This window comes from Sorex fumeus, unplaced genomic scaffold, assembly GCF_029834395.1.
Source record: "Sorex fumeus unplaced genomic scaffold, SorFum_2.1 ptg000213l, whole genome shotgun sequence".
NCBI classification, from domain to species: domain Eukaryota; kingdom Metazoa; phylum Chordata; class Mammalia; order Eulipotyphla; family Soricidae; genus Sorex; species Sorex fumeus.
Genome location: NW_026606270.1, coordinates 1,582,987 through 1,826,779, shown reverse-complemented (window position 1 = coordinate 1,826,779; position 243,793 = coordinate 1,582,987). Strand labels below are relative to the sequence as shown.

At 48.9% G+C, this 243,793-nt stretch overlaps 3 protein-coding genes across 4 annotated transcripts; 1 reads left to right on the top strand and 2 right to left on the bottom strand.

The window, feature by feature from the left end:
- The first annotated feature begins 14,181 nt into the window (after positions 1-14,181).
- On the top strand, positions 14,182-139,869 carry NCOA3 (nuclear receptor coactivator 3). Its single transcript, XM_056108432.1, has 23 exons — positions 14,182-14,316; positions 70,367-70,445; positions 105,564-105,668; positions 106,942-107,114; positions 107,521-107,621; positions 109,432-109,606; positions 111,028-111,216; positions 111,384-111,485; positions 115,161-115,301; positions 115,708-115,855; positions 116,946-117,337; positions 117,513-118,384; positions 119,850-119,985; positions 122,362-122,556; positions 124,732-125,064; positions 125,158-125,284; positions 126,921-127,092; positions 132,126-132,419; positions 133,760-133,864; positions 134,589-134,820; positions 135,629-135,803; positions 136,265-136,406; positions 136,677-139,869. The coding sequence occupies exons 3-23, from the start codon at positions 105,583-105,585 to the stop codon at positions 136,686-136,688; spliced, it is 4,302 nt and encodes a 1,433-aa protein (XP_055964407.1). The 5' UTR covers positions 14,182-14,316; positions 70,367-70,445; positions 105,564-105,582; the 3' UTR covers positions 136,689-139,869.
- A 410-nt stretch (positions 139,870-140,279) lies between these two features.
- On the bottom strand, positions 140,280-225,366 carry SULF2 (sulfatase 2). Of its 2 annotated transcripts, XM_056108446.1 has the most exons (21): positions 224,935-225,366; positions 200,567-200,767; positions 183,659-183,898; positions 157,205-157,356; positions 156,258-156,427; positions 152,899-153,049; positions 151,311-151,486; positions 150,497-150,625; positions 149,702-149,758; positions 149,117-149,246; positions 148,382-148,574; positions 146,811-147,018; positions 146,629-146,725; positions 146,223-146,317; positions 145,048-145,107; positions 144,620-144,789; positions 144,380-144,522; positions 143,526-143,649; positions 142,129-142,162; positions 141,874-141,927; positions 140,280-141,061 (listed from the first exon to the last, which is right to left on the bottom strand). In XM_056108446.1, exons 2-21 carry the CDS (start codon positions 200,739-200,741, stop codon positions 141,031-141,033), a joined length of 2,589 nt encoding a protein of 862 aa, XP_055964421.1. In that variant the 5' UTR covers positions 200,742-200,767; positions 224,935-225,366; the 3' UTR covers positions 140,280-141,030. The 2 variants fall into 2 exon arrangements, with proteins under 2 accessions (XP_055964421.1, XP_055964422.1); XM_056108447.1 differs by lacking the exon at positions 224,935-225,366 and having other exon boundaries at positions 200,567-200,770.
- On the bottom strand, positions 222,502-226,456 carry LOC130017704 (spidroin-2-like). Its single transcript, XM_056108455.1, has 6 exons — positions 226,432-226,456; positions 225,314-225,417; positions 224,935-225,171; positions 224,595-224,831; positions 224,056-224,264; positions 222,502-222,541 (listed from the first exon to the last, which is right to left on the bottom strand). Exons 1-6 carry the CDS (start codon positions 226,454-226,456, stop codon positions 222,502-222,504), a joined length of 852 nt encoding a protein of 283 aa, XP_055964430.1.
- Positions 226,457-243,793: the final 17,337 nt, after the last annotated feature.

The following is a 243,793-nucleotide window of genomic DNA, read 5'->3' as shown; positions in this document are numbered from 1 at the left end:
GGGGCTAACGCCCCGATCTGGTCCACTAGGCTGGCAGCACAGTGGCCAGTGGAAGGATGATGACATGACTGTCCCTCTTTCTCCTGGGCTGCTGGTAGGGGGAAAGGAACCCTCTTCACAACCATCCCTCCTTCTCCTGGGCTGTTGGGGTGGGGTGGGGGGACCCTCTTCGTGTTTCTTGTGTTTCTGAATTGTTCTCAGCAGCATTCGAGAACAGTTGATTGATAATAGCCAGAGGGTTTTTTTTTTTTAAGCTTGACTCTTAGCTTGGCTGATATATTCACCCCTGGCATAAATATTGTTTTCATGCCTCAACACATCTACTCCTCCGATGTTCCTACTCTATAATTACTAAATAATTAGAAGAGGGTTTATCCTTTTACATAAGCTCACTGTCATCACTTTAAAACCCAGCTTCGTTTACAAAGAGAAAGAAAAAGACACTATAATTCCGGACGGGGGTCCGACAACCCTAACGAAAAGCTGGAGACCCCACGTTTTGGGTACCACGTGGCCAATCAGATACCATAAAGCTACTCAGCATGTTTGAGCCTGGAGAGATCTAGATCTGAAAGACAGAGAAGGCCCGGGCGAAGCAGTGGAGAAGTGTTAACTTGTGTTCCAAAAATGTGCGCTTGTGTGTTTCTTTATAGATTCATCTCTTAACACCTCAGAAATTGGGAGTAGGGTTGCCTGCGGGAGAGGCTTGGGGTAGCTAAGGGACTTTATCTTGTGTGACAGAAAGAGTAGAAGGAGAGGAAGAGGAGGGAATGAGGAAGAGAGGATTTTAAAAAAAGGCAGTTAAGGTGGGGGAGGGGATCTCGCTGAGAGGTGCTGTTCCTCACATTTCTCTGGAGGCCAAGGGGTGAGGATAACATGGGTTCTTGAAGTTGACATCTCATAAGCCTGATGGCAGCCTCTCCCCTTCTCCTTTGAGGGCCCAAGACACAGCAGACCCTAAGGCCTTGCATGTGTCCGGCCCCAGTTCGAAATCCTCAGTACCATGAAAGGTCCCATGAGGACCAGCAAGTGTCACTCCTGAGCACAGCCAGGAATAGTCCCTCAGTAGTTTTGAGTGTGACACGCCCCCCCCCCCCCCCCCCAGCCCCTAAAGAAACAAAACAAAAAAGAATTTGTAAGGAACGGAGAGATAGTACAGGGGTTAAGGCATTTGCCTTGTATGCAACTCATCCTGGTTCCATGCCAGAACCATGTATGGTCCCCCCCCAAAGCTACAGGATTGAACCCTGAGCACAGAACCAGTAGTAAGCATTAAGCACTACTGGGTATGACCCCACAGACAAAAAAATTTTAAAAATCTCTCTCTGGCCTCTTTTGCAAACCACAACACCCAAAAGGAGAGAGAGAACAAAAGGGAATGCCTGCCATAGGGGCAGGGTGAGATGGGGGGGGATAGGGGGTGGGAGGGATACTGGGACCCGTGGTGGTGGGAAATGGGCACTGGTGGAGGGATGGGTACTTGATCATTGTATAACTGAAACCCAAGCACAAAAATTTGTAAGTCTTCAACTGCACCTCATGGTGTTTCACTAATAAAAAATTAAAAAAAAATCTCTTTTTTTTATTTTTACTGGGGGGCACACCCATTCATGCTCAGGGGTTACTGCTATCTGTGTGCTCAGGAATCATTCTTGGCAGTGCTCAGGGAACGATAGGGGGTGCCTGGGGTCCAACCCGGGTCAGCCGCATACAAGGCAAGTGCCCTACCAGCTGCTGTCTGGTCCGACCCCAAAATATCTTTTTCTATCTGAGCCCCAAAGCTCCAGCCTTGGTGACGTTTTCTACTTGGAGCTTCTTTGCTAGAGAGTTCCCTGTCTCCTCCCACAAACATGCCCGTGTTCGGTTGGAGCCAGGAAACCCTCAGCAAGACATCACGAGGCCATCTTAGAGAGGTCGTTCTTAATTCTTCCTTCTTTATTTCTGGGGTCCCTTGTGCCTGTTGAAATGTTGATCTTCCGAGAGATACAGGGATGCTCATTGGAACTGAAACAGACTATCTACCAATAACCTCCACATACCCAACAGCTGTTTATGTACCTCATCATTTGTTCCTGGTGGGACAATTTCCATAAAGCACCAAAAGTATCCTGCCCACACTGCAGAGTCTGGCAAACTCCCCATGGCGTATTCAATATGCCAAAAACCAGTAACAATGATGGGTCTCATTCTCCTGACCCTGAAAGAGCCTTGAATGTAGCACTTTTTAAAATCTCAGGGCTAGGGCGAAGGAGACGTTACTGGGGCCTGCTTGAGGCAATCGATGACCAACAGGATGACAGTGATACAGTGAAATCATTGACTGATGGATGAAAGTCGAAGCATGAGCCCAGGATAGCTTAAGCATGAGCCCAGGATAGCTCAGGGGCCAAAGTACTTGAACTTGCATGCCTGTGCTGATGAGATTGCAAATTTGATCCTGGCGTGCCTGACCTCTGCTCTTTGGGACCTCTGGTTCCACCATGATGTGTGAACCCTAATGCAACCCTTTGTGTGAGTATCAATCACAGCTCAAAGGTGTGTGAGGGGCCCCAGGAAGAACTCAGCGCACTTCAGCATAGCATCTGCCTTGCGTACGGAGCTCTGCTGTCGGAGAATCCCGCGATTTCTGGTGGGGCCGGAGTGATAGTATAGCAGTTGCCCTGCACACAGCTGATCTGAGTTTGATCCCCGGCTTCTCATATGGTCCCCTGAGCACTGCCGGGAATGCTTCCTGAATGCAGAGCCAGGGGGTAATCTCTGAGCACTGCCTGGTGTGACCCTTAAACAAAATAAAATATGTGCATGCACTATGTCCAGGAGGTGAGACCCCTGGCAAGTGACACAATGAAAGGAGTGTGATCCCCTGCCCGCCATCACTGCCTGCCCATGTACCACCCCCAGAGAGCACCACAGTTCAATGGGTGAGTATCTTTGTGACTATCTGCTACTACAAGACAACGACAGTGGGGTGGGAGTGGGGGAGTGTGTGGGACCTCCAGTGAGCACTGTAGCTAAGGAGTACCCCCCCATGAGCATGCACAGATGCACACATCCCAGTGTCTGAGCAGCACTGCTGAGTGCAGTTACACTGGGCACTGCAGGCAAGAGGGAAGAAAGGCAAATTCAAAAACAGATGTGAAAGAGAGCAAATGGTCTGATCTTGTTTGTGTTTTAGGGATTTGTTGTTGTTGTTGTCTTTGGGTTTGCTCGAGCGGACCCAGTAACGTCTCCATTGGAGATTTGGTTGTTACTGTGTTTGGCATATCGAATACATCACGGGTGGCTTGCCAGGCGCTGCCGTTGTCTTTGGGAGACACCCAGGGATGCTCAGGGCTTATTCCTAACTCTGTGCTCAGGAATTACTCCTGGCAGTGCTTGGGGGACCAAATCGAATGCCGGGGATCGAACCTTGCTGACCGCATGCAAGGCAAATGCCCTACCCACTGCACTATTGCTCCGGCCCCTTATTCTCATTTGTGTAAAACGTTTACAAAAGGGGATGGTGAAGGGGAAAATTTGTGCACATGTCAGCCTGGGGTTTTGTTTTTATTTTTTTGTTTTTTTGCTTTTTTTGGGGGGGTCACACCCAGCGATGCACAGGGGTTCCTCCTGGCTCTGCACTCAGGAATCCCTCCTGGCGGTGCTCCGGGGACCCTATGGGATGCTGGGAATTGAACCCGGGTTGGCCACGTGCAAGGCAAAGGCCCTACCCACTGTGCTATCGCTCCAGCCCCAGTCTTGGGGTTCGTTTTTAGACATCCATAGGGTTATACAAGAATCAGCACTAATTGCAGAATATTTTCATTAATACAGCGGGTAGGGCATTCGCCTTACAAGCGGCCAGCATGGCCGACCCGAGTTCGATTCCTCCGCCCCTCTCGGAGAGCCCGGCAAGCTACCGAGAGTATTCGATATGCCAGACACAGTAACAACAAAGTCTCCAATGGAGACGTTACTGGGCCCGCTCGAGCAAATCGACGATCAACGGGAGGACCTTTACCTTTACCTTTACCAGTTCTTCCTTGGCCACTGTTCCCACCCTTTCACAGCTACTGTCTTCCAGTTCCACCCTTTCATTGTCGGCCACCGCTTCAATTTTACCTGTGTTACAGCAAATGTCAGTACTTACCTGCTTTTTCTTTTTTTGGTCCACACCTGATTCTGCGCTCAGGCATCATTCTTGGCAGTGCTCAGGGGACCCTATATGGATGTAAGATGTCGAACCCTGGTTGGCTGTGTTGTGTACAAGATAAAACCTCTCACCACTGTACTATTGAGCTGGCACCTTTTTTCTTACCTAGTAGTAGTCCACTTTATGACCAGCCCTCTACCATTTAACTATGAATCAGCTTATGGCCCTTTGGGTTGCTTCCATTTGGGGGGTTATGTATTGGGCTCTCCTGACAGTACTCAGGGCTCATTCCCAGTAGGGCTCAAGGGACCATAGGGACCATGTGTGATGCGGGGGAATTAAACTGGGATCAGCAGCATGCAAGGTGATACCTTAACTCCTATACTATCTCTTTGGCCCTGTGTTGCTCCTGCTGTTTCTTTTTTGGATTTTTGGGCCACATCCTGTCATGCTCCAGGGCCAATCCTGGTGGTGCTCAGAACCAAACTTGAGTCAGTCACATGCAAGGCGAGCACCTGAACCCCTGTTCTCTATCTCTCCTGTCCTAAATATTTCATAACAGTTTTTTTTTTAAAAAAAACCAGCTTTATTTCTGTAAATTTTAATTCTCTTGGGCATGTACCAGGGGTGGAATTCCCAGGAGACCACATATTGACCCTTTGGAAACTTTTGTTCCGAGTGGCAGCTCAGTGCCAGCAAATCAGGGATGTTCCAGTTCCTCCTTGTCCTCTGCAACACAACATCTTCAAAAAAGTTTTAGCCCTCTTAACGTGGGTACTTTATTTATTTTTTATTTTTTATTTTAATGAATCACCGTGAGATACAGTTACAGACTTACAAACTTTCATGACTGTGTTTCAGTCAATGTTCGAGTACCCATCCCTCCACCAGTGCCCATTCTCCACCACTAATGTTCCCAGTATCCCTCCTTCCACCCCCCACCCCTTCCTGCCCCCCTGCCTCTGTGGCAGGCACACTCCCTCTTACTCTCTCTGTCCTTTTGGATGTTATGGTTTGCAATACAGGTACTAAGCGGCCATCATGTTTGGCCCATAGTCTACTTTCAACACACATCTCCCATCCCAAGCAAGCCCTCCAACCATCATTTACTGAGTGATCCTTTCTCTATCCTAGCTACCTTTCCCCCCAGCACATGAGATTGGCTTCCAAGCCGTGGAGTGATCCTCCTGACCCTTATCTCTACTGTCCTTAGGTGTTAATCTCATATTATGTTACTTAACGTGGGTACTCTGAAAGCATTTCGCAGAAAATGATCGTTCTTCAAAGCAAGTCCATTTAATAAGTTTGGGAAATTTCAGAAAGCAAAAAAGTTGGCTTCAAAATTCTTCCCGCTGTTGAGTGACATTTGCAGCTTTTGGGGAGGGATGAGTGGGTTCCCCTCAAACCAGGTGCTAATTTCAACTGTTTGGTGAGGCACGTAGGGCACAAGCCTCCAGGTTGGCCAACTCTTGTGGTTTCAAGAGGCACAACCAAGGTCACGTTGGGTTAAAAGACTCAGCTCGCCTTCTGCTCCTTCGCCTTGGCCTTACATGTGATGGATTCTGCTCAGAGGCGTTTCCCACTTTCCAGCAAAACAACAAATCAAGCGTTCCTGGGCTCCAGGCTCTGCCTCTCTTTGACTTCCTCTCAGCTGCGAGTCTGCCAGCTGGCCCCGAGCAGAGCAGCAGAGCAGCGCTGGAGGGAGGGAGGAGCCTGGACCCGCTCCAACTCATTTTCAGATTAGGTATTTCGAAACTGGCTTGGAGACATGTGCGGGGTCTAGGTATCCACCCAAGCAATCTATTTTCACTTGCAGGAAAATTTCAACCAATAATAACTATAATGAGGCAGACGGGGAAAAGGAGAAAATTGTTACTAACCCTTGGATATTAATTCTTAGGCACCCCAAATTTGAAACTGCCATCTGTAATCAAGATTAACACTTACGGAGGGTGTGTTTTGTGCTTGACACTCTTTTTAGGGCTTTCGCTGTGTTGTTTTTATTTAATCCTCAATATAGCCCTATGAAATAGGTATTATTATTGCTGTTGGGGTTTCCTTTTTAGGACATGGAAACGCAGAGGGTTCAAGTAACCGGCCATTATCACCCAGGTTTCTAAGTAGCAGAACCAGCCGAGAAAGTCAGTAGGACAATGCCAAAGCCCACGGTCTTAACCACTAGGCTATACTGTCACCCAATAAAAGAGGGAAGAATGCAGAGGACTGTGAGAGGGGAAAAGGCAGGAGCGGAACCCCTGGGCTGGATCATACGATCTCATTCACCAGTCACCAACCACAAGGCTGAAATAGCAGATACTTGAGTTCCCAGAATCCCTTGCAGGGAACTTACCAGGTGACCCGGTTTCCTGCTATAAAGAGAAATAAAGGCCATTTGCTTCGGAGGCAGTGGGTGATAGTGTGAGAGGGGGAGAAATTTGGGAAAAGAATTTTGTATCTTTTTGTCAGGGCAGTGGTTCATATTCAGCGGTGCTCAGGTGTCATATCTGGTGGTGCTGGGGGTATGTACCATATATGGTGCCAGGGATCAAGCAGTATGCCACATGCAAGGCAAGTACATTAGCCCCTATTCTGTCTTTCCAGCCCATAATACTTTCTGATCTTAAAAATAAATGTCAGCGCTACAATGTTGACAATCACTTTTCTGCTATCTGCCTTAGGGTTTGATGCAATGGTTACACTGTGGCAGCCATCTTGTGTCTATGAGGCTCACCTCAAAACAAAGAACAGAAAGTGAATACAGTCCTGTTGGAGCAAGATTGTAACATCTTAGTCCATAATGGTCACACCCTGAAACTGTCTACCTCTGTTGTATGTAGCAATGACAGGTTTTTATTGTTGACATATCTATGGAGAGGCAGTAAAGCATAATAGCGAAGAACATGAGCTTGTGAGCCTGAGTTTGTAAGTCTTTCTAGCTCTTAGGAGTTTATCCCCCCCAGATATGTTATCATTTAATGCCTACATTTACTTATCTATAAAGTAGAGATACAAAAGACCCACTTCTTGGGGTTATTATGAGGGTTAAATGAATGCTTTGAATATTACTCAATAAATATAATATTATCTGAATACTATCTTTTCCCAACAACTTTTTTTATACTGTGTGTGTGTGGGCAGTACTGGGGCACTAATGGTTATGCTTGGGATGACCAGGTGGTGCCAGGTGTTACATGCCAGAGCTTCCCCATGTGAAGCAGGCACTCTAGACCTAAAGCCTTCTCCCACCCTCCCATTTTAAAAAATTTCAAATCTTAAAAAAATAAAAAAAGACAGGGGCTGGAGTGATAGCACAGCGGGTAGGGTGTCTGCCTTGCACGCGGCTGACCCGGGTTCGATTCCCAGCATCCCATATGGTCCCCTGAGCACTGCCAGGGGTAATTCCTGAGTGAAGAGCCAGGAGTGACCCCTGTGCATTGCCGGGTGTGACCCAAAAAGCAAAAAAAAAAAAAAAAAAAAAAAAAGACATAAATGGCTATGTATCCTCCACCAACATTTATCAATTGATGAAATTTACCAGTTGATTACATCTTTGCTCACTGTGCTCTGTATGGATGTGTTTGTGTTCGTGTGTCTGTCTGTCTGTGTTTCTCCTGCATCTAAAAGAGGTTAGTTAACATTTTTACCAATTTTCTAGTCTTTTACTTGCATAGACAGCGTGTGACCCAAGCTAGCCTGATTAAACACATTTCTCCTTGAATTTGAATTTTGGAATGGGGTGTGAGAAAACTGAATAAAGTGGTTGTTTTTTATTATCTTAAATTTATTTTGGGGGGCCACACCCAGCAATGCTCAGGAGACCATGTGGTGTCAAGAACTGAACCTGGGCCCCCTACCATGTAATGCCTGTGCTCCAGGGGCTGGAAAAATAGTAGTGGGTACTATTGCCTTGCACATGGCCAACAAGGATCATCTTGGCATCCATATGGCCCCCCAAGCACCCCCAGGAGTGATTCCTGAGGGCAATGCTAGGAGTAAGCTCCGAGCACTGCTGGGTGTGGCCCCCAAACAAACAAACAAGACCTTTGTTCCAGTCTCTGAGCCATCTCTGGCCCCAAGTGATTGGTCCTGAGTAGAACGACAGCTTTGTCAGAGACAAAACATTCAAGTCTCCTATTTCCCTCTGAGTTCGGACACTTCTGGGCCTGGCCCTCTGGCCCTATTTTTGATCATGTGAGTTCCAGAATCTGGTCCTATGACTTGTAGCCCAAGAATCCTGACTCCAGGGTAAAACTGCCCTCAAGAAAGTGAGCACCCCTCCTAGGAGCATGTCCAGAGCTGCTTTGTGTGTGCAGAACTGGAGATGACCTGGAGTGTGACCCTGCCATCGCATCGAGTGCAGTTCCTTGGCCTCTGCTCTCTGGGACCCCTGTTGCACAGCTAGTTGTGACTGATACTGTCACCAAAGTGTGTGGTCCTCAGTGAATGCCGCAGGTATCAAGAGTTGTGCAAGCATGGTGGCCTGGAGCAGGCCCTGCATGGACATGTGTGTGAAGACCACATCAATCTCCCAGTGAGCACCACACCTAAATACCCGCCACCCTTAGCAAGTGCCATGACTAAAAAGTGTGCAACAATCAGCAAGTGTGCAAATCCGGGTGTGCAGCTACCAGTCATTGAAATGACAACAAAGAGAAGGAAAGAGGGAAGAAGAGGGAAGGGAGAAAGAAACTAGGCAGGATCTCTTCCATAGGGCTTGAGCTTCTGACATGGGGATCCCATCTTATACTACGCAGGAGGCCAAGCCAATTTTTTTTTCCTCACCTGGTGATATGATACTCAGGGGTTACACCTGGCTCTGCACTCCGAAACTACTCCTGATGGTGCTCGGGGAACCATATGAAATGCCAGGGATCGAACCCCAGTTGGTCACGTGCAAGGCAAATGCTCTACCCACTGTACTATAGCTCGGCCCCAAGGCCAAGCCAATTTTATCGGAGTCCTTTCAGAATTTGAGACTACTGCTCATTAAAGAGGTTCAGGCTTGGCCAACCAAAGTCCATCCCTGCAGATGGTTTCAGTTATGACAGTTCCATTTCCAAGCACAACATATTATTATTTCTCATGGTTGTGTAGGCTGATTTGGCTCAGTGGGGATTCTTCTGTTTCTGACCTTGTTGATGGGGCTGGGAGTCACTTGGGACCCCTGGGGATGGGAGAAGAGGACTGTCGGAAGGTTGTCTCAGGTTGTAACTGGGACTTACTTGGGTTCTTAGCTTAGACTGGTCCCTGCAGGGCAAGGTTTCCTCCATGCAATGTGGGCTTTCGAGAGCATGGCAGCTGAGTTCTAAGAAGAAAGAGAGAAACAGCATCTTGCAGTGTCGAGAAATCCCACGAGATCGTTTCCACTGTTTTCATTGGTCGAGTAGTGAAATACAACCGTAATTCCAGAAAGAGGAAATAAAGTCCACCTTTAGATGGAGGAGTGGCCTGAGCAAACAGAGAAGAAGGAAGGGGAACAGACAAATGGCTAGAGTGTGCCACTTCCTTGGCTTCAATTTAAGTTTAGGGTAGTATTCCCCGGCTGTCACGCAGTGTATGATCATGTCCGTGTCCCACTGAAACCTTACAAGGTCAGCATGGAGGTTGCTTCCTCTTGGAAGCCTTCTCTGACACATTTCATTTAGAAGCCTGTCCTTGGGGATTCCCAAAGAACTTGCGTACGTTTTTCATTGGTAGTAGATACGCTTCCTGTGACTGTACGTTTGCTATAGATAGGGATCAAGAACTCCAGAGAAGAGACCAGTGTGACAATAATAGTTGGAAATGATCACACTGCATAATGAGTATTGAAAGTAGGTAAAGGGATATGCGTGATAACCTTCAGTATCTGCAAACCACAATGCCCCAAAGGGGAGAGGGAGGAAGGGAGGGAGGGAGGGAGGGAGAGAGGGAGGGAGTGGGGGGTACCTGCTATAGAGGCAGGCTGTGGGGGGGGGGGAAGTTTGGGGATGATGGGAGGGAAACTGAGGACATTGGTGCTGGGAAATGTACACTGGTGAAGGGACAGGTGTTAAAGCACTGTATGACTGAAACGTAATCATGATCTCTCTTATGGCGATTCAATAAGTAAAAGTAAAGTAAAAGGCCCTCCCGTTGATCATCGATTTGCTCGAGCGGGCCCAGTAACGTCTCCATTGGAGACTTTGTTGTTACTGTGTTTGGCATATCGAATACGTCACGGGTGGCTTGCCAGGCTCTGCCGTGCGGGCGAGATACTCTCGGTAGCTTGCCGGGCTCTCCGAGAGGGGCGGAGGAATCGAACTCGGGTCGGCCATGTTGGCTGCGTGCAAGGCAAACGCCCTACCGCTGTGCTATCGCTCGCGATTCAATATTTTTTTTTTTTAAGAAGAACTTGGATTTGGGGGCTGGAGTGATAGCACAGCAGGTAGGGCGTTTGCCTTGCACACAGCCAAACCGGGTTCGATTCCCAGCATCCCATAGGGTCCCCTGAGCACCGCCAGGAGTAATTCCTGAGTGCAAAGCCAGGAGTAACCCCTGTGCATTGCCGGGTGTGACCCAAAAAGCAAAAAAAAAAAAAAAGAAAACTTGGGTTTCTTTCTTCCATCTTTCTTGGTGTCCGTTCTTCTTCTCTTTCCTTCCTTCTCTCCTGCTCTCTTGCTTCCTTTCTTCCATAAATGTGTATAATCTACTATAGGCAAACATGAATCAAGAAAGCTAGAGACTCTACAGTAAGCTAAACAGACACTTTCCCTGCTCTCCTCTTGGAGGTTAGAGACCAGAGAAGGAGATGAACTATGGGAGTTGTAGTAGGGCTCATCATTATGAAGAAAATAAGGTGATGAGACTGTGTTTGCACATGTGTGTGCACACATGTATGAGTGTGTAACACTTTACCAGATCCAAAGGGAAGGCATTGTAGCAGGAACAGGAATTACAGGGTGGAGAGACAGTTCAGTGGATAAGCAAGTAGCATGACCTGGGTTTGATCCCCGGCATCCTATATGGTTCCCTGAGCTGGCCAAGAGTGATTCCTGAGTGCAGACCTAGGACTAACCCCTGAGCATCTCCAGGTGTGGCCCCAAAACCAGAAAAAGAAAAAAAGAAAAAAAACAAAAAGAGATGTGAATGACAGTGAGGGAAAGTCAGAGGAAAGAAAGTTCCAAACAGCAAAGCAAAGAGTGAGGGAACGGCCCGGAGGCAGGAGCGTACTTGCAATGTTCGGGAAACGTCAGGAATGTCTGAGTCTGGCCTGGACTGACTTGAGAAGAGATATGTGTCTGAGATCAGAGAAGGAAGCAGAGATCAACCAGAGTTGTGGTTTTACCCCAAATGCAATGCGAAGCTGTCGGATGTGTTTTGGTGGAAGTGGTTTGATTCCTTTTTTTTTTTTTTTTATAGTTTTTGGTTTTGTTTTTGGGTCACACCTGGCTGTGCTCAAAACTTACTCCTGGTTCTGTGCTCAGGATCCATTTCTGGTTGTACTTGGGGGATCATCTGGGATGCGGGGATTGAACCTGGGTTGGCTGCAAGGCACTATCTTACTTGCTGCCTATTTCCCCACTGTCTCTGGAGTGGCGTGCTTTTGTATGTGACTTTTCAAAGATCTTGTAGAGTGTGGGGGACTGCTCAGTTTGGTGCAGGAGACCAAAGGGAGAAGCGAGGAGCCATAGGGGTTGAAGCAATAGTATAGAGGGTAAAGCAGCTGACCAATCAGGTTTAATCCCTAGCATCCCGTGTGGTCCCTCAGCCCTGTCAGGAGTGATCCCGGAGGACAGAGACAGGAGTAAGCCCTGAGCACTTCTGGATATGGCCCCCAAGCAAAAATTAAGTAAAAGGAACCTTAAGAGTGAGCCCTGGCGGTTCAGGTGAGAGGTCTACAAGGATTTTAGTATTTTCTCTTCCTCCTCTAGATTCTCAATCTGAAACATAGAATTTGTGATTGGCAGCCTGATGGGGGAGTGAATTCATCCACACAGGACAAATTTTGCAGGACAAATAAAGTTTACTCCGTATGGAGTAAACCCACACTATTATTATAAGTTCTATGATGGCCCACATTTGTGCTAAGATGTAGGGGAAGTACAAGAGACAAAAAGCCCTTCCTCGAGGGAGCTTTATTCTGGTGAGAAAGAGATAGTAAGTACCAAGTAAATAAGAACATACAGTGTTCCCAAATGACTAAGGTGCTATGAAAAGACAGGAATCTAGGAAGTGGGACCAGGAAAGCTGCCACAGATGTGGGTGGGAACCTAAAATAAAGAAATTACAGGGCGCAGAGAGATATCGCTTTGCATGAGGCTGATCCTGGTTCTACCACCAGCAGTGCATATGTTCCCCTGAGTCCAACCAGATGTGACCTCTGCGGGGAAAGCTGGGTGTAGCCTATAACCCGCCCCCACCCCCCAGGTGACATTTGAACAATGACTGTGGGGGAGATGAAGGAGTGAGGTATTGGCATTTTTCTGGGAAAAGTGAAGTTGGCAGAGGAAATAACAAGTGTACGGTCTCTGAGGCCAGACTGTGCCAGGCACTTTGGAGGGACCAGGAGTCCAGCGAATGCCGAGGGGAGAGGGAGTGGTGGAGAAGAGGGACAATTGAGTTCTTTCAGGACATTGCAGGTCACTGCAAAGATTTTGCAGGACAAATAAAGTGACTTGGTTTGAACCAGCATCGCCTCTGGCTGCTATGCTGAGAATTTACTCCTGGTGGAACTGGTGGGATGAAGTGAGGAAGCCACTGCCATACTCCGGGGACTCATTCACTTGATTCTATTCACTTTAGACAATACTGATTCAGTTCATATTCAAAATTTCCCCAGGAAGCCTTTTCTTTTTTCTTTCTTTCCTCTTTTGGATCACACCCAGCAATGCTCCTGGTTTTGCACTCAGGAATTACTCCTGGCAGTGCTCAAGTGCTCAGGAGACCATCTGGGGTGCCGGGGATCAAACCCGGGTTGGCCGCGTGCAAGGCAAATGCCCTACCTGCTGTGCTATCACTCCGGCCCCCAGGGAGCCTTCTTATCAAAAGAAAAAATAAAAAAAAGAGAAGCTTGGAGAGAAATAATAAAAAAAAAGAGAAAATCCTGAATTCATGGACTTCTCACTTGTTGCATTGAGCTTTCACCTCTATTTTTATCTAGGTAAGATGTTCTGTAGCACGTTCTACATGACGGATTGATCTGTTTTCAAAATTAGGTTTGTGTTAGCTTCATTTTTTTGGCTTGACTATCAGAGGGCTCATTTTACTTTCCCCATTGCAGGATCGACCCATTATAAAGGTGTTGCGGACCAGAGTATCTTTCCCTGAAAAGTGCTGTTTCCCCGCTTGAACTCTAATTGGGTGATACTTTGATGCCAAAACTATTGTGAATATACTACTGTCCGACCACCGCTGACCCTGTGGCGTCCTTGGCATCTAATACAAGTCTCCTAGAATCTCACCTTTTGTGACACTTTTGTCCCTTAGTTTGTTCATTATACTGTAAAGTTTCTTTGGTTTTGGGGCCACATCCGGCAGTGCTCAGAGCTTACACCAGGCTCTGCGCGCTCAGGAATATTTGCTCCCGGTGGGGTTTGGGGGGACCCTCGGGGGAATGCCGGCGATGGAACGCGGGTATGCAAGGCAAACGCTTTTCTGCCTGCGGTCCTATCGCTCCAGTCCGTTTGCTGGTTGTAGCAGGGGGTCCCCAGGGTCCCTACGGGACGCTCGCTGGGTGGATCAGTGCATACAATAAACGCACCCACAACATCAGCTAATACAGGACGAAGGCAGATAGGAAAGCGACCGAGGGCAGGGTGAGGCGTGCGTTCCACTTGCCCACCCTGCCGGACTGTCCAGCGAGCCAGGGAGCAAAAAAAAAAAAGAGTCCAAAGGCTCACGCTTAGGTAACGCTCCCGCGCCTCTGCAAGCAAGCCGGCAGCAAGGACTGAGCCGGGAGCCCGGAGCCGCGCAAGGCCCCCTGGGACCGGTAGTGCTGGGCGTGGCCTCGGGACTACAAATCCCAGCGGCCCCCGCGCCGCGGCTCCAGCCGCTGCCGCCTCTGCCCCTCCACAGCGACTCCGGCGGCGGCCGCGGCGGCTGAGTCGGTGGCGCCGGCGGCGGCGGCGGCAGCGGCAGCGGCGGCGGCGGCGGCGGCGGCTCCTCGGGCTCGAGCGGCGAGTTTCCGATTTAAAGCGGAGCTGCGAGGAAAATGGCGGCGGGCGGTGAGTGGCGGAGATAAAGGAGCGCGGCGGCGGCGAGGGGCGCAGCAGTGCGCGGCGGACGCTCGAGCGGCGAGTGCCCCGGGCTGCCGCGAAGCTCGGGCGCCGGCGGCTCGGCTGAGGGGCTGAGGTGCTGAGGGACTGAGGCGCTGAGGGACTGAGGCGCTGAGGGGCTGAGGCGCTGAGGGACTGAGGGAGCTGAGGGGCTGAGGGGGCTGAGGGACTTGAGGGGCTGAGGTGCTGAGGCGCTGAAGGACTGAGAGGGGCGCGCCGAGCGGGTGGGGGGCGCGCGGAGAGTTTCGGGGCGTCGCGGGGGGGGGTGCACCGGCTGTCGGCCGGGGAGTCCGGCTCAGGGTGCGGGGGTCCCCCGAGGAGTTGGGGGTCCGCTCTGCCCTCGCGTCCCTAAAGTTTTCCCTCCCCGCCGTCTTTGTGGGGGGCTGAGAGGGGGGCTGCGTTCGGAAGCGCCCCGCGGCCCCTTCCTCCTGCCGTCGAGGCGCCTTCGCAGTTACCCGGGAGCATTGGGGCGGGGGGGGGGGACGGAGGGGGGAGCCCCGCGGACCCCCGCCCGCGCCCCCCCCACCTCCTCCCGGAGCCGTCGCGGGAGCCGTTCTGCAGGTCACTGCCGGGGCAGGGGGGCGTGTGGGGGTCTTCTTGCAACTTGGGGCCATCTGGAATATAAAGATATATATATATATTTATATATATATTTTTTTGGTGACGAATTCTCTGCGAATTTCCATTTGGTTCTCAGCAGTTTTTTTTCCCCCTCAGGAAAAAACGCTTCCCCCCCCCCCCCCCCCCTTGCTGCCCCCGTCTTGCAGGCCAGTGTGGGGAAGTTGGGCGCATCGGCTCGGACGCCTCGCGCCCCGCTGCCCCGCACTGCCCCCTCGACGCCCCCTCGACGTGCGGCCCCTGGGTGGGGCGGGCACCCCGGGGTGGAAAAGTTTCCCCCCCCCCCCCCCCCCCCGGTTCACACTTGCGAGAGGGCGCAGGGCGCGGGGCTGGCAGCTCCCTGGCAGGCGCTGGAGATCCCCGAGTGCAGGGTCGGGAAAGGTGGGGAGCGAGAGAGTCTTCTCTCCCCGTCGAAACTTTTTTTTTAACCTCCACCCCCCCCCCCCCACCCATCTTTTTCTTCTTCTTTTTTTCTCTCCCACCTCTCGAAGAGGAGGACTTCCTTTTTTTTTTTTGCAGTCGATCTGAGCCGCGCTTTGGGCCCAACCTGTTTTTGTGATTAAAGCCGGTACCGTCCAGTCCAGAAGCGAGGAGGAGGAGGAGGAGGAGGAGGAGGAGGAGGAGGGCGAGGTCCAGGCGCCCGGCTGCTGCGGGTCTGCGTGGACTTGTGGTGGTCCGAGTCGTGCCTTAGGGCTGCTGCTGGCTTCTGGCGGGGCGCGCCGCGCTTCATTCAGATCCGCCTCCCTGGTCCTTGGCTTCCCCGGGAAAACGTCAGTATTTGTTGCAGCTGGTTAGTTTAGCCGAGGATGGGGACGACCCCCCTCACAGCCCACAGAACATCACGGGGTCTTTCGCGAGTGCCGCATTAAAAAACTCAGCTGCTTGACGAGAGACCTGCAGATCCCCCAATTGTGCCAGCAGATCATTCCCTTGCCGTGGTTTTCGCTGAGAGGTTCTAGCAGACGTGATGCCCAGTGGGAAAAGGTACAGAAAACATGGAGAGATGCGCCTCCTGCTCCTTCCTTAAACCCTCCGATTTCCCTCTTTCCCAGAGACGGGGGCTGCTTTTGGTGTCTAGTGTGTACTCCGGGTCTTTGGAAGGATTATGATGAGATTTTCATTTCAAGCGACATCCCCGATGGATAGCAAGAGCAGTAGAAGAACATAGCAGAAGAAAGGGGCGAAGCGCGTTGGGAATCCTGTCTTGTTTTTATTGTCTTAACAGCATGTTTCTCTCTCTAAGAAAAGCTCTTTCGAACTTAACTGCTTCTGGTGCCTTGTCTGCTCACGCCCTTAGAGGAATAATCTATCAGTGGGGCTTGAGGATGGAGAACCTTGCCAGGGTTCATTGTTTGTATGTAAGGCGAAGCCTGTGTTTGTAACATGTAAAACGATACTGAACACTATAGCTCCTGTCACCCGGAGGTTGCTTCAGGTTCTGCATTTAAATGAGCAGTTCTCTAGATTGTCTGTGAGTCCAAAATTATAGGGGTATTCTCTGTATCTGTAGAAAGGACTGAATCCTTCATTCTGCATTCAAGGAAGATGCAGACATCCGTTGTGATATGCAGAGGTGCATATTGGACAGGAGGATTGTGTGTTAAATGGGAAGCTCTAATCTTCGCGGAGTGCTATAGGAAATGCTCCTCCTGTGAAAAATTCCTTAACTAAAGAGACTTGGAACTGCAAAACAACCTCAACATAATTCTATTTTTGTTAAGCTCAGATGGATGTTTTAAGCCTACCAATACTAACAGTTCATTAAAAATAATTCAGTGATATTAGAGTTTAGGGAATCGTATTAATTTCACTACCCTTTGAAAGTATCCGGTGCATTTCTCCTCCTGTATGAGAATTGATTCTGCAATTCACCCCACCCTCTCTAAGCAAATAAGTTAGAATTTATTCAGTAAGGAGTGAGTGTTCTGTTGAACCATGACCTCTTTTATTTTCCCTCCAGGAACCATGTATGTAGAAGTTCTTGAAATGATTACTTATACTTCTTGCATTTTTTTTAAGCTAAGTTTACTCTGTCAGGGACATGTTAAATATAAAAATTATTTATTTTTTGGGTCACACCTGACAGTGCTCAGAGGTTACTCCTGGTGATGCACTCAAGAATCACTCCTGGTGGTGTTTTGGGAACCATATGGGATGCTGGGGATCGAAACCAGTTGGGTGCATGCAGGACAGGTGCCTTACCATCTCTCCAGCCCCTAAATATAAAAAACTAAAAAAAAAATGTTTTTTGGTACATTGGCAGTATGATTCTAGAATAAATCCTTTTAACTTGAAGACCACTTTGCTTTTGATATGTCTTTTAAAAAGATAATGAATTTAAAACAATTTTCCTTTGTATAATAGGGTAAGAGTAAAAACACCCAAAATAAACAACTTGAAATTGTTATTGTCCTGTCCCTTGATTAGTTGCTAAATTAAAATGACTAGGGTTTCTTACTTTTTTTTCAGACTAATTTCAAGTACTGACCAGAGGATGTGGTAAAATTTTGAAAACTTAAAATTTTTGTGCAGCCTCCAGTGGCTATTTACCTGAATATATAGCAAAGGAACCACCTTTTATGCAGTTGTTACTCTTTTAATGCTACCTACAAGAGGATGTTGATTATGATTGAAGAAGTTTGTCCTAGGTTAAACCAGACAGTACCTATCCTAGTTTGGTTTGTATTTACTGTATTCTGTAGTATAGAATAGCACTGTAGCACTGTCCTCCGTTTCATAGATTTGCTCGAGCGGGCACCAGTAATGTCTCCATTGTGAGACTTGCTACTGTTTTTAGCATATCGAATACACCACGCTTGCAAGGCTTTGCGGTGCAGGCGGGGTAGCTCAGTAGCTTGCCAGGCTCTCCGAGAGGGACGCAGGGATTGAACCTGGGTCGGCCGTGTGTAAGGCAAACGCCCTACCGGCTATGCTATCGCTCCGGCCAGTAGTATAGAATATTTTCCTAAAAATTTTTACGGAATCACTGTGAGATAGACCTTTACAAAGCAGTTCGTGATTAGGTTTCAGTCATACAGTGTTTAAGCACCCATTTCATCACCAGTGTACATTTCCCAGCACCTGTGTCCCCAGCCCCAATTCTCCTCCCATCACCTCCCTACCCCACCCCTAGCCTGCCTCTGTGGCTGGCACTTCACTGTCTGTCTGTCTGTCTGAATAGTCCCACCCCCCTTTTTTTTTTCCATTATTGAGTGGCTAAAGCTCTGGGAGCAGTCAACTTTTCCAATTCAGAGGACAGAAGTGACTAAGTGTTTATTTTTAACTGAAAATTAAAAAAAAATATTGATGAGACATTGGTTTATAATACTGTGTAAATTTTGGGAGCACAGCTGGTTTGCTGAGGTTTTGTGGGACAGTATAGTTGCAGTAAAATGTAGGCGTTTACTTCCATCTATCATTGTCTTTTGGGAGGGGATTACAAAAGCGAACATTTTACTGTGAAAGTGGAGGGAAGGGCTCTATGTAATGAGATTTATTCCTTCACTTTTTTAATGTTTGTGAGGTCAATTTTTTTTTTCCCATTGCTTTTTCTGACAGACTTTCTGGGAGAAGATTATTTTCAGTTAGGATGCTTCTTATTGAGAGCCAACCCTATTTTCAGCTTCTTAACAAATGATGGGATTGATTTGAATTTTCTCACCTTTCCCTCTCCTTCTTTCTGGTGGGGAGTTGTTAAATGAACAGGAAAATGGCCAGAAGATACACAGCAGGAGTAGAAGGAAGACCTCAGTGTGTAGAAGCTGATTTATCCACAGACTGAATGATCTTCTTCGACTTCTACTGCCAGTTCCCAACTTTGTTGCATTAATTCATCTTGGTAGGTTCTGTAGGCCTCAGTCAGTTTATAGGGGGCAGCCATGAAGGTTTATTTACTGTATAGTAAATGTTGGGAGCCTGACCTAACTGGTGAACATTCTCTATTTCACAGAGAAAATGGGTCAGTGTCTTTTCTGTTTATCCTTTTTTCCTTTTTGTTTTTTTGGGCTACACCCAGCCCTGCTTGGAGGATGGGGTCTGGAGGAGGGGAGAGGGACTATGTGATGCTGAGGATCAAACCAAGGTACCAGCATGCAAAGCTTGTGTTCCAGCCCTTTGATCTATATCCCTGGGCTTTTTCTTTCTCCCCCCACCCCCCAATTTTTCATTAGGAACATCTGTGGTCTAGTTTCCTTTGATGTTAACATTTATTTCTATAAAATATTTTGATTTAGGGGCTGGAGCAATAGCACAGCGGGTAGGGCATTTGCCTTGCACGCAGCCGACCCGGGTTCGGTTCCCAGCATCCCATATGGTCCCCTGAGCACCGCCAGGGGTAATTTCTGAGCGCAGAGCCAGGAGTAACCCCTGTGCATTGCTGGGTGTGACCCAAAAAGCAAAAACAAAAAAAAATTTGATTTATAAAGCTAAATTTTTGTTTTGTGTTGGGGCAACACCAGATTGTGCTCAAAGTTTATTCCTGGCGCGGCATTCAGGGGTCACTCCTGGCGGTACTAAGGGGGCACATTAGGGTGCTAGGGATTGAACACGAATCAGCCTCGTGCAAAGCAAGTGCCCTAAACACTGTACTATCGCTCCAGCCCTCCATTAAAAAAAAACTTTCATAGAGTGATTGAAAAAAATAGGGGTCACCCTGGTGGTGGTAGTTGGGGACCTTGTTATGGTAAGGATGGAACTCAACCTCACACATGCTAAGCTTGTGTTCTATTACTTGAGCTATCTCACAGGCCCAAAGTATGGCTTTTTTTGGTGTCTGTTGTTTCTTGCAGCTTTTTTCTGAAATGTGTAATTTTCCCTTTTTCCTTTGGATCGCATTTATTAATACTCAGGGGTTACTCCTGGCAGTGCTCCGCGGATCGTATGGGATGTAGAGGATAGAACCTGGGTTGGCCCTGTGCAAGGCAAGGGCCCTACCTGCTGTGCTATCTCCAGCCCTGAAATGTTTAATCCTTGGCTGGAAACTCTGAGTGAGTGTTATGAAACTTTACTTTTTGGAAAATAAGCTGATTGGATGACTCAGTTTAACTCTTCACAAGATGAGATAAAGAGAATATTGGCCTGGCATCACCCAGTAATGTATAATTTACCACTCCCTGGGGCTTTGCTTTTTGTAGCTATGGCAGCTGAGTTGCGGTGGTAGATGGGTAGATGGGAAAGGGCTGTAGAAGTCAGCATAATCCTCAATTAGGATAAGCCTCATGGTTAATTGAATGTTGAGTGTACAGGTTAAATCCCATTATAACAAACTCCAGGGGACTAGGTAAATTATTTTGTTGCACTGGGTTAAGCTTTATTGAGTATTTAAAATAAATTAGTCTTTTTGTTTTTCCTGTGGTATTGGAAAAAATTTTTTTTATTGTGACAATTTGATTCATTGTTACTCATGAGCCATTGTATTTTACCTACCTTCATTTTTAATGCTTTTGACTTAAAATGGAAACTACCTATGCTGAATTGGGCAGATAATTTGTTCTCCTCACCCTTCTTAAGAGACTTCAATATAACCATCATTTTTTTTTTCGGGGGGGGGAACCACACCCAGCATTGCTCAGGGCTACTTGACGTTCTGTGTTTGGGGTCCTCCCCATCAGTGCTCAGTTTAAGCCCAGGAATTTTATGTTTGTGTGCATTGCATTGCTTGGAATCAGACCTTGGGCCCCGCACATGCAAGGCAGGTATTCTGCTACTGAGCCACATGTGTGGCTCTCTGCTCCTTTTTTGTCTTGTCACTTCATTGTTTTTCTCAGCAACCTAGTAGGTTTTGTATTAAGTACTGTTGCCTCCATCAAAGTGTGTTCAAATGAAATGGGAAATTCACTAGGTTTTTAGGAGATTGCTGCTGATAAGTTTTTCTTCACCCTTTGTGTGTGTGTGTGTGTGTGTGTGTGTTTGTGTGTATGTGTGTGTGTTGAGGGGGGGCACATCTGATAGTACTTGGTGATTACTCCTGCCTCAGTGCTCAGGGGTCACTCCTGCTGGGAATTGAACCTAGGATTCCAGTATGCAAAATATATTTCCCAGCGTTTTGATCTGTCTGCTCCCTTACCCTGCCAACTCTACTTTTGTTTTTCGGGCTGCACCCAGCAGTGCTAAGGAGTTACCACTGCCCTGTACTCAGGAATTACTCCTGGTGGTACTCAGGGGACCATATGGGATGCTGGGGATCAAATCCAGGTCAACTGAGTACAAGTCAAACATCTTACCCTCTATGCTATCTCTGAAGACACACACACACACACAGAGACAAGTGTGATTCACTTTGTTTTCTGTGCAGCTGAGGATTGAATCCAAAGCCCCATGCATGTAAATCCTGTGTTAACATTGGGTACAACCCTGGACTCCAATATTCTATTGTAGTATGAACTTTCATTTTAGTAATTAATAATGTACCCCTTTATACTCTGCAGGGTAGTTTTAGAACTATAACTCTCTTTATGGTTTTTTAAAAAATTACTTTTGGTTTTTTTGGTCCTTACCTACCCAGTGGTTCTCGGGTTTTACTCCTGACTCTGTGCTCTGGTGGTTCCAGGGATTGAGCTGAACTTGACTGTGTACCAGGCAAGTGCCTTATCTTTCTAGTATCGCTTAGGCCTTACTTTTTAAAAAAAGTGGTAGGAAAGGGGCCAGAAAGATAAAGTACAGTGGGCATGGTGCTTGCCTTACTTGCGACTGACCTAGGTTTGATCCCTGACACCCCATATGATCCCCTGAGCTCTCTAGGAGTGATCTCTGAACACACAGCCAGAAGTAAGCCCTGAGCGCCCCGAGGTGTGGACACCCCCAAATGTCATAGGAAAGACTGGAGAGAAAGCTCAACAGGTTGATTGTATTCTTTACCTGTAGAGTATCCAGGTTTAATGCCCAGAACCATGTAAACCCCGACCACTGATGGGGGTGACTCCAAATACAGAGCCTTAAGTAACACCTGAGCAACGCTTCCACCCCCCCAAAATTTATGGTCTCATGATATTTCCACATACATACGAAGTATTCAGAAACTGGTTTATTAAGAAAAGTACTGTTACATTTGATTGACTAGTGATAATTTTTTTCTTTATCTTTTGTATTTTTATATTGCTTTTTGCAATGATTTTTTGCTAAGCTTAAGTGAATTATATACTAACTTCGTAGTTAAGGCTAACGTTTTTGGTTTGCTTTGACAGTTTTTAGGGTGCAACAAGACTTTGTTGATGATATTCTTTGAAAGAGATGATGTTCCATGAAGGAGGGAAAATCTGAAAGAGGGCATTTCAAAGCAGTGTTTTGAAAGTTCCCAAACCTTAAGAATAATGACTGACTAGTAGGCAGGAAGCCTGCAGTTGTATTGTGGTATTGTTCCTCCATCTTATGCATTTGAGAACTTTAGTACAAAAGAGAAGAAAGCATGGGGAGGTGGAAGAAAGGGTTTTAAGAGAAAAGGGGGAAGGCTTTCAAAGTAAATAGTCTTTGCTCTTCTGTTTAAGTGAAATATAAAACCAAATTATTTTTACTTTTGAGAAGAAATACTAGTGGATCATAATCTAAATGACCTAAATGGGCATTTTCATAAATAAGAGTTCATTGTTGCTGGCTGAAGGCAGTATAACTATGTACTCAGTTTTAAAACAACTTTAAAAAGTCTTCATGGGTGGACATTTAAATGATTACCCCTTTGTTATATGATCAGTGTAATTTGTTAGCTCATTATTTTGCAAATATTACTTGCTAGTGAAGAGTTGAGAATAATCTGTAAATTTGTAAGATTTGTGCAGCTCAGTATCATTTGATCTATTTTAAATGTGTAAAACAAAGTGGTTAGCTGTTTGATCTTCCATGATTCCTTATATTAGAAATTCTGTAAACTTAAAACATTATGTTATATATGTTTTACTTATATTGGTTAAACATAAATGGGTTAAGTCCTTAGTACCAGATAATAGTCTGAAGATGCAGTTTTCAGTGCTGACTCATGAATTTGGGCACTGGATGACACTGAGCTATTGACTTCACTGTATAGTCTATACTACATGCAAGCAGCAAAGCGTATGTGTGTGTATGTGTGAGAGAGAGACACACACATACACACAGAGACACACACACAGAGACACACAGAGCAAGAGAGAATTTTCAGTCCTCTGCTGTTGTAAGAAAATGAAGTCATATTTTCTTTACTCTCAGTAAAGCTGTCATCAGTGAAATGGATTATTGAATTTAAGTCACTCTGTAGAGTAGCTATATCAGCTTGATTTTGTTTCCAGATTGAAATTTGGCAACTTTATTTGAAAATGTTTTAAGGATTACCCAGTATTGTCTTCCTGGAATTGTTTCTCTAGTCTCTATACCCTCTGCTCCATCCAAGTTCATTTCTTGCCTGCCTGGAGATGGTTGTGTTTTATGATAGTACTTTCTTTCCAGCCAAGATAGTTGGCTACATTGTTGTCAGAGCAAGTGTTTGGATGTATCTAGGAAAAATATAACTTCACAAAGTAGAAAAATAACTCCACGGACACATTAAAAGGTCAGTGGTGCCTTTTTTCAAATAAAATGGCAGGGCTAGTAACATATTAACTTTTGAAAAAAGATTTTGTTAGGAATCAGTAAAATGGAAGTCAGGAAACTTTTTTTTTTTTTTTTGCCACACCCAGAGATACTCAGGGATCACTCCTGGACTGGTTGGGGGCAGAGGGGCAGGGTGGGTACAACCATATGGGGTCCTGGGCTGGGGGTGAAACCCAGGTCGGACCCATGCAAGGCAAGTACCCTATCTGCTGTGCTGTTGCTCTGGCCCTTAGAAAATTATTTCAAGTGCACAGTTCATCTAGAATAGTGGAAAACTTAAGTGGACAGAACCCAGATTAGAAGGATTTGAAGTTGTGAATTTGCCATTAACATCGATCTTTCTATTTTAATTTTAATTTTTTAGTTTTTTTACTTTTAGAGCCACAGCCAGCAGTGTTCAGGGCTGTGCACTCAGGAGTCACTCCTGGCAGTGCTGGGGGACCCTGTGAGGTTCCCTGGATGGTAGCCGGATTGGTTATATACAAGACAAGTATCTTAACTGCTGTTTAAGTGTCTCTGATCCCTTATCAAGCACTTTTACCTCTTTATGTTTTTATTTTTTTTTTTGCTTAAAAATCTATAGAATACAGTATAAATTCATTCAATAATTTCACTCATGACTTTTTTTTTGTTGTTTGGGGAGGGGGCAGCTTGGGCCACACGTGGTGGTCCTCAGGGCCAACTCCTGGCTCTGTGCTTGGGTCTTTTCAGGTGACCATTTGAGTTGCCAGTGGTTCCATCCAGGGTGGACTGCATGCTAAGCAAGTCCCTTACCCCCTGTATTATATCTCAGGCTTTTACAGTCTTTTAGAAAAAAAAAAGTCATTCTTTCCCACCTTTATTACCCTGTGTTTTATTTATGTTATTTATTTTTTATTTTTTGGGTCACACTCAGTGATGCTCAGGTATTACTCCTGGCTCTGCACTTAGGAATTACTTCTGATGGTGCTCAGGGCACCATATGAGATGCCAGGGATTGAACCTGCTTCCAGCTGTATGTGCAAGACAAACTCCCTACCCGCTGTACTATCACTCAGGCCTCTATTCATGCTAACTTTTAGGAAAAAAAACTTTTTCTTTCTTACTCACTAGTCGTTAAGGCCCAGCTCAGATCCTGTCACATTTAAAAGGTAAAGGTAAAGGTAAAGGCCCTCCCGTTGATCATCGATTTGCTCGAGTGGGCCCAGTAACGTCTCCATTGGAGACTTTGTTGTTACTGTGTCTGGCATCTCGAATACGTCACGGGGAGCTTGCCGGGCTCTGCCGTGCGGGCGAGATACTCTCGGTAGCTGGCCGGGCTCTCCGAGAGGGGCGGAGGAATCGAACGCGGGTCGGCCATGTTGGCCGCTTGCAAGGCAAACGCCCTACCCGCTGTGCTAATTTTAATTCCTGTTTCCTGATTTGAACCTCTGTGGGAGTCCATATGAAGTTATGGATGAAACTAGGGATGCACGGAAGGCATGTGCTCTGCTTTTCGGGTTAGCACCTCAGTCTCTGACACATCTTAAACTTTATTCTTTTGAAATTTGTAGAGGCCACTCCCAGTGGTTTTGGAACCAGGAGAGCCATACTTGGTGGTGTTTGGAGTGGGGGTCGACCACCATGTGGTATTGGGGATCAAGCTCGGGACCTCGTACAGGTCGAGTGATACTAGGGTGTTTGCCTTGCACATGGTTGACCTGTATTTGATCCTCGGCATCCCATATGGTCCCCCGAGCACCGTCATGAGTAAGTCCTGAGTGCAGAGCCAGGAGTAACTCTTGAGATTGCTGGGTGTGACCCAAAAAGTGAAACAAACGAACAAAACCCTTTAGGATCTTGTACTTGCTAGACGTGTGTTTTATGGCTCGACCTCTTTGTAAATCCTCCTGATATGAATATTTTGTCTTTTGGGACACACCCACTGATGTTTGGGCTGCTCTTAGCATGGTGCTCAGAGGACCATGCAGTGCTAGGGATGTAATCTGGAACTTTTTCAGAACCATATCTTTGGTCCTCTATATTTTAACTGTCTTTTGTGTAGAGGGGTAGTATTTATTGATTGGTAGAGCAGATTCATTCTAATTGTCCTTGTGATAGGGACCATTTCTTCATAGCTTTTAAAAACTGTTATTTTTTCAATGATAATAATTTTTGGTTCCCCAAAATGGGTACTGTTTTGTTTTGATGTGAAAGTCTCTAGAATTAAACTCCCAAATCTGTTTCTGTCTGGAAGTTGAGATGATATGAAGTTTTAAGGATTTGCTTGGGGATAATTTCTTCCTCTTAGTCTTAGATAAATCATGTCTGGGTCTTAAAATTGCATTCATATTTCCCCATTGCCCTAGGACAGGACTGTCCTTCTGAAAGTCATTCACATGTTTTTATTCTTCAAAGCACTGTGTTAAGTATTGTGGACATTTAAATCTCTTTGTGATCTAGCAGTGTATGTCTTAGTTGAGAAATAAGTATAATTGAGAAAACATAGTTGCAGCAACATAAATAAATGGTTCAGAAGACGTTCAGAGGAAGAAAGGTCATTTTCAGTTGTGGTTCTTAGGGAAAACTTTATGGAAGAGATGGCATAGAGCTAAAGGGAATTAGTTGCTGCTTCTAATCTTTTTTCCCCAAATATGTATGTATATATACATATTATATACATACTGTAGTGCTTATTGTGAAAAATAAGTTCTTTATTTAAACTGAAAAGATGTATACTGTGAAAAGGCTTCTCATATTACCTCCAGGTGTTTGTTCATGATTGCTTCCCCTCCCGAGAGCTGCTATGAAAGACTGTTCTTTACATAAATGATGGCTATCTACCCCTCCCTCCCCCACCCCCATTTTTATTCTCTCCTTCACCCTGTTTGTATGTGTGTATGTATGTGTCAGACATTATATCAGGGGCCTTATACATCCAAAGCATGCCCCATCCTTGGATCCCTCTTGGTTTTTAATGACTGGGAACACTGTGGGCTCCTCCTGCTTATTGTTTTGGAAGAGAACTTGGAGACTACCTCAAAAATAGAAGTATTTTTAACAATTCTGGGCGGGGGGTGGGGGAAGGCGGGGGCTTGGGGCCACGCCCAGTGATACGTAGCTGATCTGGGCAGTTCAGAGTTCTGTCCCAGTGTTGCAGTACTGCGTGTGCCCCTCCAGGGCAACCCTGGCAGTGCTTGGGAACCACCAGGACCACTGTCACTGTCACTGTCCTCCGTTGTTCATCGATTTGCTCGAGTGGGTCCAGTAACGTCTCCATTGGAGACTTTGTTGTTACTGTGTTTGGCATATCGAATATATCATGGGTAGCTTGCCAGGCTCTGCTGTGCGGGTGAGATACTCTTGGTAGCTTGCCGGGCTCTCCAAAAGGGACGGGGGAATCGAACTCGGGTCGGCCATGTTTGCTGCGTGCAAGGCAAACGCCCTACTGCTGTGCTATCGCTCCAGGCCTACCACACAGGGTAGAAATTGGGGGCTTCCAGAACTGCACTTATCTATGCTGATGGGCCATTTGGTGCCTGGGATAGACTCAGGGCCTCATGCATGTAATTGTATGTTCCAGCCTTTTGAGGGATTTTCCCTTTCCCTTTCACCTCACGTCTTTAAAATGCTGTTTAATCGTGCATTGTATGAATTTATTTGGTGTATTTTAACCCATTCCTCATTACTGTTTTCAGTCTTTACTTTGAATGATGCTATAGTGAACTCTGGGTAGATCTTTATCCTGGCATGAGTATTGTGTTAGTACCCAACTCATAGAAATGACAGTTTTGGATGAAGGAAAGGTAGACTTGGCTTGTGTGGGACTTTGGGTTTGATCTCTGACACCAAGACCAAAGCATAATAAAAACCCATAAATAAAAAAAAAACTGGCTTGCCACTTACAAAAAATTGGCAGCAGTCAGGGCCACGCAGTACTGCAAGTCAAAGCCAGGACTTGATACATGCGAGACGTGTGCTGTACTATTAAATGCATATCCCTGATCCCCAAGCAAAATGACTTTTGTTTTGGGCAGTCATGGGGCCACATTTGGGATGCTCAAGGCTTACTCCTGGCTCCAGGACCTTATGAGGTACCACACATTGAACCTGGGTTGGCACCTGCAAGGCAAGTGCCCTACCTGCTGTACTATCACTCCAGCCCACAAAATCTTTTTTTCTTCTCTCTCTCTCTCTCTCTCTCTCTCTCTCTCTCTCTCTCTCTCTCAGTGGGTGGCATGCCTGGTTATGCTCAGGGGCTCACTCCTGGTGGTACTCAGGGCCCTATAAAGGATGCTGGGGATAGAATCCCTGATCAGCTCTTTGCAAGGCAAGAGCCATATCTGCTGTACTGTCGTTCTGGCCCCAGCCACAAAATTACTTTTAATAGCTTTTTCCTGCTTACCTCCAAAGAAGTTATTCTATATTTATATTTTTTTCTGTTGCTCATGAGAGTTGCTTTTTTCCTCTTATTTTATTATTTTTTTAAACTTGTTCTTTCACGTTGCTTGATTGCCTGGAGAGATGAAATCTGTTCATTGTCATAAAGAGTTTGAAACCAAACTCCCATGGAGTTTCCAAATCCTTTTATAATTATACTTCAATTAACATTTCCAGTTTCATCTTTTAAAATATTTGTATTATATGTTTGTTTTTTGGCTTCACCCAGCGGTGCTCAGGGTTTACTCCTGACTCTGAGATTAGGTATTATTCCTGGTGGACTTTGGGGAGGACCATATGTGGTGTTGGGGATCAAAACCATGTTGGATGTGTGTAGAACAAGCACCTTACCCACTTATTTTAGTTTTTGTTTTGCCTTGCTAGGGATAAATCCAGGATCTCATACACAATACTCTGCCATTCAGCCATCCCTGACCCCATCTTACATTTTAATCTGACACTTGTGTTTTTTTTCTCTTTATTAAAAATGGATCAATAAATTCTTGCCTGCTTCCTCATTACTGCAAATTAATATTAAAGACATCAATATATATTACCTGATATAACCCTAATGAAATGGTTCTGAAAACCTGTTTAAAATGTGAATTTACCTTTGAGGTTATATTTCTGTTCTCTTTTTACCTCTATTAGTATAGAATGTATTATTTCTCATCAAGTTATATTACATTTTCTTCTATTTTCAAGGCTTCTATGCATAATTGCTCTACTGAGTTGTAGCTTTTGAGTGCCTCCAGTATAACTTAATGAGAAAATAACAATCTTTACAATGTGCTATTTGTATTTATCTGAATTTATTACAATCATGGTCTCCCTAAATTAAGACTTTCTAAACTAAGGGTCCTGGGATTAGGTACCTTCCATGGACACTTTTTCCCTTCCTCAAAGAGAGTTATAGTCTCTTAATTTATTATTACAGTCCTCTCACCTTAATTTGAAGATATATATATATATATGTATTAATTATTTCTGTCTTGTCATGTTGAATTTTGGATTGTTTTGCAATTTACATTGAAGAGGGCTAGTTAAAAAAAAAACAACAGTGGAAATTTCCAGTTTAAAAAATCTAACTTCTGGTCTAATAACTGCTTTGTAGGAAGAAAGAAATATGAAAAAAGAACCGCAGACATTCTGGATGTCAGCCTGTGAAATTTTCCACTATTTCCCATAATAACATGCAGGCATGCTTATACTGCGGGATTCAGTGCAACTGCAGTTGCACCCTGAATGGAATTTGAAGCTGCTATATCAGTGATAAAATGGCATCTGGCCAGATCTTAGCAGTAGTGCAGAAAGTCACAAGTCTAAGGTGTAGTGTATTTCATCTCTGCCTGGATCTCATGGCCCTAACATGGAAGTCGGAAAGCAATTTAGAATATTTGATTTTAAAATTCTGTTTTAAATGAATTTTAAAAAATTTCAGATGTACTGTGTACCTGAGAATATAGATAAATGTTTATTTTAGTTATAATGGATATAGAAATGATTATTTTAATTATAAGGTGTATAAGTATAGGATTTATACTGTCTTGAAGAATACTCAGAAATTTAAAAGAAAGGCTAGAAAAAGATTTGTATAAACTTAGTATTTGGTGTTAAGAAACTTTTTTGGGACTACACTTGGTGATTCCCCGGGTTACTTTCTGTGCTTTACTGGATGTGTTGGGGTGATGGAGGGAGGGGAGGAATTGGTTCTCAGGGGACTGTGCAGTGCTGGAAATGGAACCGAGACCACTCACAAGCCCTTTGAGCCATCTCTTTGGGTATTTCACTCTTTCAGATTCCTCTTAATCTTTTAAAAGTCCATAGACTTGATATTAAAAAATGATAACCGTGGGACTGGAGAGATAGTACACTGCCTTGCATGTGGCCGACCTGTGTTTGATCGCTGGCACTCCATTAGGGCCCTCTGTATCCCACCAAGAGTGATTCCTGAGCACAGAGCCAGGAAGAGAGTACATTGAGTAAGACATATGCTTTGCATGTAGCTGACCTGGGATTGATCCCTAGCATCCCATATGTCCCCTTACTCCAAGCAGTTTCAGGAGTAATTCTTGAATACAGAGCCAGGATAAGCCCTGAGCATCTCCCTCGCCCCCCCAACAAAAAAGATAATTGTTTTTACTGGACTCGTTCAGATTTAAAGCAGTGTTCAGCTGTTATTCTCGTGATGGAAGTTCAGGTTGTGTTATTTTGTAAACCGGCAGAACAGAGTGACGAATAGATTATGACTATAATGGCATCAGTTTTAACCTTATTTCATCTTTCATGGCAAATATCTCTAATAGTGGTATTAAATAATGAAATTTTAAAAAAGCCCAGATTTTACGTATTCACGTTTAAAATTCTTAACTTATTTTTTTTTCGGGGTGGAGGAAAACTGGGGACATTGGCAATGGGAAATGTACACTGGTGAAAGGATGGGTGTTGGGGAACATTTTATGACTGAAACTCAATCATGAACAACTTTGTGTTTGTCATGGTGATTCAGTTAATAGTTAAAAAAAATTCTTACCTACTTCTACAGTGAAGAGTTTTATTTTTCATCACGATACAGCAGTTGTATGTACCTATCTTGATTGTTTTATTTAATTAATTAATTAATTTTTGATTTTTGGATTACACCTGGCGATGCACAGGGGTTACTCCTGGCTCTGCACTCAGTTACTCCTGGTGATGCTCAGGGAACCATATGGGATGCTGAGAATCGAACCCGGGTCGGCCGCGTGCAAGGCAAACGCCCTACCCGCTGTGCTATCTCTCCAGACCCCCTTGATTGTTTTATTTTAACATTATTATTATTTTTGGTTGGAGGGTAGACTTGGCTTGTGCTTAGAGATAAGTCCTCGTGGGACTTGAGGAGCTATATGTGATGCTGGGATTGAACCTGGTAGGCCCAATGCATGGCAAGCATCTTATCCCTTACCAACTCTTGGGCCCTAATATTCACATACTTTTATTTTAAATTAAAAAAAATACTAGTTTTTGTTTTGTCCACACCTGGTGATGCTCAGGGTTACTCTTGGCTCTGCACTCAGAAGGCACTCCTGGCAGTGCTGGGGGGACCACATGGCATTGTCAGTGATTGAATCCGGGTTGGCAGCGTGCAAGGCCTTCCCCACTGTACTATTGCTCTGGCCCTCACATAGTTTTGAAAAGGGCATTTTACTGCATAAGTATCTTTTTCAGGACTATTAGGTTTTATATTTACACAAGAGCTTGCTTCCACCCTTTCTGCTCCATCATCTCCTCCCATGTACAATCGTAATTCTGCCTCTTGACTTTCCTTGTTTCTAGAACATTTCTCTTGTTCTCCTTATGCACTTCCTTTTCTCAGCTCTCATTTTGTCTTTTCCTAGTAATATTAGTAAAAATTTGGGTCACTGCTGATGGTACCCTTGCTCCTAGCACTTTTGGAGTAATTCTTGAGTAAAGAGCCAGGAGTAAGCTCTTACTCAAGCTCTGGGTCTCAGGTATATACCATGTGGTGCTTGCAAGGTGTGCAGGTGGGATGGAGCAAGGACTTGAGGTGCTGGAGATTGAACTCAGGTCTTGCACATTGAGGCATTTGCTTGAGCCACATCCAGACCCAGTTTCCAACTACTCTCTCATCAGACAGCAGGACTCTCAGACTCATGCTCAGCACTTGTGGGACAATAGGGATTTGAACTCATGTTTACATGTGTTCAAGGCTGCCCCTTTGAAATCTGCACTATTTCTCCAGGCCTATTTTAATTTTTTAAATAGGATCTATCTCTGGCAGTGCTTGGGGCCATGCAATACTAGGGAAAGATTGAACTCAGGGCTTTGAACATGCTAGACATATGCTTTCTCTATTTGAGCTCTCTCCCATCTCCAAATATTTCATCACTTTCCTTTAAGTCTGAATATCTCCCCTACCCAGCTTTTCATCCTTCAAGTCTCATTTTTTATTTTTTCACTCACCTTTAACCATATTTTCTTTTTCTCATTCACATAAGCTCTCTCTCTCTCTCTCTCTCTCTCTTACACACACACACACACACACACACACACACACACACACTATTTTGCTTCCAGATTTTCACTGCTACTGATTTTCATTTTTTCTTTTACTTCTCAAACATGCATTCTCACATCCTCCCAAATCTTTTAACTCTCATTTCTGCCTCCATGTTTTAGTTTATTGCTCAGAGATCTCTCAAATGCTAGCTAGCCATGTGGTTGGCTTTTCTGTACATGTTAGGAGGATATCTGACATCTAGAGCAGAATGGAAAAAAATAAAGCCACTTAAAGGGACTGGAAACTTCCGAAAGGAGTGGGCGTGTTAGGTTTACATTGTAGATGAGTAGTCATGGTAACCTTCCTTGAGAAAGTAACATTTGAGCAGGGACCAGATAGAAAGCCTGGTGGCTACTTGGGGTACAGACTGAGTAGAAGGATCAGTAAGTGCAAAGCCCTTTGGTATAAGGTTTTTTTTGGGTGGTGTGTGTGGTTTTTGGGTCAAACTTGGTAGCTCAGGGCTCCATATTCAGGGGTAAGGGGGTCACCCCTGGCATTGCTTAGGGGACCAGTGGTGGTGCAGGGGATCGGTCACATTGGACTGGCCACATGCAAGGCAAGCACCTCAACCCTTGTATCTCTTGCTCAGGAGTATTCTTCTGGTCTCTACTCAGATGCCTTATCTATTGCCCTACACTTGGAACATCCATAATGTGTTGAAGAACAGTTTCATGTTGTTGCACAGTGAAGAGCAGCTGCGGGACCTTATAGGTGGTTTCTTCAGCTTTTACTTCAGGCAAAGTAGGGAACCACGATAGGTTTGCTTTCAGTATTCCAAAAAGATTCTTGATTTTTTTTTAACCCCTCCTCCAATGGAAGCACTTCATTTTTATTGTAAAAGTATTCATACTCATGTGCAAAATACAGAAAGGACAAAGGAGAACATAAATCCAAGTGCAAATAAAGATTATCAGTAATATCTATTATTGAATATTTTGTGTGTTTATCTTCCTACTCATTTTTCTTTGTGCTAGTATAAACACCTACCCACCCACACACATAACTCCTGCACTTTAGGGTTTTAGCAGAGAGAGAATAAACTGAATTTATTTTTTTCTTTTCAGTTTTTATTTAGGTACTGTGAGTTACAATGCCTTTAATAATAGTGTTCAGGCATACAGTGTTCCAACTCCACATCCACCATCAGAGTCAGTGTTGCTCCACCAATGTCTCCAGGCCCCCTCTGTTTAAAAATATTAAAGAAAAATTAAAGTTTGCGTCACATGTTTTCAGTAATATTTATTAGTTTGATGTACACAGTTTTCCCCCCCTTTTTGGGGGGGGGAAGGGAGCAGCTCAGCCACCGATTTTCAGGGGTTACTTCTGGATTGCACTCAGGAATCACTCCTGGTAGTGCTTATGGGACCATATAGGGATCTGGGGATCCAGCCTAGGTTGTCAGCATGCAAGGCAAATGCCTTACCTGCTGAACTGTCTCTCTGGCCCTGGATGTACACAGTTACCTCACCTTTCTACCGAGCCTTCAAAGATTTGGTAGCTTTACTGTTACTGCCTATACTCCTCAATGGTTTGGAACATTGAAGAAATGGAAATTCTTTCTCATAGGTTCTATGGAGCCACCATTACCCAAATACTGAAAGCAAATAGATATTATTGAAAAAGAAAATTACAGACAGATATCCCCGTTGAACATTTTGAAGGAAAGATCCTCAACAAAACCTTAGTGAACTGAGTTCAACAATCTGTCTAAAAGATCATATTCTTACACCATGAGCAACTGGAATTCATTCCAGGGTTGCACAGGTGGTCCAGTATATGCAGATAAGTCAGTGTAATATACCATACACTAAAAGGAAACAAGAAAAACATATAGTCATATCAGTTTTGTGCAGAGAAAGCTTTTGACAAGGTTCTACATCCATTCATGATAAAAATTCTCAGCAAAATGGGGAAAGAACATACCTCAAGAGAGTAATTACCAGTCGAAATGACATTTGTACTTCTATGTTCATTGCTGCATTGTTCACAGTGGCCAAAATTTGGAAAAATCCCAAGTGCCTGAGAACAGATGACTGGTTAAAGAAACTTTGGTATATCTACACAATGGAATACTACGCAGTTGTTAGAAAAGATGAAGTTATGAAGTTTATATACAAGTGGTTCTACATGGAAAGTATCATGCTAAGTGAAATGAGCCAGAAAGAGAGGGACAGACATAGAAAGACTGCACTCATCTGGGGATTATAAAGTAACAGAATGGGAGTCGAACACCCAAGAATAATTGAGATAAGTAACAGGAGGTCTGCTCCAGGGCTTGGAGGCCGGCCTCACAGGCTGGGGGAAAAGGCAGCTCAGATTGAGAAGGGAACACCAAGTAAAGGATGTTTGGAGGACTCACTGGGGATGCGAGATGCATGCTGAAAGTAGACTATAGATGGAATACGATGGCTACTCAAAGCCTCTATTGCAAATTACAACACCCTAAAGGAAAGAGTAAGCAAAAGGGAATGCCCTCCTACAGAGGCGGGGTGGGGTGGGGGGATGGGATGTGGGGGTAGGAGGGCTACTGGGATCATTGGTGGTGGAGAATGGGCATGGGTGGAGGGATGGGTACTCGATCATTGTATGACTGAAACCCAAGGACGAAAGTTTGTAAGTCTACAACTGTACCTTGTGGTGTTTCCCTAATTAATAAAAAAGAGAGAGTAATGACCCTTTACAACAAACCCATATCCAACTGCATACTAAACAGCAAAAAAACTGAAACCTTCCTTTTGAGATCAGGCTTAGGCAAGAATGTCCACTTCCGGGGCTGGAGTGATAGCACAGTGGGTAGGGTGTTTGCCTTGCACACAGCCAACATAGCCAACACAGGTTCGATTCCCAGCATCCCATATGGTCCCCTGAGCACCGCCAGGAGCAATTCCTGAGTGCATGAGCCAGGAGTAGCTCCTGAGCATCGACGGGTGTGACCCAAAAAGCAAAAAAAAAAAAAAAAAAAAAAAAAAAAGGAAGGTCCACTTCCTCCACTGTTATTCAATGTAGTCTTGGAAGTCCTTGCCACAGCAGTTAGGCAAGAAAATGAAATCAAAGGATCCAGATTGAATTAGGTTTTAAAAGATCCCTCTAGCTGCTTTGTGAAAGCACTTAAAAAAAAAAAGTGCTCACCCTTTTTAGGAGGGCAGAAGCATGGAGACCTATTAGAAGGCTGTTAATGGTAATTGAGACCAGAAATACATTAGTGGTTTAGACTTTGGTGGTGGCAGTAGAAGTGAAAATAAATGGTTATTTCTGTGTTTATTTTGAAAGTGGAGGGGCTCGAAGAAATAGCTCAACAGACTGGAGCATGTGCTTTCCCTGCATGAGCCCTGTGTTTACTCCCTAGCACTTCTGAGAGCCATCCTATACACACAATTTTTTTTTCTAGTAGTATTAGTCTCTCTGACTAGCTAGTGAGCATCTTTTCACTGGCTCATGCAGAAGTTATGAATCCACTCAAAGATTAGTAACTTGCTGAGTACTTCAAACTTTCAGGAAATGCTGATTAATTGTATACTTCCTAGTCTGAGAACACGATAAGAGAAATTCAAGTGAATACTTTTACTTAGACGTTATTTTGGCTTATTGGCATTATTTGAAAATGTTTTGGGATAATTATTTTCCCCAGTTACTTTGAATCTTAAAAAATAATAGCACGGTCAGCACAGTCCTCCTGTTGTTCATCGATTTGCTTGAGTGGGCCCAGTAACGTCTCCATCGTGAGACTTGTTGTTACTGTGTTTGGCATATCGAATACGTCACGGGTAGCTTGCCAGGCTTTACTGTGTGAGTGAGATACTCGGTAGCTTGCCAGGCTCTCTGAGAGGGGTGGAGGAATTGAACCCGGCTCTGCCAGGCCGGCTGCGCGCAAGGCAAACGCCCTACCGCTGTGCTATTGCTCTAACCCAAAAAATAATAAAAAATAATAATGAAATACTTTTTGTTTCCATAAGATATGTATTTTCTTAAGTTCTGCAATAATACAAAGATGTGTAAAAAGGTAATATGGGCCGGCCAGAGTGATATTAAAGCAGGTAGCAGCCGACTTGAATTTGATCCCTGGTACCACATACGGTTCCTTGAGATAGTCAGGAGTGACCCCTGAGTGCAGAACCAGGAGTAAACACTAAGCACCACTGCGCCGTGGCCCTCCAAACAAAAAAGGTAATGAGGGAGGGGTCAAGAAAAAAAAAGGTAAAGAATATTCCTTGTATGATAAATGTAAAGCATCTCAGGAGATTAAAAGACTGAGAGAAGGTCCTTGCCCAGAAATATAAGGTACAGGCCACATTGGTGTTGACACATAACATATATAAAGTTTCTTTCCCTTATGAAGATAAAGTTTTATTGTGATTTAATGAACATAAAGGCATAAACGAAAGATATACTTTTTGTATTCTAAATGTAAGTGTTCTTTTACTTTATTAAATGGTATTAAACTTAATGCTTAATGTGTTGGCTTTCTTTCTTTCTTTTTTCTTTTTTCCTTTTTGGATCACACCAGGCAATGCTCAAGGGTATTCCTGGCTCTGTGCTTAGGAATCACTCCTGGGTGCTCAGGTTGGCCATATGCAAATGCCCTATCTACTCTACTATCACTCTAGCCCCCTTTTTTGGTTTTTGTTGTTGTTGTTGTTCATACCTGGTGGTGTTCAGGGGTTACTACTGGCTCTGCACTTAGAGATCACTACTGGCAGGCTTGGGGGACCATATGGGGTGCTGGGGATTGAACCCCGGGTTAGCCTTGTGCAAGGGAAACACTTTGCCTGCTTATTACTCCAGCCCCTGCCTCTGCACTTAGGGATCACTGCTGCTGGGGCTTGGGGGACCATGTGGGATTCTGGGTTGGCTGTATGCAAGGCTGGCTTCTCATTTTTAATTTTATTTTTCTGATACCATGGATTTGAATCCAGGTTATCACACATGCAAGGCAAGTGCTCTGATACTAAGCTGCATCCCTAGCCTTGGGTTCTTATTCTCTGAAAAATGCTGGGTTTAATTGCTATCTGTTCCTGCTTGCCTGACGATCATGTTGATTGCACAGTCCTGCATGATGCCTCTCCTCTCTTTGCTCTCCTCTTTGCTTTATATTTGCATGAGATTTTCCCAATGCCTATTTTTTCTCCAGTATGTTTATTTAAATCTGCCTTTCTTTCTCGGTTGCTATTTATATTTTGACTGTCTTGTAGCAAAGCACTTGCTGCCACTGCTTTAAAAAAAAATTTTTTTTTTGCAGTTCCAGGAATGAACTTGGGTCTCATGAATGCAAGACATGTGCTTTGCTGGTGAGGCACTTCCTTTGCCTTTCTCTCTCTCCCTCTCTCTCTCCTCTCTGTCTCTGTCTCTGTGTCTCTGTCTGTCTGTCTATCTTTCTTTCTCTCTCTCGGGGGTGGGTGAGAACTACCCCAGTGATGCTTAGGGGTTACTCCTGACTCTGGACTCACAAATCACTCCTGGTAGTGCTTGGGGACCATATAGGGTGCTGGGGATTGAATCCAGGCTGCCTGTGTGGGTGGCTCCAGCCTCCTTTTTCCTCATTTTTAACTATGTTCACTTTTGCTCTTTTTCTTAACCTTTCTATTTTTAAAATCTTTCAATACATTCAGGATTCCACAACCAGAGAAGTTTGTCAGTTGTAAGTTTTCAAATGGTCCTTGCTTACTAAAGGCTGAATTAGAGGTTGTGCTGTCTACCTGCATTGGATTCACTCAAATTATCCTTTTTTACCAGGGATTTCTGGGGGAGGCACAGTTCAATGGCAGAGAGTGCCTGCGTTGCAAGTATGAGGTATGAGTCAGATCTTCAGGTACCAAGCATATGTGCCAAGCAGAATTGTGTCATCTCAGTAGTCTACACAGCCAGGTGTGTGTAAGTCCTGTAACAGCAGGCTGCAGTCTCGGGTGCCTACTTTAACTAGACCTGTGTTCAAGGAGTGCACACCTCCCTCCCTGCCGGTTAGAGTAACTGTGTGTCTGTTTCCCTCTAGGACCCAGTCATCACAACAGCAGAAAAAGGGAAGGGAAAATATCTTTGTTTTTGCTAGGAGGAAGAGGAAAGTTGATAAAAGCAGTGCATTTCACTTAGAGTTGTGACCTAATTTTGTATATGTATTTGGTAGTGGTATATTTTTCTTTCTTTTTTCTTTTTTTTTGGGGGGGGGTTACGCTGGAGGTGCTCAGGGATTATCTGGCTCTGCTCTCAGGAATCATGCCTGGTGGTGCTTGGGGGACCATATGGGATGCTAGGGATTGAACCCAGGTTGGCCATGTGCAAGGCAAGCGCCCTGCTTGCTGATCTATCTCTCATCCCTCGAGGTCTTTCAGATTTTTGAGGACAACATTTTTGCCATACCACATTAACTTCAGGAGTCAGGGGAACAATACAGTACATTGGCCAATCAACCCTGACTTGAAGAGTCCTAGTTGGCATCGGTTTTAAAAGGTTTCTTAATTTATTTTTTCTCTTTTCTAAATCAAGAGATAACTTTATCCTTCCTGTATGCTCACTCCTCTGTTTTTTGTGTGTGTATGAAACCGTTGTAAGACATCATTTTTGGAAGGAATTTGTAGTCTATTTGGGGAGATGAGAAATAAACATGAAAGTTAGATAACTAGAGACGTCTTAAATAACATTTCAGAAAATAATGAAAAAGGTTTTAACAAGGCAATGCAGGATTAATTGCCAAATAAATTGTACAAATAATTGCTTTTGGAGTTCAGAGGAAGGAGAGACGATGGCTTTAGGCAGCAGTAATCCAGAGAAGGATTTAAATAAACTCCTGAGAGATAGTTTTAGGGAAGTTATTTACTTACTTTAAAATTGTATTAATGTTTGTTACAGATGGAACAGTAAACTCTGGAACATGAAGATCTTTGGGTCATTAAGTTTCGTACCTCTTTGTATGAGAGCAGAGGAGCTACTCTGCCCTTAGCAAGTAGAAGGAATGTGACAGTAGATGGGAAAGCACTTTTTTGAGGAAAGACGTTTGGGTGAGGAAGAAGCGGGGAGTCTCTCTCAACACACTCTTGCCGTTCTTGCCACGTCCACAGAAAGTTGTCCTTTGATGTCACTGACCCTCACCCCTGGTCCTATGATGAAGTTTTATTTATTTATTTATTTATTTATTATTATTATTATTATTAGCTTTTTGGGTCACACCGGCGATGCACAGGGGTTACTCCTGGCTCATGCACTCAGGAATTACTCCTGGCGGTGCTCGGGGGACCATATGGGATGCTGGGAACCGAACCTGGGTCGGCCGCGTGCAAGGCAAATGCCCTGCCCGCTGTGCTATCACTCCAGCCCCTATGATGAAGTTTTAATGGTTGAAAGCAAACACGAACTCTTTTGAAATAGAGAATCTTAAAGATGCACAGAAAGCAAAGAACAGCCCACCACGTTCTAGACTAAGCTCGTTGCTCAGACTCTCACTCAACATCGAATTGTAAAGGGGCAAACTGCAGGTTAATTTGGGAGGCAAAGAACTTTGTTGGATGAAGTTGGGCAGTCTTCCTTGACCCCTAGGGGATCTGAGTTAAGTCTTACCTCTGCTTGCATTCCTCTTCTTGGCTAGGGCTTGATTGGGTGCCTCTCACCTCTGACGTGATATACACCGTGTTGCCGAGCCTTATCCCTAAGTTCCTTTCTTTTTGGGGTGTGTGTGTGTGTGTGTGTGTGTGTGTGTGTATGTGTGCACACACACGGTGGGTGGGGCAGGGTGGGTGGGTGGGCACACCTGGCTGTGCTCAGGGCTTACTACTGATTCTGTGTTCAGGGATCACTCCCCGCGGGGCTAGGGTGATCGTATATGGTTCCAGGGATTGAATCTGGTTGGGTGCATGCAAGTCTAGTGCTAGACCTGTCCAGCCCCAAGAGCTGATAAATTTTGAGGTGGTGTTTTAACGTAAGACTTAATAACAACCTCTCCTATCTAAAAGGATATATGCGTTCTTTCCTACCCAGAGACACTTTGCTCATCTGGGTTTATCCCTAGCATCCCGTATGGTTCCTCGAGTACTGCCAGTTGTCCCCCACCTCCCCAAAAGAAGTTTGCAGCTTTAATACTTAAGAGATGATTTTATTGATTATCAAATTTTTTTCTAGCACAAATTTTTTTTCTAGCACTCTTTTTCCTAGCACTAGAAAGAGTTTCTTAATTTGTAGGGTATTTTTGTTTGCCAATTTTTTTCTTATTTGTACTTTGTTGCTACTTTGTACCATGGTTGTCTTCTTTGAAGTTCTGTTATATACACCTGGGTCTTTGTTTATTGTTTATAGAAGTAAACCTTTCTATTCTTCCTGGACTTGAATATCCACCTGTCTTCTAAGCTGATTTTTTAAATTTTGGGGTGTGGGCATACCTAGGGGTACTTAGGGACCACTTCTTTTAGGGGTTCTAGGTTTCTCTTGGCTGTGCTCAGAGGACCATGCAATGCTGGAGATGGAACCTAAAGTCAAAGCATGTGCTCTCCCCCATTGAACTATCTCCATGGGTATGAGCATGCCTCCCCTCCCTGCCCCTCCTCTCCCCTCCCTTCTCCTTCTCTTACTTTCCCTGTCCCTCAGTGCTGTGGATATCCTACCTACCGGGTTGAGCCGGTATTTCTAACAGACATCTTAGTCACCATGTCCTAAGGTGAACTCCCGGCCTTCCCTGCTCATTTTTTTTTTTTTTTGGAGGGGCAGGCAGGGTAGGCATACCTGGGTGTGCTTAGTGCTTCCCCCTGGCTCTGCCCTCAGATATCACTCCGGTGTGGGACTCCTGACTGTATGGGGTGCCAGTGATCAAACCCAGGTGACAGCAATACTGACTGCTGTATTATCTCTCTGGCCCTTGCTAAATCTTGTTTTCCAGAAGTCTCCCCTGTCTCATTTGCTGATAACTCCATTCTTCCCATTGTGAAGGCCAAACGCTGAATTCCCTCCTCTTCTTACCTCCATAACCAGCTTTAACATTTATTTTGAATCTGGCCACAAATCAATGCTTTCACTGAGCCAGCATCTGCTGCTTGAGTGACTGCAATTCTATGCGTCTCCCAGGAGTTTTACCTTTCCCTCCTTAGAGTCTGTTAATAACATCCCAGCTGGAGTGGTCTTTAAAAATGCTTGGGTCCATTTGCCATTGCTTTCTCCACGAGTCCGTAGAAGTTTTCTTCACTTACCGTTGTGTTAGAGACTCTGTGTGACCTGACCTGATGCAGCTCTGGTTTCACTTTTTCATGCCTCCTCCTCTTGATCTGATGCTGTCCTTCATCTCAGACGGGGCCACTCCTGCCTTTGAATACTCTCCCTGTGGAATGCCGTTTCCCCATCCTATGTCTGTTTGACTCACTTCCTCATCCTTTTTGGTGTCCCAGATCTCATCCTCTTCCTCAATGCCCCCCCCCCCCCACCCCACCCCATTTAACTTAGGTTCATTCATCCTTTTTAAAAACTGGAACTTCTCTTGCGGCACCGTCCTCTGAGCTGCTGAGTAGTTTACGTATTTATGATGTTTCCTCTCATAAAACTGAAGCTCCACAAGGACAGGGATCTGAGTCCTTTTGCTCACGGATGTTGCTGTCCATTATTTGTTCCGTGAATAAACGCTGCCTGGTATTTCCTGAAAGTAAATGTTCTTAAAAGTATTTCCCCATCCCTGTCTGTGGCATTAAAGATGATGTTTTCTTTTTTTTCCTTTTTGGGTGTGCGGGGGCACAGCCTGTCTTCCACATTCAAACTGCTTGGGACTGCACTAAATCTCCCTGATTTTTGTTGTTTTTATTTTAACTCCTGGTTTATGTTGATTTTTAATTGTTTTTAGAAAATTCAGTCAGTCTAGATGGAAGTTGAAGATGGAGCTAGGGGTTAAGGAACATACATATCTTGCTCGTGACTACTTGCTATCGCCTCACTAAAATAAAAATGGAGGTTGATGAAATTGGTTAATGATAGTGTGTTATGTTTGTATGAAGAAACTAAATAGTAGCTATTTTCCATATATTTGATAATTTCTTTGTATTTTAAAAGCCTAATAACAAAAGGTTTCTTTTCTTTGTAAAATTTTTTTGAAATTTATTTTGGCTTTTGGATCACACCAGGCAATGTGTGGTTACTCCTGGCTCTGCACTGGGTTTACTCCTGGCTCTGTACTCAAGAATGTCTCCTAGTGGTGCTTGGGGGACCATATGGGATGCCTGGAATTGAACCCAAGTTCGGCTGCTGCAAGGCAAATGCCCTATCCACTGTATTATCGCTCCAGCTCCTTCCTTCCTTCCTTCCTTCCTTCCTTCCTTCCTTCCTTCCTTCCTTCCTTCCTTCCCTCCCTCCCTCCCTCCTTCCCTCCCTCCTTCCCTCCTTCCCTCCTTCCCTCCTTCCCTCCCTTTTTGATCCAGACATACCCAGGGATTTCTAATTCAGTCCTAATGGCTCACTCCCTATGGTGCTTTGGGGTCATATGCTATTTGGGATTGAACCCAGTCTCCTGCCATTCACTTACTTCATTAAGCTGTTCCTCTAGCCCTTTATGAAAAGTTTTTTTTCTTGTTTTTTTGGGGGGTGGAGGAGGGTGAGTATATTTTTGATTTACGTGCCATATGGGCTGGAGCGATAGCACAGCAGGTAGGGCGTTTGCCTTGCAAGCGGCCAACATGGCCGACCCAAGTTTGATTCCTCCGCCCCTCTCAGAGAGCCCTGCAAGTTACCGAGAGTATCTCACCTGCATGGCAAAGCCTGACAAGCTACCCATGATGTATTCGATATGCCAAACACAGTAACAATTGTCACAATGGGGACGTTACTGGGCCCGCTTGAGCAAATCAATGAACAACGGGAGGACAGTGACAGTGATACTGATCCAGCAGGCATGGGCTACTCTTGGCTCTCTGCTCATATGATGTGGAGGACTATATGTGGTGCTGGGGATCGAACTGGGATCTGCTGCATGCAAGACAAGCACCTTAATTTCTGTACTATCTCCATCTCTGAAATGCAAATTTCTTAGAGCTAATAATTTAGGGGCCTTGAGAGACAGTAGCATTGAAGCACTGTCGTCCCGTTGTTCATCAATTTACTTGAGTGGGCACCAGTAACGTCTCCATTGTGAGACTTGTTACGGTGTTTGGCATTGAATACGCCATAGGGAGCTTGCCAGGCTCTGCCATGCAGGCAGGATACTCTTGGTAGCTTGCTGGGCTCTCCGAGAGGGATGGAGGAATTGAACCCGGGTTGGCTGCATGCAAGGCAAATGCCCTACCCGCGGTGTTACTGCTCCAGCCCCTTGAGAGACAGTATAACAAGGCGCTTGCTTTGCATGAGGCCAACCCAAGTTCAATCCCCAGCATCCCATATGGTACTGTGAGCACTGTCAGGAGTGATCCCTGAATGTAGAGCTAGGAGTAACCCCTGAGCATCACTGGGCGTGGTGCTTAAAAACAAAAAAACTAATAACGTAAACATCCATAAAAATTTAAGTTCAAATGAAGTAGGACTTTCACTTATAAAGTGAAATGAGACTTTTACTGCCTTGGAAGTGGCTGATTTGGGTTAGATTCCCCAGCGCCACAGATAGTCTCCCAAATCCTGCTAGGACTGATTTCTGAGTACAGGTCCAGGAGTAAGTATGAAATAAATTGTTTTTTAAAACTTTGAGATTACATTGCTGGAGTTGAATTTAAAAAGCACTTGTGCATAAGATGTTTAGTTTTAACTTACTTTTAATTTATTTTTGTTTTTCCTTTCTGCCATACCTGTCTCATGCTTGGGATGGCGGTGGTGCTGCTCAGGGGTCCACATGGAACCTGGGGCCCCTACATGTCAGGTGTGTGCTCCAGCTGAATAAGCCATCTCCCTGATCTTCTGTTCACTTCTTTTTATTTATTTATTTTTTGCTTTTTGGGTCACACCCGGCAATGCACAGGGGTTACTCCTGTCTCTGCACTCAGAAATTACTCCTGGTGGTGCTCAGGGGACCATATGGGATGCTGGGAATCGAACCCGGGTCGGCCGCGTGCAAGGCAAACGCCCTACCCGCTGTGCTATTGCTCTAGCCCCTCCCGTTCACTTCCTAGAGAATAAGATTCTGAATAGATAAAGAGTAAGATTTATAGTTTATTGATTTTGTGTTAGCTAGACATACCTTGAGGTAGAAGTTTATGTGTTAAGGAATAAAGATAACTGGAATGATAAAAATCGAGGTTTTGCCTTCTTTCCAGTAAATTTATGTGGTGTCTTTTGTTCTGTTGCAAGCCTTATGTCTGGGGCTGACTTTAAAAATATGTATAAAAAATATGTACACAGCTTGTGTATATCTATGTAAATATATACAAATATATACACTTTTTTTTGGGGGGGGGGGCAGACCTGGCAGTGCTCAGAGCTTACTCCTGGCTCCGCATTCAGGAGTTACTTCTGGCAGTGGTGCTCAGAGGACCGAATGGGATGCGAGGATTGAACCTGGGTCAGCTGCCTGCAAGGCTATCCACTGTACTGTCTCTCTGGTTGTTTACAATTGTAAACAAGTTTTACACCATTTAAATACCTGTGAATTGGCAGAGGGTATTTTCTTGTTAAAATAGAGATAAGCATATAGTGATTTACTGGTGAATCTCTTACAGATATTAATATTAAAAGACATTAAGTTAAACTTTCTAAAGTATTGTTACTTTTTGAGGTCTGAGCTTTGTGAAAATTTAAAAAGGAAGATGTAAAAGTCTTTTTCAAAAAGTCTCAGAAGAATCAGGGTGCTTCTCCTGTTTATCAACTTTTGAAGCTATTAGAATTCACTTGTATATGGTGTCTTGAAATGGATTTGAATTCTATTTTAGATCGATGAAGGCTTTCCGGGGGATATAAGCATATAAGTAATTACAAAAAACCTTCTTCGATATGGAATTTCAAACATGCAAAAGTAAGCTGAATAACATGTGATGAAGTAAGAATCTGTCTCGTTGTCAATTTTTATGCTTCCCTTTTACCAAATTATTTCTTTGAGGGTGGGGCCTTAGGGCTCTATTAGCAGTGCTTGGGGACCTGTATTGTCTTAAAGCAAGTCCTGGACAGAGTACTATTCCCTCTGTAAAATTTTAATAAGTGTATTTAAACATTAAGAACTTAATATTAAAATTTCAATAAATCACAAGATCATCTCACTTAAAAACTTTAATGTTAGATACCTAGATTTTGTTAAGTTTTTTCATTTGCTTGCGTCATACTGCTCTTGTTTGTTTGGATTAGATGCGGATAGGGCAGTTTATTTTCTTTTCCTCCTTTTATTTTAGGTCTTCACTGCTGCTGTTTTTTGTTTTCTTCTTGCACTTTATTTGTTGGGGTGATGTCTTGCATGCAAAATTGTCAGCCATCTGGATTTGTACATCCCTTTGGTGTTACATTCTTCTGTCCTTTGTATTTTCTGAAAATTGGTGATTGGCTCTAGGGGTTGGACATAGATTGCTTAAAGAGAACTTTTTGCTGTCGAATCCTTCATTGCTTGAGAAGCTTTTCAGACTTTAGTTGTTTTATTATTTTATTATTTTTTGTTTTGGGGGCCACACCTGGTGGTGCTCAGGTGTGGTATTCCTGGCTCTGCACTCAGGAATCACTTCTGGTGGTGTCTGAGGACCGTAGGAGATGCCAAGGATTGAACGTGGATTGGCCACATGCAAGGCAAACACCTTTGCTGCTGTATTATTGCCCCGGCCCCCACTTTTCAGACTTTCATTCTCCAGATATCTTCGTTTGCAGTTATTGTTATTTTTTAAAATTTTCATTAGTGAAACACCATGAGGTACATTTGTAGGCTTACAAATTTTTGTGCTTGGGTTTCAATTATACAATGACCGAGTACCTATCCCTCCACCAGTGCCCATTTTCCACCACCACTGAACCCCGTATCCCTCCCACCCTCCATCCCCTCCATCCCACCCTGCCTCTGTGGCAGGGCATTCCCTTTTGTTCTCTCTCTCCTTTTGGGTGCTGTGGTTTGCATTGAGTGGCAGTCATGTTCGGTCTATAGTCTACTTTCAGCATGCATCTCCCATCCTGGGAGGTTCCTCCCAACACCTTTATTTGGTGCTGCCTTCTCTTTCTGAGCTGCCTTTTTCCCTAGCATGTGTGGCTGGCCTCCAAGCCATGGAGTGAACCTCCTGATACTTATCTCGGCTATTCTTGGGTGTTAGTCTCCTACTTTGTAACTTTATGTTCCCCAGATGAGTGCAGTCTTTCTATGTCTGTCCCTCTCTTTCTGACACATTTCGCTTAGCATGATACTTGCCATGTAGTACCACTTGTGTGTAAATTTCATGACTTCATCTTTTCTAACAGCTACATAGTACTCCATTGTGTAGATGTACCAAAGTTTCTTTAACCTCTCATCTGTTCTCGGGCACTCAGGTTTTTTCCAGATTCTGGCTATTGTAAACAGTGCTCGTTTGTAGTTATTTTAACTGCTAAAATAATAACTTTTAAAAAAAGCTTATGAATTGATACTGAGTGTTTGAAACAACATTCCAGAGTTAGAAAGACATGGGCAATTGCAGTTGACAATTACTAGGTTTAAAGAGTGTTTGACTCAAGGGTCCAAGAGACAGCTTAACAGACTGAGTGCATGCTTTGCATATGAGAGACCTGGGTTGATACCCTGTACTGGCAGATACCAAATGGTCTTCCAGATGTTCCCAAGTTGGTCCCCCCCGAAAAAATTTAAGGGTGGGTTAATAAAATTGTTCTCTGAGAAGTAATAAAAATAACGTTTTAGATGATATTTCACGGAAATATTCATCATATGACTGATTACATTGAAAGACTTGAAATGCCTTTATTCAACTTCTTCCACATAATTGGTACTTAATGTTAGCAAGTTAGCAATGTTTATTTTATTTATAAATTTAGAAACAAAAATGTAAATTGATGATTGCTGTTGTAATTTAGTGATGTTATTCATTCTGGATCCTTCCATGAAGGTATGATAAGCTTAAGAGATTCATTTATAGGCAAATAGTACAGTTTTCATTGTATTTTAACAATCGGATTATGTTTATATTTGGAACATGGTATCCTAATGATTATAGTAATAGTTCAAAATAAAGTGTATCTTCAATCCTTAGAGTCTATGATCATATAGAAGTTAATTATTATTTCAGTTTTTACCCTTTTGTTGCAGACATCGGATGATCAATAAAATACTTTCAAGCATAAAATGACATTCCATTATGATTGAATACTGTGGGGGAGGGGAATGGAAATTTATATTCCTGGAAAAGGAGCCAGTTAGAAAATTTCTTGCTCTTTGGGATGTTGATAGTCCAGATTTTTTTTGCAATACTTAAGAATGAGATATCAGTTTATTATAAGTGTTGATACTTATAACAGCTTGGAAATTACTGCTTTGTAACTAGTTAAATCAATGAAAAAAATTTAAATGTCAACTTATAAACGTTCTTGTTGTGTTCTTTTTAAAGATTGTCTTTTGGGTGTATGAGCAAAAGCTTAATCTCTTTTTCGTACTCATTCGATGTGCTTGTGTTTGTGATAAAATGACAGAAGTGTTACATTAATGCTTTTCAAATAGTAGATTCTCTAAAAAGAAATACAACTTATGTCTGAAGCAAAGCTTCATAATTTTATATACACACAAATTGCACATGTTAAGCAATTCTTGGCAAGCAAGCTTGGTTTTTTAGTGTATATAAGCTGTATTATACATTCATGTTTTATAATTCAAAATTTTAAGTCAATCCTTCTTAGTGTTTTCTATATCACAGTGCAGGCTGGAAAATAAATATTTTTATTAAGATGAGCTATTTTTTCACAGTGATGAAAGATTAAATTTTGTTAAAATTTTGAAAAGCATTTAAACTCTTTTTGGGCTTTATATCTCAGCAATTTATATTGCCCATAGAGGAAACAAAATGAAAGAAATGTGGAAAGGAATTTCTGTGCAGCTTAATGAATTTTATTAAGGAAGCAGTGTTTTTTTCCATATAGAATAAACATGAACATAAAATAGAAAGGTTGTTATAAACATTAATAAAAACAAGTTATGTCAATTTTTTGCTTGAAGAAAATTTTGTTTCCCATGGTTTTAAAATCCTCATGCACCAGGTTGTTCCTTTTGCTGAGGAAGAGGCACATTTGTGGTGGTGTTGCCATGGTGACTGCCTTCCAAGTGCTGCCTCAAGGTCACTCATCACTCATAGCCCTGAATACTTGGATTTTGTTAGAGAAAAATATCAGCACTCAGTGTGTAAAATGAAGTTAATTGTCGCTTTGCATTACCCAGTCAAATCCAGCGAAATTACATTTAAACAGTATTTTGTATTAGCAGTGTTGCTAAATGACATTTTCCTTGAATATTGCATTTTAATTTGATGGAAGACTAATGATATATTTATAAATTATCTGTAGTTATATATTATGGTAATATGATTTTATTCAATTTGTGTCTTTTTAAGTGTAGCAGATTTATTTTGTCATTTTTTGAGTATGTCTAAGATGTCTCATTGTATTTTACTATTATTTTTATATAGACAGAAGTAAACATTTCTTTACATTCCTTTTTTTTCCCCCTTTTGATAAACTTAACTTCAAATTACCAGTTGCCTTAGCCTTTGTTCATATTGAACAGAGATTATTTTATTTTCTCCAAACTAGATTTCAGAGATCTATTGTCTTCCTGGCTTCTATTTCATGTACCCTTTGTCTCAAATTGCTGTTAGTTGTCATTTCTCTTAGTTTCTGGATTTTTGTCTGTTCAATATATATGTTATTGCAGAAAAGCTGTATATTAAATAATTTTATGGCGTTTCATGAAGAAAATAAAGAAAGGAGATACTTTTTCCACCCCCAAATGAATCTTATTCTAGGGAGAGAATCAGAGCTATGTTGTTCCTTTAGGCTGGAAGGTGACTTTGAGATCGGCGATGAGAATCAAGACTTTTTTTTTTTTTAAGTGCCACTGAAACAAACAAAATGCTGTTCAGATATATATTTGTCTAGAAAATTTAGTCTTTTAGCTAATTAGAATATAACTGGGTACTCTATCTCCAGGGGAATTGGATGAGTCGGTTCTCATAATGCATTTTCATCTCTGCTTCTACAGAGCAGACACCTTTGCAATGTCTGATCAAGATTTTACATGCTTGAAATTTCAATGAATGCAGATCTCTAAAGATAGTCTTGCAAATATGCCAGGTAGTATATGCCAGCTAACATTAGTTTCATTTATGCATATTTATAAAACCAAGCATGTTATTTGGTGCTATTTTTTGCTAATTTACTTGGTAAAGGGAATTGATTTAAAACTGTAAGCTAACATGAGAATCACTACGATCCAGAAAAACATACAGAACTGGAGGTCAGATACCTATTCAGTTTTCATTTGTTTTACTGTATGATCTTGGTCAAGTCACTTGAGCTTCGTTTTCATCATCTAGTAAAACAAGGTGATTTTTTCTTTTTTTTCTTTTTGGGACATACCCGGCGATGCTCAGGGCTTACTCCTGGCTCTGCACTCAGGAATTACTCCTATTGGTACTCAGGGGGATCTTATGGGATGCTGGGGATTGAACCAGGTACAACCGTGTGCAAGACAAGTGCCATGCCCACCGCACTATTGGCCTTGTGACCTTCCATGATTCTAGACTCAGTGTTATTCTATGGAGTAAAACTTGGATTATCCTCAGAAATGAAAACTTGTTCATTTCAAAACTAATCTAAAATGCTGAACCTTGTCTGGCACTCTGTTTTCCCTGGCAGTGTACTTTCTCCCCAATCTGACCTCCTTTAGCTGTGCTTTTACACATGCTTGTTGGTGTGTGTGTGTGTATGTGTGTGTTATGTGTACGTGTGTACATGTGTGCATGTGTGTGTGTGCATGCATGCGTGTGTGTGTATGTGTACACTCATTTAATCATGGTACTTGTGTACATTCAGGGTTGCATTCCAGGTCACAGTGCTTGTCCATTTTCTTAGTTGTGGCACTTGGCTTTCGTTCACACCCTTTAGTTGTGGTGCTTGCACTCACCTGGCTGTTCAGTGGTTGGGAATTGTTTTGGTGCTGAGGCTCTTGGACTGTAGAGTTGCCTAAATTGTGCTTTGCATGTGCAACAGAGGTTGAACTCACAGCCGCATGCTTACAGGAAGGTGCTTTAGCCCCGTGGCCTTCTTTTGGTCCTGAGATGTCTCATTTTTGGATGCAGATTTCTTGTGTCTCATTAGGGCAATATTAAAGTGATTTTATGTTATGAGTGCACATTTCACTAGGTTTTCATTTGGATCTGGGGGCTGTACTCTATAGTACCCTATGAGCTCTGTGCTCTGGAATCGATCCTGAAGGTGCTCAGGGGACGATTCAGTGCTAGGGACTGAACGACAGTTTGCCACATGCAAGGCTAATGTACTATATCTCTGGCCTCTAGTCACAGCTTCTTTCAACCTTGGGGGCTATTTTTTTCCTCCAAAACGAGTCCTCCATTTGGGGACTGTGTGATTTGTTAGATACTGCTGTCTGAATTCTGAAGTCTTGCAAAACCAACTTGGGAAAGTTGGCAGCCCAGGCAGACATCCCAGAATGGCATCCAGAACGCGAGGTCTTGAGAGTTGCCGGCTTGCTTATTTATGAGAGCTTAACTCTGCTGACCAGGGCAATTTCCACCTCTCTTGTTTGGGGGAAGCTTATATTTCTATTCTCTCTTCTTTGACTCATCTGCTTATAAATACCCAATTCGACAAACCTGTGACTAGTGTCACTTTGAATTTAACTTTTGCTTCTTTGGAGCATAAAGAATGTTTATTTTATATTTGTTTACTTTTGGAGGGCCACATCTGGCACTACCCACGGGGGCTGCTCCTGGCTTTGTTGTGCTCAAAGGGTTGTTATGTCTGGTGGTCCGTGGAGGGTCAAATGGTACAAGGGCTTGCACCATAGCCTCCTGCATGAAAAGAATGCTCTGAGACCTGAGTTATCTCTCCACCCTCTAATTTACTTTTTTTTTTTTTGGGTCACACCCAGCAATGCTCAGGGGTTACTCCTGACACTGCACTCAGGAATTACTCCTGGAGGTGCTTGGAAGACCATATGGGATGCTGGGGATCGAAGCCAGCTCGGCTGTGTGCAAGGCAAACACCCTACCCACTGTACTATCACTCCGGCCCCTCCTAATTTACTTTAAAAGTGAATATATTAAATCTTTTGACTAGAAAAAATTGAGTTTTAAAAATGTTTAAAATAGAATATATGAGCAATTGTTTGCTGGTTTGGTATTGTTCTCATAGTTGCATGGTGTATATATAGAAACACAGTATTTCAAATAAAAAATATTATTTTATTGATATTTTTGGTTTACTTTTGTTTTTGAGCCACACCTGGTGGTGCTCAGGGTTTCCTTATGGCCCTGTACTCAGGGGTTACTCCTGGCAGGCCTCAGGGGACTGTAGATGGCCGGGAATCGAACTTGTAATTTAATTTTTATAGAGACAACCCTCATTGTAGGCTTGGTGCTTCACTGCTTGGCCCTGTAGTGCTCTGGAGCCGTTGGGGCTTACACCTGGCAGTGCTGGAGAAGGCATGTGTCCAGGGACCAGACTCAGGATCTCACATGCGGTCTGTACATTTGGTGCTTTACCACTTGATCTCTTTGACCCACAGTTTTTATTTTGGGGTTCCTTTATGTTCATTCTGTCATTGCTGCCTCTTTTTCAGTACATGGAGATCTCTTCACTTAAAAATTAATGATAGGGGCCCAGGGATAGGGAAGTTGCCCGCCCAGCAGGCGTGCAGCAGAGTGCTGAGTGTGGTCTTGCTGGCTCTGTTTGGGAGCTCCAGTGCCACAACAGTGTGTGTCTCTGGCACAGTGTAGCCAGTCATATGCAAGCACCACAACTAAAGTTTGATTCCTGATCCCTGGTGTACACTGCAACTAGGAAACATGTGCAGGCTCTGCAGTGAGAATTACGGCCCCGCTGTGAGCAGGTGTGTGAGCACACAGCAACCCCTGCCGGGCTCCACAACCAGACTGAGCACGAGTAGCACCACGGGGAGCAAATGTGCAAGCACTGTAACTGAGCACTTGTGAACTCCAGTGAGCACCGGGGCTGATGAACAAGCACCACAGCCTGATGGACCACCCCAGTTACAATCACAATGAAATGTTTGTGCAGTCCCTGGTCATCGTAACAACAAAGGGAAGGAGGAAAAGGAAAGGGTGGAGCTAAAATTAAACCAGAGCTCTGCTGATGAACATCTTTTTCTTCCATCTCTACTTACTTGCACAAATATTTCCTTAGAACAGATTAGTTTTTGGGTCAAAGGGATAGTCAGTGTTTGGGTAGATATTTCAGAATTGCCTACCAAAAAGATTTAAAAGTTTTCCACCCAGGAACTGGGGTTATTGTTCAAATGGTAGAGCACTTACCTAGTACCTGTGAGGTCCTGAGCTTGACCTTTGGTACTAAATTGCCCCCTGAGTACAGCTGGATGTAGCCCTGGTGGGCCCCAGGCACCCACCACTAGGCTTAAACATCACACAGCTGGGCCTGAGCTTTGAACCAACATGGGACTCTCAGGTTCCCTCTATCATATTGAGCACTACTGTATGTGACCCTATAAATTATAAAAAGAAAACCCATATATATGTATATATATGTATAAAAGTAAAGGTAAAGGCCCTCCCGTTGATCATTGATTTGCTCCAGCGGGCCCAGTAACGTCTCCATTGGAGACTTTGTTGTTATTGTGTCTGGCATATTGAATACTCTCTGTAGCTTGCCGGGCTCTCCGAGAGGGGCGGAGGAATCGAACTCGGGTCGGCAAACAGGCAAACGCCCTACCGCTGTGCTATCGCTCCAGCCCATATATATGTATATAAATACATACATACATAAATACATACATACATATATATACATATATACATATATATGGGCTGGAGCGATAGCACAGCGGTAGGGCGTTTGCCTTGCACGCAGCCAACATGGCCGACCCGAGTTCGATTCCTCCGCCCCTCTCGGAGAGCCCGGCAAGCTACCGAGAGTATCTCGCCCGCACAGCAGAGCCTGGCAAGCTCCCCATGACGTATTCGATATGCCAAACACAGTAACAACAAAGTCTCCAATGGAGACGTTACTGGGCCCGCTCGAGCAAATCAATGATCAACGGGAGGGCCTTATTATTATAATTATGTATGTGTGTGTATATATGTATATATATATATATATTCCCAGATTTAGGGATGTGACTTTGTGGTACTTTACTTGCCTTATTTAATCATATGCATGATATGATGAGTTGATATGAATCCATCCTTGGTATTGCCCCCACATTGCACATTTCTGGGTGTAATCTCTAATAATTGGTATCCAAATGTGGCTGCCATGACAACAACAAACAAAAGGGAAAGGGAAAATTGTTGAAAGTTCCGTTATCCAGTGGTGTATGGGTGATGGTCATTTCTTAGATTGTTTATGGAGTTGCCTACCTTATGATAGGAAATGGGCCAGGTACTTAAGTGGTTCTCTAATTCTGATAATCTGGTAAAATATTAATTTCATCCCCTTTTGCAGTTGAGAATTTGAAGGTCAGAAAGGTGAAATGACTTCTAAAAAGCCATATAATTAATCACTGGTAACACATGGGTTTAATTCAGAACCCATGGACTGTGCTTTTTCTTCTTTCTAGAAACAGTATCTGTAATGTTCCTCATGTTGGGAAATCTGTCTTTATATTATTGATTAAATATTAATCACACAAAAATTCAGAATATGGGGCCAGAGTGATAGGGTGCTTGTCTTGTCTGCAACCTCTCCAGGTTTGATCCCAGGCATCTCGTATGGTTCCCTAAAGCACCACCAGGAATAATTCCTGAGTGTAGAGCCAGAAGTAATCCTTGAGCATTGATAGGTGTGGCCCCCAAACCCAAACCATTTGCCACCCCCTACCGCCAAATTCAGAATATCCACATTTATATTCAGATGATGTAGCCACGTAGTGCATAGTTTGCTAATCGTTTTTTTTATCCTCTGGTCAGCTGACCCATGTTAGTCTGCATGTGTAAAAAAGGTAGAAAACCACTGATTTTGATATAGTTCATAATGTATGTATGATAATCAGTGTAATTTCTGATTTTGTTTTAGATCCTTTTTGTACATTGGAAATGAATCTAATATTTTCTGGTATTATGTAATAGATCAGTTTGAGAAACCAGTGATGATAACTACAGACACATTACCAATCCATAAACCCAATGAAGTTTTAGGAGGGGCTATGTTACTGTGTAGGTATGCTTAGGGCTCCCAAAACAGTGCCACAGGCAAGGTGGCTAGTGCAAACAGGAGAAGCTTACTTTCTATTAGTTCTGGAGCCCAGAAGTCTGAGACATGATATCTGCAGGTTAGTTTTTGTCTGAGACCTCATTCCTGGGCTTGTAGATAACTGTTTTCACTCTGAATCTTCACATAGTCTTTTCCTTTTGAACAGGAATATAACTTTTGCTACTGGGCTTTTGCTTTTTTTCTTCTTCCTTTCCTTATCTTCCTCTTCCTTCTCCTCCTTCCTCTTATAGCCTTTTACCCTCCTCTTTCTTCTTTCCCTTCCTTTTTCTCATTTTTTCTGGTGGTTTTATTTTTATTCATTTATTTATTTTTGCTTTTTGGGTCACATCTAGCAATGCTTAGGGGTTACTCCTGGCTCTGCACTCAGGAATCACTCCTGGCGGTACTCGGGGGACCGTATGGGATGCTGGGAATTGAACCTGGGTCGCTGCGTGCAACGCAAACACCCCACCCGCTGTGCTATCGCTCCAGCTCCCTATTTTATTTTATTTTATTTTATTTTTTTAACCACAATGGGTGGTGGTGCTCAGGGCTTACTCCTTCCTCTACCTCAGGGGCCACTCCTGTTTGGACCTACATTGGCTATTTGTAAGTCCAGTGACTTAACACCCTCTCCCATCCCCAAAACTCTCTCCAGTCCTTTTTTTTTTTTCCAAATTATAAAACAACTATCACTGTCACTGTCCTCCTGTTGTTCATCGATTTCCTTGAGCGGGCCCAGTAACACTGTGAGACTTGTTACTGTGTTTGGCATACCGAATACTTATAAAACAAAAAGACATATATTTCAGAAGCATAAAGGAAGTTTATATTCGAACAAGGTGGCAAATGGGTGTTTTGTGAAAGAAACAAAATCCATAGTATGAGTTTTTAATTTAAAAAATTCAAATAAAAATAACCTAAGTTGTGCATTATTGCTTTTGGAAAGGATGCAGTGAAGTGGTAGTTGTGAGAACATAGTCAAGTTAGTATCAAACTTGGGGAAGTCAAGTTTTGTTTCACCTTTGAATCTGTAAGCGTGCTAACAAGTAAGAAAAAGATGAAAAGTTATACTTACTGTTTAAACATAGATAATTAGCCCCCTATAATTTCTGTTCTTGAAATGACTCTAGGACACTGACTGATCTGCTTCTGGGGTCCAGACTACCCGGTCACACTTTTAAAATGGCAATTCCTTGTTCCTGTATCTGTTTAGAGTTCAAGGGAGTTTAGGTTCAGCTCATAGTCTTCTTTTCAATTTTTTTTTTGATAAAGCAGTAGTATCAGTGTTACCATTTATTGAGCACTTGATACATGTATTGTAATCTAAATATTTTAAGAGCTTTATGTACTTCATTTAATTCTTCAACAACCTATCGAAGTATGGTTTTGCTTTCTGATAAAGTTTTCAACTATTTGAAGTAGTTTATTTTGTCATTTTTGTTACACTGCTTTCTCATTTTCTACTTTAAATTTCTCATTTTATGACAGAGTTTTCTACCATGTTATGCATAATTTTTTTTCTGGACAAACGAATTTTTGTACATTCCACAGAGCATAGAGGGGCAAGATTTTCTCCCCTGGCAGAATTCTGAACATTCCTGAACAGAAATGAAGACAATTGAAATTAAATAGAATGATACTAAGTGTGTATATGTGTGTGTTTGGAACTTTAGAAAGCTATAGTCACTGTATTGTCACTGTATTGTATGGTTGTATTGGCATCTGTTATTGTTTTAATCTCATGAGACCAAGCATTCTGTTAATACCTGAAATTATTTTCTGGCAGATTTGTTTTTGCTCTTCTGTTTTGCAGTTGCACTGGAGCACAGTGGGTAAGGGTGTTTGCCTTGCACGCGACCGACCCGGGTTCTATTCCTCCATCCCTCCCAGAGAGCCCGGCAAGCTTCCGAGCGTGTCCCACCCGCACAGCAGTCTGGCAAGCTCCCCGTGGCGTATTCGATATGCCAAAAACAGTAACAAGTCTCACAATGGAGATCTTACTGGTGCCCGCTTGAGCAAATCGATGAACAACGGGAGGACAGTGCTATCGTGCTAGTTTGCAGTTATCTCACTTCATTACCTTTTGTGCTTGTAACCAAAAGATAATCTGTTATGTATTAGGATAGTAGAATAACTTCAGCAAATCTCAGTTGTTAGAGATTTAAGTAATATCTTTTTATTGGAAAGCAACTTCTGAATATTTTTCACCTCTTTCTGTGCAGTGATTCTCTTCCCTATTGTTTTTGTGCATATTGTACTTACCGCTTACCATTTTTTCTCTTATTTAATCAACAGAACTTTGTGTGCCTACTGTGTGTTAGATACTATGGTTTAAAGCAGTAGACACTGCCTTCAAGAGAGTAAAGAATAGAGATACCAGCTGATAAGCAAATTAGGGATGTCAGCAGCATTGTTACAGTAGATACTGATCCGCTTTGAGTCCTTGAGGACACTGTGTGAGATCAGCACACAGACCACCACAGTTATCTGTTTCACAACTCTTCTGTTTAACAATTCAAGTTGGAATGGACAAGACATGCAAGGGGGAGGGGGGTAATGTACTAAGCAGTGAAAAAAAAGGGCCCTTTAAGTGATAATGGGCTTATAAATGTTATGTGTCTTTGCCCCTTAGCTTTTTCTGCTGTGTGGTTGGTTACATCTTATGAGATCATCCGTTTGCAATAGTCAATCTGGTTGCAAGTGAGGTTGTGGGCTGATTGTGAGATGACCAGTCAGATCACACTTGTCCTCATGTGTGGGACCATATGGGATTGAACTCGGGCCGACAGCATGCAAGGCAAATCTTTACCTGCTGTACTATCTCTCTGTCCACTCTTTGGAAATTTCTTACAAGCTATTTTTTTGTGTGTGTGTGTGTGTGTGGGGGGGTGATCCTAAACAGTGCACGTAATATGATGTCATCTGACTATATGCAAGTAAGTTCTGGAGGAGGACCTTAGATGACATATATAAATTAGGGTCTATAATCCTCTCCTCATTCTAGTCTCTCCCTGAACACGTCCTCCGTAACAGTGCTAGCTGCTGAGCTCATTGGATGGGTGTGTAGTCCAATTTAGGAGCAGGAAAGTGAGCTGAAAACATAGAGGTAAACGAGGCATCTGGGTAAATCTTAGGAGGAGCAGTGTTATTATCGTATAGTGTTTTCTAACCTTTGTACACCTAGGGTTCGTAAGATGGCCTTGAGAATCATTATTCTAAAGTGAATGCCACCAGGGCAACTCCTGAAGTGCTTGGGGGACTCTTTGATGTTAAGATCTGCCACTTACCACAGATGTTAATGAAGTATTTTAGTGTACATGAAGCTGTGTTTCTTCAGAGTGGGTAAGTCACAGCTTTTGGAGTCCTCGTCATGAAAGATAATACTTCTTGTTAGGTTAATAATATGTTACAACTATTATTGCCACATTCTGTACTAGGACTCATAGGGTCTTCTTCATGAGGTGTTCTTGGTCTCCTTTTCAGGAGGCACAGTTCTGATTAGTCCTACTTTTGGTGACGTCAACTTTGACTACTTGGCTCATTATGAAGTCTGCTACTTTCTCTGTTATCAGGTCACTTGTGGGGATATGTGTGTGTGTGTGTGTGTGTGTGTGTGTGTGTGTGTATGTATATATATATGTAGGTATATATGTATATATATGTATATACACACACACACATTTTTTTGACATTGGGCCATACCTGATAGTTTGGGGACTACACCACCTCTGTACCTGGTGGTACTCGAGACCTTGTGGCACTGAGGATTGAACCTGCTCTGTCTCATCCCTTTTTGCCCCCTTTATCCACCCTCCCCAGCACCTACATGCAAAGCATTCACTCAGTTCTATGAGCTGTCTCTCTAGCTCAAGATACACGTTTTTTTATTTTTGGAGGGGAAGAGGTATACCTGGCCTTTCTCAGGGTTTATTCCCGGCTCTGCACACAGAGGTCACTCCTGGAGGGGCGCAGGGAACCAGTAATTGGATCCTGGGAATTGAACCCGGGTCAGTTGTGTTCTAGGCAAGCCCCTTACTATTGATCTAGCATCAAGTTTATAATCATTTTACCATTATCATTCTGGTGTTCAAATTGAACTAGATTTATTTGATTGATGTTTAAACTCTGTTATTTAAAAAATATAAGAAATCTGGTACTGGAGATAGCTGAGCATAGTTTCAATCTTTTTAGATTTATGTATTTTGTATTGTACACAGGGGTATTGCCCACTTTGGGAGGCAGTGTTCCAGACCATTGTACTTTTAAGGCTTTAATTTTTGCTTTGCATTTTCTTCAGTTTTCTATAGTGTCAGTCAAAGTGTCTGTAGTGTCAACAAAGCTGTGCTTTGTTGCTATAGTCAGTATTTTATTGCTTCTAATCTTCCTTCTAATTTGTTGTTAGTTTGGAAACTAGATATGCACAATTCTAACAAGTTGGCTTTAAATAAGAACAAATGAACTCATCAAGTACAAGGTCCTGGGAGACCGTCTTAATAGTAATTGGGGCTGTTTTTGCATCTAGAGACTTGGCTTTTCCTGACAATGTTGATGACAGTGAGGAGCTCAATCACGAAGTCTTGTAACTGCCATAGGAGATCTTAGGGCTAAGAAAAGTTCAGAGGAGGAAATGATGGTTAGGAGAGCTGAAATTCAAGTCTGTATAATCCTCCAAGTCCATTAAATAAGCATGGCTTTTCGTAATATTCCCTTGGCTGCCTCACTACTGATACTTCTTAGAAAGCCATGTGCTGTGTTATTTTTCCTCTTTTTGTTTTCAAAAATGCCCAGTGGTGCTGAGGATGCTCTCCCAACTCCATGCTGGGCTGGAGGATGCCCCTTGGTGGTGCTTAGGAGACTGCAGTGCCAGGAATCATGATTTTGGGACTCTTCCTGGGACCTTCACATGCCAGGTCTGTGCTTTAGTACTCTGAGCGCTCTCTGGCCACAGATACTGGTTTTAAATTTATTAAAGTCAGTAAAAGAGCCATACTTAAGTTTTCAAGTGAAGTATATTACCCTTTAGGCAGATCAGTACATTGTTTCCATTTCTGCAGGCAGTTTATGTCTCAGATTGGAAGGTTGAGCCAGTTAGACTTAATGGTATTAAACAGATTATTATAATAATTAATTTTGCTGTGTTGAGTGCTATCATACAGTGTAAAATTTGCATGAAACACGTTTTGCACAGCCGGTTCCATGCATCTCAGATTAAGTGCTGAATCTCCAGAGAACCCTTCTTTGACCTGAAATTGCTTCTTTCTTACACCTGCCCTTTTCTTTTCCATATTGTACCATTTATTTCCTTTATGGAATGTCTAACTTTCTTGTAATGCCTTTTATATATATTATTATTATTAATAATAATAGAATACAATAAATCCTGTGATTTAAAAAAATAGGTCCTTTGTTCATCTTTAAAATTTGTCCAGTTTCAAAAGACATATACTTTGAGGTTTTTTTTTTTGTTGTTTGTTTGTTTATTTTGGTCACATCTGGTGATGCTCAAGGTTAGTCCAGGCTCTGTGCTTAGGAATCACTCCTGGCAGTGTCTCAGGGGACCAAATGGGATGCCAGAGATTGAATCCTGGCTGACCTGGGTGGTGGGGGGGTGGAGAGGCAAACACCCTACCCTGTACTTTGGCCACAGCCCAGTTCTTTTGTTTATTTGTTTTTAATTCCTCTGAGCACCTTTCTTTCTCACCCAGGATGAGAATCTCTGAATTTAAGGACTTCTGAGGATCTGTGACCTTGACTATCTCTGATTCCACAGTACCTGAACAGCAGTACAGTACAATATGGTATAACTTAACAGTTATTTGTGAAATTGAAAGGTGATGTGCATTTATTCTTAATGTGCTAGGAATAACAGAGTATTAGCTTTTCACTTGATAAGTTTGGTTGATGGGGCCACATCAGGTAGGGCATTTGCCTTGCATGCAGCCAGCCTGGGGTTGATCTGCAGCATTCCCATATGACACTCCCCCTGCCCCTCCCTCACCTTCAAGAGTCAGGAAGGATTCTTGAGTACAGAGCTAGGAGTAAGCCCTGAGGATCTCTGGGTGTAGCCCCAAATCAACAGCAACAACAAAAACTTTTATTGAAGTTTATAGCCTAATGAGCTTTTAAAAGAACAGTAACATATGGCATAGTTGCATTATTCCCAAGTGGTACTACATGGAGAGAGTGTGTGTGTGTGTGCGTGCGTGTGTGTGTGTGTGTGTGTGTGTGTGTGTGTGTGTGTTTCCTAAGCAGTGCTCAGGGGTGCAGGGTCCACTGTTAGTGTATTTGACCAATTGAACTGACACTCCAGGAATGTGTCACTACTTCCAGGTCCTTCTAGGACCTAACTTGGTGGTTATTGCATATGCAGGGCAAGGGTCCTTGATCTTTGGGCTATTTCCTGGCCTCTGTGTGTGTGTGTGTGTGTGTGTGTGTGAGTGAGTGTGTGTGTGTGTGTGTGTGTGTATTTGTATTTGGTGTCTTGGCTTTGGTGCTCAGGGATCACTCCTGGTAGTGCTCAGGGGAGCATACACTGGGCTAAGAGTAGAACCCAGGGCTCCTAGATGCAGAGCATGTGTTCCATCTCACTGGACCACAGTATTTTATATATTTTTAAAACAGAATTTTCCAGTTGTTTCATAGCCCATCTACCTAGTTTGATGTCATAGAAAAGAATTGTTCATTATTTTTTAAACAGATATCAGTCTGGACTTGGGGAACCATATGCGATGCTAGTTTTCAAATCCAGGTTAGCTGTGTGCAGGTTAACCTCTTTCTTTTCCCACTGTACTATCAGCTGTGCTGCATACCCCACCCCCGCTTTTTTGGGGGGGATAGGCTGGTGGTGCTGAGGGCTTGTTCCTGACTCTGCACTGAGGAGATCATTCTGGTGTAAGTCTTTCAAAAACACTTTTTTTGTGAACATCAGAGTGGTTTTCAAACTTATATCTGTGAACCACTCTGGCATAGCAAGGAAACATGCTGGTCAACATTTTTGTTTGCTATTGTAGTCACTATTTCTTCTCAAAAATATTCTATTTTTGGCACAAAAGCTGTATTGGAGCAGGACCCAGTTTCACTTGCCAAATGAGGACTGCATTGAGAACTTGGGGATAAACTCAAGGGAGAAGAATGATTTAGTTGGAGATGGGAGGGAATGATATACTTCCCTTGTCTTGGATTATAGTTAGAAGATCCTGCATCGGCTAGGCTTTTGTTTTGAGCATTTTTGGGATAAATCAAGTGATTGGATAAAAGAATATAGAGGCAAGGAGAATTTGAGGAAATGTTCATCCTACCATAGTCCCCACAAAGTGTCTTTGGGAGGAATATGAAAAAGAAAAGGAATATAAACATAGTTTTACTTTTTCCCATTTTTAGGGTTTGTTCTTACTCAAAGACCATGTGGTTCTGTTGAACTGTTCTCAGTGACTTCTTTGCCATGCCCAGATATCCTGAATTTAGCGAATTCTTATATATTTTTTATTTGGCAGATTTTTATTGTTTGTTGTTCATTCGTTTGTTTTGGGGACATATCTTGTGGTGCTCAGGGGTTACTCCTAGATATCTGCTCAGGGATCACTTCTGGTGGGCCTCGGGGGACCCTTTGGGATGTAGGGGATATAATCCAGGTCAGCTATATGCAAGGTAAACACCCTACCCCCTCTGCTATTTTCTAGCCTTTGACTAGCTTCCTTCAAATTATATATTAAAAAATCTTTTACATAATTAGAATAACATATACAGAATTTGTATGCAGGAAGTTCTTTGCCCATTAAAGGTAAAATGATTTGAAACGCAAGCAGTGTCAGTATATTTGAACCGGAGCAGCTAAGCATCTGTTCAGTTTTGTTCCCCTCCTAGTTTCCCCTCAAACTTCTATCGGAATAAAAGGAAGGGGAATGATAATGCTACTGACAAAATTATGTTCCCAGCGTATGTAGAAAACAGTGTCTTTTGTACATGCAGATAATAACAGAAGGTCAATTTTATTATACAGCCATTCAGATACAGAAATTTCTGGAAAATCATAGTTAAATACAATTACTCCCATTTTGTATGTGTGAAAAAGAAGTAATAAAAACCATTTATTGAAGGTTACATAAACTTACAAGGAACACAGATTTTCTGACTCTAAATTTTTTTTTGGGGGGGGGGGGGCGGACGGGACACACCCAGTAGTGCTCCGAGGCTATTCCCTGCCTCTGTTGCATTCGAGAAATCAAATCCAGGTATATCACATGCTTAGCATGCTCTGCCTGTACTTAGCCTCAACCTTTTGGGCTCTGTTGCTGTTCCCGTACCTGTTCCTGTTTTTTTTTCTGTTGAAGTGTACAGTGAACCTCAGAGAGGGCAGGCATGGTACTTAGGTATGGTTTCCTAGCTTTGTAAATTCTTAACTGTTCAAGGAGAGAGTTTGTTTTAGTTGATAATGTATATTTTGGTGGCTTACTTTTGGAGCACATATAATATTCATTAATGTTGATGAAATGGAATTTAAGTTGTATTCTAGGTAAAATTTTATCAAATATTTTGCTTTTGTGTTCTGTGTTTCTACCTTCATAATTTTTAGGTCACCCTTGGTTTTTATTTGAATTTTTTTTTTTCCCAAGAGCCTGTACCTTCCATTGCGGGCATTTTGCATAGCAGATACACATTGTGTTGTATTGAATGCCGTATTTACTTCCATTTCTAGTGGTGAGTGGTTTTTGTTGTATTAGGTAAAACATTTCAACATTGTCAATTGAGGATGTCTTTGATATAATTTTGACACAAACCCCATGCCACATTATATTCACTGAATTAATTTTTTGTTTTAAAATATTGGGTAGAAATAATTTTTGCCAGGATTTCTGGAGTCTTGCCTTTCCTTCCGTCATTATATAGCCGCGCATAGAGATGGAAGCCTGTCTCTGTTAATAAATGCCATCACCCAGTCCCTTCCCCCAGCCTTTCCATGGAGCTTACTTCGCCTGCAGCTGCAATGGTAGGCATCTTTCAGGAAGTGACCTTGGCTTGTATTAATCAAATTCAGAACACACAAAAAAGCTTCTTGCTAACATGCTGACTTGATGTAAAATTTTATCGCATCCATTTTCTTTCAAAATGAGGCCATCTTGTTTAAAAAAAAAGATTCCTCTAACTTAATATATTAAAAAAGCTATTTTTAAGCTGTGTTTTAAAAAAACACCTTAAATTTTAAAAGTTAAAAATTATGTGTATATTGACAGATGCACATAAGCCTTAATCATGAAGGTTTAGTAGTTGGTACTAGAAAATTACTTTTTAATGCTTAAGTAGAAAGCTGGATCATATTAAGTGTTTTTTTTTTTAAACCAGCTTAACCCATTAAATTGCTCTGAAAACTTTATACATTGTAAATTTACTTTGAGGATCTTTGACAGTTGTAAATTGGTAAGACATTCTTGTATATTGGCATAGCAGCCTTAGTGTTTTCACAAATGACTGGTGCCTTTGCTGATTTGGATAAGAAAGTGAAGATCCTATATAAAATCATTTTCTTAGTGGTAGTTGCTCCAGGGGCTTCTAAATAGGTTTAAATTTAAGTGAGCAAGATGCTAAAATATAACTTTAATGTCTTAGTGATACTGGCATTACTAATAATTTACATATCTGCATATGTAGAATTTTTCTGAACATTCTGTTTGAGCATTTAATAGAAGAACTACTTCACTTTTGTCATGTAATGCTCTAAAGAAATCTAATTTTAAAACAGGAGAGTCAAGGTGTGAAAATAGTACTCATTGAATTAGTTACTGATGTTTCCTGCACTTGTAGGAAATTTGCATAAAGATGAATTAGGGAGCAGTTATTTGATCTTGAGTTTGCCATTTAGAGAATCACTCCTGGGTGCAGAAGTGTTTTTAGAGGGAACATAGGAAAAGAAAGTTGAGCTCTTAGAAGCATTACCTGCATTTTGGAAGATGGACAGTTAAATGGAAAGAACAGACATACTGCATGTTAATGATCAGGAGAGGAGATAGAGAATCTGTGCTATAAAATACTGGGGTGTAGATAAATACTTTAAATAAACGTCTTCACTGTCCAAGTGGTTTTTACAGCATTTACTGGAAACACAACCAACATCATCTTTCATCATACTGTAAATTGTTCTTGGAATTGCTCCCTTGTGGAGATAAATCTGTCTTTTTAACCTGCCTGAGTTCCCTCTTTGTCTTAATACTAGCATTAGTGATTGATATATTTTTTAAGACACGACATAATGCAGAAATTCTGATTTCAAGGAGAAAGATAAAAATTATTTGATCATTTCTCCCTTCAAAAATATTTAAAATACTCTTAAATAATATTGTGGCCTTGAATTTAAAATTTTCTTCGATCTCTCTGAGGGCACCCGCACGCTCCCCCCCTCCCCCCTCCAACTCCCCCAAACAAACAGACAATAGCAAACAAAACCATTGGGAGAAAAGGAAGGAAAAGGAAAACCTTAGAAGGTAAGGAATAAATACAGTGCTGGTACCCTAAGAGTTAATGTTCATTTGCAGCCGGAGGGGTCAGCCTGCAGTCTCTGTGTCGTGATTGGCTGCTAAAAGGTGAAATTGAAACCACTGTAAACTTTTGACCCTGTAGCAATTCTTGTGGAACGCCTTCCACTGAGCCAGCCCTTCCACTGGTAGAGCCCAGAGCTTTGCTCATTTCCCCACCCAGTGCTCCCATCCCCTTTCCTGTGTTTATTTTGTGTGATCCTGCAGCACCGCATGCAGTATTTCCAAGAGTGGGGGAGAGGGAGGCAGAAGAAGCCGCAGCCAGCGACTTGCTTCCTTACCTGTTTTAGTAACCAGGTCCTTGCATAATGTTAATAGACTGCTTTGCCAACTGGCTTTTTTTTTTTTAACTTCTCTCTTTAATCTCAGGTAATTTAAAAAAGTACAGAAGTTATGTTTACCGCCATTGTTCTTCAGTAGATAGCATTGTGTAAGCAAAAAGTACGGCACAATTTCCTGGGTATGTTAAAAATAGCTTTCATTTTCAGCTACCTCTGTGCACCTCGATAATGTCTCTCATGTCTTTGTGACTGGCTAACACAAATGGCTAAATTTTATGAATTTTTTTTCTTTTAAAAAAATTCTTACTAATTTTTTGGTTTCAAACCACACCGGCTCTGCGCCCAGGGATCACTGTTGGGAGACCGTATGTGGTACTGGAGCTTGAACCGGGGTTGGTGCATTTACAAGACAAGCACCTTACCCAAAGTACTATCTCTGTCTCTTCACCACAGGAGTTTTTTTCTTGGGCTGGAGTGATAGTATAGCGGGGAAGGTGTTTGCCTTGCATGCAATCCGGATTCCATCCCCACATCCCATATGGTCCCCTGAGCACTGCCAGGAGTGATTCCTGAGTCAGGAATAACTGCTGAGCATTGCTGGGTGTGACTGTTCCCCCCTCCCCCACCCCCCAAAATAAAAGTTTTCTTCTTTCTATATTTTGTTATAAAGAAACTCATGACATTTTGGTTGTGATAAGCGATAGCACAGCGGGTAGGGCGTTCGCCTTACAAGAGGCCAACATGGCCGACCCGAGTTCGATTCCTCCGCCCCTCTCGGAGAGCCTGGCAAGCTACCGAGAGTATTCGATATGCCAGACACAGTAACAACAAAGTCTCCAATGGAGACGTTACTGGGCCCGCTCGAGCAAATCGATGATCAACGGGAGGGCCTTTACCTTTACCTTTACTGAAAAATAGTTGTAGAAAATAAGTGTACATATGATTTTTTCCCCCCTTTGATACTCTCCCACCTACCCAGGAGAATATTTTTTAATTTAAATATGCTCTAGTACCAATAGCAATCCTATAGACAAGGTAGGGCAATTTCTCTTTACACTGGCTTTGTACTTCTTTGCCTCCAACATCTCTTCTTGTATCTGTGCAGTCTGGGTGCAGTGCAGAGAATTGATGCCCAGCAAATAATGAACATAGTTTTTTATTTCACTAAGTATACCTACCCTTTTCCTGCTGTTTATTTGTTTTTGGGCACTTCTAGTGGTGCTCCGAACTTACTCCTGGCTCTGCACTGAGAGATCACTCTGTACTCAGGAATCACTCCTGCAGGCTCGGGTGATTGGATGGAGTGCTGGGGATAGAACCCAGGTCTGCTGCACGCAAGCGCCCCAGTCTCTGTGCTGTTGCTCTGGCCCCTTTATATTTTTATTTTTGATAATCAAGTGCAGGAACCATGCTTTTCTTATAAATATAAGTGCCACTGTAGTGTCTGGCATCTAATAAATCACAGCAAACATTTCGTTGAATTCTGTATCTCTCTCAAACAAGGCTCCTTGAAAAAGCTGGATCCAAAATCCAGGCTTCTGCTTATACTGTGTCATTTCAGTTTTCATGTTGACACTAGATAGTACTAAACAGTTACTATGGTTTGTTAATAACTGTGGGAATAAGTAATTATAGATCAATTTTGTTCTTTCTAGTGTATCATAGGAAAAAGTGGTAATACAGTTTCCTTAAATCCTTTTCATAATATACTTGACATGATAAGCTTTGATTTGAAGTTCTATCCAAGTATCCCTCACCTCCCCAGCAAAAATATTATATTCAAGAGTTTGTCATGTGTACTAATAAATTCTTTTTGGGTACCAAATGCATTTTTACTTACTTGAACACACACTAATGTACTGAGGAATAAGTAGTAAAATAACTTATTCCTGAGTTAAGTAGGTACCGGCTTTTTAAAAAGTCACAATTTTTATATATAATTTTCATGATTAAAAATTTTAAATTTAAATCTTAAAGATTTAAACTTTTTCATGACTTTAAATGCTTTTTTACTTTTTGATTGTAGTTGACTGTTCGGAGAGAAATCTGTTTCATTTTTGACAAAGGATACATTTATTGCTTGCTAATCAACTGCAGAAGAACGCTAAATTTAAATCACACGAATTTTAAATAATCTGTAAGTCACCTAAAATTTATTTGCTGCAAAAACTTCTGTGGTGCTTTGAAGACCAGTGGGCAACAGCTGGCTTTTCCCAAGGATGGTGGCTCCTCTTGTGCAGCCTTGCAGGCGGCGGAGGGAGGGAGCCCCTGGCAACGGGGCTTGAGCAGCGCAGAGAACAATGATTAATAGTGGAGTTCTTTCCCCTTCCCTGACAATAGCAGAAGGAAAGCATGCTCATAATATTCAGCGGCCTCTTTTTTATCCAGTTGGTGTTTCCAAGCATCCCCCTTTTTGTCAGCTCCCCCACCCCCAGTTTAATTCTTTGTTCTGACCTTGAGGCACATCTCAGACTAGTTATTAACAAAACACAATTTGATTGTCCCCAACCCCCATTAGCCTCTAGTGATGCAGGTTTTGATAACAAGAACCTCATCAGTCTTTTTTTTTTGGGGGGGGGGTTAATTCTAGTAGAAAACTTAACGTCTTTCCTCCCCCCCCCTCAGATTTTTAAAGAAACATCAGTTTTCTTGTTGATGTGATATGATTTTTCGTTGCATGATTGACTGGATTTTAAATCACGAAATGGGGGTAAGAATAAACTTGTTTTTGTTACAGGCAAAAAAATCATGGTTCCAAGAAGTCAATTACAGTTGTTGCCTTTGCACAACATTATTGTCTTGGCTCCAGATACGTTTTTATATTTATGAACAGTTTCATACTCTATGGGATTTTGGTATATATATTTTTGGACATTTTACTCCTTTCGGATTCCTGATAGATAAGTCAGCGATTGATCTTTGACTATAGATCTGTGACCGGGGCCTTCTGTCATCTAACTGAACATTTCCTGGGGCAGGGTTGGGGGACACTTCTTTCCAGGGTGTTTCTGTGGACATAAGAAATACAGAATACAAATTGGTCATCATTCCTTGATAGGATACTTCTTTTGCTTATTTGTTTTGGGTCCACACTCAGCTCTCAGAAGGGCTTACTTCTGCCTCTGTGCTCAAGAATCACTCCTGATGGAGCTCATGGGACCATCTGGGTTACTGGGGATAGAACCCAGGTGAGCTGCATGCCAGGCAAGAGCTCTTCTTGCTGTCCTAAGAAGTTGTGTGGTCCTGGGTTCAGCCCCCAGCAACACACAGACAAAAACAAAATGAAGACTTTATCTTCTCTTATATTTTTAAATTTCAGTGTGGTTGGGGGGAAAAAGTTTTAAAAACCTTTCTGGGGGGCTGTAGTGATAGCACAGCGGGTAGGGCATTTGCCTTGTGTGCGGTCGACTCGGGTTCGATTCCCAGTATCCCATATGGTCCTGTGAGCACCACCAGGAGTAATTCCTGAATGCAAAGCAACAAGTAACCCCTGTGCATCGTCTGGTGTGACCCAAAAAGAAAAAAAAAAGGAGTTTTTTGGGTTTTAGGGTCATACCTGGTGGTGCTGAGGCACGTCTCCTGATTGTGCTTAGGGAATTGTGTGGCTCTGTGGAATAGAACTTGCATTGGCTGCATGTGCAGAAAGCATTAGGTTAACCCCTGCACTCTCTCTCCAGTTACTTCTAATTTTATTTATTTTTATTTTTCTGGCTTTTTGGCTTTGTCACACCTAGTGATGCTCAGGGGTTACCCCTGGTTTTGCACTGAGGATTTACTACAGGCGGTGCTCAGAGTACCATGTGGATTGCTGGGGATCAAACCTTGATCAGCTGTGTGCAAGGCAAATGCTGTACCAGCTGTACTGTTGCTCCAACCCTCCTTCTAATTTTTTTTAAGATCTAAACTTTGTTTTCTTTGGGTGGGGGAATGTGGGAGATCTCTCATGTAGGGTCAGGGGCCTCAGGGGCTGCTTCCTGTGATTCTTGGCTCGGGACTTTACCAGGGCCTGAGGGCCTGAGAATACTGCAGTCTTCAGGCCCTTTGGTGCTTGGTGGCCACCAGGACAATCCTTGGTGGTAGTCGATGCCACCAGGGCCACACATAGCAGGGCTCAGGAGCCTCAGGGGTACACTTAGTGACGCTGGGCATCAAACTGGGGTCAGTCTGGTTCCTGAACTGTGTTTCTGTTTGCTCTCTCTTCCTTTGTTGTTGCCATTGTTGCCATTGTTGCAGCTGTGCTGACTGAAGGTTGCATGCACCCCTAGCAGAGGGGCTGGCTGGGGTTGCTTGTCAGGTTGCAGTACTTGCTGCAGGTTGCTCCCTGTGCTGAGACAGACAAGTTATGGTTTTGGTGCTTCCTGGAGGTCGCTGATGTGCTCACCAGGAGTCACACTTCCTGGTCATGGCACTTGAACATCTTTTTAGTTGTGATCCTTGCCTGAGGTTGCACCCTTTTGTGGTACTCACACACCTGGCTGCAGTGTATTCAGGAATGGAAATCACTTGTGATGCTGGGGGGTCCCAGACCGCAGAGCAGCCAGGGTAGCACTTTCATATGTGGGGCACCCAGAGGTTGTATTCAGGACCACATGCTTACAGGGCAGTGCTCTGTGACAGTGCTCTATCTGCTATTCCTGTCTGAGCTTTTTTTTTTTTTTTTTAAAGTTTTTGGGCTGCATCTAGCTGTGCTCAGGACGTACTCCTGGTCCTGCATTCAGGGATTGCTCCTGACAGGACTTGGGGAACCATATAGAGAGCCTGGGATGGAACCCCGGTCAGCCACGTGCAAGGCAAACATCTTGTCTTCTGTCTTATCTTTGTCCTAGCGTTCTGGCTCCTAGCCTGGAAATTCTTAAGTTATAATAAGCATCAAATAGTCTTTTGTTTGATTTAATGGTAGTTTTGGTTTTGAACAGGTGGGGATACTCCAAATTCAGGTTATTCATCTGGTCTGATCACTTTTCAGGATTTGCTACTGGTCTTCTCCACCGTCCACACCCTGCCCCTCCCCTTTGCAGTATTAATGTTTACAGACTGTGATAATGTTTTATGTGTTGCAGGCCTGACTTTTAAAGCAGAAGTAGTAATATGTGACAAAAGAAAGTATCAGATCAAATAAAGTATCAGATCTTCCTAGTAGGAAGAGTCCTCACATTTGTATCTTTTGTTTGTTTGCTATGTCCAGGGAAGGAAAAGATGGGAAAATTTTTTGTGTGTTACTTATAATACTTAAGGGCAATGAATTTCAACCCCTCCCCCCTCTTTTTTGTCTTCAGGATCAAAATACTTGCTGAACAGAGGAGTCAGAGGCCAATAAAAATATACCACGTGGATGTCATTTGACTCCTTAGCCAGGTAAGTCAATTTTATTTTGACTTGGTTCCTTTCTGACTTTACTCTTTTGAAAAAAATCGCCCTCTTTTGATTTCTGATTCAATCTGGTTTTATAGCTCATGTTTTTCTCTTAATATTATGTATGTGAATGGTCTTGGAATGAATATGTGGTCATGTTGTGTCTATAAACAATTTGTTGGTGGGGGGAGAAGGAGAGAAATTATATACAGTTGAATAATAACCCTCCTGCCCATTTTCCTGTTATTTATGATGATTTTATTTCATTTTAGTTAAGTTTTTAGGTCTCTGGGCCATACCTGGTGGTACTCAGGTGCTGGTACCAGCTCTGTGCTTGAAGGTTGCTCCTGGTAGTACTTGGGACCATGTGATATTGGGGGTTGAACTAGGGTTGGCCACAAGCAATGCAACTTAAACTCTAGTACTATCTCTCCAGGCCCATGTATGAATATCTTTTTAGGGGACACCATACCTGGCACTTCCCAAGGCTTACTCCTGCCTCTGCACTCAGGGATCACTCCAGGCAGGGCTTAGTTGACCATATGTGGTACCAGGAATTGAACCTGGATCAGCCACATGCAAGGCAAACACCCTTCCTGCTAACTCTCTCCCCCAACCCTCCAATTATTTCTGAATCCTACCTGCCTTTGATACATTTAGGTCTTCTGCATTTGTTTTACTTTTTGTTTACTATTCTTAGTTTCCTCGGCTAAGACCCCATAATTTCATGTATGTATTTATCCAAATGTCCCTTTATTACTTATCTGTTACTTTTACCTAGTTAAAATCTTGCTAGAATATTCATTTATTTGGGAATAGTGTCTCTCATGTAGTACACAGGAGGCCTGCATGCCCCTCCCAGTGACTCTTAGCCAACCAGAGCAGTGGTTCAATCTGCATCAAAATTATTGGGTTTACTTGGGCTACCCTGATGGTGCTTAGGGCCTCCAGGGCTGTACCCAGTGATGCTCAGGAGACCATTTGGTGCTGGGGATCCAACTAGGGTCAGCCACAGGCTTGGCAACATGTGTATTAACCCTGTACTATCTCTCCAGCCTCAATTTTTTAAAAATTATTATTATTTTTTTTTATTGTAGCACTGTGAGATACAGTTACAAGATTTCATGTTTAAGTTTCAGTCCTACAATGATCAAACATCCATCCCTCCACTAGTGCACATTCACCACCACCAATGTCCCCACTGTACCCCCTCTTCTAACCCTCCCCCTACCTTCATGGCAGTCCAACCTCAAATTTTCTTAAATATTTCTCTTCAGACTTCCCTTCTGCAATAAGCTCTGTGCTTATTCCCTAGCTCACAGAAATAAAGTACAGATTTTCTTCTCTGACATTTGAAGCTTTCCTTTATCCATAAACCCATCTAGCCTGCTTTCACTATAAAATTCAGCTGGGGTATATATTCCCATTATATTCTGAACACAGAGAACTAGCTTTTCTTTAATTTTAAAAAACCTTATTTGGAAATAATTTTCAACGCACAAAAGTTATGAAAATAAGAGTACAAAGAACATCTGGTTATTATTTAGCTACTTGTTTTAATATTTGCATTTGTGTATGCTCTTAATCTTTTTCTTTCTTCATGTGTAAGCACACATATGCTTTTTATTTTTGCGGGCTAGGTGGGGATGTCACACCTGACAGTACTCAGGGCTTCCTTTTGAATCAATCCTGGTGGAGCTTGGGGATTCCTTAGGAATCAATCTTGGTGGAGTTTGGGGATTGAACCTTGGTTGACTGCATGCAAGGCAAGTACCTTGTACTATCTTTTCAGCCCTATGCATGCTTTTTTGAACTGTTTTAGTATGATACATTGCAGGATTTGAGAGGTAGGTTAAGAGGCTAAATGCATGGTTTGCATGTGGGATGCCCAAGTTTGATCCCTGACACGACATATGGTTCCCTTAGTTCTACTTGGAGCCTCTCTTGAGCACACAAAAGGGACCTCAGAGCATAGAGCTCACCCATACTCTTAAAGGGCCTAAATTGTGTAAAACATGCTGCTTTCCCCTTTATAATTCTGCTCTGATTCCTAAGAATAGTCATAATATAGTTGCTAGTATCATAAATGAACACAATACTAGTAGGCTGTCTATATTCTGATGTAATCAGGTGACTTACTACATTTTTTTACAGCATTTCCCGTTTCCTATTAGAATAGTCTACAATCACATACTGCATTTAGTTTCTCTCTCTCCCTCCCTCCCTCTCTTTTTCCCCTTCCCTTTCCTCCTCTTCCTTCCTTTTCCCCTTCAACTTCCCCTCTTCCCTTCGTGTTTATCTTTCAAGATGACTTTTTTTCCTCTTACATCCTGATCTCACGCCCAGCATAATGTTGTTCAGTGTATTAGAAGTTCCCCTGTGATTAGCTAGAAGTAATATATTTTTGATTGAAATACCTATTAGGTCATATGATACTCTGAGAAAGGTATCTTTTGGAGGTGATGTCCATCCAGTCTATCTCCTCATTGTTAATTTTGGTATTAATTTTGCTTACTTAATCTAGGTGTTATCAGATTTCTTCATGTAGAGTAAGTACCCCCTCCCCCTGCCTTCTTTTGCAAACATAACTAGTCTTTTGAAAGACAGATGCCCTAATTCTCAAATTTGCTTTGGATTTCACATTCACAGATTTTTTTTTTTCCTTTTTGGGTCACAACCAGCGATGCACAGGGGTTACTCCTGGCTCATGTACTCAGGAATTACTCCTGATGGTGCTTGGGAGACCATATGGGATGCTGGGAATCAAACTCGGGTTGGCTGCATGCAAGGCAAACGCCCTACCCGCTCTGCTATCGCTCCAGCCCCTTATAGATGATTCCTGGCTTCTGTGCCGCCTCCTCTACACCTCCTCCTCCTCTTCCTCCTCCTCCCCCTCCCCTCCTCCCTTTCTTTTTTTTTCTTTCTTTCATCCCAGCATTCTCTTCACATTTACCAGTCAGTTCCTGCTATTATTCTGTAATCAAGAGCCTTATCTATTTGTATGGCTCATAAATTCATATTTTTTAAATTGTTTACAATTCATTACTCAAGTTAATTATTTTTGCCCTCAGTTTGTCCTAGGTTTGAACAGTGGGGCTCTCTTAATCATGGCTCCATTTCCTTCTGGGAAATGCCATTGAAGACCAAGATCTATCGGGCAGGGCTTTGTCATTGTTCCTGGGTTCTCTCAGTGGAGAGACCTAGGAAATACTCATGTATTTTGAAGGTATAAGTTATGAATTTATATGATTATATCCAACTTCTCTATATTCCTCACTACTTTTTTTTTTTCTTTTTGGGTCACACCCAGCATTGCACAGGGGTTACTCCTGGCTCTGCACTCAGGAATTACTCCTGGCTGTGCTCAGGTGCTCAGGGGACATAGGTGATGCTGGGAATTGAACCCAGGTTGGCTACGTGCAAGGCAAACGCCCTACCCACTGTGCTGTCGCTCCAGCCTCATCACTACATATATCTGTGCTTCTTCTTATGCTATAAAAAGTGCATAAACTACGTGACCTCTCAGCTTCAGAAGTGTTTTGCCTTTTTCACTATAATAAACACAGTTACTTAAAGTGAGTGGTGGATTTGTATATAGTTTTCTTGTTTTCTCCTAACTGTTCTACCCAAGATTAGGGCGAGTAAATAAATACCGTGCTCTCAAATAAATTACAGATATTTGTCAAAGAAGTAAAAATTACCAAACAGATGCATATTTTCTCTGTATCTTTTACATTTCATCACCTCCTCCTGTTTTTCTGTTTTTTTTTTTTTTAAAGAGTTTTTGCGTCACACCTGGTGGTGCTTAGGCCACTGTGCGAATGTTCCGGAAGGCTGGAGCACATGCGTTGATTGGCAGCACCCCTGTGCAATCCCCAGCACTGCACAGTGGCCTGTTTTTCCTCCTTTCCTCCCACTTTTCTTAAACGGGTTACTGATGTCACAGTTAGCTGATTTGTCCTGTTTTATTTCTTTTGTTATGGGGCCGCACCTGAGAGTGCTCAGGACTTACTCCTGGATCTCTGCTCAGGGATCGCTCCTGGCCGGCCCTGGAGGACCACATGGGGTGCTGTGGCTTGAGCCTGTGTCAGCTGTGTACAAGGAAGCTCCCTACCTGCTGTCCTATTCCTCTGACCCTGGTTTTCCTCTTTGTTTTGACAAGCAGATATGTGTTCTGATATTTATTTATTGCTTTTCTAAAAGTTAACTATACTCATTTGTTACTTTTTTGGGGGGGAGGCGGCTTACTAATATTTCAGGGAAATAATGCCAATTCATACCAAAAGGATCTTTCCAATTAATTTTTTTAGATTGCGGTAAAACTTATTATCTTGAAATCTGCCACTCTAATACTTGAAACAGTTTAGTGGCTGTATTGTGGCACATGTCCAGTGGCACAGTGGCATGAAGCACATAGATGTTGTTGTGCAATCATCATTGCCATCCATTTCCAGAATGTTTGTTTTCCTGGATTGAAGCCATTCATATTAAGCAATAGTTCTCTCCCTCTCCCAGCACGTTGTTTCTGTTATCTTTTTAATTATTTATTTAATTATTGCTTTTTGGGTCAGACCCAGTGATGCTCAGGGGTTACTCCTGGCTCTTCACTCAGGAATTACTCCTGGCGGTACACGGGGGACCAGATGGGATGCTGGGAATCGAACTTGGGTCAGCCGCATGCAAGGCAAGCGCCCTACCTGCTGTGCTATCACTACAGCCCCTGTTTTTATTTTTACATGATACATAGTTTATATTGTGTACACATTCCTTAGTTAAAGCAGTTTTCTATATGTTATTATTTACTTGCTTCCAATATTTTGCAATTAAAATAATGCTGCAGCGAGTAACCTTGTGAATATTTATTTTTACATTGTTGGGAATGCACCTTTGGGATGAGTATATAGAAGTAGGACCGCTGGATTAAAAGATATACACATTTTTACATATGTAGAGTTTTGTTAGATATTGACAAATTCGTCGTAAAGGATGTTCATCAGGTCAGCATAAAAGGGATGGATGTTGTCCAGCTGCGGGAAGTCAGGCCAGGATCCGCGGGAGCAGGTCTCGGTAGTTCTGCTGCGTCAACTTGACCTTGTAGAAGTGGTGGATGCGGTGGATCTGGTCGTGCTGGTGCACCACCGTGGGGGTCTTGCACTGCATCCTAGAGAGCGTCAGGTCGACGGAAGTCCTGCGGGGGCAGCGGTCAGAGCCCGCCCGGCAGCCCCCACACGGCCGAGTCTGGCAAACTCCCCTTGGCATATTCGATGTGCCAGAATCCAGCAACAATGATGGGTCTCATTCCCCTGATCCTGAAAGAGCCTCCAATGTGGCACTTGCTAAAATCTCAGGGCTAGGACGAATGGAGACGTTACTGGTACCTGCTCGAGGAAGTTGATGAACAAGGGGGTGATAGTGATACAGTGATTGACAAATTATACTATGCGAGGATTGCAACATTAAAATTTAAAAAAGAAATTAGGCACAGTGATTTGCATACTGTTAATACTGTTAACGTTTGGGTTTCAGGCATTAAACATTCCAGCACCACTCCCTGCATTAGAATATCCACTTCCTTTCATCATCATTCCAGTGTGTCATATTGGTGGCGTTTCCCTCCACGGCCCCTTCTTGTCCCCTCCGCCAGTCCCACTATCTGGTCAGCTCCTTACTAAAGACCAGTTCTTAGTTTCTGTTGCCTTTGGACATTTGCACTCCTATGTTGGTTGTAGCACTATTCACAGTAGCCAGAATCTGTAAACAGCACAAGTGTCTAAGAACAGATCACTAGACAAAGAAACTGTGATACACACACACACACACACACACACACACACACACACACACATATATAATGGAACATTACATGGCTATAAGAAAAGTTAAAACCATGCAGTTTTGTTGATGGATCTGAAGAGTATCATACTGAGTCAGAAGGACAGATATAGAATGGCCTCCTACATTGATGGTGTAGAAACGTAGTAAGGATTAAACCATCTTGACTTTTCACCAGCAAACAAACCACACTATAAATATTTTATGCAGCATATATGTAGTGCTTACGGCTTACTTCTGGCTCTGCACTTAGAGATTGCTCCTGGCAGTACTCTGGGGACCATAGGGGATGCTGGGGATTGAACTGGGTCACAACATGCAAGGCAGACACACTACCTGCTGTACTATTGCTTCACCTCAGCAAATATATATTTTTTAGATGCTTCCATGTTGTTGTGTGTGGCAAAGTAGTTTGTTTCTAAATTTTTGAGTAGTGTTACTGAGTGTTCGAGAGCGCAGCTGAAGAGTCTTGTGTTAAGTATATGCTTATCTATAAAGAAAATTATGAAAACTGACTATTTCCAGATCAGGTTGTCTTAATTTTTTTTCCGCTTGGTAATACTTTTCACCTGAGACTTTTCCCCATGATCCTGGGCATATAAAATAGGCATATAAATAGAACATTTACTGATAATGTATTATAATATTATTTAATATCAGTTTTTTTGGGGGGGTCACAACCAGTGATGCTCAGGGGTTACTCCTGGCTCTGCACTCAGGAATTACTCCTGGCGGTGCTCAGAGGACCATATGGGATGCTGGGAATTGAACCCGGGTTGGCCACATGCAAGGCCCTACTTGCTGTGCTATCACTCCAGCCCCTCAGTTTTTAAAATTTCATTTATATTTTGGTGTTTGAGTCACACTTGGTGGTGCTCATGGCTCTGTGCTCAGGGATCACTCCCAGAAGTACTTGTGGATCATATTCTGTGCTAGAGATAAAACTGGGGTCAGCTTTGCTCAGGGCACGCACCTTAAGCCCTGTGTTATCTGGCTCCCAAATAATGTAGCACATTAATGTGAAATGTAAAACAAAATGTAAATGTAAATGTAAAACAAAATATAAAACAAAAATATAAAACATTTTTTGTGACTTCCACATTCAGTTGTGTAACCCATATAGATAGTGATCCATGGTTTAGAAGCTAGGCTCTAGATAGCCATACCATTTTATTTATATTCCTGTCATCGTACATGAGTTATGGACCACATCTTTGCTGTTAAGTATTCTAAGTCTTCTTAATTTTAGCCACTCAAATGGGGGTAAAATATGGTCTTGCATTGTGACTATAAGTTGCATTTCTGTAAAATCATAAGATACTGAAAATAGTTTATGTTTATTAAAACCACATGTATCTTCTTTCATGAGGTGTCTTTTCCAATGTTTTGCCCATTTAAAAAAATTGTAGTTTTCAGATTGCATGATTTAAAAAATATATTCTGGTTACAAATATATTCTCAGAGTCTATTCTGGTAATTGTCTTCCTTTTCCATTTTCTTAAAATTTTGGGTTTTGAGAAGTAGGAACTTTGAATTTTGAAGTACAATTTATGGTTAGTGCTTTTTTTAATGTACTAAGAAATCTTTGCTAACCCTGAGGTAATGATTTTCCCCTCTTAGAAGTTATTTAGATTTTTAGTTTTGTATTTAGATCTGTCAGTTGTTTTTGGTTTAATTTTTGTATATGGTGTGAAGTAAGAAGGATCAGTATTAAAATGCAGCTGTTCTGTCCCAAGGCTATTTACTGAGAAGACACTTTTCCCCTTGGTATTGCTTTGTAACTTTATCAACTGACAGGATGTGTCAGGATCTTTGTGGTCTTTATTTTGTTTCATTGATTGTATCAATCCTTATGCCCATGTATTTTGTCCTGATTACTGCAGTTTTATAGGAAGATAGAAAATTATTAGATAGTGTGGGTCATTTAATTTTATTCTTTCGCGTAATAATTTTGGCTAATCTAGGTCTTTTATATTTCGATACAAATTTTCACACCAATTTGTCAATCTCCATGATCTTACTCTTCACTGAGCAGCTGCCCTATAGGGTCTAGCCTGTTTGCCATCCTGAATTCTGGTAATTATCTTGTCAATTCAGCTGGATTGCTGGGCTCTGTCTGGAGTCCTCATCACCCTGTGCTGTGATCTGGAAATTGCTTCCTGGTAGAAAGCCTGGGTGGTGGTCTGTCCCCTGCCTCCTCGGGGACCACAGTTGTCTGTCCCCTGCCTGTTCTCTGACATCTCAGTGGTGTTTATTACAGTTTTTCCTGGTACATGGTGGGATAGATCCTTTGATTCTCATGGGTCTAAGCCAGTGTTTCTCAGCCTTTTTCTGACGCTGGTGCTCTTCATTCCTGTGGCCCGTTGTCTTCTTGTTGATTCTCTAGTCTTGTGCTGGGCCACCCCTTCCCCATTTTCACGGTGGTCTCCGTGGAGTATCCTGCAGGGAAGCATAGAGGGGCCGTATGATTTCCAGTTGAGAAATGCTGGTCAGGGCTGGAGAGATAGCACAGCGGGTAGGGCGTTTGCCTTGCACGCGGCCAACCTGGGTTCGATTCCCAGCATCCCATATGGCCCCCTGAGCACCGCCAGGAGTAACTCCTGAGTGCAGAGCCAGGAGTAATCCCTGTGCATCGCCAGGTGTGACCCAAAAAGCAAAAAAAAAAAAAAAATGCTGGTCAAAGGTGCAAGTTTACAGTCTACTGAAGTCTCACAATGGAGACCTTACTGGGCCCGCTCGAGCAAATTGATGAACAACGGGAGGACAATGAAGTGCATTTGAAAAAGGTTCTTCTTGGTTTTTTTGGGTCACACCCAGCGATGCACAGGGGTTACTCCTGGCTCTTCACTCGGGAATTACTCCTGGCAGTGCTTGGGGGACCATACGGGATGCTGGGAATCAAGCCTGGGTTGGCCGCGTGCAAGGCAAATGCCCTACCCACTGTGATATCGCTCCAGTCCTAGAAAAATGGTTCTTTTTGGGCCAGAAAGATAATAAGGCACTTGCCCTGCATGCAGCCGAACCTGTGTTTCATTTCTGGCACCGCATATGGTCTTTTGAGCACCTCCAGGAGTGATCCCTGGGAACAGAGCCAGGAATAGCTACACTTGGTTTAGCACCAAAACCAAAAATAAACACTCTTCTCTTAGGGCCAGAGAAGGGTACTGGAGTTTGAGCACTTGTCTTGCTTATGGCCAATACTGGTTCCATCCATGAAGTGATCGCTGAATACAGCCAGGAGTAAGCCATGAGTATCACCAGTTGTGGCCCTATAGCAAAACAAAAAAAGGGCTCCTCCCAAGTTTTGACTAATTTGTTCCTTAATTACATAAGTGCCAAAAGGCATGTTTATTAGTCATTCAGGCTTCCTTGAGAATATTTTATTAAATAGCTTCTAAGGTTAATTAAAGGATTAATATCTGTCGATGTTTTCCTAAGGGCTTTTTTTTTTCTTTTTTTGCTTTTTGGGACACACAGGAGTTGCGTAGGGTTCATTCCTGGCTCTGCATTCAGGAATTACTCCTGACGGTGCTTGGGGGTCCTTATGGGATGTTGGGGATCTAATCTGGGTCAGTTGTGTGCAAGGCAGACAGCTGTACTATTACTGTCCCTGCTGAACCATTACTCCGACCCCTCCTGGAGAGATTTTGAAGTGTCTGTCCCTTCCCTTACTCCTTCCCTTGGTTGTTGATAATCACCTGGGGTTGCACCATGTGTGGCAGTGGTGCTCACCAAGCATCGCACACAAGTTTGCAGTGTTCCTCAAGGTTTGCTCTCCTTTAATTGTGGTGCTTGAATACCTCCTTGCTGGGGAGATTTTTTAAAATTAATTAATTAATTAATTAATTTTTTGGGTAGGAGTACTGCTATTTATTCAGCCACTGTTTAGCTGATTGAATTGTGCATGAACTCCACCTTACTTTTTTTTTATTTTTTTATAATTTTATTTATTGAATCACCGTGAGAGCAGTTACAAAGCTTTCGGGTCTAAGTCTCGGTCATACAATGAAACACTCGTACCTTCACCAGTGCCCATTCTCCACCACCAAAAACCCCAATGGAGTGATAGCACAGCGGGTAGGGCGTTCGCCTTACAAGCGGCCAACATGGCCGACCCGAGTTCGATTCCTCCACCCCTCTCGGAGAGCCCGGCAAGCTACCGAGAGTATTCGATATGCCAGACACAGTAACAACAAAGTCTCCAATGGAGACGTTACTGGGCCCGCTCGAGCAAATCGACGATCAACGGGAGGGCCTTTACCTTTACCTTACCCCTATCTCACACCCTCCCCCTACCTGTGGGGTAGATGATTTCCACATTACTCTCTCTCTACTCTCTATCACTTTGAATATTTCGACACCAGACCCACCATTGTTATCTGAGATTTTACCCCAACACTCAGATCTGCTGAAAAGGCAACAGTAGACAATTTGTGTTCTGTTGCTGGTTATGAATAACATATGATGTCGTGTGGCTGCAGTAGAGCCACACGTGATTTTGAGATTCTGAAATTTTAACACTTAAATCTGGAGGGATTTCTGCCAAAAGCCACTGGGTTTCAAGATTTGCTCCTGAGTCTCTGGGATCATGGCCATTGAGCAGCTTGATCAGGAGCCAGAGAGGCCATTCGTGGGCGATGACTTGGGGTCTCAGGATGGGGAGGACAGGCCCAGCTTCACCCCCATCCTGTGAGGCCCAACAAGTTTCATCACTGCAGGCCCAAGTCCGACTGTCCAGTGGCCTCTGGAGGATGACGGCTACCAAGCCGCCAGGGGGAAGCAGGCGGAGGGACAGCACCCTTTCCCCCCTGGGGTGGCCCGGTGACAGTAACCTACTGCGGGGTCTGGACGCATTTTTGCCAAAAGCCTCTGGGTTTCGAGATTTGTTTCTCAGTCTCTGGGATCATGGCCATTAAGCAGCTTGATCAGGAGCCAGAGAGGCCGTTCGTGGGCGATGACTTGGGGCCTCGTTGGGGTGGGGAGGACAGAACCGGCTCCATCCTCATCCCGTGAGTCCCTGCATGTCTTGTCATTGAGGGCCCAAACCTGACTGTCCAGTGGCCTCTGGAGGATGGCGGCCATTGGGCCGCTGGGAGGAACAGGCCAAGGCACGAAACCTCTTCCCACCTGGGTTGGCCCAGCACCGGTAACCTACTGCAGGGACTGGACGCATTTCTACCAAAAGCTGCTGGGTTTCGAGATCTGTTTCCGAGTTTCTGGGATCATGGCCATTAAGCAGTTCGATCAGGAACCAGAGAGGCCATGCCTCCAATTATATAGCTGAGCTGGAGGTGGTTTGTGGGTGTGTTTCCCACATACCTAACTTTTGGCTGTTTACTTTCTTGGTAAACTTTGCCCCAAGTTTTTGGGGTCTGGCCAAAGACACAGCAGCAATTTTGGGGTATCTGGAAGTCTGAAGGCGCCATCAGGCTGCTGATGCAGTCGCCTCACAGGTATAGATTGACCTGCTGGCGGCACCATACCCCCATGGGGAGATTTTAAACTTTAAAATTTCTTTATTTGTTCCCTTGAGAGAAACTTTTATGTATGTTTTTTTTCCACCAGGTTTCACTTGTAGTTAGTGTGTGTATTGTAATAATTATATATAATATAAAGGTAAAGGTAAAGGTAAAGGCCCTCCCGTTGATCGTCGATTTGCTCGAGCGGGCCCAGTAACGTCTCCATTGGAGACTTTGTTGTTACTGTGTCTGGCATATCGAATACTCTCGGTAGCTTGCCTGGCTCTCCGAGAGGGGCGGAGGAATCGAACTCGGGTCGGCCATGTTGGCCGCTTGTAAAGCATGGGTGGTTCAGTGGTAGAAAATATATAATATAATATATAATAATACTTATTATTTTTTTGCCACATCTCATTATGCTCAAGGCTTACTTCTGGCTGTATACTCAGGGATCTCTTGTTTGGGGCTCAGGGGACCATATGGATGCCGGGCATTGACCTGGCTGCATGCCCTGCCCGCTGTACTCTCTCTGGCCCAGACTACTGATGTATCTGCTCTCTGGGTTCCTTGTATTTATTTAGTTCTTGGCCTGTGAGGGAGTAACTTCTCCCTTTTAGATTGGTCTCTATAATCCTAGTACAGGTACCAGGTTTCTAGGTATTGACTTATATAGAGTGTAATCTTGGTTTGCTCGTGGTGGTGGTATTTCATGCCTGATTAAGTGAGAATCATTTTCAATTACTGCATTCAAGATAGGCCCTTGATTGTCCAATTATACTGATAAATGGGTTGACAGATCTTTGCTAAAGCTGTGTAATTAACATTTTTGACAGGAAAAGTAGCGCAGTTCAGTTTTTACTTTCATATTATATATATGTATATATATATATATATATTTGAAGTTTGAGGAGAGAAAATCAGTTGCTACTTGGTGTTTTTGTTTTGCATAAGAATAATTAGAGAGAGATGACAAAGAGAAGGGATTTCCTTATACAACAACCAGAAAACAAAATGTTAGAGTTGTGTGAAGCAGGGAGAAGGTAGCATTCCCCTTGACACGGATGTCACAGCGAGCAGCACCTTAAGGCATTGCTGGCTACTTTGTGGTTCTCCAGACAGGATAACCAGAGAAAAGTGCGAAAGTTGATCTCTTAGGAAGATATTTAATTTTAATAATTTATCCTGTGACGCTCGAATTTTTTGTATTAAACACTTTTCCTTTGGGGAGAAACAAAAAGTTAAGTGGCGGTAATAACTATTACTGTAGCTAAATATCTTTTAAAGTTAAGTTTCTTGTTTAATAGTCTTAGTTCTGATTTCTGAGTCTTCTTTCTGCTTTAGAGAATTCTGTGTTGGGTGTGGTGAGACCTAGACTTTAGCCTTCTGGTATTTTCGTAAATTATGTAAATTACTTGAGCTCAGTAGTTCATTTCATAAAACCCAGAATCCTGACTGTGCTCTGGAGTTGCTTCTCAAACGCTCAGGGGACCAGGCAGTGCTGGGGATTAAACCTGGTCCTCCTGCATGATAAGCCGGAAAGAACTACGCACGGTGACTTGTCCCTTTAACCCTAAATTGCGTGTTTGTAGGATTATGAGTAAGAGAAGCGATAGTGCTTAGGGAACTCTTGAGCTCCATACAATTGCAGAAAATTGCAGTTGTTTTATATCTGGGTAGAGAAATATAGTGTAGAGTTCAGTAATATCTTAAAACAATCTTTTTGATGACTTTCCTCTATTAGTTGAAAATATCTTTATAAATATTCAACAGAAAAATTCAGCTTCAATCTCAAAAGTTTAAAAATCTTGACATTATTTGAAATTGCAGACTGTTATTATTTATGGACTAGAAATTAATTCTCTGAAATATAGCTTTTTACGAGTCTGTGTAGTTGGATGGAGGAATGAAAAAATTGTCAGAATAATTTTCAAGTGCCATTATGTCACATTTTATTTAATATTCTAGTTTCTAAAATTGTATCATAACCTTTTAGAAACTCTTGATATTAAAAAACAGTATTACTAGCATATAAAAGGCATTCTAAGTTGTAATAACTGTATTTATCTTTGTCTTTTGGTTTAATTTGAAATTGAATTTATACAATTTGAAAAAAAACTTTCATAAGTTCTATTTTTATGACCTATAATGAAAATGAATCAAACTAATGGAAGTCTTGTAAAGCAACTGTTACTTAAAAATGAAACAATTTAAGTGAATTGTGCAGGTTTGTTTCATATATTTAAGAAAAATAATATTTGTTAATTTAATAATATACCTGTCTGGCTACAACAGCTCTAAAGCTAGAAGGCACTGGAGATGAGAATTTGCTTGCATGGAAAGTAGAAGTGGCTTGGCGTCAGTTTCCTTAGAATGAGCATTTCTCTTGTTTTATAGAATATAATTAGGTTCTTTATAGCTTTAAGTTTCTGTTTTGTTGCCTACACTTTTACTGAGTAGTGTTGGTTTCAGTATAATGCTTTGAGGAAATGTGGATATTTTCTTTCCTCTCTTTTTTAGGGGCTACACCTGGTACTCTAGAATCATGCAGTGGTAGGGATTGAACTCAGGGCATCATGTTTGCTACCATTTGAGCTATTTCCCCAGTCCCCATTTCATTTGCAGTGTTTTTGGTTTCTAATCTTCCCCCTGGATCCCCCCTTCTTCCCTGCCCCCTCTCCACCCCACCTGTTTTTTCCTTTCCCCTTCCTTCCCCCTTCCATTGTTGCTGTGACTGTGTATCACGTACATACACACTATTGGATGCATTTTCTTACACACTTGGTTGTGGTGCTCACTGGGGAATGCACACTTTTAGTTGGTGCTTACCAGCAGTTATATATTTTAATTGTGCTCCCACAATCCTGGCCGAGGTGCAGGGGAGACTACACATTCTACTTTGGCTTTGGGGGTCCCAGACAGCAGAACCACTGGGACCGTGCTCAGTGTATGTGAATGTTGCGGAGCCAGAACTTCCGGCCTTGAGTTTGCAAGGAAGATGCTTTTGCCACTGAGTCATTTATGGGGGCCCTTCCTTTTCGTTCTTCCTCCTTTTCCTTTTCCCTTTTCCCCTTCTCTATCCTTTTTCTTTCTGCCTTCCCCTCCCCCTCTTCGCTACCTCTTTCCCTCTTTCTTCTTCTTCCCCTCCCTCCCTTCCCCTCTTGCCTCACCCTTCTGACCTCCCCTCCCTGATTTACTGTACTGTTAATAATAGGGTTTCATTTGTTTAACATTCCAACACCACGCCCTCTATCAGAGTTTCCACTTCTCCCCACCATGTCTCAGGGGCTCTTCCCAACCACCCCTCCTCCTGCCCCCTTGGTTGATTCTTTCTTAGACCTTTTTTTTTTTTTAATTTGTTTATATGACTACATCTGTTCTTGCAGGTTGTCCACTTTTTTCATTAGAGTTCTTATTGTATCAATTATAGTTAAAATGGTATAATTTGGCTATAGATTTTGTTAAAAAATAATTTTGGTTGGTGGCGGGGGGGTGGGGGAGGCACTTGCTCTGCCAGAGATATAGTCCGCAGTGCTTCAGGACTGTCCTCTGCTGGGTCTCGGACCCAAACTCTCAGAGTGCTGACATTGTGCTCCAGTCCTCTGAGTCATCATCTCCCTGGCCCCAAAGATGGATTCAAAACAACCCAGCTTCTTTGCTGTGTACTAACAAACTCTGGAGGCTGCTCTGCAAATTCTGTCTTTATTTACTTGGTGCTGAGGATTTCTCATGTAAGAATACAGACGCCCTAGTCTGGAAGGAGAGTTCAATGGGCTGAGCGTGTGCTTGCCTGTGGAAGGCCCAGCGCTGACACCTGACATTGTATGTGGTCTCCTAAGCATCTCCAGAAGCAACCACCAAGTGCCTAGTGGGACTAGTCCCTGAGCACCCCCGCAAAAGAATGTAGACAACCATGTCAAAACTTGGATGTTCACAACAACATTACTTTAAATAAAAAAATGGGAACAGCCTAAATAGTCATCAACTTACAAAAAGATAAATAAAATGCGGTGTGCATATAAAGAAGTATTAATAAGAAGTAGAGAGAAGGGAAATCCTAATGGTATGCTACAAAATTTAAAAGAATTTAAAAGAATAGTCATAAATGAAAAACACAAAGACCTAGATATTGTGATTTCATTTATATGAACTATTCGGAATAAATTCAGAGGCAGAAAGAAGATAAGTAGTTGCAAGAAGGTTAAAGGAAGGAGGGGGGGATGGGAAGGGATAGTGAGAGGAAGAGAGAATAGAATGCACGATTATGGAAATGACTGTTAAGGGCTGTTGGGCTTTTCATTTTTATTTTGAATAATAAGCAGTGTTTGAAAAAAATGGGTTGTGTAGGGGCCTGAAGTGAGGGCAGAGAGTGCATTTGCCTTATATGGGCCCGGACCTGGATTCATTCCCCAGCATCCCTCTCTCTTTTTTTTTTTTATTAAAAATTTTTTTAATAGTGAGACATCATGAGGTACAGTTGCAGACTCACACATTTTTGTGCTTGGGTTTCAGTTATACAATGATCAAATACCCATCCCTCCACCAGTGCCCATTTCCCACCACCACGGATCCCAGTATCCCTCCCACCCCCCATCCCCCCATCCCACCCTTTCTCTGTGGCAGGACATTCCCCTCTGTTCTCTCTCTCCTTTTGGGTGTTGTGGTTTGCAAATATATCCCAGAGAGGCAAAAAAGTATAGTCGAAGTGACATCTGCAATTGTCTGTTTATTGCAGCACTCTTTACAACAGCCAGAATCTGGAAAAAACCTGAGTTCCCGAGAACAGATGACTGGTTAAAGAAACTTTGGTACATTTACACAATGGAGTACTATGTGCTGTTAGAAAAGAAGTCACTTAAGCGAAATGACTCAGAAAGAAAGGGATAGACATAGAAAGATTGCATTCATCTGGGGAACATAAAGTAACAAAATAGGAAACTAACTCCCCAGCATCTCTTATGGTCCCCAGAGCACCACCAGCAGTAATTCCTGAGTATAGAGCCAGGATTAACCCCTGACCATTGTGGGGTGTGGCCTATAGCAAAAATAAATGGGTTGTGCTGATAGCTATCCACTCTCAGTATACTTTGAGCCACCGAGTGGTTTCCCTAATGTGGATAGTATGTCACTGTCACTGTCCTCCCATTGTTCATTGATTTGCTCGAGTGGGCCCAGTAACGTCTCCATTGGAGACTTTGTTGTTACTGTGTTTGGCATATCGAATACATCACAGGTAGCTTGCCAGGCTCTGCTGTGCGGGCGAGATACTCTCGGTAGCTTGCTGGGCTCTCCGAGAGGGGCGGAGGAATCGCGGAGGAATCGAACTCGGGTCGGCCATGTTGGCTGCGTGCAAGGCAAACGCCCTACCCCTGTGCTATCACTCCAGCCCAAGTGGATAGTATGTGAATTATATATATATATATTTTTTTTTTTTTTACACAGACTTACAAACTTTCGTGATTACATTTCAGTCATACAATGATCAAGTACCCATCTTTCCACCAGTGCCCATTCTCCACCAATATTCCTGGTATCCCTCCCTCCACCCCCCAATCTCTCCCCCACAGCTCACCCTCCTGCCCCCCCCCCCCCCCCCCCCCGTTATGTTTTGCAATACAGGTAGTAAGTGACCATCATGTTTGGTCCATAGTCTGCTTTCAGCACGCATCTCCCATCCCAAGCAAGCCCTCCATCCATCATTTACTTAGCGGTCCCTTCTCTATCCCAGCTGCCTTTCCCCCCCAGCATGTGAAGCTGGCTTCCAAGCCATGGAGTGATCCTCCTGGCCCTTATCTCTATTATCCTTGGGTGTTAGTCTCCCATTGTGTTACTTTGTATTCCACAAATGAGTGCAACATGGAGAGTATCATGCTAAGTGAAATGAGTCAGAGAGAGAGGGACAGACATCTAGTGAATTATATCTTACAGCTGTTGATGAGCTAGTTAATGGACTGGAGAGAGAGCTCAAAGGGAGAGATACCACATCTTTTCTTCTTTTTTCATCCCCACCTTTATTTTTTGATCCATACCCAATAATGCTTAGGCACTGTCTGGTTCTATGCTCACGGGGTCTTGATAATGCTAGGGCGTCCATAGGTAATGTCAGGAATCAGTCAGCATCAACCACATGTGAGGCAAAAGCCTTACTCCCTGTGCTCGCTCTTTGGCCTAAGAGCACATGCTTTACCTGCTAGTGACCCAGGTTCGGTTCCTGACACTGCATGGTCCCCTTAGCAGCGTTGAATACAGAGCTGAGAGTAGTCTGGGTGTGACCCCTTAAACCATGCAAAAACGCAAAAGAAGTTGGTTCGAAATATAGCTAGATTATAGTGGAAGAATATTGAGGAATCATACTAAGCTCTATGATGTCATGAAGAACTTTTATTTTAAAAAATTGTTACTTTTTCTTGTGGCACTGACCTCAAAGGATTTGACATGTCAAATGCTCTGAAGTTTCAGAAATTATATTTTTATTCTCCCCCAACCATTTTTGTTGTTGTAATGACCAGGGCGGGTCATGCATTCTTGGTGTGGTGCTTGTTTGGGGTCAGGCACTTTACTTATAGCACTTGTTTACATTTTGGTTACAGTGCTCAATGGGTTTCTCATACTTGTTGCAGTATTTAATCAGTGAAATTGTACACTTGGTCTTGGTTTCCGGATCCCAAGTTGCTTGGATTGTGCTCAGTGCAAGGGGCAGTGCTCGGGACAGAACTCTGCAGTCTCATACTTTCCAGGCAGGTGCTTTTGCCATTGAACTCACCCTGCCGCCCCCCTCCCGCCCCCCCTAGAAATGACATATTAATTGAAACCACCTTAGTTTTTCTAAAATCTGTTTGTAATCTTTATTGTGGAAGTCAGCCTATATATAAACTATTGGATTAAAACATGAATTCCATCACCATATCTCTTTCAAGAGAATTTATATGGCATAGTCTTTAAAAATCAACTTGAGGCTGGGGATATAGCTCAAAGAAATGGCTGGAATGCATGCTTTGCCTATCGAAGGTCCAGGTTCCATCTGCAGCATCTACTGACTTCAAAAACAAAATACATCAGGAAGATGCCTAAAGCTGACAGTTTAAAGGGCTAATGGGCATGCTTTGCTTTTGTGAAGTCTGGGTTCTATCATTGGCACTACACCATTGCCAATACCACTGGGAGCAAATGCTACCAATAGTAACCCCAAGCACTGAGCTATGAGCAGTCCGTAAACACCACTGGGTATAAATATCATCTACTGCATGGAACCTCAGCATCTACTGCTCCTGTGACTCCAAAACCAGCAAACCCAAAAAGCACCTCCCCAAAAGTCAGTTATATTTAGACCCCTATGTACTTTGTTATTTGTTATAAGTTTGTGAGATACTTACTGGCATGTAGTAGCAGTAGGACTAGAAATCAGTTTTAAAACAAGCTGATAGTAACTATTTCTGGAAGAAAGAAACAAACCAACAAAGCCATCTTTTTGTGTGGATCTGCTATTTTCTATTTTGAAGCCATATCCAGTTGTTCTCAGGGGTTACTCCTGGCTCTGTGCTCAGGAATAACTCCTGTTGGTGTTCAGAGAATTGTATGGGATCCAGGGGATAGAACCTGGGTTGGCTGCATGCAAAGCAAGTACCTTACCCGCTTACAGTTTCTCTGGCTCCAAAAATCTATTTTATTTTTATTTTTAAATTTTATTTTCATAAGGTTGTTCACATTAATTGATTACATTCAATATTTCAGTTCCAATCTCTCACCACCATTACACCTTCCCAGCACCAGGAATCTATTTTAGAGATAACAAAGTGTTGTGGTTATAAACAAAAAAAGCCAAAGTTATTTTACTTGGGATAACCTGACCACATTTATTCCTTCACCTCCACTTTATTTTCCTTATAGGTTTTAAAACATTGAGTCTCCTTTATTGCAGGGAAAAATGATGACTGGTGGTGGTATGTTTAAAATGTGAAGGAAGGGGATTCGAACGGGCATTTGCCTTGCCTGCGGCCAACCCAGAATTCCGTGTGGTCCCCCAGGCACCGTCGGGAGTAATTCCTGAGTGCAGAGCCAGGAATAAGCCCTGAGCATTGGCGTGTTACCCCAAAAGCAAAACAAGCAAAACCCAAAACAATAAAATAAGATGTGGAGGCAGCTGGTTTCTCAGATGAATGTGGCAGGATCAATGCATTCATTCATAATTTTAAATATTTTGAATTTAACATTCATCATATAACAGTTTACTTTTAATTTGATAATTTGTTTTTGAGCTTTGTTGAGATACTATACAATATTGTTTTTAAAAGCAGATTGTTCTTGATGTGTTTTATCTTTCACTTATTACCTTTTTGAGTTATACCCAGTGGTGCTTAAGGGCTGCTCATAGCACAGTGCTTGGGGTTACTCTTGGTAGCATTTGCTCCTAGTGGTATTGGCATGGTGTAGTGCCAGTGATAGAACCAAGGCTTCACAAAAGCAAAGCATGCCCATTAGCCCTTCAAACTGTCAGCTTTAGGTATCTTCCTGATGTATTTTGTTTTTAAAGTCAAAAGGTTAAAAGCTAAACTGGTTTATTTTAACAATAAAACCTTTGTATGTAGAAAACGGTTAAAGTTGTAAGATTTTTTTTTTTTTTGCATGGTGTCAAGGATGTACCCAGGACCTTGTACATGTTAGGCATGTGCTCTCTCACTGAGTCATGTCTGTGGCCCAAGACCTGTCTTTGACATGGAGACTATCTACTGTAGTTTAATCCAATCACTTTGGATTGGTGGAAATGGATGAAAATAAGGTTTTAGTAATTTTTCATACTCAGGGTTCATATAAAGGACACTTTTATTGGACTTGGAAAATGCATACGTTAAAAAATTATCAGATTGGTAATAATATAGCTCTTGTAGTACTTAATTTTATAACTTAATTAAGAAATATAATTGCCCTAAGTATCAGTTCAGAGATCTAAAAAGTGAACTGCTGTACAAATAGTCCAGTTTATGTCTCTTGTTATAAATGGCCTGTGTCTCATGTGCCAAATTCCTACGAGTAATTACTTTCTTATGATTCTCTCTCTTTCCAGAAACTGTTTTAATAAGACAGTTTTTTAGTCAGTGTAATACTTAACATAGAAAGTGTGCATTATTTTGAAGTTGATATTGAAACCCACTGAACTCCTGACCTTGAATAGAATTTGCTAAGTATAACCATTATAAGCAGCTGGTGGATTCAGAATTGCCCCTTTTGGGTCTGCTTTTGGAAAAAAAAGTATGTATTGGGAAGTGAGTGCTAGACAGCTGATATTTATCAAGGATAACAGGAACCTTGCTCATTTTCACACTTTAAAGCAACTTTGAAAGTTTTGCATGTATACACATGCTCAACATATGTTCCTCAGATATATTCTTATCATGTATTACTGCTCATTAACATAAGAACCTAAGTGTCCTCTTTTTTTGGGGGGGGGGGGCCCTGTGCCATGTCAACCAGTGATGCTTAGCGTCTGCTCCTGGCTCAGTGCTTGAGAGTCATGTGAGGGTTGCTCCTAGCAGTGCTGGCGACTATGTGGTGATGGGAATTGAACCCCGGTCTCTTGCATGCACAGTATGCACTCAACCTGTTGAGCTGTCTTTAGGACCCTAGGTATGAATCTTCAGTGAATTTCATGTAGTCAGCTTATATAAGCACATAAGAATCTAAAGATCAACATGTAAGATACTTAATTCATTTACATAGAATTTTATCTTTCATAAATTTTAAATGATTAAAATAAAACTGTGCCTAATGTATTCCAGGTTGCACTCCAGTTTCATACTGTATGATTTGGCATTTTAAAAATTCCCCTACTAGAAAATTTGCCCCTAATATAGAACACTGAATTATAGAAATTATTATTTTTTTAAACAGCTACTTGAAAAAAAATTTTAAACTTGTTTTATTGGAGGCTGGTAAAATAGAGCTGAGTACATGATTTTTAATCTTGTTTCTTAACATTTTGATATTTTATTTAAAGTTTGATTGTGATAATTAAAAATAATTCTAGGGTCTAGAGTAATTGTAAAACTTGTACAGTGCTTGCCTTGTATGCAACCAACCCAGATTCAGTCCCCAGTACCCTGTATGGTCCCCCAAGTCCTGACAGGAATGATGCTTGAGTGCAGAGCCAGGACTAATTCCTGAGCACCACTGGGTGTGGGCACCTCTCCTCCCCAAAAGAGGAAGTATTTTAGAATAAGCTACAAATTTCATAACCTGTTGTCAGTATTATTAATTAAAATAATACCTATTTTAACTGCAGATGCTATAGCCTTTTGAATTTATTCTCATGCAGATCACATTGACTTGCTGTAAAACAGCAATAGACATGCTTTGACTCCAGAGGTTGAATTGGCTGTGCACAGCAGCTGTAATCCTACTATTTCCAGACATGATTCAATATTAAGTCTTTGCTTCCTAAGAAGGAAGTTAAAATTTAACGTCTTATGTGTATGAGAGCTCTCACTTGGGCTTTCTTTCGATTAAGCTTGATGAGTGGTGTGAAGATGCTACGTGCATTGTGGATGTTTCATTGCATAAGCAGCTCTCTCCCCATTCTGTTTGGTGAATAAGAAGCCTGGGTTATATACCTTTTCATTTTCTTTTTGGCAATTGAAAAGGAAGCCATTTTATTAAGAATAATGAATACTGAAAGTTGAAATTTAGGATGACTTGCCAGTGTCTTTATACTAAAAACAACAACAACAAAAACAAAATTTGCAAAAAAACAAAAAAAAAACCAAAAAAAAATTTGCCTAGCAGAACCAGATTTTTTTAAAAAAAAATTTATTAGTGAAACACCATGAGGTTCAGTTGTAGACTTACAAATTTTTGTGCTTATTATACAATGATTGAGTACCCATCCCTCCACCAGTGCCCATTCTCCCATCATCACAGATCCCAGTATCCCTCCCACCCCCCATCCCCCCATCCTACCCTGCCTCTGTGGCAGGGCATTCCCTTTTGTTCTCTCTAGCCTTTTGGGTGCTTGGTTTGTAAAAGAGGAATTGAGTGGCAATCATGTTCAGTCTACAGTCTACTTTCAGCATGCATCTCCCATCCTGGGCGGATCTTCCCAATACCCTATATTTGGTGCTCCCTTCTCTATCTGAGCCAGATATTTTTTCAGATTTTTTTTCTTTTTGAGTCATACCCGGCGATGCACAGGGATTACGCCTGGCTCATGCACTCAGGAATTACTCCTGGCGGTGCTCCGAGGACCATATGGGATGCTGGGAATCGAACCCGGGTTGGCTGTTTGCAAGGCAAATGCCCTACCCGCTGTGCTATCACTCCAGCCCCAGCTGAGCCAGATTCATAACTCAAAGGATTGGTGTACATGTCTCACACTGGTGAAGCCCAGTATGGTGCCTGGCAAGATACCCCATGGCCTCCCTTATACTTGTGGATGTAGGCCTGGAGACACTGAGCAACAGTGGCTGGCCTTCATGGCCTTCAGCATTGATTGACCTAAGCAGCATTGCATCACCGGGTTAGGGCATCAAATAGTCTGGCCTTAATTGGCAACTCTTGCTGGGAGTGGCTCCTGGACCTCCTGAGCATTGCGTGGGAGTCCTTCCTACCAAAAGTGCAGGGCAATTGTGGTATATGTGTGTGTGGAGGCAGCCTGGGGGGCACACCCAGTGGTGCTGAGGGCTTATTCTGGCTCTGTGCTAAGGGATCATTCCTGGTAGGACTCTGGGAACTATATGGTGTCCCAGGGATCGAACCTGCCTTAGCCATTTTACTATTTCTCCAGTTCCTGTTAATGTTCTTTAAAAACAATTTATAGAATTGCTAGTGACCCAAGTGTTTTTTCTAGTAAGAGAAAAAGTTTCTACAAATTCTCTTGAAAGAAATGCATATCAGAGAGGTTTAAAGAATATATTTGAAATATTTTTTTAAGAACAATTTAAGACTATCACCAAAACTTTATTTGTAGATGAGCAGAAAGAAGATAAGGGAAAATATGATTAATAACCACTGATGTAGTAAATTGATTAGAAATCTAGCAGCCTTGACTTAATTTCTGAGGTGTTCTGATGAGTTTCTTGGGGATTGCTCCTGGAGTGCTTGGAGGACCCCGTGGTCCCATGGACTGAAAACTGGATCTCCCTCCAGCCCCCCACCTCCACCCCTCCTCTTTTTTTTTTTTTTTTTGCTTTTGGGTCACACCCTGCAATGCACAGGCGTTACTCCTGGCTCTGCACTCAGGAATTACTCCTGGCGGTGCTCAGGGAACCATATGGGATGCTGGGAATCGAACCTGGTCGGCCACGTGCAAGGCAAACCTTACCCGCTGTGCTATAGCTCCAGCCCCATCCACCCCTCCTCTTAATGTAAACTTTGTAACTTGCTCACTTTTTTGGTAATAAATGTAATCTCTGCTGCAGTTGTCTCTATTCTGTCATTTTAACATGAGCCGGGGCTGAGCTGTCTGGAAGCCTGGCCAGTTTATAGGACTTATTAACCTGAACCCATTTCTTAGTAGTAAGACCCAGATCGACTGCAGATGGTTTGGACTTTGAGCAACTCCGTAGCAGGGTGTCCTATGTCTAGTTCCCTTGTTTGAATTACAGATCAGTCATTAATTTTCATCAGGGATATTTTATAGCACAAAATGCAACTTGTGTATAAATAATTACTAGTTTGTTGATCCCTCACGGTGGGTCATCAATTTGTTGAAAGTAAAAAAACTTTTGTGTGTTGATGAATACATGTGTTTTTCATCCCAAACACATAAAGTGGGGAAATGTGATCTTTTTTTGTCTCTTATGGACAACATCCAGTAGGTTGAAGAGTGACTGTTTTAAAGATACTTGCTGAATAGGGTTTTGTTTAGTTAAAATTTAGCTACAAGTTTTTTTTTCTCTTTAATCAAGAGTGCATAATTAAATGTTAGCTTCTAATATTCTCTAACAAAAATGAGTTGTCCCAGCTTCAATTATACATGCATAGGCAGGTTTTGTGGAGTATACAAAGGATCTCTATAAAGTCATGAATCATGAAACTGACCTTTGAACAATATCTGTCAAACCAAGCTTTGCTTAACTGTTTTGAGTTATTTGGGTGATGATCTTTTTATCCAGTTCCTCTAGATTTTATATTCCTGATTGGTGTAAATTTCTTCCCTCTAACAATTGTGATCTTGAGGCACAGATTCTTAGCTCTACATAGTTTATTAGTGCAATTTTTAAAATTTAGAGGAATTGGGAACCGATTTAAGTTATTATTCAGTTTAGACTTGGATACTTTAAAAAGTTCATACTAATGTTACTCTTCCTGAAAAGTAATTGGGGAGAGGAGAGCCCGTAAGAGCCCGGGGTTCAGTCTCCAACACCTCATGGTCCTCTGAGCACTACTGGGAGTAACTGCTGGGAGCAGAGCCTTGTGTCTCTTCCCTCTAACATCCCTAGTTGTAACCCCTAAACTACAAAGTATTTTCTTATTTGAACTCTGATAATACATGCTTTTGTTCATTTGTTTTGTCATTCTGCAGTTGATTTGGGAGAATTAGGGGACGAAATTTTGTTACCAGGCATGTAACTTCCAGGATATGAAATATTATTTTTTTAAAGTGCTATTTGAACTGAAAGCTATTAAACTAGGAGTAGAGTATTAAAGCTATTAAACTAGACGTAATTATAATTACTCTTGAGTAAGAAGCTGTGAAGTCAGATAAATAGGAAAGACAATGAAAATAGCCAGGATTGAACCACAGAAAAGATGGATTCATTCAGAAGCGCTTGAGTCAGACTTGCCATGTCTGTTCGTCAAGTTAGAGACCATCTATCCCCACCTCAGCTTTTAGTGTAAGAAATCTATGAGCCAAACTGTGTTTTCTCGTTTGAACATATTTTCCTCTTTGACTTCAGTACTTTTCCTCCTGAAATTTAGTTTGAAGTCCTTTATGCTCTAATTTTTATTATTATTTTTTTTATAACATTAATGTCACAGATACATCCATTGTAGTTGCTTCGTGGTTGTATTTTGCTTTGGTTTGGAGTTCTACTCAGCTATGCCCAGGGCTTCCTTCCGGCTCTGTGCTCAGGGATCACTCTTGGCTTGGGGGACCATATGTGGTGCCAGGGATTGAACCCTGTTTGGCGGTGTGCAGAGCAAGGTTCCTACCTGCTGTACTGCTCTGGCCCCGGTAGCTTCATGTTTTTCATGGTGGTGGATTGGGTAACTCCGGTAACGTGGCTGGGCTCGGGTGCTGTTGTGTCTCACCCTTTAGTTACTTCAGCTAGAGATTCCTGCCTTGCATTTGACCCACAGTTACCATTCTCTGTATCTGTCATGGTTTGCTTAGCGCTGCCTCTGGCATAGCAGCTTTGCTGCTCTCAGCTATTTGCTTTCCCAGGTAACTAATACTGTCAGCTGTTTGGTTTTTACATTATTTTCTTAGAATGTCTTTTTCTCTGAGGCAGGATTAGGGGAGAGTGGGACACCAGCTATGATCATCTCTCCTTTACAACTTTGTTGCTTATTGATAAATTTGTTTATTTCTCTCTGTGCACAAACCCCAATTTCTCCCCCCTGCTTTTCTTGATCCAGACTTTACCTTTAACCTTCAGGGGCTAAAAGTTGACTTTGTTTCTGTCTTCTATTTTTCTTTCTCTGTTGCTTATATTTTCATTAGGTGCCAAGGGACACCTTAGGTATAAAAATTTTTATCTCAGAGATATGTCTACAAAAAAAAGCCACAGATCAGAAAAGGAGATTATAAATGAGCATTTTGTACTTTACCTAGCATCTTAGTTTTCCTCTTCAGTATCTTCTTAAAGATTCCTACTTATTTTTCAGTTACACTGAACCAGTTTATTTTGAGAAGGGTACATTTATGATAACAATTTATTCTTTTGGGGGCTTTATCTTAGCTAACAGTTATTACACGTATCAGTGGAAAAATACTCAAATTCCCAAGTCGAGCATAGCCTGAACACTTCTGGCTAATTTGTTATTTGTCTGAATTTTCTGAATTTACAGATACATAGAGTTTGCAGCCATTTGTTCTTGTGGAATGTGTTTGTGTTTGACCTTGTGTCCCTCAGAGAGCTTGCCATTGTTTCCTGTGCCAGTAACTTGTTTTGTCTGGCATTATGCTCCTAAGAGAGAGATGAACATTTGTGGTGTGAAGATCCCCACTTTTACAGATGACAAAGTTCCTCTTTCATGGAATTGAGATTCAATTCTCAAGCTCAAGTCCAACAATTCCCCACTGTGTTTTCATGGTATTATAGTAATAGATCAGTGGGAGGATTCAAACCCCTAAGTTATGTTTTGTTGGGGGCCACACCTGGCTCAGGGTTTACTCCATCCTTTACACTCAGGGATCACTCCCAGTGGGTAGTAGGGGGAGGGGGGACAATATGGGTTTACGGGAGTTGAGCCCAACTTGGCCTCGTGCACCTTACCTGCTGTACTATCTCTTCAGCCTTTTAAGTTATGTTTTGGTAGGGAACCTGAAGCCCATAGGATTTTTTTGAGAATGAGAATAAATGAAAAAATAAAAGGAAGGAAGCAAACATGTTACAAAAATCTTGTTTTATGGGAGGGAGGGAGGGAGGGAGGGGGCATTCCCAGTCTGTGCTCAGGAAGACCTGAAGGGGCCTGGTGATTTTCATGCTAAGGTCCTGCAGTGCCAGGGATTACCTGCCCCCCCCCCACCATGTTTGGGAATCTTCAGGGTTATACCCCATGGTGCTCCCTGTTTGAGAGTTTAAAGGGCTGCACCTCACTGCTCAGGGTACTGTGTGGTGCTGGGGATTGAACTGGTGTTGGTTGCATGTAAGGTAAGTTGCTTCACTCTTGTACTGTCGCTCAGCCCCTTCTACAAACAGATTTTTCAGACCATGCTCTTCCCCCGCAGTCCATTGGAATTTTCTGTATTTTTAGGAAAATTGTACATTGGTGAAAAGTACCATTAATGGGAAGGAAAATGGAACTGGGCTGAGAAAAAGGAGCAAGAGGTAAGGAGGTAGTAGTAAAGAAAACCCTGTAAAACTCTCATGCAAGTTTTTATAATGATTTAGAGCTTATAGAGTAGCCAGTAGAGACAAAAAGTGAACCAGAGTAGAGTGATGTGTAAAATACAATAAAAGCATGGAAAGTGTGTAAAATGTTATAATAAAAAGTCTGAAAAATGTATTTAAGAAGGGGAGCCAGTTTCTTTAGAGCTCAGAATGCTTTCGCCAGAGGCGCTTGAGTATTCTTGAGGGAAGACGGATGTAGAGATTTAAAAAAGAAACGTGTGACTTAAGGTTAAAAATCAAATGCAGAGTGTTTCTGTCATCATCCTTTTGTCCAAAAGTCTTTCAGTTTGGGTTGTTTTGGTGACTGTTGTTGCAGTGGTACTGATGAAGAAGGGTGATTGCTAGTATGTTGTAGATTAATTGAAGGAGTCAGCATAACCTTCAGAACATTGTGAGAATTATCCAGCTAGTTAGTATGCTGTCAGGAAAGGGTAATTTGATTTGGATGGAGCTGCCTTGCTTAACTCCCTCTGCACCATGTATATTTGTGAACTTCAACTCTATTGCTCGAGTAGAGGTTGGGAATTCTCTTGGCAACAGGCTTCCTGTTGCAGCTAACACCTGCCTTGGTTAATTGGCATTCCCACTTCTGGTACCTATGCCTCCCGAGAGTTTGTGTTTGAATCCAGCTTGTTAGGTTTAAGCTGAATCATAAGAGTAAAGAGGTTTTGAGGACATAGGTTTGATGATTGAGATGAAAAGCCATGAAACTTTGTGGGTAAATAAAGAGTAAAATAAGATGCCTTATCCTTCTGCTAGTCCCTTTCCTAATTATAAACCAAAATTAGAGGAAAAGAATGACCTGATACTGCACCATTTTCTGGCAACGTCTGTACCAAGGTAATTTATACTTCTCCCTCCTTTTAAAACAAACAGGCAAACAAACCAAAACAACTGTAGGCAGGTAGGTTTTCTATCAGCTGTATTCCCATGGCATTTTGTCACGGTCCTCCTGTTGTTCACTGATTTGCTCGAGTGGGTCCAGTAACATCTCCATCGTGAGACTTGTTACTGTGTTTGGCATATCGAATACATCATGGGTAGCTTGCCAGGCTTTGCCGTGCGGGCGATATACTCTCAGTAGCTTGCCGGGCTCTCCAAGAGGGGCAGGGAAATCGAACCTGGCTCGGCTGGGCTGGCAGCTTTCAAGGCAAACGCTCTACCACTGTGCTATCGCTCCAGCCCATGGCATTTTATATGGTGCCTTAATTTTAACACTTAACAAATTGGGTTGTTAAATTGTTTATGCTTTCCCCTCTGATAACCTGTGAATTCTAGCAGTTTGTCAGTTCATCTTTATTTCCTGGGCCTAAAATGGTTTTAGGGATGCAAGTGTTTGAGCTGACATGCAATTAAATTGAAAAATCGATTGCATGAGGTACTTTATACTTACTCCTGCTAAACTTAACGGGTTATTTAACAATAGCGGGTTATTATTGCCAGTTTGTCTTTATTTGAAACTTTCCTTCTCCTTTTCTTCATATCTCCTTTCAGGGTCTGTTCCAAAGTTGAATTAAAACATAATGGGTAGGAAGTATTAATGGAGGAGTCATCCAGTGATGAGTAAATAGAGTCTTGTGTTTATGAACTTGTCTCTTCCCCAGCTCAACCCCTCAAACCTTTTTGTTTTTGTTTCTGGGTCACAGCCAGTCTCATCAGGGCTTAGTCTTGGTTCTGTGTTCAGAGATCATTCTTAATGGCGAGCTCAGTCATATGGGGTGCCGGGTATTAAATTCAGGTTGAATATGTGCAGGGCTAACTTTTTACCCACGGTACTATCTCCCCAGCCCTACTTCTAAGCACACAGAAGTTATAGTTTATTCATGTCTTTCTTCCATACAACAGATTGAAATAAAATCTTTAATATGATACTTAAGAAAAGATAATCTTGTAGGATTTATCTTAGACTAACTAGGATTTACTCTAGATTGCTTTATGGTGGCAATATACTAAATTGTCTTGAGTAAGAGTATCAGTTTGAAATTGAGTTTTGGGCATTAACTTCATGTGTGAATGTCTTACAAATTTTCCCCAAGAGTAATTTTTTTAAATTGGTTTGAGCATTCTCTACTCTTACATAGTGCTTCAAGCAGTTTTCAATAAATCAATTCAAATCCACAGTTGTTTGAAAAATTTCCTTAAGTTACTGTGATTCTCTGGAGAAACCCAGTAACACTCCCTAATTAGTGCATTTAATCATACCTTGGTAAGTCAGGAAAACAAGCCTGACAAACTAAATTACCTGTGGGATAGTTAAAAGTTTTTGCCTAAGCATCTAATCTAAGAAAACCCAAGGATAAAAATATTTGACAAACTATTTTAGGGTCTAGTTTCTTTCATTTTTTTTTTAAATCTTAAGTTTTTTTTGTTGCGATGTGAGCCACTGACCTTCTCAAGTGGAAAGAAGGGTCATAGTTAATACTGAATTAGTGACAAAATAGACCATTGCATAGGGCAGTTTACCTAGTTAATTGTAGACTTCTGGTTAGGTTTTAGTGGCTTGAGAGGAACAGCAGTGTTATAGCCTGCTGGGCTTGATTAGCTCTTTGCCTATTCCTGATGCTGAATGCTCCTATAAGCTGGGTCACGTCATGGTGTTCTCCCTGATGGGCTGTGACAGAGCCTGTTAAATGGAGATGGGGTAATCCTAGTAGTCTAAGCTGTTTGGTTTTGAGGGGAGGGGATAAAATGTCTAATAAGCATTTTGAGATCATACTTTATTAGAGCCTAAAAATATTTGTAGTCTCAGCTTTGCTACCTTGTTATTTGTCCAATGCGTTTTAGTGAAAAGTTAGTCATTTCATTAACTATAAAATGGGGATAGCAGTACATACTTTGGAGAGTTCAGAGAAATTGCATAGCATATGCCATGTGCCTGGTACTGTGCTGCCATGAACCTTATTTCCTTCTTTTTCTTTTTTTTGGGTCATACCCAGCGATGCTCAGGGGCTACTTCTGGCTCTGCACTCAGGACTCACTCCTGGTGGTACTCGGGGGACCATATGGGGTGAAAGGATTGAGCCCGGGTTGGCCATGTGCAAGGTTAAACAGCCCTACCTGCTGTACTATCACCCTCCTCCCCCATTAGTCCCTTCTTTCGCCCTTACTAATTTAGAAAAAAATCAGATTCTTTGGTTGTTTTCTGTGCCAATTGAAATTTACTGACTAACCTCTTATAATTTTACTTGGCTTTTCTTAGGTTCACTTTTCTTAGTATCCTAATGGATACCAATGTTGTTGATTGATATCTTTTCCTTTTGAACAGGGCGTTCTTCCTGTTCCTTGTCCTTGGCTAGTTTATTGTACATAAAAAAAAGTTTTCCTTGTTGTCTTAATCATAAATAATCAAAAATAAAGCTTTTGAGCTGGGAGTATTGAATTAACTGGAGTTTGGAGATCCTCATTTTCTAGCAATTTAGTATGTTTTCTGTGTGCTTAAGTATGTCCACAGTTTATATACAGAAGCATTTATCATTTGTGAAAAGTTCTATCTAGTTGCTCTTAAGAGTCCTGCTCATTTTATATCTGACATATCATGAGCTGTCCAGTTTTTCAGTTAATATAGAAATAGTATGAAAGATTTTATAAAATGCTACTATTCTTTATTTGAAATAATCTATGCATCAATGTAATCTGAACTTTTCAAATACTTGTTGTCCATAAATATTTTATACAATGTCCAAGAGAACTCTTAAGTAATATTTCAGGAAAGAAAAACAATAATAAAAATCACTTTAGTTTCTGGAAGATCAAATTCATGTTGAACAGTTGAATAAATTTTGGATATTGGAATTTGATTTGACAACAGGTTCTCCACTTGGAGCGCTTTTCTAAACTCCAGAGCTGGGCTTGAAAAGGCTCCTGGGACTGGATTATTTTCTACTGAGAAACGCAGAGAAGGGGTACCTACTGCCAGTTTAGCAATAACATTTGGGGGCATCTCTTTATTAAGATCTTTAAAATATGTGTTTCACACAATTGAATTTGTAACATTTCTTTTTGTTGTTTTTTGGGGCCCACACCCAGCAGTGCTCAGGAATTACTCCTGGCTTAGTACTAAGGGATCACTCCTGGCAGTGCTTGGGAGACCTTATAGGATGCCGGAGATCAAACTCTGATCTGCCGCGTGCAAGGCAAGTGCCCTGCTCACTGTACTATCGCTCTGGCCCATGGATTGATAACATTTCTAGAGCACAGATAGCTTGTGGGGGCCAAGTATGTATTGTGATTCTAATTTTAAACGATGTATGTGAAAATCTAACTGCAAGGAGCTAGTACTTGAATTCGGGCACACTTTTAATAGATTTTTAATCAATGATACTATGAGACTTTTGCGTGACATTTTCTCCCTGAGTGTGGATTTTCCCAAATTCTCGGAATCTTCTAGACTAGAAAGGTAGTAATTTAAGATGCAGAAATATACATGTGTGTAGCTACTGATCTGTGATTCTTAAATTTTAGAGCTTCGGGGAAAAATAATATACTCTGGTACTTTGCTCCATTCCCATCTGTCCTCCTAAACATTGACTGCTAACTGAAATCCTTTAGATCTAGTGTGCATATATCAGGCATTTATATTTCATACCTTTAAAATAATAATTTGCCAAACTTGATAATATATCCCCCAGATATATAAGAGTTGGGTTTGTCTCTGCCACTGAGAAGCAGACAACAGACCTGGTAAATACTGCTTATAAATTTTTTATGTTTCTAGTTAAGAGTAGTACCGAATAAATAGAAGGTTGCATACAATATCTGTGCTTAGAAATTTTTGCGTTAGTTATTTTATCTCCTGATTGGAGATCTATTTGACCTACATGGTGTCTTGTTGGTAGAGTGCTTTGTCGTTCACTCTTGGATAGCACATGGTCTTTTAGAATATACGTACCAAGGTTTACCCAGACTTTATAAAGAACAAGAACTATGTCACACCTGCTCCTCAAAATAGGAAATATGAGAAGTATTTTATATCTTAAATAATTATGCCTTCTTGATGGATAATTACTATTACCTTGTTGCTTTTGTTTCAACGGTGCCTGGAATCAAACCCAGAACCTCATGCATGCACTGCAAGCACTCTGCTGCTGAGCTATATCCTGGACTCCCACTTTTGTTTGTAATATAGGATTTTGCACAAGCACATTTCTGGGTAATTTCCTCCGTTGCTAGAGCAGCAGGTAGATTGCACAGTCCCATGCACATTATAACTTATCCTGCCAGGTCAAGAGAATGGGCCATGTGTGTCTATGTCCTAAGTCCACATTTCTAGGTTCCTCTCTACACATAAGAATTAGACTTAACATGAACGAATTGGATACATTTCTGGCTTGAATAATCATGATTTTTAGTTTCTTATACCGAAATTGTCATGATTTAGTTTGTTTTGGGGCCACACGCAGTTATGCTCAGGACTTGTTCCTGATGGGTCTCTGCACTCAGGAATTTATTCCTGGCAGTGCTTAGGGGACCATTTGGGTACAGGGGATTGAACGCAAATCAGCCACGTTCAGTGCAAGAGCCCTACCCTACCTGTTGCTCTCTCACTCAGCCCCCTGGACCTAGAGCATGGTCACTCCTGGCTGTGCACTCAGGAATCAGGAATCACTCCTGGCGGTGCTTGGGGGACCATATGATGCCGGGGATTGAACCCCGGTCGGCCGTGTGCAAGGCAAATGCCCTAATCATGTCATTCTGATTTAGTTTTATTTTTCTGCCACCCCCAGTGGTATTGGGGGTGTTGAATGTAAAGCATGTGCTGTAGCTCTTTGACCTGTTTCCCTACACTAGTTTTAATTTTCATAAAAGCAACTTGTTTCAAGTTTGCTCAGCATCTTACGGGAACTTTGTGATTTTACAATTTCCCTTCCTTTCTGGTAGTATTGTGCCACCTAGTGGAAATTTATTTTTCAATATATGCCTCAGAATTTAAATAAACTGCAAGGTGCATGTTAACGTCTACAGTTTATATTTAACAGCGTTCTAAAGAGCACAGTGTTTGTACTTGGTTGACTTGGAATTCTTTTTTTTTTTTTTTTTTTTTTGCTTTCTGGGTCACACTTGGCGATGCTCATGGGTTTCTCCTGGCTCTACGCTCAGGAATTACTCCTGGCGGTGCTCGGGGGACCATATGGGACGCTGGGAATCAAACTTGGGTCAGTTGCGTACAGGGCAAACACCTTACCCACTGTGCTATCGCTCCAGCCCCAACTTGGAATTCTTTAGAACATGACTATCCTATTTAAACAAGAGTTTAGGATAAATAAAAATTTTTAGTGAGGGGGGCTGGAGCGATAGCACAGCAGGTAGGGTGTTTGCCTTGTATGTGGCCGACCCAGGTTTGACTCCCAGTGTCCCAAATGGTCCCCCCAAGCACCACCAGGAATGATTCCTGAGTGCAAAACCAGGAGTAACTCCTGAGCATCACTGGGTGTGACCCAAAAAGGGGGAGGGAAATTATTTATTTATTTTTTTAGTTAGGGAAGGTTTAATAGATGTTTTAAAATCATGAGCTTTTCAAGTATTTAAAAAAAAAGTCCTCTTTCCAGTGGGAAATATCCTACATTAATTTTATCAATTAAGTTTTTTTTTTTGCATGGGGGCTTGGTGGGGGGAGGCACATCTAGTAGTGTTTAGGGGCTACTGCTGGCTCTATGCTCAGATGTCACTTGCAGTGATCCTTTGGGAGCATCTGGTGCTGGAGCTTGAATTCAGGCCCCCAGCATGCAAAGGCAAAGCCTGCTCTCAGTTTATTGTGTTGCCTCTCTCTCTGGCTCCTGTCCATCCAACTTGAACCAAATGTTTTCATTAGCTTATTTAATTCCATTACTTAAAATAATGGTTGCTATGATCTTGTCAAAATCAACCCGTCCCAGTAAGTAAAATGCAGTGGTGTTTACGTTGTTATTAGTACAGGTGAGATTTAATTTGAACTAGGGGGAGAAAAACACATTGGATGATAAATATTAATGAACAGGTCCAAAGTTTGAATAATTTAGCTTTTTGTCATTTGGAGAATACTTTCAAAGGATAAGATAAATTGTCATGCTTACTTGGGTGCAAATAAAATTTAGGATTTTGCCAGGGCAAGAGCTGAAAGGGTCTTCTTTCTTGTTATTAAAAATAAAGGTGTCTTGGGGCCAGAGTGATTGTATAGAGGGTAAGGTGCTTTCCTGGCAAGCAGCCGAGCAAGTTTCGATCCCCAGCATCACATATTGTCCCCTGAGTACTGCCAGGAGTGATTCCTGAGTGAAGAGTCAGAAGTAACCCCTGAGCGTTGCTGGGTGTGGCCCAAAAACAGGGAGAAAGAAAGATGCCTAGTTATTTGAGGTATCCAATATGCATATTTTCATTTGGACTTAAGAAGCTTTTCTGTCTTGGGGTTAAACGTTAGTCGTGATTACACTAAAATTAAGCAAGAATAGGAAGTGTGAAATTGAGTGTAGATGACCCATTTACGAAAACAGATGCTTAGAATTTCTAATCATTTAGGGAAAATAAGTAAAGTAAAGGCCCTCCCGTTGATCATCGATTTGCTCGAGCGGGCCCAGTAACGTCTCCATTGGAGACTTTGTTGTTACTGTGTCTGGCATATCGAATACTCTCGGTAACTTGCCGGGCTCTCCGAGAGGGGCGGAGGAATCGAACTCGGGTCGGCCATGTTGGCTGTGTGCAAGGCAAACGCCCTACCCGCTGTGCTAAGAATTATAAGGTATAGTCATTCCAGCTTATATCTTTCTAGAGTCATGGATATTTTATAACATTTTTGCCATCTTGTTCTCTTTTAGCTGCTGATGTGTAGTCACCATGAGTGGGTTAGGAGAAAACGCCTTGGATCCACTGGCCCCGGATTCACGAAAACGCAAACTGCCATGTGATGCTCCTGGACAAGGGTAGGTGACTCATTTCCTGATGGTTTGCCCAGGTCTCCTCCCTCTACTTTTTTTGTTTGTTTCAAAGATCACATTTCAGCATTCTATTATTTACATTCTCTGATCAATACTTTTGTATTTTGCCTGATTTAAATAATATAGTTTTGCTTTATAGTAGACAGTGGTGCATTGCTGAGGTGACCATCCTTATGATGTAATAGAAGCTTTGTCATTGATTCAGATAGAAGTGACTGTGTGTGTGTGTGTGTCTGTGTTGGTGGTGGTGGTGGGGGAACACCTGGGTGTGCTTAAGGGTTACTCCAGAGTCTGCACTTAGGGAACACTCCTGGCCAGGGACTTGGGGAAACATACGAGGTGCTGGGGATATTAAACCTTGGTCAACCATGTGCAAGGCAAGTGCCCTATGTGCTGTGCCCCTAGAAGTGACAATATTTTATTAACACAGTCTGCGATACTGTAAGAAACATTTCTTAGTGAAAGTGATACAAGTTGTGAATAGGTTATAGCTAAGGTTATTACAAATAAGAATCTTTGCTGTCCTTTATAAGCTGATGAGTCGTCATTTATGTAGTTTCCTGCATAAAATTGGAAGTTTGGAAAATAGAATATTGAAGGGGCTAGGATTATGTTACACTCTTGAATACACTGGATCCTGCCAACACATCCCCCCGAGCATTGCCAGGTGTAGCCCTGGAGGCCCCAAGCACTGCTTGCATGCATTGACCATGAGATTGAACTGTTTGACCCAGTAGATAAAAGCAGCACCACCCGCCCGCTCCAGGAGCACCACTTTAGAGATAGGTCCAATAAAATACTGCAATTAAAATTCTAAGCATAGAATTATTACAATAGAATATTGAATTCTATTACTTTCCTAAGGGGTTTTAAGACAGTATCATTTGAACTTGAGTGTAATATTTGAAAAATTGAAAGCAAAAGAGAAAATAATCTGCAATTCATAAAAGTCATCATTAATAGTAAGCACTTTAAAAATAATTCTTGTTTTACTATCTCCATGAAGGTCAGGGCTATCCTTATTTTGCATATGAGGAAACTGAATAGCCCAAAGTCACTGTGCTAACAAAAATTGGATTTAGATTTGTATTAATTTCTGCCGTATTATATCCTTTCTCTAAGATGTTGTTTTGATCATTTTTGTTGGCTGAATTTAGTTTGTTTACATAAGAAGGTAATAGTGTTGTGTTGTGAGTGATTCTGTTCACAGCTCTTTTGTGGTAGGTTTATTTACTCATGGCTTTTTTTTCCTCCTCAGTCTTACCTGCAGTGGTGAAAAGTGGAGACGGGAACAGGAGAGTAAATATATTGAAGAATTGGCCGAACTAATATCTGCTAATCTCAGTGACATTGACACTTTTAATGTCAAACCAGATAAATGTGCAATTTTAAAGGAAACAGTAAGACAGATACGTCAAATAAAAGAGCAAGGTAATAACAAAGTAAGAGAACCACTCAAGTCTTTAAGAAGGAGCTTGCTAACTATGTTTTTCTTTTCACTGTCTCATTACTTGGATTAAGAGACCACTAATGGAGGCTAGGTGTTATGGAAATAGAATAGTTGACCAGCTTTGCTCATTTGGAAATAGCTAACAGAATAGGAAGAAGCCCACTTTTTTTACTCTCATATGCTAGTTCTCCATAGGAAGCCATGGAAATAATACATGTAGCAGTGAAAGATCTGTGGTATTTTTGATCACCTGGGTAAATCTGAAATTTAACTTAACTTTTAAAAATAATAGCATTTTCCCCCCCAGGAAATGTGTGTGTCTATGTGTGCAATTTAATCCGTAATTAATATACGTGTTATTTGTAGTACTGCCTTCTCTCTTTTCAGGAAAAGCTATTTCCAATGATGATGATGTTCAGAAAGCAGATGTATCTTCCACAGGACAAGGAGTTATTGATAAAGATTCCCTAGGACCACTTTTACTTCAGGCAAGTATTTAAATAATTAAACTGTACTCATGTTTAAAAATCAACAAAGTTTTGGTTAGGAATTTTCTCTTTTGATTTATGAGTCTTGGAATGTTCATTGTTTTATTTTGAGGACATACCCTGAGGTACTTGGCAGCTGCTCGGTGGACCGTGTGGTCCAAGGGGTTGAACTTAGATTTTCTTCTAGGAAAAAAAGCATGTGCTCTGACTCATTGCATGATCTCTTTGACTCCAAATGAGATTTTATGTTTTGGGGGTGGGGTTGGGGGGTTGAGCTCCACCTGGTGGTGCTCAGGGCTTACTCCTGGCTTTGTGTTATGGGATCATTCCTGAGAGAAATCTGGACCTCATGGGGTGTCAGTGTTGAACCCATGTCAGCTTTGTGCAAGGCAAACGCCTTGCCCATTGTATTATTGCTCTGGTCCCAAGTGAGATCTTTATTTTTTTGTTGTTGTTTTGGTGGTGCTGGGGATTGAGCCCAGGGCCACAACTGTGCAAGGTGGTGCTCACTGAAAAGCCACATTTCTGACCTAATAAATCTTTGTTTCTGTATTTTGCCTGTAAATTTTTGTTTTAATTTGAATTATTTCTTGAGAGTGCATTACTAATAGATTTAATGAGTCCAGGTTATGATCATTTCAATAACTTTCGTGTGTGTGTGTGTGTGTGTGTGTGTGTGTGTGTGTTTGTTTTAAATACCATTTCAGTCCAGGAATTCAGCTCCATTTCTAGAAGTTTCTTCTATAGAAATTCAGTATAGACTTAAGAAATTTTGGACATAGCACTACTGGTGACAAATCCTAGGAGTTGCCGTTTTGGCATTCTTTTTGAATCAGGATAGGAAAAGTAGATTATCCAGTCTCTTTAGGAAATGGAATTGTTTCCAGCGTTAAAAGTACATCAAGGGACTGGAGAGATAAGACTGTGAGTAAGGTGCTTGCCTTGCACTTTCCCAATCTGGGTTTGATCTCCCACATCCGATATGATCCCCCCCGGGCACCAGGAGTAATCCCTGAGCATTGCTGGGTATAACCCCAAAACAGGACAACAACAACAACAACAACAAAAAACAAAACCATGACATCAAGCAAGTTAAAAACAAATTTCTCTTTTGCCACTGGATATGCTGCTATTGGTACCAACCTCCCTGCCACCAAGCAAACTTGGTGGTGTTGATTTCCTTTAACTGACAGGCCCCTGAAACCACCTACTCAATGATCTGGGTTGTTTCCCTTCTCAAGCCCAAAAAGGATGGACACCTCTCCCTCTATTACAGAGTGGCAAGCCACATGCCACAGAATGGGTTACTGAAACAACAGAAATGTAGGCCAGCCTTGACAGTCGTGTATGTGTATGTGTGTGTGTGTGTGTGTGTGTCTGTCAGTGTCTCTGTGTGTGTCTCTGTCCGTGTGTATGTTTGTGTTCCCATTTGTCCGTCTGTCACAGTTCTCTCCAGTACTGAGACTAGTGTCTTGGCCTGTTTAGGCAGGTATTACAAAACACCACAAAACAGAATTGTAATTCTGAATATCTTGAGACTGACTGAGAATAAGGTGTCAGGCTTGGTTTCTCCTGAGATCTCTCTTTCCTCGGTATAGTGCACTTCTTCCTGTGCCCTTTTAGGACACTCTCTCTCTGTGTGCCTGCTCTGCCTCTCTCTCCCTTTAAAGGTCCCCAGGGAGGTGGCACTGATTGCTCTTACATACTGGTGCAGGCTTCTCTTTGTAAAGCCCCTCTCTAGACGTAGTCACTCTGTGAATTAGGGTTCAGTTCATTCCATCACATCCGGTATTAACAAATCTCATTTTAGGCATTGGATGGCTTCCTGTTTGTGGTTAATCGTGATGGAAACATTGTATTTGTGTCAGAAAATGTTACACAGTACCTGCAATATAAGCAGGAGGACCTGGTCAACACAAGTGTCTACAGTATCTTGCATGAAGAAGACAGAAAGGATTTTCTTAAAAACTTACCAAAATCTACAGGTAGGCCTTTAATGTGTATTTTTTAAATAGCTTAAAACAGAACCCTTTCGCCTCTTTGTTTTTATTTTTGCCTCCCAAGGCACGCTCAGGAGGACCTTGCGCCCCTCCTGATGACTCCTGACTAGCAGGGTGAATGGTTGCATGCAGAGGCTTGCGAATGTGGTCCTGCTCGAGGCCCTAGGCTGCTGAAGCTTCCCCAGGCCTCTCTGGTGCTGCTTGAGGGCCTCCGGGACTCCATCTGTCAGTGGTCAGGGGCCTTGAGAGTGGCACCAAGCAATGCTCGGGACACCACCTGTAGCTGGGGTTTTAATCAGGATTGGTTGTTTGCGTGCTTGCACCTTAACCCCTTTCCTACCTTTCCAACCTTTATTTCTTAGAAAATTGAACATACCTGTTAGATAAGTGACCGGACTTCTCTAGAAAGGCAGGTGGGTAAGAACAGAGTTTTTGAACACAAACTTGTAGAATTTATAATTTGGCGTACATTACATGGAGCCGAAATATGCAAGATTTCTGTTGAAGTTAAAATTACTGCATTGTATCATATGTTGTTACTGCTCCAGCAGGCCCAGTAACGTCTCCATTTTGAGACTTTGTTACTGTGTTTGGCATATTGAATACACGGGTAACTTGTCAGGCTTTGCTCTGCAGGCGAGATACTCTTGGTAGCTTGCTCGGCTCTCCGAGAGGGGCGGAGGAATCAAAGCCTCGGCTGGGCTGACTGCACACAAGGCAAAGGCCCTACCGCTGTGCTATCGCTCCAGCCTGTATCATATGTTACCACATCGAAATGTTATTGTAATTTCTACAGAAAACACATGTAAGAGAAAATAAAGGCTTGGATTCCTTTTTAAATGAATTTTTGTTAAAAACGCTGATTTACAAAGCTGTTTATTATATGGTTGTTTCAAGCCTTTTCTTTTTTTTTTGTTTTTTTTTTGTTTTTTTTTTTTGTTTCAAGCCTTTAGTGTTCTAATACTACCAGTATGACCTTCCCTCCACCAATATCCCCAGTTTCCCTCCCAGTTCGAACCTTCCTTCTTTGGCAGATGACAAATTTACTTTATATTGCTTATTCCAGTTGCAAATAGAATGATCAGAAAATAAATCAGTAAGGGCCAGTTAGTGGTTACTATATGATTTTGACCTCTGTAAATAAGAAAATTAAAATCATTTAATACAGTGTAAAAAATGCCTACTCTCATTTACATATATGTTTTCAAGTATGGACTCTTATTTTATTCTTGGATCTCACTGTGGTAATAAACATTTCTCAGCTGTCATTAATAATACTTTTAAAGCAATTCTGTATTAATGTATTTTGGAGTTTACATGGAACGGGTAAGGAAAGGCTTGAGTTCTTGACAGTATCATAGATCGAAAAGGCAGAGCTTCTCACCTTTTTCATTTGTTTTTCAAAGTTAATGGAGTTGCTTGGACAAATGAGACCCAGCGACAAAAAAGCCATACGTTTAATTGCCGTATGTTGATGAAAACACCTCATGACATTCTAGAAGATATAAATCCGAGTCCTGAAATGCGCCAGAGATATGAGACGATGCAGTGCTTTGCCCTGTCTCAGCCACGAGCTATGATGGAGGAAGGGGAAGGTAAGAGAAGTCGGGTTTGTGGTGTTTGTTCTGCAAGAGAAGTCAGACTCAAAGGGTTGTAATTCTCATTGTTGTAATTCTTACTGAGTCCCATCTCTCTCCTCACCATTTGAACTGAAATAACCCAAACAAATGTAGTTCTTAGCTGGTTCACTATTCTGTTGCAGACTTGCAGTCCTGCATGATCTGTGTGGCACGCCGCATCACTACAGGAGAAAGAGCGTTTCCATCAAACCCCGAGAGCTTTATTACTAGGCATGATCTTTCAGGTAAAAAAAACTGTGTGTGATGGATGTGGCTCTTATCTATTCATCTGGGATATTTTTATACTATTTAGCTATTTTTTATAGGCAGCATTATCATCTCAGTGTCTGCAGTATATCAACTATAATGTTGTTTTGCATGTATTACTTCCTATGTTTCTTTGTTCTTTTGGGGCCACACTTGCAGTATGGGGACCATACAGTGCCAGTGCTAGAACCTGGACCACCTGCATGCCTGCGTAAAGGCATGCTTGCAGCCATATTTTTTGTTTGTTTTACTTTTTGGGTCACACCCAGTGATGCACAGGGGTTACTCCTGGCTCTGCACTCAGGGGACCATATGGGAGGCTGGGAATCAAACCCAGGTCAGCCACGTGCAAGGCAAATGCTCTACCCGCTGTGCTATCTCTCCAGCTCCCTGCAACCATATTTTGAGCTTTTTCTGACCCTGTGTCCTTTGGGTCAGAAAAAAGCAGAGCTTTTTTTTCTTTATACAATCTGAGAGAGTGACAGAAACGTTTGGCAATTAAGCTGGATATGTTTGCCACTGAAAATCCCCCAGATTAACTTTAAAGAAATATAGAGTCTCCAATGGACTCTCCAAATAACATTTCAGAGAAGAAATTAGTATTGCTTTATTTCTTTCCTCTTAAATTTAGACCCTTTTTCATAAACAAGCACCCTCCTTTTTTCCCTCCTACCTTCCTTTACAGGTAATGTCATGAGTAGTACTAAGAGCACCAGTAATGAGTATTACTAAGAATAATTTCTGACATCTGAGATTTACTCTTGACTTCTTCTTTTTTGTACTGAGAGAATAAAGAAATAAAAGTACTATTGTAAACATAAAAGCACAGTGACAGCTGTTAAATATGTGTCACATTCATATCTACATCTACATAAATTTTTCTTTTCTTTTTATGTGTGTTTGTGTATTTTTGGGCCATACCCAGCTGTGCTCTGAGATCACTCCTAGCAGACTTGGGGGACCATATAGGGTGCTAGGGATTGAACTTGGGTCCACTATGTGCAGGGCAAGCACTTACCTGCTGTGCTCTCGCCAGCTCTTTTATAAATTATTTTATCATAAAAATGGCCATTTTTACAGTCATCAAAGACTTTAGTCAGACTCAGTTACTTGAGATTTATTTCCATAGATTAAAGAAAATAGCAGAAATTTTGCATAGCCTGATGAGTACTGCTTTCTATTGCAAACTTTTTTCCTTTTTTACTCATCTTACCAGATGAGACCGCTGAGAGGAATATAGAATGGCATTTTTTAGAATGGCTCTTTTCTGCATCTCTTATGATTTGGCATTGGGGATGGGGGCACACAGCCATTCCAGGCTTCTGGGATCATTTCTGTAATGGTCTGGGGGCCATATGCAATGCCGGTGGTCAAACCAGGCTTGCCTGCATGCAAGGCAAGGATCTTAGCCCCTAAACTCTCTCTGGCCCTAGTCTAAATATGTTTTGGGGAGAATGGCTCCAGAGGTGCCAGGAGGCTTAAGGGCCACTCCCCCTAATTAGCTGTTGGTTGGAGGTGAAAAGATAGAACCTGAAACATAGTGTGACTCAGGCCCCGTGGTGCCAAGAACTACCGGGGCCACCCCCAGAGGTGCTCAGGGGCCATGTGTACTGGGGTTCAAACCACAGTCGAGCACGCAAGGCATGGACTTTAACCCTCTATAATCCCCCTGGCCCTGGAGAAAATACCTGTCATTTTCTTAATGAAAATACTTGACAACACATCTTTACCTAAGCTGCTTGGTGACTAATAACCTTTAAAAATGACCTCATCAATGTTTTTCCTTATGTAAGAAAAGCAGTTATTGTTCTTTATAAAAGTATATATGGGGTGGAGTGGGGGGGAGACACGTGATGGTGGAGAGTTGGCACAAGGGTCAAGGCACCTTCCTGCCTTGCATGTGCCTGATCCCTGGCACCACGTCCCTTGCTTGTGGTTTGATCTCTGGCACTGCATCCATTTCCCCCAGCACTGTCAGGACTGATCCCTGAGCACTGCTAGTATGTCCCCTACCCCCCACGCACTAAAAATTAAAAAACAAGTTCTTAAAAGAAAAAAAAAGTGAATGCTACATAGGAAAAAAATCAAATGGTTTTCAGTCCCCACTGGGCTGGAGCGATAGCACAGCGGTAGGGTGTTTGCCTTGCGTGTAGCCAACCCGGCCAAGCCAGGTTCGATTCCTCTGCCCCTCTCGGAGAGCCCGGCAAGCTACTGAGAGTATCTCGCCTGCGCAGCAAAGCCTGGCAAGCTGCCTGTGACGTATTCAATGTGCCAAACACAGTAACAAAGAAGTCTCAAAATGGAGATGTTACTGGGCCCCCTCAAGCAATCGATGAACAGTGGGAGGACGGTGACAGTGACAGTGACTGCCCGGATGGATATCAGTTTCTGTGACTATAACCCTCCTATTTGGTTGTTGTTTGTCCTTCACAGGAGGCTTTCAGCACTTGACACAGTACCTTTTAAGACCTCTGAAGAGATTTTTATCCTGTGTGCTTGATGTGTCTCATTAATAAGCTTTTCCACAGTATCTATTTTGTGTTTGTCATGCTACTGTGTGCTAAACTTATGGGATATGGTTAGTGATAGATTCTTCTGGCGGTTCTCGGGGGACCATATGGGATGTTGGGGCTCAAACCCCAGTCGGCGCCACATGCAAGGCAACCGCCCTGCCCACTGTACTATCGTTGCAACTCAAGCTGTGTGTTTTTAGTGGTGAAAACAAGCTTGTTTTGTCTTAGAAATTCATATCATAGATGTTAATCAGATTTTGCCCTTAGGTATCCTCAGTAATTTAATTTTTCTATCTACAATTTAAGTATTCTGCAGATTGATTTAGGTTCACTGTAAAAGTGTAACTCTTGAGCCACTAGGTACAGCTTCTTGAGTCCTATGACTAGTTTCCCAATATTTTCCCCCAGTACTTAGAATATTGAACATAGCTGCTAGGCTCATGCCATATTTCTTTAAAAATGGATCAGCCACAGTAGCCACTGTTTTATAAATTGTTTTCCCCTTGACATCAACTGCTGCTCAGAAAGTGAAAATGCCTACTCATTTTTTTGATGACAATCTTTATGAGACTTTTAATTTTAAAGCACATTTAAGTTTTATGAATTTTGTCTCTCCAGTATGTTTGATATTAAAATTTAAAAATTGTCAGACACTTGCAGATTTGTGGAAATCAGTATTGATTTTAGATTTTAGCATGGAAACAAAATAGAATCACCTCCCAGATGACAAGAATTGTCCATGCTGTTTTGTCTATGTTGGTGTTGTCTTGCATTGTAATTGCAGGAACAGACTATCTTCAGAGCTTTTTACTGGTAGATTCTTCTTTTTTTTTTTTCTTCGAATGAACATGAACCTCCGGTTATCTAGATAGGTTTTCTTTCATTTCTTCAGATAGGAGAAATTATGTGATAGATACCATCTTAAAGTCTGTACAGCAGAGCTTTTAAATATGTAAGTATCCAACAAGGGTATGTTTTTAAGGAGAAAAACTGTACAGAACAGAAATTTAGACCAGAGCATAGGTAAATAGAGGCAGAGACTTGATGTTTGAAGTCTGCTGTTAGCTGCTTAGTCATGCACTGTGCAACCAGTACATAGTTTGTGGGTTGGACCTAAATTTTTAATCTTCTGTTTATTAGGCAAAGTTGTCAATATAGACACGAACTCACTGAGATCCTCTATGAGGCCTGGCTTTGAAGATATCATCCGCAGGTGTATCCAGAGATTTTTTAGCCTTAACGATGGGCAATCATGGTCCCAGAAACGGCACTATCAAGAAGGTAAAGAACTTTGAGGTGGTTTTGAATTCTTTTTAAGTTGTGGTGTTTGGTGTGCTTTGAAAGCAGTTGAACTTAAAGATTTAAACCTTTTTTTTTTTTTTTAACAAATTGACGCTGGTCCACTGTCTAGCAGTTGTAAAACATTATTAAAACGTTTTTGCTAACCAGCAGTGAAAGCCATTGGCTTGAAATATTAAGCATAGGCTTAGCTGTATTTGTCATTTTGTGCACATCAATAAGGAAAGAATTCTTGAATGGCCTTATTTTAGCCTGTTCGTAACTTTGGTTCAGTCTTTGCACTGAATTTTGAAAATGCTGCATTTGAGATAGATTTCCTTTCTCTTTCTTCCATGTATACATGTTTTGCCTGTTATAGTTGCTAGTAATGGAATATTTCCCCCAACAGCCTATATCCATGGCCATGCAGAGACCCCTGTGTATCGATTCTCTTTGGCTGACGGAACCATAGTGTCTGCACAGACAAAAAGCAAACTCTTCCGAAATCCTGTTACCAATGATCGCCATGGCTTTGTCTCAACTCACTTCCTTCAGCGGTAATGGTGGATTGCTGTGTATTCTCATATTAAATAGAGCATTCTTCTCAAGATGCATTTGTGTTAATGTAAGAAGGGAGGAAATATAGCAGCAGGTGTGACGGGAAGGTTGTTGGATTTGCCAAAGTGTCTTTAGATTCCTGGATATGCTACTTTAAGTTATGTTTTATGTGAAGATGAGTGTTTGTTTATTAAGTAATTATTTCCAGTGAAACCCAGGAATTGAGAAGGGATATAACTGAGAAGATGAAAAAGCATATTGAATCTGACTAACTCTGTTACCTTTAATTTCTAGTGATGCATTACATTGCCTTTAGGGATTGTTTTAAATTTCTTTTTGAAGGTACACTTTAAGAATAAAAGACAGGGCCGAGGATGTATCTTAGTGGGTGTAGCAGTACAGTTTGTACATTGCATGGGTGGCCTCTGGGTTTGGTCCATGGCTTTTCCAGACAGAGAATAAAGGATAGTTGCTAATGCTAATGTCACTGTCACTGTCACTGTCCTCCCGTTGTTCATTGATTTGCTCGAGCGGGCCCAGTAACGTCTCCATTGGAGACTTTGTTGTTACTGTGTTTGGCATATCAAATACGTCACGGGGAGCTTGCCAGGCTCTGCCGTGCGGGCGAGATACTCTCAGTAGCTTGCCAGGATTGAACAATATATGAAGAAGTAGACTGTTCACCCATTATCTTGAGTAATTTTCAGACATCTGTAGGTTAACCCCAGATGAACAATAACTTTAGTAAAATGCCTCACTTAGATTCTAGTTAGCATAGTGTTGTTCCTTCTCACTGTTGTTGAGGTCACTTAGATTTCGGTACTTTATAAAATATTTTTGGGATAATGATTGGTAATATAGAAATGGCACGTTAAGAAATTAAGTCCCTGGGTACTTCGTCCAGGGATGAATTTGATTTAGGGTTTTTACAGGTCTGAAATTAAAAAATTTTTTTTTTGTATTTGACTTTTGTGAGATGCCAGTGTTGACCCCAGCACCTCATACAGATGAGGCACGTGCCCTCCTGAGCTATCTCCCTTGCCCTGTGAAATATGTCAGTATAAGTTTTGCTGTTCTCTTTTTTGGTAGGGAACAGAATGGATATAGACCAAATCCAAATCCTGTGGGACAGAACATTAGACCTCCAGCCCCTGGATGTAACAGTTCAGTAAGTGGCATGAACATGTCACCCAGTCAAGGTTTCCAGATGCTGAATAGCAGAACCTATGGCTTGCCTGACCCCAGCACCGCAGGGCAGATGAGTGGAGCGAGGTATGGGGCTTCCAGTAACATCGCCTCAGTGAACCCGGGGCCCGGCATGCAGTCCCCATCTTCCTACCAGAATAACAACTATGGTCTGAACATGAGCAGCCCCCCTCATGGGAGTCCTGGTCTCGGCTCCAACCAGCAGAACATCATGATTTCTCCGCGAAATCGTGGGAGTCCGAAGATGGCCTCGCATCAGTTTTCCCCAGTTGCAGGTATTTATGTTGCCTTCCCTCCCCCCACCTGTTCTTCTCTCTCTCAGTAATTTTTTTTCTTCCATACCCTTATATTCTTGTAAAATCAATTCATCTTTGTGCTGGAAACAGGAAGCGTTAAGGAACGTTTTGCTCTAGCTCTGATCTCTAATGTCTTTTCCCCTCTCAAATCCAGGTGTGCATTCTCCCATGGGATCCTCTGGCAACACCGGGAACCTCAGCTTCTCGAGTAGCTCTCTCAGTGCCCTCCAAGCCATCAGTGAGGGTGTGGGGACTTCTCTCCTATCCACTCTGTCTTCACCAGGCCCCAAATTGGATAACTCTCCCAACATGAATATTAATCAACCAAGCAAAGTAAATAGTCAGGATTCTAAGAGTCCCCTTGGCTTGTACTGTGACCAGAACCCAGTAGAGAGTTCCTTGTGCCCATCGAATGGCAGGGATCATCTCGGTGACAAAGAAAGTAAGGAGAGCAGTGTCGAAGGGCCAGAGACTCCGAGGGGTCCCCTGGAGAGCAAAGGCCATAAGAAACTACTGCAGTTACTTACCTGCTCTTCTGATGACCGAGGCCATTCCTCCTTGACCAACTCCCCTCTGGATTCAAGTTGTAAAGACTCTTCTGTGAGCGTCACCAGCCCTTCTGGCGTCTCCTCTTCAACATCTGGAGGCGTGTCTTCCACTTCGAACGTGCACGGGTCGCTGCTGCAGGAGAAGCACCGGATTTTGCACAAGTTGCTGCAGAATGGGAATTCACCCGCCGAAGTCGCCAAGATCACGGCAGAAGCCACCGGGAAGGACACCAGCAGCACTGCAGTGTCCTGTGGGGAGGGGGCCGTCAAGCAGGAGCAGCTAAGCCCGAAGAAGAAGGAGAATAACGCACTGCTCAGGTATCTGCTGGACAGGGATGAACCCAGCGACACGCTCTCGAAGGAGCTGCAGCCCAAAGTGGAGGGTCTGGACAGCAAGCCGAGTTTATGCAGTGGCCCCGCCATTCCCAGCTCAAGCCAAGAGAAAGACTCTAAAATTAAAACCGAGACACATGAAGAGGTAATTTCCTGTTTATCTGATCACATTTGCTTTGATAGAAAAACAATGTTAGGTACAGATTACTCCTATCAAGTTTATGTCATGAAAATAAATTTGAGGTACCATTTCTGTGACATTCTCTTGGGAATCAGCAAAGTGTACTATGATATCTGATATTAGAAATATCAAATGGCTATGTTTTAAAATGTGATCATTCTTGCTATCTAATTTGAAAATTTCATTGAGGTGTTTATTCTGGGAAGGAGCAGAGAAGATTAAGGGTCTGATAGAAATGGGGGGGAAAAGACCTTAGTATGAATTAGTAGAATTTTGATTTTCACCTAAAGATCAAATTCTGTACACATCATCATATGCTATGTATTTTCCAGATTCCCTTTGAGCATTCTTGGGAGTACGAATATGTTAAATTAGAGAAGTCTTCAGTTTTTGTGTTTTGCTTTGGGGCCCTACCTGGCTTAGTGGCTACTCCTGACTCAGTGCCCATGATTCTCTCTGGTCAGTGCTGGGTGACTGTGTAGTGCTAGAGATTGGATCCAGGATCCCTGCATACAAAGCATATGCTCCAATCCTTGGAGCCATCTCCCTAGCCCTGGAATCCCTAGAACGCCCGTCTCTTTGTTTACCCTGTATTCTCCAAATGTATTGACCAAAAGTCCTCCCCTCATGTTGTCGTTCCCCCCACCTCCCGCCCCCACTGTGTGTGTGCTTGTGTGGTGCCAGGGGTTGAACCCATGGTCTTGTCAGTAAAATGTGTGCTTTTACTGAGAACATCCTGGTTTCCGCCCTCTTAGAGAGCCTGGCAAGCTACTGAGAGTATCTAGCCCACATGGCAAAGCCTGGCAAGCTACCCGTGAAGTATTCAGTATGCCAAACACAGTAACAACAAGTCTCACGATGGAGACGTTACTGGGCCCGCTCGAGCAAATCAGTGAACAACGGGAGGACAGTGTTACAGTGCTATCCTGGTCTCAGAAGTTCTGCCTATTCGCTCCCCTCCCCACTCTTTGTGTGTGTGTGTGTGTGTGTGTGTGTGTGTGTGTGTGTGATGGGTGGGGATCAGACCCAGGGCCTCAAATATGCAAGGCACAATATTCCTTTTTAAAGCAGGCATGTGAATATCTTGTTGAACATTAGCTTATTGCTTTTATTCGTCTTATTTTCAGAAGGTGTGCATAGATGCGTGCATCTATAAACTAATAAATCTGATTAATGTTGTCTATATTATAAATAAAGTACTTGTTTGAAATCTCTAAATCCATTGCTTTAGCTGAGTTGCTTAAACTGTTCTGTTGAGGAAAATGCTAGGGATGAGGATCACAGTCTGCCAGCCTTTAGTTAGGTATTGTCCCTTCAGGAAAATATTATATTTGATCTCTTCCCAATTCCCCCCCACCTTCCCCATGGCATGTTTGAACCTATGTATCTAGTACTGCACACAGATTAATTTTTAAAATTTCATTTTCAGGGAACTGGAGACTTGGATAATCTAGATGCTATTCTTGGTGATCTGACTAGTTCTGACTTTTACAATAATTCCGTACCTATGAATGGTAATAATCTGGCAACCAAGCAACAGATGTTTCAAGGAACTAATTCTCTAGGTGAGAAAAAGACTAGATTTTGTTATTGTTGTCTTTTAATGCTCTTTCATGTACTTACAGACTTTTAGAGTAACATGAGGGTCCACCAGCATTTGTAAATTTGGAATACATTTTCTGCATCTTAGGTTTTTGTTTTGTTTTATTTTGGGGCTACATCAGCAGTACTCAGGAGTTTCATGTAGCTCTGCACTCAGGAATTACTCCTGGCAGTGCTTGGGGAACCATATGGGAAGCCAGGGATAGAACTTGGGTCAAGTGCAAGGCAAATGGTTTACCTGCTGTGCTATTGCTCCAGTCCTCTGCTTCTTAGATTATAAAAATACTAATTTATAATGGTATATTTGAGGGACTTTATGAATATTTCCTTTCTTTTGAATGTCCCAAATCTCATGTCAGTAATTATGGCATTTACAGGAAAAAATTTAATCCTTATTTGCTTCAGATGGTAATAGATAGCAGGACATACATTTTTTCTTAGACACAGAGAATTTAACTGTTACTTTGCTTCTTTGATGTTCACTGGTTCTTACCCAACCCTGTTTCCTCATTCATTGTTTTAAAATGGATATATTCATCTATCAGTTGAAAAAGAATAACACACGGTTATCCAGATTATATATTTTCCGTGACACTGTTCCCTAAATTGAAGTGGGCAGTGAGATTAACAAATAGGTTGGGAAAAGACAAATGAAAAAGGTTAAGCAGAAATGTTACCTTTCATGCTATGTTGATTGTGTAAACACACAAAAAATAAAACGGCCGGCGGTCTGGCCGCTTCCCCACTCCAGGGAGGTCGATGGCGATGGTCAGGTGAAGGAAGGAAACGAGGCCAAGCTAGTTGGTCTTAGTAGCCGTTTATTACATGGAAGAGATGTATGTCATGGAGGCCTCAGGAATCCTCGAGCACGTGCGCCTTTGTTCTCTCCGCTTCTGTCCTCAGCCCCATCTTCCCAGGATCTCTGATGCACGTGTCCCCCCAGAGAGCCCTGAAATCTCCCTTATATAGATCATAGTACCTCTAAAGGGCGCAATATAATGATGTCATCAAAAGGAGTTACAGAAAGAACATTGAGGCGGCAAACATACATTGTTTCCTTACACATACATTGTTTCCTTACATCCGCAGGCCAGTAATCCTGGCCTCACCTTTTCACAAACTACAAGCACTTAGATTAGCACAACAAAGACCAGTCTGCTAGAGCTTGGAATCTACATCTCCAAAAAAGCAGTCTCATCCAAGCTAGTCAGGACACACAGGAAACTGCTTCTAGGATGTGTTTCTCCTCTCCTTGTCCAACCAACATATAAGCATACATAATATTAATCATTTCGTATGGACACAGTAAGAAATACTTTGAGCTTATAGAATTGCTCTCCTAGGGCCATCTCGATCTCAGACTGCAGTGCTCAGGCCAGATATCTTTCCTATTCCTAGCAGCAGGGCCCTAGTCTTGTCGTTACTTTTGGATCATGACATCATTTGCCCATGATCAAACTCTTAACTTATAGTTAAGAATCGTGGCACCTTGGCCTGGCCCATCGCGATGCCAGGGTAGCACATAACTTACCGGCTTGCCCTGGTTCCATCCAGTCCCAAGTCGGGACCCTGCCCTTGGGGTGCTAGGAAGTGAGGGCAACTGAGGCTTAAGTTGAGAAGGCAGATGCCCAGGAGTGAATAATATTCAAAGCCAATCAATTCCTAAGTTACGGAGCATATTAATTAATTGTCTTCCTGTATCTATACAAAAGGACATTGCATTAAAGTAAACTGCTCAAAAGACATAAGGAGAGGAGAAAGGCAGTATTAACTTACAGTACAGCTTCAGTGTCTAAGAAGGATGAGACCTTACAAATTGGTTGGGGAAGAGAGCATAGAAGTGGTTACAGACTGACAAAGTAATGGGAGTGACTCGGGAGCACTGTGATGGGTACAATCTGATAAACCTAAGCTCCGTGTACTCCAACAGTTGATAAGGAAGCAACTTCTCTGGTTACATTAAATTATAAAATTTCAATTAGAAAAGTTGCTTAATAAGTATATGTGTGTGTGTGTGTGTGTGTGTGTGTGTGTGTATACACACACACACAACCTTCTGGAGTTTCAAACACTGGTAAATTTTCATTATTGAAAGCACTCTCTATCAGACTACAGAACCGTGATGAGTATTTCAGCCAGTGCAGAGACACATGGTTTATTTATTTGGAATTTGAAGTTTTTTTGATTCTTGTGCTTGGTGCTTGTTCTGTAAAGGAAGATGTTGTTTATTTTATAAAGCAGTCTTGACTGGCTGACACTGGTTCTTAGGAGTTGTATTTGAGTTTGTCTGCCTTGAGCATTGGGGGACATTTGCCCCTCATGTGTCTGTGTTCCCACAGGTCTGAGGAGCTCCCCGTCTGTGCAGCCTGTCCGTCCTCCGTACAGCCGAGCCGCGTCCCTTGAGAGCCCCGTTTCTGTTGGTTCCAGCCCTCCAGTAAAGAACATCAATGCTTTCCCCATGTTGCCAAAGCAGACCATGTTGGCTGGAAATCCAAGGATGATGGATAGTCAGGACAGTTATGGCTCCAGTATGGGTATGAAGTTCCTAATTAGTCTTATGATTAAAATTTTCTTTGGGGAAAACCAAGTTTCCAGTACTTTTTTGGGGTTTTGGTTTTTCGGCTACACTTTGCTGTGCTTAGGGACAACTGCTGGCTCTCTGTACTTCTTGAGGTGGCTGGGAGGATAGTATGTGGTGCCGAGGATTGAACTGGGGTTGGCTGCAATCAAGGCAGGTGCCTTAACCCCTATAACAATCTCCCAGTCCTAAGTTTAAAACACTAAGTATAAAGCACTTTATTAATCAGAACTGTGTTTTTAGAAAAGAAAAGTGGTTTTGTTTGGGAGCCACACCTGACTGTGTCTAGGCTTATACTTGGTTCTGCACTCAGGGATCACTCCTGGCAGGCTCAGGACCATTTGATGTGCCAGGATCGAACCCAGATCGACTGCATGCAAGACAAGTGCCCTACCCTCTGTACTAACATTCTGGCCCCATGTTAGCTAAATTCTTTTTTTTTTTTTCATTTTTTAATAATTTTATTTGTTGAATCACCGTGAGAACAGTTACAAAGCTTTCGGGTTTAAGTCTCGGTCATACAATGAAACACCTGTATCTTCACCAGTGCCCATTCTCCACCACCAAAAACCCCAGTATATCCCCATCCCAAACCCTCCCACTACCTGTGGGGCAGATGATTTCTGCATTACTCTCTATACTTTGATCACATTCAATATTTTGACTCCAGACCCACAATTATTATTTGGGATTTTACCCCAACACTCAGATCTGCTGAAAAGGCAACAGTTGACAATTTGTTTTCTATTGCTGGTTAAAAATAGCATATGATGTCACATGGCTTATAGATGTCACATGGTTATAGAATAAAATCGCGCAGTAATGACTGCGCGATTTTGAAATTCCGAAATTTTAACACTTAAATCTGGAAGGATTTCTGCCAAAACCTGCTGGGTTCTGAGATTTATTCCTGAGTCTCTGGGATCATGGCCGTTAAGCAACTTGTGATCAGGAGCCAGAAAGGCAGTTCGTGGGTGGCGACTCGGGGTCTCTTTGGGGTGGGGAGGAAAGGGCCAGCTCCACCCCCATCCCGTGAGGCCCCGTGTGTCTCGTCACTGCGGGCCCAAACCTGACTGTCCAATGGCCTCTGGAGGATGGCAGCCACCAGGCCGCCAGGGGGAGCAGGCCAAGGCACAAAACCTATTCCCACCTGGGTTGGCCCAGTGCAGGTAACCTACTGCAGGAACCGGACACATTTCTGCCAAAAGCCGCTGGGTTTCAAGATTTGTTTCTGAGTCTCTGGGATCATGGCCGTTAAGCAGTACGATCAGGAACCAGAGAGGCCATGCCTCCAATTATATAGCTGAGCTGGAGATGGTTTGTGGGTGTGTCTCCCACATACCTAACTTTTGACCGTTTACTTTCTTGGTAAACTTTGCCCCAAGTTTTTGGGGTCTGGCCAAAGGCACAGCAGCAATTTTGGGGTATCTGGAAGTCTGAAGGCGCCATCAGGCTGCTGATGCATTTGTCTCACAGGTACAGATTGACCTGCTGGTGGCGCCATACCCCTAGGCTAAATTCTTGAGAGACCTTTTTATTTTTGTTTTTGGGCCATACCAAGCACTGCTCAGGGCTTACTCCTGGTTATGTGTTTAGGAATTCTGGAGGTTCTTGGTGGGGGACATATGGTGGGGTGCCAGGGATTGAAGCGGGATAGACTGTGTGCAAAGCAAGTGCCTTACTCCCTGTCTGACCTCTCTGGCTCCCCTTTCTCTCTCTCTCTTTTTTTTGGGGGGTTGTTGTTATTTTTTGGCTTTTTTTTTTTTGGGCCATACCTGATGATTCTCAGGGGTTACTCCTGACTCTGCACTCAGAAATTACTCCTGGAGGTGCTGAGGGACCATATGCGATGCCGGGGATCGAACCCAGGTTGGCCGTATGTAAGGCAAACGCCCTACCTGCTGTACTATTGCTTAGGCCCCTCTCTGTCCTCTATTAAAGAGGTTTGTGATGTAAGTCACCTTTTAACCTGCCATGAGTATATGGCAACCGAATTGCCCTTATAGTTGACAAACTATCTATTTTTAGGATTTGGCCATGTTGTATAGAATAATTGTGTATGTGTATGTATATACACATGAAGAATTTCATAATGTTAAGGAAAAGGCTGAATCACTTTTACTGATTCTAGGTGGACCAAACAGAAACGTGACCATGAATCAGACTCCTCCCTCAGGAGACTGGGGCTTACCAAACTCGAAGACCAGCAGACTGGAATCTGTGAGTTCCAATTCCATGGGAAGACCAGGAGCAGATTATAACGCACCCAGGCCTTCAATGGGTGGTGCAATGCCCACCTTGCCCCTTCGGTCCAATAGCGTCCCGGGGGCAAGACCAACATTACAGCAGCAGCAGCAGCAGCAACAGCAGCAGCAGCAGCAGCAACAGCAGCAGCAACAACAACAACAACAACAACAACAACAGCAGCAGCAGCAGCAGCAGCAGCAGCAGATGCTTCAAATGCGTAAGCATCCTCTCCATGAAAGAAGAAAATTCAGATTGTCGGGTGATTCTTGTTTTGGGTGTATTTGAAAACATGCCCTTTTTGTTCCCTCAGGGCCTGGTGAGATTCCCATGGGAATGGGGGTCAGTCCATATGGCCAAGGAGCTCCATCTAACCAACCAGCTGCTTGGCCAGATGGCATGATGTCCATGGAGCAAGGCCTTCATGGGGCTCAAAACAGGTGAGCCTTGGTTGTATGTTGGGAAAATGTTATATCAGAATATCTAGGAAAGAGAGCATATAGGCACAAACAAACCTGCTAAAGAATGATGAAGAATTCTCTGCAAATGATGCACTGGCTTGCTAAGTAGGTGCATATAAAATTGAGGTTAAGGGTTTGGAGAGACAGCTCTGCAGATAGGACACTTGCCTTTTATGTGGCCAGCCCTGGTTCAATTTCTGGGACCCCATACGGTCCCTGATCTCTGTTAGGAGTTCTTCTTGAGCTCAGAGCCAGGAGTAAGCCCTGAGCATCATCACGTGTGGCCCCAAAATAAAAACAAACAAAAACAGCCAGGTTAAGACAGCGGTATTCACAGGGCAGGGAGGAGACAGGTGGGGCAGAGGTGATTCTAGCTGTCTGTCAAGAACTGGTGGTCAATTCTCTGGGAGTATTTTGGAGCTGATTATCTTAGTCATGTGGAAATCATACAGTGTCATGTGAAATTATTACCAGTTCGATGTAATAAATGCTATTCATCAGGTAACCCTTGGTTTTCCAGAAGATAGATTTTTAAAGCTTGGAAATTCATTTCTAAAGATATTTAAAGTATTTCAGGGATGGTAGTGAAAGTTGAACTCGTAGCACTTTTAAATTTTTGTAAAAAGGAAAATGATGGAGTAACTCATTTTTATTGAACTTGATCATTAACTCATTTGCATGAAAGAAAGTACCTGTCACAGGCAGTTTTAATTTGAATTCCGCTGTAAATTAGGCAAAATGTTAATTTATTGAGTAGCATTGAATGAGTATATTAATTACACGAGTTATTATTAACTTAAGTGCTACCCCCTCTTAAAAGTAGTTTCGATTTCCTAGAACTTTTTGAAGGAAGGATAACTTTTAACTCCACTGCTCAGTGATGGTTTCAAGAGTTGTTCACCACACGGTGGGGCTGCAGAGTTTGTATTTATATGCCCGTCTCTGAGTTCTGTGGGCCTAGTATTTAAAAAGGGATTTTGGCTGGTCCCAGGCATAAACAGGTCAGGCGTAGTCTGGTACTTCCATCCCTCCTTCTGTTCTTTAACGAGGACTTTAAATGTTGATTTCCCTCACTATTAACAGTTTTTTCTTGTAGAGAAGCACACCCTCTTCACCTTTCTTTCTTGGAATCTCTAATATGTTCCAAACACCTGAGGGTTTGGCTGTTCCATTTTGGTAGTAGGACTGGGGGTTGTCAACTCAATCTTATGGTGGGTGATAGCTAGTACAGCTTAAAATTGTGGGCTTTAAATTTAAGTTGATGCCATTTGCTGTTCTCTAGTTAGTTGGTATATTATTTACCCTTGCAGTATTTGAGTTAATTATTATATATTTAAAATACTTCCTGTGGTTGCTGTGATTTTTGTTTTGTTTGGTGGGGGGGGGGGTCATACCAGTATTGCTCGAGGACATATTTATTCCCTACTGAGTGCTCTGGAATGGCACTTTAGGGTTTTGGGAACCATTTGTGCTGGGGATTGAATCTGGGGCTTCAACATGTGCTGTACCTCAAAAGGCTACAGCAGATGCTGTAGACCTTGAAGTATCTTCTTCACCTGATTTTTTTTTTTTACGAGTAAAAGCACCATTGGAATTGATTCAAATCTCTTTTCAGACCACTCCTTAGGAATTCCTTGGATGATCTGCTTGGTCCATCTTCTAACCTGGAAGGCCAGAGTGATGAGAGAGCATTGTTAGACCAACTACATACTCTCCTGAGCAACACGGATGCCACAGGTCTGGAGGAAATTGATAGAGCTCTGGGCATACCTGAACTTGTAAATCAAGTAAGTAGCAGTAGCATAGAAGTACACGAGTGTGTGTGCTGATACCTGTGTACAAGCGTGTCATGTGCACATTCATGAAGCCGTCACTGTATCACTGTCATCCCGTTGTTCATCGATTTACTCTGTTTGTCCCAGCCCTGCGATTTTAGCGGCCTCTCCTTACTCATCTTTCCCAACAGTTGGAGGCTCTTTCAGGCTCAGGGGAATGAGACCTGTTAATAGTTACTGGTTTTGGCATATCAAATATGCCATGGGGAGCTTGCCAGGCCCTGCCCATGCTGGTGGGATACTCTCGATAGCTTGCCAGGCTGAGAGGCATATATATACATATATATATGGGCTGGAGCGATAGCACAGCGGGTAGGGCGTTCGCCTTACAAGCGGCCAACATGGCCGACCCGAGTTCGATTCCTCCGCCCCTCTCGGAGAGCCCGGCAAGCTACCGAGAGTATTCGATATGCCAGACACAGTAACAACAAAGTCTCCAATGGAGACATTACTGGGCCCGCTCGAGCAAATCGACGATCAACGGGAGGGCCTTTACCTTTACCTATATATGTGTGTATATATATGCATATATATATACACACACACACACATACATACATATATACATATTTCTCTCTCTGATTTGTTGCCTACTATCTGAACTCCATCAAACATGGTGTGGTAATTATGGAAAATGGGTAGGAAGTGTCATATGATGTGTCATGCGGCTGGTCCGGAAAGTGGCCTGGAGCATGGCAGCAGTTGGGTAGTGGAGGTCGGGTAGTGGGGGTCGGCTGCAGGGGCTGCCCTCAGGGGCGCCCCAAGTGAAAACAACCTGGCACAGAGTCCCATTTTTGTGAAGCCATACACAAAAATATTTTAAAAACATTCACTACATCTGTGGATACCAGCATTACATTTATATAGGAGACCTTATAATTGGTGATACTACTTTCAGCAACAACCATTTTATAAAGAGGTCAAGTTTCAGGCAGTAGGAGAAACAGAAAGAAATAAAACTAATTTTTACTTTCTATCTCTTTATTGAGGGAATTTTGGTTTACATTGCCTTTATTTCAGGAGGTTTTTTTTTTCCCCCTCCACTTCAAAAGTCAAGTTGTCGCTTCAATTCACCAAAATGCGGAAATTCTTCCACCATCATCTATTGGACCCCTTTCACCCCCTTTGTGCCCCTAAGTACCCCCCACCCCCTTTGGCAACCTCAGTTCCATGGTCTAAATCTATAGGGTAGTTTTGGAATGATTTTATCTATTCCTTTGCTTTTAAAATAATTGGTTTTTTTTTTCTTTTCTAAGTGCTGTTTAGTCATGTTAGTCAAGAATTCTCTCTCTCTCTCTCTCTCTCTCTCTCTCTCTCTCTCTCTCTCTTTTCTTTTTGGGTCACACCTGGTGATGCTTAGGGGTTACTCCTGGCTCTGTACTCAGGAATCACTCCTGGTGGTGCTTGTAGGACCATATAGGATGCAGGGAATCAAACCCGGGTCGGCCGCGTGCATGGCGAACACCCTATCTGCTGTGCTATTGCTCCAGCCCCCAAGAATTCTCATTTTTATAACAAGCTCTCTACTACCAAACAAGCAGTATGCATTTTGAAGAAGCTAGCTTTTTTTTTTTTTTAAAGTAGTTTATATGCCTGACTGGGAAACCTGTAAAGGTTGGCTGCCCCAAAAGACTCCATCCCTCTCGGAGAGCCCGGCAAGCTACTGAGAGTATCCCGCCTGCACAGCAGAGCCTGGCAAGCTACCCGTGGCGTTCTCGATATGACAAAAACAGTAACAATGATGGTCCTCATTCCTCAATATGCCATCGGGCTGCACTAGCACGTGACAGGGATGGATGGAGATGTTACTGGTGCCCACTCGAGCAAATTGATGGACAACGGGGTGATAGTGATAGTAGTATAGTGAAAGTAGTTTAAATAGAACTTGATAATGATAAAAGTGTGAACACCCCCACCCCCATTATCATTTGCTTACAAACACTACGCATATATCTGTATTTTGGAAGCATGTGTTTCATAGTGTTTTTGTTTGTTTTTTGAGAGGGTGAGGATGTGATTGGCACTGTTCAGGCCCGTGCACTCCGTGAGCGCGCTGCTAGCCTGTTGGAGAGACAAGGGATCCACATGGAGGGGAGCTGTCAGTGTGGCCGTGGGGAAACACATGTTTTCTCAGAGTAGTGTTGTATGTTTTCATGCCAGCTGAGCAGTGAGAACGTGTATCTCGAGGGAATGTCAGGCTCCATGACCCTGATACTGAAGAATGGATTCTAAACTGACTGGGGGTTGACTTGAGGGTCACACAGAGAACCGGAAGCTAGTACTACCCCTTGAATTTTTATTTAAGATGCAGATAACTTTTTCTTTGTCCCATGATCAAATAGCTAATGGTTTATATAGAAAAATCTGACAACTGCAATAAGTAAGGAGGAAAACAGGTAGAAGCCCACTAATCTTAACACAGAATAATGCTTTGGATTGTATTTTTTAAGAAATGGGAGTAGGGTCAGAGAGAGAACACTGGGCAGGGTGCTTGCCTTATACATGACTCCGTTCGATCCCTGGCACCCCAGATGGTTCCCCGAGTCCTACCAAGAGTGATTCCTCAATACTGAGCCAGGAGTAAGCCCTGAGTACTACTGGATGTAGGAGTAGGGCCAGAGAGATAGCCCACAGAGCCTTGTAATATGGAGTGCTGATGGATGTGACACTCCCAATCCTAGTTTAAAATATATATATATAAATTATATATATATTAGGGTTCAGAGGGCCTTGCAGTATGAGGTGCTGGGTATCAAACCAGGCTTTTTGCATGCAAAGCATGCACTCTGCCCTTTGAGCTATATTCCTGGCCCCTAGGTTTACTTTTCAGATCATTTTCTGGTGGATAATTTTATATTTTTGTTGATCTGCAACAGTTCTCTGTATGTTTAATTATGGGTTTATTTGTTGACTCCTTCATTAAACAAATCTTTTTTTCTACACACTTTTTTCTTAGAGGCTGAGAAGCAAGCATGAGCAAATTAAATTTCTTTTGTCAAAGCTCATATCCCATTTGGCCAGGTAAAGATCAGGCAAGAGCGCCTGCCTTGGACCTGGTGTAATAGAGGTTCTGAGGAAAGGCATGTGGCATTATTGGACGAGGCTGTGCAGTCAAGGCGCCTCTCCTCCAGTGGGCGCCAGCGAGCGGTCTCTGCCCAGGAATGAGAAGACACATAGAGTCAAGTATTTAACAGCCTCTTTGTGGTTTAGTGTGGCAGGCTCCCTTCTTCCAAAAGAATTCATTTTGATTTCCTTGTTCTGTCATCTGTGGGATGTTATTTTGTACTCATTCTGGAGAAGTGATGCTTGGCTTATAGTAAGCACTTGAAAAAGACTTGTTGAATGAGTAGCTAGTCAGCCCCTCCAGCTGAGAGGAGTGGGTGACTGCCTTCAGAATTCACACAGCTGACGAGCGGACACGCTCTAAGGCACCTGAGTTCCTGCTGATGGACCTGTCTCTGCCAGAGTTACTGCTTACTGTCTCCAAAGCATTCGTGTGCAGATACTATGAAATTTCATTCATCACGATGATTTTAATTTTATATTTGGCATGGAGGTCTGTGTGGCATACAGTCTGGAAGTCTGGTTTGGAACAAATAATAATTCTCTGGAGCGATAGCACAGCAGGTAGGGCGTTCGCCTTACAAGCGGCCAACATGGCCGACCCGAGTTCGATTCCTCCGCCCCTCTCGGAGAGCCCGGCAAGCTACCGAGAGTATTCGATATGCCAGACACAGTAACAACAAAGTCTCCAATGGAGACGTTACTGGGCCCGCTCGAGCAAATCGACGATCAACGGGAGGGCCTTTACCTTTACCTTTTAATAATTCTCCAGGATTTAAAATGTTACATATACTTGGCTCAGAAACTATCTGTTCATATGTAGAATATAAATAAACGTATTAGGCTGAGTGGAAAACAGGGATGGGGTCAGGTGGAAGGGGCAAAAGGGTCTTTTCCTGGTGAGCGGGCATTGGAACCTTGGTGTTGGGGGGGCTGAATTCTGTACAGATAAAGAGGTATCAAGCTGTGACCTTGGAATCTCACAGTCACTCTCCTCCTGTTGTTCATCGATTTGCTCTAGCGGGTCCAGTAACATCACTATTGTGAGACTTGTTACTGTGTTGGGCATATCGAATACGTCACGAGGAGCTTGCCAGGCTTTGTTGTTCAGTCAAGAGACTCTCGGTAGCTTGCCAGGCTCTCCGAGAGGGGCAGAGGAATCAAACCCATGAATCAAATCAGCAGCATGCAAGGCAAACTCCCTACCCGCTGTACAGTCACTCAGGCCCCTTACTGTACTTTTAACCAACAATAACCCAAATTTTAACCAGTGCTTCTGTGGACTTTGTGCTAGGCGTGGGACGAAGCTGTGAAAAGATGTGTCAGGGACTGTGTTAGATAGGAGACCTCATTTGCTTTTGGAGCCTATGACATCACTGCTCACATAAATTGGTGTTTTCACATTTTGAGAGGGACTTTTTCAACTGTTTTCCACCTGAAACCTTTTTTCCTGACCCTGCTAACATGGGTTAGCATTGCCAGAAAAACCTTGGATTCATTATGTTTGGTAGTAAAGTCATTTTATTTAATTGTGCATTCAGAACCTTTTATCTGGCTCTTCCCCATTTAGTTACATATCCCATCTGGGGTTTAGGAAGCTAGACTTTGGGACATTTGATTGATTTTTTTTTTTTTTTTGATGGGCCTGCCCAAGCAGTGCTCAGAGTTTTGAGGGGCACTGTGACTCCTGGCCAGTCTGTCCGGCAGTTCAGTGCAAGGACCTGAGGCGGCAGTGCTGTTTGGGGCCTGTATTTCTGAGGATTCCTCGACCACCCTTGCAGTGACTGGGGACTTCCCAGCTACACTAAGCAGTGCTCAGTGGACCGTGTGGTGCTGGGACTATACTGTGACCTCCAGAATGTTTGATTTCTGTTGCTTTCCCTGATGTACTATGCGATTCATTTATGTGTTTGATGTTTAAGGGACAAGCTCTGGAACCCAAACAGGATGCTTTCCAAGGCCAGGACCCAGCAGTACTGATGGATCAGAAGGCAGCGTTATATGGGCAGACGTATCCAACACAGGGGCCTCCGATGCAAGGAGGCTTTAATCTTCAGGGACAATCACCATCTTTTAACTCGATGATGAATCAGATGAACCAGCAAGGCAATTTCCCTCTCCAGGGAATGCACCCTCGGGCCAATGTCATGCGCCCCCGGACCAACACCCCCAAGCAGCTCAGAATGCAGCTTCAGCAGAGGCTGCAGGGCCAGCAGGTAACCGACACCTCCGCTTTGGCTAGAAGTAGCTTTCCTTTGGGCTGCCTCTTCTGTTTTTTTCAGACTGTATCTTCTGCTGTTTTGCTTATTCCTTGTAAAGAAACTCCCTTTTTCACTCCTGGTAACATTTTTATGTGCAGTGTGGATGGTTCCTTGTTAGGGAGTGGTAATGCCAGAATTGGGGAGTCTCTCTGTAAGAATACTTCATGCTGCAGGTTGAAAGTTAAGAATGTCAGAGAGAATGTTCTTGGGAAGGAAAAGTTTCTTCATGACTTGATACAGTCAGCCTTACAAGATTACGTCGTGTTTTAAAAATGTAAATACTCAAACCATTATGACTAAGCTTTCTTTTTATGGGACCTCTACTTTCTAGTTGTTTTACCAAAAACCTCTTTTATCTGTGGGGGATGTAAGTCAGTGGTGGAGCATTTGCCTTGCACGTCTGAGGCCCTGAGTTGAATCCCTGGCTCCATTAGCGGGGGTGGGGGGTTGGGGGTGGTGATCTTTTTTAATATTCAAAGATGACTTACAGTTTTTCATCATTTCATATTCTAAACATCAACAGATTAAAGAAATTTATAGTGACTTCTGTGTGCTGCCTTATTAAATATAGTAGAGCAGAACCTTATAAAGCAGACATACAAGTTTCGAAATTAGAAAGCCAGAGACTGTTTTGGGGGGGAGAGTGGAGGGATTTTTGAGCCACACCCACTGTACTCAGAGACTCCTCCTAGCTCTGTGCTCACGGGTCACTCCTGGCAGTGCTTCAGTGCTTAGGGGGCAACCAAACTGGGGTCAGCTGCATGTAAGGCAAGTGCCATGATCCTGTAGCTCTCCAGCTCAAACTGGGTGTAGTTGTGTTTCCAAGTCAGCTTTTACTTATGTTCATAGAATTAGTTTACATTTTATCTTTCTCTCCACTGTTCATGGTATCATTACTTTCACCTCCCCCCACCACTGTAAATTACTTAGGAAGGGGAACAGAAGATAGTTCAATATTCAGAATTGTGCTGATCAGGTTGGAGCTGTTTCCCGAAGGGCTCAGGAACCCAGAGAAGAAAATATGGCTACTAAAGCCTTTGAGTTCGCATGAGAGCTATTCTTTAAACTGCAATGTTGCACTCTCGCTTTTCCTCCTGAAGCCAAGCAATAAAACTTCACAAGTAAGCTAGCTTTTCAGCACTGAACTCCTGCAAAGTATGAAGTATTGGTTTGGCTTAGCCCATTAATGGGTTTGGCGACATCAGCATGACCTCACTGGGTAGTACTGAAGAGTTGGAAAACTCTTCCGGGCTCGTTACCACACTTCCTCACCCCCTAACCATGTCTCTCCTCAGTTTTTGAATCAGAGCCGTCAGGCCCTTGAGATGAAAATGGAGAACCCCAACGCTGGTGGGGCGGCGGTGATGAGGCCCATGATGCAGCCTCAGGTCAGCTCCCAGGTGAGGATGCCCAGGCTGCCACATGTGCTTGGTGGCTGCTCTCAGTTCAGTAGGGAACAGAGGCACTCACAGGTTTTTTGTGTGAGAACTGCAGCGAGAACTCAATGGGCTGAGGCACAGGTTTTGCGCTGGGAGCAGGTCCCAGCTCTCTGCTGGGATTGACCCAGGGCCTCCTCCGGGCAAAGCTCTGCCTGCATGCTGCCTGCTGCCTGCTCTGTTCGGCCTCTCCACCTCTTTCAGATGGCTTCAAGAGGCTGCGGGTCCTTCGGGGGTAGATTCCTGTTTATCTGAATAGAAACCACTGCCCCTTCCCTATTTCAACCATCCCCTCTCCCCAAAAGATACTATCCTGTCTTTTTTCCTTTTAGTTTTTATTTCAGACTTTGAGACATTTATCTTCAGCTTCTACCCCTTCAGGCTCTCTTCAGTGAGGTGAAAGCTTGGCCCCTGCCTTCTTTTCGTGTCCTTGCCTCAAATTCCCAGGTCCCTTTTTCTGTATTGCTGGGGCTTCCTGCTCCTCCAGCCTTGCAGATACATAAGTAGCCAGAAAACTAACATAATTAGAGTTTGGCCTTTTTTCCCTTCCTGGTAATTATAAAAAAGAGACTGCATACTATTTCTCTCTGAAATGGATGTATTATTGAGGTGATATATATATATATATGAAATTGACTGGTTCTTGCTCTGTGTAATTGTGCCTTTTTTTTTTTCCTGGGGATATTAGCAGGGTTTTCTTAATGCTCAGATGGTTGCCCAGCGCAGCAGAGAGCTGCTAAGCCATCACTTCCGACAGCAGAGAGTTGCAATGATGATGCAGCAGCAGCAGCAGCAGCAACAGACGCAGGCCTTCAGCCCACCCCCCAACGTGACTGCGTCCCCCAGTATGGACGGGGTTTTGACAGGACCTGCGATGCCACAAGCTCCACCCCAGCAGTTTCCATATCCACCGAATTATGGTAAATCGGCTGTGAGATCTGTGTCAGAGTTGCATTGATGAGGGTGGATGGTTGACTGTATCTGTTGCATATATTTAAAGCTGTTCACGCTGTCTCGTCATTTCAGAGAAATGAAATGAATGAAAACTTGACAATGCATTCCAGCAGTTGAGGCAGATGTCTTCTCTCCTGGGGGCATATTTTTCCCAACTTTTTTGCCTGACTTCCTTTCTGGGTGGTTTGGATATATTATTCATGAATACTAGCTTAATACAAAAATGCATATATACTTTTTGGCCAGGAACATGGACACATGAAGCTGTAGGTACCTGTTGGGGGTTTTATTTTAGGGTGCATCTTTGCCAGTTGGGGTAAAGCTTTCTATCACTCTCTAGAGGAACAGAGTAACGCGATTGTGTGATGGGAACCCCTTTATGCAGAGTACCCATTGTACTTACTGACTTTTAGGGACCAGCCAGGGTTTCTTTAGCTGGGCCCCCCAAGATAGTCCAGGGGGCCACAGGTGAAAAATCAAGTAAACCCTGGCACAAGATTAACTGGCCAGCTGGTCAGACAGAGGGACCACAGGAAGGAACTAGCTTGGAAGGGGCCATGATTGGGGCGAGCTTGAGCAAGCCTGGGTCAGCATGGCCTCGGTGTGAGCCACCCCCTCTGGCTGTGATTGTGGAGAGGAGAAGCAGTAACTGGCCAGTAGCAGCTCCCAGCACTGTCCATTGTCTGTTTGAAGAACAGAAGGCTGTTGCTGAAAGCTGACTGTCCGAGGAGATGTAGCCATTGCACAGTGTAATGTTTCCTTTCTTGTTTACAGGGATGGGACAACAACCAGATCCAGGCTTCGGTCGAGTCGCGAGTCCTCCCAATGCAATGATGTCATCAAGAATGGGTCCATCCCAGAACCCCATGATGCAGCACCCTCAGGCAGCAACCATGTATCAGTCCTCAGAGATGAAGAGCTGGCCATCAGGAAATGTGGCCAGGAACAGGTAAGACCGTTGGCTGATGCCAAGAGATTGGAAAAGTCATCCCTGGGCTTTCCACTGAAGACTGTTTCACTGGAGGATGAGGTGGCCCGAGTTCAGATTAGAACATGTGTACTTGGGGCCCAGGAGAGTGTACCGTGCACTGAGACCTAGCTTCAACCCAGCCACTGCATGTCCCCTGAGTATGACCAGGAGGATCCCCCAGGCTGGGAACAGCCCTTGAGCACTGTCACGTGTTGCCTCCAAACCACACACACACACACACACACACACACACACACACACACTTGTCCATTTTGAGACTCCTTCCGCACAGGCCTGCATCCAGGAGGGTCTGCGTTGAGGAAAGGAGAAGGCGAGCTCTCAGTCTACTCTGCGTTTATTGGCACGTGATGCTCGCCACGTGCGTGTCGGTTATCGAATGGCCCAGAAGGTGACCTTGCAATCTTGCTCTTCACTCACAGCTCCTTCTCCCAGCAGCAGTTTGCCCACCAGGGCACCCCCGCGGCGTACAGCATGGTGCACATGAACGGCAGCACTGGCCCCCTGGGGCAGATGGGCATGAGTTCCATGCCCATGTCCGGAGTGCCTCTGGCTCCTGATCAGGTAGGGGCTCTTTTTACAAATGTGTGCACTGTTGTTTTCTGGGGAGCACTAAAGGCTCAGGTGGATTTTAAACTTGGATATAATCTGTAAAAATCATCACTGAAAAAACATTTGGCTTGAAGGCACTGCACCCTCCGACCCTCACAGCCACGTCACTGACCCAGAGCAGGGTTGGAAGCCCCGAGTTAGAGGGCTTTTGAGAGTTTTTTCCTAGGAAGTCTTGCACAGTGCATGCGTTGACTCATATTTCTTGTCTTTGCCTATTAATAGAAATACTGCTGACGTCTCCACATGAGGAACTGCAGGGAAGTCACTGTACAAATGACACTGCACTAGGATGATCAGAGTCACTGTTCCAGATACTCAGCTTGGAAGGATGGACCAGCTTTGATATCTGCCAAGGATGGTTCAAGTGATGTCCCTTGAGCAGGACTGGAAACCCAGCTGAAGCACAGTATCGACCTGTGTCTCGTGGTGTTCGGAAATAGTTCTGGCGTTCTGCCTCTTAGGGATGTGATTCTGGAGGTTCAGTGTGTTTCACTAATCACTGAACTTCCCTTTGTCACTTCTTCTGTGCTTGGCTATCCAGTCTTTGAAATAAGTGCAGGTGGGCCAGAGAATGTTGGAGAAGTTGAGAGAGATGAAAACATCAGGTTTCTCTAGTTGCAGTGTTGGATGGGAAGCAGCCCTGGTCTCCTTTCTGTGTTTTTGTCACTGTCAAGTAGCTGTATTGTCCCTGTCCCGTGGATCTGGCGTTTCTGAGCTCTCTTCCTTTTTGTTCTACAGTTGCGGGATTGCTCTGTCACTGTTTATGGTGGTTTCGGGCTTTCTCTTAATTAGCATTTCCATCTGCACCTAATGCTCTATAACACTTCACCTCCAGGAATTGTTCTTGATGTAAATGACTTTGTAGAAGGGAAAACAAGATGACAGTATTTAATTGCAGTAGTAGCAATTTTTCACAAGCTAACGTGCAGCTGAGTGCACTTTATTTAAAAAGTAATGGATAAATGCAATATTCTGAGGTCTTGAGGAATAGTGGAACCACATTCCTGGTTTTTGTCTGAATGAATCTTGGACAAGAACTGCTTCGTTGCTGTTGAGAGTGCCGAGGTCACCCTTCGCCTAGATGCTAGAGCAATAATGCTGTTTGAGAATAAACTGCAGAAAATCAAGGCCAGGTACTGCATTCTGAATCAGAATTCCGCAGTGTTTCTGTGAATAGTCTTCTCTTTTGTAAATAGGACCATTAAGATATTGTATTATGTAAAATATGTACATACCATTTTTTTTTTGTAGGTCACAGCAACTCATTTTTACAGAGTTTGTGAAGCTGAATATTTAATGTTGTTGATTTCAGTAAGCTCAGCATTGGTGAGGTTATCCATATAAGTAACATCCTTGAATTTTATGGTCTGGGGGAGGAGAGGGGCCACAGCTTTCTCCTCCCGTCTTAGATGCCTGTTAATCGCAATGTTCTTAAAAATAATTTGTTTAGGTGTAGACATTTGCAATTTAAAAAAAAAATTCCTCTACCAGAACTAAGCACTTTGTTAATTTGGGGGAAATAATAGATATGGGCAAATTACAAAAAAAAAAAAAAAGAATTTTTAAAAAGAATCCTGAATTCTAAGCAGTCTCAAAGTTAAATAGTAGTGATTTGTGGCGTTCCCAATTTGAGACAGGACCATATCTTTTGGTCCAGCTCAGGTGTGAGCCTTGTGTGTGTCATAGGACCTGGCTTCTCTGAGACCCTGGGGGATGAGGCTGATGTACGGTTTCTAGTGGTCACTCAGTACCCAGTGCAGGGCCCGAAAGGGATGTCTCTCCATCTCTGAGTAACAGGAGGGCATCCCTTAAGCCATGTGGTCCCCTGAGCTTCGGGCTGAGGGCTGCTGCCCCTCTCTCTTCCGGTGACACTGGTTTGTTCGTTAGGTTCAAGCAGTAGGATGAAATTAGGTTTCTGGAATATCTATGAATTTCATACATTTCTGCTAGCCTTGGTGTCATTTTCTAGCAATAATTGAGGTCCAGTTCAATTATTATTACTATTATTTTTTTTATTCACACCATCGATCTTTTTAGGTATCTTTGAAGGTAAGATCATGTAATTTCGGAGTTAACGGTTGTCTGGAACCTGGCATTTGCAGAACCCCCACTAGAGTGCATCTGACACTGTCTCTCCCCCCCTCGCTTGTTGAAAAGCAAATTGAAGACTCAGTTCCTCAGCGCCCACCCTCCTGCCCGCAGACCCAGGGCCTGGGTCCCGCTGAGAAAGGGCCTGTGTGTAGTCACAGCTGTGTTGGGAGTGCCCGAATCATGTTGTCTGTGTGTGGAGAGATGCAGAATGGTGCTCTTCTTTACCTTTTTTGACTTTTAAAAGTTAAAAACTTTTGTGATTCTTTTTCCTCAGCCCTGACTCCAGGCTGACTGGAAGGCAGCCACTCCCTTTTATATAAAAGTGAAGTTTATTAAGTTTTTATATTTTCTACTTGTTCATTTTATTAGTGCAAATTTAAGGTTTTGATTTTACTTTCAATAGATACAGTCTTTGAGATAATTTCTCTCTATTGCCCTTTAAATCTTTGTACTTCTGCTGCCTACCTCTCCTTAGACCCTAACCCTTCACTACTTTTTAAAAACTTGGTATCTGTTGGGTAAACAGTTTAAGTACTCTTTTCATCTGCTTTTAGAATGTGAGATATTTCCAGTACCTACTTTTTTGCTGAATCCAAAGATATATAAATATGAATATATATATTTTATAAAGATCAAAGTGAAATAAAGGAGAGATTCATGTTTCTCTCTTAAAAAAAACCACACTGTTAATGTTCATATGATGATGCCACTTTTCTGAATCGTGCGTCTTGATGGAGAGGTGTAAATACCAAGTCAACAGAACCGCTTAATCAGTATTTAATATCTAAGGCGAGTCGAGGGTATAGGGGCGGGTGCTACGGAACATCCTTAGCTTGCGCTCCTAGAGGTTCTGAGCCAGGAGTCAGTGCATCTGGGGAGGCCACGGGACGTCCCTGCCAGTTCCCGCGGGGCCTGTCCAGGGTCCAGTCGGGGCCAGAGGCCTCCCTGCACCTCTGCTCAGGACTCAGCAGAGGCCGATGCTTGGTCATGGCAGGATGTTTTCTCTTTTTCCACAATGTAGAATTTTGAAGTAGCTGGAAATGTCATTCTGAGAGCAATATTTAAATTCTCAGGAATTGACTGACAGTATTGAGAATGAATTAAGTTTAAAATCAAGTTTACATTAAATGTTTTAAGAAAAATCTGAACTGTGTGGGGTGACTTATGAGAGGGCTGGGTGGTGAGTACCGGCTGGCTGCCCGGCACTGTAAATAAAGGTTTCTATTTAAAACAGAAGCTCACACGCTCGTCTCTTTTTCCTCCTACCGCAGATGCAGTCAGGGTAAAGAGGGGAGTGAGTGTTTTTCTCTCTGGGCGCTGGAAACCAGGACCAGTCCTTATAAAAGGGTCATGCTTACGGGTGAGCACCAGGTGTTAAGTGAGACGTGGGTGATGAGGTGAGGCCGGAGCCAGGGAGCCTGGAAGCCTGGAATTCTGATTGCTGGTGTTTACCAGTTTAACTACCTGGCCTCTGACAGTGGAACACTTTGCAGTTACTTAAGACACTTCTGAGCCTTTTTGGCTTTCATGGAAGACTTACCTGTGGTAAACGTGTTTCATTCATTCACAGCCATCTGGTCCCCTTAAAAATAAGACATCCGCTTCCAAAATGGTAAGAACTGGTCGTACCTCAAAAATTTTCTTAAGCACACCAAACCCCCGTAAGGATGGCTTTTACAAATCCCAGACGTCACCCTCCACCACCTGCTCATTACTGACTATGGTTTTTGTACACTGCTCGACAACAGACTTCCTTTCTTTTCCGTACAATTGTGGGACAGACAGAACAGGTACCAGGACCAGTGTCCGCCTGGGAGGAACAGAAACGGCCACACCTGCTTGCTTTGATACGGGCCCGGAGCATTTATTGACACCACTACTCTTGAACTCCGGATTTCTCATTAGTCAGATTCCCCTACAGGTTCCCACGTGGGGACATGGAAATCACCAGGTATTTACAGCAACGTCAGTTTCTTTAGAGGCCATCAGGGTCACAGTGCTTGATAAATGTCACTGCTTTTGTGCTTACTGGTTCTCATCAACCCCCGTGCGGTTTCCAGCATCTGCATTTGCTGTCCTGATTCCTTGTGGTGAACCAAAAGAACAAGCAGATTTTAAAACAGGGCTGCTTTTCCCTGAAGATATTTAAAAAAAAAAAAAAAAATCCAGTGACTCTCTCACCTTGGGGGAAATTTCTAAGAAAATCTCAGTTATTTTTTCCCTGTGAACCTCTAGAGGGTTAGTGGTGATTTGATATAAAATGCATTTTGTGCAGCTGGTGAGGTATAATCCAAAGCAAAAGCAGGGACAAAAACGGACTTCCCGAGGTCTCAGCACTCCCGAGGGTTCTCTTCCAGCGTTTGCCACGGTGACTGAAAGCAGGGTCTCTCCGGCCTGTGGCTGCCAGCATTGCTTTGCTTGAAATCATAATTTTCCCCTGACCATGTGGTCAGACAGTGCCTGCCTTTGCAGGGCCGCCTCGTGCTTAACCTTCCCAGCCTTCCCACAGCTGTCCCCTGTGGAACAAAGCAGACTCGTGTCAGTGTTTGACCAGCTTGCTGCCGACAGACCCCCTAGTTGGCAAAGCAGTGGATGTGGCTGCTGAAAGGGACCTCTCGGCCACTCACAAAGGCCTTCCCCTGACCCCGTCAGCTAGAGGTGTTGCGGTGTGCTTACACACTCATGGCAGGGAAGGGCACGGATTGAGCAGTGACAGCACAGCTCCGGACTGCTGACTGGCCTCTCAGGTCCTGTTGGCATGCCTTGGAGGTTGAGGAAAAGTGAGTCGGCCAGTGGCTGCCAATGGCAGGCCAAGGAGGTTGGTCTGCAGGCTCATGCCAGATTAGTTGCCAACATCCTGTAGTTTGTGATTTTCCCCAAAGTCTTATCCCATGCATGCCCTTCCCTGCCAGTTTGTGTATTTTCAAGAGGGGCTGTGTATTAAGCGATGCCCAAGACTGAGCTCGGGGCTTTGTATGTGCCAGCCCAGCACTCGGCCACCTCGGAACTGGAGTTTGGAAACACTTCACGCCACTCCCTCCCCCACCCGCTGGCATCTAGAACCGAGGCGCATTTCTGCAGCCACAGCCTTCACCCATGCAAATACTTCCTGCCTCTGGGGTGGCCTCGAGGCTACCAAGCACAGCAAAGTAGCCCTCAAGGACACAGGCATTTCACAGGGAGGATGCCTTCACTGTGGAAGACAGGGTGTGCACATGAGGTTGGGCAAGTAGGTGGTGCCAGATGGGGCGTGCACATGGGGTTGGGAGGTAGGTGCTGCTAGACGGGGCATGCACAACGCATAGGGCAGGTCGGGGTCTCAACTCACAGTGACTTGGAAGAAGGTCTCTTCATTTCTGGCCACTTTCGACGCTGAAACTGCCTAAGTTTTCAAGTGTCAAAAGGAGAATGCACATTAGCCATCACTAAGAAAGAAGGCGTTACCCCAAGGAGCTACGCAAAGAAGGTATCTTGGGAGGCACCTATGGGGGGTGGGGGGTTCTGGTAGGCCCGAGAAAGGGCTGGGACTTTGACCAATAGGTGGACGGAGATAAGAGACCTTCATCAGAAGCAAAGCCAATACCTGTATTGCTCATAGCTGCCTCCATCTTTAAGACCTAAAAGAGAAATGAACAAAGTTTAAGGGCAAAATGTCAAACTCTGTAACTGCCCCTTTCCTGGTTTTTTTTTTTTTTTGGTGGTGGTTGTTTTTGGTTCACACCCAGTCATGCTCAGCTGGAGCCATAGCACAGCTGGTAGAGCGTTTGCCTTGCACGTGGCCCACCCGGGTTCAATTCCTCCGTTCTTCTCGGAGATCCTGGCAAGCTACCGAGAGTATCCCACCCGCACGGTGGAGCCTGGCAAGCTCCCCGTGGCGTATTCGATATGCCAAAAACAGTAACAATAAGTCTCACAATGGAGACGCTACTGGTGCCCGCTCGAGCAAACTGATGAACAACGGGAGGACAGTGCTATAGTGCTACCCAGTCATGCTCAAGGATTACTTCTGGCAGGGATCCGGGGTGTGCATATCTGCTATACTATCCAGCCCTCCCCGCTTTTGTTAGACATCACAGCCTCCTGATCCAGGACCTAGGTGTCTCCCAGTGGCCTCAGAATCTTGTGTTTCAGGCAACTTCGCCTGCATTATTATCTTGTGACTTATAAACAGCTTACCCTTAGCCTTAACTATAGAGGTGTGTGTGTGTGTGTGTGTGTGCATAAAATGTTACGGGGCCACAGCTGGCAGTGCCAAGGTTGGGGGGGGTGTACTCTGGGCCTGGCACATGCAAGTCCCGTATTCTCCCACTCTCATCGCCCTGCTGCAGCATCTTTCATCTTGAACTAGCGAATTGGCATCCTGAATTTACAGATGTTTTTGTTTTGGGTGGGGCACACCTGGCGATGCTCAGGAGTTACTCCTGGCTCTGTCCTCAGGAATTACTCCTGACAGTGTTCAGGGGGACCATATAGGATGCTGGGAATTGAATGGAAGTTGGCCACGTGCAAGGTGAACACCCTCCCTGCTGCTGCACTGTTGCTCCGGCCCCAAATTTCACAGATTCCTCAAGTGTGCCCTGTCCCACACAAAACCAGCAGGTGTCTGAGACGCCTAGTTTCCTCCCCATTCTTCACTGGCATTCTTCACTGGCATCTGACCTCTTCCCCAGCCCAGTCCCTCACCATCCTCTCCCCTTTCCTGCCCACCTCCCGTGGTCCCCAGATGACCACGCCAGTTGTCATCGCTCTTCCCACACACCCCACTCCACGGGGCAGTGAAGAGTATTTCACAGCAGAGACAAATTCGTTCCACATGCGAAAATCCTCTCAGTTTCCCAGAATAAAGGAAGCCCCCCAGGGGGAGGGGCTGGGACTCTCTCCATCTCCTTCTGTTACTCCCCCTGGCTCCAACCATGACAGCCCCCTTCTTAAACCCCAGACCCTGCAGAGGGGTCTGCGCCAGGGAGGCTGCCCACTCACCGAGGTCCATGTTGCGTGTGCGGGGGTTGCACTGCTTGGAGCCTTTGCAGCTTCTCAGCTCCATGAGCTGCACGTGCAGCTGGTTGAGAACATCCCTGTCCAGCGTGCTCACCGCGTTCATCAGCTGCGTGGTGGGTGGGTGGGGTTGTCAGCAAGGCCATGGAGGAGGCAGGCTATGGAGAGGGGTGTTCTGCCCATCCCAACCCCCCAGGATGTGTCTGGGCTACAATCTTCCCCTCTTGGCTGAGCCCCAGAAGCCGGGAGGAAATCGCTTCGTTTTGGGCCTCCCGGAGAGTGCTGGTGTGGGTGGGGGGCTGGACCCCTGGGTGGGCAAGGCAAGTGATCCACTCCCCTAAACTACTTTCCCAGTCCCCCGTGGTTCCTTCCTGGCCAGGAAGTTGCTGTTTGGTGCCAGAATAGGCAACTCTGACCTGGGGCCTTCTCTGCCACCCACAGTCCCTTCAGAAAAGACGGGGCCTTAAATCAAACCATCCGTGAATGCTGGCAAGTGCCAAGCCCGACCTTGGGAAGCATTGGGTGTCTGGGCTTTGGAATACTCAAGCGGGAAGGAGGGTATGCAGGTGGGGTGCAGAGGGTCTGCACCACGGGGCATTGCCAAGAGCTGCCCCTGACATGAAGGACCCCGGTCCTCCCTGCAAAGCTTTTAGATGCTGCCACATGCACACACACACACACACACACACGAGTGCAGACCACATCGGAGGGACTGGAGTGCCAGGGGCCCAGACAGGTGAACCACAGCCCCCATCCTCCATGGCTTCACAGCTCCCCGCAGGGCTGGCCCAGCCATCAGCGCTCTCCCCTTCCACCGCTACTCCTCTCTGGCCTGGTACCTGGTAGGGATCTGTGTTCAGGTCGAAGTACTCCAGGAAGCCGGTGGCAAATTCACAGAAGAGGAAGTTGTGGGTCTCGTTGATGGTCCGCAGGCACCAGTAGGTGTTGTTGTTGGCGCTGGTGCATGCGCAGAAGGGTCCCACTGCGGGGTGGGGAGAGCGGGAGGTTGAGGGCGTGGGGAAGGGTGGGACCCCCCGTAAAAAGGCGCCCCCGCCCGCCAACCCCGCTCTCTCGCTCACGTGTCCAGAGCGGCGCCGTCTGCCAGTGCTGGTTGTCGTGCGTGAAGCACGTGAGGCCGGGCATGCTGCACGTGTCGTTGTTCTGCAGGCGCTTGAGCAGCTTGCGGAGCTTCTTCTTGCGCTTCTGCTCCCGCAGCAGCCACACCTTGTCCTTCTCCTGCAGCCCCTTCCTGCGGGCACAGCACGGGCCACACCCCTCACATCTTCCCCCGACCCCCGGACAGCCCCAGCCCCTGCCCGCCCCTTTGGGTCTGGAGGCAGCGGAAGGAGGGTGCGGCGGGCTGGCAGCAACGCCCTCCATCCACCAGGGGGCGCCAACGACCGCCCAACGCCTCTGCGCACCAGACCTGCCTGCCTTGCTGGGTATGCAATGTATGGGCAGGCAGCCTGCCCACGAGGGCATCTCTGCAGGGCATACGCGTCCTTACCTGAAAGGGTGCAGGCTGGAGGCTTTGTGCTTGAGAGAGCCTTTGTGCTGACTGTGGTAACTGGAAGAGACCCCACCCCAGGCATCAGGGCATCTCCTGGGCAGGGCCCCGGGAGGTGGGGGTACCAGCCCCAGGACACAGCTGCCTGCCTGCCAGCCTGGCTCCCTCCCCCAGGCCTGAGTCGGGGGTTCTCCACCAGAATGAGCTTCAGGTTCTCGGGACGTGGGTCCCCACCATCTGGTTAGCCCCAGGGGATCCCTTTAGGGACGGGCAGAGAGATGCCACACCACCCTGTCCAGAATAGCAGACACTAGCCCTGCTGTCCAATGTGTGTGAGTTGGTGGGTGGGGGGAACCTTCAGTGCCACTTCCTCTGTGATCAGGAGCTTGGAGGGTGCAGGGGTGCCCCCGGCAGCACAGCATGTTCCCACAGTCCAGCATTTCTCCTGGACACCGTGGATGCGGTTGTGACCCTCGGGGCAGTGTCCCCTGAGAGGCCCACAGGAGAGATGCTTCTCCCTGGCTGAGCACCCGGCAGGCTGGTGACATGTGAGCTGTCAGTGACAGCTGTCTCATCATCTCCCCATCCAGGCACCGACCTACCCAAACACCATCCGTTCATAAATGTATACACACACCCATGCTCCCATGCACCTGCCCTCCATCCTTCCGGCCACCTTCCGGCCACCTATTATCCCTCCATCATCCACGTGCTCATCCCTCCATCACCCCTCCACCCACCCTTATGTCCACCCACTTATCCACATACCCACTGACCCACCTACACATCCATCATCTGTTCATCAATTCCACCACCCATCCACCTGTCCTTCATGTTTAATATCCACCATCGACCTGTGGCCACACTGACCCATTCATCATCCATCCACCCATCACCCACCTGTTCATCATCATCGTCCACCCGCCCATCCATTTACATTCATCTACCCATGCACCCATCCACCCATTTTTACCCATCCATCATCCATCCATCCATCCGTCATCCTGTCTATCCATCCATCCATCACCCGCCTATTCTTCATCCATCCATCTCTCCACCTGCACCCTCATTCAGTAACTGATGGACGAGATGGGGCTGAGCCCATCACATCGGGGTGCAGTGCCCTCAGGGAGCAGCCGCAGATGTATGGATCCGTGTCCCCGGCCCCTCCTCACCTGACTTTGTGGCAGTCACATTCTTCTGGCCGCTTCTTCTTCAGATGGCCGCGGACTTCCCTGAGGTTCTTAATCTTGCTCTGCAGAGTTTCAATCTGAAGGGAAGGAGTGGGGCATTGGGGGAGGAGGGTCAGCCTTGAAGTTTGGGCACCCAGAAAAGGGCCTGGTCTGCCCTGCCGAGGCCTGCTCCCCTGGGCCCCGGACCAGCATTTCATTTTGGGGTGTCATGGGGTGTTGGCTGCCGGAGCAGGCAGCCCTAGCTCAGGGTGCTGTCTGCAGGCCACGTGAGCCCAGTGTGGACTTAAGTCCCGCCTCCATGCTTGCTGAGATGCTGAAGGCCATGGGGTCCCAGCACTGAGGCTCCCGGCCTGGGTGGGTGGAGGTCAGGGGGGCTCCTGGCTGTCACCTCATGGTCGATATGCAGCTTATGGTCCTTCCAGGCCTGCAGGGACTTGTACAGGTCCAGGTCGCACTGCACCGTGTCATTCTCCAGGATGTAGCACCTGCCAGGAGAAGGGGGCACGCCGGTCTGAGTGGCCTGAGGGGGGAAGGGGTGCCCCGGTCGAGGCCCCGCACCCCAACTCTCACCGATGTGTCACTTTAATGGGGTTGGATGCCGAGTAGTCGGGGAGGCCACCCGTGCCACTGAAGTCCCCGCCGTCCTTGTCGTCCTGGTCCTCGGGGGCCCCCGGCCAGTGGCGCTTGGTGAGGTTGTGGGGCAGGGACGTGTCCTCCAGGGCCCCATTGCTGCCCACGGAGCGGATGGAGCGGCCGCGGGAGTAGCTGGCCTTGTACTCTGGGGGTGCAGAGGGCCAGCAGCCACCTTAGGAGCTGGGCAGGGCTCCCGCCGCCACTCTCCCGAGGGTGAGCCCAAGATCCATGGCTGGTGAGGTGTGTGGACCCTGGCCCCCTCCCCAGAACTGCAGCTGGTCTTGGCCTGGAGCTGAAGAAGAGCTGGCTGGAGACAAGGTCAAGGGAAAGATGTGCAGCGAATGAACTGGGGGTCACCAGGGGATGGCCACAGGGACACGGCCATGGGGAACCAGTGGGCATGGAGCTCTGAGTCCATCGTGGAAACAGCCAGAGCCAGAAATCCAGGCCAAGGCAGAGGGGGGCTGAGCAGGGGCTGACAGCTGGGGCTGCCCTTATGGGGTTCCCCAAAAGTTTTGGGAGCCCTGGGAGTGTGTAGGGGTCCTATAGGACTTTGGGGTTCCGTGGAAGTTTGTGGGGGGTCCCTGTGGGGACGACTGTTGGGGATGTGAACACTGGACTCTCTTGTCCACTCACTAGACTTGGAAACTGTCAGTTTTGGGGACAGGAACTTCACCTCCATTAAAGCAGAGAGGGGGGACACGGGGACAGATGCGCTGACCTGAGGGCCCAGAGGACTGGGGACACCTGACTTGTGAGTGTGAGGTCCCAAGTTCAATCCCTGAAGCCACCACATGTTGCTCTGGAGCCCGATGACCACAAGCACCGCCACAACGGGTGTGGTGTGTGACGAGTGTGGCCCTGGGGACCACATGACCCCACCACAGCACCACCCATGACAGAGTGGCATGAAGCACCAATAGAAAAGGGACAGCCGCTGGCTCCCGGGGAAGGGCTGAGTGTCCCGGAAACTCTGGCATGGCCGTTGTCTCCACAGGGACATCAGAGAAACGTGGGGCAAAGTGACAGTGAGGGACACCTGCTCAGGGTCGTGCTGCAGAAGCCAGAACGGGCGTCCCCCTGTCCTCTCAGTGGGCACCAGAATCTCGGGCACCAGGGGTCTGGGGGTGCCTCGGGAACCCGCTCAGGATGGTGCCTCCCAGCTGGTCACTCCTCCCTGCCTCTGGCTCCCCGCAGGACCCCTGAACCTTCCTGCAGCTGGACCCACAGCCTGAGGGGGACGCTCGTGAGAGATCCTGAAGCTGTGGGTGGGTCCCAGAGTCTTGCTCCCTGCTGCTGGCCCACTCGTTGTGCGCGTGTGTGTGTGCGCGCGCGCGCGCGTGCTTTGTAGGTCACACCCGGCTATGCACAGGGTCCTGGCTCTGCACTCAGGAATGACTCCTGGCGCTGCTCGGGGGCCCATATGGGATGCTGGGACTCGAACCCTGGTCGGCCTCATGCAAGGCAAACGCGCTACCCGCTGGGTTATCTCTCCAGCCTCCACTTACTCTTCTTGAAGAACTTTTTCCGGCGTCCGGCCAGGCCGAGCGTGTAGTCGCTGGTCTCGCAGGCACAGGCCTCGCTGCCGGGCCCGAAGGACCTGGGCACCAGGTTGGACAGGTCTCGGCCCCCCGGCCGTGCTGCGCCTTTGCATTTGTGCAGCTTCAGTCTCCCAGCCGCGTCCTCCACACACTGCCACTTCTGCAAGGCAGGGACAAGGGGCTGGGCTGGGCCTGGCTGGACGGGGCGGGGCCAGGCTGGATGGGGCGGGGCGGGCCTGGGCGGGGCCAAATGGGGGCGGGGCGGGGCTGGACCAGATGGAATGGGTGGGGCTATGCGGGACAGGGCTGGGCCAAGTTGGGATGAGCTAGACCGGGCTGGACTGGGCTGAACTGGACCGGCCTGCACTGGGCTAGCCCCCTGCACCCCTTGCATAGCTCCACTCTCTCCCCCTGGACCATCACTTCCCTAGTCACCCGTTGATCTCTCCAGCTTCCTTCAGGCCCATGTGATTTACCAGGAAACTCACCGCCCATCTCCTGTAACGGAGCCACTAAGGAGGGCCCTGTGAAAGTAATGCCACAGGCCGGGGAGATGCTCAGAAAACAGCCTGTGGGGGCGGGGGGTCTGGGCTTGATCCCCAGCACCTAGGAGTGGCCCCTGGGCCCCAGAGGGAATGTGTCGGCTGCCGCGCAGCAAGGCTGCGGTGTCTGAGAGGGACCCCCAATCCCTGCGCCCCTCACCTGGCCCAGCTGCTCGCAGGCTGTCTGGAATTCGGCCCGCTGGCAAAGGTCCTTCACGCGCTGGTACTTGGGCAGGAAGTTTTCCTCCTGGGTCTCTGCCTTGTCCCCGACCCTCTTGTGAAGCAGCTTTCTGGGGGGCAGAGAGTGGGGTGTGGGCAGTGGGCTCTGGGGGGCAGAAAGTGGGGTGCGGGCAGTGGGCTCTGGGGGGCAGAGAAAGGGTGGGGGGTAGGCAGGCAGTGAGCTCTGGGAGCAGAGACCTCCTCCCCGGGGGTGGCCTTCAGAGCATGGAACCCTGTCACTCTCCTGACCAGGCATGAGAAATGGGGGCTTAGGAAGAGGGGAGGGGGCCTATCCCAGGGCACCTCTGAGCATCCTCTTTGGTCCCCTCAGCACCACCTGCCTTAGTTCCGTGGGGAGCAGCCCGGAGCCCCAGCTCTGCTGGGCGTGAGAAGAAACGGGGGTCTCACAGAAAACCCCCACACTCCCAGGGACATGTGGCCTCAGAAGCTGGTCCCGTATCCCGGCTAAGGACACAGCAGTCACTGTCCGGAGGGAGCCCAGCACAGCCCCCGCACCCACACTCACCCCCGCTCCACCAGGAAGGAATCTCGCCAGACACGCATCTTCTTCTTCAAGTGAAACCTGGAAAGAAAAGCGCTTGTCCACCTGCGTGTCCATGGGGAGCCCCGGCACCCCCTTCCTGATGCAGGAGGGTAGCCCACACGCCCATTGGGGACCTGGGCTCTTGGGGGGGGGCAGCGGGGGCTTGTGTAATATCAGGTGCATCTCCTGCAGCCACTTGTCCCCTTCCCGGTTCTAAGACTGAGGCCAGGTGAGGGGGCATCTGGCCTGTACCCCACATTTCTGGGGCCTCTGAGCATTCTGCCATTTCCTGCAGTTCAGTGGAGATGCTCCCTCCAGGCAGCCGGCTGTGGACCCAGTTTGACTAGAGTGGCTCTAGGTGCAGGGACAGTGCTGGCCAGCAGATGGCGCTGCTGCCACGCTGGTGAACACCCGCTCCCAGCTCGGCTCTCCTTTGCCAAATCAGGACTCCCAAGACTGGTTCCATTGGCCACCCAACACGGAAGTCATACAGTGTGACAGCCCAGTCTTACCGGAGACCACAGGTCACGTGGTCACTGGTAGTGAGGGGGATCGGGAGTCCTGCCCAGTGCTCAGGCTGGAGGGACCCTCACTTGGTTGCTTCCTGGTCTTTAGAGCTTAGCTGGGAGGACCCCACGCACCTTTGCTCAGGGGAGGGCACTGGGGGCTGTGAGATGCAGAACCCTGGTTCCTGTACCTTGGAGACCCCCCTCCCGTACACACACACACACACACGCACACACACACACAGCGCTGAGCACCCCACATCCTCCTCACCGATTCATAGGCCGCTCTGAGTCCAGCAGCTTGAGGACCGATTTTCCGTCCATGTCCGAGGGGATGTCCAGGCCCGCAATGTCCAGGATGGTGGGGGCCAGGTCAATGTTGAGGACGATGTGGGGGTTCCTGGAAGGGTGGGGACACTGGGCACTCGGCCACTGCTCCTGGAAGGTGGGTGCTGCGCCTACAGGGGCCTCCGTGCTCCGGTACCCCAATACTGGATGCCTACCCCGGATCCCAGCTCTGCCTACGCTGCCCCCAGACTCCTGGTCTCCACACACCCACAGCTCACAGAGTCTCCTGCTGGGATGTGCCCACACCCCAGGAAAGGGCACCCGCCTTCCAGAGTTGCCCGAGGCCCTGGACCCTGGCTGTGCTCTGGTGGCTGGGCACAGTCTAGCCTGGACCTTTGTCTTCTGGAAGCTTCTCCCTCCACATGCCCTTGGCCACCTTCAGTCCTGAGCTTATAACTGGTCCCCTCTGGGCCCTGAGAGTCAGACGGGGAAGGGGGCAGCACACTGCCCATCCCCCAATATGCTCAAGGCTGCAGCCCCCTCCTCCAGGCTCATCACCTGTAACTTGGGACCCCAGGCCAGAGTCACCTGCTGCATGCCCTTTGCCTGCCTGGGGAGCCCGGAGGCCTCCCTGGAGGAAGGGGCTCTGGTGTGGGGGGAGATGTCACCCAGTCAGGGGGCGGGGCTCACAGTGGGGGCACACTCACAGGGGAGGGGGATTACACATTCATAAGGGGTCTTGTGCTCGTGGTGGGACTGGGGGTCATGCACTGCCTGGGGGCGGGGCGAGCACTCACAGTGAGCCGGCCTCCACGTTGGGGCCCCGCACATAGAAGGGGACCCTGATGTCGAACTCGTAGGGCATGGACTTGCCCTTCACCAGGCCAAACTGGCCGATGTGGTAGCCGTGGTCTGCGGTGTAGACGATGTAGGTGTTGTCCAGCTCCCCCGTCTCCACCAGCACGTTGTAGATCTGCGGAGGGCAGAGGTGGTGAGGACAGGGCAGTCCTGAGGTGCCTCCCGGCCCACTTGGGGTCTCTGGTCAGTGCCCCGCCCTCTCCCGTGCAGTGCCAGGTGTGTGTGTGTGGGGAGGGGGGCACCTTTGGAGCCTCTGTGAGTCCGTCCTGAGGTGGCCCCAGGCACTGGCCTGCAGCCGTGTCGAGGTAAGGGGGTGCAGGACAAAGAGTGGAGCTGGACAGGGCAGTGGGCTCTTATGGTGGTGGTAGGGTGGACCCCTATGGGCACGAAGGAGGCGGCCTCAGGGAGCCAGAGATAGAGAATCGTATCCCGTGGGCCCAGGACTCGGCCCTCCTCGGCCATAAAGAACCGGGCCCAGCAGGCCCAGGAGGGCCATGCGGAAGGAGCCAAGGTAAGGGCAGCTCTTTCCTTTGGGGTCACAAACATCCCAGGCTGGATGGTGTTGATGATTCAGCGGTGTGTGGACACCACCCTGCTGGCCTGTGAGGCTGGCCTGGGGCACTGGACACTGGAAAGCCTGTGTATCCTCCCAGCAGACCTGAGAAGCCTGGAAGAGGGCCTGAGAGGCCGCGGGGACAGTGGGGGAGGGCTGGCCTTGCACTCAGCCCATTCTGATGTGACCTCCCCCCCAACCCCTACCGGGAGTAGCACAGCTGGGAGTAGCAGAGGCTTCTTCCAGCAGCTGAAAGGAGGGAGTGTCAGTAGGTGGGGTTTTGGCTGGAACCCTGAGGCGCTGCCTTTTCCCTCTTCTGTGTCCGATGCCCTGCAGCTCCCCACACTGGGGGCTGTGCGGGGGAGGCTGGGGCCAGGGCAGGGGCGACAGGGCGACAGGGCGACAGGGCACAGCTCCAGCTGCAGGTGCTGGATGGGTGGGGCCAAGGCAGGATGGGTGGAGTCGGGCTCCAATGTGAGGGGCGTGGTCGGGCGTGGCTCCAACAAAGGGGGCATGGTTACAACAGAAGGGGCAGGCTCCAACCCAAAGGGCAGGGATGGGCGGGGCCAGGGCACGATGGGTGGGTGGAGTCGGGCTCCAATGGGAGGGGCATGACTCCAATGGGAGGGGTGTGGTCGGGCGTGGCTCCAACAGAAGGGGCGTGGCTCCAACAGAATGGGTGGGCTCGAACCCAAGGGGCAGGGATGGGCGGGACCAGGGCATGATGGGTGGAGTCGAGCTCCAATGGGAGGAACATGGTCGGGCGTGGCTCCAACAGAAGGGGCGTGGCTCCAACAGAAGGGGCGTGGCTCCAACAGAGGGGGCGTGGCTCCAACAGAGGGGGCGTGGCTCCAACCCGAGGGCCAGGGATGGGCGGGGCCAGAGCAGCTGGTGGGCAGGTTGGAGCACCAATGGGGGCGTGGTGGGCGGGGCCCGATGGAAGGGGCGGGGCTCCGGCTGCGGGGCGGGCCTACCCGCTCCATGGAGTCGTCCACGGACAGGAGCGTCTGCAGGCGCTTGCGCTGCAACATGTTGGTGAACTGCATGTGGATGGGCTTCATGGGCCCCGTGTAGCGCATGATCCAGTGCTTGTCGGGGTTGGGGGCGTAGTTGTAGCTCGGCGTGCTGGGAGCAGGCATACAAAGAGGGCAGGGGTGAGGAGGGTAGATGCGGAGGCAGGCCAGATCCCACCTCTCACACACCTGGGCTGGGGCGGACACATCCACAGCAACGGGTGCCCGTCCTGCCCCTGCCCCCACACACCTGGGGCCCACGCTGTGAGAGTGTGGACGCAGGGGGCCCAGTCGGCACGTGGGGGGGGTGAGGGAGACTCTGGTGTGGGGGTCAGCTGATGGGTGCTGGGTCACCAGGCTGGTGGCCAGTGCCCTTGCTTTCTCGCCCACTGGCCACCTAGGCTAGTCTCCCCGCAGGGGGTCCCCAACCCCTCTCCTTCCTGCTCTGAGCACAGCCCTGCTCCTCCCCCGCCTTTGTCACTTTCGAAACCAGCAAATGCACTTTGTCACTTTTGAAACCAGCAGCGCTGTGGCCACTGCTCCAGGAGTTCCTTTGGCAAGGGTTTGGGGAGAAAGGAAATGACTTAGAATAAGCCCCCCCCACCCCCACATCCCTGAGGATCCTCTCCCGGATGTTCCCGTCCTTTCCAGGGACCAACCAGGTCAGAGCAGAGTAGGGAGCTGCGGGGGGGGGGGGGGGGGGGGCTGAGAGTGTGGTTGTGGCCCACCATCACCAAGGCAGCTTGAACCTGACTAGGGAGTGCTGGAGGCTCTCCCCTCCCTCTATCCCCTCCATGTGGGAGAAATGTGGAAACTGAGGCGGAGCAAGGCAGATGAGGGTGGAGCTCCAGGATGCACATGTATGGTCCAGGCAGATCTGACACTGGTGTGTACTTGTCTGTATGTGTGTGTGTGTGTGTGTGTGTGTGTGTGTGCATGTGTCTGTATGTGTCTCTGTGTAATTGCACTTGTGATCTTATGCTCGTGTGCATTTCTGTATGCCTTGATGCACTGCCAGTGTCTAATTACATGTCTTCAAGCATGTCTTGTGTCTGTGTTATATGTGTATCTGTGTACGTAACCGTGTGTGAATGTGTGTATCAGTATCTATTTACTACTAACTTGTCTCTGCACCTGTGTCTCTACATGAAACATTTGTATGTTTGTACTTGTGTGCCTGCATGTACTCTTGTATTATATGTGTCTGCATGTAGATCTGTACTTTGCATGTACCTATGTGTGTGTTTATGTGAACACATGCATCAGTGTCTGCATGTATGTTTTTATGTATGTACCTGTGTGTCTGCACATGTGTATTTTTGTGTGTATCTGCTCATCTGCATGCATCTGTGTGTGTGCATCTGTCGGTGTGTATCTGGGTGTGTGTGCATCTGTGTGTGTGCATCTGTGTGTGTGCATCTGTGTGTGTGCATCTATCGGCATGTATCTGTGTGTCCCTCTGTCTGCATCGGGAGAGGGAAAACCTCCATTAAGCAGTATTTGCCTAAGAACCAGGCACAGCCTTGAGGTTGAGAAGGAAAGATCTAGAACTCTGGCTGTCCCCCTCACTCCCCAGCCTTAACTGTCTTGGTTAAACATCCCAGCTGCACAACTTTTCTGGCTTTTCCTTTTGCTTTGGGAAAGATTACGCCCCAGAGGTAGAGAGCCTTCCCAGCACACCCCTAATAAGGTGTGGGGGGCTCTCTGGGAGACAGCCAGTGTTGCTCATGTTCAATTTCTGCAATTTTCATTTCAAAGAGAAATAAAGGAGCAGATGATGTCAAATCATCTTCTGATCATGATGCTCCTGGGGGCAGACGGGGTGGGGGCAGTGCTGGCACCTCTTTTAATGGAGAAGCTGACAAAGCAAAGCATCCCTCTTGGATTCTCCCTTCAGCGGCCTGAGTGGCCCCCCCAATATGATCTGTGGGTGGGGGAGGGGGAGGGTGGGGGGTGCCAAGGAATTGCCTTGAGCCGATGGGGGCAGTGCTGCCCTCTGGTGGACAGAAGCGGCGCTGCAGCCTGTGGAACTTGGCCCTCTCTGCCAACCCCCTCTGGGGTGGAGGACAGGATCAGAAGGTTAACACATGGCCCGGCGCCCTCCCAGCAATCACAGCGGGGCACCGCGGGGCGAGGAGGGCCGCATTCTGATTGCGATGGAAATTAAACGCGGAATATTCAGCGGAGCCACACGCCCTGTCCTTGTGCCAATGTCACAGCTGGGGCTGCTAACACGGCTGCTGAGAGGGAGAGGGGTGGAACAGCAGAACTTTCCAGAAACATAGGGAGGTGGGGAATCTGGGGGTGCATCACGGGAGGGGAGGGCGGTGATGGGGGGCCTGGGGAGAGTGCTGGATCCTGACTCTGCCTTTTACCAGCTGGGCAGCACCAAAAAAATGCCCCCTAAAGTCTTGGTTTCCTCAGATGCCAAATGGGAATGACACCGAGTGTGACATCCATACGGTGGGAGCACCCCGGAGTGTGGGAGCACCCTATAGTAGGAGAGCACCCCCGTACTGCAAGGAGACCCCACACTGCAGGAGAACAGGCAGGGTAAGGGGCTGCAGGATGAGGAGGTACATGGGGCATGTGTGCCCTCCTCTACCTCAGCCTCTCCCCAGCCCCCTCTTCCTCTGCACCCCACTCTCTCCCGCCAGCCCCTGCCCACACTTTTACCTCGGCATCTCCCCCACCAGTATCTTCCCCACACCCCAGCATCTCCCACAGACCCCGGCATCTCCCCCAGACCCCAGATTCTCCCCTATACCCCAATGTTTCCCCTCAACCCGGTGTCTCCCCTATACCCCAGCACCTCCCCCCTCACCCATCTGCTATGGGGAGTGACACCACAGCACACGGGCAGGACACTAGGCGTTGGTTGCAGGGCCCCAGGGATGCAGCATTCAGGATGGGTCCTGTCGTGAGCCAGGGGAACACCAGGTTGATTCTGAGTGTCAAAGCTCCCCACGGGACACGCCAGGGATTCCCAACTGCCCCCTCCAGGCTGCTGCGTTTGGGGCCATCCCTGGGGGACAGCAGGAACTGAATCCCGGGTCCCACTTTCCCCACCCAGAGGGCCAGGGCTGGGGCGCAGAGCCTGCTTCATGCGGGTGGGTGTGGGAAGAGGCCAGGGGTGTAGACGCAGAGCGACATCAAGGGGGCCCTGATCTTCCCCGCACCAAGGGGAGATGCGGGCTCTGTGGTCAGGGTGGTCGTATAGGGTCTGCGGCAGCTCTGGGCGGCACGCTGAGCTGGACCCCTCCGACAGGCCCACTGAGGGGCGCTGAGCCAGACCCCGTGCACGGGGCGCCACGACTTACATGTGCTGCGAGGCGTTGGGGAAATGGTCCGAGTATTGGGGGGCAGAGTCCTCGGGGCCGTGGGGGGCCGCGTGACTGATGACCATGAGCACGGGCCGGTGCGGGTACATCTTCTTGGACGTGCGGAAGAAGCTCACGCTGGCGTTGGTGATGAGGTCCGTCAGGTAGTCCTGGGGGGGGACATGGGCCGGTGAGCAGTCCGGCCTGTGCTGGGCCACACTGACCGCCCTACCCGCGCGGGGCAGCGGGCAGCACCTGGGCAAAAGAGTTGCACAGCGCCCGAGGGGGGCTCACAGGGGCCGTGAGCAGGTCATGGGGATGCTGAATGTGAGAGGCGGCACTTCTCCGTCTGGGAGCTGGGGTGGAGTGGGGTGGGGGTGGGGTGCCTGACGGTCCCTTCCTTAAGAGCAGAAATCAGCAGCCGGCCCGTCTCCCGCGTCACCCATGGAGAAAAGGTGGCCCCGGGGGTCTTGGTCCCAATGCCGGGCTCTTTTTAAGGTTCTGGACATATAGACTGAGAAATCTGGACAGTGACTGGGCGGGGCGGTGAGCGCACTGCAGGGGTGTGTGTGTCTGCAGGGGACAGTGGCTGGACAGGGCAGTGAGCGGCACTGCAGGGGTGTGTCTGGGGAGGGGCAGTGACTGGGCAGTCGGTGAGTAGCACTGCAGGGGTGTGTGTGCGTGAGGAAAGACCTCCCAGGGGCCGAGAGCTGAGGTCCAGTGAGCAGTGAAGACAGTGAAGAGGGAGTGGGAGACAGGTGCCTGGCATGCAGTCACCCTGGGTTCGATCCCCGGCATCCCATGAGGTCCCCTGAGCCCTGTTAGGAGTGATCCCTGAGCCCAGAGCCCGGAGTCAACCCTGAGCGCTGCCAGGTGTGGCCACCCCCAAACGAGTAGCCTCTGGGCCCCGCCCCGGTCCCGGCCCGCCCCCGGGGACGCACACACACCTTGTGGTAGTCGGAGCCGTGCTTCTCCTTGACGCCGTTGCGGCACAGCGTGTAGTTGTAGAAGCGCGAGTTCTTGAGGAGTCCCACCCACTCCTTCCAGCCCCGCGGCACGTACGAGCCGTTGTACTCATTGAGGTACTTCCCGAAGAAGGCTGTGAGGAGGGCAGAGGCGGAGTGGGTGAGGGTCAGCGCCCAGACGCCTCGCTGCCTCCCCAAGGCGAGCCCAGGTCCTGCCCGACCCCCCTCCTCCAGCTGGGATTCTCGGGGTCCGAAAAGGAGCAGGGCCGTGCAGGAGAGAGGAGAGTGTGGGGCGGGGCGGGGGCCGCACTCCCATGGCACCACGTGCCTGGATGTGGGTGCAAGAACCTCACGCCTAAGCTGCGTTCACCGTACCAGGCGTTGGGTGCACCTGTGGGTGGGGGGCAGCCTCCCAGCACCACAGAGCTGCACACCCACCTCATACTTCTGATTTTTAAAAAATTTGTATTGAATTACTATGATACACTGTTACAAAGTTGTTCACGACTGGGTTTCAGTGATACAATGTTCCAACACCATGTATCACCAGTGCACATTTCCCATCAGCAATGTCCCCAGTTTCCCTCCCCCCATCCACCCAGCCTGCCTGTATGGAAGATTCTCTCTCCCTTCCTCCCTCCTTCTCTCTCTCTTCTCTTCTCTCTTCTCTCTTCTCTCCTCTCTCCTCTCTCCTCTCTCCTCTCTCTCTCTCTCTCTCTCTCTCTCTCTCTCTCAGCATCATTGTGGTTTGCACTGAGAGGTTCTCATGTTTGTCCCTTCACCTCCTTCAGCACTCAGTTCTTGCCAGAGAGAGTGACCATTTCCCATGATCACTGTCATTCTGCTCCAACTTCTCTTTTTGGTCTGTGATGCTCCACGGTGGCTAGAGAAGACCTGGGACCCTACCCCGCCCCCAACCCCCACTTATTCAACTTTGTGGACCCTAGAATTTTTAATCCTCTACAAGCAACTAGAAGGTGAATAATGCGAAAGCAAAACAGACAGAGCCAGGGGAGTGGAACCAGGAACTGGACCTGCCTCCCTTTGCCCCGCTCCCGAGGACTTTCTGTTCCCTAGACAGAGGCATGGCTGCATTCCCTGCAGTTCCCTGGACAGATACGATCGCATTCCCTGCAGTTCCTTGGACAGAGGGCCATGGTCATGTTCCCTGCAGTTCCCTGGACAGATACGGCCACATTCCCTGCAGTTCTCTGGACAGAGGGCCATGGCCACACTCCCTACGGTTCCCTGGACAGAGCAGTATGGCCACATTCCCTGAAGTTTCCTGGACAGAGGACCATGGCTGCACTCTCTGCTGTTCTCTTGAGCAAAGCAGTACGACTGCACTCCCTGCAGTTCCCTGGACAGAGCAGTATAGCCGCATTCCCTGCAGTTCCCTGGACAGAGCAGAATGGCTGTGCTCTTTGCAGTTCTCTGGACAGAGGGCCATGACCACACTCCCTGCAATTCCCTGGCCAGAGCAATACACCCACATTCACTGCAGTTTCCTGGACAGAGGGCCATGGCCATGTTCCCTGCATTTCCCTGGACAGAGGCCATGGCCACGTTCCCTGCAGTTCCCTGGACAGATACGATCGCATTCCCTGCAGTTCCTTGGACAGAGGGCCATGGTCATGTTCCCTGCAGTTCGCTGGACAGATACATCTGCATTCCCTGCAGTTTCCTGGACAGAGGACCATGGCCACTCTCCCTGCAATTCCCTGGACAGATATGGTCACATTCCCTGCAGTTCCCTGGACAGAGGGCCACGGCCACGCTCCCCGCAGTCATGGGCAAAACACAGATGATGAGCAGGAGTCAGAAACGGGTCAGGTGCCAGCAAGAAGGATACAGACCAGTCACTGGCTCGCTGTCTGCTGAGGACAAGACCTGGCATTATTCAGTAACATGGACGCGTCCCCACCCCGACAACAAAGCCAAAACAGCTGGGCAGGAGAGCACTGCCGATGCCCATAGAGAGAACTTCAGCATGGCCTTGTGCGGAGCTGACAGCCAGGCAGATGCGGGTCATGCCGGCCATGGGGGGCAGCATGGGTGGAAGGGCCGGGCTGGGGGTGCCCAGGGGATGCCCTTGCTCTATTTCAGCAGGTGATGCAGAGGTGGCAGCTGACTGGGCGGCATGGTGGGGGTCACTGCCACTTCAAGTAGCAGACTTCAGGGGCCTATGTGGCCCAGCCTTCTCGTAGCCCTGGCTCTGCCTCTCCTCCCCCTTCCCTTCCTATTCTCACCTCCTGGAAGTGTCCTGGGGGGTCTGCTCTGGAAAGGGGGCAGGAGTCCAGTAAGTTTGGGAACCCTTGTTTCGTTTCCTGTGGGGACCCAGGGGCACAGCTCCATTGGGGGCTGTGAGCATCTATAGGTCAGCTGGTCCCCCCCCTCCCCCCGCAGCCAGCTCCAGCCATGCAGAAGGAGAGAGAGAAGGCCATGAGGCTCCCTCTCCCTCTCTCTCTCTCTTCCTCTCCCTCCCTCTGTCTCTCTTTCCTTCTTCTTTCCTCTCTCTCTCTCTCTCTCTCTCTCTCTCTCTTTCTTCTTTCCAACCAGGAAAGTGGCTGAATGCTGGGAACCCCCATGTGCCTCGTACAAGGTACCCCAAACCAAACCAGGATGCAGATTCCAAAGATGCTTCAGAACCCAGTCTGAGTGCCCGGGGCGCTGCAGGCACTGGCAAGCGTGCCCAACTGATGCCAACTTGAGCCTGAGAGGAGAAGAGATGGACAGAGGCACATGGCGAGGGAGGAAAGGCCTTTGTTGCCAGAGCCAGAAAACGTGGGTCTCCCACCTGGAACCTTCTAGAACCCGGAGAGTTTTCTGCAGTGTATGGCTTAGGGATGGGAGACCTTGGCAGAAGCAATTCGCTGAAGCCAGACCCTGGCCAGTGGCCGGCAATGTCCAGGAACGGGGCGTCTTAGGCACCCCCCACTCCAGCTCTTCTGGGAAGTACGTGTGCCCATGGGCAGGGTGGGCGCATAGATGAAACACTTCCAGGAGGTGAGACTAGGAAGGGAAGGGGGAGGAGAGGCAGAGCCAGGGCTACGAGGAGGAGGCTGGGCCACGGGGCCACGTCTAGAGAACAAAGTAGAACAAGCCCCCACCTCAGAAATCAGGGGCATCTGTATCCCCGCTGCAGGTCCCCAGCTCTGAGAAGCGGCTGCAATGAGCCCTGGGCATGCCCTGGGACCCTCAGCAGATCCAGGGCGAAGGCTGCACAATTACTGGCGTGAGTTTGGGGGCATGGGGTGCTGCGGACCCAGACGAAGGCTGCTATACCCCTGGTAGGGCACAGAGGACCCCGATGAGGGTGAACAGCCCAGAGCCACAGGTCAGCAGTCTGAAGCGAGATGCTCCCATCCAGAAGCTTCCGTCTGCAGGCTGGCACTATCCTCTCCTCCCTGATGTGCCTGGGAGAGCCACCAGGCCCCGGAGAATGAGTTCCGGGGAGGAAACAGACCCAGTCACCCCCAACGACCTGATCTAATGCGCCTCCCCGCAGACAGGAGCTTGGCTCTGTCACTGTCTCGGTCTCTCCCCTTCTCTCCCGCTTTTCCTCCTGATGGAGCAGAACATGGCAGGGTCTCAAGGAGAAGCTACTTTAGGCTTCGTGGGTCTATCTCCATTGCAACTCTTCAGCTCTGCGACCGTAGGATACGGTCAAAGGCAACTCAGAAATGAATGGGCGTGGTCTGTTCCAATAAAACTTTATTTATAACAACAGATGGAGGGCCAGTAGCCCACTGGCTACTGTCTGCTCTCCCTCTAGCACTAATGGCCAGGAAGTCTTGATGGCCATATTGTGCCCGCACAGCCCAGTGATCTCTGAATTTCTCCTGGGGAGCGAGCTGCCCTCAGGGAGGCTGGTTTTAAGGGGTCCAGTTCGGGCAGGGCAGGTAGGGAAGGCTGAGGGCCTGACTCTGGCAGAAGTTTATTCTCTTCCAGATGTCTGAACCACCCTTGGAAGAAGCCGTGCCCTCAAACTCCGCCTTTCCTGGGGCATCGAAACCCTTTTGGTTCCTGTCTGTGGACACTGAGATTTTATTATTTATTTATTTGCTTTTTGGGTCACACCCAGCCATGCTCAGGGGTTACTCCTGCCTGGCTCTGCACCCACGAATTCCACAAATTACTCCTGATGACGCTCAGGGGACCATATGATATGGGATGCTGGGGATCGAACCCAGGTTGGCCACGTGCAAGGCAAACGCCCTCCCCACTGTGCTATCACTCCAACCCCTCACTGAGGTTTTATTTTCAGTTGATCCAGAGCCTCCACAGGAAAGAGGGTCGATCTGGTGCCCCTCCTGGAAACTCCATCCCCTGTACTCATGGCAGGACCCACCGGTCGTGCTCTCAGTTTCCTTTTGCACGAACAGCGTGACAAGATAAAACAAGTGAGAGGGGAACACGGCAAGTGAGGGAGTTGGGGGCCAGCAGCTGAAAGCTGCAGCTGTGGCACTGAAGGTGTCTTAAGACCATCTGGGCCACAAATGGAGTCTTAGGTCCCAGCAACAATGGTTTCTTTACTGAGAACAAGTGGGGTGCCCGGAGCCGTCCCAGGAAACACAGCAGTGGATGAGACCAATCAGATGCCCCGACAGGGGACTATGCTGAAGAAAGATGATATTGTTTGAGATATCTGGGACAACTGTCCAGCAAAGGACCAGAGCTGGACCAGGGGAGGTGCCACTGATCTAAGGGGTCAGGATGATGAGGAGGACTCAGATCAGAGGGTGGCTGAAATCCAAGCCGCACTGTTCTAGGCAGTGCAAAGAGCAGGTACAAAGGTCCTGGGGCAGGAACAAGTGTGGGAACTCTTGAGGAGCCACGAAGGCTGGTGAGGGCGAGAGGAGATGATGTCACAGGCCAGACCAGAGCGTTGCAGGGTCTTGGAGGTCATAATCAGAAGTGCCAGAAGCAGATCAGAGAGACAGTACAGCGGGGAGGGTGCTTTCCTTGCATGCAGCCGACCCGGGTTCAATCCCCATAACCCCGTACGGTCCCGCCAAGGAGTGATCCCTGAGCTCAGAGCCAGCAGTAAGCCCTGAGCACTGCTGGGGTGGCCCCGAAACCCAGATCCTCCTTGTCAAATAAAAGCCCACTGGGGAGACTTATGGAGTTTATACACATGCTGGAACATCACATGGCAGATCCTAATTTTCTGAAAAAGAGGGAGGGGGTCCACGCTTTGGACCTAGGCAGGGATCAAGAGACCGGAAGCAGCAGAGTGCCTCACCTGCTTGGTCTGCGGAGGAGTGAATGACGGCCAGGCATTCTGCATTCCCCACGGTGGGGGTCTGGGCTCCTCCCCGGTCTCCCCAGTCTCTGCTATGATCCTACCGGGTTGTCCCTGAAGATGTGGGTCAAGGTCCTTCCGATACGTGTCAGCTTGAGGCCGGGGTGTGGGGAAGCCTGAGTCCCCTCAGCTGGCTGGCAGCAGAGCTATTTCCTGGGAGGTGTCATTGGAAGCTGCCCACCCCCCTCCCCATTACTGTCTAATGCCATTTCCTCCCCAGGGCCCCCTCATTCCCATCTCTCTCCTCTCTCTAGCCCCCACCCCTTAAAACACCCACCGTAGATTATCCGGGCTCCACCAGGCCCCAGCAAACAGGCCTTCAAAGGCTTTTAGTGCCAAATTAGATTTTGCTCTCATTTGATTAGATTTCCCTAAGGCAGTTTTTAAAATGGTATTCCGGCACCAGCTGAGATGGGAGAAGCAAATTAGCACGGACCCTGGGGCTGCGGGGGGCGGCGGGGGAGCTGGGAGACACAGCCAGGAGAATGAGCTGGAATTAAAATTAAGATTAAAAATACAGGCCGTGTCCAGGCTGGGGCCGGGAGTCACGGAGCTTTTGCCACCAGGATGCTGCAGAATGAAGAGCAAACGGAGGGCTGGAGAGGGGGTGGAAGGACTTGGCAGGCAGATGGGGAGGAACTGAAACGCCAGGCCAGGAAAGGCCTTTGTGGGTGCTGGCCGACAGCCGCTCCTAAGAAGCAGGCTGGCTTTGACGGAAAGGACCGTGTGCTGGGTGGAAATCCACACCTGGCCCGGGAGACTCTGGTTATGCCCCCCTGGTACCACCACTCCAAGCACTTAGGGGCTGAGGGGCGGGCCCGACTCCAGGGTTGCAGGTAGCATCATCGGCCTGACCAATCAGAACAGCACATGGCTGACCAATCAGAGCAGCACATGGCCGACCAATCAGAGCAGCACATGGCTGACCAATCAGAACAGCACATGGCCCTGGCTCCCTGCTGCCATTGGCTCAGGGACAGGCATGTGACACAAAAGGGACCAATGAGCGCCTGCCCTGGGAGTTTTGGGAATTTCCGGAAAAGAGTCTTCCACAGAGCTGGAAGCTGCTGGGGGAGAAGCTGGAAGCTGCTGGCAGCCTTCTTGCCACCAAGAGGAGAGAGTCTATGTGAGTATAAAGCAATGTAGAAGCGACAGAGAGTGAGGTTGGAGTCTTTGTGTCCCTGGATCCACTGGCACCTAGAAGTTGCCTCTGATGCTAACACTTTAGGGTAAATTAGTGACACTGGGAACAGAGGGGGCATTTAGGGTTATAGCAACGGGGTGCGGTCGGGGGGCTCCTGGCATCTATTAGAAAGTGGACAGTCATGGAAGCGTCTGAGCTGTCACCACAGAAAACACAAGCTTCACTACGTTTCACAGGAATGAATCATCCGAGAATGACCCGAGACAGGGGAGAAGCCAGAAGGCCACCCTGGAACAGCAACTCCCAGACATAGGGGGGCTCAGGGGCTTCAGCACCTGCCAGCACAAAGCACCCCAAGGCTGTGTCTCTGCTGGAGGGCGGGTGGTGCTGGCACTAGGACCCATGATTAGCACCATGCCAGGGGACAGGGTGAGGACAATGGGCAGGGCTAGCGAGGGCTCCGGATTTAGGACCTGCAGGGACTGTCTCCTAGCTGGAAGCCGGACCCCTGCCCCAGAGAGGGCAAACCACCTGGCAGTCGGGGGTGGGAGGGACTCGGGGTGGGGGTGGGGGGCACATTTGCCCCAGAGGGGCCATCTGGGACCCTCCATGGAGCTGTTTTCCGGACACGGGCGCCCCAGCCCACACGCCTCCACCCACGTTCCACACTGGCACTAATTGAGCCGCTAATGGATCCACAGCCCCACGGCTCTCTCGGAGCCATTTCCCGGCCAGCCCCGGGAATCACACGGCAGGGGGCTGACATTTCAGAAAACATTTGTTCATTTCTGAATTGGCAGTTTCCCCATATTTTGAAGCCAACAGACCAAAATGCACATTGTATATATGCATATCAGCATAAACACCACACACCCCTTTTTATCCCTTTTCTTTCAAATGGGCCCTCAGCAGCTGCTGCATGCACCCCTGCACCTCCACCATGCACTCCTGCATTGCCAACCATGCAACCCTGCACCGCTGCAACCATGCAACCCTGCACTGCTGCCACCATGCACCCCTGCACTGCTGCAACCATGCAACCCTGCACCGCTACAACCATGCAACCCTGCACCACTGCCACCACGCACCCCTGCGCCTCCACCACGCACCCCTGCACCACCACCACCATGCACCCCTGCACTGCCACCATGCACCCCTGCGCCTCCACCACACAACCCTGCACTGCCACTATGCATCCCTGCTGCTTCCCACAGACAAAGGGCCCAAACAGCAGGTGCTTCCCTGGACCTGATTCTTGGGGGATCCCAGGGACTCTCCAGCAGGAAGACCTCTCCCCGATGAGAACATGCTCTAATGCTGTAACTCAGAACCTCTGCTGCCGGGACCCCAGCTCTGCAGTGCTCTGCGTTTGGGCCCAACAGAAGCACCCAGGGCGGAGAGCCTGGGAGAGTCTAATGGGGGCTGGGGGTGGGCCAGAGATGGGGCCCCGGTGTCTTATCACAAGCAGTTTCCATGACAGCAAGCAGGGGTGGATGCTCTGGTTGGAAAGGGGGTACTGGAAGTGCACCCCAGCCTGCCAGGTGCCCCCTACCCCCTTCCCAAGCATGCCCGGCACTCCCTGCAGGCCGTGATACCCACAGCAGGGACTGTCACATACTACTTTGGGGACCAGGAACCCCCGGGCTCTGATCTGGGAATGCCAGCCTGTCTGCCCAGCACACAGGGCATGAGGTTTGACGCAGACACCAGGATCTGATTTGGGAGCATCTTTCTCTGCTCAGCCGTGGGGTTTGAAAATGAAAAGATGGGCCCCAGTGGGCCTTTGTCCACAGCCCTGGGCCTGGCTTACAAGGTGGCCCAGAAGGACAGTTACAGTCACAGCTGGAGGCGGCCACGGCCAGGGCCTGACCGAGTGGGTGGGCACAGGGATCTGGCTGTGGAGCCGCCCCGAGGCCTCCTTCCTGCAGGACAGTGGGGTACCAGCACCCTGGGTCCACACCGCCACCCCGCCTATCCAGTGGGAATAGGTCACTCACTTGTCCTCTCCACCCTAGTGTGACCAGGGGGTGCCTGGCTCAGGGACTCACCCTCTAACAAGGATGGGGGCACTACAGGATCCAGCGAACCACTAGTAGACTTCCTGCTGAGGGCGGGCCAGACCAGATACTCGCAGCTCTACAGACATTCAGGCCAGTGCTTGGGCACGAGGAGGGGCTTCAAGAAAACGCCAGGAAGCAGGCTGTACAATCCCAGTGGGCTGTAGCCGCTACTGTGCCCTGTGGTCAGCTGATCACCATCATTCACAAACATGTCCAGTTTGACAAGACCAGCATTATAACCACCCCCCCTTTAAAAAAATTCCTTAAAAGAGAAGTTTGGAATCTGGATTTCATTTAACAAAACTCCCTGCTTTTTTGAGGGGGTGATGGGGTGGTTTGGGCGATGCTTGGCGGTGTTCAGGGCTTACTCCTGGTTCTGTGCTGAGGGACCACTCCTGGCAGTGCTCGGGATACCCTATGTGGTGCCCGGAATCAAACCTACGTCAATCGGGGTGCAAGGCAAGTGCCTGACTCCCCTGCGCTGTCTCTCTAGTCCTCAAACTTTTAGATTAAAAACCCGAACCACCCATTTTATAACTCAAAATGACCAACCTGGGGTTGATTGTCCAGACCAGTGCTTTGCAAAATTCTAACCTGCTTCCCAGGGGCACAGAACGGAAGCTGAGCAGATCAGCCAGACCCCCCCCCCCCCCCCACAAGCCCTCGCCCCCAGCACTGTGGGCGGAAGAAGGTCCCTTAGCAATGGCATCGCCGCCTGGCACCTGGCTCACTGAGCTGTGCAGAGAACGACTCCACTAACTTTCTGGGGTACATCTGGGGTCTCCTGAGGAGCAAGTGATAAATGAGAAGGAAGCATTTTTGCAAACTCTAGAACACCATAAATATTAGATGCAAAATGCCACAGGACTGAAGTCTTTTGCTTTTTTGGCAGACAAATTGGCTGAGGAAGCAAGGCCGAGAAGAAAGGCATTAAATAAGCCCAGGGCCCTGCAACTCTGGGGGCGGGGAAGGGGGGGAGTGGGGGGGGGGCGGGGGGGCAATTTTGATATTCTGTAACCCAATCCTTTTAACTTTGGGCTGCTTGCAAGGTTACAACATGAGTCTTTTTCTTCTGCCTTTGAAAAGGCACCCGATGCAAATTGCAGCAGGAACTCATAAATCAATTGTGTGGAAGTTCTGGATGCCAGAGATGGGCTTTTTGGAAGCGGAGAACGGTGGGGAGCGGGGAGCAAGGTGGGGGCAAGATTGGGGATTGGGCATGAAGGAGTACTGAGTGCAAGGGCAGAGAGAGGGGGGCCAAAATCCCTGCACCCCTGCCCCGGGTCTGGGTTTCCGTGGGAGACCTCTGTTTTCTGCCCCACGACCCCTTCCAGTGACATCAGACAACTGTCCCCCTACCCAGAACCCCCAACGCTACATGCGTTGAGATGCTTTGTAGGGCTCAGCCCCTGGGCTAAGCACGTGATGAGACTGGCCAGTGAGGAGCGCCCATGTCCTCCGGACTTTTTTGTGATTGGTTCGAGGAAGACCACATGACTCTAGATGAACCAATAGAAGCCTCCCCTGAGACTTTTGCTGGGAGAGAAGGTTTTTCTAGGCGAGGGCCACGCGCCCCAAGGTGTGGGGCCAGTGCAGAGCCCCTGGCCATCACAGAGGGCAAGCCTCCATATAAAGTCAGTCCAGATGGGGGCATGCACAGCACAAGGATGGGGCTCTAAAGCTCTGAGCACTGCGAACCTGCCTGAACTCATTTCAGTTCGATTTCATGCAGGAAGACTGAGACAGTCAATTCAATTCCATTTTGTTCTCATTTGCTGCTTGCTTCGAGCTTAAGGCCCAAACGGCCTCTGTCCATTCACATCTTTAGTGGATTCTCAATAACTGCCAGGCTCAACTGCTGGATGGGTGGGTGGGGGGATGCAAGGGGTGGGGATATAGCTGTGAATGAGAGGCAAGAGATGAACTGGAAATGGGGCCAAGACAAAAAGGGAGAAGAAGAAAAAAAGACAAAAACGAAAGCGCAACCCTCCTCTGGCAATGGCAGACAACCTGCACCCGAAGACCGGACACAGAAATGCCCTGAAACCCCAGTCCACGGTGGTGGCACAGCCAGGAACAGAGGGCATGGAAAGATGCCCACACCAGGACAAACCCTACTTCAGGGCAACAAGCTACAACTGAGGGGAGCTAGCTTGCTTGCTTGCTTCCTTCCTTCCTTCTCTCCCTCCCTCCATCCCTCCCTCCGCCCCTCCCTCCCTTCCTTCCTCCCTTCCCTTCCTCCTTTCCTCTCTTCCTTCCTTCCTTCCTTCCCTTCTTTTCTTTCTGTTTCTTTCTCTCTTTCTTTCCTTCCTTCTTCCCTCTTTTCTTTTTGGGTCACACCCGTGATGCTCAGAAGTGACTCCTGGCCCTGCACTCAGGAATCACTCCTGGCAGTGCTCAAGGGATCATGAGGGATCCTGGGGATGTAACCTGTGTCAGCCACATGCAAGACAAATGCCCATCACTCCAGCCCATTGAGGGAGATTTCTAAGGTGTGTGCCAGAACTCCAGGGACCAGGGGCTGGGGTGGGACCAAGCGCCTGACACCCTAACCCTACAACCCTATTCTTGTAACATCAGAATGAGGGGCAGGAAGCCACTGGCACAAATGGGGGTTGGAGCCCCTTGCCACTGCCATGCCGATGACCTTTCTCAACCTCGCCCACAGCGGGGCTGCCTGGCTCTCGTCCTCCAAAGTGACAGACCTCAGGTTACATCCCCGTAGTGAGGTCAGGGGTGGCTCTGAGCCCACAGGCATATCCGAAGCTTCCAGTGCTTGCTGCCCGGCAGACTGCCACAAGGCACTGCACACACACCTCTCAGAGCATAGCTAGTTCGCAAAGGGACTCCATTTCCAGCTCTGGACCCCATTCGCCAGCTCACGGTCAGCCACATTCCCTGCCAGTCTGGGGTCCCCCCGGTGACCAGCTAGGGCTGAAAGGCCCCATCACCGCTTAACCCCCTGACCCTGACACCAGTTCTTCAGATGTCGCCTGGGTCTGTACCATCAGGGCAGCCTTAAGGCTTCTGGGCCCGGGTGACGCTGAAGCTCAGGCTGCTGCTCCAGGCCGCTCAAACGTGCCGAGATGGACTCCAGGGCACCTCTGGGCACGTTCCACCGTGGTGCTCTAGCTGGTGCTGGGCACTTGTGACCGGAAGCTCCTGTCACTGTCCAGGCCTCCTGGCATGAAGCCATGGCGACAGGTGGCCCACCACCAGGACTCTTCCGGCCCTGCCCAGGCCCATGTGGGACACCACGGAGGGAGGCAGAGACTCTCATCTGGGGAAATCCTGACTCCAGAGGGCAAGTCAAACTCCGAGACAGGGGCTGGAGCAATAGCACAGCGGGTAGGGTGTTTGCTTTGCATGCAGCCAACCCAGGTTCGATTCCCGGCATCGCATATGGTTCTCTGAGCACCACCAGGGCTAATTCCTGAGTGCAGAGCCAGGAGTAACCCCTGTGCATCGCCAGGTGTGACCCAAAAAGCAAAAAAAAAAAAAAAAAAACAAAACAAAACCAAAAAACAAAAAACTCCGAGACAACCTCAGAACAACGGTCCCGAGGCTCACAACGGGGCCTCGAAGCAGAGAAAGGCCCAGGTAAGTCCAAACAGAAACAACAGCTCAAGAGCAGAGTGGCCAAGGTGGGCTGTGGCCGAGTGGAGTGAATGTGACAGTCTAAGGCGCAAAACAAACCAAGAACAGAACCTTATAGTTGCTCAAAGAGCAAACGCAGCAGAAGGACTCTGCATAGAGACCAAAGGGGTGAGCTTGTAGATGAAGAGGTCGATATCATCCAATGACCCCCACCCCCAAAAATAAAGAATAAAAATCCTTGATGCTCTGCAGAATAACCTCCCAAGAAACGGCATTCTCATCACACAGAAGATTCCAGAAGCACAGGGGTCCAGGGGAGAAGAGGGAGGGGAGAGAGAGAGGGGGAGAAAAGGAGGGCGGGCCCATTCTTCTTTGAATAAATCAATCCTCCAAGTTCCCCCAAGCTGAGAGAGGAGACATCCAGACTCAGGAAGCTGCAGCTGTTCGCACGGGAAGAAAACCCAAACAGAGACATACCGAGATCCAGAAGGAAGAAGACCAAGTCAGAGGGAGAATCGGGAAGGTGGCAAGCACAAGAACCGCGAGAGAGGTAGAGGGAGACCCCGCCTTGGGCGCAGGAATCCAACACCAGGTTTCTCGGCACAGAGTGGATGGAGAAAGCGCCAACCCAACCTCCCCCACGAGGCCTCAGGCCTCAGGCGCATCCAGAAGGTTCCCAGCAACACTCGAGCTGAGAAGCGAGTGTGTGTGTGTGTGTGTGTGTGTGTGTGTGTTGGGAGGTCCCTTAGAAGGGCAGGGCTGGAGCAAAAACTCACAAGCTATGGGGAATAATGGGCCGACGTGGTCCCCCTTTCTTCATTGCTGATGTGAGATGGGGGAGAACAGAACCTGGCTGGGTGCTTGCTGGGGTCACCAGGGCATTGGACAACAGATTTCATGGGGGTCTTGGAGGTCCCCTGTGGGGGCAGCGCTGGGAAGACTGTGCCTGCAGCCTGCCAGGCAGCTGTGCGCCAAGAAATGGTTCAATTTTATTGACCTTTCAAAAGATTATTTGTTTTCATTGATTCCCACCCCCATGCCACTGATTCCTGCCCTTAAATGTCCTCTTTCATCCTTCTGCGTCAGGGGGTTTATGGGAGTCTTTCTTTTCTAGATTCTTGGTGGAAATGTATTGATTTGAAAATGTCCCCCTTTTTTTTTTTTTTTAAAAAAAAGGCAGGACTGGAGCGATAATATAGCAGGTCGGGCATCTGCCTTACACACAGCCAGCCCAGGTTCCTGGCATCGTATATGGTCCCCAAACACTGGCAGGAGTAATTTCAGGGTTAGAGCAGCAATAAGCCCTGAGCATTGCTGGGTGTGACCCAAAAAGCCGCCCCCCCCCCCCCGCCCCAGCAAACAAAAAAGGCAGAAGCATTTAATTCTATGGATTTCTCTTTTAAAACTTTGCTCAATTTTTTTTCCCTTTTTGGGTCACACCCAGCAATGCACACGGGTTACTCCTGGCTCTGTATTCAGGAATTACTCCTGGTGGTGCTCAGGGGATCATATGGGATGCTGGGAATTGAACCTGGGCTGGCCACATGCAAGGCAAACACCCTACCCTCTGTACTATCACTCTAATCCCTCAAAATATTTTAAACTGCTTCCAACTATGTCTTGGGAAGTATCATAAGTGTAGTGCTCAATCCTCAAGTATTCAGAAAGTTTTGAGGCATTTTTTCCCCTATTATTCACCCACCCAGGAATTCTATTAGAGCCAGAGAATAGACTTTGTAGAACTTAAATTCTTTAAAAAATGTCCGAAGCACCCGAGATGCTTTCCAGGGGCTATTAAAGCTCTGAGGCCATCAAGCAGAGCCTCGAGGGGAACAGGGGACTGAGCTGGTACAGAGGTTTAGGAAATTGAGGGGCTGGATGGGCCGCTGGTGAATGACGAGACGCAAAGGCCAGTGAGCGATGCTTGGAGAGATGTTTGCTGAGAGACGTTTGCAAGAGCAAAGGCTCAGGGGCTGGCATGGTCTGTATTTATTTAGACAGCAGAGAGGACGGGAGGTCTGAGTGCTATTAGGAAGCAGAACTGGCGCAGGAGAGACACCAGGGACCCAGGTTCGATTCCCGCCACCACATGTGGTCTCCCGAGCACCGCTAGGGGTCACTCTTGAGCACACAGTCAGGAACAGCCCCTGAGCATGCCTAGGTGTGGCTGAAAAAAAAAAAAAAGAACAATTTAAAAACTATTTAAGAACAATCAAACAATTTGATTTATTCAAAGATGGGGGTGGGGGAGATGACCTAAGAGGCCGGAGCCCAGGTTTGATCCCTGGCATCACCTGGGCCCCAGGGCGCACTGCTGGGAGTGGCCCCTTCCTGGCCAAAATCAAAGCAGAGAGTGGGAGGTGTGGGCAGTCCCTGAGCTGTCCAGCATGGCTCTGGCAGGCCTCAGGCCTAATTTATTCCAGAGCCAAAGCTGTGTGTGTGTGTGTGTAGGGGTGTTTGAAGCAGAGAAGGACACCATTAGATTTTCATTTTTCAAAACCTCCTCTGGTTACTGGCTCTGTGTGTGTGTGTGTGTGTGTGTGTGTTGGCTAATTTCTGGAAGAGCAGGGAAGATCAAACGGCCAGAGCAGAGGGCAGCTGCTTACTGCCCTGCACAACCCTCTTGAAGGTGCTTGACTCTCTCGGTCAGGCTGATGCTCTGGAAGGTGGTACTGCCAGTGCTGCTGCCCCTGCTCCTCAGTCCCCCCCCCCCCCACTGAGTGGACACAGGGAGGGCGAGCCGCTGGGTCTCTATTACATGCTGGCCCAGCCCGTAACTCTCTCCCAGGATGCCACGCAGCAGCTGCCCTTGGGGACCAGCGCCCCTTCCCTGAGACCTGAACCAGACAGGCAGGCTGGCACCCAGCGAGGGCCACCGGTGTCCTCCCTGGCTCAGCGTGGGGAAGTGTGTCTGAACCCTCCCATGGGCATTCCAAGGGTGGTCCTGTCCAGAAGGAAGGGAGGGGTGCAGGGCTTAGCGCAAACCCTCAGGAGGAAGCCAGGAGGAACAGTCAATCAACGGATATTTAATTATCACCTGGAAGAATCGGGACCTTGAGCCAATCCTCCACGCCACTAGTCAGGCGTCCTGTATTCAGGACAAATATCGTATAATGCTCCCTTGTTTCCCTAAGAAGGAAATTTATAGGTAACAAAAGCTACCTGCACGTCATTTCCCAAAAAATCAATATTCTGCGTTAACAGCCATGTACAAGAAAGGGGAAGGGAAGGCAATTTATAATAAAGAAAGATTTCAATATGAGCTCTCTCCGCCACATCCATCACGGAGACAGGCTGCGAGTCAGAGCGCCTGGTAGGCATCGGGCTGCAGGACAGTGCCAGGGTGGTCCCTGGGTCCAGGGCACCTGCAATTCCAATGCATGGTGCGTGTCAGGGAGTCCCAGAGAGCAGGAATGAGCCCTGGAAAAGGTTTTACATTCAAGTAGAATCGTGCCTTCCTTTGCGTGTCCCTGAGTACTTGGGGTACAGGAAAACTGCAGAAAACGGGTTTATGGATAAAATGGGCCGAGAGTCAGGGCTCAGAGCAATAAACTGGAAAGAAATAAACAGAGCTGGGAGGAAATGTAGGAGAGCAGACCATCCGGGGGTGGGGGGGAGACTCTCTCTGGTCTCTGGGCCAGGATGCCTAGAGCGTCCCTGACCTTTGCAACGGGGAGCGCCACTGCACACTGCAGCCTCTAGGGGGCGCTATGCTCTTTGGAGAATTGAGTCTGAAATCCGTCCCTGGGAGAGGAAGCAGCTGTGCACGCCTGGTTGGCCTTTTATTTATTTTTAAATTTAAGCTTTTGGTTTGGGCGCCACCCCCAGCTGTGCTCAGGGATCCCTCCTGGTGGGCTCTAGGACCACACGCGGTGCCGGGGATTGAATCCGAATCCGCCCTGTATGTATGAGGCCTTCCCACTGCACCATCTCTCTGGCCCTGTTTGGCAGTTTACTGATTTTTATTTATTTACTTTTGGGTCCCCCCACCACCACCAAGCAGGGCTCAGTGCCCCAGGTGCTGTTCCTGGTGATGCTCAGTCAGGCCAGGGTTTGAGTAAGGGCCTGGGAGGTGGTGCTGGTGGGCTTGGCCTGGCCGGGACCTCCGGGGTCATGTCACTGGTGTGGGAATCTGCAGACTCGCACCCAGGTGATGCTTGGGAGACCAAACATGCATTCGGAACTGCATCTGACCATGCTAGGCGCACATCCTAGCCACTGCACTATCTCCTGGCTCCAGGAGCATCACTTGCAGTATGACTTAATTTTCAGTAATGCTAAATCACCCACAAAGGCAGTGGTTGCTCTCCCTGGTCTCCCTCCTTTGAGGATATTCAGGGAGCCGCACTGTCCATGGACCCCAAAACCTCCCCGGAGGCTCAGTGGATGGAGCTGGGGTTTCTCCCCTCCACCTGCCCGCCTGGGCCGCACCCCTATAGCCCTGCCCACCTCTCTCTCTTCACTGCCACAGTCACACTGACACCAAGTGACACCGCCAAGGCCCTGTGCTGACGGTGTCAGCCTGTGCATTCGAACCCCGATAGTGCCCTGTTCCATGCTCGCCTATGGGGGTGGCTTCTGGAACCTTCTGTCACTCTGGTTTACACTGTTAGTGTGACAGTGATGGTGGGGTGCAGGGGGAAGCCCTGGGGGACAGCAGACTCGAGTCTGCAAACTGATGTTCCAGTTTGAACCGGGAACATGGTCTTAGAAGGACACGGGAGGTTTGGCTGGATTAGGGGTGCCTTATACAGGGGCGCAGGGAGGCAGCCGTGGGGCTGCAGGAGACCCTTTGGAGAGACCCGCCAGGAGAGTAGAGTCACGCTGGCTCCTGGGCCGGTGCTCTCAAATTTTCAAACCTACGTGAAAACCGAGGTGCCGACTCTGGCCCAGAGGCGCGGGTGGCCTCGTCTGGGTGGGGGGTCCCTGCGCCAGGCTCAGGTGTCAGGGTGTTGGGAGCCTGGTCCTGGGTGCTGGCAGAAGGGAGGGGAATGGGGGGGGACGTTTCCCGGGGTGGAGAGTCACCCCACAGGCCACAGGCAGGTGGGCGGGCGCGGGGAGAGGGCACTGTGTGTGCCCAGTGCCGGCGGGGTGCTCGCGGGAGGGGGAGCGGGCACCCAGTAAAGGCGCCATTGTGTGGCGGCAGCTGCAGGGGCTGGGGGTGGGCAGGGGACGGAGCAGGAGGGAGCCGGGCAGGGAAGTGGGGGATGGGCGGTGTGTCGCGGTCCCTCGGCCTGCAGGAAGGAGGGTGGGCAGGCGTGTAGGACCAGCTTGGGAAAGGGAAGAGTGGGAGGAAGGGCCTGTACCTGGGGGCCTGGGAAGGGGGTCAGGGAGGCAGGACTGGGGGGCAGGGGAGGGCGCTGGGCAAGAACCAGGGTGTGAGGTCATTTCTGAGGGACCCTCTGGCGAAGGTGAGGGCAGAGGCGGGCGAGTGGGTTCTGGAATATTCTAAGGGTTTCCTGAGGACTGAAGGTGGCTGTGGTGGGAGACAGGCAGACTGGAATGCCATTGGGGCCCGGATGCTGGAGGAGCAGAGACGCCAAAGGAGAGACCTTGGGGGTGCCAGGGAGGGCAGGGGTACAATAGGGAGGCCTGTGGGCAAAGGGGGTTCGACGTGAGGGGAGAGGGCGGGGAAGGGGGAGCAAGACACAGCACTGTCACACACACTCACATACACATACACGCATTCACACACTCACATACACACATACACACACGCATTCACACACACTCACACACACATGCACTCACTCACACATTCATACACTCACATGCACACATATTCAGACTCACATATGCACATTCACACACACATAGACTCACATATATACACATTTACACACATACACATTCACACACATACACACATACATTCGTATACTCACATGCATACACATTCATACACATACACTTGTACACTCACAAACGGTCACATTCTCATGCTCACAATTCACACATATTCACACACTCATAGACACACACTGATACAATCACAATGCTCACACAAGCTCACACATACATACTCACACACTTTTGCACACATACTCATACACACTCACACTTGTATACTCACACATGCTCACACACTCATGCTCTCACATATACACACATGCTCACCTTCATACATGTACACACACACTCATACACTCTATCACATATGCTCACACACACATATTCCCAGGCTCACACACATATACACACTTACACCTGCTGGCAGTGAATGTTGGGGGTACCAGATGCCCGGAGACCCCTCTCTACCTCCTGTGTAAGCAGCTGATGCCCCATGTGTCCTGTCACCCGGGAGAGGGGTGGGGGTGTGGGCCAGGCCATCAGGGCCTCGGTGGGCCGCCCTCTGGCTCTGGGTGAGGGAAGAGCGGGCTGCTCAGGGCCGAACCTGAAACTACCTTCAATGAGGGGCCTTCTAGAGCCCTGAGGGAGGGTCCAATGGCTCCTCCCAGTGTCCACTGTCCACCTGCACCAGAGGGCAGCTATTGGGCGGGCAGACCAGGCCGGCTCAGGGTGCAAGGTCCTCGTGGGAGTGAGAGAGGAAGAGGCTGACCTAAGGGAGGGTCTGAGGCCGTTTCTGATGGGACCCTCTGGCTGGTCCTGCCTGACTTTGCACCGAGGGCAGATAAAGACTTGTCCATAGCACCGTGGTGGCAGAGGTCTGGGATACCCTTGCAGCCTGCTACCCTCTATCCTGCCCTGGATTCTATCTGGAGCGAGGCGGGCACACATCAATGCCACCAACCACTTCAGAAAATAGCTCCTGGGATGAGCTGAGGGGCACCACTCATCTGCTCGCCCTGATGATCAGATTGGAGTCTGGCACATGACTCCAGCTGGTCCCATCAGAAAAATATCACACAGCCCTTTGGCATTCTGGGAGAAGATGCTGGTTGGGCAGGGAGAAGCGTGGAGAGTGAGAGGGCCGGCCCTCATCCTACACTCAGACCTTCCCAGGGAAGGCGCCTGTTAAGACGCTACAGTTACAACGCTACTGAGCCATAGTACAGCAGGAAGGGCACCTGCCTTACCCTTGGTTCAATCCTCGGCTCTCCATATGGTCCCCCGAGCACCACCAGGAGCAATCCTTGAGCACAGAGCCAGGAGCAAGCCCTGAGCACTGCAGGTATGTCCCCTCCCCAAAAAACAAACAAACAGAAAAAGGGACTATTAAACTATGAGCTTGAATGCTGCAGAGTGCTTGCATCTTTGCAGTTCGTGGAAAAATAAATTCCACGATCTGAATCTTAGAAGAGAGGCGAAGCCGATGAAACTCCCAGGAAGATTGCTCTTCAGGCTGAGAGCTCTGGGCCGTCCTGGCGTAGACAGCAGCAGCTTCTCCATCACCCAACTTCTGCTGGACACCCCTGCCAGCTCCGGCATGTAAACGACTCAGCTTCACAGCTACTCTCAGAAGAGACACCAAGCTGCTGAATGTCCCTGTTCCACAGCTCCTAGACGCCTCTGAATTTTGCAATCTGCCAGCCCAGTTAGGAACACAGCAGAATAGATGGGAAAGTTGAACAGAAGCCCACTAGGTTCAATAAACAGAAACAGTAACACAGAGGCTCAACCAGCACCCAAGAGCTCAGTCAACCCTCAGATAATGGGTTCTGTCCCCCATTATGAGACAGAACAACTTTTACAAATTTTGTTTTACTGAACTACTTATTTTTTAAAATTTTTTTGCTTTTTGGGTCACAACTGGTGATGCACAGGGGTTACTCCTGGCTCTGCATTCAGGAATTACTTCTGGCAATGCTCGGGGATCCATAGAGGATGCTGGGGATCGAACCTGGGTCGGCCACATGCAAGGCAAACAAACGCCCTCCCCACTGTGCTATCACTCAGCCCTTGAACTACTTATTTTTGATAATTCCATTTGCCATTTTATTGTAACAAGCAATATAAATGGTTTTGTGCCTACTGAGGGGATAGATTTGTGGGGTGGGTGTGAAATTGGGGACATTGGTGGAGGGAAGGTCACACTGGTGGTGGGACTGGTGTTGTAACACTGAATGCCTGAAACAACCGTATTATGAACAACTTTGTAAACCATGGTGTTTAGATAAAGTAAATTATTAAAAAAAATAACATCTGCTGGCTCTGAGCACCACGTCCTGTGCGACAGAACTCACCGCCTCCTAAGAACAAAGGGGTTGGGGAGCACAGGGCCACCGATGAGCAGACACAGTGCACGTTCTCAGCTTTGTAAGAAACGGCCAGAGTGGAGGAGCTGCCACACAGTCCCTGGCTGCTTCCAGCTCCCCCGGGTCTCCCTCGAGCTTGGCTGTGACCCCTGAATGTGCCAAGGCAATGGGTGGCAGGTCAAGTGTGCGTCCTGGGCTTAATTTGCATTTTCCTTGATTATCAAGAAGTCGAGCATGGGCTGCCCAGTTCATGGCTCACTGATTTCTACCACCTGAGGTTAGATTATTGTGACATTCCTGGGGACACTGGGGTAGGCTGTGACCCACCTTGTCACTTGGACAAGCCATCACCATCATCATTAATTTCTCCAGTCTGTGTGCCACAGAGCACAGCGCTAATGGATTCCCTCCTCACAAAACCCCATCATCATCATCATTCTTGGCTGGAGTCACCAAGGTGGCGAAGTCCAACATTCTTCAAATCCATTCATCTCAACCAAGCCCATGGAAACCCTCACTCCCAACTGCTCTACAAAGATCTGGGAGGATTTAACCATGAACCCGTAACTCCGTGGAGCCAGAGCAGCTGAAAGGTGCCAAAAGGTGACTATGTTCGTTTTCTCAAAAGATGCAAGTGATCCTTTCGAGGGTATTTATCCAGAGACGCACGATCCCAAAGTTAGAAGAAGCCACCACAGAAACATCCACGAGCAAAGAGGTATTTATCCCGCATCAAGGCGGTGGCTCCTGCTTCCTCATTTGTCAATCTCTACTGCAAACATGGAGTAGCACGAAGCAAGATGAGTACGTGATGGAACCGCGAATCTTCTAAAAGAGGCAAGGTTTTTCAGAAATGGATTAAAGAGATGAATCAAAGATCCCACTCCCAGGCTGGAGCGATAGCACAGCAGCGAGGGCGTTTGCCTTGCACGTGGCTGACCCAGGTTCCTTTCCCAGAATTCCAGATGGTCCCCCACGCACCTCCAGGAGTAATTCTTGAGTGCAAAAGCCAGGAATAATCCCTGTGCATCACTGGGTGTGACCCAAGAAGCAAGCAAAACAAAACAAAACAAAGATCCGCTCCCCACACGTGCAAATTCACTGTCTAGTAGTCTGATCTATGGGAAGGAGAGCAACCACTGACCATGGTGGAGAGGCAATGAGCATCTCACAGGGCCAGAGTCAGGTGTCAGAGCAGTCGAGAGGTCCTTAAAAAGCCGAGTCCATCCCGAAACACAGTGGTACAAACAACTCTTTCACGATTTGCGATGAAAACGGAAGGAAAAGGAAAGAATATCCTATTGTACAATCATTTCAAGGTTTTGGACAAGCTGCACCCCCCCACTCCAGGGAACACTTTATCAGTTCATTTGCTTAAGAATCAACTGAGCAGTCACAATGATAACACAGCCCCGGTCAGATGGTAGAAAAAATAAGATTATTTTCAAAATTTCACAGTCACGCTGTTTTTCAAAGATGCACAAAAAAATTAATGCAGAATTGACCCCAGCTGAGTAAACCCCCAGATAAGGACTTAATGTCCCCATGGTGAGATACAACAGTTTTCACAAGTTTCCTTTTACTGAAGTGCTTTTTGATCATTTCACTCGCCATTTAGGGATGAAAAGCAATATAAAAAATTTTTTTTTGTGGGCAAGCTTGAGGGGTGGTTGGAAAAATGGAGACAAGGATGGAGGGAAGGTGACAGTGATGGTGGGACTTGGGGTTAGAATAGCAAATGCCTAAAACAAATCATCATGAATAACTCTAAATAAAGGGTGGGGGGCAAATTGTACACAGAATGCTAGTCCCTAAGGACTGTTTATCTGGTTTCTATCTTCCAGTCCAAGTTGATTTTCTAAATGCCAAAGGGTCTCAGAAACACAAATGATTGAAACCCAGCCCCAGTATTCTTATTTTTCTGGAACTTTCAGCTGGTCAAATGGCCCTGTGGAATGAGGACTGCATATCCCAGCATCCTTGGCAGGCAGAGAGGACCCTGGGATCGTTTCTCCCCAGGAGGTAGAGAGGAATAAAGAGTTTGAATCTCAGACCAGTGCACCAGACAGCACAGGCTTTTCCTGAAGGAGAGTGAGCGATGGTGATTGTGGGGGTCTCCAATGCAGCCAAGCCTAAATCCACCTCCATGAGCTACCTGAACCACAAGGACTCGGCTTTTCATGTGTCCAAGAATAGATGACCCCTGGCCCCAAAGTTATGCTATCACAGAATATGAGGCCTGTCAATCAAATCAACCTGAAAAGCATTCTGAACGCAGGAGAGTTTTGCTGTTTTGATTTAGTCCAGGCCAGGACCATGCGGAGCTGGGGACAGTACGGGGTGGGCTGGGCCTGAGCCAGGGGGTGCAGAGTGTGCTCCAGGAGGGGTTTCATATTTGAGCTTCTCGTTTCTGTTTTGGTATGCTTGAGCCAGCATCCACTACGACAGATGAAACACCAGGATTTGTTCAGTCTGAAACCTCCCACTCTCTCCCTTCTTTTCACTGAAACATCCTTGTGATGTTCTCGATGGACGTTCTTCTTTGTCAGTGATTGTCGGTTCCAACCCTTCCACTGCTTCATTTCTACTTTACAAATAGTCACTAAGTCACCTTCTGCAGGATGAGGTTGTGGGAAGGGGCAGGGACACAGTTCTGGTACATCCTCAAGTCTTAGTAGCACTGTCGTCCCGCTGTTCATCGATTTGCTTGAACGGGCACCAGTAACGTCTCCATTATGAGACTAGTTACTGTGTCTGGCATATCAAATATGCCACAAGGAGCTTGCCAGGCTCCGCCATGCAGGCAGGATACTGTTGGTAGCTTGGCAGGCTCTCCAAGAGGGACAGAGGCATCAAACCCGGGTCGGTCGCGTGCAAAGCAAATGCCCTACCTGCTGTGCTATCGCTCCAGCTTAGTGCAAAAACTAACACATGGTTTTTGTTTTTAAAAATGGCATTTTGTATCCCATCATCCTGCCCCGTGTTTCAAACTGTTCTTGGGTATTAGTCTCATGCTACATTTTTTTTTTGTTTGTTTGTTTTTGGGTCACACCCAGCAATGCATAGGGGTTACTCCTGACTCATGCACTCAGGAATTACTCCTGGCGGTGCTCAGGAAACTATATGGGATGCTGAGAATTGAACCCGGGTTGGCCACATGCAAGGCAAACGTCCTACCCGCTGTGCTATCACTCCAGTCACACTACTTTTTTTAGTTTTTAATGCCCTACAAATGAACGCAATCATTCTATGTCTGTGCCTCTCCTTCCGACTCATTTCACTCAGCATGATACTCTCCATGTCCATCCATTTATAAGCGAATTTCACGACTGCATTTTTCCTAACAGCTGTGTAGTATTCTTTGTGTAGTATTCTAGCATATTGTGTAGATATACTATAGTTTCTTTATCCAGTCGTCTGTTCTCGGGCACTTGGGTTGTTTCCAGATTCTGTCTATTATGAATAGTACTGCATAGAGGCTGGGTTGGGGATGGGGATGGCAGGAGGGAAACTGGGGTCACTGGTGGTGGGAAATGTACACTAGTGGAGGGATGAGTGTTGGAACACTGTATGACTGAGACCCAATCATGACCAGCTTTGTAACTGTGTATCTCACAGTGTTGGCGTATTTCCCAATGCTGCCATGTTGAAGGCTCTTTCAGGGTCAGGGGAATGAGACCTGTTATTGTCACTGTTTTTGGCATATTGAATATGGCAGCATTAGGAAGGATGAGTAAGGAGAGGCTGCTAAAATCTCAGGGCTGAGTCGAATAGAGACATTACTGGTGCCCCGTCGAGTAAATTGATGAACAATGGGATGACAGTGATACGGTGATCTCACAGTGACCCCCAAAAATTTTTTTTTAATTAAAAAAAAATGTCTTTTTGTCAAATCTCTAAAACTAGCAGATTGGGCTGGAGCAATAGCACAGCGGGTAGGGAGTTTGCCGTGCATGCAGCCGACCCGGGTTCGATTCCCAGCATCCCATATGGTCCCCCAAGCACCGCCAGGAGTGATTCCTGAGCACAGAGCCAGGAGTAAGCCCTGAGCATCGGCTGAGTGTGACCCAAAAAGAAAAAATAAACAAACTAGCAGATTTCAGTTAAAATTCCAGACTGGGAAACCTGTGAAGGATGTTTTCCCATGCTGGACCTCCTCTGGTTCCGTTTGCTACGCTCCCCTGCCCCCCTCCAGCCCCATCTGGGTCCCTGTGAGCACGCCTGTGAGTTTCGACATGCGTGGCTTCCCGTAGAGAAATGACCAGATTCTGGGTAGAGACGCCGAGTGTTCCTGGTGTTCCCACAGGACGCAGTTCCTGGGCGCTCTGGTGACACTGCCTGTTGGCATGCTCCCCCCATCAGTCTCCCTGCTGGAAGCAGCCCCAGAACCCCTCCCTCTGCCTGTGACACTCGGACCCAAACAAGCCCCTGTCGCCCAGATGCGATTTTCCGGACTTGCCACAGCCAGTCTCCATACCTGGTTTCACAAGCACCTGCTTCTTCCCCAAGGTGAGGATCCTTTATTTGTTCCCATCGAAGCAAATTAAATTAATTGAGTTTGGAGGGTTGGCAGCAGGGCCAGACACGAGAGGCCGTGCTGTCATTGTGCCTTTGCTGCGGCAGCCAGCTGGCCAGGTGGGCCCTGTGGAGCCCCCCCAGACCCCAGGTCCAGACAGACCTGGACCCTGCTAGCTCACGTGCTCCCAGTGGGGCAGACAGGGGACAGCCTGCAGAGAATCCAGTTCAGGGCAGCACTGCCATGCCAACCTCTGTGCCAGGGGTTTAGTCTCCACATATGTTCCCCTCCTGTCTCCAAATCCATTTCAGTCCCTTCCCCATGCCAGTATCTTCTGGAACCTTCCTCCAGGCTCAGTCTTAATTGATCCTGGTTGGCTTGAGCTGGCTTAGTTCAAGAGAAGGGCAAATGCTGGTCTAGATGCTTTTGGCCTTTCTAGGCTATATTCTATATTTTATACGTAATTCATTTCTTTAGGTTTTGTTCTGGGTTTTTTTTTTGTGCCACACCCAGCAGTAATCGGGGCTTACTTCTGGCTCTCTGCCCAGAGATCATTCCTAGCCGGGCTCTGGTGACCAATCTTGGGTCAGCTACATGCATGGCAAGCATCCTACCTGCTGTACTATCACTCTGGCTCTCATAAACTCACTTTTTTTTTTTGGCTTTTTGGGTCACACCTGGCGATGCACAGAGGTTACTCCTGGCTCTGCACTCAGGAGTTACTCCTGGCGTTGCTCAGGGGACCATATGGGATGCTGGGAATCGAACCCGGGGTTGGCCGCGTGCAAGGCAAACGCCCTACCCGCTGTGCTATCGTTCCAGCCCCCATGAACTCACTTTTTAAACACTCAGATTCTACCCACCAAGTTCAAGGATCAAAAACAATATGGAAGACTCAACCAGCACCAACCAGCTGATAAACTGACTCAGAAAACCCTCAGACAATGACTTTAGTAACACCAGTGTGGATATAACAATTATCACCAATTGATGCTTATTGATCTATTTTTTGATAAACCCATCTGCCATTTTGTTGTAAAAAGCCTTAAAAAGTAAATTTGTGCCTCTGGGGCAAACAGGGGATATAAGTGGAGGGAAAGTCACACTGGTAGTGGGATTGGTGTTGGAGCTGAAACAACTGTATTATGAACAACTTTGTAAATCATGTTTTAACAAAAAAAGCTCCTCAGATTTCATTGAAAAACTCACTTTCCAGCACTCTCTAGGCAAATAAACCCACATTTTCCATATACCCATAGAAACAAAGGCACTTTTTTCAATGAAAAGAAAGATTTCTGAACAATGGAAAGTCACCCTGGGGTGTCCCTGCCATCCAGGGACCACACTGGGGCCCAGCCACCTACTCGCCTTTCGGTGGCCTCGCCTACTCACCGGTCCGGTAGCCCCACCCCCACCCTGTGGCCCCACCCACATCCCTATTCTGTGGCCCTGCCTCACCTGGTAGCCCGTCCACTCCCCTGCCCAGTAGCCCCGCCCCCACTGGTAGCCACACCCTCCCCCCACCCCACCCTGTCTGGTGGCCCCACCCACTCACCTGTTTGGTAGCCCCGCCCACCCAGTGGCCCCACCCACTCACCAGTCCAATAGCCCCACCCCCATCAGTAGCCCCGCCCCACCCGGTGGCCCCGCCCACTCACCTGTCCGGTAGCCTGTGCTGTTCAGGTACACGGCAAAGGTGCGGCTCTCGTGCTGTGCCTGCCAAGAGGGCGAGGAGCAGTTCTCGTTGTTGGTGTAGGTGTTGTGGTTGTGGACGTACTTGCCGGTGAGGATGGACGAGCGCGAGGGGCAGCACATGGGCGTGGTGACAAAGGCGTTGATGAAGTGTGCCCCGCCCTGCTCCATGATGCGCCGGGTCTTGTTCATCACCTGCATGGACCCTGCAAACAGAGAGTGCAGGTGAGGGACGGCTGGGGGCAAAGTCTGGAGACAGATGGGGGCTGCAATGCCCTGTGGGCAGGTCTTGCACAACGTGCTGGGGGCATGGGTCAAACCCACCCAGTCCATGCCTGAAAGAAGCCCTGGTTCACGTATAAACACAACCACCTTTCCGCAGGATTGATAAGCATCCTTTTTTTTTTTTTTTTTGCTTTTTTTGGGTCACACTTGGCGGTGCACAGGGGTTACTCCTGGCTCTTCACTCAGGAATCAGTCCTGGCAGTGCTCAGGGGACCATATGTGGGATGCTGGGAATCGAACCCGGGTCGGCTGCGTGCAAGGCAAACACCCTACCCGCTGTGCTATGGTTCCAGCCCAGCATCCTTTTTTTGGAATGGGGGCGAAGCAACCGCTTCATAAACAGAGGGGAGATTCTGTGTGTTTGGTTTGGAACTCCCCCAGGAATTGTTCCCTTACTGTTCAGCCACCCCCCAGGCCAGCTTCTCTCCAGATATTGCTGAAATATGCCACTCAGCCCCATACCACCCTCGACTGCTGGGCTGGGTCCCTCTCCCTCTGCCACCACCCCCTACCCGATCCCACTTTGCAGTCCCCTCTCCGCCTCACCCCCACGGAACCATCCAGGACGACTTGGCTCCAGATCCCCAGGGTGGATGAGCCTGAGACAGAATTCACTGAGGACCGCCAGGAAAGGCAGGTTCGCACGTGCTCATACTCGTTCCTCAGCAAGGCTGGAAGGAGCCGGAGGCTTGGGCCTCTGGGGGTGGCATCGGGGACAAACGGTACTCAGCTGGGGACTGGCACACAGGAGGCGGCTGGGGATGAGCTCCTGCAGCCAGGATGGCACCCTGCCACGCTGCCATCCTCCCTGAATGTTCTCCCACCAGTGGTCAGCCTCTGTGGCTTCTCTTTAACCCCTGGTCTTGAGGCTGCAGTTAGTTGAACGAGCTCATTCATGTTCGTCCCTGAATTTGGCAAACGCCCGGATTTGGGAAAAGGGTTGTTGCCAAGTATGAGATGGTTCAACACCAGTGCAAGAGTCCTGAGGGGCACAGTCTGGGCTCCGAAGACTGCAGACCTCACCTGGCCGGCTGGCGCCCCCTCTGCCTCCACCAGAACCCATACCAGTGACTGCAGTGCCAGTCTTTCCCCGTGAGCCCCAGGCTTGCCCCCTGCCCACCTTGGGGTCCCTATCTTCGACATGCCCTAGAACCTTATTCCACTTGCTCTCCCTGGTCGCTGAGGTCTCAGGAGGTGAGACGGCTCCACCTTAGCCCTGGACAGAGGGCAGAGACGTGGGCCGGCAACAATCACAGAATTAGGAACCGTTAGAATGGCATCAGCCGACCTGGGTGCTGTTCACTTATTCTCCTCCCGGTGCATTGACAAGCAGGAGACTGCGTGTGCAGCTTCAAGCATCTGGTCTGAGCTGCCCAGCTTGGGATGGGGACTTGAACCCAGACATCCCGGTGGAGCTGCAGGAACTGGGGGGTTCATGATACGAGCTGGAACTAGGAGGGAGCGGGTGGGCAGATGGACAATGAGGCGTGCCAGTGCCCGGCCGCCCCTACGTGTGCGATTGCCCTCATGTCTTCACAGGGAGCTCAGGGTGACAAGCTGTGACTTTAGCCGGATGGGAGGGCCCAGGGTCACATCATCCCACAGGAGCATGGGAGGAGGGAAGTGCTTCCTGTTCACTAACCCCCCCACCCCATTCTCTCCTGGAGAGGAGTTCAGGCTGGGGCTACCCCTCCTGAACACCCCCCCCCCCCCCCACTGCTTCCTTTCCAGGGAAGCCTGGGCAGTAAGGTCGTCCCAAACCCTGAGCTTGGTGAACTCAAGTACCCAGCTGGCATCAGCTCTCAGCAGCGCCATGGGCTCAAACCCAGGTCTGGGACCTGTCGTTCCGTCCTCCTGGGTGCAGCGGGCAGGCGCGGGGCTGCCCCGGGGTAGCTCCCTGCAGATGCATCTGCCCCTGGCTCGCCTTGGTGGTGGCTTGGCTGAGGCTGTCCCAGCGGACAGCTGCATGAAAGCTCTACTGCCCACAGAAACCTGCTCCAGTCAAGCTGCCCCGTGTGTGGCTGCGTCCGCCCACGTCTGGAGCATGGAAACACATGATCTAACCACCTGCCCAGCCCGGCCGTGCTGTAGACAGACAGCTCTGACAGGCAGGAAGGAGCCGGGAGACAGGCCTCGAGGAGATGAAAAGGGGCCACTCATAGCGTTTGCAATCAGGCTGGGCCGGGCCAACCCAAACGGGTTTCGTCCAACATCAACCTGACTGAACGAGGCCCGTCTCTTTCCGTGATGCAAACTTCCCACCCCTGGGCCAGGGGTGAGGTCACCCTGACACCTCTTGGGGTGCTGACGGGCCAGTAGGCGCCAGCCGCACACTGATGGATGCTGGTTCTGGGGCCCCCACCTGATGCTGCCGTCCCATGCCTCCCTGTGCCACATCTGCTCGCTCCTGACGGGGAGTTTGCTTCTAAGGTGACTTGAATGAAACCTTCAGTGCCGCCAGGGAGGGGGCTTGGCGGAGGTGGGGTGGGGGCACAGTGCGTGCCTGACAGGTAGGATGCCAGGGGCTTCACCGCCCCCAGACCACACTCACAAAACTGAACTGACTCTCAGCCCCAGGAGCAAGGTGGGGTTCATGTGGACCCTGAAATTGGGTGCTCTCGGCAGACCTGCCCCACACACCAGGTGAGTTGTGCACCTGCTGCTGGGAGCCGTGGAGATGAGCCCCTCCCCCGAGGGGCACAGCAGGTGCCTGAGAGAGGCAAGAGCCCAAACATGCCCCAGTTCTTGCCACCCCCAGGAAGCAGTGAGCCCCTGCACTAGAGGCCTTAGGGGGTTGGGAACTCGGGCACACAGGGCCCCTCCAAGACAAGCTCCTGGGGCCTGCAGCTTGGCAGCACGAACCACCGGCTGACGGTGGAGATGATGCCTTCTGGGGCGTGCTTTCCAGAACAATCTAGATAGCTAGGTAGCTTGGGGCTGGAGCAATGGTAGAGTGGGGGTAAAGCCCTTGCCTTGTACGCGGCTGACCTGGTTCTGATCCCCAGCATCCCATACAGTGCCTGAGTCTACTAATTAATGATCGCTAAGTGCAGAGTCAGGAATAAGCCCTAAGCACCGCCGGGTGTACCCCCACCCCCCCCCCCCCCCAAAATCTAGGTAATTCAAAGGGTTGGATGCTGCCCTCTGCTCTGGCACCTTGACTACTCCATTTCTTGGGAACTGGTGAGCTCATGCCAACCCCAGGGCCTTTGCACATGCTGCTCTGGAGTCTAGACTCAGTCTCCCCATGCATGAGGGGCCAGGCGTGGCCCAGGCTGTGCTGGCCGAGAGCATGTCTCTCTGCTCTTCTTGCCATCTGGAGTTGAGGAGGCAAAAGAGGAGCAAAAGTCACGGGTCAGCAAAGCCGTACCTGATGGTCTCTGTGTGTGAGTGGAGGCAGAGGAGAGGCAGGGAAGAAGCAATTAAGAGGTGACCTTTGCTCTGAATTCTCGGAATATTTGAGTAAGAGGGTCCCCTCCCATCCTCTGGGGCTGGGGGGTCTGGAAGCTCCCTGACTTGGTTCCTCCACACCTCTTTGCCTTTGATCTGGGGAGGAGATAACAAAGCCTGGAATGTTCTAGCAAAGCCCTGTAGGCAAAGGCCAGGGTGCGTGAACACTGAGCGCAGGCTGGACCTGGTTTTCAGGGCAGACAGAATCCAATTACTGGCCCCCTTCTGAAAAGCAGGAGAATTTCATGGGCCCTTGGTGGTTTCATTCTTCCGGCACTCCCTCCGTCCATGGGGAAAAAAAAAAAGCTTTTTATGGCTGTGGGTAAAAAGATGAATAAATTACTCCCATTACTAAATTTCCTTTGGGTCTAGAGTTTTTCTGATTGGAAAAGGGTGGGAGGCCTTTTCACAGACCCAGCCAGGACTGAGTGCGGCACCGCCAGGCCCTTCACGCCACCTGATGGAGAGGTGTCTGTGCAATTGTCACGAGAACCTCTGGCTGCCTCTGCAAAAACCCAGACTGGCCACACCACGCACACTGCCACGGGCTGGAGACAGGTGTGTGTTAGAGGGCGCCTAGGTTCCCCAAGCCACCATCGGCCCAAGCCTCAGCTGTCGGTGACCCGGGACCCCCCGCGGTCTTGCTACTCAGGGTGAGGATGAAGGAAGTGAGCAGCCCCGTCTCGGACCCTGTCACCCCTGCAGCCCAGGAGGGAACAAGTGACATAAGACCAACGCTGTTGGGCTTTGGGAGTGACCAGACCAGCAACACTCACAGACCACACACACACACACACACGCACACGCACACGGCCCTGTCCAACTGTGTGGAAATAGGCTGAGGGTCAAGAGGGTAAATCCTCCACGTTCCTCTGTGGGCGCGGCTGGCAGCGTTGGGTCTGGCCCACAGGCCTCAGCCTCCTGCCTGGAGAGTGGCCACAAGTGCCCACGCAGCCACCGTTGCAGGAACAGGGGGTGCAACCAGACTTCATACACAGTCATGCATACGCGGATTCACATGCTCACACTCACACATGCACACATTCTTGATGTAGGCAGGTAGGTTAGGGAGGGACCCCCCCGGCCCCCCCCCCCACACACACGTGTGTACCCATCAGGGCAATGAAATTTCTAGAAGTAATAAAGCCACCAGTCCTAAATCTGACCCTCCTTGTGGATCCAGAAAGCAAGACCTGATTAGACCTTCTCCAGCAGCCAACCTTAAGGAGACTGGGCCCTTCCCTGCAGAAACGGCCTGAAGGAAATTACTGGAGGACCCTCAATTCCTTCCTTTAATCCAATTAACCCACAGCTAGCTCAGACCAGAGAAGGCAGGACTCATCCTCTGGGAGAAGATCCAGCAGGACTGAAGGTCAAAGACTGTACCCAATTCTACCCACTTGGCAACAACCCTAGCAACGGACTCTTATCTAGCTAGAAAGCCCCATGTGGTGGCATCTTGGAAAAACCCTGTAAAAACCACCTTGAACAAAGGGTGGGCACATACACTTCCCGAGCCCATGTGCTGCTTGTGCCCACGTGGCCAAATACTTGTGTCACCTGTATTCCCCCTCTTGAGATGTGTACTTCCCTATTTAATGTTGGGGTGTGTAGGGGGTTCTCCGTCTTTGGGGAAGCCCGTGCTCTCTCTCCCACTTTTCCTCCTCCCCTTCAAAAGCCTCCAAATAAAATCTGTTTTACTTCACTTCTCGTCTACTCCTGAAATTCTTTTCTGTGAGGCGAGGCAAGAACTGGGTAACCCTGGGTCCCGGGTGGCAGAGGCAGATGGGGAGAAAGTGGCCGTCTCTCTCCTCCCCGCTTCCCATCAGTCACCTGTAAGGCCCACTGACATCATTCTCACACACTCACACACACTCACACACACTCACGCTCACATACTCTCAAACACATTCACACACTTGTACTCACATTCTTACACATTCACACTCTTACAGACTCTCTCTCACACACACTCTTTCTCTCTCTTGTCTGTCTGTCTGTCTGTCTGTCTCTCTCTCTCTCTCTCTCTCTCTCTCACACACACACACACACACATACAAAAGCTTCTGTTCCCAGCCACAGACCCTCCTCATGGGTGGGCTGTGCAGGTGAAAGGACAAGGTTACGAGCCCTGGGAGCGACGGGTGAGCTGCCTTTTTCCAGTGCCTCTGCTTGGGGCCTCAGTTTCCCTCTCTGTACTAAGAGCCGACAGAGACACCTGTGGAACACAGTCCCTCCCGACTCTGGAGTCAGAACAACTTGTTCATGGCCGGACGAGCAGCAGGCAAGCTGGGCAGCAGTGTGACCAAACCCTGACCGCCACTTCCCGAGTGCCAGAGGCAGGAGAGTGCCCCCCCATCCATGCCTCAGCGGAAACACAGGGCCTCTTTCCTGCAGTCTCCCGAATTCTCACAGCGAGGCCCCCAAGAAGCTGGGGGACCTGCACCCGGGAAACACACTGCGAGCTGTGGCTTCCGGTCCCCGCTGTGCCCAGGGCCGCTCACAGACTAAGGGCCCCGGGACCAACGCCTGGCTGTGTGTGACCGAGAGAGAGATTTCCTGCCAACCCAGCTCCTCCTCTGCTGACAGAGACCTGCGTGACCGTGGGAGGGTCTGGCACGAGCCCCAGCCCTTCCCTGGACTGCCCAGGCCCTCTCCCTCCTTGGTCACCCGCTTGGCCCTGGAGCTTCTGAGCTTTCTGCTCTTAGCTGATTCTGTTCCAGTCAACGGGAAGAGCTAAATCCACCTTCAGACTAAGCCTGGCCCTGGTCCCCAGGGCCCCCCACCCCAAGGACAGACAGGCGGGGTGGGGGGAGAGCGGATTTGGTGGAACACCTGCAATGGTTTGGTGGAACAAGTAAGTTCTGTCCCTTGTCACATGCACTGCCAGGGATGAGGCCTTTTCAAAGGGAACTGACTTCACACGCGGGCTCATCTTTTCTGTTCTTTGGATTCCTCCTCCTGGCTGCCTGGAATGCTGCTGAAAGAGCTGGCGCTCCAGTAGCCGGTCTGAGCCAGGAGGTGACTATCAAGATGGCAGCCACATGGTTCAGGGTGGGACACTGCTCGCCCGTTGGGGTTCCCAGGGCAGCAAGGGACAGGCCCTCACGTGTGTCCCCGGATCAGACTGAGCTGCCCGCCCGGAGGTTTCTGTCCCCAGGTGGGGGTTGAGGGTGTGAGGGACAAAGCAGCTACCAGAGGCCACATCTGCGCAGGGGACCCCGGTTCTGAGCAGTTCCTCGGAATTTCCTGCATCGGGTAAGGATGTGCTCAGGCACTCACTAACGGCCGACGGCTAACTGCTGGCATCCAGGCCCTGCCCAGAACCATGGAGCGGCTTTCCAGGTTTCCTTCCCAAGGGGGCTGGGGTCCACCGGGGAACACACCCGGCCCCGGGTGTCACAGACAAAGTGGAGCTCCCTGCAAACACCACAGCCTGAAACGGGCTCGTTATTGCAAGATCAGAGGCAGTGCCAGCATTTCCTGAGAGTACCCTGGCTGCCGGGGTGGGAAGACGACCTCTCCTCCCTCCATCCACTGAGGCTCTAGAAGGTTCCGGAAGGAACCTTCCCCCGACACTGCGGCGCCCTCAGCTGGGGAGCTCAGGCTGGTGCTCTGCCCTCTGACCAGGGGTGGGTGTAACCTGAGGGGTCCCGGCAGGAGACAGTGTGTGGATGCCTCCATTTTTCCCCTGCAGTGTCAACAGAGGGGGCAGGCCCTGAGGGTGGGAAGGCTCAGAGGCACTCGGCTATCAGTGCTCAGTTCCTCTCTAGACTCTGCCAGGAAAGTTCCTCCCGCCCGCAATAGCTCCTCAGTGGGTGCCGCCAGAGGGTGCTCATGTCGGCCCCACGTTTGGGTGGGCAGGAAACAGGGCTACTTCTCCACCTGAAGGGTGACGTCAACAAAGTGGGCGCGGGACTAGAGCCTACTAGATAGATAGTGGTCAGGGCATTTGCCTTGCACGCGGCTGACCCAGGTTCGATTCCCAGCATCCCATATGGTCCCCCAAGCACTGCCAAGAGTAATTTCTGAGTGCAGAGCCAGGAGTAACCCCTATGCATTGCCGGGTGTGACCCCCAAAGCAAAAACAACAACGACAACAATGTGGGCATGCCCTGAAAGCTGTTTCCCATCTCTCAGCGGTCCCCACGGTCCTGAGCTGCTCCACCAAGACCCCCATCTCCCCAAGTCCCCACCAGGCCCCGGCCTCCGCAGCCGGAGTGAGCACAGGGGCCCTGAAGCACTTTTCCCATTTGGGGGTTTTCCCTGGGCCGTACAGTGAAACCCAGACCCTCCTCTGCCCCCGCCAAGTGCCTGGCATGCACCTCCCTGCCACAGGCCCAGGCCCCCTGCCCCCTCTGGGTACTGGGGTCACCAGTGCCACAACACAGGTGGCTGCTGGCCTGCACTGGGACCCTGGGTGGCCCACCAATAATTTTTCTGCCCTGATTTTAATCTGCATGGCACTGAGCTGTGAGACCACCTTTCCAGACGCTCCAGCCACTGCCCAACACCGCAGTGCCCTCCGCTGGGGAGCACAGGCTGGTGCTCTGCCCTCTGACCAGGGGTGGGTGTAACCTGAGGGGCCCTGGCAGGAGACAGTGTGTGGAGCCTCCATTTCCCCTCTGCAGTGTCAACAGAGGGGGCAGGCCCTGATGAGTGGCTTTCGTGTCTGGTGCTTCTGTCGACCCCTGGTGCGTGGGTTAGGGTCTAGAGTGCTCCCCCCCTCCCCCAGTTGGCCTTGGGTGCTGCATTATCTCTAGGGGTTTCTCCACACTTGCATGCAACTTGGCCAACAACCAAGGTCCTAGGCAATCCGGATTTGGGTGTGGCCCACAGCTGCGATGGCTTGGTGGAACAAATAAGTTCTGTCCCTTGTCACATGCACTGCCAGGGATGAGGCCTTTTCAAAGGGAACTGACTTCACACGCGGGCTCATCTTTTCTGTTCTTTGGATTCCTCCTCCTGGCTGCCTGGAATGCTGCTGAAAGAGCTGGCGCTCCAGCAGCCGGTCTGAGCCAGGAGGTGACTATCAACAAGATGGCAGCCACATGGTTGGGACGGCAGCAAGTTTACGTGGCGACGCGGTTGGGTCTCTGGGAAGCTCTGCCAAACCTGGACGGCCAACTTCCAGAAATTTTTATGTGAATGAGGAACAAAGCCCTTATGTAAGCCTTCTGTTATTTTGTTTCCTTTCACACGCAGCCAAACCTGATCTGCGGATACCAGTCACTGTCCAGAATTTAAGAGATCTCCCAAGGGGGGGGGGGGGTTAAAAAAAATAACAATTTGTAGGAATGTGCTTGGCTGGTGGAACACCAGGGTGGGTCCCACAAGCTTCTCTTCTTCCTGCGATAACCTGTACCCACATGTCTTTCTCAGCCGACTGGGGATGGCAGGAACTCAGGACTTGGTGCCGAGAGGGGCTGAGCTGGACACTGTGGGTGAGCTGGTGTGAGGATGGGGCGCCCTGCCCCGGGGTCCCAGCACTGCCCCCCTCCTCTCCCCTCCCCTCCCCTCCAGGCCCTGGAGCGCCCCAGGCCTTGCGATGGGGGCCTGGTTTCTGGCTGTCGGTCTGCAGCGTGGGGCGTGGTTTTCCTGCTCTCACAGCCGCCAGTGGCAAACAAGCGCCCAGCCAGAAACCGGCCCAGGCCCTTCTCGCAAAGCCTGCTCTGAGCCTAGAGGCAGCTTCTGCGGGGGTGGGGGGGGAGGGCAGAGGAGGGCAGGGGAGTCGGATGGTGGGGGGTGGCGTGGGGGGGAGGTGGGACAGCTCTTGGGCTCCCCCATGCCCCCCGCGGCCTGGGAAGCTGGTGCGAGGCTCTGGCCCAGCAGGGCACGGCACAGGCCACCCTGTAATTCTTACCCTCCTCGGCTTCGGCCCACGGAGCCCAGCCTGGCCCTGAACTCTGGCCTCTGCGGCATCCCCGGCCCACAGCCGAGCTCCCCGCAAGCATTCCCTGGAGACAGAAAGTCCCTCCTTGATCGGCCCAGGCCCCCGCTGGGGAGTGTTTCTCTCCCTCTCCACATGGGAGACATCAGTGGGTCTCGCCAGCTTCACCCTTTGCGAGGGGTCTAGCAACCTGCCCCCCCCACCCAAGTGCCGCAGACCCTCTGTGGGTCTTCCCCCCACCTGGTGCATTGCAGAAAACCCCGCTCGGGGCTCCCCAATCTGATGTTTCCTCTCCTTCTACTGTCTAGGGAGGAAAAGGGAGACCCAGGCCTGAAGGGTCTCCCTGCTCTGTGGCCCTGGCTGGCTTCTTCTCGAACCCAATTTAGAGACACCCCCGCACAAACCCCGTCCCCCTCCCAGGCCTCACCACTCCCCGGGAGCCTCTGCTCGCCTGCTTTGCAGCCCAGTAACTGTGCAGCTCGTGGAGTCACCTGGGAACGCAGCTGCCTCAGGGAAGGGACGTTTGCTGTAGCCCTGCCCGGTACGCTCTCCCTGGGGGGCCTCTCTCAGTGGGCCACACGCCATGCCTCCCACCCACTAGCCCTCACCGCTTTCCAGAGCTTTGCTGAACTTCTATTTCCCTGCACTCTGCAGCGTTAGGTTCTTGAAGATCAGAGATTCACCTGTTCTTTTTGTTTGTTTGCTTTTTGGATCATTCCCAGCGATGTTCAGAGGCTCCTCCTGGCTCTGCACTCAGGAATTACCCCTGGCGGTGCTCAGGGGGACCATATGGGATGCTGGGAATCGAACCCAGGTCGGCCATGTGCAAGGCAAATGCTCTACCCACTGTGCTATCGCTCCAGCCCCGAGATTCACCTGTTCTGTCTGCCTTTTCCCTAGGAGTGACAGGTGTGCTTGACTGCACCCACGACGTGCCGCCTTATTCTGAGTTTCTTTTAGGGCTGCACCCCCCCTTCTCCCAATCCTCACAGGGTCAGTCCCTCCCTGCTCCCAGGAATGGGGACAGCAGCCGGCCCGCCTGTCCTTATGTTCCCGTCCCTGGCTGACTGATTATGGTTGACCAGATGTCCCAGAGTGGCAGAACCTAGAGAACAACTTTGGGGACTCTGGTATTCGTGGGACGAGAGGACGCTAGAAGAATGACTCAGGCTAGCAGGGCCATGGGGCTGGCGATGCCAGGGGCACCTGTGAGAGTGGGGCAGAGAGAGCAGGCGCCGCAGAGTCTAGTTCAGAGCAGGACAACTGGGGACGGAGCACCTGGGGCCAGCCACACCTGAAGCTCACATACACCTGGGCATTTCAGGCACACAGACAATTCTCAAGGGTTTTCTCAGTCCTCTGGGACTTGGGTTTTCACGCAGGGTCCCTGAGAGAGCCCAGCCTCACCAGGGGTGGCTGTGAGTCTGTTTTTATGTCTAGTGGAACACTTGTTCCCGGGCATTCTGGGGGCTCCTCTCTGCCCCCTGCCCGTTGGGCTGCCCTGTTGGCCAAGAGGGTGGGGCTATTCGCCGGGGGCAATGTGTTGGCTGCAGAAGCCATGGAGGACCCGAGTGGCTCAGCCGGGCTTGGCCACAGCTCCCCACCTCTGCAGCTAGGAGGGGACAGTGGCGACCCAGACACTCAGTGCCAGGAGGGGCGTGACAGACGACGCTTCCCAAATGGACGCGGGTGCTTCGGCTGTGCATGTGGACGCAAGGTCGACTGCGAGCCGGCCAGGGCTGAGATCCAACACGCGCAGGGGGGAGGCCCTGATCCTGCGAGCCCCCGAGTACCTCTGGCAGTGCTCCCTGAGCAATTAGCGGTCCCTGAGCAATCGCTGCAGAAACAGTACCCTGAGACACGGGCAGACGGCAGGAAAGGGGGTGGGTGATTGACCATCGGGTGGGCTGTATTACAGGCACAGGTGCCCAGTGGCCTGCACAGGACTTTACACACGAGGGCATGGAGGTTTAGGGGTGTCAAGCCACTTCCCCCAGGCTGCACAGCCTTGTGCCGCTGCGAGTCCCGAGAGCGCCCACCCTTCCCTGGTTAGATGGGGCACCCAGTAAAGATGTCCCGAGGCCAGGGATGCCTGTGGGGTGTGGCTGGGTGGCAGGTCTCCCAGGAGGACACCGACATCTGGGTGGGGGGGCAGGGGTCAGCACCCACCAACTAGGGACACTCAGGATCATGAGGCCTCAGGAACTAACACGCGACATTCTGGGTTTGGGTTCTGATTGGCAGGTGTTCCCATTCCGATTAAGGTAAGGTAAAGGTAAAGGCCCTCCCGTTGATCGTCGATTTGCTCGAGTGGGCCCAGTAACGTCTCCATTGGAGACTTTGTTGTTACTGTGTCTGGCATATCGAATACTCAAGCTCATTATTTCCATGGCCCCTTCCAGAGCAGCCTGACCTGGAAGCAGTTCCCTGGGCAGGGGGGCAGGGTCACATCTGTGGACACAGATGTGGAGGAGGGAGAAATGGACTGCTGGCCCCCCGCCTGCACGAGCAAGCTGGCAAGGCTCACTGGGTGGCGGGGGGGGGGGGGGCGCTCTCAACCTCTCAACCAGACCCTAATGGCCCCGGACGGTTCCTCCCACCCTGGGGCTGGAAGGGAGCCTGGAATGATCTTAGCCGAGAAGCCTGCAGCCCCGAGCACCCTCCGCACTCCTGCACGGAGGAGCAGAAAATAGCAGATGATAAATTTTTTAGGACCACCCTCTGTGCTCCGGTTGTAGCCAACTGTGAGATAATGTGCTGGCCTTTTTGGGAACATGCATTATTGATCTGGGTCTGTCTCGTGGTTTATAAAAAGCCCACCCTGCCCCCATCCCCCACCTCCTGGAGCAGCACGGCTGCCTCCTCCAGGGGGGCTGCCCGGATGGGTCACATGGGGAGGGAGGCTGCGAGATGCTGGGGCAGGGGGCTCTCGGGGAGGGGCTGGGGGGGTCGCTGGGTAGGTTAAGCCTCCACCTCCATAACCCAGAATGGTGGATGCTCCCAGGACGCTCACTCCTGTGTGTGAGGCGGTGCAGATGGAGACATCCCGGGCGTGGAAACTCACCCCTCCCCCCCACACACACACCAGCCCCATTAACGTCAGCCTGGGCGCCCGGTGGAGTGGAGCACTGGGTCTGAGCTCAAATCCTGCTCTGTGTGGGGCTGGAGAGATAGTCCAGGGCTCACGGCCTCTTCTTTGCATGCAGCTTGCCCGGGGTGACTCTCCGGCACCCCATGGAGACCCCCAGCCCTGCTGATGTCAGAGCAGGCAGAAGCCCTGAACGCCGCTGGGTGTGTGAACTCCCAACAACCACAAAACATCATCATCATCACTCCTAGCATGACTCAGGGGCCGTTCCTTGATCGGTGTTTGGGGGAGGAGCAACTCCTGATGGTGCTCGGGGGATCACTTAGTGCTGGGGATGGGCTTGGACCCCAGCAGGCATGGCCCACACCCCGCCAAGCCCTCTCCCTGGCATGTGGTTCGAATTTTCACTGTACCCTAGCTGAAATCCTAGCTGTGACCCCGGCAGAGGGGAAACTGCTTCTTAGGACCCCGGCTGGTCTGAGTGACGAGGGCCAGCTTACGCCTGTTCGGGTTGGTCACAGGTTTGATCTTGGTGCTGGAACCCACAGAGGGGTGTGTGTGTGTTGGGGGGAGGGACGGTGCTCACCAATGATGAGCCCCTGGGCCACTTTGCGCCAGTTCTGGTACTTGCTTTTTTTGGCCCAAACACCCAAACACCAGCTCTGGGCTGACTTCTAGCTCTGTGCTGACGCTGGCCTGGCCGGGACCGGATCAGGGCAGTTTATGCAGTGCTGGGGATAGACCTGGGCTCAGCCAGCGCAAGGTGAGCATCTTAAGCCCCGACCCTCTCTTTGGACCCCAACATTTCTGTTGGCTTCAGCCAGAGCCAAAGCAGCAGCTGACAGCAGACCAGAAGGCGGAGTCCCAGGGATCACAGCGCTGGCTTCTGGCCGTGAGATGTGAGCGTCCCTGGAGGGCACGTCCACTTGCCCAGGCCCGGGACTGAGGGCTGCTCCTTGGCTTTTTTTTTCTTTTTTTTTGGGTCACACCCAGCAATGCACAGGGTTTACTCCTGGCTCTGCACTCAGGAATTACTCCTGGCGGTGCTCAGGGGGTCATATGGGATACTGGGAATCAAACCCAGGTTGGCTGCGTGCAAGGCAAACGCCCTACCCGCTGTGCTATGGCTCCAGCCTGTGTTTTGGTTTTGGGCCACACCCAAAACCAGTCATGGTTCCTCCTGACTCTGCACTCAGGAATTACTTCTGGCGGACTCGGGGACCGCATGGGGGACCGGGGATCAGCTCAGGTCAGCCGCATGCCAGGCAGGCACCCTCCCCACTGGACCATGGGGTGGTCCCTGAGAGCTGGTCCTTGGCTTCTGTTTCTTATCCCAGCCTCCTCCGTCCACATCCATCCCGCCCACCCGGCCCTTCATGACTCCTGCCTGCACCAAGGGCTCCTGCTCTCACTCTCGGTGCTCCGAGGGCACCTGACCAAGGGGATCCTGCAGGATGGGGCGGACTGCAAGTCACAGCCTTCCCGCGCAGATGCCTCTTGAGCCGGGTACATTTTCCCAGGACTAAAAGTCCACCCCTGGCCTCTCCCGTGCCCCTTCCTGACGTCCTCCTGCCCCTGCTCATTTCTTTCTTTTTGGGTCACACCCGGCGATGCACTGGAGTTACTCCTAGCTCTGCACTCAGGAAGTACTCCTGGCGGTGCTCAGAGGACCATATGGGATGCTGGGAATTGAACCCAGGTCGGCCGCGTGCAAGGCAAACGCCCTCCCCACTGTGCTATCGCTCCAGCTCCTCAGCTCACTTCTAACTCTGAGTCTTTCTGGCTTTCTTGGCTGGAGTCATCGTCCTCTGTTCACCCACTCCCAGCACGGGGTCGAGGCTTCACCCACAACAGCAGAATGCCCAAACCAGCTTCCCGGTTTCCCGGGGCACGAGGCCAGACCCAGTGTGTGGGGGGAGGGGCCTCTGCCGCCCACTTGCTCTCTGCAAAACTCCACCAGCAACGCTTTCTCTGGGGCCACAGCCACACAGCGTAGGCCGCGGGGCCCCGGGAGCATGGGATCACAGAAGTCAAACTGTTGCTAACGGCTCGGGGCGCCGACGGCTTCCGTGCTACACATTCTCTCGGTGCAGATAAGCTCCCCACGAACAATCTATATTTGTGATCAGTAGCTCCAATCATTCCATACAGTGACTCGCCTGACATAAATCATCCTTTCCTGGCAGCAAGAAGATTGATTCATATTTTCACAAATGGTTCCAAACAGGGAGGAGCTTTCCAGCCGGGTCCAGCCCACAGCTCCACAGTGAGTGGCAAAGGCTTGCCCCGGTCAGCTCATGTTTGTGGCCACCACCGATATTCAGAGGTTCCCTTCAGAGTGGACAGACACGCTCCGACCTCTCCCCTTACCTGGACTGCTACTGATGAACCCCCCCTCCCACGGAGCCCCCAAGTTCTCTCTGCAGGCCTCCTGGCTCGGGTTCCATCTATCTTCTTCATCCTACCTCAGGGCCCTTGAACATGCTATGTCCACCACTTGAAAGTTTTCCCATGACTACATGGCAACTGAGGGTGAGAGAGGAAATCACACACAAAAGGACAAGGGGCAAGGCTGGGTACCGTCCAGCATGGTATGGTCCTGCCCAGGACGGTAGCCACCAGACACATGGAACCCAGGGCCCTGAGAGCTACTTAGCCCTGCTGGCATGCTATCCTGAGTTGAAACACACATCAGAGTACAAAAGCCCAATTCTACAAAAACCCCATCGATGGTTTTTTAAAATATTGATGCTAGGTTGAGATGCTAGGAAATCAGATATCTGGGGTTTAAGTCACACATGTTAAAACTAATATCACTAGATTTTTTTTTTTATTTCCCCAGTGCGGTTACTGGAAAATTTTGAATGAACTCTGTCCCTGTCTTTGTGGTTTGCCTTGTATTTCTGTAACAGAACCTGCTTGTGAGGGGCGTAAGGTGAAGAGACGGAACCCATATATTCAGGAAGTTCGGGGGCGGGGGTGGGGGGGAGAAGACAAAGGGGAAGGTGAGGTCCTGCCCCAAGGGTAGAGGAGGCGGAAGTGGGTCTAATTCCAAGGGTCAGGTCCTGGACAGGCTCTGGAGGACCCACTCTGGGTGGACCTTACTTGGGGGGAATCTCGTCCTCCTGGGGATGAAAACGTGGGCCAAAGCCTCCTGGCATGAAGACCCCCCCAAGAGCTCAGAGGAGGAGCCTGAGTTGTGGCTCCAGAGGGGGCTACAGAGTGCTGGGCGTGAGGCCAGTGGGACCCTAGGGGTCTGGGGACTGAAAGCCCTCCTCACCACACTGTCAGGGCTCCCCCAGGGCAGCCCAGAGCACTGTGAGGGAGGAACTGGGACAGAGGCAGCGAGGGAGTTCTCACTTCTGAGGCCCAGTCTTGTGTCAGTGCCCAAAGGACCAGCTTCCTGTCCCTGGAGGTGACAGAGTACAGCCCACTGACCTCGCATGGAGCCTGGAGCTCTTGGTGGGTTGAGCTTTATGTAGGTGTGCGGAGCCTTATGTAGGTGGAGCCCTAAGTGGGTGGACCCTGAGTGGGTGGAGTCTTAAGTGGGTGGGGCCCTAAGCAGGTGGGGCCTTAAGTGGGTGGGCCCTACATGGATGAATTCTTAAGTGGGTGGGGCCCTAAATGGATGAAGTCTTAAGTGGATGGACCCTAAATGAGTAGGGTCTTACGTGGGTGGGGCCCAAGTGGGTGGGGCCTTAAGTGGGTGGGGCCCTACATGGATGAATTCTTAAGTGGGTGGGCCCTAAATGGATGAAGTCTTAAGTGTGTGTGCTCTAAATGGGTGGGCCCTAAGTGGGTGGGCGCTAAGTGTGTGGGGCCCAAATGGGTGGAGTCTTAAGGGGGTGGAGTCTTAAGTGGGTGGAGTCTTAAGTAGGTGGGCCCTAAGTAGTGCAGCTGGGGGCCACAAGTGTCTGCAGACAATGCACACACGTGCGCCTGCACACACGCCCATGACTTGCACACAGGCACAAGCCGCGCCCCTCTTGGTCAGTTCCGAGCTCCCCGTTGGCCCCAAAGGTCAGCTTGGTTGGGCCTCCCCAGAAGGGGCGGTCAGCCTCCCGCCCTACTGCTGTGTCCCCCAAGTGGACCTCAGCTTGGGGGGGGGAGCGGGGGGGGGTGTGCACGGGATGGACCTTCCAGTGGGCGTCTGGCGCTTACCGAGCTCGACGTCCTGATCGTCCGTGAGTACCAGGATGATGTTGGGCCGGATGTTCCTGCGGTCGCGCTGGAAGCGGCCCTTGTAGCGCGGGTTGGCCAGCAGCGCCGAGCTCCCGGGCAGCAGCGCCAGCACCGCGGCGCCCAGCACGGCCAGCAGCAGGCCCGCGGGGGCCATCCCTGCAGTCCACCACTTCCGGGCCCCTCCTGCAGGAGAAGAGAGCCGGTCAGTGCTGGCGGCCCGCCCAGGAGCCCAGAGGAACAACGACGCGGGCAGGGAACAGGCAGGACTAAGGCTCTGGGGAGCTCCAGGCCAGGCGGGCAGCAGCGTCCAGTTGTGGGGCGTCTGGCCAGCCCCGGGCCACATCAGCCTGGCTGACCATCACACCCCCGCAATGGACAAATCTCCCAGTGGGAAGGGAAGAAGCCCTGATTTGGGGTACAGATATTCCCGGAATGTTCCTCTACTGGGTCGGGGACTGGGGAGGGGGCAGAGGTGGACAGGAGATAGCGGAAGCGGATGGGGGGGTCTCAGGGTAGTACCATCCCCCCTACGTTTCTCCAGCAACCAGCCAGTGTGGACCTCCAGTTCTGGTGCAGAAGCAGGGAGACACAGAAGTTACCAGGGTTCCCTCTGGGGTGTGTGTGTGGGGGGGGGGAGGGGTGATGGCCCATGGGTCTCCTCACCAGGCAAGAGACCCCTCTGGTTTATAGGTACAGAGGAAACCAAGGGACAAGGGAAAACTGACGACTAAGAAGCTGAGGGCAAAAAGCTGTCGCTGTCACTCAGCATGTCACCCCCCCCCACCCACCCAGGGCGGGCTGGCCACAAATGGGAGCTGGGGAGAGCCCCCGGGGTGCGGTGCAGGTCTCCGCCATGCTCCCCTCCTGCTCATCAAGGCTATTTTTCTGCTCCTAGAGGAAATAGGTCTTCAGGTCCTGTCCAGATAGACTTTGGTCTCATTTATTTAAAATAATGAGAGAGAGAAGGGAGGGGAGAGCGAGGGAGGGAGGAAGGGAAGAGGGAGGAGGAAGAGGAGAGGGAGGAGGAAGGGGAGAGGGAGGTGGAAGGGGGGGAGGAAGGGGAGAGGGAGGCGGAAGAGGGGGGAGGAAGGGGAGAAGGGTGGCGTGCAGGGAGGAAGCCGAGTGCCCCAGCCTTATACAGTCTCTGCACTCCTGCAGACAGTATTTGCCCGGCCCCTGGCCCCACCCGACTCAGGGCTCAGGAACCCTTCCGGGGTCCCGGCTCCCCACATAGGAGTGTGTCGGCTGCAGCCCCTCTTGGATGGCACCAGGTACCTGAGGGTCTCTTGCACCTCCCACCCCTGACTCCTCAGCCTCCTCCCCCCTCCCCCAGGACAGCCAGCCGGGTCATTCATTTCCTATGAGACCAGCAGGGGCCTCTGGGTCGGGAGTGATGGGCCACTCGCTGGAGGCTGTGCAGGGTTCCTGACTCCCAGTGCCGTTCCCCTGCCCAGTCTGTGCCCTGGAAATACAATCCAAACTCACCGCCAGTGCCCCTTTCTGTCCCATGGCTCTCCAGCCTCTGCTGCTCCCATGAAGCCGACCCCAGAACCTTGGTACTTGCTCCTCCGTAAACCTGGAAGAGCCTCCCCAGATTCTGTCTGACAGCCTCACCTCTGCCACACACATCACCTCCTCTGAAGGGCACCTCCTGGGCTCTATAACTGATGGCACGAGCCCCCCAGACCCCCCACTAAAGCCGTGGCCACAATCCACTCCCTGCCTCCACCCCCCCAACACACAAAAGTGGGGTCTTCTCCTGGTCCAACGCTCCTCCCTGCCGCAGCTACACCGAGGCAGCACCAGCACCCGCTTTGTGCCCCTCACAAGGGATCAGGGAGCTTCATGCTGGAGGCCCTGGATGAGTGAGTGACGCGGTGCCTCAGTTTCCCCCTCTGCAGAGTGAGCATGAAGGAAGAGTATGAGTGAACACTAAGCTGGCATGTGGCTGTCCTGGCGTGACCCGCCAAGAGACGCACGCCAGAGCCCACCCACTCGCGCAGCCACTCCCTCCCGTGGGTGCTGATCGTCCCCTTCTACACCAGAGGGCACCTGAGGTGAAAGTTCTGTGATCACGGGAGAAAACACGGCCAAAGTGGGGTCCAAAGTCCCAGGCCGCAAAGTGAGGGCTGCACTCCCAAACCCACATCTCCCGGCTGCGCTCGCTCCAGCGCATGCCCGGACTGCAGCGCCAGGCCACTGCCATCTGCACCAGGCCCTCTGGGAAGGGCCTGACTTGCCATACCCAGAATCTGGAAACAACCCGAGCGCCTGTGAACAGACCACTGGATAAAGAGACTATGGTACATCTACACAGTGGAATACTATGCAGCTGTCAGGAAAGATGAAGCCATGAAATTCCCCTATAAATGGATGGGCATGGAGATTATCATGCTGAGTGAAATGAGTTAGAAGGAGAGGGCAGATATAGATGGCTGCACTCATTTGTGGGATATAAAATATTACATAGTAGGAGAATAATGTTGGCTGCGTGCAAGGCAAACGCCCTACCGCTGTGCTATAGCTCCAGCCCGATAGCACAGCGGTAGGGCGTTTGCCTTGCACGCAGCCAACATGGCCGACCCGAGTTTGATTCCTCCGCCCCTCTCGGAGAGCCCGGCAAGCTACCGAGAGTATCTCACCCGCATGGCAGAGCCTGGCAAGCTCCCCGTATTCGATATGCCAGACACAGTAACAACAAAGTCTCCAATGGAGACGTTACTGGGCCTGCTCGAGCAAACTGATGATCAATGGGAGGGCCTTTACCTTTACCTTTAGGAGAATAATATCCATGGCCAGGGAAAACAGGGGTGAGAAGGACTAGTCAATGGTTGGAACTAACCACAAGTGTGTGGGGGGCAGAGGGTAAATGAGAGAGAGGAGAGACCACTATGAGAATAAGGGCTGGGAATGATCAGGCAGCACAAGAGCTGAGGGTTAAACGTAGGTAAGGGATATTCTTGATAACCTTTCAGTACCAACATTGCAAACCACAGCACCCAAAAGGAGAGAGAGAAGAAAAGCGCCTGCCATAGAGGCAGGCAGAGGGTGGGAGTGGGTGATGGGAGGGAACCTGGGGACACTGGTGCTGGGAGATGTACACTGGTGGAGGGATGGGTGTGACTGAAGTCCAATCATGAACAGCTTTGTAAAAATAAATGAAAAATAAAAAGAAAGGGCCTGACTTGAAAATAAAGACACAGGTTTGGAAAAAGACAACTCTCTGCCGGGCAGACGGCCCTCGGCACCCCTGCCCCTCAGAAGCGCACACGGCCACTTAATGCGGTCGGCCATGGTGTCACTGGCTCTCACAGCTGCAGCCTGTGTGCACTTGGCACTCTCTGTAATTTTTTTTTTTTTGCCACATCCGGCAATGCACAGGGCTTACTCCTGACTGCACTCAGGGATCACCCTGGCAGTGCTCAGGGGTCAATGTAGGGTGTTGGGGATCACATCCAGGCCGGCCGTGTGTAAGGCAAATGTCTTTACTCATTGTACTTTCACTCTGGTCTCTCTCTCCATTCTCTCCCCTCTCTCTCTCTCTCTCTCACCTTAGCTGGTGCTGAAAGGAGGTGAAGCATATTAGCATTTATGTGTATGTGTGTGTCAACCATGTTGCTTGTTTCCAAGTCCATGCATCGCCTGGGTGAGCCTGCCGTGACACTCAGTGCCGGGCCATGGGCCTGCTACAATGCACAGGCTCTTCTTATCATCACTAAGTGTGGGAATAATGCCAAGGACAGCCCTGGGGGGGCCCCCACAAGCAGCCTCTCTCACACGCACCAGAAACAACCCTCCACAGTGCTCCCTGGGAGTTGGCCAAGCTCCCACTGCTCCTCTGAGCACTGTACCGCTTCTCAGCAGAGTCGCCTGCCGATAGGCCCAGGGAGGCGCAGACAGTGAAAATCCTACCCCGATCACAGGACAAAGGCAGAGGCAGACTCAGGTTAGCCTGTCCAAAGAGAGCTCCTGGAAGCACATCTCGCTTGAGTTTCCAAGTCTCGGTTTCCTCTTTCTGGCGAAGCTGCCGGCATCCACATTCCCTCCGGGGGTGTTTTTAGGTCTGAGATGTGGAGGGGCCACACATAAGTAAGTCAGGGACAAGACGGCTGGGACCTGCAGCCCATAATGGGGGTCCCGGGCTCAGTGGGGAACAGAGATGATTAGAGAACCCAGTCCCGGTGATTGCCAGCACTTGGGGCTACTCCTGGCTAGGTGAGCAGGGAGAACCATGCAGCGCCACCGGTCGAACCTGGGGCCCTTGCACGTAAACCATGTGCTCCAGCCCTTTGAGCCACGGCCCATGGTGGTCCTCCTGGTCATGCCCACGGCCTCGGGGCAGCTGTGGCCCCCTCCAGGACACGCTTCCTCTAGGTGAAGTCAGAAGCCGAGGCCGGACACTGGAGAATAACAGGGAGCTAATTATCTCATCAGATCAAGTCATCTAGTGGGTCGATTTTTGATGAATTCCCCCGGCTCTTGCTTCCCTGGCCTCATGCCAGCCCCTCTCCGGATGCTGAAGAAATCAATTAAAAATGACACAAGAGATTCTGTCTCCAGTTTCCCCTTCCTGGTGTGAGAGTCGAAGTGACTGAACCGAGAGCGAAGCTGGGGTAACGCGTGTCCCCAGCCGCTGCCTTTCCCTCCGGCCAGGGGCACTGCCTGCTATTCCCAACAGCTTGCTTCCAGGTCTGGCCCTGAGCTGCTCCCCGAAGGTCACCTTCATGTATGTGATGTGATGTAGGGTGCAGAGGGTCTAGTCTCTATCGGCTCTGTACTGGCTGGTAGAATGAACTGCCTGGAACAGAACAGCCCTCCCCACCACCACCAGGAGGATGTCCTGGGGTCACACCACCTTCCTTGTGCTGTTTCAAAAGTTCCAGCCACACACCTCCTGCTATTCATTGCATGTCTCTGGCAAGTCCCCACCACAGGGCCTTTGCACTTGCTGTCCGGGCTTCTGGAGTCTTCATCTGGCTATGTATTTTCCTGGCCACTTTCTACCCCTCCTCCTTCAGGGCTTGGCACAAATGTCACCTGTGCAGGTTCAAAAATTCAGTCTCTCCTCTTTCTCCCACAGCAATGCCCACCTCTGACAACTGGATATTGTACTTTGTGCATCTCACTCACGGATATGTTAGCTTTGTTCGAATCCATGTGCGCCCCCTGCCCCCGAAAACAGAGCTTGGGTCATGGCAGACGAGATGCAGAACACTCTCCCTGGGCTATGAGCACTTCTGCTCTGGTGGGGGTCCTGCACTGCCTTCCTCCAGCAGCTGGGATAGAGCGTACAACACGTGACCCAGGAGGAGCCAATCAAAACACGCCGCCTCCCTAGCTCTCCAGCAATTGGCTCAGAGGCAGACGTGAGGCTCAGGCGTGGCCAATGAGAGAGCGAGGAGCCCGGGACCTGGTGGATGCCGAAGAGAGTTGGAATTTGGCTTGACTGGTCCAGGGGCGGAGCCCTCGGCTGCCCAGGGCCACCCATTGGATGCCGAGCGAAGGCTGGTGATACTGGGCTGATCCAAGCTGCATCTTGTGGGTGTTCCAAGCTCAAACAAGGCTCCTTTCTAACCTTTGCTCATCTGATCTGACACCATAACATAGTGAAGAGGAATAAAGAGATGGTTTATTTGTTTTTGGCCAGGCTGGGGACGGAAACCAGGGCCTCCCACCTTGGAGGCATGAGCCCTGCCTGGAGGCTCACGGGTGCTTCCCCAAGGTCCAGCCGACTCTGAGGCCAGTTTGGAGCCCAATTCTAAGCACCCCTTAGGAGGTGAGTCAGGGGGCGCCATCTGCACGTGCGGGGCTGGGGCAAGGGGAGGTTCTAGAACTGACCCAAAGTGCCCTGGCTCGGGTGACCGGCCCTCCTCATCCCCTCTCCTCTCGCCTCTATGCCCAGCAAGTTCACCGGCTGACCACACCAGCAGGCTCTACTCTCTCAGCCTCCCCCGACCCTGCTTGGCCACAGGGCCAGGGCCCTGGGCGGCAGGAATAGAGGTGAGGGACTCTCCAGGAAGCCCCGTTGCCCGTATGCTGGGAACCAACCACATCCTCATATTGCTGGACTGAAGGGCCCGCAGCTCCGGGGGGGAGGGCGGGTGTGTGTGTGTGTGTGGGGGGGGGGAAGTGGGCCCTCTCCACATTCCAGGAAAGGGGCCCTGGAATCTGCATCCTTCATTTTCACACCTTTGTTGGAGGTCACCAGCTGTTTCCTGCAGGGCCCAGGGCTGATCAAGCAAGCAAACAGCACAGATGTGCTTTGCGCCCAAAGTCCTGACCCCAGAGCCCTCTCCCGACCCCTGTGCTTGCTTGGAAACAGATGAACAACATGAGCGGCTGAGCTGATGGGTGTTGTACAGAGAGGAAGGAGGAGGGAACAGCCAGCCCAGGTGCAGTTAGGGAGGGCTGCCTGGAGGAGCCGCCACAGAGTAAAATATGAGAAGTCTAGTAAATAGGGGCATAGTTCTGAAGGTGCCATCAGGTGTAGGCAGGCCTCGAAGGAGAAGGTGGAAGATAAGGTGCTGCCTCTGGCAGGGGACAAGGCTGGAGGAAAGGGAGTTGGAAATGTGTGGTCCTGAAACTCGCCATCCCTGAGTAGACACGAATTGATCACACACACACATACACACACCCCTGTTCAACCCTCTCATGCCCCTGCTGTCTGGAGCAAAGTGAGAGTTAGAACTGTGTGGTCCTGAAATTCACCATCCCTGAGTAGGCATGGTTACACACACACGCACACACACACACACATACACACACACACACACCTGCTCAACCCTCTCACGCCCATCCCTGAGTAGACACGGATCTCACTCACACACACACACGCACACACACACCCCTGTTCAAAACTCTCACGTCCCTGGTGTCTGGAGCAAAGTTGGAGCTGGGACTGGGTGGTCCTGAAATTCACCATCCCTGAGTAGACGCGGACTACACACACGCACGGCTGTCATAGACCAAGGATTCTCCAACCCACAGGCCACAGACTCTCCCCAACCCTCCTCCCATCCTGTGGCTCTCTGGGCCTGTTCCTGGAATCGCATTTGGGGGCTGTAAAACCAGCCAGCTGCCCTGAGCAGGGCGACGGTGAGAGGGTCCTTCACTGGGAGTTGGGGGGGGAGGCTGGGGGATCAGGTTTCAGGACAAAGGGCTTGGGGTCTGGAGAGGCAATCAGGCCACTTTCTGAGACGGGTTCCAAAGCAGCTGCCCCAGGCCCAGCACAACTCACAGGGAGAGAAAGGCTCTGGCACCTATGCCCCCTGCAGTTGGCAAAGCAGCCGGAGGGGGACGGGGAAAATGCTGCCCCCGGAGCTGGGATACTGGAGGCTGGAGTTGGCCACCAGAGCAGGGGACAGCGGAGCTCAGAGAGGCTTATTTGGAAACAGGATGCTCCAGGAAGCCGGGCGTCGCTGTGGTGTCGTGTGTGGGAATAGCCATGGTGCCATGCTGGGCATTGCCATGGTGCCATGCTATGTGGGGGCGATTGGGAGGCCAGATAATTGACATGGTCAAATATCAGGACATCTGCGATGTGCCCTGTTTACTGGTCAGTGCATAAAACCCCAAATACAGTCGGTCTCTGCTCTCCTGGGCTGACCGTGGCCAAGCGCATGAAGACCAGAGGCCATGGTCAGCCCAGTGGCGTCCACTAGGGGCATGTGGAGTGGGCCAGAGAGGACCATGTGTGGTGTCGCGGCCAGGAGCCCAGCTCTGATCACGGGGACACCAAGTGCTACTAGCCACGGCACTTCCCCTCCTGTGACCTTCAGGGAATCGTCTGTCGAGGGGCCTTGTGCAAGTGTGAGGATGACTTGAAACAACTCCAGGAAACGTGGGCAGGTGTGTTTGGGGGGGTGTATCCACTCCCCATTTTATCAGTATCACTTATCAGGGAAGATGCAAATCTTCCCACACCAGTGAGAATGGCGCTGATCAAAAATCAGGAAACAACCAATGCTGGTGGGGATGTGGGGACGCTGGTGCACTGAGGGTGGGGCTGTCGTGAGGTTCAGCTGTCAGGAAGAGTGACCTGGAGACTCCCTGTAAAGATAAGGACAGAACTGCCACAGGGCCCAGCAAGACCACTTCTTGGCACTGACCCTCTCCCCACCCACCCCCTAGACCTCAAAACATCAGAAAGGACAGGCCTGTGTTCATCACAGCACTTAGTACAACGGCCAAGAGACAGAAACAACCCCAAAATGCCCAACCACGGAAAAGTGGACGAGAAATTGTTGAGTGTCCACATGGAATACTACACAGCAGTGAGAAAGGATGAAATCACGTTGCTGTAAGGCTGTAGAGTCTGCTGAGCATGTCCGTCAGAAGAAAAGGGACAGATGTAGGATGGCAAAGAGCCAGCACGGGCTATACAGATACACAGTCAGGGAGCAACACAAGGCCGAAACAGCAGAACTGGGGGGTTGGTTCACAGAATTGAGTTTGCAGGGTGGGGAACAGTGTATGTGAGGGGCCGTCAGAACATGGGTGGAGGGAGGTGGACACTCTGGTGTGCGGAGCTAGAGTGCAACTATCCAAAACTACAAATGCATGAACCTATCATGAAGTCACAGCATCTCGATGGACAGAAGACGGAAGAGTGAGCCCCAGTTTTAAGTCGGGAACCTCCTCAACTCTCAGTCCCTGATCTCTTCTGTTCAAATGAGGTCCCAGCTCCAGCATTGCAAGGCCGAACTGTAAATCCCCCCTCCCTCCTGTGACTGGCCAACCAGAGACGGGCAATACACTGGGCTGACCAATCAGGAAGAGCACCGACTTCAAGTTATCGGAGCCAAGGTGAGGACCAGGGTGAGGGCAGAGGCTACCTTGCCTCACAGGGAGCTGGCACAGGCCACCAGCAGAAAGGGCTGCAGCTGCCACCTGCTGGTTCTGAACAACGAACCTTCGACCCCTGGGTCCTGCTGGGCCTGAAGGAGGAGACTGACGTCTGCCTTCTCGGTTTCAGGGACCAAGGATCCATCCATTCATGCTCTTATTTAATCAGCTGACGCTGTTGCCTTTCTTTTTAGGTCAACCTTTTAATGCTTTGACTCTTTTGGGAACCGAATCACATGTTCCCCCAGGCCCCTTAGGGCATTCGAGTTGCTTTGTCAGTTGGAACTGAGTGAGCCTGAATGGTGGGGCATGCAGGTGGCAGGGCATGGTGCAGAGGTGGTGTGGGCACGGGGCTGAGAGTGGGCACAGGGGTGGAACTTCCGTGCAAGGGCTGAGCATCGGGGCAGGGGTGGAGTATGGGCACAGGGGTGAAGGGTGGGTCCAGAGGTGGAGTATGGGTGCTGGGGAGGAGCATGGACTCAGGGGATGAACATAGACTCAGCCAAGTTTCTACCTCTAAGTAGCAGGAGAAGGTCCCCACAGCCTCGCTGGGGTTCCTGTCTTGCTTACTGCAGGCAAACTGTCCTCAGGCTTCCTTGTCAACGGATAAGCCAAAGGCGGCACTGAGAAGCAGAAGAAACTTGGGTGTGAGAGTCCTGAATTTCAGGCCCAAGTTGGCCTCAGTTTCCTCAGCAGCCAAGAAGAGCAAGCCTGCCTGGGCTCTGGGGACCGGTGGCCGGGGAAGAGTCTCCTCCTGCCTCTGCTCCTGCTGGCCTGACCCACTGTCCTCCCAGACTCGCGATTCCTTCATCTCACCCGACCCAGGTTTATGACAGTGTGCGTGTGTGCGAGCATGTGTGTGTGTACGTGCATGTGTGTGCATGCGTGTGAGCACGCACATGTGTGTGCATGTGTGAGCATGTGTATGTGTGCACGTGTGTGCATGCATGCATGTGCATTGTGTGTGCGCATGTGCATGCCTGCGCGTGCATGCCTGTGTGTGCATCTGCATGTGTGCATGTGTGTGCATGCATGTATGTGCATTGTGTGTGCCTGCGTGTGCATGCCTGTGTATCTGCATTTGCATGTGTGCATGTGTGTGCATGCATGTATGTGCATGTGTGCATGTGTACATGTGCATGCACGTATGTGCATGTGTGTGCATGCATGTATATGCATTCTGTGTATGCATGTGTGTGCATGCATGTGCATTCACATGTGCGCATGTGTGTGCGTGCATGTATGTGCAAGTGTGTGCATGCATGTGTGTGTACATGTCTTTCCCACTCGAGGCCCCTCATGAGCTTGTCCTCACTCCAGCAGCCTAGGGCTGCTCCATCCAGTGAGCAACCAGTGAGTGCCCGGAGGCCCGTCCTTCTCCCTGGATCCTGATAGGAAGAATCTGCCGTGACACAGACACTGACCCAACCCAGGCCTGGGGTGCACTAGGAGGAGCGGGTAGGGGAGGGAGGTTGGCGGTGCTGCTGGAAAGCGGGAGGCAGGGAGAACACGTGTACAGACATGGGCATATGTACTGTGTCGTGTATGTATGCATACATGTGCTGTATACACATTTTGTATATGTGCAGTGCATTGTGGGTATGTACCTGCATATGTGTATGCATACCTGCATGTGTGTACATGCATGTGTGGAAGGGAGGGGGCTGTAGCATGTTGTACCAGGGATCAGCAAATCGCCCTCTGAGTCCTGCCCCCCTCTGCAGCAGGAGAGAGATGCGGGCGTCTGCCTGCAGACAGTGAGGGGACCAAAGTCCCAGGCACGGGGCAGGGGAAGCAGAGCAGGGGTGAGGGGTGGAGTGTGGGTCCTGGGGGTCTGGGGAAGACAAAGGCACTGTGGCTGGCGTGAGGTGGGGGCGGGGGGCTGGAGGGATCCAGCCTGGGCAGGTGGGCAGATGCGGGATTTAGCAGGACCTTCCTGGACTGTGTGGAGGACAGAGTGTGGGTGAGAGGGGGTGCCTGGGGGACAGTGGACAGGGCAGGGGGTCTGAGGAGTGAGCCCCCTCACGCTGCTGCTCCTGTGGGCCCCCCCAAGGGCAGGAATGCAATTCCTTTGTTTTCTTTTTTTGGGGGGTCACACCCGGCGATGCACTGGCTCTGGCTCTGCACTCAGGGACACCATATGGGATTCTGGGGATCGAACCCGGGTCGACCGCATGCCAGGTAAACGCCCTCCCCACTGTACTATCGCTCCAGCTCCTGGGACGCAATTGCTATTTGGGGTTTTTAGTGCCTGGGGCCTGTCCTGGGGCCCCCCAACCAGTCCCTGTGCTGGTTCCACGCTCAGACCCCAGGACATGCGGCTGCCAGGCCCTGCAGTGCGGGAGGGGGGGCGTCCTCCAGGGTCACACCTGGGGTACAGGGGCGGCAGGTGGTGCCAGGGCTGGAGCCAGGTCCTGGCCTGGGGCGGTCCACGGCCCGACACCCCTTTCTGCCTGCTCAGGAGCTGGTGTGCAGGAACTGGGGCAGGGCACAGTGGGGGGTGGGGGTGGGGGGCGCTCCCCGCTCCCAGTGTCGGGGCCTCAGCCGAGAAGACGCTGAGCCAGGCCTGAATCAGCAGCTGTGGCTGCTGCCGGCAGAGGCCGTGGGCACTGGGCACTGAGGCGGTGGGTGGGCTCCATGTGGTGGGGTGGGGGAGTGGGGGCTCCAAGGTGCTGCCCCCCCCACCTCCGGGCAGTTTTCTCTGATGGCTCTTTGGGCTCCGAAAGCGAGAGTCCCAGCCCTCAACTGGGGGACCTGCCCCATCCTGCCTACACCAGCCCCGTTCCAGGAGGGGGCCTGGCCCACCCCAGCTGCACGCAGAGGATAAGGGTTGGGGGGGCACAGAGGGGCCGGGGAGCCTGGCAGGGAGGGGGGCACAGGGAAGCAGGGCGGGCAGGAGCCTGATCTCTGCTGGGTCCATCTGGGCTTTGGAGTTCATCCCCAGGCCCTGTTATAGGTTCTCTGAGTTCCAGGAAGTCTTGGGGTGTCCCCAACACTCCCCCAACCCTAATCTTCCTTCTCCTGGACCCCCAAAAGGCGGAAAATGCAAAAACCCTGTCCAGGGACTTGTGAAGGAGCAAAAGAAAGGCTGGGAAGGTTTGTGCCGGTGGTGGAGTCAACGCACCCCTTTCTTACCTCAGAAAATGGGGGCTCCTTTTGCCCACCCCGAGGGATAACAAAGCCCAAAACCCAACCTGAAGGGCAGGATCTGATCCGCAGAACTGGAGCTAACGTGCCCTAGTCCACATGCCCTCGCCCGCAACCCCTCCCCCCTCCCTCACCCCTGCTCTGCCCTTTGACCCTGAGGGCTGGGGCTGGGCCAGGGCCAGGCAGACTCCATCAGGAGTGGGGCTGCGGGCCCCGCTCTTGTCCGAGTGTGAGGAGACCTTTCTCCTGGGGTGGCCAGCAGGCTTCTTGGTGGTGAGACTTGGGAAGTCGTGGGTGCCAGGACCAAGGTTGGGGTGGGCGGGCAGGGGCCTGGCAAACTGCCCAGCCTGCTAGCATGAGAGGTGGCCAGCAACCGGGCAGCTGCTGGGACATTTCTGGTGAGCAGGTCATCCCTGGGTGCTGAGTGACCTTCACCCCCAAGTTCCACTTGTCAGCAGCGGGACCCTGGGCTAAGGATTTTCTCCCTCACCCTCTTTCATTGCTGCAGATCCCTGCAACGAGGCGGACTTCTGGGGAGTGAACGCCCCCTGGGCTGTGCACCTCTCAGCCCCGCACTGGAGCCCCACCTGGGCACGTATACTTTGGGGGCCACGAGCCAACACGGTGCCATTTCCAGAGGGGAAATCTCACACCCGAAGCAGGTCAGACAAAGCGGCCCTGGGGCTCGGCTGGGATTCTCCTTCCCAGACCGATGGCTCTGACAGGATGTTCCATCCTTCCAGACCGATGACTCTGACAACCTGGTCCTTCCCAAGCTCCAGACAGTATGCCAGGGGTGATAGGATCCTGTGAACAACAGGGGACATGAGGCAGACCCAGCCTCTGTCCCGGGAGGTGACATCTGGGCGGGGGACAGAGAAAAATCAATGCATGGAGATGAATTTCAGATGCTCTGAGGAGCTCTGAAGGAAGACATCAGGGTGAGAGGCGAGAGAGTAAATGGGGGGGGGGGGCTCTGGGAGGAGGTGACAGTGGAACTGAATGCTGGAGGTGGGTGAGAAGACAAACCAGGGGAAGAGGCCTTCTGTGCAACAGGCAGAAAAGTGCAAAGTTCCTGGGGTAGCAGTGAGAACACTGGAGAGCAGGATGGGCAGGGGCACGACTACATACAGAGAGGAGACATACTGTGGTCTGCTGGCACACACGGGGCACATAGTACCCACCCACCCAAGCACACAGCATCCACCAGCACCCCCTGGCATACAGTGTCCACCAGCATCACTGGGCACACAGTGATCATCAGTATCCCTGAGCACACAGAGTCCACCAGCTAACCCTCCCTTCCCCCCCCACACACAGCATCTACCAACACTACCAACACCCCCGGTACACAGAGTCCACCAGCACCCCCTGGCACACAGCATCTACCAGCACCCCCTGGGCACATACCATCCACCAGCCCCCATGAAACATAGTGTCCACTAACACCCCCTGCCAAGGAGCTGGGGGTCTCTGACCTGCCTGGGTGTTGCAGGAACCGGGAGTGAGAGACAGAAATTCCCACCTCTGTTCTTTGTTCTTTTGTCTTAAGTGGACAAAAGTATCCCTGGCAGCCAGTTACAAAGTTATTTCTGCAAAAGGCCTGTGGCCAAAAGCAATAAAGTCGCCCAGAACAGAGTCATTATTCACGCCTAATTGGGGGTTGCTTCTCAGAGAGGACCGAGGGGCAGGGCCGGCTCCCAGCCGCCCCCAGCGGCCCCCTGCGGCGTTGTTTACTGGGCAGAACACATCCTTATGTTTCCACACGTTGCAGTTTCCTCCTCCGAGAACATCAAAGAGATAAACGGCCACTGGAACCGCCCTGGACCACGGACCAATTAGTTTTTCCCTTCCCTTTCCCCCCAGCGCCCAGCCGTGGGCACGGTGGGCCCCTCCTGGCGGAGCCTCATCAGCTCCCCTTGGAAACAGCCCGACGCTCGCATTTGGAGCCACTGGCGCTCCCAGGCGGAGGAGGACATCTAAATCAACTTTTACCCAAGATCCCGCTAAATTTAGAGATGCGAGTGGAGAGAACTGCGAGTGACGAGTGACGGGTCCATTTTCCAGCCTGGGAGCAGGCTGCAACCTAATTAGCTCCTGCAAACAGACTGTGGGGGTGGGAGAGAGGCTGGTGGGGGGCCTCAGGGGTGCTTCTCCCAAGGCAAGGCCCCGGGGTGCCCGGGGCATGGGCTGCCTGGCCCCCCTGGGTCCGCGTCTCCCTCCCTCCCGGCCACTCTCCCGCCCAGGTGCTGGTCACTCGTCTCTGCAGCTAGGGCGAGGCTGCACAGTGTGGCCGGGCAGGCAGCCAGCTTTGCCCCCGAAGGAGGCTCCTGCCCCCACAGTGCCCAGAAGCTGGGGGGTTGACATGGAAGGACTCACCGAGGGGGGTCTGCTGCGCCCGGATATGGCAATGCGCGTCCCGTCCTCACACCTGACCTGTGGTCACTCGCACCTCCCCGGGGACCCCTGCCAGGGGCCACTGGAACAGGGCCCCTGTTTGGGTCCAGGATCTAGCTGGGTGCCTGGGCACCCTCCCTCCCTTCCTCCCTTCTTCCCTCCCATCCTTTTCTTTTTTTCTGTTGTTCTGTCTTTTCCACTTTCTCATCTTTTCTCCTCTCCTTTTTTTTTTTTTGCTTTTTGGGTCACACCTGGTGATGCACAGGGGTCACTCCTGGCAGCTCTGCACTCAGGAATTACTCCTGGGGGTGCTCAGGGGACCATAGTGGATGCTGGGGATTGGACCTGGGTCGGCCACGTGCAAGGCAAACTCCCTACCCGCTGTGCTATCGCTCCAGTCCCTCTTCTTCCTTTTTTTCTATTTCTGGGTCTTTATCTTTCTTTCTGTGCCTTTCTTCCTTCTTTCCTTTTTCTCGCAAGGAGAGAGCAGAATAGGGCTTTCTGTTTGTGCTCCTGGTATCTCTTCTTCCTTCCTTCCTTCCTTCCTCCCTCCCTCCCTTCCTTCCTTCCTTCCTTCCCTTCCTGCCTCCCTCCCTCCCTTCCTTCCTTTCCTTCCCTCCTTCCCTCCCTCCCTCCCTCCCTTTTTTCCTTCCTTCCCCTCCCTCCCTCCCTCCCTTCCTTCCTTCCTTCCTTCCTTCCTTCCTTCCTTCCTTCCTTCCTTCCTTCCTTCCCTTCCCTCCCTCCCTCCCTTCCTTCCTTCCTTACGCCTGGTGGTACGCCAAGGTTATTCCTAGCTCAGTGCTTAGTCCAGACTCTGAGACACCCTGTTGCCACAGTGGGGGCAGGAAATGTTTTGAGCTTCTGGCGTATGGAGGGTCCATTAGGGCAGGAGGTAAAGAAGGAAGAGTGGACAAGGACAGGGCTGAGAGTCGGGGAGCCATCATGGCAGAGAGAGAGCAGCCCACCTGAGCCCACCTCCCTGGGCTCCCACCCTAACGGCCCCAGCAAGAGCCAAGGCCAGCTGGGCAAGTCAGTCAGCTGCTCTGATCCCCAGATCCTTATAAAATGGGGCAAGGGTTGGAGAGGAGACACGCCAGGGTTCGAGTGCAGGTGTGCGTGCATGCAAGACAGTCGGCTCTATTCCTTTTCCGGCACCAGAAGGTTCTCCAAGGATCACTGGGTCCATCCTTGGAGGCCCCAAGCACGGGGGGGGGGGGTGCTCCCGAGCTGGTGCCCTACAGCACAATCTGTTCCTGCCCATGGCCACGGCTCTGGGGACAGTGCTTGCTCGTCCGCATGGAATCCCAGGCAAGCCTGTTTGTCACCACAGGCCTTATCAGAGCCTTTATTATCACCTCCACTGTGCTGTGGGGGAGAGAGAGATGCCGGGTGAGGGCAAAGGCCACCCCCTTCATCTCCCTGCCTCCCGTCTGAGCTAGACTTTGCACTTGAATCAGCTAGGGGAAGTGGTGGATGTCCTCCAAGTGTGCATGGCCTCAGAGCAGCCGCCCGGCCGCACCCTGGCTCCCCTCCATGCCCCTCGGAGGCACCGTTTCTGCTGGGATTCACCATCACTCAGATTCAAATCTCTCAGTTTGGGGGGCTTAAAAGCAACAATGAGGGGCTGGAGTGATAGCACTGCGGGGAGGGCGTTTGCCTTGCACACAGCCAACCCGGGTTCGATTCCCAGCATCCCAGAGGGTCTCCCGAGCACCGCCAGGAGTAATTCCTGAGTGCATGAGCCAGGAGTAACCCCTGAGCATTGCCGGGTGTGACCCCAAAAAAGAAAAAAATAAATAAATTAAAAATACAAAAAAAGCATCAATGAACATCCCATGACTGCCAGAATGCGTGCTGGGGACACTTTTCTCGTGTGTGGTGTCTGCTGGTCCCCGGGGATCCCCCAGGCGCAGGGCTGGGGCTGGCCCAGGAGGCTCAGGACCTCCTCAAGTCAGCCTGAGTTTCCGCTCTGGTGGGCTTGGGGAAGTTTGACTTCATCGCTGGGTACAGCTCTCAGTGTAGCCAGGACTCCTGCGTGCCAGTGTCTGCCTGGGCAGAGCGATTTTAGGAACACATTCTCACTGCAGGGGGGAGGAGAGAGGGGAAGCGCAGAGAGAGTACCCGGGGGCAGAAACTGGTGGGTGCTCGCCCCTGGCTTCTCAGGTCCCCAGCCAGAGAGGAGGCTGATGGCCCAGGGGTGGCAGTGCCCCAGCGGTCAAGAGAAGTCTGGCTCCCACGACGGTGCGTTCATCCCCTGGGGATTCTTGGAATTGGGTATTTCTGTGATTACACAGCCCGGGGCAGGGGGTGCTTCTGGCAGAACAGGGGACAGGAACGGACAGCGCGCTTCTGCACCGCACAGCGTGGAGAACACCCCCTTCCCAGCACCAGGGACTCCCGCCAGCCCTTCCCCCGTGCAGGTGTGCCTGCTTTGAGGGCACCTGACTGGCTCTGGGTCCAAGGCAGCTCCAGCCGTGCGAGGGAAGCCTGCAGGTTCCTTTGGGAACCCGGGCACGTTTTCCACGGCTCTGCTGAGGACCATTCTGCACGGGGGCAGCCCAGGCACCCCCAGATCCCCAGCCTCCGATTTCACGCGATGTTCTCACGATTCCGTCTGAACACTGGGTGGTGCCGTTAACCGGTTTCCCCCGACTCATGTCCCAGTTCAGTTTCCCTTTGAAGCACAGCGAGGGTGATTGATTGAAAAAAATAAAAAGGTGTAGAGAGATGACATGATCCAGGGATTTGTTCCAGGGGAGCGTGGCAGAAATATTTGCTCTCAGAAGAGGGTGTTTGATATGCTGATTTGGGGAGCCACTAAGCCGAGTCAAACATGAAAAGTCCACTTCCGTTGGCCGGTATTTGGTGGAAAGGCGAGGACAAAATCTAACGCCATGAGGGAGAAAGCAAATTCGGGTGAGGTAGAGGAGTCCTTGGAAGGACTCCGTTTTCTGATTAAAAGGGAGATGACTTCTTTCTTTTAATATTGCTTTGAACAAGAATGCAATGTCTGGAGCAGCAGCACCCACTCTGAGCCCACGAAACAACATGGTCAAAGACACGCAGAGCACAGCCAACAGCCCTGGAAGATCCTGGGTCCCTGATGACATCATTTTACCGGCAAACTGACCCCTGGACTCTCCCATTTTGGACTCTTGTTACAAGAATTAAATGTCCTGACTGCAAAAGCTACGCAGAGCCAGGTTTTCTGCTCCTCGCAGTGAATTCATCTTGATTTACACGCCAATCACGAGGACTTCAAGCCTGTCAGAATCCTAGCGGGCCTCTGCCCTGTCGTCTGAAATGTCCGGAGAAGCGGCCTGGTATTTAGAAGTCTGTGGACAGGGTCTGTCACTAAAGCAGGCCAGCGCTGCAGCTTTGGGGTGACCTGATTTTTCACCAGAGCATTCAAGGCCCAGCCTGCCGGCTGCAGACTAGTCATGCTCCTGGAGGTCTTGGAAAATAAACCCTCTCTGGTCGCTGAGGTGGGTCACGTCACCCGCTGGGCTCCTGACCGGGAGCCAACGGGGCGGCTGGGCCATACAGCCATGTCCGAACACATCTGGCTCCCACCTGGCCAAACATTTCTGGGGGAGCGCGGAGGGTCCCCGGGGATGGAGTTGCCCGCCAGCACACACACTCGGGCCCGCTCCTGACGACTGGGAGCGGGGGATATAATTGATCCCAGTTTGCGGCCGAGCCCAGATGTGCACGGGGGCCTGGCCTTTCAGCAGACAGAGCTGCACACCAGAAGCCGGGGCTACTGAGCGGTGAGTGTTCTGGAATCCCGTGAAGGGACCATGGAGAATTCAAACCAGTGGTGGTCTCCGGTTCAAGAGCATTCCACCCCGTCTGAGTCTGGGCTGGAGCAGAAGTTTCAAAGCTCCCTCCAACGGCTCATTTACCAAACAGGCCCGGGGCGGCCAGCGGGGTCAGGTGCTGCGTGACCTCAAGTGACTTCCCGAGGATGTGCCTGGGTTATGGACGGCGGACTCTTTCCTCCAGCCTGCATCCGTGAGCCACGGGGCCCGCGCCCTTGGAAACTTCAGGAGCACCGAGCAGAATTGAGTATGCGGGACGTGCTAAAAATATTCATCAAATAGATTCATGGCACCCAGGAGGAAGAAAACCACACCGGAGAACAAAACCCATGCTCCCGGGATGCTCGGGGCCAGTCCCACGGCTGAAAATAGCACGGCTGTGCCCACGCTGCCCACATTTAGGCGGCCTGCCCAGGTCAGCGCCGGGGAGCCCTGAGCTCAGAGGCCTTGGGGTCCAGTGTCCTGCAGACCCAGCATTTCCCACTGCTCAGAGCTGGGTCTCCCGTCACCCCTCCTCTCCTGTCACCCCGCACTACCATCACCTCGCACCCTTGCTCTCCCATCACCCCGAATCCCTGCTCCCCCTCATCCCGTCACTCCACACCCCTGTTCTCCCATCATTCCACACCCCTGCTCCCCATCATCCCTGCGCTACCATCACCGTGCACTCCTGCTCTCCTGTCACCCCGCACCCCTGCTCTCCCCTCACCCCGCACCCCAGCTCCCCGTCACTCCACACCCCTGTTCTCCCATCACCCTGCACTAACTATCACCTTGCACCCCTGCTTCCCGTCATCCCTGCACTCCTGCTCTCCCGCCACCCCGCACCCCTGCTCCCCGTCATCATCCCCATACCCCTGTTCTCTCATCACCCATCACCCCGCACTACCATCACCTCACACCCCTATTCTCCTATCACCCTGAACCCCTGCTCCCCCTCATCCCGTCACTCTGCACCCCTGCTTTCCCTCACCCCACACCCCTGCTCCCGTCATCCCCACATTCCTGTTCTCCCATCACCCCGTACTACCATCATCTTGCACCACTGCTTCCCGTCATCCCTGCACCCCTGCTCTCCCATCACCCCGCACCCCTGCTCCCCATCATCTCGTACCCCTGTTCTCCCATCACTCCACACCCCTGCTCTCCCATCTGCTAGGTCCCTGCTGACCCTTCCCTGCTGGGGACCACCCCATGTCCTGGAGGAAGTTTGACCCCACACACTCTGTACCTGCAGCACCCACCCACTCCCGCCTTCTGAGCACCCAGCAACACAGAGAACCCCGGCTCTGCTCCAAGACACCACAGCAGCTCCCAGCAGATTCCCTTGGTCACCTGTTTGTTTGCACAGGTGAGACCTGCCCTCCTCTGCAGCCCCCTGCAGCACCATATTGCAGCTTTGTGTGTTTTGTTTTGGCGAAATGCCCCAGTTATGCTCAGTGGCGTCTAGGGACCACCCCGGGGAAAATGGTTCAATCTGTGGTTCAGCTGAGCTGGGGGCTTCCAGGGAGATGTCCTGGAGGACTTGGGGGCAGGGCCACACTTGGGTCCCTGTGCAGGCCAGGCACACGCCCTGACCACTGAGCCCATTCCCCAGCCCTGTGATCGATTCGGGAACAATCCGTCCCTAGCCTTGGCCTGCCCTCCTTTCTGGAATGTTCTTCCCCGGCTCTTCCCAAGGCCAGCTCACCCTCAAGATGCAGCTGTTGCTCAAAGCGCTGTTTGCACCCTACTCATCCTTTGACTATGCATTCCGGGAAAGCGGGGTGCCCCCATCCAGTTCACCCTGACGCCACCACAGTGTGGGGCTCACGCAACAGTTTCCCGACACACCCACCAGCAAGGCGGTCTCCTGGGCCCCCACAGGGCCTTCGGGCAGCCCTCAGAGCAGCACACAGACCAGTATCCTCTTTCCAAATGGCTCTGCGGGGATAGAGCCGGGCACAGCCAGCATCAGGACCCCCACCTGGGGCTGGGCTCTGCAGCCGATCGTGAGGGTCCTCCAAGCCCTGTTCCCCGCTCCCGGGAAGTACAGGCTGGAGGGCAGGAAGGGGGGAGTTGGTTCTCCCTGGACGCTGAGCTCAGTGGGCAGGGAGGGGAAACCCCTGCGCCTGATAGAGAAGACCCCCTCACCGTCCTTCATGGGGACTCTCCTGCCTTCCCAGGAACTCACTGTCCTTTCTCTTGGGTGCCCACGCGTGTCCTTCTGGATTTCGGGGTCTCAGCCCAGGGGGCCCCCCAGTTCCGGATGGGGTGAATAAGTGGTTTGGGAAGTGTTAACGAGATCCAGGCTGCGGGAGGCGGGTCTGAGTGGGCATCGCAGGCACAAGGCCGTTCCTTCCTGTCAGCCCTGCACCGAGAGGCCAGCTCCCGGGCAGATCCCTCAATGGCGTGAGCAGCCGTGGGACCAGGGCACCCGTGTCCAACACAAGCTGTCCACAGCCTCATTCCTGAAGGGACCAGCTGCCTCTGAGGCAGCTGGGGAGAGCCGGAGCCCCTGGAAAGAGAGGACATGCTCCCAGGCACCGAGTGGGCAACTGGCAGCTGGCAGTGAGCCGGTGAGGTGAACTCCCAGGTAGGGACCAATGTCCATGCATCTGCACGGTCCCACCGCCTGCAGAACCAGGGCCAGGAACCCGCCACCCTCAACGGGGACCTAGCTGGCCCGAGGCAGGGGGACCTTTCCATGCAGGGTGGCGGCTGCCAGCTGGTTCCTGTCTTTTGCCTTCTGTGTTGCTGACCAAGAAGACCCCGATGACCAGGGTTCTTGCTGCCACCCCACGGGTCACTCTGGGGACAGCCACCGCAACTGGGTGGTTGCCCCGTGAACCCTCCTGCCCACGCTTACCTGCCGGGTCTGTTACCCCAACACCCCCCCAGCGACCAGCCCAACGCCTCTGCCCCTGGCAACTCCAAATGAGGCCTGGTTCCCTAGCAACCACCCAATTAGGCAATCACGCCATTTATCAGGATGCCAATTAATTATAATGATCTTAATGATCTTCCAATTAGGTACGCCTGGAATCCGGATGAGGGGCCTTGCGGGTTCCCCACCAGCGTCTGTCAGGAGGTGGCCGCTGGACGGCAGCCCGGGGAGCCTCCGTGGGCTGTGGGTTGGCAGGGAGAGGCCGTGCCCCTGCCCCGGGCCCTGAACCATCCCGCCAGCAGAGTTTCCCCACAGGGTTTGCCCCTCCTGAGGGGCTGCAGGTGGGTGCCCCCCCGCAGCTCTCTCAGGCCTGCTCCTTCCTCCGCACGGACCGAGGCGAGTGTTTGCGTTTGGGGGCGGGGGGGAGGGACGGCCACCCCGCAGACACGTCTTCCTCAGAACAATCCCTTCGAAACAAAAGCCAAACCCCAGAGGCCCCCACAAGCAAGGTCAGAGGAGAGACACGGCACTGCCAAGGGCTCCTCCTCCCTGCCGGGCCTGCACTTCTGATAAAGGCCAAGGTCAGAGTGGACCCCAGAGCCACTGACCAGCAGCTGACAAAGCCCCAGTCCCTCTGTGCCTCAGTTTCCTCCAGAACAGGACCTCTGCACAGGCCTTGGGGATGAGCCCAAGAGCTGTGGTGCCGAGGGCGGGAGAGCAGGGCCCAGCCCCTCCACCTGACACACTGTGGACGCTGTCCGCCGTCCCGGCCTGTGTCTGCACTGAGCGGTGAGCAGGAGAAGCGTGTCACTCCTAGCCTGGGGGTGGCTCTCCGACTGTCAGAGGGGGGACCAGAGGCAGTCCTCCTTGAGGCAGATCCTAAGAGAGAAATGGGCCAGCGCCAGGGAGCGTCACCCCCACATCTGAAGGCGGCCTTCCAGGGGGTATGTGGTGGACAGCAGCCAGCGCCTTAGGACGGGGTGAGAGGGAGCAGCGGAGGGGAGCAGGTGGTAATACACACATGCATGGGCACAGGCATGAGTACACACATGCACACACGCGCACACAGTTGCACACATGCACAGGTGCACACATACACACATGCACAGGAGCACACATGACAGGTGACATGGGCACGGGTGCCAACACACGCACAGGTGTGTACACGTACAAGTGCACACACATGCACAAGTACACACACAGGTGCACACACATGCACAAGTGCACACATGCACACACATGCAGATGCACACACAGGGGCACACACATGCATGGGGGTGCACAAGCACGGGTGCGTACACACGCATAGGTGAACACATGCACACACATGCACAGGTGTACACACGCACAGGTGCACTCACACGCACACCACACACACACACACCCGCCACCCACACCTCCGCACAGTCCTTCTCCAAGTTCAGGCTTTTTTACAACCATTTTACATCTCTCCGTTCAGCCCTTAAGTTTGAAAACTTAACATGTTATTAGGGTTTCAGAAAAAGCCGCAGATTCAAATAAAAAAATCCAATAAACATACACTCAGCCCAAAGCCGGAACCCACACTGCACTCGCTCAGGCCAGGCAGGGATCCAGCCCGGCGTGATGCACAGAAAGCAGACCTGTCAGAAGCAGCCGGGCCCTTCCTGCGCCCAGGAGACAAACCCCCATGGGGGACGGAAGAGCATCCCCTCGGTGAATCCACAGGGACACACAGCGCGGGACAGTGAGTGACCTGGGGTCTGCCTTCTCCCTTTCTGGACTGACTTCAAGAAACCCTCTGGTGGGCTGGGATGAGGAGGGAAGATGCAGAGAAGCCCCTGCACCCCTCGGCAGGAGAGTGAGGGAGGACCCCCCGCTCAGGGGCACTCAGGGTCTTCTGGGACCCAGAAGCTGCTGGACAAAAGGCCCTTCCCTCCCCCAGGAGGGTGAGTGCGGGCACTGCAGAAGCAGCGGGGGACAGATGGGGGGCTGGGGGCCACTGTCCTGACAAGCACAGATGTGCAAATACCCAGATTCAAACGTAAGCTGAATGTAATTACTCGGTGAATTAAATATTGACTTTTAACTCAAAAAGTGATTAAAACAAGCTGCAGCAAAGGCTGTCCTGAGAGGGGAGGGGGGCAGGGAATGAATGAGAACTTAGAGCAGGGGGCCAGAGGGGCCGGGAGGGCCCCAAGGAGGGTCCCGCTGTGCAGGGGGCGTGTCCTGGCCTGGGGCCGGTGGGGGAATGCGGGGTCACGGTGCAGGGCGGGTGGGGGAAACGCCGCGTCACGGCGCACGGCGGCGAGGCCGTGCGGGCTCCGGGCGTTTCCGCACTCCGACCCCTCTTTCCGGGGCTGCCCTCCGGGGGACCGGCCGACTCAGTTTCCCCAGGACACACCCCGCCGCACCTGGCCGAGAAGAGCTCCGCCGAGGCGGGCGGAGAGAATGAATGAACACCAGATGGGAATGTTGGCCGCCGCGGGCCCTCGGCCAGGACGCCCCGCGCCCCCCCCGCACCGACCCCCGCCACCGGGAGTCGCGGCGGGGGTCTCTCCAGGCGACGGGAACTGGGTTTGGCCCGGCCGGGCGGAAGTTTGCCGGCTCCATCCCGTTTGCCCTTTGGGGAATCGGCGAGTCGCCTGAAGATCCGGTCCACCGCGCTCGCGTGTCCTGCCCGGACAAGCCCCCACGTGGTCTGGCTCGCGGCCGCCCGCCGGGTGTAAACTCGGAGGGGTCAGCCAGGCCGGCCCCGCGCGCACCCGCTGCCCCGCGCCGGGGCCCGCCGCCAGGTCCAGGGGACCGGCCCGCCCGCGCCTCCCTCCGGGCACAAACCCCGCGGCCGCGGCTCACCTGGGCGGCGCTCGGGCCCGGCTCGGCCCGGCCGTGGGGCGCCTCCGCCCCGCCCCCTGCGCCCCGCGCCCCGCGCCCCGGGCCCCGGCGGCCTCACCCCGCGCGGGGCGCAGCCGCCTCCTCTGCCGCAGCCCGGCCCGGCCTCGGGGCACCGGGGGGGACTCGCCGCCGCCGCCGCCGCTGCATCCCGGGGCTCGTCCCCGCCCGCGCCCGCCTCCGCCCCGGCGCGCCGCCCTTGCCAAAGTCCGGGTCCGCGCCCCGCCGGGCCGCGCTCCCCTCGCCCAGCCCGGCCCCCCGCGCCGGCCCCGGGGCTCCGCACGGCCCGGCCGGGACGCTGGGGGTGGGGGGTGGAGGGCGGGCGGCGAGCGCCAGGCCCGGGCGAGGGGGGTGGGGGGGACCCGCCCCGCGCGACCCCCCCCAGCGCGCCGGCGTTTTACCTTCGGCTCGATGGACGCGCGGCCCGGCGGTCCCCGGCGGTGCCCGGCGGTGCCCGGCGCGCGCCGCCGGCCCCCGCAGTCCGGCCCCGGAGCGGGCAGCGGCGAGAAGCGCGCGGGGGGTCCGGGCGGCTCTCGGTCTCCGGGCGCCTCGGGACCCGGCTGGCCGCGCTCCCGGCGCCGAGCGCGCACCCCCGCCGGGACCCAGACGCGCACTCGGCGGGCGGAGAGTTGAAACAGCTGTGGGGTTCGCCGGGGAGCTGGAGGGGAGGGAGGGACGCCCGCCCGAGGCGTGTGCGTGTGTGCGCGCGTGTGTGCGTGTGTGTGTGTGTGTGCGCGCGCGGAGCAGAGCCCGGGCCAGCGCTAATAAATCACAGCTCGCGCTGAAGTCTGGAGGGCCATCGATCAGGTCCACTTGGCTAGAGGCGCGGAGAATCCTCGCCTCTTGCGGCCGCTCCTCCTCCTCCTCCTCCTCCTCCCTCGGGGCTGGCAGGAGCCCAGCGTTCCGCGGGGCGTGCAGCGGCCCCGGGCCGCGCGCGCGCTCCCCTCGCCACGACACGTTAATAAATGTTTTCTTTTTTATCTGCTCTCGGCAGAGCTCGCCGGGCGCTGCAAGCGCCCGTTGCCTTTGCCCAGAGCCAGCCAAAGGAGCTCCTCGCTGCCTCCAGCCCCGCGTTCCGGGTGGACGCTGGCGGCCGCCCCAGTCCCCCGCGAGGTCGCCGGGCGAGGGGCCCACGCGCTCGGGACCTGCTCACGCGCTCCGGAAGCTTCTCGAGACATTCACTTGAGCTCAAGTGAAAAAACGGCAGCCTATGCCCAGAAAAGGTGCCGGAGTAGGAAAAGAAAGGACGAACCGGCTTCGCGCCCGAGAGGAGGAATTGGACTCCAGGTGGTGCTGTGGTCCGTGGTTTCTACGTGCCCAGCGCCGGCCGAAGGGGCTGGGGCTGCCCGGGTGGGCCCAGAGAAAACCCACCAGTAGCAGCCGAAAACGACTGAGTTGTTAAGGGAAAAAGAGGCCCGCACTTGTGGGCAGCGCCAGTCACTTGTTTCAGCCTAATCGCAGCCTTCCAAGTCCACTTTGCAGATGTGAACACCCAAGTCCCGGAGAGCTCATTCATCCATCCCTGAACCGCGCGCGCGGACCCCAAGTGGTGGATCTCAGACGCGCCCCGAGAAACTTGGCTCTGGGCCAGACTCTCAACACCCCCCCCCCCCCAACCCCCTGAGCCCCTAGTGCAGGATCACCTTTCTCTGATCAGGATGTCCAGCCTCCTGCTCAGGCTTGTCCTCTTCAATCAGTCAAGACCCAGGCGGTGCCGCCTATGCTCGGCCTCAAACATTCCTTGTTGTTTATCTGAACTTCAAGTTGGGGGTCTTGACCGGATTGGCGGCTCTAGAATTTTCTGCCTAGCCTCCCCTGATCCTTGCCAGATCAGTTTACACACCAGATAAATTAGAAAAACCTGGAGCTGGCTTTTCCAGCTCGGATTCCCGCCCCACCTTTGGCACAGCTGACACCAGTCATCCTCAGCCCTCGTTGGGCTGGAGAGAAAAAAATATATCAGACGGCTTCACCATCACAGAGCCCCCCACCCCCAATAATGGGGGCCCCTTCTTCTGCCTCAGGAGGGTGATATGTTTGAGGCGCCTACAGCAAAGGTGGGCGTTGGATACAGAAGCAAACATCTTTTTAAGTAGCGCCTCCAGAAACAGGAAATTCACAATAATGTCATTTATTGAGCCTAGCGTGTCCAGAGCATCACTGTGACTTGTCATATAAACACTGCTAACGAGATGTTAGGGCATTCATTCTTTTGTTCTTACTAAGTCTGGGGGAATCCGTGTGCCTTGTACCCAGGGCAATTAATTTGCAGCAGCCGCGTGGGGTCAGGGGGTCCTAGACGGACAGTGCAGCTCTGGTACGGTCTGTGACGCCAGCAACTCTCCCGTCTGGTCATCCCTGCCATCCTTTTAGCGGTCTACCCCGAGGACTGAAGCTTAGAAAGGAACAGAGTCATCCACGGTGTCACCAAGTCAGCCTGACTCTGACGCAGCCAGATCACGTGAGAACTTCCCGATAGGGCAAGTTTCCTCCTGGATCCTTGCAAACCCAGGTGGGTGGGCTGGGTGAGAACGGCCAGGGCAGGGGAAGGGAGGGGAGGGAAGGGGCCAGGGAAGGTGAACAGAGATGAGATCTGCCTGTTACGGACTTTTTTTTTTTCTGTAGGTCTCTGCAGGGCATTTCAGAGGTGGAGGGGATCTCAACCACCACCAGTTCAAAAGCATATGAACAGCTCCGGCCTGCAGCTGGTGCCAATAGTTCTGTTTCTTTGAGGGTCCCACCTGCAGCGGTCCTGCCTGCCCTCCCCTCCCAGCAGGACCCCCCCCCCCCCCCCCCCGGTCATGGGAGGCGGCTGAGCAGTGCACAGTCCAGACCCAGGGCTGTGGGCAGGCCTGGAACAGTGGCTCCAAATCATCTTTTTGGATATTCTTTGTTTGTGTGGTGCTCACGCCCAGCGATGCTCAGGGATGCACGCAGGAATCATTCCTGGCGGTGCTGGGAATCGAACCCAGGCTGGCCGTGTGCAAGGCCAACGCCTTCCCTGTGACACTGTCTTTGCAGCCCTGCTTGGATAGTCTTTCTGCTGTGGCTGGGTGGGCCAAACATGGGCTTACTCCTTATTAGGGGGAGGGCACGAACTTGTAAGTGCCTGTGTTTGTGTGTGTGTGTGTGTGTGTGTGTGTGTGTGTGTGTGTGTTTCTGGGAGTGCATGCGCCTGTGTAGGTTTCAGGCCCTAGATTTTTTTTTTTAATTTTTATTTTGAAGGTAAAGGTAAAGGCCCTCCCGTTGATCGTTGATTTGCTCAAGCGGGCCCAGTAACGTCTCCATTGGAGACTTTGTTGTTATTTTGAAACACCACGAGGTACAGTTGTAGATTTACAAATTTTTGTGCTTGGGTTTCGATTATACAATGATCAAACACCCATCCCTCCACCAGTGCCCATTTCCCACCACCACGGATCCCAGTATCCCTCCCACACCCATCCCCCCATCCCACCCTGCCTCTGTGGCAGAGCATTCCCTTTTGTTCTCTCTCTCCTTTTGGGTGTTGTGGTCTGCAAAAGAGGCATTGAGTGGCAAACATGTTCAGTCCATAGTCTACTTTCAACATGCATCTCCCCTCCTGGGAGGATCCTCCAAACACCCTTTATTTGGTGCTCCCTTTTCTATCTGAGCTGCCCTTTCCTCTAGAATGCCCGGCTTCAGGCCCTAGATTTTGTGTAAGTTCCATCCTGGTAAATGGGAGCTTCTGACGGCACCAGGGAGCTCAATGTTTGAGCTCAATGTTCGTAACCCCGGGGCTACATCCCGAGGGGCTCTGTCTGCCCCCCTGCCCCCCTCCCGGTCCCTCGGGATGCTCTCCAGTTGGGCATCTCCAACCTGTCTGCCCTTTGCTCTGTCCTCTATCATGCTGATGGCGCCTCTGCCCCTGGCCTCTCGGGCTGCTCAGCCCTTTTCCTGCCCCCACCCCTTGTTGGTTTAACCTCCGGGGGACCTTTCTCAGGATACCTCTGTGCCTCATTTCCTTTCCTGCAGAAAACAGTCGGGTTGAGCTGCCTTGCAAGGCCAGACTGTGGTTCTCTGGCCCCCATTCCCGAGCAACAATTAAAGAGAACTCCTTCCTGCTGTGTGTTTCTTTATCCCCATCCAGAGGCTGAAATTCAATCGGCTCGTCCCAGCAACTTCTGGCTGGATTTGGCTTGGCGTAGATGGGATTTTATGAGCGTCGTAAAAGCTGAGCTTTTCACATCTCTCAAACAAATTGGCGTGCGAAGGAGCAACATGAAGAGTCCAAGCGGGGCTGCCGATAGGAGGCCGGGGAATGTGTGTCTCAGAACCGGGCCACAGGTGGCTTTAATAAACCCCACAGTTTGGCTGTAACTTGCCTCAACAAAAGCCGCGGTGGCGGTATCCATCCCCAAGGGGCTGGGATCAAAATTCGGAGTCTCACGAATGGGGACAGTTTTGCAAGGGTTTGAAAAAAGAAAAAATCCCCAAATCCCAGCCTCATCCATGACATTATAAATGTGCGGTTAATTCTGCTGAGTTTTCACTTAGGCCCAACCTGTCCTGTCGGGAGAAATGCAGTTGCATTAGCGGGGAACTGTTTATATTTCTCGAGATATTGTGATAATGAAAAACAGCACCATAAACCCCCATTAAGTCAGAAGCCCATTAATTGTGCTCTGCGCTGCCTCCCCAGGCCAGCAGGCTGACACAGACATGCTTTACTTCAGCATAACAGGACTAATCTTTGCAGCCCGGAAACCATTTCCCCCCTTAATTACACGTAATTGTATAGTCTAATTTATTCTAACGCCCGACGCCTAAAAGTGCACATTCATGAATCAAGGGTTAGATTGGGAGGTAGGAGAATTATAAATGGGTATAATTGCAGTCTCCTGGGGGCTTCTTATGAGTGATCTCGGTAAGCAACGATGTTTATTCTGAATTCTTACCAGTGACAGACTGTCGGGCTGGCTCTCGTTAAGAAGGCAGTAAACAGTGATAGTTTGTCTAGGAGCTTAACAATACACCAATAGTTCTCTCTGGATAGGCGAGCAAGAAAGATTAAGCCTGTGAATTTTCTGTAATTTGTGATGAGATGAAACAGATACATCAGCGGCATTAGTGCCCGTGTAATTGAGTATTAAAATGAGTCACAAGCCCGGGGCAGTGCAGCTGCAAAGTTCTGTGGACAAGATGGAGCTCGTGAGTCTCTCGTGGACCCTGGTTTCCCAAAGGGGGAGAAGCAGGGTCCAGTCTGTCCCGTGTGCAATTCAATTTACTTTGTCACCAGGGGCAAGGGCCGGAGTGATAGTACAGCAGTAGGGCATTTGCCTTGCGTGTGGCTGGCCGAGCCGGGTTTGATTCCTCCGCGATTCCTCTGCCCCTCTTGGAGATCCCGGCAAGCTACCGAGAGTATCTCGCCCGCACGGCAGAGCCTGGCAAGCTACTCGTGACATATTTGATATGCCAAACACAGTAACAACAAGTCTCACGATGGAGACATTACTGGGCCCGCTTGAGCAAATCGATGAACAACGGGAGGACAGTGCTACAGTGCTACCAGGGACAATGAGCCACGTTTGACAACTGGCGTCCAGAAAATTCACTTGTGAGCTTTGATTCTAATGACTCCGATCTGATGACCGTTGGCGGGGTCCACTTAAGAATGGAATGAGAGCATGGCGCCAGCCCTGCTGGTCTGCACCCCTGCCTGCCCCCTTGGGCACCTGCCCACATCTCCCTTGGGCACCTCCCCACATCTCAGTTTACTCCTTGGAAGAACAGGGGTTACATGATGACGTGACTGGTTGTCATGTGGATGAATGTGTTGGATGATGGTCAAACACATGCATGTTGGTGCCTGATGAGAAGGTGGGTGAGGGAAAGTCACTGCATTGGATTGGATGTAGACACACACGCCACCATGGATCTCTCGGGAGAGATCCCACCTTTTTTTTTCCTTTTTGGGTCACATTCAGCAATACTCAGGGGTTATTCCTGGCTTTGCACTCAGGAATTACTCCTGGCGGTGCTTGGGGGACCATATGGGATGCTGGGAATCGAACCTGGGTTGGCCGCGTGCAAGGCAAATGCCCTACCTGCTGTGCTCCAGCCCCGAGATCCCGCCTTTATCGTCAAAAGCTGATGGTGAAAATTCAGGACCTCTGTGGTGCTGAGGCCAAAGCCAACCAGGTCCCACCATGCTCCAGTTCCCGGCCCTCTTGGGTGGAAATTCCAATTAATACCTTAGAAGGATCACAAGATCCTCAGGGTGGGGCCTTCCTCTTCAACATCTTCTCTCTGGCTCCAAACCTTTTGAAAATGTTAGAGTGGAAGGAAATGTACGGCGGATATACCATGCCCTTCCCCTGGCATCAACCATTGTTCCTCTAATCTCCTTGAGGAAGTTGCTCTCAACAGAGCCTCTCCATCCTGTTCCTGTCATTCCTGTCAGGGAAGGAGCAGTTATCCGTCCTCCCGCCCCAGCTCACACCTAAGGACGAAATCACTCTGGTGTCACTTTGCTTCTCAACCCACCTCAGGACCTTTGTCTACTCCTTAGGATACTCTTCCTTCCCCTTGGATTTCCTCTTGTTCCTGGCCTTCCTTCAGGAATGATGTCCCGTGCCCAGGTCACTCCTTGGGAGTTCTCTCATGTAGGTTTTACTGGAAGATGCTCCCGATTTCCCTCATTTCCCTCATTCTCTGTCTCCCCCTTGCACCCTGCCTCCTCTGCCTTCCTGTAAGCTGGCACAAGAGGCAGGTCTGGTTTTATTCCGTGTCTACGATCCTGGTCCATTCCTGCCCTCCTCACTTGTACCCGCACTGGCAGCAGGAGAGCAAGGCCGCCCAGACCCCCTTCTCTGCATGTTCCCTGGGCCTGGAAGGATGCTGAGCACAGAGTCGGGCCTCCACAGGCACTTGTTGAGGGGATGAACGAGTCTTCCGTGGGAGGGGGGTCTCGAACTGAAGTCCAACGAGGCCCCGGGGTTTGGAGACCAGCTCCTGTTACCATCCTTCAACCCACCTGCCAAATGAGGCTGCTGACTTGGGTCTCTGCTGCCCGGGGTGGTCGTGGGCCACTAACAAGTCTCTGGACAAAGGAAGAGCTCAGAACGATGCCTGTCACTGAACAACGGGCCTCTCTTGTGCCCTTACAGTTGATGTTAAATCAGCTGGCCAGAGGCCCGTGGTTTTAAGCACTGTTGGCCGTGCACAGGCTCACGCAGATGTACTCTCCCAGCATAATGCCCTGGGGAAAACTTCTTGGAAGTGCTGCGGTGACCACACTATTGGCCACAGCAGCCCCCCAGAGAGGCCAGTGGGGGGGGGGCCACATTCAGCCTGGAAAAGGCGCTGATTGTCCACAGCGGGCATGTGGGCTGATGCTGCAGTCTTGTGGTTGCATGTTTGACCTTTGCCCTGAGATCAGTCCCTGGAGGAGCCCCCAGGCTCTGAGGCACAGGAGCTCGGGGTGGGGGCGGGGGACAGGGAACCCCCGCCCTCGCAGGCTGTTGGGTCCGGTGGGATGGACAAGGATTTAACAGATCTCCTTTCACTCCTGTTTGCTAGGTAGCTTGTTCTGAATTTTACCTTAGCAGTGGCCTGTACATTTGGAAAATGTTGTGGGGTCAGAGTGTAGTACAGCCGTTAAGGCATTTGTCGATCCCAGCTGGGATCCCCGGCATCCCATATGGTCCCCTGAGCACCGCCAGGAGTAATTCCTGAGTGCAGAGTCAGGAGTAACCCCTGCGCATCGCTGAGTGTGGCCTCCAGACAAACAAACAAATGGTGGTTGTTGTCACAGTCATCACGAAGGCCACACTCATTGGTGTTCAGGGGCCGCCTGGGGCTGGTGATGGAATCAGGGCTCCTGTGTGCAAAGCAGGTGTGCTCCCTCTTGATCCCCGTGTCCTGACAGCCTGGTCTGGGCAGATTTTAGGGAGGCCGTGCGCTACTTGATGTCTCCGTGTAGGGACAGGTAAGTAACAACATGTTTCCCAGCCAATATTGTCATAAAATCGAGTTAGGAAATCGAGACAAGTGTTGGGAATTCAGACCATCAAAATTGCCTCTAATTGGCGATAAAGGCAGCCTTCCCCCGAGAGCACGCAGGGATAGAGACATTTGCCGAGTTCTGGGAGGAGGGACGAGGGCTTCTAGCATGCGTCTGTCTGGCTACTAGAACGGGAAATGAACTTCACTTGGGAAAGTGGCTATGACTGCCCAGTCCCTGTGCCTCCAGGGAATTGCCCGGGGCCCTTTGATTCATCCCCGGGCCTGCGGGCCTACCCCAGTGGCCAGTCTGACTCAGAGTTGGTCCAGAAGCAGGTCCAAGACCCATTTGGAGTCACTGGGCTTCTCACCTGCTCGATTATGTGAATTGTAATAGGATTGTCCTTTCTCTGGCTTTGATCACAATCACGATCATCCTGTTGTTCATCGATTTCCTCGAGCAGGCACCAGTAACGTCTTCTTCTACCTAGCCCTGAGATTTTATTTATTTATTTATTTATTTATTTTAAATTTATTTTATAAGGTAGTTCACAATATTTGATTACATTTAATATTCAAACACCAATCCTACCACCATTACACCTTCCAACCACCAAATTTGGGATGTTTCTATCCCAAGCCCCAATCTCTGTCCCAAAGCATAACTGAAATAATATATTTTATATTATCGGTTATGAAAAATGGCTGAAAATGCTACAGAAAAGTATCCATAGAGGAAACAGTGTGAAGATTGTTCCATTTTGGCAGCAGCCATTAAGACATTCTTTAGAATATCACTAACATGTTTTATTTATTTTTTTTAATTTTTATTAGTGAGAAGTCTTATCAGGACATCTTTTTATGGCATCTTATTATCTCATTCCTACTTTGGACAAACTTGCAGGCTATCGAATGTAGCCTGCCCACAGGGCAGAGTCTTAGCCTTGAGATTTTAAAAGAGCCATTCCAATGCTCTTTCAGGATTAGGAGAATGAGACCCATCGTTGTTACTGGTATTTGGCATATTGAATACGACATGGGAAGTTTGCCAGACTCTGCCATGTGGACAGGATACTTTTGGTAGTCTGCCAGGTTCTCCAAAGGAAAAAATAAGATAATAAGATGTCGCGCGGCCGCATTCACTTTCAGGAGCTGGGTTTTATAGTCTTTGCGTCTTGGCCGTTGATGGGACCAACCTGGTGCTGGCGGCAGCTGGTGGGTGTGATGCCGACCTACTGGAAGATGAAGGGTCTAAGTGGAGAAGGCCCAGTCCCAGTCCAAGTAGGCTTGGAGACCTCAGCCCCGGGACCCGCATTTGATACAGGGTGATAATTGAAAAGCCACCTGAAGCCACACATGGGCCCAGCACGGAGGTAGAAGTGGGGTCGTGAGGTGGATGAATAGAACTGTGACTCTAGAAGGCGCCCAGATTCCTGCCCCTCCAACCCATGGTTCTGTGGAGCCCCTCCCTTTGAATGTGGGCAGAAGTATGGATCTGACGAATTTCACTCCTGCAATTAGGTGAAGGTGTTTTAAGGTGCAATCAGCGCTCTAAATCAGTTGAGTTTAAGGGAACCAAAAAGAGAATTTTGGGGTTGGGACCGATCTAATCAGGTGAAAGTCCTAGAAAGGAACTGGGCCTGGCTGGGCCTGACCTAATCAGGTGACTGTCTCCTTAATGGGAACTTGGTCTTTCCAGAATTAGAGATGATCCAGTGGGCTTTAAAAGGGAAAGTGATATCTTGTGGAGAAAGCCAGTTGGCAGAGTCATTTCCCATCCAACTAAAAAATAAACAAACAAAAAAGGGCATCATTGTCTCTTAACCACTGGAGCTAAATTTTCCACAGCTAGGAAGCATGAAAGAGAAGCCGAGCTTCCAGCCACGGCCACTAGTATTAGGTCTGGGTTTTAGCTTGTCATGACTCTGAGCTAGAGTACGGTGCCAAGCCATCAGTAGACTCTAGACCCATGGGTGACAACAGTGAGAAAATCCACCACATTGGGTTAAGATGCCTGTGGAAATCTGTACTGTAGACATAGAGAAATAGGATGTGGGTGAAGCCCTAGGTCAAGCCATGCCTGAAGCCAGACTTTAATTACGTAAGCTAACAACTCCCACTTTCCACTGTCTCTCTCCTCCACTGCTCCCCCAGCAGAAACCCCAGGACTGTGCTCCTCTGACACAGTGCACTGGCTATAATCTCCCTGCGTCCATTACTAAGACCGAGGCTATGACCCAGTGTGCCGGGGTTGGACCCGAGGTCTGTGGACTGGAACCGGGCCTCGCCGTGAGGCTGAGCAGGAATGTCCTGTGATTTCTCATCGTGTCTGCCCTCCCCTGGGCAAAAGACTCCCGTCTATAATCTTTCCCTTCTTCTTTTTGTTGAAATTTATTTTTTTTATTTAGTCACCGTGAAATTACAAAGTTATTCATGACTGGGTTTCAGGCATACAGCGTTTCAACTTCAGTCCCTTCCCCAGTGTCCACTTCCTGCCACCAATGCCCCCTTCTTGAACTTTCTTTGGTCACCGTGGAGGATATGAGAGTCTCTGCCCTACCCTGGCGTGGACGGAGAGGGAAAGTCCGGCTCCGTGGGGTATAGACAACCTTTGCCACAGAGGCCTTTGGAAACACACCTGGAAATTGCTTTCTAGAGGAACAGACCACGGAGCTGATTCTGCAGCACGGCTCTCAGAGTCCAGAGTTAAGACTCAAATGTTTGGGGCCAGAACGTTAGTACAGTGGGGAGGGTGTTTGCCTTGCATGCTGCAGACCCAGGTTCCATATGCCACCCCCCCTCCCCAGAACTGCCAGGAGTAATTACGGAGTGCAGAGCCATGAGTAACCCCTGAGCATCACCATATATGACCCAAAAAGCAAAAAAGAAAAAAAAAGACTCAAATGTTTGGGCTCAACCCCAGTTCCCCGTCTCCTAGGAGCTGTGAGAACCTGGGCCAAGCACTCTGGCTCTCTGAACCCTGATTTTCTTTCTGTGATTTCTGGGTCACACTGATCATGCTGGACGCTGCTCCTGTGTCTGGCCGTGCTGGGGCTTGAACCGGGGTCCCCTGCAGGCAAAGCCGGTGTTCTGCCTGTTGAGTTGAGCCCCCAGCTGGTGGACTCTGGTTTTCTTTTTTTTTTTTCTCCCCCTTACCTCCACTTTATTTAAACACCATGATTTACAAAGTTATTCATGATAAGTTGCAGTCATTCAATATTCCAACCCCAATCCCAACACCCCCTCCCCCCCTTCCCTCCACCATTGTCTCCATTTTCCCAACCACCCCTCCAGCCTACCCCTGCAACAGGCACATAATGATTTATTTTATCATGAATGGCTAACAGAATGATTAAATAATGCTTCTGAAGAAGAAAATTTGTGAAACTTGTTGCGTCTCACCATGGGGACGTAAAGTCCTGGTCTGCGGGTTTGCTGAGCTGTGTTGCAGGTTCAATTTCTGCATTAATGCCTCTGTTAGTCAAGCTCAGAGTGCTCCTAGGTGACATCCCACCCAATCTGTGCTCCCACTGGGGTGTTAGTGTTGTAGCGTTGGGAGATGTCCAGAAAAATCAAGACCCCTGGTTTTCTGACCTGGAAAATGGAGCGAAAAGAACCTTCCCCCAAGGGTGCTTGTGGAATTCAGTGAATTGAGGGATGAGGCCGGCGGGTATGTCTCCCCGACATTTGATCTCTGGGGCTGATCGTGACCCCCCTCCTCTCTTCCTGCCCTGTCAACCCGGAACTGCTGGGAAGAGACGTTGAGATTTTGTCTGTGGAAGGCTCCGAAGCAGATCCTGCTGGTCAGGCAGGTTTAGAAATGAATTTGAGCCAGGGACTTCCCATTCTCCTCCTCCTCCCCTTGTGTTTGAGAGCCTCCGGGGACCCTTGTTCCAGGGACCCTAGGGAGGGGTGAGGTGAGGCTCTGCCCCACCCTGGCCCCTCCGAAGGCCCTATGACCGACCCTGTGGGGGTCACATGTGTTATTGGGTCACCCATCCTGGGGAGGCTCGCTGACCCCCCTTCCCAGCATGCTGGGTGGAACGGGAGCCCCAGGTCTTCCAGTCCACCTGGAATCTCTGACTGTGGCCATATTTGGGAAAAGCGTCTTTGCAGATGGAGTTCAGACAAAGGGACAGTGACTGAGGGTGGGCCTGACCTGTGGGCGGCTGTCCTTATATGAACAGAAGACGGGGGGGGGGGGGTCCTCAGAGAGGGTGCGCGCTCACCCTAGGTTTGCTTCTTGGCATATGTGGTACCCTGACCTTGCTGGGTGCCTGGCTGGGTGTGGCCCTAAAAATCCCCCAGCACTGCTGGGGTGGCCCAGAAAATCCTGACACCACAGGGGTCGGGCAGCATGGCATCCTCAAACCTTTTCTCTGAACCCGAGAATCTCTGGGGGCCTCCCAGACCTCCTGAGCACTACTTAGAAGACCCCTGGCCCCTGACCCGCTGCGGAAGGTAAAACAGGGACAGAGAGAGGAGGCCTCGGGAATACAGAGGCAGGGGCTGGGGCGGTGGGGCCACAAGCCAAGGGATTCGGGACCGCAGGTCGCCCTGGAAACTGGCAGAGCACGACCTTTCAGCCCACACCTGCGTTTGCATTTCCGGCTTCCACCTGCCACTGTGCAGCCAGCCCCACAGAACGGATTCAGTGTCTCCTCCAAAGCCATGTCCCCAGAGGGTGACACCAGATGGACACGCACCACCCAGGCTCCGCTTCCGAGACGCGGGTGGGTCCTGGGTCTGGACTGAGGTGTTGAGAACAATCACACGCCACTTTGTGGGGGTCCAACTCCCATCTCCCAAAACTGCCCACACCTTTCGGGGGACCGACCACGGATCTTTAAATCCTCCCGGTTGTGCAATTGGCACACCAGAATCCAGTTCTAGAACTTTCTTATCACTCATAATAAGCTCCCTCACAGGCTTGGGGCGTTTGAAAGTCCCCCAGGTGAGTCGACTTTGCGGTTGGGCTGGGAGCCCTGCTCAGGGGTGGGGCCTTGGGAAACTGGGGAGTGAGGCGGAAGGTTGCCCAAGAGGCGCCCCAGACACCTGGGTGACCCCGAAATCAACGCGCAGGTAATTTCTGAGCGGTGCAGGTCAGCAACCCCTGAGGCCGTCTGGGCTGCCAGGCTGGTGGGAAGGGGGCAGTGGGTGGGGACAGGGCTGGCAGAAGTCCAGGCTACCATCTAGAAAGCTCCATCTGGCTGGGACGGGCCCTGGAGGAGGGCGAGGAGGAGCAGGAGGAGGAGGAGGAGGAAGAGGAGGAGGAGGAGGAGGAAGAGGAGGGTATCTGCACATTGGAGGAGGGTATCTGCACATTGGAGGAGGGCGAGGAGGAGGAGGAGGAGGAGGAAGAGGAGGAGGAGGAGGAGGAGGAGGAGGAGGAGGAGGAGGAGGAGGAGGAGGAGGAGGAGGAGGGTATCTGCACATTTGCCCCAGAGGAAAGCCCCGGGTCCACTCCCCAGCCCACACTTTCCACTTTCCTGGAAGTACAGAGAGGAACATGGAGACAGGGGTTGAGGTGCATGGGGGAGGGTCTGTATGACTCACCCCTTCTGGCCCGGAGCTAGCTTGGTGGGGGGGGGTTGCTCTAAACCCCTTGATACAGAGAACAAAGGTCGTGGGGGGGGCGCGGCTGCTTGCCTCACCTTGATGCAGCCCCAGAGCTTAGGGGGACCGGGGGCAGTAGCACGGCCCACGGGGTCCTGCTCAGTGCCGGCATCCCTGCAGGGGTCTGAGAGTGCGTCCTCCCTTCCCCCGTGACTCCCGTCTGCCTCGGTGGCACCCAGTTCACGGGCACCCAGGCATGATCCTGGGACGGGCTGTGACTCATCTGTTTGTTCCGATTTCCGGGGCACGGTGACTCTGGCAGGCGCTGGTGCCCTCGGGCCGGGCTGCTGACCGAGTCTGCCAACAGACAGCGATCTCGTCTGCCTGGGGAGAGACTTGGCGGCCACCACCTGCCTTGGACGGGACACTCCCTGCACGGGTGCCCGGCCTGGGTTGTGTACAACAGATCCCCCGGGGCGGATTCGACCAGAGAACCTTGTGGAGACATTTCTGAAGGGACCCCCCAGTGCGTGGCCGGGGCCGGACCACGATGCTGCAAGTACGTCCCGATATGAGCTGGGTCTAGAGGAGTAGAGTGTCAGGGTGCTCGGATCGCTTGGCGCCCCCAGCTGCAGGGGGAACCTGGGACCTCCCAGGTGTGCTGGGTGGCGGCGGGTGCTCCCATCCCGCTGCAGAGGCCTCTGGAAGGCGCCTTTCCTGCACTGCAGACCAGGCCTGGCTGGATCACTAGCAATGTGGGGAAGGCAACTTCAGGTGGCGAAGACAAGCGCTCGGCGCTCAGCCCGTCTGCAGCCAGGAACACTCAGTGCCTCTTGCTTAATCCTCCTCCTTCGAGTTAGGGAGCCAGGACGGGAGTGCTGAGGCGACCAGGCCTGGTTGCGGGGTGCACAGGCTCCAGAACCGTCACCAGCTTTTCAGGGTCTGGCTCAGGGCCCCACGGGAGTCTTCTGCTCATCCTTGGGCGTAGGGAAAAGGGGAAGACTTGGGGGACCAGGACAACTTCTTTTTTGGGGGGGGGGTCACCTGGCGATGCTCAGGGGTTACTCCTGGCTTTGCACTCAGGAATCACTCCTGGCGGTCCTTGGGGGACCATGTGGGATGCTGGGAATCGAACCCAGGTGGGCCGCGTGCAAGGTAAACGCCCTACCCGCTGTGCTATTGCTCCACTCCCAGCACAACTTCTTCCTGCCCTTCTCTGCTGTTGGCAGCCCAGGGACAAGGCGTTGGTGAGTCTGGCTTGGAGTTGCAGTTCAGACTCATTTGAGGAATCCTACAGGGTTTCTCTCAGCCTGTATTCATGAGTGGGTGGGAGAGCCCCACTTTCTGCCCTTGAAGAGGACCACACCTCCAAGGCCACTCATGAACTCTTTGTCCCTGATGGCCACAAAGGGCCTCATGGAAGGGAGGCAGCGACCCATAACCCCTCATATGGGCTTGTGGTGGGCCGATATTCTGGCCAGGCTCTGTTCCCGCACTGCCTCGCTAGAGTGGGGAGTCAGCCCCCACCCTGGTGAGATGCTGGGATGGAAGAATCGGGAGTACCTTTGGGGAAGCGGTGTGTGGGGTAGGGGGCCCTAGGGTTGTGCAGTGAGCTGCCCGTTGTGCTCTGGTCAGGCCACCAGAGCACATGTTGCCCTTGCACGTGTGTTGGGGGACAAGGGGCTCTTTGCCCAGCAACAAAACCCTTTGAAGTTGCTCCACGTCTCACATTTGGTACCAGTGTCTCAGAAGTGACTTTTTGGGCCCCTGCTCCCAGGGGTTTAGAGTTGAATAAGTACAGCCCCCAACCACCCTGGCCAGAGTTCTTGCCCTGGGGGTTTCTCATTACCCTTTGCTTCTTTTTCTTCCTTGTGAACAGAAACTTGGTTTTGAGGGGCCATGTACCCCACTCAGGGTGCGTTTAAGTCCAGGGTCCTCCAAGTGGCCTCAGCAAATGTGAGGATTCATTAGAAACACCAGTTCCTGGACCCCCCGGGCCACTGTGGCCAGCTCTGGGTCCGGCCCCACAGTCTCTGCTCTGACCAGCACCTCACCACCCAGCCTGTGGGTGGACATGTGGGCAGTTTTTGCCAGGGAGATGGATTTGCTGGGGGCCCAGGGAGATCATTCCTTCTGGCTAAGAAGGTGGGTGCCTTAGCAGGAGGGTCCTGCCTTGCACCTCTTCCTGCGTTTCGGAGGGGGTGGGTGTGGGTGTATGGATGTGGAAGGAGGCCTGGAGGCACCCGGAGGTGAGGATGTCACCAAGAGAAAGGCCTGGACAGCTCAACCCCTTGGGTGTGGGAACCTCATCTTTGTTGTTGTTGGGTCAGACCTGGCGGTGCCCAGGGGTTACTCCTGGATCTGCACTCACTCCTGGCAGTGCTCGGGGGACTGTATAGGGTGCTGGGGAACACATCCGGGTGAGCTTTGTGCAAGGCATGCGCCTTCCCCAATGTACAACTATTTTAGCCCAGAACATCTTTTTTTTTTTAATTTTTATTAGTGAAACACCATGAGGTACAGTTGTAGACTTACACACTTTTGTGCTTGACTTTCAGTTATACAGTGATCGAGTACCCATCCCTCCACCAGTGCCCATTTTCCACCACCACGGATCGCAGTACCCTCCCACTCCCCATCCCCCCAATCCCACCCTGCCTCTGTGGCAGGGCATTCCCCTCTGTTCTCTCTCTCCTTTTGGGTGTTGTGGTTTGCAAAGGAGGCATTGAGTGGCAATCATGTTTGGTCTATAGTCTACTTTCAGCATGCTTCTCCCATCCTGGGAGGATCCTCCCAACACCCTTTACTTGGTGCTCCCTTCTCTATCTAAGCTGCCTTTTCCCCTAGCATGTGCGGCTGGCCTTCAAGCCATGGAGAGAACCTCCTGGTACTTATCTCAGCTATTCTTGGGTGTTAGTCTCCTATTCTGTTACTTTATGAAGCCCAGACTTGCTGTTACTGTTGCATTCGTGGCCCACGACCTTATTATCTCATTCTTACTTTGGACAAAATGGCAGGCAACCGAATGTAACCTGCTCACACGGCAGAGTCTGGCAAACTCTTCGTGGTGTACCCAATATGCCAAATACCAGTAACAATGATGGGTCTCATTCTCCTAACCCAGAAGAGCTTTTGATATGGCACTTTTTAAAAAATCTCAGGGCTAGGACGAGGGAGCCTGCTCGAGGCAATCGATGAACAACAGGATGGTCATGATTGTTGTGATCGTGATGAAGCCCAGAATATCTTCTTAAGAAAACCTGTAAATTCATGTGCTGGGGGGAAAGGCAGCTGGGATAGAGAAGGGACCACTAAGTAGATGATGGTTGGAGGGCTTGTCCGGGATGGGAGATGCGTGCTGAAAGCAGACTATGGACCAAACATGATGACCACCACTTAGTACCTGTATTGCAAACCATAAGGTCGCCAAGGAGCGAGAGTAAGAGGGAATGTGCCCTGCCACAGAAGTGGGTGGGGAGTTGGGGGGGGGGAAAGGAGTGGGGGTGGCGGAAAGGATACTGGAAACATTGGTGATGAGAATGGGCACGGGTGGAACATTGTATGACTGAAACGAATCCTGCAAGTTTGTAAGTCTGTCACTGTATCTCACGATGATTCATTAAAATTTAAAAAAGATTTAAATTTAAAAAAGAAAAAGAAAATCTGTACATGGTGACTAAAGCCATAGTACAGAGGGGAGGGTGCTTGCCTTGGACGCAGTCAACCCCGGGTTCAATCCTCAGCATCCCTATGGTTCCTTGAGCACTGCCAGGAGTGATCCCTGAGTGCAGAGTCAAGAGGAAGCCCTGAGCACTGCCTGGTGTGGCCCCCAAACAAAAAACAAACAAAACAAAGTGAAACAAAAAACAAAGTGAAAAGAAAACCCATAAGTGGAAAGATAAGCGGCTTTGCTGCTTGTAGCCCTGACCGTGCCCAGCCGTGGTGAGTGCGGGTGCCACAGGCCCACATCTCTGGCCTGTCATGAGGCGGTGTGAGTCCTTCCCCTCTGCCCCGTTTCCACCCCTGATGGAACACCTCTCCCTACTGCCCTCCGTGCAGGAAGGCACCAGAGAAATAAGCAGGGCTGGTCCCTGGGGGAGGGTCGGAGGGCTGTAGGTGTCAGCTCACGGAGAGGGGCTGAGTCTATAAACTCAGGTCCTGGTCGATCCATGTCTGGGTGCATCCCCCCCCAAAAGTGCAGAGAAGTCTTGGTGCAGCCTCCTGACTCCCAGGAGTCAAAGACGGAGAAGCCCAGGGACTGTGCCCGTGGCAGGCTAAAGGGTGCATTTCATAGTGTGTGTCACCTACCCTAGGGGAAAAAGAAAAATCTAGCAATGCTCCCCCGAGCTCCACACGTCCACACGTGGCCTCTCCTTCGCTCCAGCCTGCCCCATCTCCTCTGTGGCCTCTCCTTGGGGTGCTGGGCCCTCAGATCCAAAAGGGCTCTTCAGCCCCTGGTGGTTTCGAAGGCAGGTCCCACCTGAGATGCGTGAGTCTGAACTCTCAACCTCCTTCTTCTGCTCATGTTGTCTTTTGGGGTGAAAGCTCAGAAATCACCTTCCTGTATCTCCTCTCCCACCTTCTGAGCTTTCTCCATTGCCGATTTCTGATAATACTTTTCTCCAGTCCCTGCCCGGGGACACTCCTTCGGCCTAGCTGCTTCCGGCAACTGTGGTGGGACCCAGCTGGCTCCCTGAGCAGAGTTCAAGATTTTCCACCAGCAGCTGGGACTGGCCGCATTCTCTGTTCACTCCTGGCGATCAATGCCATGTGCCAAAGTTGCGCATGGAGAGTCCAGCCCTCCCGTGGAAACTGCCACACGGCCCCCTCCTGGCTCAACTTCACGTCTCGTTCTTCGAACCTGTCTACTGCCTGGGCCTCTTCAGTTTGAACCCTCTGCTCTGGGGTCTGGTAAGGAGGGTGAGGTCGGGAGACGGGTGGCAGGTAGATTGTGGGGTGCTTCCTTTGGGTTGGCCCAGGTGCCAACTCAGAGACATGAGCTGGAGACGCGGTTATTTATCTGGGAGGCGATCCCAGACAACGGGAGAGGGGAGCGGGACCGGAAGGGCGGATCACGGAGCAGGGTGTGTTTCTCAGGAACTGAGGACAGCGGGAGGTAAGCCCTTCCACATGGGAGAGTCTGGCACACAGATGAGTTCCCCACGGGCGAGGGAACTTTTTTGCTTTCTGTCTTTTTGGGTTACACCAGGTGATGCTCAGGGGTTACTCCTGGCTCTGCACTCAGGAATTACTCCTGACGGTGCTTGGGGGACCCTATGGGATGCTGGGAATTGAACCCAGGTCAATCGTGTGCAAGGCAAATGCCCTCTCCACTGTGCTATTGCTCTGGCCCCTTCCTGACTCTTTCAAGTCAATCTTTGGGGGTTGGGGGGGTTACTGGAGGAAGGTGTCGGTGTGGCCAAACCCATCTGGTAGAGGGAGGCAGATGTTGGCAGCTGGCAGCTGGGCTGTCACTGGAGGCCATCAGGGCTGTGTGCATGGCAGGCCTGGCACTGGTGAGGACGCCAAAGGACCGCCACTAAGGGACTCCGAGCCACCTGAGGTCATGCGGGGACACAATGCTAGAACTCTTCTCTCCCTCCAAGAGAAAAGTTCAGCGTGTTCACGTGTTTCGCCTCTTCCTAGCTGACTTCCTTGGCACCTTGCAGCCCACCCGGATAAGTGTTTTGTAACCCAGATGCCACTTGTAACTCGCCTGGTTCCTGAGTTATTCCCCTG

Excerpts from the sequence above, each read along its gene's own strand:
- SULF2 (XM_056108446.1), bottom strand. The coding sequence starts at position 200,741 with ATGGCCCCCGCGGGCCTGCTGCTGGCCGTGCTGGGCGCCGCGGTGCTG. Across the intron at positions 156,428-157,204 it reads ACGGCTCCGACTACCACAAG|GACTACCTGACGGACCTCAT; the intron begins GTGTGTGTGCGT and ends GTCCCCCCCCAG. Across the intron at positions 141,062-141,873 it reads AGACCTTCTTCCAAGTCACT|GGGACAGCTGTGGGAAGGCT; the intron begins GTGAGTTGAGAC and ends TTTGTTCCACAG.
- NCOA3 (XM_056108432.1), top strand. The coding sequence starts at position 105,583 with ATGAGTGGGTTAGGAGAAAACGCCTTGGATCCACTGGCCCCGGATTCA. Across the intron at positions 111,217-111,383 it reads TATGATGGAGGAAGGGGAAG|ACTTGCAGTCCTGCATGATC; the intron begins GTAAGAGAAGTC and ends ATTCTGTTGCAG. Across the intron at positions 135,804-136,264 it reads GGAAATGTGGCCAGGAACAG|CTCCTTCTCCCAGCAGCAGT; the intron begins GTAAGACCGTTG and ends CTTCACTCACAG.
- LOC130017704 (XM_056108455.1), bottom strand. The coding sequence starts at position 226,456 with ATGACTGGTGTCAGCTGTGCCAAAG. Across the intron at positions 224,265-224,594 it reads GCGGCTGCGCCCCGCGCGGG|GGCAAACGGGATGGAGCCGG; the intron begins GTGAGGCCGCCG and ends GATTCCCCAAAG. Across the intron at positions 222,542-224,055 it reads GCGGAGCTCTTCTCGGCCAG|GATCTGCCTCAAGGAGGACT; the intron begins GTGCGGCGGGGT and ends TTTCTCTCTTAG.